This window comes from Trachemys scripta, chromosome 3 (assembly GCF_013100865.1).
Source record: "Trachemys scripta elegans isolate TJP31775 chromosome 3, CAS_Tse_1.0, whole genome shotgun sequence".
NCBI lineage: Eukaryota > Metazoa > Chordata > Testudines > Emydidae > Trachemys > Trachemys scripta.
Window position 1 is genome coordinate 173,459,547 of NC_048300.1, and position 259,417 is coordinate 173,718,963.

Below are 259,417 nucleotides of genomic sequence, written 5' to 3' on the forward strand. Positions count from 1 at the left end.
GCATCAGAACATGGACTCCAGAAGGTATTTTTAACGGCAGTTCCTCCTTTGTACAGCGTTCTTCGCTTCCTGACCTAAACTGTTGTTTAGTGTGGACTGCTACTCAGTGGCTATGTTTCACCCCCCACCTCCCTTTGTGGCTGTCCTTGATTGGTAGGTGAAGTGGTGGGACAAAGTTTGTAGAGGGACTATGGGGGTCTTTTGAGATGAAAGATGCTACAGCTCTCCTTAAATAAAGAAAGGCTTGGTAACATCTACACCAGTATGAGATAGCACTTGCCTTTTATGTATTATTTCTGCTAAAGTGCGCTGAAAATTGAGACCCAGCATGAAAGTGCTATTTAAGTGAAAGGCTTTATTACAGAAATAAAGGAGGACTCTGTATTCCAAGGCGGATGCAGCTCCCTAGCACGGTTTCTAAATTGTCACTCGCTTCATGGCCCTTAGCGACTCAATGCATAAATAACACCATTTCCATGGAGTGGGAGATGTGAAAGTCCTTTAGAAGTGAAGGGGAGCGTGTCTGCCTCCAGAAGATTACCAGCTGAGGGGTATCACAGAATAATGATCATGATAACCAGGCACGCAAATTCCCTTGGATTCCTTCATGAATATAGCTGCTTTGTGATACTGAAACATAAATGGTTTGTTGCTGTAAGGCTAGGAGAATTGTTTATGCCATAATAACACATCAAAACAGCAACTGTAGACAGTTAAATATTTGCTGCTGCATCACCACTAATTTAGCAAGCATTAATTCTGTAGAAGAGAAATTATATTTTGACTCACATTAGCTGGCTGCAGAAAATTAAATTCAGGCAATAGCCCCTAAACACAACAATGAAATAAAATGTCAGCCTTTGCAGACAGCCCCCTGCAGAATAGCTGATCAAACTAGCATGAAAGGTCAGCTCAACATTTCCCTTCTCTCAAATCTCTCATCATCATGTCAGGAAACAGTGCCTTTCGTCCTGGAAGATCCCAAAGCCCATTACATTCCCAGACCAGAACACTGTTAAGGCTGTAAAAATGTATCAGTTGCCTCTGTTAAGATATATCTTTCACCTTTAAGCAGTTGACCCTACTGCCATAGCACACCCAGCCTCAGTTCATGGCATTGCAGGGGGTCCTTTGCCTCTAGCACCCCTACTCCCTCGGTTCTAGCTCTGCTGCACCCTGCATCTTTCACATCCTAGTCCTCCAGCCAGGTCACCTTTCAGTTCAGTCCCCTTCTGGGGTAAGAGAGTCCAAACAAAACCCTAGAGCCTTGGTGACCACATAGCAGGCCTTCAGACCAGACCTGAGCTCAGGAGTCCTTTCCCAAGGCTTATCCTGCCCCTAATGAAAGGGGATATTGGGAAGCCAGGCTTACCCTCTCCTCTGGGCTCCAGTCTAGACTTTTTGGAATAAGCAGTTAGGGTCTGTTTCTTACGATCCCTTTCTGCTTCGCTGGGCTACTCCCCACCTTAGCCTAGATGCAGTCATGTGTTTTAGAGCTGTGCTCTCCAGTCCTACATTCATCGCTCCATGCAGCTTTTCTCAAGCTGTTGCTAAGGAGTTTTCTCCAGCTTTCTCAACCACTCTGGCAGCCGCCTGGAACCCCTCTTTCTTGCACTCTCCACTCCCAGGGTATAAGCTCTCTAACCTCAGCTCTCCCTTCCTTGGCCCTGCAGTCCTTCCTTTAACAGAACCACCCACTCCCCACTGGGCTGAATCCTTAATGAGCGGTCTCCCCTCCAGGTGCCACAGAATGGGATAATTGGGATCTTAGTCAAACTCCCTGTTAACTCTTTATTTGCCAGGGTGGGGCATAAACCCCATCACAACAATGTTGTGGTGCAACACAAAATGAATGCCAGGAAATCCTAAGGGCCAAAGGTTGGTTTGTTTTGCAAATTGAAAGTCTGAAAATTCGGAGTTAAATTTTCACATCCATCTGTATCTTGGTCCTCTGACCCTGCCAGGCCTCATTATAGGCCTTGTCTTTGCTACAAAAAAAAGTATGATTTTAACAAGTTAACATACACAAGGTAAAATCCTAGTGAAGACAAGGCAGTTTGTAGTTCTCACCTGAGTTAGCAGATTGAGATAAAAACTATGGGGAAGGTTTATGAAAAATGGCATGAGATTCCAATATGCAGCGGCATTGTAGCCATGTTGGTCCCATGATATTAGAGAGAAAAGGGGGGGGTGAGGTAATATCTTTTATCAGATCAACCTTGACTGGTGAGAGAGACAGGCTTTTGAGCGTACACAGAGCCCGGACCAGAAGACTAGCTCTGTGTACGCTCAAAAGCTTGTCTCTCTCACCAACTGAAGTTGGTCTAATAAAAGATATTACCTCACCCTCCTATTCTCATGAGATTCTAACGTCCACAGAGCTTAGGCCAAGTATTTTGTAACTCTGCAGCCATGAAATTTGCCACAGAATTGGGCTCCAAAATGTAAATATTTTATTTTAAAATAGTATGTTTCCAGCCCAGATACATTCGGTTCACATTTTATGAGGTTAACTGAAGCAATGTGGTCTGAGGCTTCAGACAGCTTGAAAGAATAGCTCTAAGACATGCAAACTGAGTCCCCCAGCTATAAAACAGGGATAATACAACCAAAGGTGGTGTTAGCCTGGGTTCAATTGCACCCAGAGAAATCATGAAATCAAGGGTGCAGAAAACAGGCAAACATACGCTTCTTCCACCCTGGTGCAGAAGGGAGGCCCCAGGGGAGGGAAGGGGCTGGAGAGTGAGGCCTTTCCACACTCACCCTGGGCTGGGGCTCCGGCCCCACAGGGCTGGGCGTGCTGCACAGGAGATGGCACTGTGGTGAGAGGGCTTGCTCTCCAGCCTCCCCCCACTGGGCTGGAGATTGCTACTGATGGTGGTCCATGCCCCCTCAGCAGTTTAATACAGTGTACCCTTGACTGGGGAAGCTACCTTCACCCCTGCATAGAATACCTCTGTCACCATTTCTCTGTCTTATCTATTTAGACTGTAAACTCTTTGGGCAGGGACTTTTCCGCACTATGTTTGTACAATGTCTAGCACAATGGGCCCTGATCTCACTTAGGGCTTTCAGGTGCTACTCCAATGCAAATAATAATGTGAACTACCCCATTCATCTCAGTGGGATGATAGTTTTTTAAACCTAAAAGATGACATCAGTGCAGCAGAAACATCCAGCTAATTTATCTATCCCATAACCCCAAACTCCCTCCCTCCCCTCCCAGGTGCCAAAAGCCCCAATTGCCCCCTGTCCAGCTGCAAAACCTCTAGGTTTTCTCAGAAGAAGTGCTGCCATGATGCCATCAGTGCTAAAATATGTGGCATATCAACAACTAAGAATGTGGGACACAGCATAAAATACAAGGAATATAATATCAAAATAAATAAGTCAGGGGCTACTATCCTGCCTGTATTATTCAATTTCTTACTTCATTCATTAAGAGCCTCCATTTCTTAAGTTTGAATGGAGTTCCATACATACTACAGCATCTAGGGATCCTGCTTTAAAATTTGGGTCCAGTTTGCTACTGTGCCTTGGTTAGCAAGTTCATTTTGTGTCTCATCCAAAAACCAGGACCTTCAGTGACATGGTACCTCCTAGTATTAGGCTCTGGCATTAGTTTAGTTCTCACTCATAGGCAAGATGGCTGCCTCATGAATTATCCATGCCACTTCCTGGAGCGCCTGAGTTTTCCTTGGAGTTCTCATCCAAACATGGCTGCAGTCCAGTCCAGAGCTGGGGGGAAAAAAATCACAGCTTAAGATGACATGGCTGGATGCAACCTAGTTTTGAGTTTGTGTTGATTTTGCGTATCAGTGTCATTGCCAATGGGGTTTATAGGGCACTTCCAATTTCAAAACCATTACTTTCAGGAGTTGGTGACTTGCAGATAAAATGCACCTTTTTATAATATTTTGTATGTTTTAAATCTACAGAGGAAAGAGTGAATAATTAGGATCTGCAGTTCTTTTTCAGCATGGTGGTGATTTGTGCTGAGTTTTATTCTCAGGGAGCGCTCTGTTTTTTCAGGACATGGAGGTGGGAAGGGCTGTGAATCAGAGTTTACCTTTCAGCTGTCAGGGTGTTGCCTGTACAACAGTCACCAGCTTATATATTTTTTAAAAGGCAACAAGACTTAATTGGAGACAAAGATTGTTAGGCAAGAGGGTACTTTCCAGGTTTTCACCTATTTAAATAAGAAGGACACCTGGAAGAATAAACTAGATTTTAAATGTAAGCCTAAATTCATTGAGAGGGAGCTGGCTAGACACAGCTAGTATTGGATTTGTTTGATTGAAGTGGAGGGGAAGTGAATGGAACAACCCAGACAATGCCGTCATTCTTCCCAGCTTTGATTTCTGAAAGGATAGGCGCTTTCTGTAACATCACCGTGCATTGCAATCCCATGACATCAGTTCCACATTACCTGCACTGCAACATATGGATGAAAGAAAAAAAAACCCCACTATGTAAATGCATGGAGGATGAATAGAATTTTACTTTTAATTTCCACTAGCTCAGGCATCCCTATTGATTTTAAAAGGACTCTTTATGCCAGTAAGTCCTGTTCATGAATTAAGAGATTGCTGGTTCGAGTCCCACATTCTTAACATTGCCCAGTTAAACCAGGCAGTTCTAGGTTTTGTCTCCCTCGTTTTCAGGTGGATTGTTGCCATTTTTAATTTGGCCATTTCCTTTCTTTCTCTCACTGAATTTTAAAAATTAGGCTTCAAATGAATATTTGTCAGGTTGGCTGCTGGTTTCATTATCATCAGTCTGGCCCCCAATCTACAGCCAGTATGGGACTCTATTAGGATAAAATGAGCAAGTCAGCCAGTCAGTCAGCTGGATCCTGATATATCAGATATATGCAGATTGTAAAGTTTGATCTGCTATTGAATTATTCCTAAGATGATTTCATTATTTCTTTAGGGGCTAAATATAAAATCTTTTTTTTTAATCTATCAAATTTGTTTCCATAAACTAGTTTTTTTCACGGCACTATGCAGCCACTCCTATGCATCCACTGGAGGTAAAGGGCAAATCTTACTCTTTAACAAATAAAAATATTATTTAGATTAGATAGGGCCCAATATGTGCCAGGTACTTTCCAAACTTAGAAGAAGTGCCTGTGCTAGCTGCATACATTCTAGCATTTTATTTTCATTTGAAAGAGGCATCTGTGATTACAGCAATTCAGAATCACACAGAAATAAATCTGATGAGAAATGCTGTGTTTAGAATTAGAGTAAAGGATAACCATTGGCACGTCACTAAAAGGAAATTCACAGATACTGATAATATTAGACACACCACCATTAGAAGGACAAGGTAGATGAGGCAATATCTTTTATTGGGCCACCTGTTGTTGGTGAAAGAGACAAGCTTCCGAGCTACACCCAGGGACTGCAGTGATAATTAAGGCTGAAATTTTAAAAGCTGAAAAAGGGTCTTAGGTGTCCAATTCCAAGATTTGAGCATCCAAAGGCCCTAAGTGCCTTTGAAACCCAGGCTAAAGAGCTAATAGTTCCAGTTGAAAACATTCACATATCTCCATCACCCACTGGTTCAGCATTTTCCTGGTATCACTAATATGTATTTCACATTCTCTGAGGGTCCAATCCATGGGACCAAGGACTGCAGACTTGGACTGTATCATATTGAATTATTTCCCAATATATTTTTCAATAGTCCTCCTTCAATAAAGCATGTTGAATACTAGACCAATGTTCTAACTCAGTACACTGAAGTAAATGCTGGAACAGAAACAGCTGGCAGCTGGATCTGCTTGGTGTCCTATCAGTAACCACTCTGCACAGCTACAAGGAAGACCTGGGATCAGGTGCTGCTCCTGGTCTCCAGGCTACTAGAAGCTAACTGTGTTACATACTATGCTTATGGACTTCAAGATGTGATAGCACTCCCCAGTCAAATTTAAGGGCAATCCAGTCCTCCAGCCAGTAGGGTGAGAAGCAGACTTACAGTGACAAAAAAACAGCTGATGGGGGCATGGCCTGGAGCCTTAAAATTCAGAGGACCTTGGCTTTTCCTATTATTTAACATATTAGTATATCCCAGCAAGTACTGGCCATAAAACTGGGGCCCTTAATGTAGGAGGCCTATAAGCCTCGGGGGGAGAGGTATCTATTAAGTGGCAGTCTTCAGAGATCGGCAAGAGCTTGAGGAAACAAAATAGAACCTCTGCAAATGAAGAACAATGTACCCACCTTGATGAACAACTTGGAATAAAGAGAAAGCTCAGGTGCACCTGGCCACAGGTGCAGCCCAGCACATAGCAGCAGCTGTGTACCACGGCTCCATGAGCTGAAGAACATTTCCTGCTGCCAGGTCAGATATTTGTTTTTAAAGCTCAAGTCCAATCTTCCAGTGAGGAAAAATAGTGATTCAGAATGATGGTGTGAACTAGCGCATGCGGGCCTGGGGTGAAGAGAAGTGGCTTTCAGCACCCTGAGAGTGTGCTGGAATGTAATTTGGGGAAATCATACTCATACTAATCCAGAAAGATAAAATTTCTAAGGGTGTTAGCATGTCCCATTGTCCATCATCACATGCATACCACTATCCCTCTACAGATCTGCCTGGGATTTGGCACGTATAGAGTCATGTCTGCAACAATTAAGCGGCATAGAGTTTCTCTTGCAAGTCTTGTTGTTTTGTCTGGAGTAAGGACTAGGCTTAGGGCTGCCAATTTTGGTTGAATGTATTTCTGGAGGTTTCATCACATGATAATCTTCAATTAAAGATTAATCTGTAATTCCTGGAGACTCCAGGACAATCCTGGAGGGTTGGCAACCCTAACTAGGTCATGCCCAGCCTCACGGGGGAGGGAGCACAAAGGGAGGGAAGAAGGGCTGGATGCAGTTACAGTCTTTGTGCTCCCTGTGTACAAGGATTGCCCCAGGCTAGCACTGGTGGTGGCACTAGGTATGCTAAAGGAGGACAGGCGGGAGGGAAGCAGGGTCATCTATCCACTAGCACTAGACAGAGATAAGCTAGCATGCAGAAGGAGGACACATGCTCGGGACCAGCAACCCAGGCAACCGCCTGGAGTGCCTGGCTTGGGGGTGCCGGGCTCGAGTTGCTGTTTTTGGTGTTAGCGACAAAAGGGAAAATTGAATGTTGGAAGTAACATGTTTCAGGTATTCTGTATGTAGATTCATTTTTCACTAACCTCCTACAATGTTCTGGACTTTGTAGAATCTCATGGAACCTTCTAGACTTTCTGAGAACTACATTTTCCTCAACCTTCCTAGAAAGTTGTCAGCCATGCCCTCACCGGGGGGGGGGGGGGGGGGGGGGGGCGGGGGGGGGAGGGGGGGAGAGGAGAGAGAGAGAGAGGAGAAGAAGAGTGGAGCCAAAGATGCTCCTTGCCTGGGGCACCATTTGGCCAGCCCTGCACATGCTGTACCTTTTAGGAGTGTCAGATCTGCTTCCTAACCTCAGGAGAAATTCTGACTGAGTCAGCCAGAAATCTTCCCTGGGCTCCCAGGAGGCTGTCCTACTAATACAAGCTGTGGCTCCAAGCCACAGTGTTGCTCTAAGATTCTTTACATTTGGATAGAGTGGCACCATCCCTATTGACTTTAATAACCTAGCTGTTAATAGGCAAACTTGAACAGATCTCTCTAGCTTAGCCTCCACTCAGATCTATTCATATTTTGAGACTGTGGGCTATATTCTTTTCTCAGTCATATCAGTGCACCCCCCCGTGACTTTAATGGAACTGCATTAGTGTAACAGAGAATCTGATTCTTAAAAACCCAAAGGACTTAACAGCTTCTCCCCGCCCCCAGATCTGTGTGCAGAGGGTCCCCTCCACATGTGAATTTCAGTGATTGCTCCCCTAGCACCATCAGATGCCTGCCATTCATGGCATCACATTACATGCCTGGACTACAAGGATGTGTGCAATAAGGCAACCCCTGCCTGGGGTGCCTCCCTCTCACGCCAGGCAACAGCATGACAAGTATGTCTGCCTCAATTTCCCCTTAGGCCAGCCCTAAAGAGAACAGTTTCTCTTGCTGCCCAATACCAAGTCCCATCTCCAGACCGAATTTATTTGTGGCATCATGCAAAGCACTATAGAATCACATTGCAGTGAATAGTAACCATCACATAAGAGTCTTTGACCAGCAATCTTCCTCCATGTTTCGTGGCTTTCACACAGCCTTGAGAAGTACTCCATACTGCATCCCATCCAGTCAGCCACATCATCAAACCACGCTGACCGCCGGCACCCTCTGGCACCAGTTTCAGCAAAAACTTGCTTCATCTTCCTCCACTCATCTGATGCACATGTCCCACAAACACAAGTTTTCTTTGTCTTCTCTTGATGATATTGGGTACCTACTCGGGTTTGAGCAATTACCTCCTCGTTAGTTATGTGTGAGGTATAGCGAACGTGCAGCAGTCACCTGCAGCTTTTCAATTTGAAGGCAGAAAGCCTCTTAATGTCCCTTTTTTCTTAGTGTCCATATCTCATGTGCATATAGGAAAATGCTAGAGACAAGAGACTGCAACAAATTTCATTTTGCACTTCATGGTAATACCTTTGCTTCTCTGAATGTACATTTAATCACATACACATACACTAGTCTGTAGAACCCACACGGTAAAACCATTTTCCCACTTCCCACAATAAAACATGCCCTTGGCGAGGGGAATAGCTATCAAAGCCAGGTCATCCACTCATCAGTTCACCAGATTTAAGTTCCCAATTCTTTTCTGCCCTTGTTTCAGGGTTTTACTCTCCCAGTCGTTCACGTTGGAGTGACCATTCTTCTACCCAAACACAGTCCAGCCATTCAGCCCTCTTCAGTCTTCCAGCACTGGCTCTCCAGCTTAGGGAAATCAACAAGCTAGCCCATCTGCTGTTCTCTCCCCAATTCCTCTTTATTCGCAGAGATGGCCTGCAGAGCTTTCTCTCCCAAGCAGCTCTCACGAACCCCTTTCCTTTCTCTTCTACTCTGTGCTATGAAAAATCTCTTATCTGTACTCGTCCTGATTGTCTTTATATGGCCCAGCTGCCTTCTCTTAAACCCAATTGGGAGGCAGCTAATCAGTCACAGGTGCACTAGACCCTGCTCCCTCTTGAAGGGGGGAGTCACCATGGAGTTTGATCTTGATAGATCAAATTTTGCTTTCAGTTGCACCAATATAAACCCAGTGATCATAGTAGCTACTCCAGATTTATACGTATAAAACTGAGGCCAGAATCTGACCCCTGGTCTTTGTACACAAAGAACAAAAAAGAATGGAATATAGTGTGTGACAATTTCTTAAGACATGGCTGGGTTCCCAGACCTGTGGGCATTCACATTGACATCAGTGATCATGGGTCAGTCCTAATGAATGGACAGGGAAGTGGACAAGCGGCTGTTAAATGGTGCAACAGCAAAGCAGTAAAATAAAAAATTTGAATCTTTGCAAAAAGATTTACAAAAAGAGATGGATAATGGAAATGGATAATGTGGGGCCAAGATTTTACTGGAAGTTTCTGGAAAGGTATTACACAACACAGAGAGTTCAAATAATAAGTTATCTAAAAGTAACTGACAGTCCTTTAAAGATATTGCTACAGTGTGCAATAGGAAGTACCATATGTGCACATCAACCCTCTGGGGACACATTAATAGGAGAAGACAGTTTGCAATAAGTTACTGCACTGACCCCTTTACTGATGCTTTTGCAAATATAATGAATCAATGGATTCCCTTTTCAGCAGAAGTTCAGCATGATACAGCAAATAACGCATAGATTTTATGTCAGCAAATTCCCTATTAATCCTGGGAGCTATAGACTGTGCTTAAGTATCATTGGCTCTGGCAGTTGATTAGGTTATAATTAGAAACAGAAAGTCCTATCATTGGCTAAACAAGCCAGTGCTGTATGGTGGTTTGCAGATCCCAGTAACTGACGCTGCAGCTAAATTTCCAAGATTATGTAATGACCTATTCCGATCACAGCAATCCACTAGGGCAGTGTTTATACTAGAGAACTGTATTATTGCAGCTTGCAGCGAATCAAGATGCAACAGTTCAAAGAATTCATGCAAGCCATCCTGTTTTGGGTGCCAGGGGTGCAAGGATGGCTTGCATGAATTCTTTGAACTGTTGCATCTTGATTCGCTGCAAGCTGCAATAATACAGTTCTCTAGTATAAACACTGCCCTAGTGGATTGCTGTGATCTGAATAGGTCATTGCATACTGTATCCACACAAAGCTCACTGCATNAGGATGGCTTGCATGAATTCTTTGAACTGTTGCATCTTGATTCGCTGCAAGCTGCAATAATACAGTTCTCTAGTATAAACACTGCCCTAGTGGATTGCTGTGATCTGAATAGGTCATTGCATACTGTATCCACACAAAGCTCACTGCATTCACATCCAGCATTCACTGCAAGCACTGCAGGATTTCTGAAGCATTACAATTGTCCCACAATGCTCAATACAGCTCCTGTAACTAAAGACCTGGTCCCACTCTCATGGGGAACTAAATCAGGTCTCAGGTGCACAGTGACTTTGGTACATAGTGTACATTTGCACCTATTCACATTCTCTCCTTTTCAGTCTGTTCTGTTGTCTGCTTTGGGAGGTTCTGTCCACAACGAGGATCCACACAAGCAGGGGCTGAGACTGCTACACCCTCACACTTATATTGCATAGGCATGACAGTCAGCTGCTCCCTCTGCCTTCTGCCAAAGGCCAGTAGTTTGCTACAATGAGCACAGTCACCTGTGGGTGTCACCACTTGAAGAGATAAGGATTTTATTAATTTCTTCAGTCTGTTTTTTAGCTTATGGTTCCCCCTCCCCTGTTATGTCATGGGGTTGTTTTTAGGGGCTGGGGGCTGAACTAATGTTTCTCTCTCTCTCTCTCTCTCTCTCTCTCTCACTTGTGTAATGTTCTATGAGCTTTACTAGGCATGGACTGAGCTTGGGACCAGAGAGGAAACATCCCTGCAAGCCCCTCTAACCTGGATCAGTGCTCAGGAAGGATGTGGGAAGCAGGGGGGGAATGAGCCCTGTGGAGGCAACAGAGGTAAGTGGCTTTACTTGGGTAGAAGGGATGTGGGAGGGCGGGTAGCTTTGCTGTGTATCTATTAACGAATGGTCTTGTTCTCTATTTCAGAGCTTAGGAGTGTGGGAGATAATGCTGAGGCAATGCCTGGGATTCTGGGGCACCCCCCAGTAGAGTAAGTACAAGGGGTGAGAGGAGGTGTCCATGTTTGTATCTGCACACAGAGTATGGTTGCCAGCTTTTTGATTGCAGAAAACCGAACACCCTTGCCCCGCCCCTGTCCTGCCCCTTCACTGAGGCCCCTCCCTGAGGCCCCGTGGCTGCTCACTCCATCCCCCCTCCCTCCATCGCTCATTCGCTCATTTTCACTGGGCTGGGGCAGAGGATTGGGTGTGGGGGGAGGGAGAAGGGCTCCAGCTGGGGGTGCAAGTTCTGGGGTGGGGCCAGGGATGAGGGGTTTGAGATACAGGAGGGGGCTCTGGGCTGGGGCAGAGGGTTGGGGTGCGGGAGGGAGTGTGAGCTCTGGGAGGGGGCTCAGGGCTGGGGCAGAGGGTTGAGGTGCAGGCTCTGGGTGGCACTTACCTCAGGCGGCTCCTGGAAGCAGCTGGTATGTTCCTGCAGCCCTAGGTGGAGCAGCGGCCAGGGGACTCTGCGCTGAATACTGCTCCCGCCCTCAGGCACCGCTCCCACAGCTCCCAGTGACTGTGATTCCTGGCCAATGGGAGCTGCAGAGCCTGCGCTCAGGGCAGGGGCAGTGCATGGAGTCTCTGTGGCCACCCCTGCGCCTAGGGGCCGCAGGGACATGCCAGCTGCTTTCAGGAACCATGTGGAGCTGGGGCAGGCAGGGAGCCTGTCAGCAGTGCTGACTGGAGCTGCCAGGGTCCCTTTTTGACCAGGCATCCCAGTCAAAAACCGGACGCCTGGCAACCCTAACAAAGAGGTGATAGTAGGATCAGATCATCAGCATAGAGTAGGCATTTTATCACTCACAGTCTCTCTATTTTCTTTCCACTGTTGGAATGAACCCAGTAACTGGGTTCCCTAAATCTTCTTCGGTCTCTGCTCTTCCTTATATTTGGCACTATGAGTTTCTTTATGCCTTTCTCTTCCCCTCCCTTGTCCCACAGTGTGTCTTCCCCCTGGGCTTTGGGAGCAACTAGGTTTTATTTGGAAAACGGGGCTGGGGGAGGGGAGGAATCAAGAAAGCCCTCCTATCAGCAGAGAGAGCTGACTGTCAGTGGGGCCCCATTGTTGTGAAGGTGGGTTCAGCTTCCTCTCAGCTCAGCAGATGTTTAGAAGAGTTGTTCTGTGTTATTCAATGTAGGTTACTAACTGACCTGGATTGTATGAAATTGTCCTTAACTCTTACACAGCATGGCCTAGATTTTCAGGCAACTGCAAATAATGGATTATAAATTCTGGATAATGAGGATAACATTATTTTTCCCCTCATAGGAAGGGTCTTATAGGGGGATCCCCTCCTTTTCCCCCACTTAAATATCTCCTAACTTTAAAGGCATTGCGCTGTGGCCAACATACTTCCAGATAAGGGAAGCATGACATTAACTTACTCCAGAGGCTAATGTTGTTTCTGAATCAGCTGTGGGACACTAAAGTGAATTGAATGATGCAAGTTACTCCTTCCTTTCAGGAGGCTAAGTATTATAGGGGAATGACCCCACATCCTCAAGGTATCTCCTTCCAGTGGTGTGTGGATGTCCCTGAATAAGGTGGGCCCCTAAAGGAGCGGAGATCGAGGATAGGGAAGGGCGAAAATATCCTCCACAGAAACGTAGGTCTTGGGCTGTCCCACAGTGCAAGGTGTACCGGTGGCTGGGATTGGTGGATCCGGTACTTCCCTGACTATGGTGGATGTCATTTCTTTCCAGGGATGGGTCAGAACCATCACAGAGTCTAGTCTGGAGCTCTTCGACTCTGCCAGTGGTTGCCGATCCTCTTTGGTTTGAGAGTGCCCCTTAGTCTCCTGAGAAGCCCTAGGAAGAGATTCTCTGTGCTCAGCAGTTGAGCTCCTGCTTGGAGGGATGCTGCCCGTCGGCTCAGTCTGGTGTACAAGGGGGGATGGGCTCCCTGGCCTGGATCCAAGTGGAATCTCATGGTCTGCTCCATGAGGTGTTTTCGTATTTGGAGCTCATGCCCTCCTGGGTTTTGGGGAGGGAAGGAGTAACAGATTCTGTATTTAATGGAGATGTGAGCCTCACCAAAGCAATAAAGGCAGTGCTGGTGTTCGTCGCTCACTGAGAAGGAGTGGGGACAGGAGATGCAATTCATGAACCCTGGGACTCGGATACAGACCTTATCCATGAGGGGAAAAAACTCCAAGATAGGGAAAAAACTGAGCTAACTATACTAAATACTAAGACTACCAATACTAACCTACTAAAAATACTAAAAACTATTTACAATAGTTCTACTTACAGGTTGAGGAAAACAAAGGTAGCTATGGACACAGAAGATTCGGACTTAGGGCATGCAGTGGTAAGAAGGAACTGTAGAGGCTCTGGTCTGCACTGCCCCTTATGCCCTTAGTTCAGAGCATGAGGAAAACAACTGCACCAGCATGGAACCAAAAGACACTACTTGCTAAAATTCTCTGATCTCAGGCACATGGCGTGCAGGTGTACCCATATGTGGAATGCACATAGAGACCAGCATTCAGAGAAAAACAATCTCGTAGACACACTAAATCCAATGTAGGCCAAAAATACTGGTTAAAGTCAACAAAATCAAGAATTCACAGGCTAAACCTCTTGTGTCCAATACTGGATTTGAGAGCAACAAATTAGGCAAGGTAACATCGTTTATTGGACCATCTTCTGTTGGTGGAAGGTACAAGGTTTCTAGCTTCACAGAGCTGTTCTTCAAGTCTGGGGAAGGAAGCCAGAGTGTCTGAGCTAACTACACATTAGAACAGATTATTAAGAAGACCACTTAAAATGAGGTGGGCAATTAAGGGTTAGCAGGCAAATTGATGTAATGAGCCATAAAACCAGCGTCTCTGTTGAGTCCATGGTTTCTAGTGTCTAGCAGAGTTATGAATTTAAGTTCCCAGGCTATTAAAGACGTTGTGCAAGTTTCTTTTGAGAAAAGTGTTCATCCATGGGTGATAGGGTGTTTTTTGCTTTAATCATTTTTTTAGTGAATTTATTTGAGAACATAGTGATTGTCTGATTTCACCCACATAATTGTAGTTGGGAAATTTGATGCCCTGGATGAGATATACCATATGCTGTGATAGGCACACGTAGGACCATGAATCTTGAAAGATGTGGTTGTGGGGGCTATTGGTCATCATAGCAGTGGAGAGATGTCTGTAGGTTTTGCATCTGTTGTTCTGGCAAGGTGTGGTGCCGCTTTAAGTTGGTGTGTCTTGGTCTGTGGGGAGCTTGCTTCTGAAGATGAGCTTGGAGAGGTTGGGGGGCTATTTGAAGATCAGAAGAAGGGGTTTGGGAAAGATTTCTTTCACGTTGATGGGGACCACATCAACGATGGATTGTAATTGTTTGATGATTCCCCATATGACTTCAGTATAGCTGTGTGGTTAGTGGTTTGTTTTTTCCCCCTGTATTGAAGATTTTCCCAGGATATTTGGGTGGCCCTTTGTATGATGTGATCTACTTCTCTCGTCCTTGTTTAGTGAAGGCTGTTTTAAGAGTGTTTATGTGTGTATCCGGGATTTTCTCCTCTGAGCAAATTCTGTGATGTCGGCATTTAGGTCTTCTGTCCAGTGGATTTAACAAATCATGCAGCGTGCATGCAAATTTAGTTAGACGAAACAAAAATAAATGTCTCAATGTTAACAGAGAAAATTGCATTACCCACTAGTCCTCAGCCTTGAATCAGTGGCAAATGCAAGTGTGGCCCTGAAATCATAAAAATCAACATATAAAATGTAAGAAGTTAGCTGACCTGAAGGCATAGTAGCTGGGCACTGAATCATCTTTATCTGAAATAAGGGAGTGCCTTACTAAACACAAAAGCAACCACTCCACAGTGTTGCCAAGTCTAGCAATATTATCATTCGCCTTGTGATATTTGATGTTTTTCTTAAAGCCCCAGTTTCATGTGATTTTGCGAGAGTCTCAGCTTTCTTTCTTTCTTTCTTTCTTTCTTTCTTTCTTTCTTTCTTTCTTAAAAAGCAAGTCTCTAGCTCTCATGTTTGTGGGGAAAAATATTGAAAGCATGATCTGAGTGAAGTCTAACAGCTCAGAAACCAGTAAGAAAGAAAAAGAACCAAAAATTTGTGATTTTTAAGTTAACCTCATGGTTTTTGAATGCTTGGTGTTGATATGACTGATTCCAGCTGATCTGGGAGAAGAGCTCATGAGTTATCAACAATGTCTTGTCTACCTTGCCTCATTTAGCAGGATAGTGATTACATCTGCTGAGGGGCATAATTCAGGGAGACTCAGGCCTGGTCTACACTGGGATAACGTAGCTGAAGTCGATGTACTTAGATCGACTTACCATGGTGTCTTCACTGCGGTGAGTCGACTGCTGCCACGCCCCCGTCGACTCTGCCTGCGCTTCTCGCCGAGCTGGAGTACAGGAGTCGACGGGAGAGCGCTCGGGGGTTGCTTTATCGCGTCTAGACTAGACGCGATAAAGCGACCCCCACTGGATCGATCGCTGCCCGCGGATCCGGCGGGTAGTGTAGACATACCCATAGAAGGGAGGGGGATTCTCAGCCCTTCACAGAGATGTGTTTTGTAGGTTCCTTTCCAGGGATAAAGGAGAGACAAGCCAGAATGGGGGGGAGAATCAAATCAGTATCTTAGATGTCTGTATACTGGCTCCAGTACTCAGTCTATTGAGTAATGCAGTACCCAAACAAAAAATTAAATGTGCACAACAAATTTTACGTGATCTTTGTTCTTGCTTTTTGCTTTTGGCCACCCTAGTAGTAATTTTTCTCAGCTCCACACAACTGTTTTCTGACACTCTCCCTCTTCTACAACCTACACAAACTAAGACTCTTTCAGGGAACATCCTCTGGTCATGTAATCTGGACCCTGAACAGCAGAGTCTGCATCAAATCTGTGTCTTAATGAAGGCCCAATTCCATACATTCCCCACTCCCCCCAACACGCCCATATGATCCGACTGTATAAAATCAGGGCCAAGTCCTCAGCAAAAGGGGAGGAAATGAGCTCCCTCTATATAACTGTACTGCTAGCACCACTTCTGATGTGCCTGTGAGATGCAAAGGTCACTCTTGCTTTGCCGCCACTCCACAAAGTTTTCTGGCAAGGGAGAATTTGCACTGGAATTTTCCACTGAATACTGTATAGGCCCATGAAACAATCTACTAGACATTCAGTAGTCATTTCACATAGAAATAGTTAATGGAAGTCATTATTTCAGAACTCCTTCAATTATATGAGGATGAGCAAAAGCTTTTTTTGTGGCTGTTGCTTCTCGAAAGACACTCATAATTCTGCACCTCATCTGTCCGATAATGATCACACAGTCATAGTTAGCTTAGCTTAGTTTATTGTGGTTTCCTAACACAGCAGCACACTTTTATCTCACCAGCCCTCTTTCCTAGCTAGTCCTCCCTTAACTTCCTGTTCCTCCCACAGCACCTCCTTTCTGAACATCCATGGATCATGGGATATGTGGTTTGATGCATACCATGCCACCCTTACTTCTGTGCTGCTGTTGGCATGGGTGCTACCTTCAGAGTTGGGCACCCAGCCAGCAGCTGCTGCTCTCTGGCCACCCAGTCAGTGCTTAATTTGTGCCAGGGCTTGCCGGGACTAAGCCCCGGCATCTCGTTCATTATAAATTGAGCACTGCCAGTAAATTACTTACTAAGGAAGTCATAGGCAAATGATAGGCAGTGCATCACTGTTCGTGAATCTAATTATAAACATTTTTTAAGGTGAACTAGTGGGCCACACAGGAAGCCTTGGCAAGCCACATTTGGCCCATGGGCCGCTTATTGAGTATCACAGGTGTATTGCCGCCCTTACCTCTGCGCTGCTGCTGCTGATGGTGGCACTCCCTTCACAACTGGGCGGCTGCTGCTGGCTGGGTGCCCAGCTCTGAAGGCAGCGCTGCTGCCAGCAGCAGAGCAGAAGTAAGGATGGCATGGTGTGACGATGCGGTTCTGGCGGAACCCAACTGAGAGTGCCAACTCGGGACAAATTGCTCAAACAGGGCAGTTACAGACCAAGGCTGGGGTTTTTTCCACCTCTAAGGCAAACCAAACCAGCCAGACTAAGAGGACTTCGGTCTCACACCACTGGCTAACTGCAAGTCTCACAAGCAATCTCCTTAGACACTCCAGTTTCCCAGTATTACCACCAGTGCCACTCGTTATGGGGACAAATGGTTATGAAAACCAATACCCAAGTAAAAGAAAAAGGTTCTCCTGATCCCAAAGGACCAAGCCCCAGACCCAGGTCAATATACAAATCGGATCTTACCCACAAATCACGCTGTTGCCAATCCTTTAGAATCTAAAATCTAAAGGTTTATTCATAAAAGGAAAAAGATAGAGATGAGAGTTAGAATTGGTTAAATGGAATCAATTACATACAGTAATGGCAAAGTTCTTGGTTCAGGCTTGCAGCAGCGATAGAATAAACTGCAGGTTTAAATCAAGTCTCTGGAATACATCCCCCGCTTTGCTTCAGCTTGTAGCAAAGTTCCTCCAGAGGTATGAAGCAGGATTGAAGACAAGATGGAGGTGAGGCATCAGCCTTATATAGTCTTTTCCAGGTGTAAGAACACCTTTGTTCTTACTGTGGAAAATTACAGCAAAATGGAGTCTGGAGTCACATGGGCAAGTTCCTGCATACTTTGCTGAGTCTCAAGGCATATTTGTAAAAAGAACAGGAGTACTTGTGGCACCTTAGAGACTAACAAATTTATTAGAGCATAAGCTTTCGTGGACTACAGCCCACTTCTTCTCTCAGTGGGTCCATTGTATAGCTGATGGTCCTTAATGGGCCATCAAGCAGGCTAGGCAGAGCTAACACCAGTTTGTCTGGGATGTCACCCAGCAGCATAGCATAAGTTTGAAATACAGACAGTATAGAGCCAATATTCATAACTTCAACTACAAAATTGATACACACATATAGACAGCATAATCATAACCAGCCAACCATAACCTTGTCTTAGACACCCCATTTGACCCCTTTATACAAGATTTGGGTGCCACTACAGGACCTTGGTTGCAACAATGATCTATATGGTCCCAGATTATATCAATAAGGGTCACACATGGTATGGTATTGCTACCCTTATTTTTGCACTGCCGCTGGCGGTGGTGCTGCCTTCAGAGCTGAGTGGCCAGAGAGCGGTGGCTGCTGGCTGGGAGCCCAGAGGTGCCGGGGATATGAACTGACAAGCCTAGAAGTGCAGGGCTCAGCCCCAGCAAGCCCTGGCACAAATCAAGCACTGTTTACTGGATCTTAAGTTCTTGCAATAGAACTGGCTATGACTGAGCTAAGACACCACCCATTTTTTCATTAGTGATGGAAATGGAACCAAAAAAGAATGTGAGTGGGAGTAAATGTCGCAAAGTCAACAGTGAAAACTGAGCTTTTAACCCAAACTGGACAGCAGATTTTCTTTTTTATTATGCCATCACATTTAAACACAAAACCTTTGTGTTTAATATGACAAACTACTGTATCTGTTTGTAAAGTTGTCAACATGAGGTGCCACTTTAAATCAAAGCATAGTAACTTCAATGAGGCCTATCCTCCTGGCAGTGTTGCAGGACATGACAAAATTGAAAATCTGAAGTCTTCGTATCACACTTCAAATGTCATCCTCACAACATCAGCAACTGTATAGGAAAAAGCAACAGCTGCTTCTCTTTCCTGGATGCCGAGCTTGTGAAGGAGGGCACATTGGAAATGCTGGAGGAGCTTTTTGCCAGAGATAAAAACAAAGATGACATTGTGAACTGTGTGAAACAAGTTCCCCTGTCTGATTCCATGGCAGTGCGAAGATTGGAGGTAATTTACGAGGATTGTTTGTCAGCACAACTTTCTGATTTAAAAAATGCCAAATACATGTCTCTTGCAGAGGAAAAATCAAACAGTTTAAGTGACACTGCCTAGCTACTGCTGTCTGTTGGATTTTATGATGGTCAGTTTTCCAAGGAAGACTTTTTGTGCTCAATACCATTAGAAACTTGCACCACAGGAGAGATCATTTTTGAAAAGGTAAAGGCTTTTTTGAAAAACCGGTTTAGAGCTGCAGAAAGTAAATTTGCTTGTTACAGATGGCGGTCCCTCCATGACAGGGAAAGAGAAGGGCTCTGCTTCACGTTTGGCAGTGTTGCACCCTTCATTTAATACACGTCACTGCATCATTCACCAGACTATCCTGTGCGGTAAGTTGTCTGGGGACATGAAAAAAACAGTGGGTATAGTGATTGGTGAACTACATACGCTCAACTTTTAGCTTGCAACATTGTCTTTTTAAAGCTCTTTTACAAGACATTTCAGCCAAATACAGTGACCTGTTGCAGCACAATGACGTTTGTGGATTAAGTAGGGGTCATGTGTTAGAGAGGTTTAGTGTGCTTCAAAAAAGAAATAATAGAATTTCTTTCAAATCACAAGACCAACAAGGCTTTCAAGTTCCTGGAATTTATGAATGATGTCCCCTCTATGTCACAGGTAGCTTTTCTGTGTGATATTACTGATCACTTGAATTCCCTCAATTTGCAGCTCCAAGACTGTTGCAAGCAGTGTTGAGGATCTGTTTGAAAAAGTGTGTGCCTTTCAGAGGAATCTTGAAATCTTTCAGACAGACTTAACAGGAAAGATGTTGCACTTTCCCATAATGCATGTTGTTGCTACAGATGAAATGTCAATGAAAACAATGCAAGAATTCCTAAACAATCTGATCAAAAATTTTAAAATCTGATTTGAGAATTTTAAAATTCCAAAGGATTTGTTTTATTTGTTTGTGATCCCTCTGTTGTCTCTGTCAATGAACCTTGCCCTTCTGAAGTTAAGAACATTCTTGATTCAATTGATGAAGATTCAATCCAGAGCTCAGATGTCTTGAAGGCAAAATTCAGAGAAGTGGGACTTGGTGATTTCTGGACTCAATATGCTGACCAGTTTCAGAATAGCCAGAACCTAGCCATTGGTCTTTAATGATGTTCGGATCAACGTACCTCTACAAATCTGGGTTTTCTACCATGAACATTATAAAAAACCAACACTGCAATCACCTGACAGATGAGCATCTTCACCAGTGCATGCACCTTGCCCTGACCTCCTACAAATCACTTTTCACAAAGCTTGCCAGAGATCGTCGATGTCCCTTCTCCCATTAGAGATCACCCCACACGCAGGTAATAATGTTGATTTATAAACTTTGTTAAAAGATAGAAACACTAATACTTACGTTGCCATCAAGAACTTTATTTATTGGCAGCTGAAGTTTATTTATTTATTTATTTAAAATTTTGTCAGCCTTTTGCGCAAATGGCCCGCCTCTTGTCATAAAATTCTCAAATTGGCCCGTGGGTAGACCTAATTGAGTATCACTGCCCTAGTATGTGAGAAGAGAATATGGAAAGCACTCATAGGGATCTGATAAGTGGGGGAGTGCCCGTTTTCTTGTTTTTCCAAGCTGGTATTCCCCTCCTGCCTTTCTGTTAGAGATGGGCCAAGGAGGTAGGCTTCAGATCTGGGCTAGGAAATGGAGTTTGGTTTCAAGGCTGAACGAGGGCTAGAGGTCAGTTTCAGGAGACCCCAGCATCTCATGAGCTGTTATCATTAGTTTTTGTTGGAAATCTCACTGGATCAGCTGATCTCACAGGATTTCTGCCAGCGTGGGCTGCATCTGAATCTGATCTGAAAAAGAGGTCCCTCCTGGTTTTGGATCTGTCCCAGAACCAGAACTGCAGGGCTGGCTTTGGACTGAGGGATTCACTAGGTCAGAATCCCCTACCTCTAAAAATTTAGGACAGGGGTTGGATCTGAGGGTCCAATATGGACTCATCTCCACATACCATAAATTACAGAGTCTTACACATTTCAGCTGCAAGCATTCTCTTCAATAATTTAAGATGCTGAGAAAACAATAAATCTGCCCTGAAATGCACCTGTCTTTCAGCCTTTCCTGTGCGCTCTGCACAGGACTGGGAGTCAGGAGATCTGGATTTTTCCCCCCAAATTCCACCACTGACTTGCCATATGGCCTTGGGTAAGTTACTTCACCTCTCCATGCCGCCATTTCCCCATCATTAAAATGCATTAAATAATGCTGTTCTTTGCAAAGCACTTTGAGATCTGAAGATAAAAAAAGCTGTGACAGTTCTAAGTATTTTGATTCTTATATTTTACAGAGTTCAAGTAATTCTTTTTGTTTCTTTTCCTAACATATGCTTAAGCTAATCCCCCAGCCCCCAATATCCAAATTTAGTAGCCCTGCACTTGTGAGCAACCCTGTAATTACTAAACAGGTATGCCTGACAGTGGAGAAAGGAAACAGTACTAGTAAGAAAGAGATCTTTATTGCAACAAACAACTTGAACCAAAATGTCTATGCCCATCTAGTTCTGGCCTGCTCTGTGACCTGTCTGTCCCCTGCTGTAAATGAAGTAAGCAGTCAGGAGTTTCTTTAAGTTATGATGCCTCCCATTGACTTGCTTATGAACTGCTCCACTGGCCGTAGAAGTGCTGTGTATGCTAAGATGATTCCCTGACTTGACCCCTAAGCTGGGGCTTCCCAGAGGGCTGTGTAGGGCAGTTAATGGTCATCTTATGCAGTTCCTGAACTGGGGGAATTCTCCTCCGGCTAGCTAAAGGACTTTTACTCTCCCTGTCTGCCACCACAATGGCATTCGGGGCCACACTAGGAGGGAGAATACCTCTCTCTGATTTAAAAATGAGTACTACACATTGACAGTGTCTTTTAAAAAATGAATTCAAATTCCTCTTCAATCTAATTGATCCAAAACCCACCAATGGCATTTTACTGCTCTACACCTATACCTTAGTTTTCCCACTCCCACTTCTGAATCAGGTGAGGTTGCCTAGGACTTCATTTCACTCCTCTCATCCCTCTAACCTCATTCTTTAATTTCTTATTCGTTTTAGTTTCTCTCCCCCATTCCAAAAACAGGCAGAGGAATGGATTTTATTTTTTTCTATTAAATGCAGTGGCCAATAATTTACTGGGCTGGCTTTGGAAAGAAGTGGGTCTTGCACTGTGTCTTGACGGCATTCAGGTTTGTGGCCATCTTCATCTCTTGTGGAAGGGAGATCCACAACTGAAGGCCAGCAGACAAAAACGCTCTAGTGCAGATCCTGTGTTTGTAATCAGGTGAGGAGCTGCATTTTGCACTAGTAGGAGAGATTTTTAAGTGTCTTTGAATTCATTACAAAGTACAGTAGGTTTCAGTAACTGAGCCTGCATGGATCACTGTAGCTGGAGCTGTCCCTGATAGGATGTGGCCTAATTTGGCCAGCTGTGTGTGGAAAGAGGAATTTTTTAGTTTCTGTGCTTTAAGACACAAGATCCACTGAGTTAAGAACAGCAGAGTCACAGAGGTGACTGAGTACTGAGTATGGCATGATTACAGCCTCCTACTCATATTCACTGCAAACCAGGTGGAACTTTAACATGAAATACACATAATCTTTTCTAAACTCAGTTACATGTTGCTACAGTCAAATACACGGAAAGAAAAAGGACATTGTAATACAATTTCCTTATTGCCCATGGAAACAACCTGTGTACACTGTGAGTTTAACTGTCCTGGTGCAAAGTCCAGTGCTGATGATGGATGCACCAGATACTGATGAAGGTGAAGGGCGTGTCACTGTTTTGCATAGATTAGAACATTGCTATGTAATGAGCCCAGCATAGTAGTACTTTTTTTTGTTTGTTTAAATGGAGAAGGTTGTTTTGATGTAGCCGCAGAGCCTCTGCAGATCAGTTCTGTGAAGGCTATTTCAGTTCAGTAGCTCAACTAGCCTCTGCAGTTCCTTGTGGGGCCCTCTTGTGAGGTTCCACATAGCAGCAGGTCCTCTTGCCATCCCCCTTCCCGTTACCCTGCCTGAGCCTCCATGTGCCCTCTAGCAATGCAGAACCATGGTTACAGAGGCTGCTGCAGGATTTCCCCCAGTCCTGCCTCTCTGCTTTGCACAGCTTCCCTGCCCGCCTCAGCACACCCTTTCTCAGCACCATCTTGGCTGCAGGCCAATGCAAATACTAAATGGCACTCAGACCCATTGAATGCTGCTCAGTGTTTGCATTGGCCTACAGCCAAAACACAGTGAGGAAACACCTTCTACAAGCAGCTTGATCTGAACCTGTATAGGTGATGTCCGCAAAGAGCAGGCAAGTTGTCAGCTCTGAGTCGCCTGACCCCAAGATGGGTCAGAGGAAGAACTCTAGCAGGCTGCCACTGCTTTCCTGCAGGAATCCTCCCCCTCATCTCCACATTGTAAAGCATAGCAGTTGTGATTTGAGGCTGGGGTTCACTTGACGTGAAACTCACTGGGTGCAAACCCCTGCAAGTCAGAACCACTGAAAACTGTCACCAAGCCCCACACAGCTGGAAAGCTCCACGCAGTTCCTACCTCTCTGTAAATTTCTCCAGATCACTGACCACAGCGAATGTGAGCTGCCCTAGGATTGTAAAGGGACATGATCCAACTACAAATCTTACATTTGAAACTATTTATTACCAGTGTTACTAATAATAACTTAAATCATTTAAATAAATCTATCAGCACCTCTGTCAGGTTGGGCAACGACCTCACTAGACTACATTTGCTTCTATAGCCCTTTCCCACCGTAGCTCTCAAAGAGCTTTACAAGAATTATTACTCCCATTTTCTGATCAGTTTCAGTTTTTGATTTGCAAACTCCTGCCTTGGTTCACAGTGCTGCAATGGTTGTGGTTCCAGCCCTGGAGGAAACTGATCAAATATAAAAGTAATGAATTTTGTTTTAAAAAACTTGCTTATTTGCTGTTTCATAGGGGTGGTTACCGGTAATATACAGATGTATGTTCAAACAAAATACACAGATAGGTATAAAGGTTTTCAGGGTGGGGCAGATAAGAACAAACACAACTGGTGCACTATTGCATAAGTATATGCACTGATGTTATTATACATAGGTAAATCCACACATAATTGTTATAGGTATATAGCAACAGGGCTATGGATATTTGGTTATACTTGAGTAAATATTCAAGTACTATTTTTTCAGTAGTTAAATAAGCAGTATAGGACATGTAGTCTTAACTTGAGCTTGTTTGTTCTTGCTTGTTACATTGGATTCAGTCCTTGTCTTTTATGATACTGTGCTAGTTGCTGTCTACCAGTTTAGAAGGGTTGTCCTGAACTCTGGAATGCTTCCGGTAAGTGGGCAGGGTTATGCTTCAGTTAGAGCTTGTAGAAATCTGCCTTATAAACCTTTGGGCCTGGAATTTTGCATGTTTTCATACTGTGGACAACATCTTAATATAGGGAGCATTGTGTGGCCCACCTTGCGGTAAGACAGAATTTTCTCAGGGCTGGCCCCAGACTCCCATAAAAATGAAGCACACTCACAAACCACACCACCTTCGGCTCTCACTGCAAGGGGTACTTTTTTTTTTTACTTTGCCTTCTGTACCATAAACACATAGCAATTTGATTGTTTGTATTTTAAAAACCTACCAAAAGACTACACCCAACCTCCCCCTGAGACGATGAGACAGAAAATGCACTACACCTGACAGATGTTGGTGATGTTGCTTAGTGTACTACTGCCGGGTGCCCAGACATTACAGTGATTAGGGTGGTATAAGAAGCAATGCAGCATAGAATAGTACGTGTTTGTCTTTTTTTTGGAGAAAAATTAATCATATTGGGTAGAATTTTCAAAAATGCCTAAGTCCCATTTTCAAAAGTGTCTTGGGTATTTAGGCTCCTAAATCTCATTGAAAGTCAGTTGCTGGCATAAGCAGTCCCATTGACTTCAGTGTGACTACTTGTGCAAATGACTGCTCACCATCAAAAAGAAGGGGTTCACAACCAGGCCCTGTGGGATCTCCATATGGATGACTCCAGGCATAGGTCAGTTTGAGAACCTTTGATCTCAGAGATGTAGTGAACTCTTCCTGTTTCTCTTTTTCTGGTCCTTCCAGGAGAGCTGCTGAGCAGATCAGTGAATTTGGCTGCTATCAGGAAATTCTATACTTTGGTGGTGAGATCAGGGTATTGCTCTTGCTCACAGCAAAGGTTTTGGCAGCCGGATAGCTAGCGAGGGTCGCTTCTTTTGCTTTGTTGGCAGTTTCATTGTACCCTGGGTAGAAAATCTGGAGGTATGCTCAGGAGCGCTCTGCTGCTTCCTCATTTGGTATGCGAACCATCTGCTTGTTCTAGTCCCATTGTCAGAATAGTTTATATTACCAATACGATTGTGAATTGTTCCTAAATTACATATTACATGTACTAGGCAGAAGAGGGATTCATATTACTATGAACAGTTCATATCACTGTGTACAATAGTTAATTATAATGATCCCACCCCAATTTAAGGACGTGGCATATTTCATAGCAATGTAAAATACAATTAACATTTAGTAATCCAAAATAACAGTAGAAAATGAAAAAAAGCCAATTGGTCCATACCAAAATTGGGCAATAGGTTATTCTATTTAATTCAATTCAGCTGTGTTTTAGAGGGTTAGGTTTTTGGGGGTTATATTTCTAAGGGTGGGTCATTGTGGGCGTCAGGGATTTAAGTGTTTCGTTCTGCTGCTTTTACTCCTAAAGGCTACTTCTAGGTGTGACGGGTTGGATCACAGAAACCCCCTTGGGAGCTGCCACCAGATGTGCAAAGACTACCCCTGCTTCTGTTTTCCCTGCCAGCTCAGGACTCCAGCACCCTGTCTTGCTGAGCCGACTCTCCCATCTGCTCCAACATGGACCCAGGGTCTGAATCACTTGCCCCAAAGCTGCAGGTTTACCTGAAAACAGCTCACAGAAGGGTGCTTGTCTTTAGCAGTCAGATGCCCAACTCCCAATGGGGTCTAAACCCAGATAAATCCGTTTTACCCTGTATAAAGCTTATGCAGGACAAACTCATAAATTGTTCGCCCTCTATAACACTGATAGAGAGATATGCACAGTTGTTTGCTCCCCCAGGTATTAATACATACTCTGAGTAAATTACTAAATAAAAAGTGATTTTATTAAATACAGAAAATAGGATTTAAGTGGTTCCAAGTAGTAACAGACAGAACAAATTAAGTCGCCAGGTAAAATAAAATAAAATGCGCAAATCTATGTCTAATCAAACTAAATACAGATAATCTCACCCTCAGAGATGCTTCAGTAAGTTTTTTCTCAGACTGGACACCTTCCAGGCCTGGGCACAATTCTTTCCCCTGGTACAGCTCTTGTTCCAGCTCAGGTGATAGCTAGAGGATTCTTCATGATGGCTCCTCTCTCACTTTTGTTCTCTTCCACCCCTTTATATATCTTTTGCATAAGGCGGGAACCCTTTGTCCCTCTGGGTTTCCACCCCCCCCCCACTGGAAAAGCACCAGGTTAAAGATGGATACCAGTTCAGGTGACATGATCACATGTCACTGCAAGACTTCATTACTCACTTGCCAGCACACACATATACAGGAAGACTCACAGGTAAACACAGCCATCTGTAGACAATGGGAGTCACCAAGATTCCAAACCATCCTTAATGGCCCACACTTTACATAATTACAATAGGCCCTCAGAGTTATATTTTATATTTCTAGTTTTAGATACAAGAGTGGTACATTTATGCAAATTGGAGGATCACACTCAGTAGATTATAAGCTTTGTAATGATACCTTACAAGAGACCTTTTGCATGAAACATATCCCAGTTACGTTATATTCACTTTTTACCATATTTTTCTAAAACTATCCCAGTTATATTATATTCACTTATTATCATGTTTTTATAAAACCATACAGACTGCACAACGTCACACTAGGATCTCCCACTGGACTGCCAGTGATACCTCTTCATTGCTCTTAGTTCGGAGGATTTCTTATCTCCATCTTTATGGAATGAGCATTTCTTAAAGCCCTTACTCACGCTGAGTTGTACTAACCTTATAACAAATAGGTCCACTGAGTTGAATGAGACTGTTCGAGTGGTAAAGTTCTACTGAGCAAAGTAAGGGTAGCAAAAACTGGCCCTAGGAATATGTATTGTAAGAGCTAAGCTCAAACTTTTAATGTAAATGAATGAACAAACAAACAAAGTCATCCCTCAGACTGTTACCCTCCTGAGTCCAGTTTGGCCAACCAGAGAATCCAGGCCCAGGTCTCTTGCCTCCTACTCCTGTTCCCTATTGACTGCACCATGCTATTTCCTTGTTATTCATGCATTAAAAAATGTAATCTAGTTACTGCTCTCATTTTTGTTCTGAATGTTGGGAGGAGAGTGTTATTCTTGGAGGCACTTGCCACCTTTCCAAGGCTGCTGCCATATTTGATACAAGATCTTTTCCAGTGAGGAACACTTAAAATACTCAATTTCAGTGCTGATGGTGCAAGCTTTTCTGGGGCTGTCTGAACAGCAGGGCCGGCTCCAGGCACCAGCGAAGGAAGCAGGTGCCTGGGGCGGCCAATAGAAAGGGACAGCATTCTGTCCGTTATTGGGGCAGCACGTCCAGGTCTTCGGCGGCACTTCAAGTGCTCTGCTTTAGTCCTCAGCGACAATTTGGTGGTGGGTTCTTCACTCTGTCTCTTCTTCTTCGGTGGCACTTTGGTGGCAGCTCAATCGGGTTTTTTCTTTTTTTTTTTTTTTCCTTTGCCGCGTGGGGCAGCAAAAAAGCTGGAGCCGGCCCTGCTGAACAGGCAGCATGCTAAGTGAAGCACCACTAACTTTTTTCCAAGGTAAAATCACTTATTTGCCTGGGTATCAAGCACAGCACCTGGGTCTGGCAATTGACTTCATTTTCTGTCTGCATTCACCCTTGCAAACTTCTGTCCATTTCACCATTACCCTGTTCAGCTTGACCCATGCTGAGGGCCTCACTGGCGACCAGCTGAGAACCAGAGGAGGCACCATAGCAGTACTGTCTATCAGGTAACATAGCTCAAGGTTTGTTTGGTAGAGTTCACTGGAGATGTCTGCACTTGTAGCTGGCGTTGATCTAATTCTTGGCTGCTTTCCCACCTACAGAGTCTTGTAGCAGATTCTCATTTGGGGTGGGGTATGTTTGCACATGGGAAAAAGGAGCATAACTAATATAAAGTATAATTAAATAGTGGGTAATTGCCCTTTTCATTTTCTGCACCCTGCCACAGGCAGTAATTACATCTTAGTCCATATCAAAATGCTCTTCAGTAGTTTAGCAACAAGGGAACAAAGCTTGTCTGCTATCATATTTATAAAGTCACAGGCCAGCAAGATAGCCAGGTAGTTGACATTTAGGGACACATTCTGGAAGGACCACTCCTTGAAAGTGTTCAAGAACAATAATTTAACAGGAGCTATATGTCATCTTTGGGCCAGATTGTGAACCCTTTACTCCTCTTGACGGGCAATTACTCACATGAGGAGTCCCATTGACTTTAATGGGTCTACTTGTGAGAGCAACTGCTCACCAATGAGCATAAGGGGCTCACAACCTGGCCTTTTATGGCCAATATAGAACAGATACCAATAGTCTAATCTACTCCATCAGCCAACACGTGATGATGAAATAGGGCTTTGCACAGCAGCACTGGTCAGATCAGACTGCTGATTATTTAAAATAGTACTATAGATATACCCTGCGCTTTACAACAGGCTGAATCCGCTAAAGAAAATGGAAGCCTTCCTTGAAGGGATTATATTTTGAAGAAACTATGTCCTAACAACAGAAGTGGGCAGAATACAATGGGTAAATAGCATCTAGGTAAACAGAGTGGCATGTGGTCATTGAGTTATTTCTGTTATTATTTGTATTGCAGTAGTGCCTACAGGCCAGAGCTCCACTCTGCTAATCATTGTACAACACAACGCAGAGATGATCCCTGCCCCGAAAGAACTGACGATCCTGTGATTTCCATTCCACTCCTTAAGCTTTTCCATCATATTATTCCAGTTGAGCAAGAAACATTTTGTAATTCAATAGAATCATAGAAATGCAGGGCCGGAGGGACCCTCAAGAAGGCATCAAGTCCAGCCCCCCCTGCACTAAGGCAGGACCAAATAAACTCATACCATCACTGACAGGTTTGTTTTTAAAAACCACCAATCATGGGATTCCACAACTTCCCTTGGAAGCCTATTCCAGAGCTTAATACCCTTATAATTAGAAAGTTTTCCCTAATATCTAATCTAAATCCCCTTGCTGCAGATTAAGCCCAGTTCTTGTCCTGTTTTCAGGTGACATGGAGAACAACTGATCACTGTCCTCTTTATAACAGCCCTTAACATATTTGAAGACTTATCAGGTTCCTCAGTCTTCTTTTCTCAAGGCTAAATGTGCCCTGTTTTTCAGCCTTTCCTCACAGCTCAGGTTTTCTAAACCTTTTATAATTTTCATTGCTGTCCTCTGGATTCTAATTTGTCCACATCTTTCCTAAAGTGTGGCACTCAGAATTGGACACAGTACTCCAGCTGAGGCCTCACCAGTGCTGAGTAGAGTGATCCAATTACCTACACTGTCTTATGTACAACACTCCTGTTAATACCTACCCAAATGATATTAGCCTTTTTCACAACTGCATCACATTGTTGACTCATTCAATTTGTGATCCACTGTTCCCCCAGATCCTTTTCAGCAGTACAGCTGCCTAGCCAATTAGTCCCTAATTTGTAGTTGTGCATTTGATTTTTCCTTCCTAAGTGAAGTACTTTGCGCTTGTCTTTATTGAATTTCACCTTGGTGATTTTAGACCATTCTCCAATTTGTCAAGGTCATTCTGAATTCTAATCCTGTCCTGCAAAGTGTTTGTAACTCTTCTCATCTTGGTTCATCCACAGATTTTAGGAGTATACTCTCCACTGGGACTTTGCTCTTGCAGTGAAAAGAAAGATGCTGGCCTAGTCAACTCCTACTCACTCTGAGCACAACTGCAATGGAAAATTGAATGTAGGTTAATAATACATAAAGATGGATGCCCATCCAAAGAGTAAAACTTGTTTAAACTTTAAAAGTTTAGGCTACTATAGGATATAGCAGCCTAGGAGTGGATATTCATTGATAATAAGAGTTAGAACAAAATCGATGTCTCTTGAAAATTTTGCCCATTTGGATTGGTAGTTAATATTTTAATGTATTGGTTAGTACGTGTGACTGTTATGCCCTCAACTGACTAGAATTAGTAGTGATCAGATTTCGTTCATAGGCCTTCTTATACTTTCAAAAGCTAATGAGATTCTGCTTTATGTAAACAGATAGGGCTTTATGCTTTGGAGCAGGAAGATCACAGTGCTATCTTCACTATTACCATGAATTTCCAAGTGGCCATGGTTTGTAGCACAGCGACAACCATAGAGTTCAAGGAGGCCAAGGATTTGTTACAATGTTAACAAGCAAGAACACCAAATAAGTGTCTTTATCAAGAGGTTCAGAATTGATTTTCTTCATTAACCATAATTTGGGATAATAATTCAAGTGACATTTGGTGGTACTCTTTTATAAGGTGTTTTTGCAGCAGATGCCCATGGTGGTACTGACCCCAATTTAATTCTGCAGTTGCTACAGTTTAACATAACGTTTATTCTGCAAAGGGCCTTGCGGGTATTGACTGTCACTTGTGTTCAATTTTCTGCAGCAGTTTTAAGGAAGTTTTTACTGCAGTCATTTGGAAAGCTTGGGACTGTGCCTGCAAGTTACGGCTGCATTTTCTGGCAAGAATATGACTGAAGAGATTGGTACAGAACTGAACATATCTGAGAGGGGAGGCTAGCTGAGCTGGCTCTTACGGCACCACATATTGCTGCTGTTGACTACGCTGGCCCAAATCACTTAGAAAGCAATGGGAGATTTGCCTGAACAAGGGCTACAAAATATGGGCCCTCCCTGTTTGGGTTCAGCCTACACTTACCCCTAACAAATACCTGCAGTTTCTCACATCTCTCACAGCAAAGTCATATCTCTTCTGGGTGCGATCACTGTTCAGATTGCTGGCTTGCTCTTCCTGTCAGTGTGGAAAGCTGAGTGGTATAAGCAGAATAAAGCATCAGAGAAGCATCTGATTAAAATATACTGGAGGAATACTGCAATACATTTCTCTGTGTATTTGCTGGAATTAAAAAGGGACTTAACTTTGGCCAGGCTCCCTCCCATTTTGCATGAATGTTAGAGCAAGTGACCTAATGCTTGCAGAAAGTGGATATAAATTCATGTGTGACTATTCACGTGGGAAAGGGTGTATTTTATATGGGATGGGACACTGCTCCACACAGCAAAGAACAGCGTTCCTAAAACCTCTTGTTTGGTTCATATTATTCCTATTGATTTACATTTTTTTCTATCTACAGTAATGCCTAGATGCAGTTAAACACCAAGTCAATCCAAACCACGTCAAAAGAACATGGAACAAAAAGAAGATCCTCCCTATTTTCCTGGGGCAAGGTGGTCTTTGAGTAGCCCTCTTTTTTCCCTTAGTGGTGAAAGGCCTAGCAAGAACCGTTGGCTGGAAGTTAAAGCCCGACAAATTCAAATGACAAATAAGGCACTCATATTAACAGTGAGGGTGATTATCCAGGGGAACAAACTACCAAAGGAAATGATGGATTCTCCCTATCTTGAAATCTTTAACTCAAGACTGGATGCCTTTCTGTAAGATATGCTTTAGTCAAACACAAGTTATTGTGCTCAATAAACAGGTAGCTATGGCTTGTGTTATACATGAGATCAGACTACATGATCTAATGTTTCTTTCTGCTTCAAAAATCTCTGACTGCCCTGTCACTGGCCTCATGCCATTTATACCAGGAAGAGGATGTTAGCTCCCATGGCTCAGATGATCTCAGAGTCAGCTGTTGCAGTATCACAAAAAGCCAGGTCCCAAACCATTTATGGCCTTAAAGATCAAATCACTACCTAAACCTTCTCCTTGAAATCAACTGGTGCTAGTACAGATTCTGGGGCACAAATGTAATGTACTCTCTGCATGAATCAGCAATGTAGTCTGCGATGTTTTGCGCTAGCTGTGGTCCCATGTAGAGTGTGGTACAGGAACATAATATTTAAATGAAAAAGCATTTTGCTGAGATTATCTTGGTGCAAGCCCTAAGCATTACCTCTTGCAACGCCTCAGCAAATGTCACTGTGTCCTAAGCATCCCAACGGACCCAAAGACTGCGATGCAGAAATGCGAAGTGACCTGTCAGCCTGAGATAACACTAGAAGTGAGTGGCAGGACCAGGAAGAGAAGCCACACTTCCTCAGGCCCAGCCTGTAACTGTAAAAGCTTCCGTCCTCTGCAGAAATTTTTTTTCATCCTATAAATAATTAAGTGAAATAAAAAGATGGGTCACCTGGGGCTACATTTTCAGAGAGGCACCAGACTCATATGTGCTAAATATACAATTGTATCTACAATTTAACACACATTAGATAAGTGCCACTTAAGAGGACAAAACCTCTGTAACGTGCTCAAATGGAAGAGTCAAAATAAGAGGACTGCTCCTGTTCATGTTTTGAAGGGTCTGGTGTTCCAGATTAGAACTAGATGGGTCTGAGACATGCAGGGCCAGATTCTCATTTATATTTAATGCCCCTTTACACATCACTTGGACATAATATCATCCTAATGTAAATGAGAATCTGGCCCGACAGTTCATAGCTGGCTTTAGTTCCAAAAAAGTTCAAGGAGGGGGTCACTAGCTATTGTTTTGGTTCAGGCCTGTCTTTAACATCAGAGTGATATGGTCTTCTGGATTTTCAGAAGACAAAAAGAACTTGCACCTCTCAGGCAGGGAGACTGATGGGAAACTCTAAATGTGATAATTCCAAAATTCCTAAAGGCCTTTAGAAGGGAAAGAAAATAAAATGTTTTTAAAAAGTAACATTACCCTGGACAAGGAACTAACTTTCTTTGAAGGAAATTACAGAAGAATAAGAAAAAAGCAATATACGGTAGTTGAGAGTTCTCATCTCTATTAATTGTTTCCACCTAGGGGATTAAGCTGTTAAGACTGAATGTGAATCATATATTTCAGCCTCTGCATACCATTAAGTATTCTTTTGTTCAAGTGGTAGTAAGAGGTTCATCTTGTTGCTACAATGAGTAGTCATCCCTGAACCTCCCCCTCGCCCCCCCACACACGCAAAAAAGTAAGTTGGTCTTGGCATAAGATGTATCACACAGATGTTTCTATGCTTGGATGGTGGCATGGGTGCCGAGGATAAACTGTTCAGACTGATAAAGCAAATATCAGGTCAGACTTGATTAGGCCACAGAAAGAGGGTGGTTTCTATGGTGATGAACAGCAGCAGTTATGGGAGGTGTGGTGAGTAGGTGGCAGTGAAAGCCAGATTAGCTCCATGCAAAAGTGGTTAGTTGCTTTGGTGATTTTTCAGTCTGCGCACTAGAGCACTTTTTATAAGAAATATAAGACGGAGATGGAAGGATCATTGGATATGAGATATGCTTTAAGTGAGCTAGGGAGTAGATAACAAATGAGATAATGTCAAATGTGATGTATTTTGGTGATTATAAAGGTAGTTGAATCCTGTTCTGTGCTAAACCCCAGAACTGAAATCAGACAGATGTATACCATAACTTGATGAAAGTCAGGAAATTTATGTCAAAGGCAGATTCTCCTCCCTTGACTCACACACTTTGAAAAACAGAGGCAGATAGGTTGTCATGAGTTAAGATGGACTCTGCTAGAGTTTTAATGTCAATCCATTTACTGCCCCCCCCCTCCCAAAAGACCCTAATCCAGCAAAGCGCTTAAGCAGATATTTAACTTAGCATTTCACCATCCCAGGGCCTCATCTAAAGAAGCAAGACTCTAGCAGCAATGTATAAAGTATACATGGTGTATAAAATAATGTAATTAATAATTTGGGGGTACCTGGTTTGGCTGAATATCCCAAGGCCTTCCTACCTCCTCCAGGTCTTTTGGGGTTAAGGGTATTAAAGAGTCTGCTGAAATCATCTACCTGAGGCAGGACCTATCCCTTTACTTGAAAAATAGGGATGTGGAGGAAGGAAAACAATGGACTCTCCCCATGTACCCACACGTCAAGTCAGCCTACTTTGTCTGTGCCTCCTGCCTCAGCTCAGATCTCATCCCATGGAGCAAGTGCTCTGCGAGGTCTGGTGATGGGGAATAGTGCTGTGGAGGTAGCTGAGTCCTACTTTCACACAGAAGCGGGGAGATCCACGTGTTGATGACCGTCTGTGCCCAGATCCAGGAAGGCACAATATGGCACTTCAGACCCCATCTAATTGATCCTTACAACACAAACAGTAAGTACCATCATTCCCAGCTTACAAACCGGGGAAACTGAGGCAGAAGGTGACTAGCCCATGGCCACGTGACTTGCCTATGACCACACATATAGCAAGTCACTTGGCAAAGCCAGGATTAGAACTCAGGAGTTCCTCACTTTCAGTGCCGTGGTCAAACATTTCATTTTGATTTGTGGAGTACAGGTTTGCTCCCTGCCCTTAGGTGGAGTGGGGTAGAATGCTCTGTGTCAGGGCAAAGTGGCAGACAGGGTTAATTTTCTATTGTACAGAAATGAACTGCAACACCTGGGATACCTGGCAGGGCAAGAGCAGAAGCCTGTGTCACTGTGTGTTCACTGCTATTTCTAGCTGCACTAACTACATTAAAGCTAGTACAGGTATACTTTCCCGAGCTGCAGTCACACTTCTGATTGCAATGTAGACATACCATAAGTCTCCAATTGCCTGCCATACAGTCCCCGAGACGGGGTGGAGGGCCAGATTCCAAACTCCCTTCCACTAACCCTGCATAAACCATAGGCTGCATAATGAAAGGGAGAGCAAGTACAGACCTGAAAAAGAATTTATTAAAGTGTTGCCTGTTAGATTTATGCAGGGGGGAGAAAAGAAGAGAAACTCCCCACCCCCACATTTTCAGGCAAGAAGCAATGAACATCTATATTGATCAACTATGTTGCAATTAATTAGTGGCTGCCAAGACTTTCCATTATTGTTATGCTGCAAACCATGACCGTTAAGAACTTCACACTGGTAGCAGGAATTGAACTGGGTCTTTTTTCTCCAAATTCACAGCCCCCCTCTCCACCCCCCCATGCCTGGTGATAACGGAAAATTTCCATTAATTGTTAGCATTACAGGGCCTAAAGACAGACAACTGAGCAGTCCTGATTCCATCCAATAGAGGGCGGTGATGCACATACACCCTAGCTAGTTCATTACATTTTAAAAAGGCAGCAAGATGAGTCAGAGGAATCCACATGTGTATTATAGGCGTGCATAATGAGTCCAATGCAGATTGACTGCCTCGTCTGCTAGCAACATGATACTGCTTTATGAAAAGTCCTTTCAAAAATTAATCTTCACTTTCATAATTTTTTTAATTTGAATAAACTAGTAAAAAAAGAGGGAATAAAGAGAGACCTTAACAAATGATTCTACAAAAGGAACCTCATCTGCAAACAGGTTACTGTGCATATATGAATGACAATCAGGTCTTTTGAAAGTCAAAACGCCTCCACCAAGTGGGAGAGTTAAAAAATGATGATTTTTCCCTAGATTGCTTATTAGAAAGACAAAGGTGGATATCTGACGTAAATAATGGTGTGCAGTGTAGTTATAGCTGTGTCAGTCCCAGAATATTAGAGAGCCCGGAGGCAGAGGTAATATCTTGGTCCAATAAAAGATATCACCTCACTCACCTTGTCTCTTTTAATTGATTTTATGAACTCGGGTAACCGGGTAGCAAAGCTCACTGTACACGCTGAGGTCCGATACACTGATTCTTGAATTATATAATTAAATTGACCGATACTATTTTCATTAAAAGGAATATTACTCCCACAAAACACATTGAACTTGTGTGCTGGCCCATCCCAGTGAGCAGTCCCCATAGACACTGGAGGGTTAAGTTCACTAGGCAGACTAATGACAGCAATCAGTGAACAACAACAACAACAACAACAAAAAGCTTTATCTTGGATGCTTTCCAAAGGATGTCATTCAGGTGAGATGTTTTCTTTTTAAAATGATTGCTTTCTTGTTTTGTAGTCTGAATCATTCTGTTCCAATACTATACTAGATATTTTTCATTGAATAGCAATTGTCGTTATCAACAGGGATCCTAGTTTTCTTTGATAAACCCCCCCCCGCAAAATTCTCTGATAAAAAAACATAAACATCAGCATTTTTCCACAATTAAAATGAAATGCTGAACTTTAGTTTCCTAGCCACAATATGTATAGGTATCAGGTGAACACAATGTTTTATTGATATATTTACAATTTTTAAGCAAGTTCAAAGCCTACCATTGCCATCATTATAATAAAATACAATGAATAGAATGATCCAGTCACAGTGCATTGTTTCCTTACTGTCGTTGATGGTCCTTCTGTTTCAGCCTCTTGTTTTTCGTTTCTTTTCAGTTTATATTTAGCGCTTTCCATGTGTTCTACAATTGTCTGCCTTTGAACGTAATCTACAGCCTTGCTGCCTACAGTACAGAATAGCACATCACCATCAACGTCAAATTTGTCCTTGCCAAACTCAGTGACACGGTCTTTAGGGGTGATTTTTAAAGTTTTCAGCATCTTTTCAGAACTTTAATTACTCTTGTCTGGAGGCTGAAGTGAAATTTGAGATGCATTAAAACACAAACCCCTGTATGCCATTGAGTAACCTCTATCCACTGGAAGCAATGTATTGAAGTATAGCTAGCTATGTAAATTTAAAGTGCATTTTAAAAATCAATCACAATGTGGGAGGTTGTGCGCATTGAATAAGTGACACTGGTAATTTCAGTAACATGTAGTTAATATATGTTTTTATTTTTTCACAAAATATAAAAACTAAAGATTCTCTGTAAAAACGCAAATTCCACGTTTTCCCATGTCAAATGAATTTCTAGGATCCCTGGTTATCAGAGACCTCTCATGCAGGCAGTTGGACACTGTGTCAGCTCAGTATTGGCCCCTATGACATAGACTGACTCTCCATGGAAGCAGCATTGTGTGGAGGATGGAGCTTAGGGTTGGGAGACAGGCTGTCTTAAATTCTAATCCTGGCTCTGCCAGAAACCTTCTCCATAATTTTGGGTAGATCAGTTTGCTTCTAAAGTTCAGTTTCTTAGTTAACTACCTCATAGGGTTATTGTGAGGAGTAAGTAGTTAATCTTTGTCAAGTGCTATACAAATGCTAACAATTATTATTCTCCCTAGTTTGTACTGGAGTGAAAAAAAGAATTTTGCTATTTCCTGGGGTCTATGTTTCAAATGCTCTCCTGTCTGCTCACTTAAAAAAAACCAGACAACTCTGTTCATAATGGATGGATTCTTTTTACAAACACTTGTGTCTCCAGGGAATGAAAGGCTATAACCTTAAATATGATGCTATCAAAGAGAATTAGTTAAAACATTTATAAAGCAAACCCCTGCTCAAAAAAGAGACTCCATACTGCAAAAGAAATCGGAAATAAAAGATATTGCTTATGCTATTAGAAAGCTTTTGTTAGAAAAATAAAAGTTAATTTAAGACTTCTGAACATCCATGTCAGACTCTGTTAGTTTACTCTTTCTCATGAATCAACAATCCACCACTGTTTGTGAATGATTGAGGGGGACTGCATCTCTCCCCTTTATTTTGCCTTTTAGTTTCACAAACACAGCCCCATTTCGCTCTCTCTCTTAGAGGTAGTCTAAGTGTTAGATCATGTGAACTTTTGATGAGCCATCCAGACAGATTGTCTTAAAGTATCTCTTCTTTTTAGCATATAATGGAATCATAGAAACATAGGGTTGGAAGTGACCACCCTCAACTTGTATTGATTTCAAAAGCTCTGAATCTCACCCAAGTGAGCATAAGGCGAAGAATGTCATATACAACTGAAACTGTAGGGAGAATTCTAAGTAAGCAGACTGTAAGTGCCATAACTGGCATTTGGTCGGGGCATGACAGTTGACTTAAAAACATATCTACTCTTGTGGGAAGTACCATGACATCATTCTTCTTCTCATCCAAAGGAAGGTGTCTCCAAGAGCATAATGCTCACTATCACCATGCTGGGGTGGAGATAAAAGCAACTTTTAAAAATTAGTTTTACTGATTTATGAAAGCAATTACTTACTAAAGTAGAAATTACAGTAACCTTATTCCTGCAGGACACATGGGGATGTAAATTAATAATTGATTCTGAGACTTAGTGCCACCAATTGAAGCCCTGATTCAGAATGTTACTAAGCAATGTGCCTAACTAATCACATAAATAATCCAACAGAAGTGAAAGGAACTACTTGCATGCTTAAAGTTAGACATGTAAGTAACTTGTTGAATCAGGACCTGAATGATCTTCTCTTCCCGCAGCCTCTAGTTGTTGCTTGAAGAACTTCCAACCAACTACTGATATGACTCAGCCCTGCATAACTTGTGAGATTTAACAGGATAAGAAGATAAAGTGACCTGACTGTCATGACAAGGAACTTTCTATGAACTATGACAATTAGGTCACTTTATCTTCTTATCCTGTTAAATCTCACAAGTTACGTACGGTTGAGTCACATCAGTAGTTGGTTGGGAGTTCTTCAAGGAAAATCTAGAGGCTGCAGGAAGAGAAGATCATTTAGGTCCTGATTCAACAAGTTACTTACATGTCTAACTTTAAGCATGCAAGTAGTTCTATTCACTTCCATTGGATTATTTATGTGCTTAGTTAGGCACATGATGGATTAAAATGTATGTCTTAATGTATAAGACATTAGATATTCTAATGGAGAAAACTTTCTGGAGATATTAATATTAAACATGCACTATCAGGATGTCATATAATCCAACAAGAACTGTCTGTTTTGAATTATTATTCATGGACATAGAATATGTATTTTTTTAAGCAGCATTGTCGATTAATGCTAGAAAAATCTAATTTGTAATTTAAATGTAAATCAGAGTTGACTCAGAATATAATTAAGCTTTGAACTAATAGGTAGTATCTACTAACTAGACAAAATTTTGTCTTTTGCCTAAGACTTGAGAATATATTATTCACTTTAAATGACTCCATGTACATCACTTGTAGGAATGTGCTATAAAAATGTAAATAGCACTCTAAAATTAGATTGCACACTGCTGTATTTTGAATCAATGCATTTCTGTGAAATTGAACAATTATTGTTCCATCAGAGAGTCAAATGGGATTCTGTCTCAGTTTATACAGACTTCAGGGGCTACAAATAAGCTAAAGGAAACAAAATTAAGGTCACCATAGCAGCACTATACAGACAGGTCTTCCCTGTGATTTTTGCTAGTAACAGAAATTTATATTAAAAATTCCCAGAATTTAAAGGCTATGGACTTTGAGCCTGATGGATTAAAGATCTAGGCCAAGATCTATTTTTCAATGAGAAGCTATAAAAAGAGGCATTTTGGAAGAAAAAAAAAAATAGGTGTCCACTAGATTAGGTGAGATATTGGAAGGACAGAATGGAAGACTTGCAAATATATCACTAACATATAGGATCTGTTGCTCCATCTACAGTATGGAGCTCAAGCATCCTTAACCCACACAGAGGAAGATTGTTCTCTGCTACCCTGGATGACTAGAGGCCTGAAGTTGCGTCTAAACCCAGATCTCCGAGACATCAAAATGAGCTTTCACAGCCACACATGCTCAGCAGAAGCTGCTTTTTAAAGTGTAAAACATATAAAGAGTCCTTCTCGCATATCACATGACTTGAGTGGTCAATGCTAATCATCTTCTACAAAGGAAATACTGAGACATCATAGGCCTAAATTCTGTCTTCAGATACATGGGCCCAACTCTCATTGATAGGCAGAATGGAGCATTATACTGAAAGCTGAAATTAAGATTTTAGTAATGATGTGTTCTTCAATGCATAGACACATCAGGGAAGCAACAGAGGCCTGATTTTGTGACATGGCACCTGTCAACCATGCTCCTTGAAGTGAGATTTCTCAGTCCCTTAGAAATGCTCAGCAGCTCTCAGGATTGGACTCTTGATGTTTTCTTAATACAAATAATGGGCTGGATTTCAATGGGAAATTGGCTCTTGTACAAACTGCAGCATGAGGGCTCTGTATCCCTACACAGTATTCAGAGGTAGAATGATGTATTGGACTATGTAAATGTATAGCAGAGGGAGAGAGAAGTCAGGTACAGGCAAGAGAACAAGATACGTTTCAGATTAATTTTAAACAGAGCTGGAGATTTGATATCGTGGCTTCTCCCTTAACTGGGAATTCCCATGCTTCTATTCTTTTGTATAATTGTTTCTCAGTCAAAAGGGCCCTTTCAGTTTAACTTCTAGTGGTTATACAGTTTTAATAATCACTGAGATCTTGACTGAGAGCATATCTACACAACAGGGAAGTTTCACCTGATTAAATTCAATGTGAATTTAAATGCATTTAGTTAAACCAGTGCAAAAGGCTGTGTAGACACTCCTATTTCAGCTTATTTTCATTTGGTTTATGTTGATTGGGAACAGGCTTAAGGTAAACTGTAAAAAGCCATTCTTTAACCGAAATAAAAGTGTCCAAACAGATTTTTGTGCTATAACTTTGTTGTGTAGAGAACTCCTAAGTTCAAATTACCACTGGTTTCAATAAGTGTTTTGCCTAAGCAAGGACTTCAGGTGTTGGCCCTATGTTTATGATTATCCCTCAGTGCTAACCCTGAGGTAACACTATCTCTTTAGCAGATTGCAATACAATAGTCCAGATCAAAAGTTAATTAAAAAATGCAAGTGTTGTATGGCTGACTAAAATTTAGGGTTGTAGTTTTTTGCAGCCCTATGTTAAAGGGTGACTAATGATATCTTGCATTGTTGGTGCTTGTTTATTCCAGTTCTCAATTCCACGGGGGAAAGGTTGCTGGAACACAAATCAGATTCAATACAAAGCACCCAGCTTGGGCTGTGGGACCCTTCTCAGAGATTGCCTTCTCTTCTCTCCCCCATGGTTAGCGAGCCAACAGGATAAAAGTGAAGAGCTGCAGAGAGTTCCCTCTGAGCTTTGCTTGCTTTCCCCTCCAAAACCTGTTCTTTATTTCTTGCTCTCCTACTTGTGCTTTCCCCTCGGTGTTACTTAGCTTGGAGAAAAGGGAGGAGCAATAGGCTTCAAGAACAAATGTTTCCACTTGTAGGAAACATTTTATACTAGAGCAGAGAACGTCCCTCCTTGGTTAGACGCATTGCCATAGGACAGGGCCTATCACAGGAGTAAGTTGGGGTTATGTTCTTTATTAAAGGCCTTTTACCAAGCTGGAAGCAAATTGGGCCAAATACATTTTTGGGGGTACCTGTACTGAAGACTGTGGAGTTAGACTAAGGATGAATTTAGATCACTCATTACTAATTTGTTTAAGGTTTGACCAAAACTGAAGAATTAACAGCAAAATATTTTAGAAGGGCATCCCCACCAATCACATTTTTAAGCAAGATATTAAATCTAGCTGTGTGACTCCAGTAAAGAAAAATATTTTCATCAGAATTACATATTAATATTTTAATCAGACACTTTTGGACAGTGGGCTTGATTAATTCTGTAGTGGGGACATGAGTCGTCTTTTATATAATAATCTCCCAAGGAAAGGAGTAGAAGTTCCAGCACTTGGGATATTTAAAACGGGACTGGACAGCACTAGAAAATACACTCTCGGGAACAATCCTGCACTGGAAAGGAGGCAGACTGGATGATGTACTCAGTCTTTTTCTCTCTAACTTCTATTATGTCTGTGATCTTGATGGTGATTTATTTATTTCATGTTACCACCTCCACTTGAGATGACCAGAAAGAGTGAATCTCATGAAAGCGACTCCCTTAGAAGTTGAGATCCACAACTGAGGAAGAAAGGGATACTAGAATTATTTATATTTTTACTTTATGAATAATTTTCTGGCTTTGATAATTAAAATTACATTCAGGAAATATACATATTTTCCCCCCAGGGAGTTAAAATGAAAATGAATTGAAGAGTGACAGTAAGAGTAAATGTAGGTTTTAGTAAACTGCATCTTAAAGAACAATGCATTCTTGTATTCCTCTGTCCCCCCATCCCTGATATGGCTCATAGATCGTCGATCACAAACATCTTCCTGTGTGGTATTTGTGGCTTATAATATTTCAGCAAATTGGAATATTTCAGATTTGTTAACTTGTTTTAGTGTGAATAATAGTTTACTTGTTGGAGCAGGAGTTCCTTCCTCTTTATGGGCTGGACATTACAATCCACTTAACTTTGTGCACTACCTGGTACAGCAAGGCAGGAGGAAGAAAGCTGAATTGAGCGGAAAGCTTATTGAAGATGCACAGAATACCATCCTCAGCCAAGCAGAAAATTTTACCCCCCTTTAATGGTGTGTGAACTTCCATGCTCTTATTTTTCTTTAATTAGCTAGTAGCTAGCTACCCTGTTTCAGTTTTAATTATTAAAGAGGCATCTACAGTACTTGTATAGGCACTGATCCTGCCAGGTGATGAGCACCTCCTATGAGGTTCAGAGCAACCCTCAATTCCTGTTTATGCCTTTAGTGTAGTAGATGGAAATGAAGGATCCTCAGCAGGATTAGTCATCTCTCACAATCCAAATTCTATTCACAATACACTATTTCACCGACAGGCTACGCTACTTACATGCATTCTGATTGCTAATTGCATCCCATTATTTCAGAAAATTCCGGTGAAAGAAAGTGCCAATTGCACATTTCTCCTTCCTATGTATTCTGAGCACCCGACCAATCATTTTATCTGATTCCATCACCCTGGCTTGTCGTCAAGATAAGATGGGTGCTAATGTAGGGGATGAAAATAAGACACATTGGAGAAGTGTTAAAAAAAAATAGTTTCTCTAGGGAGGCTTCCCAATCTGAAGCAATCAGTTGGCAAGGGGAAGAAAACATGGGGGGAGGGGGGAATCAGTCACCATGCAACCAAATAACCATCAGAGGCTTAGTTAGTTTTTATGTACTGACAATAGGCTTGGTGCTCTAAGACACACACAAAAAACCACAATCCCTGGAGGAAAAACAATTGGAGTAGACAGGGCACCCTGGAATACTCTGGGGAGGGAATAAGTTTAAAAAAAAAATACAATTATATGTTTGACTCACTTGCTGATCACCCAGAACAGGGGTGGCCACCTGAGACTAAAAAGGAGCCAGAATTTACCAATGTAGATTGCCAAAGAGCCACAGTAATACGTCAGCAGCCCCTGCCCCCCATCAGTTCCCAGTGCCTCCTGTCCACCGCAGCCCCGCCGATCAGCGCCTCCCTGTCCCGATCAGCTGTTTCATGGCATGCAGGAGGCTCGGAGGGGGAGGAGCAAGGGCATAGCAGGCTCAGGGATGGAGGGGGGGAAGGGGCGGAGTGGAGACAGGGCCTGTGGCAGAATCAGGGGTTGAGCAGTGAGCACCCCCCGGCACATTGGAAAGTTGGTGCCTGTAGCTCCGGCCCCAGAGTCAGTGCCTATACAAGGAGCCACATATTAACTTCTGAAGAGCCGCATGTGGCTCCAGAGCCACTGGTTGGCCACCCCAGATCCAGAAGAAGTGATTCTCTTGGAGAGATCTGAATAAAGGCTGGATGGAAGAGTTAAATAGTGCAGTGAAAGAATGTGGGTCACGTTGCCCTTGGTCCTTGTGCGACAGCATGGAGGTGGAGAGGGCCTTGTGATTCTGATTTAATATTGATACTGCAGCAGGACTGGCAGCCCATTGTGCCAGACGCTGAGCAATGGTCCACAGACTGGTCCCGGCCCGGAGACTCCATTGCAACACCCAGAGGAAATCAGCCAGTTAATGATGGCCTGGGGTTAATTTGCACTTTGTTTATTTACACTTATTAATTTTTTTTTTTTTTTGCAAATTGTACTGAATGGGATAGAAATTAACAGACTTAGTAAAATATATATTGACATTTGTTTGTATCTAGATGTCTGATAACTCCACAGCTAAGTGTGAGGGCCTTCAGAAGAACATTTACAAGCAGTAATTATTTGGATGGGACAGGAATTATGTTTGAAAATACACTCCGTTTTCCTTGGGATGTTCCTCTTTTGCTTTTCTCTCCAAAAAACACAATATTGAATGATGGCACACCATCCCCTGTACTGTATACAGTGTGAAATAATAGCTTCTTTTTAACATCTTCATTCATCTTAAAATCATTCCACTTTAGACTGGAAGTCTTTCAAAGAAGTTATATCTCTACTACCTCCAGCCTTCTGATGTCTGTCATTTAATGCAGGTGCTTCCAGAAGGCAGAGTAAGATGGTTAGTACGCTGGTTTGATAAATTTTCACTTTGGTATCAAATAAGGTTTTTCTCAGTCCATGATGTAGTCAATCCATCAAGAGTTAATCTCCGTAGTTTATGCAGCTCACATTGTACAACTGGCAGACCCCTTTGAATTAATGAGGATACTCTTTGCTACTTTGGAAAAGTGGTGTTGTAACAGGAACGTGCTACTCATCACTCAGTGACACCTCCTGGTGGCTCATCTGGGGAATTAGCTCACCACTGTCCACACGCTGTCCAGCCGTCGCTCGGCCCGTTGCCTCAGTCACTGGCTCTGCAGCCCCTCTCTTGCTGGCAGGAGCTGCAGTGCCTCTGCTTCGTGGCTTAGCCCTCCAGCCAAGTCAATCACCCTCCCCTTCCGGGATCTCACCAGAGCCTTTCTCAGGCAGCCTCCATATCCACTGTGCTGACGGTGCCACTCCCACCATGGCTTACAAGGGAACCCAGACCTACCTTCTACATTGGGTTCCAACCCAGGGGCCTTTGAACCAGCAGTTCAGGTCTATTCTCTCAGCCCTCACTGCTCCTTCCCTGGATGCTGCTTACTCTCCTATTACAGGCTCCTACTCTCCCACCTTGTATCAGGGAGTGAGACTGCAGGCTTCCCTGCTGCAGCCTTCTTCTGTGTGGCCAGCTCCCTGACTTTATGGAAGCCCTGCCTGTTTCTGCCCAGGTAAGCGTCATCCCCAATTAAATCTCATTGAATCCTAGCTCCCCTCCAGGTGCAGCCTATGGCTAATTGGCCTCTCTTGCTTTTATTCACCCTTCCAGGGCCTGTGTGGGGGTGAGCGTCCCATCCCAGGTGTAGTTGACTTGAACTTGCAATAAATGCCTAAAGGACAATGTGGTTGCATCTTGGAAAAGGGACAATAGAGAAAATGTTGAAATGAAGCAGCAGTGAAGTCACAGAACTAGTAGAATCTTCTATGTACTTAAGAAGCTTGATCAATGCTGAAAGTTCCACCAAAAATGAGGTTTAAAGGAGATGTGCCTTAGCCAGAAGTGCTGCACAGAAACTGGGAGCTAATATCCATGAATAATAATTAGCACTTACAGTGCTTTACATCTTCAAAGTGCTGTACAAACTTCAGCTAATTAATCTGTTCAACACCCCTGTGGGCTAAGCATAATTATTCTCATTTTATGGACGAGGAAATGTTAAGCAACTTACCTTAGGCCAGACAGAAAGTCAGTGGTGGAGGAGGATTTAGAACTCAGGAGTTAGTAACTTTCAGTCCCAGGCCTTTTATTCCACTAGACCATTTCTCACAGGCCAGGGATACAAACTTGTATGTGAAACTAATGAAAAGATTTCAGCTCATTCTTTAGCCCTCTGTGAGTGATGTGGTTATGCCAAACTCATGCCAGTGAAACCATGACACTAGCACATATCCTCACATAATACTGTGTATATGGGAAATAACAGCAGGCCTCAAAGTTTGAATCCGAATCTGAGGTGGTGGTTTGGATCTGGTGTTATGGGTTTAATCTGTTATAAAGATAGGCATGAGCTTGGAAGTTCAGATTCAAATCTGAACTTTCCCAGAATTTGGCGAGAATGGGTTTTGCACCAGGAACAGATGCATCCCTATACACATATGTACAGAATATATTGTAACTTCACTTGCAGGAGACAGATCTGTCCTTGCCTCTTCGCCTGTGTAGATTATATAAGTCTGTCATATCTTTGGCATGTTGTCATGTCTGTGCTTATGTATCAGTGGTCTGATTTTCAAAGATGCTGAATACCTTGCCTTCAATGGCACTCAGCTCACTTTGAAAATAAGAGCACAAATGTATAAACAAATTAATAATTAGTGGATGAGTCATAAAATTCTCATTCCTTCATGGCAGCGTCAAAGCTGCTCGATGAAGGGGGGAAAAGTAGCTATTAGCTACTGTTAATTACGTAAAACATATCAATCATAGGTTTCAGAGTAGCAGCCGTGTTAGTCTGTATCCGCAAAAAGAACAGGAGTACTTGTGGCACCTTAGAGACTAACAAATTTATTAGAGCATAAGCTTTCGTATATCAATCATAGTCACTTCAATCCCGGAGGAAGGCGTCAAGGTAACCAAGCCAAGAAAGTTATAAATGGCTATTATAATATCCTAGGCCACAGTTCAGCAGAGTACTTAAGCATGTGCCTAATTTTAAGCATGTCAGCCATATTAACCTCAATGAGACCATTTCTGTGCTTAAAGTTAGGCCTGTGTTTGAATTCCTTGCTGAATCAGAGCCTTATAGAACCTGGCATCAGCAAACTGCCAGATGATGAAATAACCAAGCCCAGTGGAAAAAACCTTCATAACCTTTTTAGTTACTAATAAACAAACACCTGCTGCATTTTGGGTTTGACTCTGATGCCCCACCAATTTTACACTGATGCAACTATATTGACTTTAATCACATACTCCTAATCCATAGTGTGAGATCAGAATCAGGCCTTTAAAGTGAAGTAATACACTACATGTAAGTGTGTCATGTTCCGTGTTTGTTGTCTGTTATTGATTCCTGATCAAATATATTCAGTTTAAAGCAAGGTGGTTGTTCTTATTGCAAACCTAGTATCTGACTAGACGATCACGATGGTGCCTTCTGACCTTGAAGTCTATGAGTCTATGACAGCTTGTGTTTTTCTATTTGTGTGCATTATCACCAGTAATAGAGTTCCTACAATCAGAACAGACACCAGCTTCCTGGTCCAATCCTATGATGCTGTATGTATAATAAAAGGATATTGGAAACTTTCAGAAAATACTGCACCTATAACATTCCTTTTGTATTAAACATTATACAATGTATCCATCCTTGGTGTAACTCCAGGAAAATCAGTCAGGATAAACTTGACCCAATATCTTGAATAACATCCTCAGAAGCTGTTAAGGCGATTAGAAAAAAAATACAGTGACATATTCTCATTGGACAGTATAAATACTCCCTTTCTGGTTAAAAATATTTCTTTAAGGATACAAAACCCTTCCCAAACATACCGGATCTGGGACAATGACACTTCCTCACTGCAAATACAGTAAGAGGTTTTTGCCAGTAAAGGATATGCTCTGCTTTGCAAAGGAAACTCATGTTGGCAGATTTCACCATAGAAACTCCAGTCCTGGCTGTAAATAGACAAACTCACCTACTGTCAAATGTTCTTACCTTGGGAATAACAAAGAAACATACTTTTAAAAAAAAAAGACGGAGTTAAGTCACATGAGAATTGGGCTTCCTGGCCTCCGCTGTTCGAAGTGAAAATAAGAACATAAATGCAGCACCATCTGCAGCAGTGCAAAAATAAAAACAAGTAAAAATGATTTCATCTTCTATCTACTTTGTCTCCTATTCCGCCATCCTTTCCTCTTATTAACCAGGCTGTGTATTCAGAGTGCCACAAGGAACACAATCCTCAGCCCTCACCATAGTTTACAGAAATTGTAAATTACAGTATCCCTTTAAATAGGTTAAAAGCCCTGTAGTGGAACGCACTGCGTTCTTTGTTTCAGAAGCCACCAGAACCATACCAGAGTAGCAGTGTGTATATGTAGCTAGGGCTTGCATGTTGTATATAGTTAGTAAACACAGTTATTTGGACTCAACCAAGTCCATGTAGGTCACTCATAATAAGTTTGTTGTATAAAAAGCAACACTACATGTACCCCCCACAAACCTGGTGACTAGGACTTCTGGGTAAAGGGACGGTGGTGGGGTGAGAAGGAATGATAGATGCCATCTTATACACCTCCTCTATATTGGGGTTTGGCCAGTGGACTATCTCAGTGGATCTGATCTGCTGGTATGGAGAGGCCAGAAACCTGGCAGATTTAGCCAAATGGAAATTCTCCTTGCATAAGCCACAAGAAGTGTGGTCAGGGAGAAAGGAAGCATGGCCGAAACTTCTATTCTCAGCTGATGGAATGGTGCCATACGCAGGTAGGAATAAGTTAGACATGCTGAGGATGCTTTAAATTGTGCAGAGTACGGAACTGACTCCCAGCTGGCTTCAGAACTGGGAAATTACAAAATTGGCAAAAAAAAACCCAACAACCTTTCCTCCCTCCTGGTCCTGACCCCTTCAGGTCCTGTGCCACATATAGCTTGGCCAGATCTGAGAATCAGGCCCAGAGTCTCCTCCTTCAAATCATGCCTTAAAACCACTTCTTTCACCAAACTTTCCCATGTTTATTTATTCAGAGATGATACCTCAGACTGTAACTTCTTGGGCTTAAACAATTATTCGGGGTACATGAGTTAGATTAAGGATTCTTTGGAGAAGGAACACTGCATTTCTGTGGGGTTTGTAAAGTGCTTTGTACATTTTCAATTATATTTCAATAGAGAGACAAATCCTGCTCATCTTATTCATACCAGGGAGCTATTTAGTTTGAGCTGGTGAGGGAAATATCTGTGCTCTGAAGATGATTTGCCTTTCTTAAGGTATTTTATAGACTTTCAAGTTGTTGCATACCTCTGTGCAAGTGACTACTTTGACACATCTCTACAATGTCTAAAATGGAGAGAGACACAGAAATCCACTATGAATAATCAAATACTCTTGCCATCTCAGCAAGGCTGATGAAAGGCTACTAGGACCTAAAGGTCGACAAATACCTACTGTGAATTCTCCTACCGATCTAAAGTTTTCTGTCTTCAAATAATAAATTCAGCCTACATTTTTGTCCCACTATCTCAGTCAGACAATAGTAATGAGGCACTGTGGGTGGCAGACTGTTGAAGGCAGACAGCTATACACAGAATGAAAAATAGCACAGATAAGGCAAGATCAGTCATAGTAACTGAAGAGTGGACATCATAGAATCATAGAATCTGATTGGAAGGGACCTCAGGAGGTCATCTAGTCCAACCCCCTGCTCAAAGCAGGACCAATCTCCAACTAAATCATCCCAGCCAGGGCTTTGTCAAGCCTGACCTTAAAAACCTCTAAGGAAGGAGATTCCACCACCTCCCTAGGTAACTCTTTCTAGTGCTTTACCATCTCGCTGATATAAAGAGAGTCTATAAAAAATGAATATGCATCATCCTCTCTGTAATGCTTTACCCTTAGTCACTCAGAAGAGCTTTCCTCTACCACTCATGTCAGGGAAAAGGTTTTCCCCTTGCACAACACTACACCCAATGGTGACTTCAAGTGAACTGAAAGACAGTCTCACACAAATGTCTTACCCTTCTTGTTTCTGGGAGGGGGACAAAGTTTTCCTCTTTTCTTTTTTATATTTGAGATCCATATAATATCTCACTTTCCTGTTTTGCTGGAAGACCACGACAACAACTTGGAATGATCTGACTAGTGATAGGGCATGAACTGCTGCTCTCCATCCTCCCAGCTGAAGCAGAATGGGATGCTAAGCTCTTGACAGCAGTTAGGAAGAGAGAGAATTGCAGCTCAGCTTATAACCTCATGCAATATCACCATTCGAGTACACGAAGGACCGTGCCATAGTCTTCCAGGGAAAAAACAAAAGAGCGAAGTGAGGACCCAATATTCATGATTTTTAATTTAATTTGAAAAAAAAATCCCAAACTAACCCAATCCAAAACAACAAGAAGCAGAAAATAAAATATTTTGAAAAGCATTTGAGGGAGCAGAATAGGGTGAGAACGAATATTTTCATCTTGTTTCTGTTTCTCTTTTCATCTTTAAGTTCTGGATTTGTTAGTGTCGTTTTATCTTTTATATCTCAGGCAACATCCTGGATGCACAATATATACTGTACTGGCTGCTTTCGGGCCATATGGATATAACTATAAACTCTACTGATGCGCTAATAACCTTTATGGCATGCCTCAACACAGAACCATGTATCCAAAATTACCTCCACCAAATTTGGTCCAATAGTTGGCCTGGTTTTAAGTGAGGCCTCAAACGACCTCTACTTGTATATCCATAAGCAAGTTTGACCTCAGCACACAGACACCTGGGTTACACTTTCTGTGTATTAACACAGGCATGCAGGTGATAGACTATTCGTATGCAATACCCGTTGCGCATGACAGAATGTACTCAGGTGTTAGTGCATAAATATTGTATACACAGATGTGTGTATTCATGCACACACAAACGGAAGCCATCTTTTAAAACACAGGCCATCTTTGTCTCCTATACTTGCTGAAGCAGGGATTTGACGTGTGAATGGAATGTGCCTCTTGAGCTATTGTGTGATACAGCCCTGGATATCTGTTAGTATTACATATAGTTCCACTGAACTTTAAGATCTAAAATGGAGCCTTATGTCTGATATGCACAAACCTTGTGGAACATACACAGCAGTGGTGTCTGATAATTAGGACCCTACCAAATTCATGGCCATGAAAAATGCATCACAGACCGTGAAATCTGGTCTTTTGTATGCTTTTACCCTATACTATATAGACTTCATGGGGGAAATCAGCGCTTCCCAAATTGGGGGTCCTGACCCAAAAGGAATTTTCCGGGGGGGTCGTAAGGTTATTTTGGGGGAAGGGGGGGTCATGGTATTGCCACCCTTACTTCTGCACTGCCTTCAGAGCTGGGCAACTGGAGAGCAGCAGCTGTTGGCCGGGTGCTCAGCTCTGAAGGCAGCGCCCTGCTCGCAGCAGCACAGAAGTAAGGGTGGCAATACCATACCATGCCACCAGTGTTCCCTCTAAATTTTCCCACCCATGTGTGGAATGAATTTTGTTATGTGCACCAATATGGAGGTGATGTCTGACACATTACCTCCATATTGGTGCATGTAACAAAATTCATGTGGCTCAGGTGGGGTCGAGGGGTTTGGAGTGTGAGAGGGGGCTCAGGGCTGGGGCAGAGAGTTGGAGTGTGTGTGTGGGGTGAAGGCTCCAGCTGGGGGTGCAGGCTCTGGGGTGGGGCCAGGGATGAGGGATTTGGGGTGCAGGCTGCCCCAGAGCTGCGATGGGGAGAGGACTTCCCCCAGCTCTCTCTCCCCGCAGCAGCACCTGGCCTGCAGGGGAGGGGCACCACTCTCCACTGCGGCAGCTTCGGGGCTGGGGTTGCAGAATAGGCGCCTCTCCCCCGGCCGCGGCAGGTCCGTGGCTGGGCTGGGTTGGGTCCGTGGCTGCGGGAGAGGAATCTCTCCCCACCACAGCCCTGAGCACTTGCACAGCGCTTAATAGGCTGCTGTGTGGCCCTGCGGCCATGCAGCTTAGAGGGAACTTAGCATGCCACCCTTATTTCTGCGCTGCTGCCTTCAGAGCTGGGTGGTCAGAGAGTGGCAGCTGCTGACTGAGGGCCCAGCTCTGCAGGCAGCAGTGCAGAAATAAAGCTGCTAATACTATATCATGCCATCCTTACTTCTGCACTGCTCTGGTGGCGGCTCTGTCTTCAGAGCTAGGCTCCCAGCCAGCAGCCACCGCTTTCCAGCTGCCCAGCTCTGAAGGCAGCAGCGCCACCAGCTGCAGTGCAGAAGTAAGGGTAGCAGTACTGCAACCCCCTCTACAATAACCTTGCAACTCCTCCCCTCCTCACAACTCCTTTTTGGATCAGAATCCCTACACGTACAACACATTGAAATTTCAGATTTAAATAGCTGAAAACATGAAATTTACGATTTTTAAAATCCATGAAATTGACAAAAATGGACTGTGAATTTGGTAGGGCCTTACTGATAATCTATGACAGCCTGCAATACAGTGCATTGTGCAATGCCCCTCCCTAGTCCACTGGCCAGCACAGAGGAGAGAAGAGGCAAGTTCTTGCCCTCCCCACCACTCCCTATCTGTGGAATGTGGGCTAGTGTTGCTGCAGACAATAGAGTCCACCAGCTTTTGTGCATTAGGAGTGTAAGAATCAACACTGTCCTCTGCACAGGGATACAAGTATGTGTGTGTGTCCATGTGAGAAATGGCTCCTCGTATCCTGTGACAGGGTAAAACAGCCAGGAAAGGGTGATGGGCAACCTGCCTGTCACATGACTCAGCGGGGGATGTAAGGGAAGGATGTCCCCCCCCCATCTTTCTGAGGGCTGAGTGAGGCAAGAGGAAAGACCCCTGCGGGCTGCAGCCTGTGCTGGTCAGGAGAATGGCTTTGTTTTTTGTTATTTGTTAGTTCTGTGTTCTGTTCTGTACAATAAATGGTTCCTTGAGTCAAGGGCCTGAAATGGACTTGGCATATAATCAGTTGTGATATGCAGCTGTTGTAACTAATAATCCTATCGCCCTCTACAGAAACTAAAACAAGGGCCACAGGAGTCTCAGTTATCTGTTACTAGTGCAGGGCCTACTATGAAAAATCTGTCTCCCATGCTGAATATTTGAGTCTTGAAATGAAAACAAATTAACACTTCTCAGATTCAGACATTGCTTCAGTCTTAGTTTCTGGAGGAGAAAAACACGGTTTAGATGCAGCCATTTCATGATATGGTCTTATGGTCACAGTCTGGACAGTATTTATCAAGTGAACTATACTTGTTAGTGTTACGTTATTATATTTCTCATATTCCTTCACTTTTTTGGTGCTTTCACTCATTAGTCATGTGATCAGTCAGATTATATGTACTCTGATTACTTGGCTGCTATATAGATAAATAATAATTCATGATATGATCATGTTATCACTTTACCAATGTGAGCTAGAAACACAGGCTATTAATTGCAAATAATTAAAATGTTAAATTGATTAGTTCTTACATTGAATTTATTCTTGCAAATTAATAAAATTTTAGCAAATCTACAATACAAATACCCTCCCCCCCCCTGCCACAAAATAGACATTTGTCTGTATATGGAGATCATTAATCCCTTGTAGCATTGATCTCAAATATGAGACTATGTTGTAAATCTTGGGGTAATGCTAACCTTTTCAATGTCATATGATGACCTGCAACTCAGTTTAAATGGAGATACATTTCAAGCACTTTCACATTCATTATACCCAAGTTATATTGTTATGCAATATTTTAAGTTATGGTTTTTAATTTTGGAAAAGTTTGGTTTTTTGCTTTACTTTTGTGGTTTCCCAAAAAAAATATTTACTTAGGCAAAAAAGTCAAGACCCAATCAGATATCTACATTAGTCTGAAGTGTTTTTTGAAGAGTATCAAAAGACAGGAGAGCTGAAGTTCCGCAGTTCTCTTTTGAGCTACTTTGCTCTCCCTCACTCATTGGCAGGTGAATTCAGTCCAGAAACTTATGCAGTAAATCATTCAATATTTGTATCCTCTACATTGTAATGATCAGGATCTGAGTGTCCAAGGCACAGAGGAACAGGACCATTATTAGAATTCCAGAACATCAGCAGTAGGTAAGTTGCACGATATAGGGTAGTATAGAAATTACAAGCATTTTTGACTACTTTTATAATGAGGCTGAGATATTTTAAAATCCCAGACCCAAAAATTTGTTGATATATAATCACTCTGCCTAGAATGTATGATTTATTGCTTGACTTACTCCTAATGTGAGAAAGACAGAAGATTTGAGTGATGATGTAGAGAATGAGGGAAATAGCTGTATTTTTAAAAATATAACAGGTGCCTCAGTTTACCTGTGTGATATTATTCTGCAGGACTGCCAGGAATTAAATCAGAGGAGACTGTTAGGGGGTAGAAACAAAGAGGAAATGGTAAGGATAAGACACCTGGGATAGGCAACTTCAAAGGACTTCAGATAAATATGAATGGGACCATGAATTGGGAAGATGTTATCTTCCAGGCAAAGCAGTTAAATCCCTGCAAAATGATTGGCATGGGCAGCCTCAAAAGGTCCAGTTACTGGTAAAATGGTTTCTGGTTGGGTTAGGACAGGGGTGGCCAACCTATGGTTCCGGAGCCACATGCTTGGCAAGTCTTCAACTTGGAGACACTGACCATTGTCCCCAACCAAATGGGGAGCAGAAGGGATGAGGGCTACTTTAGTTTCTGGGCTGCAGTGGCATCCTTGGCATGCTTCCATTCCTGTTCTACAGCCTCCGTGGGAGACTAGCTACTTGGAGTTGGTGCTAAAGACAAGATTTAGTCCCTGAGGACTGTAACCAGCTCTTCCAAACTACTGAGTCAAACTCCTGCAGGACAAGTAAAGGAAAGTTCACAAAGGGCCCAGTCTTACTCCCACTGAAACAAATGGTATAACTCCTATTGACTTCAATGGGAGCAGGAACAGGTCCTGCAATATTGACTTCACTGGGAGTTTTAACTGCATCAGAACTACAGGATTGGGCCCACTAGTGGGACATGGAATGGGCAATTTTAACAGAAATTAAGTGTATGAATATTTATGGGTTTTTATTGGTATTGAATATGTTAATGTTGATATAAATATTAAAATATAGTTTATATAATATTAAAAAAATCCTGGCTCCCTCAGACCTTTGACCTAACTATTTCTTGCTCAAATTCGTAAGTCAATTTGACCTACCTTCCCTCAACTCTTGTTCCATCAAGATTACTTTTTTCTAGCACTGTTGTATAGGCCACAATATGACATAATGAGTATCAACTAGGGTAAGTATGTATTAAATTCATATCTGACTGATTCCCATACTTGCATTAAACATGCAAATGAAAACACTTAATAAAGGAATTACTTTTTCATGTTCTTGGGCAAAGTGAACACATTTCATTAATATGCACATATCAAAGAAGGCTCTAAATGCTGACTTTTGGAAAGATTTGTTAAAGAAGTTATAGAACAAACGGTTCATTTATTTTTTTATTATTTAAATATAAACTATAGTGAGAATCAATATAGCAAAACATTCTGTCAAACATTTGACAAGAAATATTCAAAGCAACTTCACCTTTTTGAAATATATATTTAATGATGCTCATTTACCATTTTAAGCGGTCATTGGAAACAAAAGCTTCATGTCTTTAATATTTTAAGAGAATTCTATTTGTCACATTTGCCACATTGTGCAAGTGAGCAACTCCTTTGATGTACCACGTCAGTGAACAGTTATTACCAACACAAAGCCAAGCAGGACACGATGGCAGTTGTGGGGACTTTAGAAAACGGGGTAGAAAACAAAACAACATATATAGGGACTGATTCTCATTTACATTTATTCACTGCTTGGTGTTAACTACATTTACATGCATTTTAAGATCCTTTTACACTTCCAGATCAGATTGTAAATTAGAATCAGGGCCTCTGAGTTTTTTTGTCCGGGGGTGTGTGTGTATCCTCCATATCCCAACTCTTTCCTATTCCACCCTAAGAAAGAGGATGACTTCATGCTGCTCATGCAGGAGGCTCTCAGGGACCATAAACTCCAGATAGGTGGTATTTGACAACACAATAATATATTCTGAAAGAATGGACAAAGGACTGAGAGTCGGGGATTCCTGAACTTTAAATGCAGCTTGACTGCTGATTTGGCTGTGTCTGTGTGGCCTCAAGCAAGTCACTTAACCTTTCTGTGACTCTGTTTTCCACACTGTAAAACTGGGATAATCATTACCTGTCCCACGGGGATGCTTTGAGTATTAATTAGTTAAGATTTGAGCAGCACTCTGAAAATATAAACACACTGTAAGAGCTGAGCATAAATGGCCCATAGGAATATAGAAGACCTCTATGAGCATATAATACGAGGAATTAAAATAAAAGGTAATTCTGTTATGTTTTAATGCAACATAGAATCACAGAAGTTAGAGATAGTGGAAGAGTCTTATGTTATGTAGTCCATCTCCCTGCCAGTGAAAGATTGTTCTATATTGCAGACATAAATATTTCTACATTTACCAATATTTTTGCCCAGCTTTGTTCTAAATGGCCCAAACGGGTCTGGATTGTAAAACCATGGGTTATATTGTCAGTATTTCACTCAATACATGGTGGTGTCTTTGGTTCAGTAATTTATCTCAGGCCTTGTCTACACTGAGACATCCAGGAAAATCCATCCAGATTAACTAAAAGGTGTGAATCTGCAATGGGTTAGTTAAACTGCATTCAATACCTTTGTGAACACCTTAGAACATAAGAACGGCCGTACTGGGTCAGACCAAAGGTCCATCTAGCCCAGTATCCTGTCTACCGACAGTGGCCAATGCCAGGTGCCCCAGAGGGAGTGAACCTAACAGGTAATGATCAAGTGATCTCTCTCCTGCCATCCATCTCCACCCTCTGACAAACAGAGTCTAGGGACACCATTCCTTACCCATCCTGGCTAATAGCCATTAATGGACTTAGCCTCCATGAACTTATCCAGTTCTCTTTTAAATGCTGTTATAGTCCTAGCCTTCACAACCTCCTCAGGTAAGGAGTTCCACAAGTTGACTGTGTGCTGTGTGAAGAACTTCCTTTTATTTGTTTTAAACCTGCTGCCTATTAATTTCATTTGGTGACCCCTAGTCTTGTATTATGGGAATAAGTAAATAACTTTTCCTTATCTACTTTCTCCACATCACTCATAATTTTATATACCTCTATCATATCCCCCCTTAGTCTCCTCTTTTCCAAGCTGAAAAGTCCTAGCCTCTTTAATCTCTCCTCATATGGGACCCTTTCCAAACCCCTAATCATTTTAGTTGCCCTTCTCTGAACCTTTTCTAGTGCCAGTATATCTTTTTTGAGATGAGGAGACCACAGTCATACGCAGTATTCAAGATGTGGGCGTACCATCGATTTATATAAGGGCAATAATATATTCTCTGTCTTATTCTCTATCCCCTTTTTAATGATTCCTAACATCTTGTTTGCTTTTTTGACAGCCTCTACATACTGCGTGGACATCTTCAGAGAACTATCCATGATGACGCCAAGATCTTTTTCCTGATTTGTTGTAGCTAAATTAGCCCCCATCATATTGTATGTATAGTTGGAGTTATTTTTTCCAATGTGCATTACTTTACATTTATCCACATTAAATTTCATTTGCCATTTTGTTGCCCAATCACTTAGTTTTGTGAGATCTTTTTGAAGTGCTTCACAGTCTGCTTTGGTCTTAACTATCTTGAGCAGTTTAGTATCATCTGCAAACTTTGCCACCTCACTGTTTACCCCTTTCTCCAGATCATTTATGAATAAGTTGAATAGGATTGGTCCTAGGACTGACCCTTGGGGAACACCACTACTTACCCCTCTCCATTCTGAGAATTTACCATTAATTCCTACCCTTTGTTCCCTGTCTTTTAATCAGTTCTCAATCCATGAAAGGACCTTCCCTTTTATCCCATGACAACTTAATTTACTTAAGAGCCTTTAGTGAGGGACCTTGTCAAAGGCTTTCTGGAAATCTAAGTACACTATGTCCACTGGATCCCCCTTGTCCACATGTTTGTTGACCCCTTCAAAGAACTGTAATAGATTAGTAAGACACGATTTCCCTTTAGAGAAACCATGTTGACTTTTGCCCAACAATTTATGTTCTTCTATGTGTCTGACAATTTTATTCTTTACTATTGTTTCGACTAATTTGCCCAGTACCGAAATTAGACTTACTGGTCTGTAATTGTCGGGACCACCTCTAGAGCCCTTTTTAAATATTGGCATTACATTAGCTATCTTCCAATCATTGGGTACAGAAGCCGATTTAAAGGACAGGTTACAAACCCTAGTTAATAGTTCCACAATTTCACATTTGAGTTCTTTCAGAACTCTTGGGTGAATGCCATCTGGTCCCGGTGACTTGTTAATGTTAAATTTATCAATTAATTCCAAAACCTCCTCTAGTGACACTTCAATCTGTGACAGTTCCTCAGATTTGTCACCTACAAAAGCCGGCTCAGGTTTGGGAATCTCCCTAACATCCTCAGCCATGAAGAGTGAAGCAAAGAATTCGTTTAGTTTCTCCATCTTTAAGCGCTCCTTTTGTATCTCCATCATCAAGGGGCCCCACTGGTTGTTTAGTAGGCTTCCTGCTTCTGATGTACTTAAAAAACATTTTGTTATTACCTTTTGAGTTTTTGGCTAGCCGTTCTTCAAACTCCTCTTTGGCTTTTCTTATTACATTTTTACACTTAATCTGGCAGTGTTTATGCTCCTTTCCATTTACCTTGCTAGGATTTGACTTCCACTTTTTAAAGGAAGTCTTTCATTCAGAATTAAAATAGCCTCAGTTTAGTTTAATTCACTTCCAAAGGGAATTAAGATCAACCAAATTAAGGCCACTTTAATTCTGGATATCAGCACCCCACTCAGGGATTTAATGAGGTTTAGCTAATCCAATGTACAAATTAATTTGGATTAATTTTCCAGAGCATCCCTGTGTAGACAACCCTCTGTGTAACTGAGAGCAGTATCTGGCCTTTTGTCTCAATCTCCGTTCTTGTGCCCAGGCTCTTCTACCCCTTTAGACAATCTGACCACTGCTGGTGCTAGAACCTTCTCTTGATCAACTCTCTATAATCTTCCTACTTCATCATCTCGCCATCTGTTTTCAAAACCCACTTGAATATGTATCTTGACTCCCTTGCCTATGACAGTTTGCCTACATCAGTGCACACTCAGGAACATTTAGTGGGCACCAACAGGGTCCACATCGGGGAATTAGAGCGCACCAGTGTGTTGCATTCTACAAATCACACCCCCACAGTCCAGAGTGTGGAGTCATGTAAGCAAGCCCTCAGGCCTGCTCTACTGGTACTACTCTTTTGTACTGGTATAACTATTTTGGCTAGAAGTGTGATTTTATTTTACTGAAATATTGGTACAACCCCTATTGTGGCACAGTTATACCAGTTGTGATGCTGGCAGTCCAGCTCTTGCCCAGGCTACAGGCATTAGCTAAGAACTGACAAACTCATAGCTGGAGACCAGATCAGGTCACTTGTATGTTAGTTTTGCTCAAAATAGGAATTGATCTTATAAGAATGTATTTTGTATTTAGACTCTATGAAATGCTTGTATGTTGCTGCATGCATTAATCTCCCATTAATCTATATCCCATGTTATATGTAAAAAGCAAGAGAGAGTCCTGTGGCACCTTTAAGACTAACAAATGTATTGGAGCATAAGCTTTCGAGGGTGAATACCCACTTCATCAGATGTCCGATGAAGTGGGTATTCACCCACGAAAGCTTATGCTCCAATACATCTGTTAGTCTTAAAGGTGCCACAGGACTCTCTCTTGCTTTTTACATATAACATGGGATATAGATTAATGGGAGATTAATGCATGCAGCAACATACAAGCATTTCATAGAGTCTAAATACAAAATACATTCTTATAAGATCAATTCCTATTTTGAGCAAAACTAACATACAAGTGACCTGATCTGGTCTCCAGCTATGAGTTTGTCAGTTCTTAGCTAATGCCTGTAGCCTGGGCAAGAGCTGGACTGCCAGCATCACAACTGGTATAACTGTGCCACAATAGGGGTTGTACCAATATTTCAGTAAAATAAAATCACACTTCTAGCCAAAATAGTTATACCAGTACAAAAGAGTAGTACCAGTAGAGCAGGCCTGAGGGCTTGCTTACATGACNGCTGCGCCGTGCTACCCCCGCCACCCCTTACCAGGTGCCGCCCCAAGCATGTGCTTGAGTGCCTGGAGCCGGCCCTGGGGATGGTACTGCTATAGTTATACTGGTATAATTAAAGTGACATGACTTAAACTTGCCTGCACACTAATCTTCCTCAACTATTATTTTATTTAACTTTGTACTTTGTATGTATGTGGGATACAGTTCGTAGGAAAGCCCCAAATGAAGGTGTTCTATTCTATTTACTTCTATTTGTTTTTGTTGGAAGCCATGAAAGGAACACGAGACTCCACAATCAAGACATCTAAAGTTACAATTATTTTCAAAGGGATGGTGTCTCAATCCTTGCATTTGAAATACTTTTCTGTATGTACTGTGTAACCTAGTTGTTCACTGTGATCTCACATAAATACAGAAAACTATTGCTGTAGGTGGAGGCCTTCCTACAAGAATGCTATTAGGTAAATGTTATTCTGCTGATTCACAGCATAAATAACTTTTTAGTTCTGTGCAAACAGCTTTTTGGTGATGTAATTCTAGAAGTCAGTTGAACATCCAGAGTACTGTATTCTTATGTAGTCAGTGACCCCTGTTGACAGACTGATTGCACTGACTAAAAATTGCCTTCCAGATTGACTTCATGGTACTGTGCAGCATCCACAACCAAAATGAAGAAATGCAAATACATAGACTTCTTTCCTTCAAGTGTTGCTTTTATCTTAACTTACTCTTCTGCAAAGTGAGAATCAGGTAAAAGTTGAGCATCACTTCTCTTTATGGGATCTCTTTCCCTTACTTGCAATCCATGCAATCTCACAACAAACCAGAAGTCTAGTACATTGTAGAAGCTGGATATTCAAATATAGAAACTGATTTTACAAGTGAGTCACTGGGAAAAGAGGGTAGATCTGAGCTTTTGGAGTCCAGTCCCCCAAGCTTCCAAGTATTTCCTAAGACATACAGAGAATTGACTTGAGCTGGAGAATAGTTCTCCATAAGTCATGTGAGCTGGGTGTATAACTCAGGGGTTTACAAAATACTGAAGAAGTCCATTTCATTCCATTATGAGGGTGCTAAGGGAATACAGTTATTGGGTAAGGGAAGTTTCATGTAAGGAAGTGTCATTTAAATTTTGTATTTCATTCTTGTGAGATCACATTCAAGGAGTATTCATGGAGGAAGGATAAAAAAATGGAAATGTGCCCAGTTATAAAAAGAAGAATACATCGAAGTTATAACAACGAGGAGAAATGTAAAACTGACAATTTGAGACAGTTAAATCCTTTTAGCTAGGACACCTCTGCAGACTGCCTGTCATCCTGATTAAGTTGCTGCCCAGAATAAGGAAAAAAGCCATTTAAAAAAAAAAAAAAAAAAAAGCTTGTGAGATTTGAAATGAAATAACATACTATAGTGACTTCAAATGCAAGAATACAAGCAGTATTAACTCAGCAACAGTGACTGCACTCTATTACTGATGGTTGAAATTTAATCTTAAATGTGGTGTTGGTTATTTATTCAGTTAGGCTGATATCCCGCACTGTGTGAAAAAAGGGGTGAAAAGAAAGGACCTCCTAGGCACTACAGTCAGGGCCGGCTCCAGGGTTTTGGCCACCCCAAGCAGCCAAAAAAAAAAAAAAAAAAAGCCGCGACCGCGATCTGCAGTGGTACTTCGGCGGGAGGTCCTTCGCTCTGGGCGGGAGGTCCTTCGCTCCGAGCGGGAGTGAGGGATCATCCGCTGAATTGCCGCTGAATAGCTGGACCTGCCGCCCCTGCTTGCCAAGGTGGTGCCTGGAGCCGGCCCTGACTACAGTAATGCAAATTATTAATTAGAGATGTGGGTCCCCTCCATTCTGCTGTATTGTCCTTCTTGAGATGTGGAGCCTGGGGTAATTGTAGATCTGAAAGGGGGCATGGGCTGAAGATCACATGAAGCCTGAGGATCCAGGAGACGAGCAGGAAAAAGGCCTGTGGATTTCAGCCCGCTTTGCATCTCTTTCGCGCTCAGTCACTGATAGCATGGCAGGCCCTGGAAACTACCCAGTGCTCAGAACCTTCTGTGGAGTATCAAAGCTTCAGAGGGAAAGTTGATCACCACAGCAATAACTTCTGATCATACTGCTTTGTAAATGATGGTACTCTAAGAGGGGAACATAGTGCATAGAGCAAGTGTTCCCTGACTCTGTCTAGCACCACAGCCTAGGAGGGAGTGCAGGCACTTTTGTGAATGAATGCTGGCATACACTGCTTGTCCTCTCCCTGCAGCCTCCCAATCCACTTTCCAGGAGACTCCTTCATACTGTGCTGTAGAAGATTCTTGGTGCCCAAAGCTCCCACTATAGTCACTCAATCAAAACTCCCACTGACAAGCATCCTCAGTAAGAGTTATAAGGTTATAAGGATACTTGGTCGTGTTTCTTTTAAATTGATAACGATACCCAGGTGCTCACAATGAATTCTGTAGAAAAACAGTTATTGAACCCTTGTAATTTGATAACCCAGGGAGTCTAGAATTTCTCTTTTTGTCTATTTCTGCATTTAATGGTGGTGTTTAGAGTACATACATGCACGCCCCCCTGGCCTGGATATAAATAGCAGTGTAGCAGGGAGGCACTGCTTAGGTGAGTAGAGTAAAGACATGACAGAACCTTACGGTACGTACCCTACGTGGCTCTCTATATGTCTACGCACATCAACACTGCTATTTTTAGTAGTGTAGTGTCCCGCTGCTTCCCCCCACCAGAGCCTTTCACTGCCATATGTGAAAACATAGTGCAGTGTGGACGCAGCCTGCTTTTCACTGTACTGCATAGCTAAACATACTGGTAGACAAGGCCTTACTTAGATACCACAAAAGGGTATTTAGCCTCTGAGTAACCAGAGCAGATAATTACTAATTTCTTGGGGGGAGGATAGCTCAGTGGTTTGAGCATTGGCCTGCTAAACCCAGGGTTATGAGTTCAATCTTTGAGGGGGCCACTTAGGAATCAGGACAAAATCAGTACTTGGTCCTGCTAGTGAAGGCAGGAGGCTGGACTCAATGACCTTTCAGGGTCCCTTCCAGCTCTATGAGATAGGTATATCTCCATTTATTTACATTTTGTTTTATTTCTTTAGCTATCCAGGGATGGTAATGATCTTGCCCGGTCTTTTTCCTCTCTAGGTGGGTAACATGTTAGTTTGTGAAAAGAGAGATTTTTTTCATTCACATTTGCATTTATGTTTATGCAACACTTTCTTTCCGCAATTGCAGGTTCTTGACAGCAGCCTGTTGCAAAGGCAAAATGATTTTCATGCATTTTAAAAACTGGTACAGTACAGAGCATAAAAATGTAAAGACCAAATTCCCAAACAATTCTGAATTGAGGCTTATGGGATCTAGTGGAATTAGAACTATTAATAAAAAAGTAAAACAGGTCAAATTTTGCCTTCAGATGTGCGTACAGAATTCATAAGGACATCAAATTCCAGCAAGAATCAAAGCAATTTTCTTTCCTCTTGGTTTTATCTTTTTACACCACACACAACAGGACTGTATCTCTAACTCAAGCCCTGCATTGTTGCTAGGAAACAAAATGTATTTCAGTAACACTGCCCAAGTATTTGATTGTGTGGTTGTCTTTCCCTTACTTAGTTAGAGAGTTTAAGTAAAACATATCATTTAACTGTGTCTGCAGTAATTAACAGAACCTAGCCATCTGTCTGCAAAAACTGTGTGTAAACATAAAACACATACACATGGTATGGGTTTCGTTATTTTACAATGGACTACATAGGGGGTGATTCTCCATTAAGCATAGAGCTCTGACAGGAAATGAGAGCAGAAATGTTGCCTAGGGAATACCCCTTGAAGGAAGGGGCTCCTATTCCAGAGCCCCCAAAGTAAGTGGCCCACCAGGGATGAGAAGGAGGTAGTGTGGCCACAGTGCCGTGGTCTTTAGCTATTCTGCACTCCCAATAGTCTTTGCCAGCATTTCTCAAACTGGGGTCTGCGAGGGTACTCCAGGGGGTCCACTGATCAACTCCTCCCCCTCCCAGCACCTCCTGCATGCCAGGGAACAGCTGTTCAGCAGCATGCAGGAGGCGCTGGGAGAGAGGAGGAGGAGTGGGGACAGAGTGCGCTAGGGGAAGAGGGTGGAATCATGTCCAAGGCTGCCAGCCCTTCTGATCAACTTCTCCCCCTCCCTCCCAGTGCCTCCTGCACGCTGCGGGACAGCTGTTGCCCAGCATGCAGAAGGTGCTGGGAGGGAGGGGGTGGAGCAGGGATGGGGCATGCTCAGGCGAGGGGGCTGAAAGAGGTGGTGAAGAGGAGGGACGGATTGGAACAGGGGCAGGAACAGGTGGAGTGGGGCCTTGGAGGAAGGGGTGGAATGGGGGCATGGCCTGGGGCTGAGCAGGGCACTTTGGGAGTCTGCAGAAAATTTTTAAATCAAAATGGGGGTCCTTGGGTTCCTAAAGTTTGAGAACCGCTGGTCTATGGGAAGCAGAGTAAGTTACGGAAGCTCTGAGCCTGCTCTACCTCAGTGGTTCTCAACCAGGGGTCCGGGACCCCTGGGAGGCCGTGAGCAAGTTTCAGGGGTCCTTCAAGCATGGTCAGCATTAGACTCACTGGGACCCAGGACAGAAAGCTGAAGCCCCACTGCATGGGGTTGAAGCCTGGGCCCTGAACCCTGCCACCTGGGGCTGAAGCCAAAGCCTGAGCAAAGTAGCTTTGCAGGGGCCCCAGTGGCATGGGGACCCAGGCAGTTGTCCTGCTTGCTACCCCCTAACGCCGGCCCTGGCTTTTATGTGCAGAAAACCAGTTGTTGTGGCACAGGTGGGCCATGGAGTTTTTATAGCACTTGGGGGGGGGCCTCAGAAAGAAAAAGGTTGAGAACCCCTGCTCTACCTAATACTCAGCAGGCCCCTGAGAAAGCCCAGAAGAGAGGGAGTGCAATGGTGGCTTCACGCCACTATTGCCTCTTCCTCCTCACATGCCTGACTTATACTCCCTACAGTCCTGCACCAAGTACAATCAGCCCCATGGTGACTTGTTAAGGTGGGCAGATCTTGTTTTCAGAAAGAACTTAATGTATATGTAATGATATAAATGCAATTTTAACAGAGTAAAATTACATTTTAAATCATGTTTAAAATGTAGGATCAAATTAATTTCTAGTGTGGCTTATCAGAAGTTGACGGAGTTTGAAGGATGAATTTAGCTCATGTCTAGAGGCCAAATTCTCATTTCAGCATACGGGTGTAAATGCAGAGTAATTCCAATAAAGTATAAGATGTTACTCCAGTTTCATGCCAGTGTAGCTGAGATGACACTCTGGGGCTAGGACTTTCCATGTTCCAGGTGAATGATACTGAAATTTTTGCTCTGAATTTTCTTTCCTCTATTTAACATTTGGGGCAAATCTATTGTCTAAAGTTATAGGGTTTCGCTATGTACAGCAAACACAGTCAGCAGCAGTGCAATCATGGTAAACTAGTAGAGAAAATCTGATTGGAAACCAGGAAACAAAGATGAGCTAGCCAGTATATTAAATCACTTGACTAAATGAGTAATTGTGGGTTTAAAAGAATTCTTGATAATTAGTCCTGAGATTGATATAGCAACAGATAGCACTGGTATTGCAGTAAAGAGAGACAGTTTATTAGAAGCTGTCCTAACTGATAGAAGCAAACAGATAAAAATGGAAAGGCGTAAATAGAAAGTAAAAGACTGGATTATAAATCAGCATCAGTCCACAATTACTAGACTGAGAAGATGACAAAGAAATTGTTACATGCAGTATAGCTGTAGCTGTATCGGTCCCAGGATAGAGAGACAAGGTGGGTGAGGTAATATCTTTTAGTGGACCCAACGTCTGTCCACTAAACTTCTGTTGGTCCACTAAAAGATATTACTGTTACATTATTGACATGAATTGTGACCGTATAGACCATTGTTGCAACCAGGGTCCTATGGTTACACCAGGTCTTGTACAGAGGAGGTCAAGTGGGATGTCTATGGAAAGGTTGTAGTTTGCTGGTTATGATTATTCTGCCTGTATGTTGTATCATTTTTGTATTTGAAGTTATGAATATTGGCTATGTACTTGTATCTCAATGTGTTTGATTCTAAGTAGCCTCAGTGAAGCATTTGGCCAGCTTCTTGAGAAAGGACTATTCTCAGTAAGTGCCCAATCAAGAAACACTTAACTGACAATGGACTTTGGGAGACACCAATCCACATCTGAGCTTTCCTGGGAACGTTCAAACTAACATAAGATGTACTGCCCTGGGAACCAGGAGACCATGCATTCTAGACACAGTTCTACTAGCTGATGTTAATAATTCTGTGCCCTTACTAACAGTTATCATCAATCAAGGCCCCACGTGTTACACAAGCTGAACATAGAGCCCAGATTTCTCATACAGCACACTGAAGACTTAACCACACTCTGTCTCAAAAGCAGTTGGTCTCACGTTTGTCCTCCTTGGTTATGCTGTCTGCAAAATGTAGCTAGTCCTATATATGCAACCCACCAATTCAGTGTGTTATGCATCCTCTTCTAGTGGCTGAGCCATAGATAATACAGTCTGCCTCTGCTGCCCAGTAACAAAAGTAGTTCTTTATCTCAAGTGGTACTGTGCTGAAGATTTAGTGTTCAAGATTTAGTGACGATGTGTGATGGTGGAGGGAGGAATATTACTGTTGCACCTACTGAATTTGATTTTGCCTTTTTTCTTAACAAATAACCAAACTAGAAACTACATTAAAAAACGATGTTAAAATATTTAGGTTGCAAATCAGGTACTACAACTTTATGAAACAGTAGATTTAAGGTTGCACAAGCAAACAATTTTTAATTTTATGCTCTCATACGATTATTTCCTCAGGACCTCTGCTTCACTCAGTGCACGGGATGGATGGTGTTCAGGGGAAAAAAAAAATCAGGGGAACGTAGTGAAGGAGATGGTTGAGCAGGACTTCCACCTCCTTTGCTCTAAAAGTTGGAAGTCTGAACAATCAGATGCTAGATGTCTCAAGTTGGGATGCAATTACAGAGGTATTGAAAATGAATGGAGATTTTGCTCTTAGTGACCCGGTGCCTCAATTCCTTGTCTATACAATGGTAATACTACTCTGCTATCTCACAGAGGTGTTGTGAAGATAAATAATGTTTGTGAGGCTAAGACACTAATGTACTGAGCACCATATACCCTGTGCATTAAATGAGGCAGGACCCTGCAGAACAAACAGTATGAGTATTATCATAATGCATATGCACAATGTGGACAATTTAAGGTTGCACAGGCAACCTTAATTCTGGCATTTCCCAACTTTTGCATGCATAACTTTTCACGGTTCATAACTTTATTTGAATATAGCATTTTTAGATGTAATACTAGTAGAGATTTAGCAGTACAACTCCCATTGATATTACTGATGTCACTGGGCAACTTTCTGTACGCTACTGAAACTCTATCCCACAGAGACAGAATGAAACAGACGCTAGTGGATTCTTTAGACACTTAAGTCCTGACCAAACGAGGTGCTGAGTACCTTCTACAAAGTACTGAAGTGAATGGGAGTTGAGAGAGAGCTCCGCACCTCACAGAATTAGGCCCTCCAGCCATCCAACTGAACTAGCAAGGATGAAACAAGAGTTACTTTGAATACTAGGGCTAAAGAGGACAGTAACACTGCACCCCATATTCTTATTATATGATTATGACATAGTTATTATGTATTTTATGCAAGACATGTCATGTGAGAGGTCATTGGAAAGGTTATGATTTGCTGAATATGATTATCCTATTTGTATAGATGTATCATTTTTGTATCTGAAGTTATGTATCTATTTCACATGTAGCTATTCCTGGGCAACACCCAGTAGGCAAAAGGTTGGCTGGCTGGCTAGGAAGGGTCCAGTCAAGTGAATCATAGAATCATAGAACTGGAAGGGACCTTGAGAGGTCATCTAGTCCAGTCCCCTGCACTCAAGGCAGGACTAAGTATTATCTAGACAATCCCTGACAGGTATTTGTCCAACCTGCTCTCAAAAATCCCCACTGATGGAGATTACACAACCTCCCTAGGCAATGTATTTCAGTGCTTAACCACTCTGACAGTTAAGAAGTTTTTCCTAATGTCCAACCTAAACTGCACTTGCTGCAATTTAAGCCCATTGCTTCTTATCCTATGCTCAAAGGTTAAGAGGAACAATTTTTCTCCCGCCTCCTTGTAACAACCTTTTATTTACTTGAAAACTGTTATGTCCCCTTTCTGTCTTCTGTTCTCCAGACTAAACAAACCCAATTTTTTCAATCTTTCCTTAGAGGTCATGTTTTCTAGACCTTTAATCATTTTTGTTGCTCTTCTCTGGACTTTCTCCAATTTGTATAGATGTAATGAGCCATTAGAGAGAACAATAGGCCTTAGGAGAAGCTTATTTTCCACCTGGGGAGCCTTCCGGAGGACACTACAGACAGCCTCTGCATAATGGCTGCTGTGACACTATAGGGCATATGACCACATCACCTGGTGCCTGACTCCATCTTGGGATGTCAGTATTTTTCCACTGACTGGTGTGGGAACCAAGCTTTGAAACAAGGAGTTCCCACCATATGCAAAACTATCTAAGGCAGGGGAGTGACATCATCTTGATTCTTTTACTGACTCCCCCACTCCAGAAGATTCCTGGAAACACCAGAGGAACAAAGACTGAATTGGGGAAAGTGCTGGACCTAGGCTAAAGGGATTTTTAGCCTGTGAATGGAACACCTGGAGTTTCCAAGTTGTAAGCAAGTGCAGCTTTCCCCGTAAGAATCTGCAGCCTGCTTGTATCATCACTTAGGCCAGGTAAGGATCTGCTATTCATATCCAGTCTATATAGTATATTAAGCTTAGTTTGTATTTTTTATTTGCTAGATAATCTGCTTTGAACTGTTTGCTACCCCTTATAATCACTTAAAATCTATCTTTTGTAGTTAATAAACTTGTTTTTGCTTTATCTTAAACCAGTGTGTGGGAGTCATAACTTGGGGGCAGAAAGATGTCGCATATTCCTCTCCACATTGAAGGAGAGGGTGAATTTTATGAGCTTACACTGTACAGTTCCCTATGCAGCACAAGACAGTATAATTTTGGGTTTATCCTCCAGAGGGGTTGTGTGCCTTAGGGACTGGGAGGTGCCCTAGCTGAAGCCTTCCCATGAAGGGGCTGGTCAAAAAGCCTGTCTGCATGTACTGCAGCTGGGTGTGTATGTATGCTGGTGAAAGTGCAGGCTGAAGCCTGGAGGGCTTGGCAGCTTGTTACAGCAGTACAATGTAGAAGGGAGTCCAGGCTGGTGGGTCAGGGGGCTCAGTGGTACCCCAATTCTGGGTGATCTCCCAGGGGGAACCTGTCACAAACACAGTACACAATTGTAGTAGGCTATCCCTTTCTAGCCCCCCTTTGGGGAGAAGCTAGGCACTGTTCCTGCCTCAGTCTAGTACAGGGCATAGCCCTCCAGCTGTGCTCTTCAGGGTGTCTGTCCCTTTTCAGGGTGAGTTACAGTTGTCCACACAAAAGAATTTTTATGCTTCTGCAGCACACAAAAAGCAGAGTCCTAGGCCTTAGGGAAGCCAAAGAGGGAAAAAAAGAAAAGTCTTCTTTCTGAGAGCACCAGGGCAGCCAAGGCGCTCAAGCTGTTTCCCCAATCTGCCGCCTCTGTTTCCAGGGAGCTCCAAGTTACAGCCTTGCTGCTTCAAGAGTGCCCCTCTGCACTGAGCTGGGATTCTCCCTTTTAAGGACCTGCCAATCTTCAGGCTTGACAAGCCTTACAGGTGTGCTTGGTTGAGGCTGGTTGTGTTGAAAGAAATTCTTTGACCAGTTCCTGACTGGGGTGGCAATCTGAAGGCTCTAGTTGCCTTAACAAAATCACTAAAGCATAATGAATACAGATAGCTAATTGCTCAAATGCATCCAAGAGCAGGAACACTGAGAACCCCAAATAAAATCACCTTCCACATCCCATTGTCTCAAGACATCATACACAGACAATAAATATATTAGGTGCAGACAGTATAACATATGACCTATTATGCTGTTAAATCCTGACATATATATATGGTGAACTGTTATTTCTAACAGGAAACTAGGAATCATATTCAAAGAATGAAACACAGTACAGTTCATTGAATTGTACGTAAAGCTAATCCTGCATATCACATTAAATCAACATAATAGGTGCAGCAATGGAATAAAAATAATTCTTTATTTCTTTGCATAACACGTGTCCAAAATTTTATTCATTACAGAAGTCCTATCTAGACAGCAGTATGTGTAATAGAACAAGATTTTTTTATTCCCAGCAGTTCTAAATAAAAATCCACAAAGCAAACTTGAGAAATCCAAATTCTATGTGGCCATTTTCTGTCGTTCTAAAAGAATCTTCACGTTTGTGTTGCATGATTCAACCTGCTGTGATAAATCTCACTAAGGAAACCCTGTTGTGACCCAGATCTTAGATATAAGCTTTTTTTTTAAAAAAAGGAGAAACCCCACAGTGCTCTCCAAGCAATAAGAAGTTCAAACAAGACTCATCCCAGACATCTAACATTCAGGAAATTAGATTGCTTCAGTAAAAGAAAACAAATTCCACTTTTTAAAATCAAGCCGTTTGTGCCAATTTATATCTTTCACCTGCAGTAACAGGTCTGATTCACAATTTACTTCATCTGAGCCAAAAATGTCTTTACATTCATCATTTTAAAGCTGAGAAGTGCCAGTAATAGATCAAGCTCAGCTCCCTGCAGCTACTGGAATAGCAGAGTCTACAAAGCTGCCAAAAAAGAAAAAAAATATTAAACTCTATGATGACTTCATATTATTGCTGTTTGGCAAAGAAGGCAGAGCTGGAGACTGACATTTGCCACACAGCGCATTTCAAATGCAAACAAATGTGAAAAATAGCTGGGAACATGTGCAATAATGAATCAATAAATAAACCATTTCAATCCAACAGGAAGCCTGGAGAATGACATTACTGCGACAGAAAGCCTGAGCACTGAGCCCTTTCCATCGATCATGCAAGTTATTTAGGGTGATGCCCAGGGCTGCCCAGAGGATTCAGGGGGCCTGGGGCAAAGCAATTTCAGGGGCCCCTTCCATAAAAAAAAGTTGCAACACTATAGTAACATGTATTTGGAAATGTAAAAAATAACTGGTGAAATACATTCAAAAATTAATTTGTAATAATTTGAAAATACACTAAATACATTATTTAAAAACATTAAATGCTTTAATGATATGTATACGTTTGCAATTACATAATGGGCTGTTACTGAGTGATGGTGATGGTTGGTGCCAATGGGCTGTCACTGCCTGGGGTGGGGGGTGCTGCTGTTTCCCAGGGCTGGGTGGGGAGCTGGGCTCTGGGTTGTGGGGTGCCCAGCTCACAGGGGCTGGGCTCAGGGCTGTGGGGAGATGGGGTTAGGGGGTGCCCAGCTCAGAGGAGCAAGGCTCAGAGCTGGGGGTCAGGGCTGTGGGGGGGATGGGGTCGGGGGGGTGCCCGGCCCCTTACCATGCCACTTACCCCCTCTCCTGGAGCCTCAGCACGCTGCATCCAGAGCTCCCGCCGCTCGGCTGCAGCTCACAGCCCCGCCCCCTTACCAGCTGAGATGCTGGGGGATGGAGGAAGACGGAGGCGGGGGGAGCCTCCTACATACTAATGGGTGCCCCTCCGGGGCCCGAAGCAAATTGCCCTATGTGCTCCCCCCTCTGGGCGGCCCTGGTGATGCCACCTGCCAAGGGCAAAAGGCAAAATGACAGAGGGAGAAAAGTTCACCAAAGGCTCAGCTTTAAACACAAGAACACCCTTTCCAGGCACGGTTTTATTGCACGGTTCTGCGTTTAACCAAACTGACACCAATTTAACAAAAGTCCCTAGCTAGACTCTTTCCATGTAGTTTTACAAGCACTAAATTAAAAAGAACAACTATCCCAAAACAAACTATGCATGTCAGCTTTGTACGAGTCCCCAGACCTCCCTGTCCTGGCTTCTGATCAGCACAACTCTCCCCTCTAGGGCCTAGAAATGTTATTGTGACTAAACATGGCTGTCAACAGGGGCTGACCATAGTTTAGTGGTCAGTGTAGATCAGGACAGACCATGTTCAACACCATCAGCTAAACCGTCTCAAGGGTTTTAGCATGGCTAACTGACAAGACATGATGCTAAACGTGGCTTGTTCTACCCTCCACTGACTGTAGTGTCACATTCAGCCCTGGGTCAGCTAATGTGATTGTTAACAACTGTGTTCAGAAAGTAAAAGTGTGTAATGTAGATCAAATCTGAGCGTAACACCTTTCTTTTATAGTGTTGAATTCATCCCCAGCAGGTAGTGCCTACCTGAGCTGCCTTTGAGCTCTGACTGGAAATTCATCCCCCCATATCCCAAACCATTGGCTGGTTTGGCAGGGCCTTTTCCTAAAGACACCACCGGAACATGCCCTTCAGGGAACACCAGATAATCTGTGTGACAGGTTGGATCACAGAAACCCCCTTGGGAACTGCCACCTGATGTGCCAAGACGACTTCTGCCCCTGCTTTCCCTGCCAGCTTGGGACTCCAGCACACTAGTCTTCTCCAACACAGACCCAGGGTCTGAACCACGTGCCCCAAAGCTGCAGACTTAACTGAAAGCAACTTAAGAAGTGTTCCTGTCTTTAACACTCAGATGCTCAACTCCCAATGGGGTCCAAACCCCAAATAAATCCATTTTACCCTGTATAAAGCTTATACAGGGTAAACTCATAAATTGTTCACCCTCTATATCACTGATAGAGAGATACGCACAGCTGTTTGCCCCCCCCAGATATTAATATATACTCTGGGTTAATTAATAAGTAAAAAGTGATTTTATTAAATACAGAGAGTAGGAGTTAAGTGGTTCAAAGTAGTAACAGACGGAACAAAGTGAATTACCAAGTAAAATAAAATAAAACACGCAAGTCTGAGTCTAATACAGTAAGAAAACTGAATACAGACAAAATCTCACCCTCCGTGGTGTTCCAGTAAGCTTCCTTTTACAGACTAATCTCCTTCTAGTCTGAGTCCAGCAATCACTCACACCCCCTGTAGTTACTGTCCTTTGTTCCAGTTTCTTTCAGGTATCCTTGGGGGTGGAGAGGCTCTCTCTTGAGCCAGCTGAAGACAAAATGGAGGTGTCTCCCAGGGGTTTAAATAGACTTTCTATTGAGGATGGAGACCCCTTCCTCTTCCCTATGCAAAGTCCAGCTCCAAGATGGAGTTTTGGAGTCACATTGGCAAGTCACATGCCCATGCATGACTCAGTTTTTACAGGCAGCAGCCATTGTTTACATGCTACCCTGAACATCCTCAGATAGACTTCTTATGTGGATTGGAGCTTTCCAAGATCCATTGTCCTTTAAGAGTTTCTTGATTGGGCACTTAACTTGCAAATTCCTTTCTCAAGGAGCTGACCAAATGCTTTACTAAGGCTACTTAGAAATCAAGCAAGTACACAGCCAATATTCATAACTTTGAATACAACAATGACACAGACATACAAATAGGATGAATAGATTCAGTAGCCCATAACCTTTACAGAGCGATATGTTACATGGCATATGTAGCATAAAACATATTCCAGTTATGTCATATATATACATTCATAAGCATATTTCCACGAAGCCGCATGGGGTGTACCGTCACAATCTGTACCACCACAGAGGTTTTATTACTATACTTCAAAAATCTAAAAGAAATACACCTCTACTCCTATATAATGCTGTCCTCGGGAGCCAAAAAAATCTTACCGCATTATAGGTGAAACCGCGTTATATCGAACTTGCTTTGATCCACTGGAGTGCGCAGCCCCGCCCCCCCCGGAGGACTGCTTTACCGCGTTATATCCGAATTCTTGTTATATCGGGTTGCGTTATATCGAGGTAGAGGTGTATTAGAAAATTAGAAGCAGTGGAAACCCCAGATATATGGAAACTTAGAGAAGTGGCTGCTTACAGCTGCGCACTAAAGCAGAAGATACACAAATACATCATTTTGCATCTGTGATAATTTATCTCCGTCAAACTCTGCACTGCAAATCAATGATATGTGTAATGGGCCACTGTTGTGAAAGTAATCTTGGGATTCAGCAAAAAGACAAGAGTAAAGCTACAGTAGAAAGCTCCACTTACGTTCACATTATATTGTTGAATGATTGGGACATTTCCCTAAAGCTCCAATGGGCTCCTGATCTGTTACCATATCAGAAAACAGAAATAAACTAGCCCTCAGAAGCATATAGTTTTGAGTCCATGACCCTGCAAAAGGATATGTGTGAGAGACCCTTAAACCCTCGCAGCCCCCTTTTGCAGTACTGAGGCCTAAAGCTATATGCATCCCCAAGTGGGTTTTTAAAATGTGTACATCAGTTTAATGAGGAATTATTTTAATTAAAAACAGTGGGCCAAATTAATCTGTGTTATAAACACTATGAAATCAATGACATTGCACCAGGGATGAATCCAGCCTAATTTTAATCATTTGGACAGGTAATAAGTGACTTATTACCTGTAGCATTTTGCTTAAAGGCTCAATTAATAAAAATAACATTTAAGCAGCTGTTGCTACTACACGTGGTTTATTAGGAGAACATTGGTGTGCCTTGAACAATGTGAGCACAATCTTTTAAAATTATATATTCAAGGCAATACATAGAAGTTGTATATATATAAATAATACATGGATGCCTACTAGTTTATTGGGCAGCATCCAGATGCATAAATTTACGGAAAATGTGAGCTCTATTTACTAATTTGTATTTAACAAAGTCTCAAAAAATTGGTGTGTTATATAAAAAAAGTTGCAGAGTACATTAGTGCCTTGTGGGTGTAAAAGAAGGCAAAAGTGTATGTGCAGAAATAAACCGACGCTGTGCCTCTTTCTTTAGATCAGATGCAATTTTTGGTATATTGAGGAATATTGTAATGGATTTCAGTACTGATGCATCATACTATCATGAAGGTATCCGAGTCTGGGACTGTAACAGGGTGTCCGGTTCTAGCACCCAACAAAGGAATGCAAGACTGTTTTGTTGAGCCACCTTGACAATGTAGAAAGTCACTCCACAAGCCCCAGAGCACAAGGGGTTAACCAGATCTCTGCCTTTCACGTGGGAGATGGAGATGGAGCATGCAGATCAAGATTTTAGGGCTTGTCATCACTAGCAAGTTAACATGAGATATAGCTCGAGTGTTCCCATTAAGTCAACACTCATCCACGCACAAAAACCCATCTTGTGTTGGCTGGGGGAATAGGGCAGACTTCGACTGAGCTTCCTTTGAGAGCCACTATCTATCTATAGACTAGATGCAGGATAGTGCTGCAACATTACAGCTGAGCATTGCTAATTTTCCAATGCCTTCCCACAATTCCCTCAGCCCAAGGCCTTTTCTTGCCATCTACCTATCCCTCTTTCCTGACCAGAAGCCACCTACACCTGCAAATAGGCTGGCTCAGCATTCTCTCCTCACAGTTGCACACAGCTTCCAGTACCAGCAACTGCACTTACTTTTATTTTATTTTTTAGACTAGCCACTGGGACCCTACAAGCCCCTTTATGCCAACTGGCAAAGGATGCACCCAACTCACTGTTGTCAGACTATTTAGCCAAACAGTGTCTTGTAAGACAATGGTTTTCAAACTGTGGGTTGTGACCTAGTACAGGGTCGCGGAATGTAAGACAGTGGGTTGCGGCAGCTCTGATCAGCACCGCCGACCGAGCTGTTAAGAATCCCACTGTCAGTGCTGCCCGGCTAAGGCAGGCTAGTCCCTATCTGTTCTGACACCGCGCTGCACCTCGGAAGCAGCCAGCAGCAGGTCTGGCTCCTAGGCGGGGGGCCACAGGGCTCCACCCTGCCTCTAGCACTGGCTCCACACTCCCATTGGCCCAGAACCAGCCAATGGGAGTTGAGGGGGGGCGGTGTCTGCAGATGAAAGCCACGCGGAGCCACTTGCATATCTCCACCTAGGAGCCAGACCTGCTGCTGGCTGCTTCCGGGGCGCAGCGCGGTCCGTGGTACCAGGACAGGCAGGAAGCCTGCCTTAGCATCCCCGCTGACTGGGAGCCGCCCAAGGTAAGCGCGTACCCCAACTCTGTGCCCCAACCCTCTGGCCCAGGTCTGAGCCACCCCAAACCTTGAGCCTCCTCCTGCACCCCAGACCCCTCATCCCCAGCCCCACCCCAGAGCCTGCATCCCTAGCCCAGAGCCCTGACCCCCTCCCACACCCCAACCCCCTGCCCCAGCCCAGAGCCCCCCCAAACCCAGAGCTCCTTCTTGTACCCCAAACCCCTCATCCCTGGTCCCACCCCAGAGCCTGCACCCCCAGTCCAGAGCCCTGACCCCTTCCCGCACCCTAACCCTCTGCCCCAGCCCTGAGTCCCTCCCACACCCAAAACCACTCATCCCCAGCTCTGTTGGGTCATGGGCATCAACAATTTTCTTCAACTGGGTCACCAGGAAAAAAGTTTGAAAACCACTGTTGTAAGGTATCACATGAAAATAGGTGACACATTGATCATGAATATTGTGTGATTAAAGCTACAAATCTATCATGGATTCCTTGATTTTATGAGACCTCTGTGACTTCCTGTAATTTCCAATAATTCAGCCCCCGGGAGGTGGGGCTGGGGTTCTGGGTTTCTGCCATGGGCAGCAGGGCTGGGATTACTGCGATTTATTGTTTATTGCCTGCGTCCTATCTGTGACTTTTAATAAAAATACCTGTGCCAAAATCTTAGCCTTACAAGTGATGCGTGTACAGGTAGTGTAAAAAGTTAGGTAGGCGTGCTGGAAATATGTTCTTAAAATGTTGATAAACAAGCCTGCCCTAGACAAAGAAATGTGGATTTACCTGTCATCAGCCTAACAGATGAATGAGAAAACAACATGTCTTGATTACAAGCAGAGCCAGTGCTAGGCATAAGCAGACTAAACAATTACTTAGGGCTCCGAGCAGCTCAAGGGGGCCCCCTATTTGCTTATTATAAGAACTTGCCTGTTTTAGCATTGGGGGGAGGGAATATTCCTGCTCAGGGTCCCCAGTGGGCTAACACTGGCTCTGATTACAAACAAAGACAATGAAAGTACATTTGCTTCTAAGGTAAACAAAGTGATCAAGCCAATGGAGAAAGCAAACTGACCAGAGAACGAAGAAGGAGCTTGGCCTGCACTTCAAAAAAGCAGCAGCAGGGGAGGGGAACTTTTTCTGGGTTCGCTTTTCAAAAGATACATTTCAAAACTCTTCTGGACTATAAAAGGGGACTCCTTTGTTTTCCATCCCTTAGGGGAGAAAGGACTCAGAACCCTCTGACTCTGAGCTGTGGATTCTCTTGTCTCAGGCTGCTGATAGCTTGATGTAAGCGAAAAAGATGCTTAGGCAAAGATTGAAGCTTGCTAAAGTATTAGGCACCAGAAAGCCTCTTTTATTTTGTTTTTAACGTTACCCGTCTCTTTTCTCGTGCTTAGTATCACTTAAATCTATGTTCTTTATTAATGAATTGATTAATAAAACAAGAATAAGTTTATCTCAGGCTAGGTCTATACTACCCACCTGAATCGGCAGGTAGAAATCGACCTCTCGGGGATCGATTTATCGCGTCCCGTCGGGACGCGACAATCGATCCCCGAATCGGCGCTCTTACTCCACCAGCGGAGGTGGTAGTAAGCGCCGACGACAGAAAGCCGCAGACGTCGATTTTGCCGCCGTCCTCACAACAGGGTAAGTCGGCTGCGATACGTCGAATTCAGCTATGCTATTCACGTAGCTGAATTTGCGTATCTTAAATCGACTCCCCCCTGTAGTGTAGATGTACCCTCAGTGCTGTTGTACTAAAGTCAGGGGTGCATCCTCAGCTGAACCAATGGGCTGGTCTGTATTCTGTCTCTTGGTAATCTCTAAGAAGTGTCCAGTGACAGGGACTGGACACTGCGGATAGATGTGTCTGGGGAACTTGGATTCACTGAACGTTGCCTGCAAGAAAAGGTTAGGACGGCAGAGTCTCGAGGGGTTTGCTGGAAGGAACTCTGGATACCATATAAGTATGTCACTATATTACTGTTGCTAAACCAAGTCTGTGTAAGCTGGATACAAAGTTTCCAAAGCCTTGCAGTGATTATATAAGGCCTGTACCTGAGAGACCATAAACAACTCTGATTGGTTTCATACATTCATGGTTTCGGTATATTAATGTTTTTACCATAGCGTATGGTTACAAAGAAGAACCTCTTGAAGTGATGGTTTGCAAAGCCAATAATCTTCATACAAAAACAAAACGGACCAACTTGTGGATAAATCAGTGGAGGCCAGGGACCATATGGAGGAACAGAAGACCAGTGGGGGCTATGGAGCGTAGAGGTTCAAGAGGGGATATGGAGGCCAGGGGAGAGGAATGGAGAAGGGCAAGAGACTTGGAGGCATAAAGTAAAGGAGTGGTGGCATGGAGCAGTGCTCTCCACTCTTGTTTGTGTGTGTAGTATTTTATGCTCTGTGGAAGAGAGGAGAGGCAACAAAAGGAAAGCTACTCTGTATAGCAGGGGGTGCAGGAAGAAAGGAAAGGGTGCCACTGGAGAAGGCTTGAGTGTGGCAGGAGATGTGAGCTACTGGGGAAGGGGGAATGGGTATTGATGGAGGAATAATTTTTGTATTGAAAGGGAAAAAAAGATTTTCCTTTAGCCATTATTGAGCATGCTTAAAAAGGGAAAAGGAGCTAGGTCTGAAAATGTTTCCTCTATTTCCTTTTTCAAAGTGCTTTTAACATCAAGGTGTTTTTGTTTGCTTGGCAATGAGGTCCCAGCTGCCCATCAGAGTGTTTGCAGTCTCAATTTAGGTTATCTACTGCTGCCCATCTTGGAGAGTGCCAATGAGTCACTCCCAAGCTAACGCAAGTAGGCAGTGCACCCCAAACCACTGTTGCAACTTCTCCTTTAGGCCTGCAGGTGGCAGTTCTAAATATACACTGTAGCTAGTGTTCTCAAGTATGCTTTCCAAGATCGTCTCTAAGAGCAGGTCTGTAGGATTAGATAGGTACATAAAGGGTTAAATTACCTTGGCTAATATATATATATATATATATATATGCTTTGCAGTTTGTGGAAAGTGCAGGTGCTTAGCATTGTGGAAGAGCCTTAAAAGATGGTATCCTTAATTGGAAAGACTGGGCTTGGAATGTGGCTGATAAGATAGGAGGAATATCTTTGAAGGAAAATCCCCAATTATCAGGGATGGTTCTAGCCAGTTTTAGCAAAGAAAGGAATCCAAGAGGCAGTGACTACAGTCATGTAGGTTCTGATGGATAAGGTATAAAAGGGTAAACTCTTAAGACTGTTTCTTGCTAGAACCTGCCTGTCCAGTTGGAGCCAGCCCACGTGGGTTTGAGCATCTTGGAGCTAGTCCTGTTGTAAGTACCTGATCAATGCTTATAACTACATGCAACTGTATGGGTGGGATGATTGCTTAGGCATTTAAGGCACATTTGGAACATCCAATTCAGCCCATTGGATTTAATAAAGGAAGTTATGGTCAAATTGGTGTCATGGTGATATCCTGTATTATATTAATAAATAAATAAACAATACTACCACCACCAAGGTCCAGGGAGCAAAACCCTAGAAAAGAAGAGAAGAGAGGGGCTAAATAGGAAGCCACTCAATATATGCTCAGCTGCCTTAAAAAACAAATTCTTAGATTGGAATGCCTGGGAGATCAGAAACTCTATTTCCTTCAATGGCTTTGTCTCTTTGGTAGGAGGAGGCCATCATAGAAAGGAGAAGAAAGGCAGAGGAAGAGACTAAAGATAAGAGGAGAAGGAGAAGGAGCAGTACTGAGTACAAGTATCAGAGGGGTAGCCGTGTTAGTCTGAATCTGTAAAAAGCAACAGAGGGTCCTGTGGCACCTTTGAGACTAACAGAAGTACTTCTGTTAGTCTCAAAGGTGCCACAGGACCCTCTGTTACTGAGTACAGTGAGGAGAAGAGGGAAACTGAGGAGAAGAGATGGAGTCAGTTTGATACACATACATTTGAAATGATGGAGATATTAACATGGTTTCCTCCCAGAACACACTTGGGACCATGGATACACTGGCACCCCATTTCTGGCACACTGTGTACATGGGAATGAGTGCTAGTTCCTCTTTCCTTAGCGATGGCCTCTGTCCATCTCAGAATAGCAGAAAAGGCTCACAGGGGTTCTATGAAGACACTGACAAAATCTTTCAATCACTCATGAATAATCAATTACAAGCAAGTAATTTGTGTCTTTTATCCCCAGATTAAATACTTAGAAAAATGTTCTGCATTTGCCAATCTTCATAAAAAATAGGTTCTGCAGGGACATTTGTTTGACTATAAAAGTAAAAGGAAATACTGTTAAGTACAGATATCAGATCCTCCTCAAGTCCTGCTTCTACTGTGATACTTACAAAAAATTCCCAATTAATAATGGCTAAATAGAGGACTGGTGGGGAATGGTGCTACACATTTAAAATGATAAAATCAGTTTACTATTTACCCATCTTGGACTATTCATAAGTTGTTTATCGTCTTACACTATGCGCTTTATGAGGCAAGGATTGCATCGTATCATTTGTTGGGAAATCACTTAGCATATTTGGATGTAATCAAATTAAATATAACATGGGACGCTACAGCACAGATATTCCATTGATTCCAATGTGTGTTGTGCAATATACTCCATCAAGCTCTGCCATGTGCATCTGACTGGAGAATTTACCCCTAAGGACAACATCCCCCAAGCAACTCCCATTAAAATCAATGGACGCAGGACTCTTACCATGGATGAAAAGCAGGATCATATAGACCTGATTTTTTGTAGCAACATTAAGTTTTTTAATTTCTCTCTTCATTGTTGTGTCCTGCAGAGAGATGAGATGAGAGTGGAAGGACGAATATTCCAATAAATAAATAAATAAATAAATCTGTTGGGTAGCTAGAAAACTGATCCTCTTCACCTGTTTCAGATTCCAGTCCTACTCTACCCATGTTGGAGGAACCATTATTACCCAGCAGAATGTACATTTTCTTTTGTAGGGATAATTATGCTGGATGGTGTTTTTTCCTCAATAGCTGTTATATAGCTACTTGGCTATGTCTGTTTACTTATGCTTTCCACAAACACCTTCTTAAACCTTTTGAAGTGAAGGGATGTGCATGAATATTTATATTTGCTGTTAAAAGTTTCACAGTAATTTTAGACTTGATTTGTGGGTGGGATTTTTCAAACATACTTTATATAAATCTTGTTAGAAGAAACCACCCCACAAGTCTAAAATCACTCAGGAAAATTTTAATGTATGTTAACCATCTCGTTTGGGTGTCTTACAGGGTATTGCACAAACAATAGTGCTTTGTGGGCACATTTTTAAATATGGCTGCCTAGACATGGTTTGTGTGTGCATCAGTGCTTAATGTATGCAGGATTGCAACAGGACACAGACCCTGGAAATAAGATTTCTAAAGACCTAGCCATGTCATCGAGGAGTGTATGTTTTTAGTACATCCTGGGGAAAAAACCCTCTGATTGACTGCTTTCCCCACATGCCCATTCAGAGCTGCTGCAGGAAGCAGGCAGAGCTTTTCCCCTGTCCCCTCAGGAGCCAACACCATTCTCACAGAAAGGGAGTGGGGGGAAATGGGAAAGAGGGAGCAGAAAGAGCCCTGCTGCTTGGAGCTGCTCTCATCCCTCCTCCACTGCAGTACCTTTTTTTTTTTTTAAACTTGGGAAGGGGGGTTGGGACCCCTTTGCATCCTCCCCCCAGGCCAGGGAGTGGGGTGAAGAACCCCCAGAGCTGCAGGAGGAGCAGAGATGAGGCTGGGTGGGGGAAGAACTCATGATGAACTGGGGACTGGACTGATTTGAGAGTTGGGGAGCAAAATTAGTTGTTGGGCAGGGCCCAGGCAGATGTGGGTGTGATGATAGACCCACCATTACCACCACAACCACCATTTTTTTTCAGACCACTTTAAGTACTAGTGTGTAGACCCTGGCATTATAACATAATCCATATGCTCATTCAAGACAGGCATCTGCAGGCAATTTCCCTTCAGCATGTTAAAATGTGGGATACATGCATGTAATGAGGACAGAGTTTTGTGGGCACAATGCTTCAGCATATTTATACTACTGGGAAGTGAGAACTAGCAATTTATTTGTAAAATTCATAATAGAAAAACCACACAACAGTCTCAAAGCTGCTGAGTGATACACATCAACCAGCATGTTGTAATAGACTTAGCACATGACAGTAAAATATATAGATGAGGGGGGAGAAGCATATGACTAGGCTGGGAAAACACTGAATTTTCAGAGCCTGGGAACAGACAATTTGGGGAAGAAAGAAGGATGGAATATTTAAGACATTACCCATATAAGTAAACAGTGCTGAGAACACAAACTTGTTCAGGGATGTGTGAGTGGATTGAAAAAACAGCTGTACCCATTTGTGGTTACCTAATGCTGCTTCTGTGCATGATCTTCTCTTTGTTTACTGTGCTAAAGTGCTTAAATGGCATTAATTACTCTGGTGATACCGCATATACTGTTTATGCCTTTGCTTGTGTTTATTTGCCCCTGTCCTATGTACATGGAAGAGATTTTTGACCTGACTTTCAGACCCTCTTTATTTTTCTCTCTAGTGACTGGCAAAGATTACTACAGTTAACTGGGATTTCAGAAAATAAGTCAGTGGAATCAATGAAATTATGCTTTCCCTGCATAAATGGTACTTTTTGAATGAACATACAGTGCCATACTTGTATGGGACTAAGGAATGACATGTAGATAATGATGACCATAATTTGGTTGTGTGTATATATCTGTGTGTGTCCTTTCACCACACATGACTTTCATTGTAGGAAAACAATTTAGGGCACAGTCATCAATAATAAGATTTCCTGGGTGAAACCCTTGCTCCACTGAAGTCAACAGAAGACAGCCCGTTGACTTCAGTGGAACCATGATTTCACCCACTGACTTCAACCAGAGTAGGCTCAGGCCCTCAGATGCTCAAGAACTTAGAACGTCTTTTTACAAGCACATACTGGCTCTTTCCTTGAGGCTACAATTGAATGCTCATCTGAGTACACTATGTGCCACAGATTTATACACTGTATCTGGTTCAAACATCTTTTCTATGAAGCAGCTCATGTGAGAAAGAGATCCAAGTAGGATCACTACTGGGGAAGTGGAATTACCGCACCTTCCAGCATCATTTACATTCACAAAAGGTGATCATCTCCTACTGTTCAGAATTATACTGTGCAACAACTGGCACATGAGATGGAAAATGTAAAAGACTGTTACAGCTATATTTTTCATAGTGCAGAATTGTAAAAGATGAAGTAAGAAACTGGGGGAAATGAGATACCTGTAGCAATAATAAGCTATTACATGCAACACACCAGCAGCATGATTTTATATTGATCTGAGAGAGAACTCCTGGCCTCTAGTTCTGCAAACGTGGCAATGCAATGGATCCATCTGTAAATAAGGACAATGATACTTCTATTGGGGGTAGCCGTGTTAGTCTATATCCACAAAAACAAGAAGGAGTCCGGTGGCACTTTAAAGACTAACATATTTATTTGGGCATAAGTTTTCATGGGTAAAAAACCCACTTCTTCAGATGCCATTTGAAGAAGTGGGGTTTTTACCCACAAAAGCTTATGTCTGAATAAATCTGTTAGTTTTTAAGGTGCCACCGGATTCCTCGTTGTTTTAATGGTACACCTCTACCTCGATAACGTGACCTGATATAACATGAATTTGGATATAACGTGGTAAAGCAGTGCTCGGGGGGGCGGGGCTGCGCACTCCGGCGGATCAAAGCAAGTTCGATATAACGCGGTTTCACCTATAACACGGTAAGGTTTTTTGGCTCCCGAGGACAGTGTTACAATGCATACTACATTCCAAATCTGACCTAAATATACCATTTGAAATTATTTCATGGCTGTGCTGTCTGATTTTCTGGCTCCTTTACAAGGTAACCTTTTAAAATTACCGAGGGGCTCATCTCTTCCAAGAGCTGACTAGTGAGAAATAGGGGCAAAGGACAGCTAGAGAAACAATTCTGAGGTGTAAGGCACCCTCATAAAGTAAGCCTTGCAGTCTTCTCCTTCGGAATTGGATTCTTATCTTCTAAACCCCCCTTTTATTGTGTCAAATGAAATTATATGTTTTTCTACCCTTTTTTGGTACATTTGGCTCTCATTTATCTGCCTTTTTAAACTAATGTTGAGATCTTGCTCATAGTGCAATGTCTGTGTGTAGGTGATAGCCTCTCAGAATCAGAGCTGAATAGATTCCCCAGTACTGTATGAAAGTGCTGTTCGCTTTGAAGTCCCATCTTTTGGATATCATTTTCCTACCTAGTTAAAGCAATTGTCCCTGCTGTCCTTGCTAAATTCTGATTTCTAAGTACATTTTACTTCTCTAAATTCTCCTTTTTATTTCAGCTGGACACAGTATATCCTTCATTTCCTTGTCATAAGCTGCTGTGTGGTGTTCCTACATGCCAGGCATGGCAGCTTCCGGAGCCCTACCATACACCTCCCCCCATTCTCCACCTACAAAACTGGGCAGGGGGAAGCTTGGGGCTTCTGCCCTGCAGGGAGAGGAGTCTGAGTACTTTAGCCCTGCGGTTCGGCACCAGGGCAGAAGCCCCACACCCTGGTAGGTGCTACCTCATGGGGCAGGTTGTGCATGTCTTGTGGCTCTTGAGCTTCTGAAGATTATTGTATGAGGCTTGGAGGGTCAGTAAGTTTTGCCACTCCTGCTATATGCTATTCAACTGTTGCCACATTCCATCTTACAGGTATTCAATTTCTGAGGTGGTAAGTAGTTCTTGTATACAATGAAACCTGTCTGATGTGACCATTCAAGGCACTGACAAATAGAGGTTGCTTCATGAGGTAGCCTTCAAAGAGGTTTTAAAAACAAAACAACTGTACTCAATATGTTGGAGATGCTTTGAGGTAGGCTCTTAAGCCAAATCCTCTCAATAAGTGTGAGCTAGTGTAGAGGTTTCATTATATATAGTTCTCAACGTATAAAGGTTACTATTGTTTTGTTAGCAGTGATTTAGAATGTGGGAACTTTCTTCAGCACGTGCACCATCTGAAATGCAATTTAATAGAGAACTTTGCTGACATATAGTTAGTTAAGGAAGCTCCTGGGGCTGAAGTTTAGCTCAGTAGAAGCTGAGTGAAAATAATCATCCTGTGGAGAACTGGCTTGTGTGAGAAAGCAGACTGAGTTCCTGCCAAATTACACTGGGCCCATTTATCTCAACATTAGCAAATATAATGCCTGCACCTGGGTGCTTGTATCAGTCTTAAGCATGGCTTTTCCCTTGCTGCCTAAGGGTCACCCCTTTATAAAGGCATTTTAATGAGTATTATATGCAAAGTTCATTTTAAGACATAACAGGTACTAAAGAAACTGAAATATCTATTTGCAAGGAGGCTATATATCAAACTCACAGTCTACTAAGGACTATTGCGGCAGTCAGAATAGCCATGATTGATGGAGTCAGAGTAGACATCTAGTGAAGTTCCTAGATCTGGCTCACTCCTGCAAATCCACAAGTCTGATGGGTGGCCCTTGGGGCAGCACCAGGTAGGGTCAGGCTGTGCACCTCTTTTGTGCATTGATGGAGAGTTTAAGAGCACAGTATGCAGGAGTGTTTTTGTCCATCCTTGCAACATGGCCAAGAGCATGCAATGCTGCTTTTGAATATAATGAATGATTGAAGGAAGGCCAGATCGCTATGAGATTGTGACATCTGCTACAAAGTCAAATGACTTTATGCTCAGGATTTGGCACTTACAGTGCATATGAAATGCCTCTACTACCTCCACATCAGCTTTAAGAGGGTCTAGGTTTCTGACCCATCTAGCAATGCAGACAGTACAGAGGTTTGATAGCTCCTGAATTTTTTCCCAATGCAAACATTAGAAAGCAGGAGACATTTGTTGAAGAATGTCTGGTTTGCTGTGACCATTAGAACTCGGCTTGCAGCCTAGGTGGATGAACCTGTCAACACTCCCCACAATACAATACTCGACCCCCACCTACACTGGGGATTCTGGTGGCCCAGCTCCAAAGTTCTGGACCTTGATGTTCTGGCATGAGACATTCAACCCCCTAGTGCAGGCAGCATCTTGGAGCCCTGGGACAGCAGGGCGGAAATTCTCCAGCTTCTCCACAAGCAAGACAGCATCAGCTGTGTAGTCCTGGTCAGGAAACACTTCTTGACCAACCTTGATTCTGACAGATGGAGTGGCAAGTCTTAATATCCAGTAGCTAGCTATAACACCAGCTTTTGGACCTTGGAAGCATCACATAGTTCAAGTGGCTGGGGAGCTCCATGGGGAACGATGGGAGAAGAATCATTATGGAACTGCTGTGGTATCCTAAAGATTATATCAGCCCCTGTGACTAGTTCACTTTCCTTGTGAAGGGCAGAATGACTGGTGGATCCCTACAGTGATGGATGCCCAGATCTCATTGCATCTATCCCTGTGTGCTGGGGCACAAGGAGTAAGGGCATGCCACAGCTCTTCTGTAAAGAATGCAGACCTGCTGTGCGAGCGCCACAAATTCTGTGCCTACCCTTCACACCCAGGAACAGCTTCAGGATTCACTGCAGCTGCAGAACATCCTAGCAAGTAGCCCCTAGGAATTTCTATACCTCACATTATATTTTAAATGGTAACTGCATTTGGTAAGGTAATGGAAGTCTACATACCATGAATTTTATATATTAAATCCACCACTGAATTTAAGACAATTTCACTTATTTATGCAGTGGCAGCTGTTTCTGGCCTCTAGTCTCACAAAACACTGAATTGCCATGACATTTCAGGATATAATTATTTCATCACCGTGCCTCCCTCAATCTGCTACTTTCTGCATTGGTCCTCAGTGTCAGGCCATCACCATCACAGCTACATTTCCTTGTTGAAAAGTTTTAATCCGGGGAGGAACTGTGAGAGCTGGATCCAAGTATGTGCTTATGTACAAGATGAACTGTATACAGAATAGCTAGGATAGGAATTCACACCAAAGTTTAAGTGTTCCACCGGATATGTTGTGGAATAGGGAATTACTAGATAGTACAAGGTGGCTCCTTATCCCTTTTTAAAAAGGGCACTGTACTCCTGGTCTACTCTGCAATGATCACATACTGTAGGTCAGCTTTTCAAAGTGTAGGGTGTGCTCCTCCCCAGGCAGGCATAAAGGAACATTCTAGTGGGCTGTGGGGTCACCTGCCATCCTGGGGCTAGCAGAGCCCCCCTCCACCCCCAGTCAATCATTTCCAAACTACTACCTTTCCCATCTTCCAATTTAGGATCATATGCTGTCCTTACAGCAAGGAGTTGTGTAGTGCTTATTCCGCTGGGGGTTTGATTTTTTTCCATATTCTGTGGTAAAAATGGATTGGTACAAAAGATGGTAGTGTTCCAAGAAACGAAAGCCAGAACCTGAAATGGCTAAAGTTGATGCAGGGAATTAAACCTGCAAAAAAACAAGAAAATATGATGCATATTTGGATTTCATTTCCATTAAGGTCTAATTTCTCCATTAACTGCAATGTTTAGTGTGTGCAGTAACTTTAGTAAATGATAGCCTGAAGCCAACAAAATTAAGATGACATTTAGAAACAAAACATGGCGATCTGGTAGAAGACAGATTTTTCTTTTTAATGGAAGCTATAAGAAATTAAACAAAAAGCCACAATGAAAAATGTGATATTCACCCCTGCAAGTGCTTTAAAAGCATCATATCAAGTTCCATACACCAAGAATAAAAAGCCTTATACAACTGCGGAAAAACAGATTCTCTCAGCTGCAATTGAGATTTGCAGGATGATGCTTGGTGACAGTGCAGCAGAAAAGTTAAAAGTGATCCTGCTGTCAAGCAGTGCGGTCAGCCCCTGAATCTGACAGGTCAGAAAATATCAAGGTACATCTGATCTCTCAATAGCAATCCAGTTTATTTGCAATCCAGTTGGATGAAACAAACAGATTATCAAAAGCAGCTCATTTAATTGCTTACATTTGGTACTCATGAAACCATCAATATTGGAAGATTTTTTGTTCTGCAAGCCAATTAAGATGCAGGCAACTGGATCTGAACTGTAACATTTTAAAAACTTTATAGCCTTCCCCCTTCAACTCATGAGAAGTTATGTCTGAATCTGCACTGATGGAGCCCCTTCTATGTCTGGAGGTAGGGCAGGCTTGAAAGCCAACATGTTTGAAATTGCTCCACATACATCGTTGACTATGACACACCACAAAGCTCTTGTAACTGGGGGACTTACTGATGTTCCGTGTTCGGTTATTAAAATCATGAACTTAACAAGGTGCAACCCACAAAGGCACGTCTCTTTGCAATGCTTTGTGCAGAAATGGGAGTGGAGCACAATGCTTTGTTGTTTCACACAGAAGTCAGGTGGCTATCCAGGGGGAAAATATTGCAGCATATTTATGAACTGAGAAATGAAGTTTATCTTTTTCTAGTGGTTTTGAATTTCAGCAATACGGACACACTGATATCCCCGCTGGCTTGTGCTTTTGGCTTACCTTGCTAATATTTTTGACAAACTGAATTCTCTAAATGTCTCATTGCAAGGAGTAGAAAGTACTATTTTTGACTTGCATGACAAGATATTATCATTAAAGAGAAAGATAGATCTCCGGAAAACAAAGATTGAAACTGGTTTAAGTGTTCCATTCCCATTAACTGATGCTATCTTAGGCTAGATCTACACTACCCGCCTGAATCGGTGGGTAGAAATCGACCTCTCGGGGATAGATTTATCGTGTCCCGTCGGGACGCGACAATCGATCCCTGAATCGACGCTCTTACTCCACCAGCGGAGGTGGGAGTAAGCGCCGTCGACGGGAAGCCGCAGAGGTCGATTTTGCCGCCGTCCCTACAGCGGGGTAAGTCGGCTGCGATACGTCGAATTCAGCTACGCGAATAAGATACCCCCGTAGTGAAGACCTGCCCTAAGAAACAGAATCTGAACAATTGAGTGTTGATGAGCCAATCAAGAATCACTTGACTTCTCTCAGAGCCAGTTTGGATAAATATTTTCCTGAAGGAAATGCATCACTGAATGACTGGATTATTCAACCTTTTGTAGCTGAGGCAGTGACCTTGTCACCTCTCAGATAGGATTCTGGAGAAGCTGATTGAACTTTAGGGTGATAGGATCCTGGACATTCAATTAAAAACAGCCTTTGGGGAAATTTTGGTTAAAAGTCGGCTCAGAATATCCAGCTTTGTCAAAGTATGCGATCGAAGCTCTTTTAGCTTTGGTTCATCTTATTTGTGAGAGATCTGATTCACTGATGATGGCCGTGCTAAAGCCAGACTACTGTTCGAGACTGGAAATGGAGGACAACCTCAGAGTGCTGATTTCAAAAAAAATCTCCCCACAAATTGATACTGTCCACAGAGAAACAGGCACACCCTGGGGGAGGGATAGCTCAGTGGTTTGAGCATTGGCCTGCTAAACCCAGAGTTGAGAGCTCAATCCTTGAGGGAGCCATTTAGGAATCAGGGGCAAAAAATCTGTCTGGGGATTGGGCCTTTTTTGAGCAGGGGGTTGGACTAGATGACCTCCTGAGGTCCCTCCCAACCCTGATATTCTATGATTCACGCTAAGCATCTGTGTATTTGAAATTTACAGGTGTAAATAACTTAAAGTTCCGTTAAGGTCTCGGAGTAGTCTATCAAGCATACTTTTGCATATGTAATTTTGTCTGGGTTGGGGGGGGGGGGCGGGACCAAAATTTGTAACTCAAGGGGGGGGGGAGTGGGGCCTCAGCTCAAAAAGGTTTGACAACCAGAGCTGTAGGAGACTTCAAGACAATGGACTAACAATGTGGGGTTTGAAATGAAAATCCTCTTCAGTAGAACTTGTTTGACTCAGTTTTCTTACACTAAAGCCAGAGGCCAGAGTCTGACAACTAGAATCATAGTTATCATACAATATCAGGGTTTGAAGGGACCTCAGGAGGTCATCTAGTCCAACCCCCTGCTCGAAGCAGGACCAATCCCCAATTTATGAAGCTACACTTTACATATTTGGATGAGCAGTAATGCTAAGAGAATACAATTCCCATTCAACAGAGTATTGACAATGTACAAAAGCAGAGTGGGACCTCACCAATGCAACCCCAGCAGAGAACAACATGTGTGGCAGGAAGAGAGGAGTGTAGTACTCCCAACCCACCCACACAAAAACATCTCTCAACTGTTGGCCTGATACTGGGAGGTGGGCTTGCTGTTCCCTAGGAAAGGGAGCCTGGCTGCCATTCTTGGGTTGTGTCCCCAAGAAGCTGCCCCTTTCTCTCTGTAAGGGGTAACCTTTTGGCATACCACCACTCCAGGCAAAGGGCCTGCCAGGACATTAGGGCCCCCATGTTGTAATATGCAGTATTGCCAATTCCAAGCATTCAAAAAATCATAGATCAGATTTCTCCCCCCCCCCCCATCAAAAGTTTAAGCAGAAAAATGAGTTTTTAAAAAATAATAAATGTGAGGCTTGTTACTTGCCTTTGAGCAGTTAGCGTTCATGTTCTCAAGCTTTTCCATACCAGAAGAGCTAGACACTCATTGTTTAATAAAATTTAGGATTGTCACATATGGGGGCCTTAAGAAAAACACCAAATATCACACAATTCCTGGGGTGGCCAGGGCAGAGGGAAGAAATCACAAAGCAACAATGGGGGTGTCTAAAATCCTGGATTGCCATAATCCATTCCTGGCTATAGCTTCAAATTCAAGCTTTTTGCCACTACCTTCAAAGCACTAGTCAACTCTGCCCTCTCCCTTCTTATCGTCTCCTCCCTTGGGTCAGTGACCAGGGTATGCATGATTGTGCCTAGTGGTTAGAGTCAGGCACAGTGGTTAGAACAGGAGATAGTAGCCAGAAATTGGAGTCAAGGATCAAACCTGGATTCAGATATCAGAGCAGAGCCAAAATAGGAAGTCAAGAATTAGAGCTGAGAGTCAGAGCCAGGTTACCTGGAGTACAGCAAGGCAGGAGTACAGCCTGAATAAGGATGGAGCAGGAGCTATTAGAGCCAAGGGTAAGTGCTTCAAGCAACCAGGGCCCTGCTGCTGCTGGTCTTAAGAGCTGGTCTGCTGATCCCCTCAGCTAATCAAATGGTTTGGCCAATCAGGCACCTCAGTGGGGCCCAGCTGTGCTCATTAGTCTGCCTGCAGGGTAAGCTAGCAGACAAGCAATCTAGTTGCCTGTCCTTACTCCTGACACATTGTTGAACTTGCCCCCACCCTTTACACTTCACCAATGTTTCCACCTTTGTCCACTCACCTGTCAGCTTCTTGCACCGCTGTTGTTTCTTCCATGTAGCCCTATCTGCATGATACATGCTCCCTGAGTTCATCCACCATCAGATCACTGAGCTCCTACAATGCTGCTTATAGTGAAGCTAGCAGACCTGGATAAAAATTACCTATTTCTTGTTCCCCTGATCTTAACCTCTGCCTACTTGTCTTTATGCCCTTAGAATGTGAGCTGTTCTGGATAGGGACTGTCCATTGCTGAATGTCTGAAAAGCACCTATCACAGTATGTGTGCTACCATAAACAAAACAAGCAACAGTGATAATAACAATACATTTTTTTGAGAGACCAAGCAGTGGCAGCTCTAAAGGTTGGCCAGTCTCTTTATACTTTGTAGACTCATTGAGGTCAAACATCGGCTCAAACCCTTCACAGGAGGTCCTGACAAGGAATTATATTCATGAAGAGTTTAGACCAATTGGAGAAGCTCTGTTAAAAGTTTCTGGAAAGCTTTTACATCCTGAAATCAATGTCATACATTACCTGTACCTTAAGAAAAGGCTGAGGTAAATTTGCTTCATTTCAAAATATGTATATTTGTTTGTTCAGCTGCATGATATCTGGAGTTAAGAACCAGAATTGTGATGCTAGCAATGGAACCCAGATCATTAAAAATTCAAACTGATGCAAACAGGGCATAGTATTTATCTGAGTCATGCATCAATCTGACTGCTCTGCATAATGATCTTAATTAGAAAAGTGAACTGAAGCATAAAGACAGTCTGTCTCCTAGCTTTGAAATTATCATACCCCTATCAGTATTTCAGTATGCTTGGGTAACTTGTAATTAGGGACAAAGGTTATACATAATTTTACATGTTGAATAACCGGTTTTATACATATCATTTTGAAATGATTTAAAGACAAGTTACAGGACTTGATTTCCTCAGTATGCCTGAAATTTTGTAACTCAGCTATCAGGCTGCACTAATTAGTGGATGAGCTTAATAAATAATGAGTAATAATAAGAGTTGCATCCTTTATTATATAATATAATAATAGTGCATGTATAACTTTTCATCTGTAGATCACAGATGATTTTCCAAAATTTGGCAAGCATTAATATCCCTATTTTGCTGACAGAGGAAGTGAACCACTGGAAAGTTAAATGACTTGTTACAGGTCACAGAGTAAAGTCTTGTCTATATGGAGAAATTTACTAGCATATGGGCGTACTGTGGAGACACTCTTATTTTGGAATAAAAGTTCCTGTTCCTGGTTTAGCATATATCGCTTCCAAAGTCACACATGCTCAACCAGAAAAAAAGGCAAACCCTGCCTGGGTTCTGTCAGAACTTTGCTGAAATTGAACTGTCTCCTTGAAACATTTCTATTTCGATGTGTTTGGAAAATTCTGATATAAAAACATTTTGTGGAAGTTTTCTGATAGCTCTAATTAGAACTCAAGAGTCCTGAGTTAAGCAGGTGCTGAAAATCAAGCACATATGTTTCATTAACTTTATGTACATTGAGCAGTACCATTGACTATTTACAGTGTGCAAAGTAAAGCATGTGTGTAAGTCTTTGCAGGATCAAGCCCTTAGATTCTATTTTAAGAGGTCTTCACATTTAATCATATTTCTGTACATTATTTCCATCTGATTTTTCTGAGATGGTATTTCATCTTACAAATTCATTGGAAAATTAGCACCTATTTCAGGCAAATGATAAGGCCTCCCTGTCCCAGACTAGGATTTACACATGCTAAAAATATGGAAATTAAAACAACAAGTGGGAGCTATTTCATTAAATATTTGTTACATTTCTACAGGGGTGATAATCATCTTTTTAATATGCAAGGAATTTATGGGCATTACAATTCCCATTAATGGGCATTACAAGTGTTCATCCCACACACATTGAGAAAAAGATGACATCCTGAGAGCTGGTACAAGTAATAGATTTTTTTTTCCTTGAACATAAATTGTTCCCCACTAGCTCCCAGCCCATCCCCCAAAATCAGTGACACCACAGCTGTGAAGTGACCTTCACCTGTTTCTGCATAAATGTTTTCATTTTTTCCCATGTTTTCACTTTATGGGCCATTTTTTTAAAAGGGACTTAAACCAGGTTTCTGTTTTGTGGGGACAATTAATTGCAGCAAAGACCCTAGTATTTAGGCATCTAATCATGAACATTGGTAAACACAGTATTGGAGACCATTTTCAAACATCTGGCCCTAATGTTTTTTAATTAAAAGTGAATTTAAAAAGCAATGTAATATTAATACTTTATACTTATATAGCTCCTTTCATTCAAGGATCTCAAAGCTCTTCACATATATGAAGTAATTGCCCTGCTCTACTCAGCACTGGTGAGGCCTCATTTGGAGTATTGTGTCCAGATTTGGATGCTACACTTTAAGGAAGATGTGGACAAATTGGAGAGAGTCCAGGGGAGAGCAACAGAAATGATAAAAGGTTTAGAAATCCTGACCTGTAAGGAAAGACTAAAAAAAACTGGGGATGTTTAGTCTTGTAAAAAGAAGACTGCAGGGAGACTTGATAGCAATCTTCAAATACATTAAGGGCTGTTGTAAAGAGGATGGTGATCAATTGTTCTCCATGTTGGTAGAACAAGAAGTAATCAGCTTAATCTGCAGCGAGGGAGATTTAGATTAGTGTGATGGGTTCGGTCACAGAGACCCCCTTGGGACTGTAACCTGACGTGCTGGAATTACCTTTGAGCCCGTTTTCCCTGCTAGCTTGGGACTCCCCAGAACCCTGTCTTGTTGAGCCAGACATGCTAGCCTGCTGCAACACAGACCCAGGTCTGGTCCACACCCCCAAAGCTACAGACTTTAACCAAAAACTGTTTAGCGGGTCACCTATCTCCAACACCCAGAACCCAATGTGATCCAAACCCCAAATAAATCCATTTTACTTTGTATAAAGCTTATACAGGGTAAACTCATAAATTGTCCACCTTCTATAACACTGATAGAGAGATATGCACAGCTGTTTACTGACTCAGGTATTAATCAGTTACTCTGGGTTAATTAATAAGCAAAAGTCATTTTATTAAGTATAAAAAGTAGGATTTAAGTGATTTCAAGTAATAACAGACAGAACAAAGTAGGTCACCAAGCAAAATAAAGCAAAAACACACAAGTCTAAGCATAATACATTATGAAACTGATTACAGGTAAAATCTCACCCTCAGAGATGTTCTAATAAGCTTCTTTCACAGACTAGACTCCTTCCTAGTCTGGGCCCAATCCTTTCCCCTGGTACAGTCCTTGTTAGTTCCAGCAGCCATCTTAGGTGTTAACTAGGGGCTTTCTCATGACTGGCAGCCTCTTTGTCCTGGTCCACCCCCTTTTTATAGGTTTTGTACAAGGCAGGCGTCCTTTGTCTGTGCTTGGCCCCCACCCCTCCTTCTGAATGGAAAAGGACAGGATTAAGATGGATTCCAGTATCAGATGATATGATCACATGTCCTGTGAGACCCCAGCCTCCATTCTTTCTGAGCTGGCCAACACATACACAGGAAGGTGTGCAAGTAAACAGAGCCATTTACAACCAATTGTCCTAGTCAATGGGGGCCATCATGATTCTAAACCACCGTTAATGGCCCACACTTTGCATAATTACAATAGGACCTCAGAGATATACTTCATATTTTTAGCTTCAGATACAAGAATGATACATACATACAAATAGGAGGAATATATTCAGTAGGTTATAACCTTTGTTATGATACCTTACAAGAGACCTTTTGCATAAAGCATATTCCAGGTACATCATATTCACACTCATAAGCATATTTCCATAAAACATATGGAGTGCAATGTCACAATTAGATATTAGGAAAAACTTTCAAACTATAAGGATAGTAGGAATAGGCTTCCAAGAAAGGCTGTGGAATCTGTGTCATTGGAGGTTTTTAAAACTAGGTTAGACCAATGCCTGTCAGGTATAGTGTAGGTGCACTTAAACCAGCCTCAAAGCAGGGGGATGGACTAGATGATCTGTTGAGACCCCTTCCAGCTCTACATTCCTATGATTTTATAGCATGGAACCACTATGCATGAAATACCCATCGTGAGCCCCAACAACAGGCTTCTACCACCTCCATGTTCAATTGCCTCAACTGAAAAAAATATACTTAGCATTTATATATCGCTATACATGTTCAAAGCATTGTACAGAGATTAACTAAATTAATCCTGACAAGACCCTTATGCTGTAGGAACACAGAAATTGCCATGTGAGATTGAAACAGTGGCTGTCTTTGACAGTGGCCAGTACCAGAGCTTTAGGAACAGGCGCAAGAAACTCTGCAGAAGAAACGTATTGGATAACCTGTCCATAAAGAGAGTTTCTTTATAACCCCCAGTAGTTACAGGCTGTCTTATGCCCTAAAGCATAAGGGTTTATAGCTCTTCCAAACTTTGTTTTTTTAAATCCTAATTGTTGTAACTCTGGATGTTTTCCTCATTGTATAAATGTCCCATTTATTTTAATTCTGCCAGGTATTTGGCCTCAGTGATATTTTGTACTAATTAATTCCACAGACCAATTACATTTTGTATTACAAAATTTGTACATTGTATTGTACAAATAAGAAAACTGAGACAGCAAAGCACTGGCAGATACAGGATTTTAACTCAAGGTCAGGTCAGGATTGTGATCTCCTGACACACCTTCACCTTCCCAACAAAACCCTCATTGATCACCATGTTGTGTGTTAGCCTTGCTAAGTATCTACATAATCCTATTGTTATAACTTCTTCTCTTCTTCTTCTGGCCTCTCTGTACAGAGGTGCAACCACAAAAAAAACAAACAAACAAAAAACAAAAACCCCAAACCAAACCAGGGATCAGGAAGAACAAAATTAAAAGGGAGGAGGCTCTGGGATTTCTTCCCAGGACAAATGAAATAGCAATTTACATCCCTCAAGAACCACATCTCTTGCCCAAATCTCTCCCTTCTTCCCTTCACCCTCAGCTTCTGGGAGGTCCAGGACTTCTTATGCCCCAGGAGGCTCCCATAAAGCTCAGATTTTGGCTTCATTTCCCTGCACTCATGGTCTACAGGAACTCCTCCCCACACACACTCCAAACATCTCCCCTTCTTTCCCCCTTTAGTACTTAGGAATTCCTCCATCCTTCTCACTTCCCATCACTTCTCACCTCACTCCTCTGGGACCTGCTTGGGCTGCTGCTGCTACCTTCTGTGATCTGATGAGAGAGAAGATCTTTATACCACTATTCCTGGTTTCTCTCTTGAACCTAGTACATTTTTGGGTGCTGTGACATAATTAGTAAGAGTAGTAATACTTCTCCATAGCTAATATAGTTCTATGATAATTGTAAAAGGAACTCCATGGCATGGACTGTTGAACAGAATGACAGAAGCATTTCTCAAGTGGCTGTAGACACCAATCCTTTGGCCATGTGCCACATGGCCCTGCAAAGGCATGTGATTATGGTAGAACAGTTCATTGTCTAGTGTGGTATTGCTCAGATATTAAACAAACAAACATTAATAGAATGTTTCAGAATAGTGCCCTGTTTATGGACATGACATAAAACTGAGCCCTTGACAATTAAAAAGCAACAGTTTTAAAACTCAGAAAAGGAAAAATTTTTTTACACAATGCATAATTAACCTATGGAACTCATTGCCACAATGTATCACTGAGGCTAAGATCTTAGTAGGATTTTTTTTAAAAAACTAGACATTTACATGCATAGGGACAACATTCACAGTTACATTGCATAGAAGAAGGACGACAAACTGTAATGGTTTAGGATATAAAGTAACTACTAACTGACAAAGATTAGGAAGAAATTTCTCCTTCAGGTAGGTAGGTTATATCATATTTGTCCATTATGTGATTTCTTGCATTTTCTTCTGATGTATTTCATAGAATCATAGGACTGGAAGGGACCTCGAGAGGTCATCTAATCCAGTCCCCTGCACTCATAGTGGAGTAAGTATTATCTAGACCATCCCTGACACGTCTAACCTGCTTTTAAAAATCTCCAATGCTGGAGATTCCACAATGTCCCGAGGCAATTTATTCCAGTGCTTAACCACCGTAACAGTTAGGAAGTTTTTCCTAATGTCCAACTTAACCTTCCCTTGCTGCAATATATGCACATTGCGTCTTGTCCTATCCTCAGAGGTTAGGAAGAACAATTTTTCTCCCTCCTCCTTGTAACAACCTTTTATGTACTTGAAAACTGTTATCCTGTCCCCTCTCAGTCTTCTCTTTTCTAGGCTAAACAAACCCATTTTTTTCAATCTTCTCTCATAGGTCTTGTTTTCTAGACCCTTAATCATTTTTGTTGCTCTTTGGACTTTCTCCAATTTGTCTATATCTTTCCTGAAATGTGGCGCCCAGAACTGGACACAATACACCAACTGAGGCCTAATCAGAGTGTAGTAGAGCGGAAGAATTACTTCTCGTGTCTTGCTTACAACACTCCTGCTAATACATCCCAGAATGATGTTCGCTTTTTTTGCAACAGCGTTACACTGTTGACTCATAATCTACACTGGCAAGTGAACGACAAAACTTTTGTTGTTCAGAGGTGCTAAAAAAACACACACACATCCCAAAAGACAAAAGTTTTGTTGAGGAAAAGCGACAGTGTGAACAGCGCTTTGTTGGCAAGAGTGCCCTCCTGCTGCTCGTTGGGGGCGGAAGTTTTTTGTCCTCGGGAGAACACTTTCCTGCCGACAAACACTGGCTACACTGTGCATCTTTTAGCGGGATGGCTGCAACAGCACAGCCGTGCAGCTAAAAGCTGCGTAGTGTAAACAAAGCCATATTTAGCTTGTGATCCACTATGACCCCCCCAGTCCTTATTGAATTTCGTCCTATTTACTTCAGACCATTTCTCCAGTTTGGTACAATCTTAACTCTTTACATTTAAAATATTGATTTGTTTGAAATATCATTGCAATAATGGTTTATTATAAAAAAAATGAAGTGCAACCCACATTAGGAAAGAATGGATCTGAGTTCCACTAGTGTGTCCTGTAAACTTGGGTTTACAGCTGCTAGGTGATCCTCCTTTAGCTCAAGCAGCAAGGGCCACCTGCTTTTCGCGCTACAAATCTCGGGCTCAGTCATTAATCGGCTAAATGAGGGTTAAAATATGGAATGTAACTTCTTCCTCGGGCCCCTTTAGCGTGTGGCTGATACTCAATTCTGTAGGGCAGATTCCCTTCCCACCCAGGCTGTGCACAGGGAATGAAAATTGGCTCCACTTCCCCAGGGCCTAGGGGCAGTGCTTCTATATCCTGGGAACAGGGGCGGCTACAGGCACCAGCGCAGCAAGTGCGTGCCTGGGGCGGCAAGCCACAGGGGGCGGCCTGCCGGTCGCTGTGAGCGTGGCAGTCAGGCAACCTTCAGCAGCATGCCTGCGGGAGGTCCGCCGGTCCTGCGGCTTCGGCAGTAATTCGGTGACGGGTACGCCGAAGGCGCGGGACTGGGAGATCACCCACAGACACGCCGCCGAATCCGCGAGACTGCCGTGCTTGGGGCGGCAACAAACATAGAGCCGCCCCTGCCTGGGAAATTTCCCCAAATCTGGGAATTTTTGAGTAAAATGTTTTGAATGAAAATTCCCAGTGTTGACGTCACCAGGCATTACCATCACCCTAGGTGACTCAGGAGGGTGGAAAATCACAAGTGTCAATGAAGCCTTCCTGCACTAGGCCTGAACCAAACTCCTTCCATGTTTAAACTCTAATCGACCTCAAAAGCCAGGTGCAAGTGGAATGTGTAAGCAGCCTGCTATCAGTGGTAACCCCCCTTACCAGTACCAAGGGTAATAATGAGGCCTGCATACCACTGGCCGAAGGAAAGATAGTAAATCAAAGGAAGGGGACAAGATAGTAATTCAAGGAGACTTACTAACGAGTTGAATTTATAGCTGCCAACCTAATCTAACTGCTTAAATGTAATTGCTATTTGCCTAGTAATTGTTACCAGGGATGGGAGGGGTAGAGAGAGAGGGGAATGGGGGGGGTAAAAGGGGTGGGGTAGTGGGGGGGGGGGGGTGAGGCTTGACTGCAAAATGTATAAAAGAAGAAAAGCTGTTTCTGTTGACGTGCTTGATTTGAGACGTGCCAGTCTCCTTGCACCGCTTTGAGATCTCAAATAAACTTTGCTTGCTTCTCCACCTGGTGTGTTCATTGACGCGAAGCACACCGGGCAACGAATCCACTGTTGCTGTCCTCGAGCACACCTGTGCTGGCAACACCAGTTTCCCAGATTGAAACATTTTCCTCACAAATTCCCAGGTTTGGGGAAATTTCCCAGGATAGAGAAGCGCTGTAAAATACGTTATCTGGGAATTTTTCACCAGATTTGGGAAATTTTTACCACTAAGTTGGGAAAAGTTGGTCTCACGATATAGAAGCACTGCCTCGGGGAGTCGGGGGGGGGGTGATGGAAAGAGGTGGTCGGGTCGGGACCGGGCTAGCCAGCGCTGCGCCCCGGCCCGCTGGCGGGCAGAGCTGGGAGGCCAACACAGAAGCGGCCCCAGGGCGCAAGCCCCAGTATCAGCACGTGCGCGCGTCAGGCGGCACCATCCATTGCTACCGGAACCCAAGCGCGCGGCCCCGGTTCCCGGCCGGTTACCTTCCCCAGCGCTCCGCAGGCCGTTGCTATGGCTCGGGGCCCGAGGCAGCGCGGGGAGTGAGGCGTGCGGGTCCCAGGCATGGAGGAAGAGGACACGGTGAGTGATGGTCCGGAGCCGCCCCGTGCCGGGTTTACACCCCTCGGGGAGGCGGAGGGGGAGGACCGGGAGCGGGGAGGTAATGGGGCGGTGGAGAAGGAGGGGTTTGGGTGTGGGGGAGGGAGTGGGGGAGGCCATGGAGGTAGGTTGGGGGAAGGTAATGGGGTAGCTGTGGTGGGAGGAGTGCGAGGACGTGGGCTGTGTGTGTGTGGGGAGTGAGGATTGAGGTGGGGCTAGAGGTAGGTAATGGGGTGGTTGTGGGCGGGGGTAGATTAGGTGGGGTTGAGGTGGTGGGGTGTAGGTAGTGGGGGCAGTTTTCGGGTGAGGAGTTTTTGAAGGCATGGGTTGGGAGGTGAGGGTGGAGCAGGTTGGGTTGAGGTGTGGCTGTAGGTAATGGGGTGGTGGTTGTGGGGTAACGCATTTTTGAGGGTGGGGGTAGGGGGGGGGGGAGGATGTGGAGGGGGGGGGGGGGGCTTGCAGGTAATGGGGTGGTTTGGCATGAGCTGTTTTTGAGGTCATGGGTTGGGGTGGGTGAGGAAGGGGAGCTTGCGGGAGGAGTGCAGGAAATGGGCATGGTCTGTGGTCTTTTTCAGGGGCTGTTGGTCTCCGGGTTGGTGCTGGGGGCTTAGAGACTGGGAGGCTTGGTTTAAGGGGATGGTGGTTTTTCAGTAGGTAGCAGTGTTTATTTGTATGTAGCAGGTTTGTATCTTTTTATTAGATCCAGTGCAAAATAATCCTGAGCATGACTGAAATTCAGAAATACTGGAATCTACTGATCATTAACTACACTTCTACCCCGATATAACACTGTCCTCAGGAGCCAAAAAATCTTACCGCGTTATAGGTGAAACCGCGTTATATCGAACTTGCTTTGATCCGCCAGAGCATGCAGCCCCGCCCGCCCGGAGTGCTGCTTATCCGTGTTATATCAGAATTCGTGTTATATCGGGGTAGAGGTGTAGTTTCAGTCCCAGTTTAGCTAGAGTTTTGGAAACATAAGGTGGAGAATGAAATAGTTAAGAGGACTGTTTCTAAGGATTGGCGGAAGATCTCTGATTTAAGAAAATGTAATGCTTCACATGGTTCATTGAAATAACGTTGCGTTTTGCATGATGAAAGGACACTGGCATAGATTTAGGAGCCACTGTGGGCAAATCAGCGCAAGTGACTTCTGGGGTGAGAGGATCCATGATCCTGCACTGACTGGTAAATCATGGGTTAGCTTGTCTTTCTTCTGCTAGCTGGATTAGACAACCTGATTTAATCTCTCGTTAAACCCTGCAAATCATGCAGATGACTCTTGAGTAAACTAACATTTTTCAAACAGAATTTTAGGATGTTTTTCAAAAACTATTTCCTCCATTGATTCTCTCCCATCTCCTCAGACCTTCCTTAATGAGACCTTAATTTTTTTAATAATCTCCTCTTTTCTTGGGTCTCTCTGGTTGCCTTTTATTCTTGCAGGCTTTCTTCCATTCCTTGTGTTCTCTAACTTTTTCCAGTATTCAAAAAGCTTACCAAAGTTTCCCTTTGCTTCCTTTTATGACTGTCCTCTACTATTCTCTTCCCTTCCTAATGTTTTCATTAATGGCCCGTGGTGTCATGTATCCTAGGCATAGGATACATGGGTTTTCCCCTGTGATAGTATTGCCATGTACAAAAGTTAACACAGGTCAGGTAAAGAATTAGAAAACATACATTACAGTGCTAGACCCAAGAATCTTAACTCTATTTAGTTTAACAAAGAGAAGGTTAAGGGGTGACTTGATCACAGTTTATAAGTGCCTATGGGGGGGACAAAAAAATGTGCTAATGGGCTCCTCAGTCTAGCAGACAAAGTTATAGAAAAAGATCCCATATCTGGAAGTTGAAGCTAGATTAAGTCAGGCTGGAAATGAGGTACAATTTTTTATCTGTGAGTGTAGCTAACCATTGGAACTATTTTCCAGAGGTTTTGGTGGATTCTTCATCACTGGAAACTTTTAAATCGAGGCTGGAAGTTTTTCTAAAAGATGTGCCCTAGTTCAAACAAAAATTAATTCGGGGAGGCCCATGGCCTGTGTCATACAGGATATAAGACTAGATTATTATAGTGGTCCTTTCTGACTTTATAATTGATGAACTGAAGAAGGGATTGAGTCATCCTAAATCTTATGTAACTGTTGATCGTGTAAGTGGTATGATCGTTCTGCCATATACTAAAATGTTTTGTTAATCACATTTTGTTTTGTAAATATTTCAATCCCAATAGTATGCCTGGTAAGAAAAATTCATTTGGTCTCATTTATTGTAAGTGTAATACTAAAACAACCTTTACTTTTTTTCCCCTTAGAGAGATTACAGTGAACCTTGTGTACAGTGTTCTGTTGTAAACTGGGGTCTTACTGATGAAGGCAGATTTTATTGCAAGTCTTGTCACAACGTCATAGAGGTAAGTATGTATTTTTAAGTATCAGAGGGGTAGCCGTGTTAGTCTGGATCTGTAAAAAAGCCACAGAAAGTCCTGTGGCACCTTTAAGACTAACAGATGTATTGGAGCATAAGCTTTCGTGGGTGAATACCCACTTTGTCAGACGCATGTAATGGAAATTTCCAGAGGCAGGTATAAATATGCAGGCAAAAATCAGTCTGGAGATAACGAGGTTAGTTCAATCAGAGAGGGTGAGGTCCTCTGCTAGCAATTGAGGTGTGAACACCAAGGGAGGAGAAACTGTTTTTGTAGTTGGCTAGCCATTCACAGTCTTTGTTTAATCCTGATCTGATGGTGTCAAATTTGCAAATGAACTGAAGCTCAGCAGTTTCTCTTTGGAGTCTGGTCCTGAAGTTTTTTTGCTGTAAGATGGCTACCTTTACATCTGCCATTGTGTGGCCAAGGAGGTTGAAGTGTTCTCCTACAGGTTTTTGTATATTGCCATTCCTGATATCTGACTTGTGTCCATTTATCCTTTTACATAGTGACTGTCCAGTTTGGCCAATGTACATAGCAGAGGGGCATTGCTGGCACATGATGGCATATATAACATTGGTGGACGTGCAGGTGAATGAACCGGTGATGTTGTAGCTGATCTGGTTAGGTCCTGTGATGGTGTTGTTGGTGTAGATATGTGGGCAGAGTTGGCATCAAGGTTTGTTGCATGAATTGGTTCCTGAGTTAGAGTTGTTATGGTGCGGTGTGTGGTTGCTGGTGAGAATATGCTTAAGGTTGGCAGGTTGTCTGTGGGTGAGGATTGGCCTGCCTCTCAAGGTCTGTGAAAGCGAGGGATCATTGTCCAGGATGGGTTGTAGATCACTGATGATGCGTTGGAGAGGTTTAAGCTGAGGACTGTAGGTGACGGCCAGTGGAGTTCTGTTGGTTTCTTTCTTGGGCTTGTCTTGTAGCAGGAGGCTTCTGGGTATACGTCTGGCTCCTTATTTCCTTGTGCGGATATTGTAGTTTTGAGAATGCTTGGTGAAGATCTTGTAGGTGTTGGTCTCTGTCTGAGGGGTTGGAGCAGATGCGGTTGTACCTCAGTAGACGATGGATCGTTGGCTGTAGACGATGGATCGTTTGGTGTGTCTGGGGTGGAAGCTGGAGGCATGAAGATAGACATAGTGTTCGGTGGGTTTTCGGTATAGGGTGGTGTTAACATGACCATCGCTTATTTGTACTGTGGTGTCTAGGAAGTGGACCTCCCGTGTAGATTGGTCCAGGCTGAGGTTGATGGTGGGGTGGAAACTGTTGAAATCGTGGTGGAATTCTTCCAGAGTCTCCTTCCCATGGGTCCAGATGATGATGATGTCATCAATGTAGTGTAGATAAAGGGACGTGAGTGGACGAGAGCTGAGGAAGCGTTGTTCCAGGTCCGCCATAAAAATGTTGGCATATTGTGGGGCCATGCGGGTGCCCATGGCGGTAGCACTGGTCTGGAGGGATATATCGTCACCAAATTTGAAATAATTGTGCGTGAGGATAAAGTCACAGAGCTCAGCAACAAGTTGTGCTGTGTCATCATCAGGGATGCTGTTCCTGACAGCTTGTATTCCATCTGTGTGTGGGATGTTTGTGCAGAGAGCCTCCACATCCATGGTGGCTAGGATGGTGTTTTCTGGGAGATCACCAATGCACTGTAGTTTTCTCAGGAAATCAGTGGTGTCACGGAGATAGCTGGGAGTACTGGTGGCATAGGGTCTGAGCAAAGAGTCCTCATATCCGGATAGTCCTTCAGTGAGTGTGCCAATTCCAGAGATGATAGGGTGTCCAGGATTTCCAGGTTTGTGGATCTTGGGTAGTAGATACCCTTAGAGCCCCAACAGGGGTTATTCTATGTTGATTTGTTCCTGTGTTAGTGTAGGGAGTGTCCTGAGTAGATGGTGCAGTTTCTTAGTGGGATCTGAGGAAAGTGGCCTGTAGAATTTGGTATTGGAGAGTTGTCTGGCAGCCTCCTTCTGGTAGTCAGACCTGTTCATGATGACAATAGCGCCTCCTTTATCAGCCTCTTTGATTATAATGTCAGGGTTGTTTCTGAGGCTGTGGATGGCATTGCGTTCCGCACATCTTAGGTTATGAGGCAAGCAATGTTGTTTTTCCACAATTTCTGCCTGTGCACATCGGCGGAAGCATTCTATGTATAGGTCCAGAATGTCATTTCGACCCTCAGGAGGAGTCCATGTGGAGTTCTTCTTCCTGTGGTGTTGGTGGGAGGGTATCTGTGTATCAGTGCACTATTCAGTGTTAGCTTGAAAGTATTCTTTGAGTCGGAGGTGGCGAAAGTAGGCTTCCAGATCGCAGAACTGTATCATGTTCGTGGGGGTGCTGGGGTAAAAAGAGAGTCCCCGAGATAGGACAGACTCTTCTGCTGGGTTGAGTGTGTAGCTGGATAAATTGACGATATTGCTGGGTGAGTTAGGGGTACCACTGTTGTGGCCCCATGTGGCAGGTAGAATTTTAGACAGCTTACGGTCCATTTTCCTTTGTAGAGAGGTGAAGTGTGTAATGTAGATCTCCTGTCTTATTTTAGTAAAGTCCATTTGTGTGGAGGGTTGGTTACTTACGAAAGTCTCCAGGTCGGAGAGCTCTTTTTTGATGTTTTCCTATTTGGTGTATAGGATGCTGATCAGGTCATTCCTCAGTTTCTTTGATAGTGTATGGCATAATCTCTCACTGTGGTCTGTGCAGTATGTAGATAGCAATGGATTTTTCACCTTCAGTCCATTTGGTATGATGTCCATCCGTTTGCATTTGGAAAGGAAGATGATATCTGTCTGTACTTGTGCAAATTTCTTCATGAGGTTGATAGATTTCCATTCCATACGGCTAAATGCAATGCCTTGCATGGAGTCAAGTATCAGAGGGGTAGCTATGTTAGTCTGGATCTGTAAAAAGCAACAGAGTCCTGTGGCACCTTTAAGACTAACAGATGTATTGGAGCATAAGCTTTCGTGGGTGAATACCCACTTCATCAGACGCATGCCACATTCACCCACGAGCCACACTGTTGATCAGGTGGTTATAGAAAGTGCAGTGCAACCTGCATTATTCAGATCTCGCTATGTGAAAAGCTTACTTAAACAGGGTAGTGGTTTCAAGCACGAGCTGTGTAGTTATTCCTCTAACGTAACAACATGAACAGATTTTAAAAGGCACAAATGGCTGTTAGATGCCTAACTCCTGAAAGTCAATTGATTTAGGTGCCTTATTGCCATTTGTGCCTTTGAAAATCTCCTCCACAAATATTTTTTATTCCCTCGGGCCCTTCAAACCTTGCATCAGAGAGTGTCCTTTCCTGGCTACCTGCCTGCTGAACAGGTCAACATTAGGTAAGGTAGCTTCTTGAATAATTAGGCATGCTGGGTCTGCAGAGGTGCATTGAGATGTTTCAGATGTCCTTCAGACAGTTGAGGTTGCACTGTATTTAAAGAAAATCCTTCTTTCCTTAACTGTGCTGATAAATATTCTTTAGGGTTTTTTTTAACTGAATGAATTTAAAGAATTATTTCTTTTCTTCATTTATGCTTGTTTTCTTCTTGCATTTCACTTATTTTGGAGAATGAAAACAGACTAGTCAGTTTTGCTCTCTTCTCAGGTGAGAGCAAAGTTGCCAAGTTTAAATCCAAACATAAGTGTCTTTGTTCAATGATACTGCTATGGTTTTTCAAACATAAACTTTTATTTATAATTTATTCACAATCCTAAACTTTGGTTAAAAGTGTCTACTTTTAACTTTAATGCATATACATTTTGGTGATCTAAAAAAGATAATGAAAAATGTCAGTGTTTTGTTGAAGCTTAGTTAAATATTTACTACATATCTGATTACATGTGTGATGTCTAGTTATGTGTAGATAATTTCAGTATATAAACACTTTTACAAATTTTTTTCAAGCATACTCATAGTTACTTCAGTATCTTGATTTAGTGCATGGATCTTTTGTCTCTAATTTTTTTTCAATGTACAGTTAAATTTAAGTATTTATCTTACAATAACTTTGACACTTCGATTTCCAATATTTTCTAACAGTGAAGCCTGTTTAATTTTCCACTGCATCATCCAGATGTTCCTGTTTGTTTATCATTCTTAAATTTAAGATTCACAATTTTTTGAGACTTAGTCTTTTCTCAGTTAGGTGTAATGATTAGAAGTAATTCTCCAATTAAGTTATACAGCAGAGGCAGGCCATGCAAGTAGGGATTGCTCTTTTCTTGCTAACATTACACTTTTATCAATTATCTTGCAGAGGACTAAAGAGGTTTTAACTTCTGATGTTGTTCCTAACACAAAGATCCAGTCCATCTCCAGAGGATTTAGAAAGAGAAAAAAAATTGGTATGTTTACTTTTGTCTATATATTACTTCTACATTTTGTGTAACACATCTTTCTAGTTGTGTATAATTACTAATTTTCTGGTAGTACTTACCAGCTTGGTTAGTGTGAGCAAATGGGTTTTTCTACAGGACCATACAAACTGAATTGAGCTGAAAATGACCCTTTTGTTCTTGCTGTGTCTGCTCTAGACACAAGCTGCATTGGTTTAATTAAAGGTGTGATATTAAACAGGTCCAATTTTTTGTTTATACATTCTTATATGGGTTAAAATTTGGTTTACATTATATTTGCTTGACTCTGTAATTTAACAGTGATGCACTAATGTAAACCAGGCTTAAGAACAGTGTAAAAGAGTTTCCATGCACAAAGTTGTACCAGTTAAACTGACTTAGTTAAACTGGTGCAACTTCTGTGTGTTAAGTCTCTGTTCTCTTGCTGAAAAGTGCTTTCAACAGGAGATGTAGAAATCATAGAATATCAGGGTTGGAAGGGACCTCAGGAAGTCATCTAGTCCAACTCCCTGCTCAAAGCACGACCAATCCCCAACTAAATCATCCCAGCCAAGGCTTTGTCAAGCCTGACCTTAAAAAACCTCTAAGGAAGAAGATTCCACCACCTCCCTAGGTAACCCATTCCAGTGCTTCACCACCCTCCTAGTGAAAAAGTTTTTCCTAATATCCAACCTAAACCTCCCCCACCGCAACCTGAGACTATTACTCTTTGTTCTGTCATCTGCTACCACTGAGAACAGTCTAGATCCATCCTCTTTGGAACCCCCTTTCAGGTAGTTAAAGTAGCCAGCAAATCTCCCCTCATTATTCTCTTCTGCAGATTAAATAATCCCAGTTCCCTCAACCTCTCCTCATAAATCATGTGCTCCAGCCCCCTAATCATTTTTGTTGCCCTCCGCTGGACTCTTTCCAATTTTTTCGCATCCTTCTTGTAGTATGGGGCCCAAAACTGGATACAATACTCCAGATGAGGCCTCACCAATGCCGAATAGAGGGGAATGATTACATTCCTCAATCTGCTGGCAATGTTCCTACTTACACAGCCCAAAATGCCGTTAGCCTTCTTGGTAACACTGTTGATTTATATCCAGCTTCTCATCCACTGTAACCCCAAGGTCCTTTTCTGCAAAACTGCTGCCTAGCCACTCAGTCCCTAGTCTGTAGCTGTGCATAAGATTCTTCCGTCCTAAGTGCAGGACTCTGCACTTGTCCTTGTTGAACCTCATCAGATTTATTTTGATCCAATCCTCTAAAATAGTAATTGTGTGTCTTTAAATTGTGCTCTCAAGGTCTCTACCAGTCCTATGATCATATGCTGTTATACCTATTGTAAAGCTATTGCTGAAACTGGATAAACGTACTGTGAAGGTTGTGGCAGTCATTTGTTCTGTTGTCTTGGCCACTTACATTGAAACACCTAAAAAAGTATCTGACTTTATAAAGAATCTTAGTGCTGCTATACAAACTGCTGTGCCACAGTGAAAGTGGTGGTAGAATGCTGTGTTCAGAATGAAGTACTGAAGATTAGGAAAGGGAACAACCCTGTGGCTCTGCTCCCTTCAGCCTTTTCGGGCTCCTATGACCTGATCGACCCACAATTTTTGTACCGATTTTCAAGTATTTGTTAGGGATATGGTAAAAAATAAAGTTAGATTGTTATAGCCCCTAATGTGGATGCAGTTATATACCATTATAAAGGTGCCTTATGCTGATACAGTTTATTCTCCTAAATTTACAGGAGTTAGCCATACTACTATAAGCACATTGAAACCACGATAGATAGTGGTACAATCCTGGTATAAAACTGGCATAGTTAAAGCAGGATAAAAATTATGTTTAGACAAGCCCTAAGTGTGGGTCGAGGAGAAGGGAAGCTGTTGGAAGGGAGAAGCATTTGTAGATGAAGTAGATCATGAAGAGGGAAGAGGAAACTGAGGCAGACACTTGACATATAGAGGAAAGAAGGACATTTACATAACACATATGGTGAACGGCATAGGGGAAATGAGAGAGTGGATAAACACAGAGAAAATTCACAAGACTAAAACCCAGTATAGGAGGAATGAGTGCACACAAAAGTAAAGGCACAATTAAAATACGTAAGACTTGAATTCAGGAGACAATAAAGGGAGAAACTGTGGAGAAACATACAAAGGGGGATAACATAGGAGACAATCATACAGAACATATAAAGAACGAATACTTTTTTCTCCCCCATTCACTACTGCAGTGGGTTCCAGTTTTTTGTGCTGGGAAAGGGAGAGGAATAAGCACACCTATTCTTTCCTTCATGACTAGTATCTTGTGTTTTATTTTAAAATTCAGGTCACCTAACAGTCATAACATACATTACAAACACCAAATTGATAACTCTCACTTTGCTACAACTGTTTTGGTTCTTGAGAAATGTTTGGGGAAACTGTTGTAGTTTGGCTGGTTTTGGTTTTTCTTAATTTAAGATTCTAAACTTCACTTACTTATTGAGGTACTTTAATCACTTAGTATGTTTTTGGCCCTTTGCTCCAGCATTTGGGATTTTCTTATTTAAAAGAGGTACCTAGTCCCTGCACCAAGAGATTAATATATTAAATATTAAAGTGTAGATATGTAAAACCAGAACAATCCCAACCATTTTTTATTTGTTGCTCTTTAGATAAAGGCTGGGAATGGTATGTTTGTGAAGGTTTTCAGTACATACTCAAGAAGCAAGCTGAAGCTCTGCAAACTTTAGGAGTGTGTCCACAGATGAAGGTATGTTGATCTGAGCATAAGGTTTTGTATTAGTACATATAGTCTTTATGATTTTTACTTAAAGAATATAATTATTTTAAGGTAGACAGAATAATTTGCTCTTAAAAACTGACAGGAAATGGGCCAATAGATGAGGGGCCGAGAAAGAGAACCTCTGAAAATAAAATTTACCAGGAACAGTAAAAGTAATTTATAATTTTATAAACAAGGTTTTCGTGAAAGCAGGCTCAGAACATTTTTCAAGATTCTTGAATTGTAAAGTCACAATTTGTTTTTTCAGACACATGATTTTATAAGATATAGACTAATCATTCATTATTATGCTTATCAGGATGAAATTCTATGCAATTTCTGGAGACGTTACCTTCAGAAGAGCAAACAGGCATATTGCACCACACCAGCTAGTTATACTTGCAAAGCATTATCTGTAAGTGAAGTTCATAGCTGATAAGCAAATTATTTTGCATTTATCTTTTAAAATGTTGTTTTTGTTATTCAAGCCATGCATACAACTTGCTCATTTTAATGAAGCCCATTTTCTAAATATATTTTGCCATTTTAAGAAAATATCTGTTGTGCTGATGGAAAATTGTTCATTTTTAATATCTTGCTTTGCTATTGTGTAGCCAGCCAGCAGATGGAGCACAAATTACAATGCACTATATTTCTAGAGCTGTGTTGACGCTGACATAATCCACAAATGATGGCATAGAAACAAATATGTTATGGGTATGTTACGCTTCAATACAACACCTGAGGCTGGCCCATGTCAGCTGACTTGGGCTCGGGCTACAGGGCTGCTTAATTGAGATGTAGATATTCAGACTCGGGGTGGAACACAGGCTCTGGCACCTTCCCCTCTCATGGGAGTTAGCAGACCCTGGATTTGTTAACATATGGCTTAAACATCTACTCTCATTTGTAACCCCAGGTTCGGAATTGTTGAATCCTGGGTCACCACCTGTGACCTCCAGTGTCTACACTGCATTGTGCAGGTCTGAGTCTAACTACCCATATCCCAGACTTTCTAGTGCCCTGTCAAAATGGCTGCTCTAACCCTTTGTTACTGGTGCAGTGTGGGAAAACTTGACTGTCCACCACACTTGACTATCCAGAGGACAAAGAAAGTTATCCTGTGGGGTGATTTTGGCAGACTCACAGAGCACGAGTCCAGTGGTGCTGCGTCTACACTGCAGAGCAATAGGGCTTGAACCCTGGGTCTGGGCTTGACTCAGGCTCAGACCCTCCACCCCTGTAGGGTCTTGAGACCATGGGTCCAAGCTCTGGGTTGACACAATTTGTGTGTTGATGGAAGGAGGTTAGGCTTGAGCCTGAGTTTGACCCCTGGGCTTACACTGTGGTGTAGACATACCCTAAAGGGCTATCTTGGCTTGTGATCCATAGGCGAGACTATTTGCAGATGTGAATCCTGGTGGTCATGCAAGTATTTTGTGTGGAGAATGGTTGGTTCTTTTTGGACCTATCTTTGAACCTCTCTTTGGAAGAGCCACTCCTGTGGAGTTATCTGATCTCACACAGGTTATAGAGCTAGTCAAAAAATTATTTAGTTCTAGAATTTTCCAATCGGCTCCAAATCTAACAGTCTTCCCCCTTCTCAAATTGCATATTTCATGAATATTTATGATTCTGTGTATTGGATACCTCCTGGGTAGTATGGCAGGTTGGGATGGCTACCTAATCATTGGAATTATTTTATTCTGACAAACACACTGTTAAAATGAGGAAGAGCTTTTTGAAAGGGTGGTTTCTAATGCTATGAATTTACATGATTAAAAGCAAAAACATTCTCGGTATGACTTGCTTTAGCTTACACCTAGACTGTCAATCACATGTTTGCTAACTGAGACATTATTGAGCTTTTACAGGTCAAACTATTGCGTTAGAACTAACATGGGATAAAACTGTAACTTATTTAAAAAAACAGATATCTGACATCAGTACAGATGTGGATAGCGAACCAGAGAGAATAAGTATTCATGGCTTGTCATCTTTCTCTGAAAGTGATGGAGATTTACAGACAGAAAGCAGCTTTGGACATGTTTCTTCCATTGGCAATGCCTCAGGTAGGAGCAGATATAATTTGAAGTCACTGTTCTATATTGTTAGGATGCGTTTTAAAAATGACTGTTTGTTTAGTACTAATCAGAAGGATTTGTTGCTTATATAGAGGTAGAAAATGTAGATGGAGGATTTCCTTCTCATTTATCAACAATGTAGTCATATAAATAGTCACGGTCCCTCTCCAAGGAGTTAAAGGCTAGACAGGCACGTGAAACATGAGGGTCGCTGAAAAAAGTTCTATTTTTTCTTGGGGGTGGGCGGGGGGAGTTGTTTGGTTTTGTTTAGGGGGGTGATGGTGGTGGTTGTGGACAGGGTTAAACTTTACCTGATGACTGCTACTCAGGGTAGAAAAATAATAAGCCAGCATGCCCCTCAGGACCATGCCTTCAAAAGCACTGCAATTTTAAGGCAGTAACATATGTGTAGTTAGTGACAATTTTGTCACTCATATCTCTATTAAGTTTTCAAAAATATAGTTTATTGTGTGTCTTACTTCTCTGTTAAGTATCAGAGGGGTAGCCGTGCTAGTCTGAATCTATAAAAAGAAACAGAGGGTCCTGTGGCACCTTTAAGACTAACAGAAGTATTGGGAGCATAAGCTTTCCTGGGTAAGAACCTCACTTCTTCAGATGCAAGACTTCTGTGTTATCTTCTTTCAATTTCTGGCTGTAGTTAACTTTTTCTTTCCTACAGGCAAAGAATGTGTTGTCTTCAGTGGTTTTTTTTTTTTTTTATCTCTTCCATTTTTTTCCCTACGTTATGCTTTCTGGTTTCTCTTCTATATTTTCTGTCTGTATGTTTTTCTCCCCCCATAACTCCTCTCTACCATAATTCAGTTTTTTAACTTCTCATCAATCTCTCCTGTCCACTCACAGACTTGGAAATTTTACTAGACGCTTACTAGCCATTGTACTAACCCTTCTAACTAAAACCCAATACAAAATTGGAGGGGCAGGAGCACTGTCTTGATAGAAGCCAGGAATACCACAATATCTGTTGTTGGACATAAAAGCATCTAAGTAGATTTGAACTTTTACATCAACTTCAATCTTGTCCATAACCTATTTTCACGAATCTCTTTGTTTGCATCTCCTTTTGCTTCCCCGGTGCCACCTCTATTTTGCCCTATGTCAGATGCTGCTGCCATGTTTGTCTTGCTCCTGTTCGCATTTTTTCTCCCTTTACGCAGCCTCATATGCCTGGAATCTCATCATTCTTTCCTGTGCTCTTCCATTTGGTCTTCTATTAAAATGCAGCTCTTCTTAAACCTATAAACTCTAGTCTTCCCTTCAGTGAAGAACAACAAGAATAACAAAATTATAAAAGAAAAAAATCCAAACAAAAATAATGGAAACAGTAAAACACACGCTTAGCTTTCCCATTCATTAACAACACGTGTTTTATCCCATTTCCCATCCTATGTCTTTACATTTTCTACTTAAGTAGCAGGGTCTTCAGAGCAGGGATTTTTGTCGTCTTCTATATTCACATAGCACACTGGCACTATACAAATAATATGTAGGGCAAAATTTTTTAGTGAACATTTACTGTTATAAATGTTCCAACACAGGTTGCTTTACAATTCACATTGTCTGTAAAGCTTCTTCCTTCCTTAGTTCCTTCTTCCATTTAGGACGGTTCCTTTCTGCAGTAACATTTATCTTTTATAGCAGTTGTAGAGTAACAGATATAATTTTGAGGAAGGCAAGTAATTACCAGATCCTTCCTATACTCCTGGGGGAATTCTGCACCACTGTGCACGTGCAGAATTTGTGTTCCCTGCAGAAAATTGACTTTCTGGTGGGGAAGCAAAGGGAAGCCACAAGAGTGGTCATGCGACCCTCCCCAGCAGTATGTTTCGGATACCCAGGGCAGCTGGCAGAGAGGTAAATCACTGTGGGGTAGGGGGCAGGACTGGTGAAGACCCAACTGATGGCTCCTACCCTGTGCCGGGCTCAGCTGCTAGTCCTGGCTGGGTTTGGGAGGGCGGGACTTCCTCTTCTCCTGCACGGCATCAGGGGCTGTCAGACTCATCCCCAGATTTTTCCCGTGCATCCAGACCCCCCTCATACCCAGACGCTCCCGCCAAACCTCACCCCCATCGACTCAGGACACTCCCCCTCCCCCCGATGAGCTTCACTCCCCCTGCACCTGGACCATGCCATCGAGCCACCCGGATCTCCACTCCACTGAGCTCCAACCAGCTGCTTCTGGATCCCCACTCCCCCAGCATCTGGGACCCCCCTGCAGAGTCCCATTACCATTGCACCTGGAACCCCCCAACAAGCCCCTGTGCATCCAGACCCCCTCCCACCTCACACACACAGATCCCACACTGAGCTGCCTGAACCCAGATTGCCCCACACAGAACCATCTCAACCTGCACTTGGATCTCTCCACACTTGGATCCTGCCTTGCTGAGCCTGCCTGCCACACCTGGTGCACCTGGCACAGAGGGGCAGGCCCGGTCCTTGCGCTGTGTCAGGGTTGGGTGCAGCCTCACCGCTGAGTCTGTATACTGGGGAGAAGCTGCACAGTGATCTCCCACCTCTGTGCAGCTAGTGGCCTGTGCTCCCCAATGCCATGCTGGAGCCTCCACATTTATTTGACAAATAAAATTTGCAGAATTTTTATTTTTTTGGTGCCGAATGCCCTCAGGAGTATTCCTAGCTTATCATTGTTTCACACTGTGGATTACAAAAATGGAGTCCAGATTTTTTTAAGTGATTGCACCTGTTTTCGTAAAAGTACTTTAAAAGTCAATACTGTTGAATTCAGCAACATAAAATTACTGGTGCGTTTTGGTTAGCTGTGTCTAAGAGATCATACGTACAGAGTAGCTGTCATTTGTATAATGAAAGTTGGTCCAAATGAGCAGTATTGCATTTTTTTCTATGCATTGGCTACTCATAAATTGTGTATAATTACATTTTTTCTGTGCTGTTTCATTGAATTATTGATGGTTTGCTGAGGGGGATTTGGTACCCTTTTAAAATGCTTTTCTAATTAATAAACATTTTATCTTTGTTATGTTTATCTGGGGATAATAGCTCATTATTCAGCAAGCTGATAGGCTAACATTCCATTTGGTGTAGTCTAGTCGTTGTTTGAGAAGCCTATTAAATTCTTAAGTTGTTGTTATGATGTTTAATTGTATGTTGTGTCAGGTTTAGTGCTGACTGAGCAATGTGCCCTTTATAACCTGGAACAAATGAAAGGAAAGCTGCTATGTCACCAAGACAGCTACAAATAGAACAAGAGGATTATTTTTAATTAAGCCATATATAAAGTTAGCAATGAAGTTTCAACCACGAGGCCTCCTTTAGACACAGCTTATACATATAAAAAGTGAAATTGATGATTGAAAGGATTACCTGACATTCATGCTTTTGTTCTGTAATGCGCATGTACACAATAGATGTTCTAGGATAGCTTTTGTGTTGACTTCGCCATTTTTACCAGACATGCACTGCGGAGTCAGTTCCTTGATAACTCTATTTTAAATGTCTTTGCGGCATCTTTAATGCCTGAGATAAAAATGTAATTCTCTTTATGAGGACACTTCTGAGAGTCAAGAATTGCTGAGTTCTAATCCCCAACTCTGACACATTCAGCTATGGCAAATCACTTATCCTTTCTTCCTTGATATCCCATGTGTAAAATTAGGATAATACTTGTACCTACCTCATGGGATGTTGTGAGGGATTAGTCAATGTTGGTAATATGCTGTATAAGAATTAAGTATTAGCACCTTTCTAGAGAGCCAAGTTTAAACATGGTTATCACTAGAATGGTGCTTTCAGGTTTAACATTTTTGTATAGATTGAGGTGACGCACACAGTTTTTCTGGTGTGCCAGTGGGAATTTCCCCTAGAGAATGGCCATACTGGGTCAGACCAAAGGTCAATCTAGCCCAGTATTCTGTCTTCTGACAGTGGCCAATGTCAGGTGCTTCAAAGGGAATGAACAGAACAGGTAATCATCAAGTGATCCATTCCATAACCCATTCCCAGCTCCTCAAATATTTGTTACTTACCCTGATCTCTTATTAGCGAGTCTGTGGAGCTACATTGGCACTGGTTCTCAGCCAGCTTGTCTTCTTGTGTTGCAGTAAGAGGTACTTTGAGAATTAAGCCATTTAGAACACTAACGCCAAAGCTTTGATTTGAAACCGTAATGGCTAAACACAGCTTGCTGGATGATCAATTTCTCTTGTTCTCTGCATATTTACATGTTCGGTGTGGCATATTTTGTCTATAAAGTTAATTTATATGTAAATTTTTTTTCTTATCAGCAAGAGAAACCACATCTATCTGCTCCGGATCGGTAGATGGTGGTTCATATTTACTTAAGAGGAAAAAAGGGAACTTGAGGATGTCTATGCCAATGACACTTTCATTCTGCTATATTGCATTACTCTGGCTGAGAGAACCAGTGACATTATCAGATCTCTTAAGGTATGAATAGTCTCTGTGAAATATTTGCTGCTGTTGTAAGTAATGTTTCTTTAATTTGGGTTGCTTGCTTGTTAACTAGTTGAATTATAGGTAGAGCTGATAGTGATCCGATATTTTGTTTGCCTCACACTTTCCATGATAGAAGATTCTTGCAACCATTTTTTGAGAGTCTCTAATAGCTCTGTTGTTTGCAGCAAGTGTTTGAAATTTGTCAGGGAGAAAGTCCTAGTGTTAGAGAAGTGCCTTTTCTTTGTCCCATGAAATTATTTTCAGATTTAGTTGAGTTGTAAATAGATATATATTGCAGTTTCACTTCTCTCATTTGTATTCCTGAGGAGAATGTTGATAGCCTGCCTAATAACTGAACGAATACTCTAAAGATCCAGGTTTGTGCTACTGCCAGAACATCAGCAGCAATACAAACCATAAATCTGGCATTTTCTAGCTTTCATTTTCTTGACCTAAATAATTGTCTTTTTAACACATTTTTGTATGCAATAAAGTATAGGCATAGACTCAATGACAGACCAAATTGAGGAAAAATAAATATGCCCAGAAATTGTGCGAATATTCAGGCTTGCCATTTTAGTTCTTTGTAGGTAGTTCATGAATATTTAAAACAATAGAATAATAGTCGTGCTAAATGCTCCACCTTTTTTTTTTTTGTGTGTGTGGTTTTCTCGTAAAGTGGTAGTCAGCTGACTACTGCTCCTCTGCTGTGATTCGTGCTTGGGCACCACATCAGGCAACCAGACAGTTTCTAAAGGATTTATATTACAGCACCAAAAATATTCTTATTGCTTTTTGGTGCATTCAGTACATAATCTTGCAATTAATGCATCTTAAAGGGACACTGTGGTTAAAAATAACATTTTAAAAATGTTCCTACATATGTTTCAAATAGCAATATTTGAAAACTAACATTCAATGTGCTGTTTATTTTTTGTATTCCTCTCAACAAGTAAGACTACAGTTTCAACATTGTAGACTTCACGTGGCTGTAGAATAATACTGTAATGCAGTCCAAACCTGGCTAAATCTAGCTATGTTGGCAAGACCAAAATTGTAACCAGTTTGTTGTACTTCTGTTTTGTGGCCTTGGCATATTATTTTTTTCATATTATACACAGGACCTAGGGCTTATCCACACTTGGATTACCATATTTAAAAGGACAGAGACTATAAGCCCCATCTATGTTTTTGCAATAGAAAAGTGTTTGAAACCTTGTTTAAACATAGTTTATTCTAAATTCTAAACAACACTTCATAAAATGAGTGTGGACGTGCCAAAAGATGTTAGAACTGCTTTTAAAAAATATTCTCGAACATGGGCTCTTTGGGTAGGTGTCATACGAAAATTGGATGTTTTCCCACACAGTATTTACCTTCATTGTAGTATTTGTGATATTCTCCATATTTAGAATGGAGAACATGTCACTTAGGTTAACTGCTGTGAGTGATAACTAAGGCTGCTTGGTTGCAGAAGTCATGGATTCTGTGACTTTTCATGACCTCTGTGACTTCTGCAGTGGCTGGTGTGGCTGACTTCAGGGCCAGCTGCTCAGGCGCCCCACAGCCAGCTGCACTGGCTGCTGCTGGAGCGACCTGGGGCCAGCTGCTCCGGTGGTACCTGGGGCCAGCCACACTGGCTGCTGCTCGGGAAGCCTGGGGCCAGCTGGCTCCAGGGACTGCCTGAGCAGCAGTCCTGGGGGAGATCCCGGGGAGCACCCGTGCAGCGGTCCCCGAGCAGCTGGCTCCAGGGACCACTGGAACAGCGGCTGGTGTGGCTGGCTCGGGGAGTGCCCAAGCAGCGGTCCTGGGTGTGCCCTGGGGACTGCCCAAGCAGCAGTGGTCCCAGGGTGGCTGGAGCAGAGGCCCCAGAAGTAGAGATTTAGTCAGGGATATTTTTGGTAAAAGTCATGGACATGTTGTGGGCCATGAATTTTTATTTATTGCCCGTGACCTGTCCATGACTTTTACCAAAAATACCTGTGACTAAATCATAGCCTTAGTTGATAAGTGTCCAACTTTGTAATGGGTCCTTTATACTAGGGCTATGAGGGTTCTTTAAAAACAGTTGTAACAGGTAGAACCATGTTTAGTGAGTACTGTGTTTAAAGTGTATCAAAATACATCTTGCCCCAGGCAAATATAGACTGGTCCTGTAGTGCAGTTGTCTAACACAGCTCTCCAGGGGTCGGGGAGGAGAGGGGATTTTACTGTCCATATTGGTTTGGAAAACTGCATCATTCCGATCCCAGTGTAGACTGGACGTTTCAGTTATATAATTACTGGTAATTCCTTATTTGTGAATCAGTGATGTCAAATTGATGGAAGAGTGCACAGAATTTCAGAATAAAAAGTACTAGGCAAGATAACTTTCTAAAATCACATTAAAACTGTTACAAATGTTGCAATCATTCTATTATTTATTTAATGTATCTTCATTTTAAAATAACTTTGAATCTAGTATTTCTAGAATAAGTCAGCATAAATGTATACTGTAGTTCTAACTATACTATGAATTTAAATTCCAGATCTCAAAGAAATGGTCATAGAGTGCAGTCATAGGGAGTGATTGACATTCACTTACAGTAGTTCTTCTTAAATGGAATGTTGATAAATAGCAAGTAATATACAACAAGTAGCTTCTTTTCTATGACTTAAATTTTCTTAAGGAATGCCTGTTTAGTAATTTCTCTAACTTTGTTTTTACTTATAAAAGTGAGTTGAAGGAAGGGATATTCTGTCTCTGCCCTCTAGTATGTGGTGTTTCTTTTACTTCCTTGACACTGTCTGCCAGGGCCTAAACAAAGAGAAGTACTGCATGTTTGTTCAGTGAAATTTTGCAAACAGGCACTGACTTTTTAGGAATATGTCATCTCAGTATTGGGCCATCCAAGTTCCTGGTGTCCTTTTCTAAAATCAACATTGCATTTTCTGTTACAACAGTGACTTCTTTCATTTTTTTTTTTAAACCACTGCTCTTTACTGTTTTTGTTCTTGCTTATTGAATTAAGGTAACTGCCCAGATATCTAGGTATAAGCCTCTCTCCCCCCCCCCACCTGACCAGCATAAGTTACATTGACAGAAGCGCTGGTGTGGACAGTGCTATGTTGGCGGGAGATGCTCTCCTGCCGACATAGCTACCGCTGCTTGTTGGGGGAGGTTTAATTATGTAGACGGGAGAGCTCTCTCCTGTCGGCATAGATCAGCTACATGAGAGGTCTTGCAGTGGCGCAGCTGCATCGGTACAGCTGTGTTGCTGTAAGGTCTCTAGTGTAGAAATAACCTAAGCGTGTGATCCTTGTGACTTAGTACTTGGTACTGGTGTATTTTAAAAATAAACCAAAAAATCTTCCCTAACTCTACAGTCAAAACCTATGCTGTATCTGAGTATGTCTTAAACCTCCTGCAGGAGGTTTATTTTCTTGTTTTTCTCTTTGTAATAAACACATTTTGCAACATTCATACCAACCAGAGTATCACTTCCTACCAGGAATCCTATTTTAAAAATCCTGGGATTTTAAAAAAAGTGTAGTGAATTTAGCGTTCATGAAACCTGTTGGTTTGATAACTTTCTAGGCTGAGGCCTGCTGTTTAGCCTCATCATGGGTAGTATAAAGTTTCCACTAATGTGCCTTAATTCCGACCTGGAGCGGCCACCTCTTATAGTGAGGTTAATTCAGTCTCCCTCTCAATTCAAAACTTGGTTTGTTTGCTGATAATGTCCAGCTGGGTGCCAGATATTGGTAAGTGTTATGGTGTTTTTTGTGATTTAAACAGCTGCCTACTAAGAGCTAGACCACAACTCATTTCATGTGAGCTATTGAATAGCCAGCAGATGACACTATTGAGATGGGCTGGATTTGAACCTGTGATCTCTATGTGAAAAAGCCCATGTTATTACCACTCTCTCCTTCCCTCATTTCCCCCCCACCATATTTTTTGAAAAATTAAAAATCCGAAGTGTGTTTAGACATTTATCTAAAATAAATGCATTTTATATATTGATAAAATACATAATTGTATGGTTTTCTGATTTAGTTACATATAAGCTAACAGTTCTATGACCCTGATTGCATGAGCTCTGCATACTTGCTGTGGAAATATTAAACTCTTCTTGCATGTTTAGTTAAGTATGTAATGGATTTGGAGAGCAAAATGCTATAGCCCTATAACAGTGTTATCATAAAAGTGTACTTACTGTCTTCTTAAGAGCATAGCCCAATATTGAAAATATTTTAATTAAATTATTCTACCTATTCGTAAGAATTGACTGTATAAAGAATGTGCAGGGAAAGCTGGATATAAACATGTCTGTAGTAAACTCAGTGCCCTAACTTTATCTGAGAGTCACATCTGAGCTTGAATTTTAATATTCTAGCTCTCATGTTAAAGAACAGGCAGCTTTAAGTGCCATTTAAAAAAAAAGTACATGATGCTTTAAACTAAATGTTGATTTGACTTAAACTCTTTTTTTATTTAGGTTTGTTATAGATGGTCACATTCCTTACTTGAATGCTTTTCAGTATTTTCCAGAGGAGATGAAATTGTATGGAGTTGATCTCAAGATCTTTCGTGTAGAGGTGACTTTTATCCTTTTATTTTTATTTAATAAGCTACATATCTTATGGTATATTGTACTCCTGGGTTATGGTACTGACAATTTGAGTGAATCTACCTTTGTTGTGATATTATTTTGCTTCCTGGTAGTCATGCAGGAGCCAGTGAGCAAATTATTCTGATTACTTTCATATTTAAATTAGAATAATTAGGTTGATAACTTGATAAGTACTGAACAGGTTTTTCTCATAGATTCCAGGGCCAGGAAGGACCATTGTGATCATCTAGTCTGCCCTCATAGAACATAGGCTATAGAACTTCTCCCAAAATAATTCCTAGAATATATCTTTTAGAAAAATGTCTGATCTTGATTTAAAAACTGTCAGTGATGGAAAGTCCACCACGACCCTTGGTAAATTGTCCCAATGATTAATTACCATCAAGTGTTTGTTTGTATTATGTTTGCTTATCTCTTGGGAAATACAGAAACATAAATAGAATTTAGGCTCTTTTTCCCATAAAGGCATAATATCCTTTGAATACTCAGTTGAAATCTCCCTCTTTTTGGAAGCAAGTTCTATCAGTTTATAGTATGATGTGTTCTTGCTATATTTATTGGATTTTTTTATTTTTTAGTGTTTTGTGTAACAATGTAAATTTTGCTAAAGAGATCACGTTAATATGTTCTGTCCATATGAAAATAGTCTCCCTGCTGCTTGTACTTAGCTGCCTTTCCCTTTGGTCCACTTTGTAGAACATCTAAAGCACTTACTGCCTCGTACCCCTTCTAGCTATGGGATTCTCTCTTTGAGGGCACTGCACAGTCAGATCCTCTTCTGCCTGATGAGAATTAGAGAAATTAGTGGCTTCTGTGTGTGTGGTTTCATTTCCTCCTCCCTTTCCCCCGGGAAGGAGAACTTGACAACATCCTGTACCTGACCATTGATGCCCTACCAAGGAAGGCATTACAAGAGCTGACTGGAAACAAGAATTATGTTTCATGAAAAATTTTGAGGATTCAGAATTTTCATTCCACCTAGAAAGAAAACCGATCTTTTGACTTTCCCCAAAAAACGAGGGAGGGAAGGAGAGAGACCAGAATACCCCAGAATGTCCAATAACCTGTTGGCTAAGGCACTTGCGTGGAACATGGAAGACCCAGGTTCAAGCCCCTGCTCTACCTGATTCAAGAAATATGTTAGCCAGGCAGTCAGATTGCACAGATTATGCTCTGAGGAAAAAGTCTGGGGTGCACATTTTAACACACTTAAAACCACGGTCACCAAACAAGAACACTTCACCAGAGAAGTAGACTGCATCATTGAACAGGCCACCCAAATACCCTGTATTGAAGCAGGTTCTCTCAGGAAAAAGCCCTTTGATCACACACTCCTAGTCCATAGACTTGTAGGACTGGTAGGGACCTCAAGAGGTTTTCTAGGCCAGTCCCCTGCACTCAAGGCAGGATGAGCCGACGATTCATTGTAATAAGAGCAAAAGCAAAACTGCGATTGTGGTCCATGCTCACAATTAAATGTGCACACTGCGTCGTAGCAAACAGATTAATGTATGGATGGCAACAACTTTGTGTAATGATATGCAAGCTTAACAGAAATTTGTCAAAATGCACAGCGACATTGGGGGACCTGATATATCTGGAGGAATCAGCTTTGCTAGTTATTCATTTCTTGTGGGTAAAGCTTCATGCCCCTCCCACCACCCTCCAGTTTGAGAACCTCTGAACTAGACTATCCCTGACAGGTGTTTGTCTAACCTGCTCTTTAAAATCTCCAATGACGGAGATTCCATAACCTTCCCAGGCAATTTATTCTAGTGCTTAATTACCCTGACAGGAAGTTTTTCCTAATGTCTAATCTAAACGGCCCTTGCTGTAATTTAAGCCCATTGCTTCTTGTCCTATCCTCAGAGGTTCAAGAGAACAATGCTTCTCTCTCCTCCTTGTAACAACCTTTTTATGTACAGTACTTGAAAACTGTTTTGTCCCCCCCTCAGTCTTCTCCAGATTAAACCAACCCATTTTTTCAATCTTCTCTAATAGATCATGTTTTCTAGACCTTTAATAATTGTTTTTGTTGCTCTTCTCTGGAATTTCTCCAATTTGTCCACATCTTTCCTGAAATGTAGTGCCCAGAACTGAACACAATACTCCAGTTGAGGCCTAATCAGCGTGGAGTAGAGTGGAAGAATTACTTATTGTGTCTTGCTTACAACACTCCTGCTAATACATCCCAGAATGGTGTTTGCTTTTTTTTTTTTTTAACAACACTGTTACACAGTTGTCTCATATTTAACTTGTGATCCATTCTGACCTCCAGATCCTGTTGCACAGTATACCTTCCTAGGCAATAATTTCCCATTTTGTATGTGTGCAACTGATTGCTCCTTCCTAAGTGGAATACTTTTACTCTTAAGTCACCTACCACCCCACACGAGAACTCCCATGGGGTATCATTAAACATTAACAGCCCATACACGATGGGGACCACATGCTGAAAGAAAGCTTTCCCAACCCCCGCTTCTGGCTTTCAAGCAACACCCTCCAACTTTGCCAAGCTCATCATGAGAAGCAAGGTCTCCCTACAGACCAGGACACATCAACTCAAAGCAGCACCAGACCCTGCCAGAACAACAGATGCAAAACCTGCAAACATATCTCCACTGCTACGATGATCAATACCCCCACAACAAACCTTTCAAGATTCATGGGTCCTACACATGCATATCACAACATGTGGTATATCTCATCCAGTGCACTAAATGCCCCAATAACTGTGTGGGTGAAAACAAAATATCTTTATTCTCTCAAATGAACTCTCACAAAAAAATGATAAAAGTCAAAAACACTATGTCACCTGTGGACGAACAGGTTTCACAACGTGATAACTCCATATCTGACCTCTCAATCCTCATCCATTTAGGAAATCTGCACAGCATCTTCAAAAGACAAGTCTGGGAACTTAAATTCATCTCTCTGCTAGACACCAAAAATCATGGACTTAATAAAAACACTGGATTTATGGCTCATTTCAGCAATTTGTAACCCACTAACCCTCCTTTGTTGTATGACTGTAGATGTGTTAACTGCCTACTTCACCTTGAATGTTCTGTTCTACCTTGTATTTAGTTGTGACACTCTGAGGGTATGTCTACTCTGCAATTAGACACATGTGGCTGGCTTATGCCAGCTGGCTCAGGCTACGGGGCTGTTTAATTGTGGTGTAGACATTTGGGCTCAGGCTGCAGCCTTTGCTCTAGGACCCTGTGAGATGGGAGGGTCCCGGAGACGTCCTTGAATGTCTGCATCACAGTTGAGCAGCCCTTTAGCCCAAGGGCCAGAGTCAGCTTGCATGGGCCAGCCTTGGGTGTCTAATTGCAATGTAAACATACTCATAGTATCTTTTCCAGGCCTGAAGAAGAGCTCTGCGTAAGCTCGAAAGCTTGTTTCTTTCACTAACAGAAATTGGTCCAATACAAAATATTATCTCCTCTACCTCGTCTCATTCATATTCGAAATAGGGCTGAGCTGCAAAATATCACCGAGTTTTCCAAAGTGTTGAGTGTTCAGAGGTCTGCCCTTGGATTTTGCATCTCTCTAATTCACTGTTTATAGTCAAAAGTACAGTTGAAAGATGGCTGTGGTGATTATGATCTGTGAATATTTTTCTTTCTTTACTTGTGACCACCTAATATCTTGATTGCTTAATAAAAATGGCTTGAGTTAAACAGATGCCACAAATATGCAGCAGAATCAATTCAGCATTGTTCAAACAAAGCTAAAAAGGTAAAAGCCGTTTTGTTTTATAAATCTGTCAAGTTTTAGTTGTTAAAGCAGTAGGAGTCTTTTATTTTCCCTGTGAGTGTTGGATGCAGAATAATTGCTAGTTAGCCTGAAGGAAAATATAAAATCAGAATTTCCCATGGATTATGAAGCGAGACTTACACAACAGTTTTGATAACTTCCTGCCATGCGTGACAGAAACAAGGATTGGACTTGTGGGCCTATATGTTAACCTTAAGGGCTCAGTTTTAGAAATTAGTACTTTATATCAAATCCTTATGGATTTCAAATAATCTGCGCTGGTTCATTATAAAATTTGTTAGATTGTCAGTAAATCTCCTTTTAGGATTAGGTTTACATTACCTAATTAATCCAAAGAGAAGTAATAGCTCTGCTACACACTCCTTCAAAAAATAGTTCAGTACATTCACAGCACTGAATCTACTTTATGGAAAACTACATTAATATGGCTAATAATGAAAAATGAACATTTTTTTTAGTGTATTCTGGTCTTGTATTTAAACTGGTTGGTTTTTCTTTAGATTTTTTTTTTTTAAGGATTTTTTGTGTGTGTGCATGCAATGCTTACAATAAGCACTTATTATAAATAGATTTTAAAAAATGTTTGAATGCAAAGCATTTTGGGTTTCTAAAAATCATCCATTGTTATTGTTTTTCTTTCACTTCTTTAGCACACATTCCTTAGCTAGCCTTACAAAGATTAGTCTGAATTTAAGATAAATGGATTACTGTGTCCTAATAAAAGAAAATGATCACTGATGTTTCCAATTTTTTGAAAAAAAAAAAAAAAAAAAAATTGGAAAAATTTCTTTAATACATTAGTAAGGATGACTTAAGGTTTTTTAAGATGACAAAATATTTAACTATAAGTGTGGTTAAGCTCTGGCATAGGCTTCAAAAGGAGGTTGTGGAATCCCTGTCATTGGAGGTTTTTAAGAATAGGTTGGACAAACACCTGTCAGGGATGGTTTAGGTTTACTAGGTTCTGCTTCAGTTCAGGGGGCTGGACTTAATGACCTTGTGAGGTCCCTTTCAGCCCTATGTTTATATGGTTCTATAAAACAATATTGAACTACTGTTTTGAGGTCCAATCCCACAAAGATATGTATGCAAGTAGTGTCCTTGAAACAAATTAGAACTGTTCATGTGGCTAGCGATACTAATGTGCATAAGTCTTTGTAGTATCAGAGGAAGTCTACGCTACAAAATTAAGTCTACTTAAGTTATGTCGACGTACAGCTACCACAGTAATTACATCAGGTTTTTTTGTGTGCACACTACAGTCCTGTCAGCAGTGCGTTTCCTCAGTAGGAGCACTTCCCCCAATTTAACTGTCATTGTGAGGCAGTGACAGGCCGGAGCTCCAGGCTGTCAGCCACCAGGGGCTGACAGCTGGAACAGTCAATGCAGTGTCTATACTGACACTGCCTCAACCTAACTACATTGACCTAAGCGTTACGCCTTTTGCAGACGTTGAGTTATTAGGTCAGTGTAGTGGGTAACTTACATTGGTGGGAGCAATGTTGTAGTGTAGACACTTAGAGTTATGTCAACATAAGCTGCATTACGTTGACCTAACTCTGTAGTGTAGACCAGGCCTCAGTCCCTTAAAGCCTGTTATTAAATAGAGCTCTGAGATGATCCCTTTAAGTCAGGTTTGAGGCACAGGGACAGCACTATGAGGCAGTTTGCTAATCCTGTTCTGTGGATTAGAGGACTAAATTTCCTAGCTCCTACTTCCTTCAGTCCACTAGAACACTGCCTCTCCTCTTGGTGACTCAGTAAGGTGTCACTTTTTCCCCCTCTGAGTCAATACTGAATCAATGCCCTAGCAAAGCGTCAGTTGGCACTGATTTGTTAGAGTTTGTGTCTTTTGGGGTATGTCTCTCTGCAGAGTTATTTTGGGCTCTTGCTTGGCTGTTGCCCCTAGCCCCTCTCTTCTTCTCTCCCCTGTACTGTCCACATATAAAGCCATCTCACCCAAGTTTGGTGGTACTTTAAACTCAGGCTGGTTGGCTTCTCTGTGAGTATAGGCTAGATCTTGGGTGCTACTTTCACTCGGGCTGGTAACCAATGTACCTTGCAGGAATGTTGATATTCCTCCTATGCCTTCCCAAAATTCCACCTGTTCCCAGAAGGACAGACAAATTGTCCTACAATTCACTGGGGGAAAGTATCCTAGAGCAGCTTAGCTTAGTGCAGCACACAGAACCATGGGATATGCCCCCAGAAAGCCTATTGATGCACTTGGGTGAGTGCAGCATCAGTGAGGCCATAGTAACTTGGCTGTGTCTTTGCAGTATGCTTGCACCTGCATGCTGTTAAGCAACTACCATGTTTCACCTAAAAAATGAGTGCATTTCAGTAACTGACTGTGATTTCTGTATATGTAGTTTATTTGGGATCTTTTGAAATCAAAGATTCTATATAAATGTATTATTTCCTCAACTTCAATAGCAGAAAAATTAGAAGCTGCTTAACATTCACTGTTTGGGTAAGCTGTGAAAGTTTATAAACTAGACAGTATTTCTTTAGTTATAGGTGTGGATTTATTCTTCCTAATTATAGTACTTTTCTAGGAGGGGCTGATGAAATGAATCACTCAGTTTTAGAACTGTACTTACCTACCTCGTTCCGCCTACTTAAAGAAGAGTAAAATTCCTTTTTATTTCTGGTGTTCTGTATCTTGCATCTGGCTACTCTGTTGAAATTCTTACCTTCAGTTTGATTGAAATAATTTAGCTAAGTGACACAGATGTAGTCTAGGTTTTGAAATATGTCCCTAAAATGAACACACGAACATGCTAAACCATTTCCTCATCTCTTTGGAGTTTCTAATATGTAAGAAGTTCCCCTATTTTTAATTTTGACTTGTAAACCCAATGAGTATTTTACTAGTGCTTGCATATGTCATTTGCTATTACTTTACTTCATAAAATAGCTTGGGTTGAAGATCTGAATTTCCCATTTTTCTGAGTAAAATTGTAATCCATTGGTCAGAGAGCATGTGCGTCCATGTCTGTCCATCCCCTTCTGTTCCCAGATGGGGTGTGAGTTTGTTAGCTTGTGCTGTAAAGACTCAAGCATTTCAGCTATGGAAGTCCCCAGTTCAAACCTTAAGTGATGGCCAAGATGGTGACTGTTAGATATGCACATGTTGAGACCATAAAGCTTCATCATCAACCAGATCTTTGTTATATCCAATTTCCATAAAAATATTTAAGTATTCATGATATTTAGTTTCCTCCATTTCCTGGTTTGTCAGGTCAGAAGTAAGAAAACAAGTCCTTTAAAGTGTGGTTCTGCTCTGAGAAGTGGCACTGCAAAAAATGTTATGGTCATGGTAACCTGTACATCTCAGTTATTCCATTTCTAAAGTATTCCGTTTGCAAGTTTAAATTTTTGTTTGTTTGTTTTTAGACTGACAGCTGTGCAGACTTATTTTGAGATCTGAGAGTCAAGCTGAGTTTTTTACTGTACTTGCATCATCTTCACTAATAAAGGTTCTACAGGCGTTAAGTGACACCTGTAAATTCCCTTGCTTTGAATGGCTTTCCACATGTGTAATTGATCAAATTTAGTACACAAGCCTGCTGCACAAAAAGGAATAGAATTAAAATTCTCTGAGCTGTGGTGACTCTGCACAAGTAATCAAAAGTAAAAGCAGAAAAAATATGCATTTGTAAATAGCATAAACAGATGTAAAGGTATATACACATAAAATCAGGTCTGAATACGGCGTCGCTTTTGCAGGTAAAACAGTAATTTAAAAATATGGCACCTGTAACCCATCATTTCTTCCAGCTCATGATTAAGGGGCAGATTAAAATTAAATTATTTTCCTTATTCTTCTCTCTCCCTTCTCTTCTTTTGTTCTTTTCATTCTTCTTTCCTTTGCAGATGTAAATGCTCAATTACTGGGCCCCGATCAGCAGGAATGGATCTTGAAAGAGAAGCCCATCACCCAGTTCCCTTGCAAAACTCCTTGCTCCACTGTATTCACATTAAACTGCTTGGCTTACCAAGCTCTGCAAGTAACCTAAGAAGGGTGGAACAGGGCAGCAGCAGCTTCCCTTTCAAACTCTGATCCTGCCAAACAGTAGATTTGTAGTTGTCTTGAACATCTACTCAGATTGCTCTTGCTGATACAGCTTCAGGGTTAGAAGGAAGAGTAGGAAGAAAGGAGAATTGGAGTGGAATGGGGAAAGAGGGTTTAAACAGGAATTCAGATACAAACAATGTTATGTCTTCTATATGGAATATTTTTTGGCAATTACTATTACACTAGAAGGTTTTCATTTGGTTTCTTTTTTAACAAATCATTTTATGAAGATTCATTGACAAACAACTAATTGTTCTAACACGGGAAGGGGTGTGGTTTTTTCTGCTAGTTTTGTGCCACAGTGCACTCCAGAAGTGCATATGTTGATAGGTGAACAGGCACAAACTATTGAATGATGTTTGCTTACATGTTCCTTGGTTTTTAGTTACTCAATTTTATTCTGTTGGCATGCCCTGTTATCATATCTGTAAAGTTGCCCAGAAAATGGAGATTCCTTCTGACCAAAGATTTAGTGGGAAAAGATTTCCAGAAAACTTCTGTTTTGGGAGAACCAAAGTAAAATTTTCAGCTTCTGGGTGAAAGTAAAATTGACAAAAAACTGTCCAGGTGGGCAACCTGGGAGCCATCACTTCAGATTTTCTGTCAGAAAATCAATTTTTCAGCAACATTGAAATTTTCCTATGGAAAACTTTAATTTTGTGAAACAGGCATTTGCTGTTTGGAAAATTAATGATAGTGGAAATTTCCTGACCAGCTCTTCTTGCCTGCTGCTCTTCTAGCTTTTAACCAATTGTATTTGGTAAGCAGGTACTTTACTGAATGATCCTAGGCATTACAGTGTCATTGTAAAATCAGTGGCTGGCTTTGTATCACTAATGTTTGATTTGTCCAGTTAAAAATGTACTGTAGTAAAATATATATTAGAATAATCATGCTCTTTAGTCTACTCCTTTTATGCTGAGTATCTTTGCTTGAGAATGTAGAACTGAGGACTCCTCTGAAAATATAGTACCTCAATTGGGTGTTTTATGCTCTGAAAGGCAGAGGAGGAGTATTCAGAGACTCTTGAATTATTCATTTATATATTTCATTTGTGTAATTCAAATTTAAAGTGTACTTAAGCATTGTTCTATCTCAAGCCTCTAGCTAAAACTTGTGCTGTCCTTTGGAAGACAGCGTTGTACGAGAACACATGATAACATATCAATCTTAAACAGAGCTCTGCTCGGCCTTACCTATGATAGGTGCTGCTGCTGCTCCTCCATAATGTTATTTAGCATAGCTGTTTGCAGCCCCGTTTTACTAAAGATGACTCAGAATTTGTTTGCTCTCAGTGTTAAAAGATTGAACAGTGAGAACACTTAAATCTAAAACTCTCAAAACCACAAAATGGTTACATTAATCTTTTCCCCCCAAAAGGTATGTAGGTTGTATAAATTAGATATAGGTTAATGTCATCCTTCTAGGATTTCAAGTGGATGTTATGATTTAACGTTTCTTCTCTTCAGATGTATAGTTTTAAAAAGTGTGTGGGTGGGTGGCGGGGAAGCCTAGGTTTCTTTACCATAGGCTAAAAGTGGCCCCATTAAAAATAGATGTATGTGAAATCTTTGCTTAAATATGTCTCCGTTTTTGTTTTGGAGGAGTTGTTAGGACAGCTTGCTAGTGAATGTTCATCTCTTCAGCATGGCTCACCTTTTCATCTTGATTGCCAAGTCTCTTTCACATTGGTGAATAATGTTGTCATCCCAGCACCAGTGAAGGGAAGGAAAAATCACAAAAAATATGATGGGGAAAAATGCAGTAAAAGCAGAAGCTTAATAATGTTAGATTAAATTGATAGAGCATGTGGTAGCCACTCTGGAATAGAAGACATGACAAACAACGTTTTATGAATTATTCAATTTATTTCTCTCTAATATTCCAATTCTACTTTCACATTAAACAGATTATTTATCTGTGTATTTCCAGACCGTTTGAATCAGATTTCTGAGCATTGTCTTGTTCAGCTCTTACAGAAATTCAGGGCTTTGATTCATGGATAAGTTAAACTGCTATAACTTACATACAAAAAAAACTACATTTAGAAGTTCTTTTGTTTGCAGAGGTAAGCACTTAAAAGTTAGGAAATGCCAGAATTGAGGTTTCCTTATAAGCTTAATTTGGTCCCCTTGTGTGTATGCATTATGATGCATACTTTAATTACATGATCACATACTGTTCTTAATATCGGACCCATTTTTAGTGCATAGCATGGATGGTGCTTGGAAAATGAAGCATCTGTTTACTATTTATTTTTATCCTCATAATTCCAATGTGTGGCTCCATGCCTTATTTTCTGCATGCCATCCAACCCCTGTACTGACTACAGAATGCTTCAGTTCCTCATGATCTCCTCTTTGGCATTCATCACTGTAATATCAGCATGCCTCAGTCATTAGTGAATTTATCTTTACACCTTTCCTGTGAAAAGAGAGTATTATTATGATCATTGTACGGTGGGTAAACTGCGATAGATAGTGACTTGCCCAAGGATACACAGTGAATCTTGCAGAGGCAGGATTGGAACTGAGGATGACCACCTCCTCCCATTGGGACTTGTAGTCCTAAATTTCTTTGGCTTTTTGAAAATCTTCCCTCCCCCCTCCCCCCCCCCCTTTTTTTTTTTTTTAAATGAATTTGAAAAAGTCATTTAAAGACATACAATTTAAGGGCACGCTATTGAAATTAGACAATCTCAAATAATTCAAGTTGATAACTCCCTTATAGGAAACTGCCAGCATTTAACATATTCCAGTCTCCCAGGTTTGTTGGATTGTACATTTGCATTTTTATTGTAGGCAGCTTCCTGACCGTAGGTAAATCTGTTAACCAACTCTTTAAGACTGATCTGTTGGGAATTAAGTTGAAATGTTTGTTCATTTCCACAAAACTTTCCCCACTCCAGTGACAACTGTACATCATTCTCTACTTCTATGTATCAGTCCCTTTGTGAGTCTTTAGGCCCTATTGCATAGTTGGATCCACACAGCGCAGGCAGATTCTTGCCTCCAAGGAGAGCTCTGTTGAAATCAGGATCAGGGTTTTAGTTTGTAAACTTGATGGAGCAGGAATCCTCTTCTTTGCTTGGCAAGTTTGCCCAAATTTTAAATGCTATACACACCTTTTTAAGGTAATATTATGGTAAAATTATGTTTTATTGAAGAATGCATTGTTTTTCTTTGAAGGGTAGTGTGTCGTGTATTGTGGCCACAATTAAGATTACATCATGGTTAAAGCACATATTACATCTTTTAAAGCACTTATGTTTTACAAGAAGCAAACTTGATTGGGCAGTGGCTAAGAGACTTAGATTATTTTTGGAGGTACAATTTTTAGAACCAAATAAATTGGTTTACACCATAAAAAGTAAACACAGAACAGAGATGGTTACTTGGTGGTAGTTTCTAAGAATGATAGCAAGTGGGCCGCCTCTTTTTTTTCTGGCTACTGAGGTTGGATTTTTGCCAGTGGGAATCCTCTGAGTGTCATTTCATAAAATTCTTATCTCTATTCCCCTTTCCCAGAGATGTTAGAATTGACACAGAAGCCAGTTAAGGCTCTGTTGAGTTTTTAGAGCTTAGTAAAAAATATAAATAGAAGCATATAAGTTGTGCAAACCAACTCTGCTGCCTTCATTTTTTTCATTCCAAATCATAAACACCAGTTCCCTCCACAGTCCTGCTACTGTTTTTGGAGTACATTTTAACCCTTCTATTTGGTGGGATTCCCCCCCTCCCTTTTTTAAATGTATTGCAGATATGCAATTAACAGGTGCCAATAGCCCTTCTTTCTCTTCTGAAACGACTTCAGAATGATAATAAGCAAGGGTGAGGCTTTTTTAAAAGCGCTGAGGAGGAAGTTCACTTCTGACAGGGTTATTGTAATCAGGTTTATCATGGGAGCCTGCTGTTGTGTAACAGAAACTCTAGCTTGTCTCTACCTGTCTTAAAGCATTGCTTAATGAAGGAAAACAAACCTAATAAAATATTTGTGAAATTCAATAAAACTTGTTCGCAAGCTTTAAATTTTAATACTTGTTAGACAATTCAGCATAACACTAGGTAGCATTTTAAAACTTATTAAGCTTAAGTGTTGTAATATAAGTGATCATTATCACTCAGATTTGCCTTGTGAGCATGTGCAAAGCAACACTCAACTATGTGTCTTTGCCAGTTTAATAATATATTAGAACTCATTCAACCAGAACTTTTTTTATCCAAAATTACCCAATAACCAAAGTGTTATGCATCCCCAAGAAGTATTGTATTGAAAAGTCTTCCAGATAGAATGGAGAAATGGAATTTATTTGGCTATCTAGCAAAGCAGGCTTTTTCTGTATTCAATATTCATCCTCTGATCTCTGTTTGTTTTTTTGTTTTTTTTCCCCTTGTGTGGACAAGACAGCAACCAGTCCTGCATTCTTCAAATAGATATGTGATATGATTGCACCATTAGGTAGTCATTCTCCATAGCATCCCAAGGATTTTCTCACAGAAGTGCATTGATCATTCTCTATATGTTGAACCTTTTTAAATGAAAGCTTTTCCTGAATAAAAAACATTCCTCTGATGCCCAGCACAGCCCTCTGGAGTAAGTTTTGGCTTCTGAAACAACACTGGTAGCTTTAACTGAGAGTTTAAAAGGTGTGGTTATTCTAGGAGATGGACAGTGAGCCAATGTTGCTTTTCATATGATTTGATAAGGATGATCTTGGCTGCATTTTTAATATCCTAGAGAGTTTAGGAAACCATCTCAACAACATGCATGCCAGGCTCTACAAGGTGGACAAGTCTACTGCTACTATTATCTTAGTGCTTTGTTCCTGTGGAATCTTGTAAAACTTATTTTTAAATGTGACATAGATCTGTGTGTTTCTTTTCTTTTTTAGTGGAGGAGTACTCACAATTTTTTTTCTCTTCTTTGGAATATTGAACAGTTATCTAAATGGAGTTGTAAGAATTTCCTGCCATTTGTTCACCTTTAGTAATCTCAGGCACGCCCCTCCATTATTACATCAGCAGCAACATGTGATTCATAGATATTAGGATTGGAAGAGATGTGTGCAGTCATCTAGTCCATCCCTTATATCACTGCTCTATATTTCTTAAACATTCCTTACAGATCCAATATTTTTTGTTTAGTAAAGTCTTTCGCTGTGGAAAATGTAAGCACGCCATATTAGAAATGAACTATAAAACAGAAGTAACTATGCTATTTTCACTGCCCAAGTTGAATGTGGTGCAAAAAAAATAAAAAGTATTCTTGGTGGAAAGTAAACTTGATTTTTAAAATCTTTCACTTTTAATAATCTAAGGTGTTAGGAATACATTATATGGTAATTGCTTTGATGACATTCCAGAACAATTTTAGAGCCCTTAGTACCTGGAAATATTGTAAAAGTTCTTCCGGTCAATGCATTTTGGTGAATTCCTTTTCCATATGGGTACCTGACTTTGCTACATGTCTTTGAAGAGACATTTCATCTGTTTGATTTGAACGTGTGTTTGTCAACCTTGGGGGATGATCCCAATGAGCTTGCAGTTTGGCAGGTGGATAGAGTTTAGGGGAACAGGAAAAATGTCCTATACAAATCATCAAAACTCACTATAGATAGCATTGGCAGAAGTGGGTTTTTAATATGTACTTAAAACGGGGAAAGTAAGGGTCTTGTGGTGGATGATCTCAAGGAGTTAGAACCACAGTGGAGGTTGCATAGAAGAATGTTCAGATGCTTGAGAGGCTGACAAATGGGTAGAGAAGGGTGAGAGTGACTGATCTGAGAGCAACATAAGGCAAATAAGGAAATTCCATTTTAATGTAGAAATTTTTAAGCTGACAGTCTCGCCAAGGACATCTATCTAATACAAAGTACTGAGTCACCAGCTCATTCTCATTCCGTTTCAAATATCAGTGTGACGTTGCAGTCTATATGATTTTATAAAAATATGCTAATGAGTGAATATAATATATCTGGAATATGCTTCATGCAAAGGGTCTCTTGTAAGGTATCATTACAAAGCTTATAATCTACTAAGTGTGATCATCCTATTTGTATAAATGTACCACTCTTGTATCTGAAACTAGAAATATGAAATATAACTCTGAGGGCCTATTGTAATTATGCAAAGTGTGGGCCATTAATGGTGGTTTGGAATCTTGATGACTCCCATTAACCAGGACAGCTGACTGCAGATGGCTGTGTTTTACTTGTAAGTCTTCCTGTATACCTGTGTGCTTCAAGTGGGCAATGAAGTCTTGCAGTGACATGTGATCATGTCACCTGAACTGGAATCCATCTTTAACCTGGTGTCTTTCCATTGAGAAGGAGGGGTGGGAACCCAGAGAGGGACAAAGGATTCCTGCCTTATGCAAAAGATATATAAAGGTGTGGAACAGAACAAAGGGAGGGGAGCCATCATGAAGAATCCCCTAGCTACCACCTGAGCTGAAACAAGAGCTGTACCAGGGGAAAGAATTGTGCCCAGGCCTGGAAGGTGTCCAGTCTGAGGAAAAATCTTACTGAAGCATCTCTGAGGGTGAGATTATCTGTATTCAGTTTGATTAGACATAGATTTGCGCGTTTTATTTTATTTTGCTTGGTGACTTACTTTGTTCTGTCTGTTACTACTTGGAACCACTTAAATCCTACTTTCTGTATTTAATAAAATCACTTTTTACTTATTAATGAACTCAGACTATGTATTAATACCTGGGGGAACAAACAACTGTGCATATCTCTCTATCAGTGTTATAGAGGGTGAACAATTTATGAGTTTACCCTGTATAAGCTTTATACAGGGTAAAACAGATTTATTTGGGTTTAGACCCCATTGGGAGTTGGACATCTGAGTGTTAAAGACAGGAACACTTCTGTTAGCTGCTTTCAGGTAAACCTGCAGCTTTGGGGCAAGTAATTCAGACCCTGGGTCTTTGTGGAGCAGATGGGCATGTCTGGCTCAGCAAGATAGGGTGCTGGGGTCCCGAGCTGGCAGGGAAAGCAGGAGCAGAGGTAGTCTTGGCACATCGGGTGGCAGCCCCCAAGGGGGGTTCTGTGATCCAACCCGTCACAATCAGTTTGGTTGTAAATTTCACACCTGGCACAGTTATTGGAGCTAGCGTCAGCTCTGTTATGAAATCAGCTAGTGGTTATATTAACACTTCTGCATCACCCAGAAGCTATGGCTCCTTACTGCACCACATTTCAGATTATTAGACACATGCAGGTTATTCTAGTTTACGAACTTGATTTACTAGCTCTTTTACAATAAATAGCTTACTGTGTTTTGTGTTTATATTTGCCTTTATAAAGAATATATGTGTTGCACCAACTTTTGGGTGTAGTTATAATTTTTTAAAATCCCCCTACCCCCCCAAATTATAGCTTGATCTTCGCCTAAGCCTTCATATTGGAATAATCAATAGCCTAGTCAGTGGGCCTTGTCACCCTAGCACATTTTTCCAAACTAGTCTGGGGAGAGGTGGCTGGTCGTAGGCTGCTTCAGATAGGTGAGAGTCTTTTCAGATAGTCCCACAAGTATTGAACCTCTTCATTTCAAAGAGGCATCTGGACACATGTAAAAGTACACCTCCACCCCCGATATAACGCTGTCCTCGAGAGCCAAAAAATCTTACTGCGTTATAGGTGAAACTGCTTTATATTGAACTTGCTTTGATCCGCCGGAGTGCGCAGTCCCGCCTTCCCTCCCCCCCAAGAGCGCTGCTTTACCGCGTTGTATCTGAATTTGTGTTATATCGGTCGCGTTATATAGGGTAGAGGTGTAGCTGGAAAATAGGAGGCAGGATTGGCCTCTACCAGGTTCACTGCTAAAGAGGAGATGGAAAAAGGAGACCCTTTCAGCGACTGCAGCTGCTGACCACTATCAGTAGGGGAATGTTCAGAGGTGTAGAGAACAAGACAACTAGTCAATATGCCCAGAGGAGCATGGGAAGAAGAAATCCTGATATCTAGACTGCATATCCAGGAACGAAGGGACCAAGTGGAAGCAAAGCATGGTCAAAAGGAAAAGGAATAATCAGTTCAAAAATGTTCAGGGAGAGAGGAATAAAACAGAAGAAGAGAAAATTAAATCAACAGCAAAGACAACTGCATAGCAAATTTAAGAAGGATAGATCCTTATCACATTAAAGTGGGATCACCACTTGGTCCCTTCGTTCCTGGACATGTAGTCTAGATATCAGGATTTCTTCTTCCCATACATGCAAAACAATCGCTACAGGGATGTTATGTGATCACAAATGAGAGGAGAAATGGTCCATTGGCTTTCTCTATTGAGATGTGATCCATGGTAATAAAAAGTTTGCGAACCCTCAGTCTAAGAGAAGCAGGAAGAAAATGCATCTGAAAAGTTAGCCAATAGGTTCTCAGTTTTTTACATGTTGATCAGCAACATTCTGATACTGTCATAACAAGCATGAGAGGATGCAATCTGGGCTCACCCAAAACAATTACCTGTTTCTATGCCCTGATTATTCATAGTAGCAATTTGGATCATCTACTTTGTGGGAACTAGTTTGTCCTCCTCTTCTATTACAGGAAAAAAATTCTCCCAGAGAGCTCTGAATGATAAAAGAATTAGCTAACTGAAACAATCCAACAAGTAGCACTCTGGATACCATATTCTAGGTGCTAATTTTCCTACAGAATAGTCTGCCTTGTGAGTTAAATTAAACAGTGAGGGATAAAAGTATAGTAGATATTCTCATGTAGTATCAAATTCCCTTATTACCTTCTAGATTCAAAGTATCTTGTTTTATAATATGTGGGGACAAGAGATAAAGGACCTTTCAAAGACCAAAAAGTTGCCCAAGAGCAGTTGCATCCACATACAGACAAGTCACTGAATCTCCCACATCCGTCTTCAAAAAACTCCAGTTTGCCAAAAGTATGAGAAGACTACTAGCTGGTTGTCATACGTATTATAATGGTTCTTCTGTCTTTGATCCTTGGAATTTTAAAATGCCGTCATGAACTTGTAGCTGAGAGTTACAAACTGTTTGGGGGACTCCCAAGGACTGGGAACAGTAAACAAAAGCACAGTAATTCCAGAATGAGATGGATAGGGGAGCCCTTGTAAATATTTAGCACAAACACAGCTGAAAATATGTAATGTGAAGAGAAACTTTGGGATTAGGTAACAAAAAAAAAATTATACTTTGGTAATCTGAGGCATATGATCTAACATCTCCAACCACACCTTCCCTGAATTTAATCATGAGGTGCTGGAGGCAGGGCATTCTCAGTTGAGAGGGCCGTGACTCCAAAACTTGCTTCCCTTGTTGGTTAATCGAAGCCTGTCTTGGTTGACTTTCAGGATGACTTGTTCTATCAGGCTTTTTCTGGGGAGGGACACACAAGTAGATGGGTGGAAGGTGATGAGTTTTGAGGCAGGGCAGTTTGACGTTTGCTATAAGTTTGTCTTCAGTGAATGTATGTGTATCCGGATATGGGAACGTATTTTATGAACCCCCTTTACTGTAACATGAATACATTATTTGTGTGGTAGACTCTGCAGAAGTAGGAGTGAAAATTTTCACATGGGGACTTCACTGCAAAAGCTAATAGCTCTTTTGACATTAAACTGTGTAAAATGTTTGTTGTGATTAAGATGTTTCAGTGCTTTCTGAATGATAGAGCTCTCTACAGCCATTGTCATTCTCAACTAACTAGGTTCCTGATAGAAAATTATCGTGTGTGTTGTTTAACTTTAACTTTGCTATTTACAGACATGAAGAAAACAGAATCACTACTATGTGCTTTTGGCAATGCATAAGTCACTCAATCTAGCATTGTAATTATCTATCCCTTTGTAATAGGAAAAATACTTGAGTGTTACAGTAAATGTAAACAGGCTGTTGGGGTTTAAACCACAGGAGGAAGGAGGAATCAAGAGAAGGGTTTGGTTGGGGAGGCCTTGTCATGAATTAGTGTGCCCCTCCCAGTGTATTGTATGTCCCAATTCTATTAAATCCATTGTGAACACATACCCAGGGGAGAGCACTCCTGTCTATTTATACTCAAAAACATCCTTAAAAAGAGGCCACACTGTAGTATTTAGGTTGTTGGTATCCTTTTGAACTATTTGTGGTGTTGTTTTTCACTGCAAACAAAATACTATTATTTAGGGAGTAGTATTTTACATCACTTAAAAAGCTGATCTTTACCATCTTATCATAAAATTAAACCTTGAATTTGGTTTGAAAAAATTGAACAAAAGCTACTTATAATCTTTTGTGAAGTACCGTGAATGCTTAAATAACAGTGGTGATGTTTGTTTAGTGACTTAAAAATGATGCATTTAAGCTGCTATGAATTCCTTATGTACCTCACTTTTCATCTTTAACACGGGGCCTGATTGATATTTAGGCAGATCAGTATTTGCATTTCTTAGTCTCATGGGAAAGTTCTGTCTCCACTATATCTAATTAAGTATATTATTTTTGCACTGTATCTATTTGCATTATTTGTTGATTTTCCAGTGTGCTCTTTCAGAACACTAGGAAAATGATGCATAAATTTCAAAATCAGTGGGATATCAAAGAATGTATATAATTTCAAACTTGAAATCCTGACTATTTAAATTTTGTTCAACGATTATTCTGTTGTAAAGCTGATGAATTGTTTCTTAGAATGATTGGAGGGGACTGTAAACCTTGATTTTTGTAGTATTCTGGTAACACATGTATTTCTTCTTTCTCAAGATAAGTCTAACAGGTGAGTAGATTACATTTCATCACTGTCTGTTTAGAAAACAGTTATAAAAGTTACTCCTGTAACTTTAAGTGACTTCAATAGAACTATTCACATGCTTAAAGTTAAGCACATTCTTAATTAATTGCAGGCTCGGGGCACTTTTTAAAAATAGAAATACTGTTAGCAATCATTCAAAACCGTTAAGTGTGAATGACAGTTGAATTGCCTATATTAAAAGAGTTAAACATCACATAATGGAACAAAAAGAGACTATTGAATTTCAGTTGTTGTTGGTAGCATAATTATTCGGCTTTTTTTTTAACCTGGGTTATAAGATTTCAAAAATAGAGGTCCCAGTTTAGCAGTTCATTCTTATTCAGCAGAGCAGTAAAGCCTGCACTGAATTAAGTGTGTGCTTAAAATTGACACTATTGTGATGTATGTGCTTAAATATTTTGCTAAATATGAATAGACATAAGCACATGCTTTACTACTTTGCTGAATTGGGGCCAGAAACATTAAATAGCAGAGGAAAGAAAGGGGAAGGAGAAGCAGCTGCAGGGAGGGGAGGGGTTTTTAGTGGATTATAGATTGTTGCAATAAGCCATAAATCCACTGTCACTATTCAGTCCACCTACTATAAAGAACTCAAAGAAGACCCCACACAACAATTTACACAGGAATTTAAGAATCTCATCAAATCCCCCCTCCTCAAACAACTTCAAGAGATTCTACATACTCATCCTCCACGAACGTCTATATGCTTCCCAAGATACACAAACAAGGGAACCAATAATATCTGGCCATGGCACTCCTACTGAAGGAATATTGGGACTCATAGGCCTTGGCTACACTTACCCGCTAGTTCGACAGCTGGAAATCGAACTTCTGGGTTCGACTTATCGCGTCTAGTCTGGACGCGATAAGTCGAACCCGGAAGTGCTCGCCGTCGACTGCGGTACTCCAGCTCGCCGAGAGGAGTACCGCGGAGTCGACGGGGGAGCCTGCCTGCCGCGTGTGGACCAAGGTAAGTTCGAACTAATTCGAACTAAGGTACTTCGAACTTCAGCTACGTTATTCACGTAGCTGAAGTTGCGTACCTTAGTTCGAATTAGGGGTGTAGTGTAGACCTGGCCATAGAAACCATCCTCAAACCACTCATCACACAAAGGGTTAGCTTCTTCCAACTAACTTCCTTCACAAACTTCACAATATTCACAACCTTCCTTAGAACACCATCTTTACTACCAGGAGGTCACCTCCCTGTACACGATCATCCCTCCAATGATGGCTTAGCTGCCTGGTCTAATATTTACAAGACAATGGACAACTCTCCGATATCCACCCCAGACACATCGCCAAATTCATCCACTTCATTCTCACCCATAACAATTTTACATTCAACAAAACACATTTTACCCAAATCTTGCGAACAACCATGGGTACTTGGAGATTTTTCTTCATGTGGTTAATAGATTTGAAAGGAGACAGTTGCAAGATTATTTCTATGAATAGGTATGGAAATTTGAAAGGGATTTTTGTATGAAGTTATGTTACAGAGCTACAGATTTGGTTATTTGTCTACCTTTGAGATGTCATGCTCCATTTGCAGTGCTTTAAGGTTTTTTTGAGAACCCAAAAATATGCTTGCTGCCTCACAAACACATGTCATGAACAAAGTTCCAGCTCCAAAGAGCATCCTGCATAATACCAATGCTTGTAGAAGTGCTCAGGGAAGTGCATGAACGTTTCTATAGAACAATAATTTGGAATTTGAATTAAGAAAGATTAGCTAAAGATGCTGGAGTAAAATAAAAAAGCAAAACAGAAGAAACTTTAAACCTATTTTGTCTTTCAGTCTTGGCCTGTATATGAAGATGTGCATAACAAGATGTCTGAACTTGCAGCGTTTTTAGATTTGCCTTGTTTTCCAGCTATAACTGATAGCTGCTTTCTTCATCCAAACATCTTGTGCATTAAATATCTGATGGAAGCCAACTTACCTGGTAAATACTCTCTAAAACTTACCGTCTAATTAAATCTTGATTTTTGCATTCTATAAATCTGCTAAGGCTCTCTAGCAAAGGAACTGATGAACTATTCACATACTAGCCTTATCATACTGTTATGACAGTGCTTCCCCTCTTCCTTCTAAGTTTCTTAACATTTAGATATGGAACCCCGAAGATAATTACTACAGAAATAATGTAATAAGTTGTCTGAACAGTGAAACATTATGGGCTTGATCCTGCAAGGCTCTGAGCACCCTGACCCCGACCCAGCAAAGTGCTTAACAATGTGCTTACTTTAAGCATGTAAATAGTCCTGCCAATCGTCCTTAAGACTGTTCATATTCTTAAAGTTAAGCATGTGGTTAAGTACTTTGCTGGGTTGGAGGAGAGCACGTTGCAGGATCAAGCCCTATGTGTGGTACTCATTTTTAATTTCATGAGAGCTGATGTTCATTGTATACATGAATTTTTTTAAGGTTGTTCTTGAGTGCCACTGTAGTTGGGGGACACTTCCTAAAAACAGAGTTTAAAGTGGAAATCATGGAGTTCATATTGCAATTGCTTCTGTTGCTTTAATCTCAATGTAAACATGTTTTGACATACATTTGAATAGCTAGTATTCATTTTTAAAAGTGACTTTTGAGACTCTTATTTTCTATGCAAGCTGTAACTAATTTCAGTAAGTTTTCAGTTGAAGTTATATTAAAATATATAAAATCTGATCACAGAAATTGAAAGAAATAATCCCATTTTTCTCTATACAATTATCTGAAGCTCAGCTGGAGATTTCTCAGTATTTACAAACTGAAATGAAAAGTACCTTGTGATTCTAGTTCTCTGGGGTCACGGTGTCAGGGACTGTAAACCAGTTTCTGACTTGCCCGATTTCTGAGTTAACATCAGTATTAGTGCTATGTAAACATTTCATGTTTTTTTGTTTAAATAGTAAACATTCAAGATTGTCTAACAAATGACTATAGAAACTAGTGTATATGCTATACATATTGAGCTTCTATGCTGCAGGTATCACAAATGTCCCAGTTAGTCAAGATGGCTGATTTCACCAAATAATTTAGAAATGGTAATTTATTTTTTTCATACATATCAGATATTTTATGAGTATACAACAATTCTTCTCACCGTGTGAGCTTACAATTCTTATTTAAGGTCACATTTGAAAGTGTAAAAAGAAGAAACCTCACATTTAGGGCTAAAATTCCAGACTGGACATTCCATCTTTTAATCATTCTGTGCCTGTGTAGCATTGCACTATATATAACATCACATAATTTTGAAATCTTGACATATCAACTAAGTGAATTGAGGATGGTCTGTAGGTCTGCAGTTTTCAGACTTACTACAAAGAAATTCAGAGTTGTCAGACCTTTTAAAATTATTACAAAAGAAGAATAGTTACAAAGGAACAACAAATGGAATCTACAATAAAACTTAACATAAAAAAAAATTTGTGACTATCTGAAAAAGGAATAACAGGATGGGAGAGGGATTTGGACAAAGAAATTGATCTGGATGACTGTGTCTCTGTAAGGGAAAAGGGATATATATCTTCAATTTGTGTAGCTCATAAAGAAAATTTGTATAAATTACTGTGTAGGTGGCATTTGACTCCAATTAAGATCCATCCTGTATTTGTTACTAGGAAAGTGCTGTGTTAGAGGGGTTGCAGGGAAAGGGAAAAATACTTGCACATGTGATTGTGTCCAGGAATTAGACTGTTTTGGGAGGAAATTATTAAAGACATTGATTCTGTGACAGAATACCAACTTGTTAGAAATCCCCTGATCTGCTTACTTATTGCTCCAGGAAAGGATCTACATTTAAACAAAATGACAAAATATATTTTTATTGTTAGCAGCTAGACTTTGTGTTGCACATTACTGGAAATAGGTGATCCTTCCTCCTTTGGAATTGTGGTATAGTAAAATATGGATTGTCCTTGTAATGGAAAAGCTGTTGTACCAAGAGAATCACCAAAAAGATGATAGTTATTTAAAAATGTGGTTACCATTTCTAGCTTTCTCAGAGGAGGGAGGGCTTTCCAACCTGGAATCCAGAAGCTTTAGCCAGATTCTTTGGATATTAATCTGATCCTGAATAAGTAATGTATGCTGTAGTATGTTAACGTTTTATTGAAACTTTGCCTTAATAAAAACCTTAAAAAAAAAAAGGGGGGGGGGCTGGCTGGGAATATATTATGTGATGTAGGCTACAGTGAATTGATAATATCCCCTTGGGACAGTGTGGAATTATGAGAAGTCATTTTTTCTTTTAATATTCACTATTTACACATATTGAAACTTTCTTGTGTAAGAGTTGCTATTGTTGGTAACATTTTATTTTCAGGGATTGTAGTGGTTTGATGCATATTCTCTGTTGTAAGAAGAAGAACAGGAGTACTTGTGGCACCTTAGAGACTAACAAATTTATTAGAGCATAAGCTTTCGTGGACTACAGCCCACTTCTTCGGATGCATATAGAATGGAACATATATTGAGGAGATATATATACACACATACAGAGAGCATAAACAGGTGGGAGTTGTCTTACCAACTCTGACAACTCCCACCTGTTTATGCTCTCTGTATGTGTGTATATATATCTCCTCAATATATGTTCCATTCTATATGCATCCGAAGAAGTGGGCTGTAGTCCACGAAAGCTTATGCTCTAATAAATTTGTTAGTCTCTAAGGTGCCACAAGTACTCCTGTTCTTCTTTTTGCGGATACAGACTAACACGGCTGTTACTCTGAAACCTGTCATTCTCTGTTGTGTGTTTAGTGTTGTGTATGAGGGTGACAATTGGAAAATTATGGATCAGGTCTTGTACTAATTTAACATCTTACAAGCAATAGCTGTTGTGGGAATAGAAAGTATAGCTGAACTGATGTACGCAGTCAGAATATAGCAAGATATTGCTAATCTTTTTGGAATCTGATGATGTAATCAGTTCCTGAGTTTCTTGCTAAACTGGAAAGGTAAGAAATGTGGGGATTTTGCACCAGTGAAAATAAATATACAGTAATATTGGACTGTTCAGATGCAGTACAACTGATGTTGGAATAATATTGATGTCTCTGAATTTCTTTCCTTTTGTGGTTTAAACAAAGAGTAGTTAAGATTAGCCTTATAAACTTTAAACTGTGTCACTTCAGGCCTTGTTTCTGCAATCACTTACACACACATTTAGTTTTATTACTGGGAGTAGTCCTATTTAAAGCTACAGGGCTACTTGAAGTAGTAAAGTTAGACCCTGATCCTGCAAGTTAAAGATTGTACAACCTGTATTTAAGATCTGCCATACCTAGGGTATCACCAGGGTGGCCTAGCAACATCATTATTCCATCCAAAGGGTCCAATGAGTATTTTATTCAAAGTGTAATTTTTCTTCCCTATTTCATAGTATATATTTTAAATCATACTGGCCTACCTCATAGGAGTGTTCTGAGGGTTAATTTAGTTAATATTGGTAAAAAGTTGTATTTTAAAAAAATCTGTGTATTTATAAGGTGTTAGAAACTGGCATATTGCTAACCGGCATATTTAGCATGTCTGTACAGCTTATTTAACAATATTTTACTTTACTTTTTTTTCTTAATTAGATGAATTGCACGATTGGACTTGCAGAGTGGTAAAAAAGATCCATGTTGGAGAAACAGACTTTCTGACACTTGATCCTGTGAATAAATCAGCAAGGAAAGTAAAATATGATGTTCTTGCTGCAGCCATCATTATAGTAGTGCTCAAATTACTATTTTTACTAGATGATCAATATGAATGGTAAGTATGTTTTATGAGCAAACTTTCATGTCAGAAGGGCCCAAATTTTCTAACATGTTGCACTAAAACTTTTTTTAAACCGCTAACTCAGGCCCAAAGAATGGAAAGCAGATTCAATAATAGGCAATGTCAGTTTCTTGCTATAACTCATGATCTGTTATTTAATGCTACTGTACCTTTAGCTAACTAATAATTTTAGTTTAAAAGTAAGCAATAGTTCACATCTCAGGTGACTACATTGATAACCAAATCTGATTGTTTTAAAGATAGGATTAAGGATAAAATGGGTGGAATTTTTGGTGTCAGTGGTTTTGTTTTAAATAAATTTTTTTGAAAGTTTCAGAAGTGGAAAGTAAGATTCAAAAAAACAATCCATCTGATAAATATATATATTTTCAGGTTAAATGCAAACTTTGCTGGAAAAAGAAATCAAAAGAACAAAGAAGGTATGTCAGTGGAAAGAATCTAATATAATTTTTAAAATGAAATTTTGTGATTAAACTAAGTAGGGCATGGACTTATTAACCCTAAGAATGTCGGGTTTGGGGGAGGTTTTTTTTTTTTTTTTTTGGCTTTCATCAATTTTTTTATGGTGCATCAATTACTCCTTTGGGGTAAATTTAAAAATCTAGAAGCCCATTTGCAGAGTTGTTGGATCTGCATTAGCATGTACATTTGCAGTATGAACTGTTAATTTGTAATGTTGGGCAAGACTAGATAGAAATTTAAAACATTTCCACTTTATTTTCTGAAAAATATTTAAAGTTTTAATAGCTTCTGTTATTTCTGCTCTTGCATTCTTTGAATTCAACTCAAAAGTTTTGGCTATATCATGTATATTTTGTTCTTCATGGAATATACACATCACTGCTTTTTGGAGTAAACAATACCTTGTAAGTTCAAAAATTAGTTATTTAAGCATGTTTTATTTGAAATATACTCCTCATCTTGGTTCTGTTTGGAATCCTTATAATTACTGTACAGTGGTTATTTACTGAAGTCATACTTACTCCTCTTGTCATGGGACAGTAGGTGCTAGGTATGTTGCTTAAATGCATATGTGGTACAGTTCAGGCATAAATTGAGAGGTACTTATTCTCAAATCACAGAACAGGGGTTTGGGGTTTTTTTAGTGCTATATGTTTCATTACTCTATTTAATCATAAATATGGAAGGATGATATGACATTGGAGTTTTGGAGGGGCAGGAGGAATATGGGTTGGCATTTTGTTTGCAGGATGCCTAGCAGAGAAGGCTATTTTTCATGGTTTTGGGAGCTGATTAAACTTTTCAGAATCCCATGAATACTTTAAAAAAAGAATTAAAAAGAATACTTTAAAAGTAGCTAAAATTCTTGACCTGTCAACCTTCATTATTCCTTTGAACAGTTCACATTCCATATGTATGGAGGCCAATTCATGTTGCAAAGGTGAAAGGTTTATTCTCTAGAGAGGGAGGGTTAAATCTAAATCAAACCACCTCTTTAAGGATGAATCATGGAGCTTAGGGAGAAAAATGCCTTATTAACTCCTGCTATTCTTAGCAGCAGGGTAAGGGCCAAAGAGTGAAAACCAAAGAAGTGTAAGGTGTTTATATGAGCTGAGCTAAAGACACACAATTCACTCCCACTTATTTGGCTCCTCCACATCCCTGATGGTATCCTATAGGTTTCTTCACTGCCTGCTGCTTTGTTTGATTTATTTTTTAAGGCATCTAGAGTCTAGGATATGCAATATACCTGTTTAAAAAGAAAGCTCAGGGTCTAACTGCTGCTATCTTTCGAACATTCTGTATTTTATTGTGCTCTATCACTTTTCCTAAAACTAAATTTTGGATTTTACTTCAGGCTGCCTGTGGTTTGATTTCAAAAAGTGGTACAAGGTTATGAAGAAGTCTGTGGATGTGGAACAGAAGAAATTAGATGAAGAAAGAGCCCGGTATGCTATTGTTCAGTACCTCACTTTTTTTGAGGTTGAACATCTGGGGTGAAATCCTGGCCTCAGTGACTTCAGTGGGGCCAGGATTTCACCCTTATTTCTGTCGCATGAGCTTGGAGGAGTAAAGCAAATTAATAAATCCTTATGCTCTTTCTCCCATCACACTTAGAACTTTGGCCTGACATATTCATTAAATGGAAACTCTCTGTGACCAGTGACTGAATTACTAAAGCTATCAAAACTGATTACAATAAATGGTGAAAAATTGATGAAGAGCACTTCTTCTACCCCCACAGAAGACAGACTTCTCTTATGCATGGTGGGGAATAATGGTACTGGGCACTTACCAACTTGAGGTTATTCCTAAAACATTGGATACTTGTAATAACAATCCTGAGAAATGACTGCCTTTTCTTGTTTGTTTGGCTATGGTTGTGCTGGTTTTTATTTTTTCACCAGGTTGTATTTCTTTCACTGATAGGTGTCTGTGGAAATGTGAAAAACCACTATTCTACTCAGCCAAGGAAAAATCTGTAGTTCTTAAGAAAAGACGTGAGTATAATTTCATTTAGCCAACAATGTGAGCAATACAATGCTAATATTTTCTTGTCTTTTTTCCCTGTTCAAGTTTTTGTTTATCAAAGGGATTTAGAATGAGAGTACCAGAATACATTGTTTATATTACAAGAGACTTGAAATGGATTTTTTAGTAATTGAACTTTTGTCCTTTTTATGCTATTTTATTATATATAAAGACAGCCTGTGTTTTTTAAGCTTTCTTTTTACAGGATTTTTATTGTAAAGGTATTGGGAAAGTCTGTTTGGTCTTCACTTTTTTTGCTGGAGTACCTCTTGGGAGTCTGAGCATGTGTTGTGGGCTCTGATAGCATAACTGGTGGGGTAATGGTGTTTGAATTCTTAAAACATCCTTTCTTCAAAATGTTCATTAGAATATGGAGTTTAATATGTTTTTTAAAAAGACCTCTAAACAATCTGATTTAAAATTACTTCTCCTCTCAGGTCCTCTATAACTTTCAGTCTCTTTACTTACATGGGGTCATAACTTTAATAATAGTTCCAATCACCATAGAGGTTTTTAGAATAGACTGACTTGAATTTCAAATGTAAAAAGGAAGAAGAAGAAAAATAAACATTTCAGGCTTTCTCTATATATCATAGATTCATAGATTATAGGACTGGAAGGGACCTCGAGAGGTCATCGAGTCCAGTCCCCTGCCCGCATGGCAGGACCAAATACTGTCTAGACCATCCCTGATAGACATTTATCTAACCTACTCTTAAATATCTCCAGAGATGGAGATTCCACAACCTCCCTAGGCAATTTATTCCAGTGTTTAACCACCCTGACAGTTAGGAACTTTTTCCTAATGTCCAACCTAGACCTCCCTTGCTGCAGTTTAAACCCATTGTTTCTGGTTCTATCCTTAGAGGCTAAGGTGAACAAGTTCTCTCCCTCCTCCTTATGACACCCTTTTAGATACCTGAAAACTGCTATCATGTCCCCTCTCAGTCTTCTCTTTTCCAAACTAAACAAACCCAGTTCTTTCAGCCTTCCTTCATAGGTCATGTTCTCAAGACCTTTAATCATTCTTGTTGCTCTTCTTTGGACCCTTTCCAATTTCTCCACATCTTTTTTAAAATGCGGCGCCCAGAACTGGACACAATACTCCAGCTGAGGCCTAACCAGAGCAGAGTAGAGCGGAAGAATGACTTCTCGTGTCTTGCTCACAACACACCTGTTAATGCATCCCAGAATCATGTTTGCTTTTTTTGCAACAGCATCACACTGTTGACTCATATTTAGCTTGTGGTCTACTATAACCCCTAGATCCCTTTCTGCTGTACTCCTTCCTAGACAGTCTTTTCCCATTCTGTATGTGTGAAATTGATTTTTCCTTCCTAAGTGGAGCACTTTGCATTTGTCTTTGTTAAACTTCATCCTGTTTAACTCAGCCCATTTCTCCAATTTGTCCAGATCATTTTGAATTATGACCCTGTCCTCCAAAGTAGTTGCAATCCCTCCCAGTTTGGTATCATCCGCAAACTTAATAAGCGTACTTTCTATGCCAATATCTAAGTCGTTGATGAAGATATTGAACAGAGCCGGTCCCAAAACAGACCCCTGCGGAACCCCACTCGTTACGCCTTTGCAGCAGGATTGGGAACCATTAATAACAACTCTCTGAGTACGGTTATCCAGCCAGTTATGCACCCACCTTATAGTAGCCCCATCTAATTTGTATTTGCCTAGTTTATCGATAAGAATATCATGCGAGACCGTATCAAATGCCTTACTAAAGTCTAGGTATACCACATCCACCGCTTCACCCTTATCCACAAGGCTCGTTATCCTATCAAAGAAAGCTATCAGATTGGTTTGACATGATTTGTTCTTCACAAATCCATGCTGGCTGTTCCCTATCACCTTACCACCTTCCAAGTGTTTGCAGATGATTTCCTTAATTACTTGCTCCATTATCTTCCCTGGCACAGAAGTTAAACTAACTGGTCTGTAGTTACCTGGGTTGTTTTTATTTCCCTTTTTATAGATGGGCACTATATTTGCCCTTTTCCAGTCTTCTGGAATCTCTCCCGTCTCCCACGATTTTCCAAAGATAATAGCTAGAGGCTCAGATACCTCCTCTATTAGCTCCTTGAGTATTCTAGGATGCATTTCATCAGGCCCGGGTGACTTGCAGGCATCTAACTTTTCTAAGTGATTTTTAACTTGTTCTTTTTTTATTTTATCCGCTAAACCTACCCCCTTCCCATTAGCATTCACTATGTTAGGCATTCCTTCAGACTTCTCGGTGAAGACCGAAACAAAGAAGTCATTAAGCATCTCTGCCATTTCCAAGTTTCCTGTTACTGTTTCTCCCTCTTCACTAAGCAGTGGACCTACCCTGTCTTTGGTCTTCCTCTTGCTTCTAATGTATTGATAAAAAGTCTTCTTGTTTCCCTTTATTCCTGTAGCTAGTTTGAGCTCATTTTGTGCCTTTGCCTTTCTAATCTTGCCCCTGCATTCCTGTGTTGTTTGCCTATATTCATCCTTTGTAATCTGTCCTAGTTTCCATTTTTTATATGACTCCTTTTTATTTTTTAGATCGTGCAAGATCTCGTGGTTAAGCCAAGGTGGTCTTTTGCCACATTTTCTATCTTTCCTAACCAGCGGAATAGCTTGCTTTTGGGCCCTTAATAGTGTCCCTTTGAAAAACTGCCAACTCTCCTCAGTTGTTTTTCCCCTCAGTCTTGATTCCCATGGGACTTTACCCATCAGCTCTCTGAGCTTCCCAAAATCTGCCTTCCTGAAATCCATTGTCTCTATTTTGCTGTTCTCCCTTCTACCCTTCCTTAGAATTGCAAACTCTATGATTTCATGGTCACTTTCACCCAGGCTGCCTTCTACTTTCACATTCTCAACGAGTTCCTCCCTATTTGTTAAAATCAAGTCTAGAACAGCTTCCCCCCTAGTAGCTTTTTCAACCTTCTGAAATAAAAAGTTGTCCCCAATGCAGTCCAAGAATTTGTTGGATAGTCTGTGCCCCGCTGTGTTATTCTCCCAACATATATCCGGATAGTTGAAGTCCCCCATCACCACCAAATCTTGGGCTTTGGATGATTTTGTTAGTTGCTTGAAAAAAGCCTCATCCACTTCTTCCACCTGGTTAGGTGGCCTGTAGTAGACTCCTAGCAGGACATCTCCCTTGTTTTTTGCCCCTTTAAGCCTAACCCAGAGACTCTCAACACTTCCGTCTCCTATGTCCATCTCTACCTCAGTCCAAGTGTGTACATTTTTAATATATAAGGCAACACCTCCTCCCTTTTTCCCCTGTCTATCCTTCCTGAGCAAGCTGTACCCATCCACACCAACATTCCAATCATGTGTATTATCCCACCAAGTTTCAGTGATGCCAACAATGTCATAGTTGTATTTATTTATTAGCACTTCCAGCTCTTCCTGCTTATTCCCCATACTTCTCGCATTTGTATATACGCATCTAAGATACTGGTTTGATCTTTCCTCCCGGTTTTGTCCTGACTCTCCTTTCTCTCTGCCAATATAGCCCACACTCCCTCTCGTTTCCGACCCATCTCCCCGATCTCCATGTTCCCCACTTACCTGTGGGCTTTGCTCACCTGTCCCCGTCGAACCTAGTTTAAAGCCCTCCTCACTAGGTTAGCCAGTCTGTGTCCGAATAGGGTCTTTCCTCTCCTCGAAAGGTGAACGCCATCTCTGCCTAGCAGTCCTTCCTCGAATAGCATCCCGTGGTCTAGGAAGCCAAAGCCCTCCTGGCGACACCATCTTCGCAGCCAGGCATTCACCTCCATGATGCATCTGTCTCTGCCCGGGCCCCTACCTTTGACAGGAAGAATTGAAGAGAATACCACCTGCGCTCCAAACTCCTTCACCCGTACTCCCAGAGCCCTGTAGTCACTCTTGATCCGCTCAGTGTCACACCGCGCAGTATCATTTGTGCCCACATGGATGAGTAGCATGGGGTAGTAGTCAGAGGGCTGGATAATCCTCGACAATGCCTCCGTAACGTCTCGGATACGGGCCCCCGGCAGGCAGCATACCTCCCGGGATGAGATGTCAGGGCGACAGATGGGCGCCTCCATCCCCCTCAGCAGAGAGTCTCCGACCACCACTACCCTACGTTTCCTATTTGCAGTGGTGGCAGCAGACTTTCCAGCCTTAGGGGTACGAGGCGTCTCCTCCTTTACTGTAGGGAGTGATTCCTTCTTTCCTGTGTCAAGAAGAGCATAATGGTTACCTATAACCACGGCAGGAGGGTTCGGAGCAAGGGTGGAGCACTGCCTGCTGCCAGAAGTAACCAGCTGCCAGTGTCCACCCTGAGCCATCTCCTCCTCCACCAGTGGTGTATCAGCAGTCCTGTGTACTGGGACAGCTACCTCAGCTGTCTCCACATGGACACTGTCGAGGAATTGCTCATGGATACGGATGCTCCTCAACCTAGCCACCTCCTCCTGTAGCTCTCCCACCTGCTGCCTGAGAGATTCCACCAGCAGGCACCTCTCACATTGGATGGTCCCCCCAGCCTGGCTATCAGTAAGTGGAAATTGCAAGTTACAGTCTTTGCAAAACCACACCAGGATCTGGGTAGAGGCATCCATGCTTAGGCACTCTGTCTGGCTACAGGCACAGGTGGAGGAGACAGTAGCAGTGCTGGCACAGGTGTTGCGGGTCTTCCTAACCATCGTAAGCCTCCCTCTGTCAAACTCCCGTCTGCAGCCCCCTGTCAGCTGAAAGGGTTGTGTAAGCGAAAAGTTATGAATGTAGTTGCTTTATAGGTATTAAGGGGAATCAAGAGACAACAAATGGAACCGGCAAGGGACCCTCGCCCCCTTCCTGCTCCCCTTCCAAACTCCCTTGCGAAACTCCCTGTTAGCAGCCCCTGGTCGCAAAGCTCCCTGGTCGCTTGTGCGCTGCTTTATAAAGCCCTGGCCTGTATGAATGCCCCGCCCACTGATAAAGGCTCAGCCACTTACCAGAGACTTCTAGCTTTCAAACCTTCCAACTGCCAGCCACAGCACACGGTCCTTCAAACAACCAAAACAAACAAACAGACTGACAAACACAAGCTCAGCTCACAGCAAGTAACCCTCAAACACAAACAAACACACACTACAGACAGTCACTTACCCCAAAAGGGTAATATCATGCAGAGGTAGGAAAAAGAACAAATTCAAATTACTTTTTTAAAACAGAATTTTAATGTTCCGTGTAGAAAGGTAAATTCTGTGGGAAAATGAGATGAGACATTGTGGCTTAGGTTTTTGTTTCTCTTTGTACAGAAATGGTAGTGAACTTACAAAGACAGTTTGGCGCACTGTCTGGTTCAATGCAAGTTGCTGAAAAGCAAAGCCCTTCAAGTTTCCAGTTAAACTGGGCTGAAGAAAACACAGATGGGAATTGTTTTCATGGGCATATCCTAGAGGGAGTTTTGCAAGAAAAAGGCAATTCACTTACAACCATGAACACCAAGTATTGGCTGTGTACAGTTAAACTATGTAATGAGAAGTAAGTATCTGACTCTAGTTGGAAATGTGTTGAATGTTCATGAAAAAGTTTCTCCTTAAAATTAAATTTTTGTAAGGTATTTTATTTTTATTAAACAAGATATTTATTGTGAGAGTTCTGGACTGAGACTGTGCATTGACTAGTGACTTATCTATGCTAAGCTTTTTTTTTAATACATATAAAAAATTAATCGTGATTAAAAAAAATTAATTGCAATTTATCTCACTGTTAAGAGAAAACCAATTTAAATTTATTAAATATTTTTGGATGTTTTTCTCCATTTTCAAATATATTGATTTCTATTACAACACAGAATACAAAATGTATAGTGCTCATTTTATATTATTATTTTTATTACAAATATTTGCACTGTAAAATTGATAAAAGAAATAGTATTTTTCAATTCACCTCATACAAGTACTGTAGTGCAATCTCTTTATCATGAAAGTTCAACTTACAAATGTAGATATTTTTGTTGTTTTGTTACATAACTGCTCTCAAAAAAAATTCGTATGGCCCTTCATGCTTCAGCCACCATTCCAGAAGACATGCTTCCATGCTGATGATGCTTGTTAAAAAATAATGCATTAATTAAATTTGTGACTGAACTCCTTGGGGGAGAACTGTATGTCTTTGGCTCTGTTTTACCTGCATTCTCCCATATATTTCATGTTATAGCAGTCTCGGATGATGACCCAGCACATGTTTGTTTTAAGAACACTTCGTAGCAGACAAAACGCAAAGAAGATACCAATGTGAGATTTCTAAAAATAGCTACAGCACTTGACCCAAGGTTTAAGAATCAGAAGTGCCTTCCAAAATCTGAGATGTACGAGGTATGGCTCATGCTTTCAGAAGTCTTAAAAGAGCAACACTCAGATGCGGAAACTACAGAACCCATACCAACAAAAAAGAAAATCAACCTTCTGCTGGTAGCATCTGACTCAGATGATGAAAATGAACATGAATCGGTCCGTTCTGCTTTGGATCATTATCGAGCAGAACACATCATCAGCATGGACACATGTCCTCTGGAATGGTGGTTGAAGTTGAAGGGACATATGAATCTTTAGCGCATCTGGCACATGAATATCTTGTGATGCCGGCTACAACAGTGCCATGCAAATGCCTGTTCTCACTTTCAGGTGACATTGTAAACATGAAATGGGCAGCATTCTCTCCTGCAAATTGTAACCAAGTTTGTTAGTCCTACTTCAGCCGATCGCTCAGACAGAGTGGACTTGTAGGCTCTAAAGTTTTACATTGTTTTATTTTTCAGTGCAGTTATTTTTTGTACATAATTCTACATTTGTAAGTTCAACTTTCATGATAAAGAGATTGCACTACAGTATTTGTATGAGGTGAAGTGAAAAATACTATTTATTTTTTTCACAGTGCAAATATTTGTAATAAAAAATAAATATAAAGTGACCACTATACACTTCGTATTCTGTATTGTAATTGAAATCAATATATTTGAAAATGTAGAAAACATCCAAAAATATTTAAATAAATGGTATTCCATTATTATTTAACAACGCAATTAATCACAATTTTTTTAATTGCGCGTTTAATCGCGATTAAATTTTTTTTAATCACTTTGACAGCCCATATATATATATATTTAGGTTTTGGGTCGGAAAAGTCATACTGTTGTATGCAATAGATGCTGTCAAACTAACATGATATATATTTTTATGGGATTACAGTATGGTTGATAAAGATAATAGTGTTGATGTAATATACTTAGACTTCTGTAAGGCGTTTGATTTAGTATCACAAAATATTTTGATTAAGAAACTAGAACAATATAAAATTAACATGGCAGACGTTAAGTGGATTAAAAGATGGCCAACTTTCATCTGACTGCAGAAGACTACTCAGGAGAATGTAAGAGTTCAATAGCATTTGCCTCTTGCGGGACTGGAAGAGGAGTTTACATTTCAAATGGTGTGTCTATCTAGTCTCCAAAATCTTGTTACTGTTCTGCCACTGGGTCATGCCATGAAAAGCAAACCCAGCTACTGTTCAGCTAGTGGATTAGGTTGGGGGTGAGGAAAGGACACTGAGATTGAAGATCATCTTGGATTCACACTGCAATAATGGGTTTCTGCTGCTTTTGTGAGAAGGAAGATTGGGATATCTGAATTCAGTCTCATTGCATTTCATGCCAATATATTGTATACCCAAGCCTTAAGATTTTATTTACTATAAAATATCACATTTAAGAAAACAAACACTACAATACCAGCTATATTATTTCAAGTTTAATTTATTTAATATTCTGTTTTTGAAAATGACCGAGTCTAAAGTGTGTGCACACTTTGTTGCCTTTTCAGTGTACTTGCTTATTATTCATCTACCTTTTTTCCTTTTCACTTTGCCTTTTATGCATTCACCAAGACAGAAGTGGGTTGGAATAATGTAAACATAGTATCATATCACAAGAGCTTTTGTTCTGTAGGTTCATTCTCTTGTTTGAACAAGAAACTTTTTAACAGAGGGTGAGAGAAGAATCCTCTTTACTCATATGCATAAATCTGATACATAAAAAACCACTTATCCAATGTGTATGTTTGCATGAACAATCTCTCTTCATGCAAATTTTGTATTTAAGCATGTATTTACATATGTAGTACAGTAGAACATAATGTGAAATGCAAATAGTCATAGCCATCAGAAATCAAGAATTAAGTTTAAATTCTTATCCTTTAGATTTCCCATTGTATCATCTATAGTGCAAGTAGTTAATGTAGTTACAAATATGACCATTTGTTTAATCTTTTGAAAATGCGAAAAGAGCATTCATTCCCTCAGCTATGAGATTTTGTGCAATGGAGATGCCATAGAGCTAAAAACAAACCCCAAAAATGTTTTTTTAAAAATCAGTTTATCTGGGACCACTGAAATGCTTTATGCATATGGCTATTTCATGGCCTCACTACAGAGCATAGTTAAGGTTGCTTTGAATTTCCATATGTTAAAATGTTTGGACTTTTAAAGCTTACCTTAACTGTGAGTTTCTTGTGTTTATAACACGTAGTTTTAAAGATAATTATAAGATCCCTTTAATGAATTTTATTCTAATTTCTTTTATACGTACGCTTCATTTTAATGTAATTTTTTGTCTGGGAATTTAAAAAGCACAGGGTCCAGACATCTTAGCTCCTTTAAGCTATTCTTGGAGTAGATAGTAAGAAAAAATGCCTTTGAGAAAGAAAATGCAAATTCTGTGTATTTGATGTCTGTATGAATACCCTCACCCCCATTAAAATCAAATAGGAGCCCTGCAATGCCACGTTAACCTGTTTGTATCAGATCATTAGTTTTGGTTGACAAAATATATTTTGAGAGAGCAGAACACTTTGAAAAGAAGTGTTACTTCATGGGCCATTGTGTTTCCAATAGTTAGCCACATAAAAAATGCCTGAGTATCTTTCTTTCAGCTCCATTGATGTGCATAAACATGATGTTTTGATCTCTTACAAGTTCCTAAATGCAAATTTGGATTTTTTTTTAATCATCACTGTCAACCTTTTCTAGTCCTTTGTATGTTTCTCCCTTTCAAATATTTTTATTCTTGAACACTGAATTACAATAAAATTGTGCACCACTGTAAAATTAATTTGAATAAAGTACCAACCTCCCAAAATTCAAATGCCATGTAATCCTGATTTTAAAATCTTGCTATTTCAAACACAAGAGGCTAATACTTCCTAAAAACAAAAAGAAGTGCTAAAAATATCAGTGGAGATTTGTTTTAAGTAACCATACATATAGTAGTAAGCTATTATAAAATATTGATTCCAGGAAGAAGTGTTTTAAGGAAAATTTATTTAAAGGTAAACTGCAATGTACAGTAAAGGTCCAATCAGTGTGGACAGAGATGGCTTGACTTTTTTTGAGGCTGAAACACAGTTCTCCACTCCAGCAACATTTGACAGCAGAAAGCTTGGTCCAGTATCCTCTATAGTAACCACCTCAGCTATGGCCAATGGAATAAGTGCACTAGCTGAATGTTTCTGCTAAAAATGAATAGTAGTGAAATAGTTAATAATGCTGACATTTAAATTGTCATCAGTAGGCTCAGAATTACATCAGTTATGATGAATAAGAGCAAGTCACACCCCTTGGAGCTATTGTTCCAGGCAGTCTGCAGACTCTGGAAAACATGACCGCACCTGATACATTCTGTTCACATTTAAAAGGTTTTGCTCCTCTTAAGCGGGGGTGGTGGGAAGGGAGAGGAATAATTTTCTTAAGTGACATCTTAGATTTGACAGCCAAATTGTCTCAATCTGCAGGGCGGAATCATGGAAAATATAGGGTTTTAGTTAAGACCAATGTGTACCTGGTTTTGGGAAACATGGACAGCACACCATTCTTACCTGTCTCTAGAACTAAGACCTAGCCTAATCTGTTTGTGGCCCCAGTCTTGCAAAGAAATACTCCATTGAGACTCTGAGTGGGTCCATAGATTGAAGCCATAGATCAATAATGGTACTTATGATATAATAAAAAACACTCAAATTAGAGGAAAACTCGAGTATGTTTGAATGTCAACAAGATAAATTTGTGATTCAGGACATACTTAACCTATTTTGTGTGTGTGTGTGTGTGTGTGTGTGTGTGTGTTGTGTTTTTTTTTTTTGTAGGATATGTGGGCACCTGACACACTATAAAGAATCAGACTTTCCTCAGAGCTACCAGTTTGTGTTAAACCTGTTCTCCTTCCTCCTGAGGGTACCAGCCTCTCTCATCCATGAAGAGGTGTGTTTAATAGAACACAAACTGTTTAAAACAAAACTCCACAGAAAGTAACACAAAACAAAATATTCATGTCCAAGAAAATGGAAAGTCCTAAAGATCACAGAACTACCAGATGGTAAATGAAGAAGTTAAGAACTATGGCCCCAGTCCTGCAACTGGATCCATACATACAGACCCTTATACCTGCACAAAGCTCCACTGATCTCAGCGTGATGCTGTATGGATGGATCTGCCACTGCCGGTCTCACTGCCAATTCATGGTTTCAATGTATCTACATTACAAAGAACAATGGGAAACTACATGAGGGAAGAGTTACTGAAGCAACTGCTTACCAAAGTTTACATCCACTTGTATTAAAGGTAATGGGAAGTTTATTATAAGTTTATTATAGTAGTTTTTTGTCATACATACATACTTGCATGTGTCTTGAGTGCAAAGTACAGCAAATAGTCCTCTAGATTATATTAATTGTTCATTTTACTGAAGGATTTGCATTTCAAAGTAGTCTGTATCTTGTTGGGGTTTTTTAACTTGTATGAGAGCAAACGTTACCTATTTCTCAAAAGAACTATTTTTTTACATTTGAAATAAAAAAACTGCTAAAGAACAACTGTGGGAAAAGAGGTGTTTAACAGAGGGTTTTATTGCGGTGATCTTACATTTGGGTTGCAACTCACTATTCTGAAACATCAGATTGATTGGAAGAAACCTTGCAATATTCTTTCTTGGCCTCTTTACATTTCTTCTCTTCCTATTTTCCTCCTCACCCTTCGCTATGCCCAAGCTTCTTACCTAGCTATTATTTTATATCCTTCTCCCACTCCAGCCTCATGGTTTCTTCTGTGCTTCCCCTTTAACACCTGGAACTCCTCCCTCCCTTTCCTGGGTTTCTCTCCATCTTTCTTCTGCAAGGCTTACTGACAGTGATCATAATTAAATTATTCCACTTGTCACCTGATGATGTGTTAAGCCTCAGCCATCTGATAGCTGTCCAAGTCCTAGCTTTATTCTTCATGCACTGAGTAAGTTGCTCAACGACACCAGCCAGAACAGACAAGGTGGAGAGAAAGGTGGATGCCAACACCATCATAGCTAGGGCCCTACCAAATTCATGGTCCATTTTGGTCAATTTCACAATCATAGGATTTTAAAAATCGTAAATGTCATGGTGTTGTAAGGGTCCTGACACAAACAGGAGTTGTGGGAGGGTTGCAAGGGGAGGTGTTGCGGTACTGCTACCTTTACTTCTGCGCTGCTGCTGGCGGCGGCGCTGCCTTCAGAGCTGGGCAGCTGGAGAGTGGTGGCTGCAAGCTGGGAACCCCGCTCTGAAGGCAGAACTGTCGCCAGCAGCAGCGCAGAAGTAAGGATGGTATGATATGGTACATACACCCTTCTTCGCTGCTGTCTGCAGGGCTGGGCCCTTAGTCAGCAACCACCATTCTAGCTTCCCAGCTCCCTAAGGCAGCAGCGCAGAAGTAAGGGTGGCATGGTATGGTACTGCCAGCCTTACTTCTGTGCTTGTGCCGCCTTCAGAGCCGGGCATCTGGCCACCCGCCGCTGCTCTCTGGCCACCCAGCTCTGAAGGCAGAGCAGAAATAAGGGTGGTAATTAGGGATGTAAAAGCAATAACCGTGTAACTGATTAAAATTCTATCTGTTACACAGTTAAACATTTAAACAGAGATGCGGGGGGTGCTGCAATACCCCCACATTTTAGGTGGGTTTCCACTGCTGGCCCCATGCTCAGGGCTCTGCGCAGAGCAGCAGCAGAGCCCTGGGCACACCAGGATGCCGGGTGGGGGGCTGGCAGCCAGGACCCTGGGGGCACTCGGGGCCGGCAGCCAGGACCACAAGCAGAGTTTAATCACTAACAGAAACCAATAAGCATCAATTTTATCGGTTAACCTGGTAAACTTTTACATTGCTAGTAGTAATACCGCAACCCCCCTAAAATAACCCTGTGTTCCCCCTGCTTCCTTTTGGGTCAGGACCCCCAATTTGAGAAACGCTTGTCTCCTCTGTGAAATCTGTATGATATAGGGTAAAAGCACACAAGACCAGATTTCATGGTGGGAGACCAGTTTTTCTAGTCCGTGATGTGTTTTTCATGGTCATGAATTTGGTAGGGCCCTTATCATAGCCCATGTTTTCACATTGTGCCTTCTAATGGGCTTACATACATTTGAACAGGAGTAAGGAGTAAATACCATGTAGGCTGGAATCTTTGTGTCAGATAAATGGTTGCCTAACACCATTCTTTGGTCTCTCAGCTAAAATTAATAAAAGCCAGTACCTCCAACCCCAATAGGGAGCACAAATGTTACCAAATTCAATTATATTAAAATTAGCTGACATCTAAAATGATTACCATGGACAGCATGTCCCATCTGGGGGTGGGGGAGGGCTCTCAGGGTTTGTCTACACAGCAAAGAAAAACCTGCAGCTGGCCTGTGCCAGCCGACTTGGGCTTGTGGGGCTCGGGCTGCGGTGTTGTTTTCATTGCTGTGTAGACTGGAGCCCCGAGCTCTGGGATCCTCCCACCCCACAGGATCCTACAGCCTGGGAGCCAACCTGAGCCCAGAAGTCTACACAGCAATGAAACAGCCCTGCAGCCTGAGCCAGCCACAGGTATCTAGTTACTGTATATACATAATCTTAAAGAGCTTCCAACTTCTCTCATGAGCAAGGAGCCAGGTTGCAGTGGTGAGGTAATCCCAGAAGGTGGCCAGTGCAGTGGGTCCTCTCTAGATATGATGATCAGGTCCCTTCTGAAAGGGTTTTTATGATCAGTCATAGTTTAAATAAAATTATAAAGTTGAAATCTGAAGACTGAGAATGGATTTTGGAAATGGAGATGTACTGCCTTAACCATCTGGAACCAAGTGAAGAAGCAACACTCAAATTGTCAAGATCACAGGGAGAGGAGCCCAGAAATGGTTAGGACGTCAGAGAGAGGTTACAGAAAGCACCTGGAAAGTCTTACACACCAAGTGGAGATTCATTCAAAACTGAGCAGAAGGTCAGTGAATGAGATATTCTGCTACCTGGAAACAAAAATCTGAAACTTAGGGTAGTCTTAAAACAAACAGGGAGTCAGAGTAGTGGTCTTGAGATTGTGACATGCTCTGATACTAGGGAGATTATCTAATGCCAACAACAACAAAAACAAGTGTGTGTTGAGGGGGAGGGAGGAGATTGAGATGTGACTTGTGTTCATTCATACTCAATGATTCATAGCGCTTGTACAGTGCTTAGGTGCCTTAGGCATATCTAAGATCTAAATAGAAATTGTACTGGGCACGTCAGACAGGTATGAAGAGAGAGACCCAATCCTGATGATTTTATATGTAAATTGACTCAGAGATAAATTTCATGGATGTGTTTTTAGTGCTCCACTTTTTGTTTAGATTTTAAGATTTGTTATCTATGTTGACCCTTCCTAGAGTTTTTAGGCCTTTTGGGAGAAATATCTGATGTGGTTATGCGATAGGCAGCCCCAGTTGCTATTTTTATCAGCAGTTAAATTCTTGTTAAAGAATAATGTAAGTGTCCTTGTCACTTTTTTAAAAAGTTTGAAAGACCTTCTCCTTTTATACACTGCCTTAATTGTAAACTACTTATCCTTTTATTAGTGGAAATCTATAGTATTTATCATTTGTTTCAAGTTCACTACTAAAAGACACCTTACTATATACAGTCATAGTTTTTAAAGTAATTCAAAAGGCTGTATTTAACTTCATTTGAAAGACTACATATGCTTAATTACAGACACAGCTTTCTTTTAAAACTACTGTAGTGGTAAAAATACTATGTGCATACTCAATCTCCGAATGTAACAATGCGCCCTTAGATGTTGGAATAAATTAAAGTTGTGCTTTAATAAACAGGAATAAAGCTTGCAATTCATCACCAAGCAGTTTGTGCCTCCTGGACACATAGGGTAAGAGTCAGATTTAAAAGTAAAGGGTGTGCCTCTAATGTGCTTGATGTCGGTACCATCCAGTTTAATTCATCAACAAGCTGATGAACCACAGGGTGACTTAATCTTCACTCAAGTGTAGTTGTGCTCTCTTGGGACACAACTACTTTGAGTCCACTCAACACTGCGCTGAGGTGGAGCCACATTTCTTAAGCAGACAACTGGGGCTGGATAGCCCAAGGCTAGGGTGTCCACCTCAGCCCAGCAGCTTTAACTACTTATTCTCTCTGTTTTTGTTACATCGTCTTTTTATAATCATTTGCTAACAACATTCAAGGAAAGTCAACATTTCTTGCTCTGCTCTTTACTTTAGGTACTTGAAAAGGGGAAATTATACAAATGAAAATAATTGATACCTGCTTTTGACCTTTATCATTAAAAGATGAATAATCATTTTACAGTGCAAAGATTAAAATGCACTGAAGTATTTAGCAACTTTAAGTCTTTCACAATGTAAAGTTATTAATTATCGATCTGCATGAGATTGTGAGTACTTTAAAACTTATTTCCTCTTCCCCTGTGGAACATATGTATGCCTTGGCTTTGTGTATTGTTGTATATTAATGCATGTTTCCAGCTCCAGGAACGCAAATATAACCTCATGACTTAGAAGAATTCACAGAACTCAACTTGCCCTTCTGTTGACTTAACTAAGAAAGAAAGAGCAAATGAATACACAAAGTGTTACCCTGTCTGAGCCTCTATCAAGATTTACTTGCAAACATTATATAATAGGAAATTTTTTATTTTTGAATGGAACCTTATGACTTTCAAAGGAATTTGAGAAAATTTGAATCGTACCTCCACTTAATTGCCTGTCTCAGTTCAAACAGGTTTCAGAGTAGCAGCCGTGTTAGTCTGTATCCGCAAAAAGAACAGGAGTACTTGTGGCACCTTAGAGACTAACAAATTTATTAGAGCATAAGCTTTCGTGGACTACAGCCCACTTCTTCGGATGCATATAGAATGGAACATATATTGAGGAGATATATATACACACATACAGAGAGCATGAACAGGTGGGAGTTGTCTTATCAACTCTGAGAGGTAAGACAACTCCCACCTGTTCATGGTCTCTGTATGTGTGTATATATATCTCCTCATTCCATTCTATATGCATCCAAAGAAGTGGGCTGTAGCCCACGAAAACTTATGCTCCTAATAAATTTGTTAGTCTCTAAGGTGCCACAAGTACTCCTATTCAGTTCAAACACTTGACATTGTTAAACTAATAGTCATTTAGTTACACAAACCCATTGAAAACAATTTATTAATTGAACTTTAAAAAAGCTTTTACCGTTCTCCAAATATAGTCATATAAAAATTGACTGCATTCTCTTCTGCCTCTAACGTGGTCTACAGTAGGGCATTTAACTGGTGGGTTAGCACCAGTGTATGTATCAGTGGTACAGTGTGATGAAGGCAAGCCAGGCGGGTTCAGGTTTGTTGTCTACCACCCGAGGTGTTCACAGTTGTAGTGGCATTGTTTGTAGCCCACAGTCCGCAGCACAGCTTCCTAAAGCAGTGGCTTGTGGGAGATTTTGGAAAGCCTTCTGGCATAATTTGAGAATAAATCAAACTCCCTTAATCCCCTGGAAGAGTTCTGTAAATCCCACTCTCAAAATGGAAGTCTGAATAAACTCTGTTGTTTCCTTGCTTGGCAAATAAGGTTTCTGCTGAAGCTCCCAAAAGGTACTTGTGAGGCATCTCCAGCAATAGTGGTGATTTGGTGGAGGGCAGTACTTGTGGAGATCCATAGACTAACTGGAGTAACGGGGGCAATTTAAGGCCTGGAATTATTAGATATCTCACTTAGCTTGTTGTCTTTTTTCCTACCACTCTTGGCTTGAGTGAGCCACCCATCAGCTTGATTATCACATGTGTCTTGTTCTGCTTTAAAAACATTAGTGAGACAGAAGGAATTTATTTAGGACTGCTTTTTATGCATCTTTCGTTTCAAGACCCAAATGAAATGTGTTTTCAGGTAGGTAAGAGTCATATGTACTATCTAGGTGAGTAGGCTGGTATGTGGGCCAACAGATGAAATGTAACTTGTACTTTGGCCATAGTACCCTATGGGGAATTTCTTCCAATAGAACTCTCCTGTTTTCTCCTGTTTCAGCTGCTCTGTTATTTTCTGATTTTCCTCCACCCCTCATTTGTCCACCATTCTGAGTCTGGACATGTGACATAGCTCAGCCAGCCATTCTGTATGTTAAGTTCAGCACTTCTGCCCTGACTCGGAACACTGGCCATGCAGCCAGAAAGAAGAGCTGAAGGAGATGCAAGACTCTGAAAATTGAAACAGGTGTTCAGGAACCAGCTCTTCCCACTGCACTAATGAGAGGTAGAAAGAAATAAGAAGTAGAGTGAGGCTAGTAGAGTAGAGGATAGGTCAGTGCTTTTGTCATGACCCGGTAGTGGGTCCTTGCTACAGATGCTAATGGCAACATTCATAAGAACCAATAAAACTCTTCCCCTGCCCCCAAATATGAAAAATCAGCTCCCAGCTGTATATGAGAAATCAAAACGCTATATAACCGCTCAGCCCCCGGTTCTTTCTCCTGTTAAACCCGCTCAGCTGCCATGGGCAGGATTGTGGGTCTGTGCAGTTTGCAGCTAGAATTTTGGATCTGTCTGGAAATCCTGCGAATGCAGCAGTGTAAGGGGCATAATCTATTCTGGCTTGTCATCCACCTGGGCTGCCCATCCCTACTGATCAGACCACAAGGTGTTTCCATGGCATCTAGTAGGACAGGGGGTCTCAACCTTTTTCTTTCTCCCCCCCCCCCCCCCCAGCATGCTATAAAAACTCCACAGCCTATCTGTGCCACAACAACTGGTTTTCTGCATATAAAAGCCTAGGCCGGCGTTAGGGGGTAGTAAACAGGGCAATTGTTTGGGACCCCATGCCACAGGGTCCCCCCCAAAAAAAAACTACATTGCTCAGCCTTTGGCTTCAGCCCCATGTGGCGAGCTCATGGCCCTGGGCTGCAGCCCCATGTAGTGGAACTTCAGCTTTTTGCTGAGGGCCCCAGTGAGTCTAGTGCTGGCCCTGCTTGGTGAACCCTATGAAACCTGTTTGTGGCCCCCTAAGGTGCCCTGGGCCTCTGGTTGAGAACCACTGTAGTAGGATATCTGGCTGAATGGAGAGGTGGATCCTGGGATTTCATCCAGCATCTCAAACAGTGGCTAAATTACTCACTCCAGTCCTGATTGATGATTATAATCATGAGCTGGACTTCAGGTCCTTTTCACAGAATCATAAAATCATAGAAATGTAGATCTGGAGGGGACCTTGATGTCATGAAATCCAGACCCTTTTAGTCTTCTTACAGCATGGCTTGATGCTCCTGATGGTGCCCATTTCTGCCTGTTGCTTGGCTAAATGGTCACATTCCAGAGTATTGAGCATTATTTTGTTCAACTGGCTTTCAATCTCCTCTCCCCAGATTGACACCAGTGCCTGAGCATCAGCCTAATAAGATGAGCCATCTCAATATAAGATTGTGGTAAAAATTGTTCACTGTGAAAATGACTTGCAACTGAGATCTGTAGTGTGCAGCACTGTCTGTACAGGTAACTGGCCTCTGGCCAACTCAGCCGTGGGAGGTGATTAGGCAGGAACACTAAATAGTGACTAGGATGCTGTGAAAAGACAGCTGATGGAGCAGCCCCAATGATACAATCTCCATCCATAGTGAAACAGTAGAGGACCATGTGGTAGTTAGATTTGCACAAAGCAAGTCTCATCCTAAATTCAGTTGAAACACCAATGCAAAGGTGGGAGCACTTTTATGCGTGGATAGGAAGAGTGTTTAAAGGGACTGCAAATAGGACTGCCTAGTGGTTAGTGTGCCAGATTCTTTCCAGTATGTGCCAAATTCTTTCCTGTATACAGAGCTCAGTTGAATTAACAAAAAATAATATATAAAATGTGAGCCAAATGAATATCAGATGACTTTGTATTATACCCCTTTTCGGTATCGTGTCTAATTTAGACTGGTGGAGCCTGGCCTCCTAGCCTCTGACTCAGTCTGGAAAAAAATGGCAACTATTTCAGCTGTGGGTGTGTAAATACTTATTTAAAATAACCAATCAGCTCCTTAAAGGATGCCTATAAAACATAGTTTAGCATGGAGAGATATAAATGAAGTGAAAAGAAAACTTGTTGTTCTACTACTTTCCCATTCTTTCTTCATACTTTCTATATTTCCCCTTTATTTTCTTTTTTACCCACATTTGTCCATCTCTTCCCTCTTAATTATTTTCTTCTCTCTCTTTCTTACCCCAGGTGCTCTCTCTCTCCCATCCCAACTGCCCTCTCCACATTCCCTGAGTCTCCTTATCTGACTTTTCATGTAATCCTCCTCCTTTCTCTCTTTGCCGTCACTTATTTCCCAGTTTTGCAGGAACTTCAGCTCTTGGGCACTTCTCCCTCCTTTCTAATCCTCTGTCTTGGGGTTAGCTATGAGGGGAATTGGGATCCAAACTCAGGGTCTCCTCCCTTTTCCAAACCCATGCCCCATGTTCCAGGGGCCACAGGGAACCTGTTGCAGAAGGGGAAGGAAGCTTTTGCTAAAGAGTTAGGGAGACAAACTGTACACAGTGCTGAAATCCTTCCTGTTTTCTGTAAAGTAGTTTGGGGGAAATTTAGCACTTTTTGTAGACACCTACATTGCTAACCCCTAACATGGGATCTGTCCTATGGGCAGGGACTTTGTCGTCATACAGATTTTATATTATAAAGCACCTTGGGATTGACTCTCCACTGCCTTGTACCTTGTGGAGGCATTGACACCTTTTCAGAGTTAGTATAACATTTTATTATTTTTTTGATCATTAGGGTAGTGCCGCATTGTGGTAGGCACTGTACAAACACATTTGTAGACATTCCCTACCCAAAAGATCTTATAATCTAAATAGGCAAGACACACACTGGGTGATCAGTGTGATGGCAGCAAATGGCAAGTAAATTCCACAATTTTTCTTTTATGTTTTTCCTTTTGGAGGGGTTCAGTTAAGAGGCGATTTTCTAAACAGAAGGGAAAAGTGAAGTGGGGGGGTGAAAGGGACAGGGCGGGGGAAAACAGAGAGGGGAGGAAGTAAAGAAGGTATGAGGGGCAAGAGTGGAATGCGGCTGAGGTGCAGGGACTGTGTGAGGGAGGGGGGTGGAGCAAACAGCCAATCAACACAGGGCAGAGAGTCTCCTTTCAAAATGCTACGCAGTCAGAGTGGTACAGCTATACTCCACTTTGCACAAGTGTAAATGACTCTACAAGATGCAAGATAGTAGAGAATCAGGACCATGTCTCCACAATGTAACCCCATTGCTAACATCCCCTTGGGCCTGTTGCATTCAGTGATTTATGCAGTCGTGTTAGTGACATCAGAGATGTATTTACAATGGTATTACAAAATCTAGGTTGTGACTGGCAGGTTTATACCATTATATCTCCTCACCATTGAAATTATTGCAATATCATTAAGGTTATGTCTATACTTGGAGCTAGTGGTGTGATTCCCAGCTCCAGTAGACATACTTGTGCTAGCTCTGACTGAACAAGCGTGCTTAAAAATATTAGTGTAGCTGCGGTAGCAGAAGCAGTGGCAGCAAGGGCTAGCCATTGCGAGTATAACCTGCCTGGACCTCATGGATATGTACTTGGGATAGCTAGCCCATGCCACTGCTGCCATGCTCCCGCAGTTACACTACTGTTTTTAGTGCACTAGCGTAATAGTGTCAGTGTCTGTTTGAGCTGGGAATCAGACCCAGGCTCCAAGTGTAGATGTGGCCAAAGTGGACTGTTATCAATGAATCAATTGGGCAAGAAGAGCAGTTCCTTTAAAAAGGCAGGAACTTCTATTTAAAGTTTTAAAAATAAAAAACCTGATAAACATTCTATTTGGAAAGAAATGTAGAACAGGGGTGGTTTTATTTTGTTGGCTGTGCTGCTGTAAGGTGTGCAGTGTAGACACAGTATCAGGTGGTGATTGTACCTTTTTGGATGTATAGATACATTTGGTTGTTTGCATTAATGGTGGAACCCGAGAAGGCTTTGAAGCTATCACTGCTGCAGTTTTAGTTCTGTCTTAAACTTTCCCTTCTTCTGTGCCAAAAAAGTTCTGTTAGCCATCTTCTATGATGGGGGTGTGTAATTGCATTTGGTTACAATATGATTCGTCAGTATGTGCAGGGTTCACACACATTTCTTGTCTCTTAGATCTTCTCTAGACTAATTTATTTTATGCATGGAAGTAATGCAGAAAAATAAATGACTATGAGGCTAAGGTGGAGCGAGGGGGAAGAATGGGAACCAATGTGTGATGAGAGAAATGTATTTATTAGAAATTGCAGTAGTGCCTTGGGAACCTCGTCCAGTCAGGGACTGTCTTTGTATTTGGGGCTTCATTCTACACAGAAGAGACAGACCCTGTCCCAAAGAGCTATATATTCTCTTGTCTTTTATGACATAAGAATGGGTTTGGCTGGGGTTGGGGGATGCATGTATGTGTATGCATACTTATGTATAGCTTGACAAAACTTCATACCAGCAAAGTGTCTAATGTTAAAGGGCACCTTACCAGTATCCACCAGGAACATGCCATTAAGTGATACCATCTCTAAAACTCCTCTGTTGGATCAACCTACCACTCCAGAGCTCTTCAATACCATTTCTGGGGTTGCTGGAAGGGGTTGCTCAAGGGGGTGAGGAGATTTTACCTCCCCACACAAGCTAAGTGGGCGCTGCCCCTTGAGGGAGTGAGAGGCCATGAAACAGGTTGTTCTGGTCCCAAATCATTTACACTACTGTAAATCTGAAATTACTGCATTGAAGGCTAAGGCAACATGCTGGATTTGACACCAGTAGTAGAGATCAGAATAATAACTGTCTTTTTTTTTTCCTCAGAAAAGATGTTTCAGTGCTCGCTTTGTATCCACTTACGCTGCATTTTCGCGAAATATTTTCCATAATTTACCTACCTCTGCTTGTTCTAGTGCAAAAGTTGATAAAGTGTAGATGGTGTTCACTACTCCAGTTGTCTTCACTGGTAGACAGGCTTCTCGCAGGATTTATCCCCTACCAGTTGACATGAAGGTTCTTGTCTTTAGTGTTGTGTTTAAAAGGTCCTGTTCTAAGAAGTGCGTTAGTTAACACAATTTAACATTCTAGTGAAGACAAGAAGACTCAGTATGTTCAAACCAGGTTTAAGCTACCCTTGTGCTGTAGTGGGAAATTTTCAGAAAACATTGTGGCAACAAGCTCCTGAAATTGTTCAAATAAGAGAGAGGGGTGTGCCCAAATACTTCCTATACTTTGTAACATGCAGCTAGTAAGGTGGACTAAAGCAAGCCTCTAGTTAAGAGATGGTTGTGTTTTGCAGTGGAAAAGTGACTTGCCCACAGGAGAATTCCCCTCTATAACAAGGGTGATCCCAGTGTTCAGAGGAAAGGTGGACAATAAGGAACTATAACTCAGTTTACAGTTTAATATAACCAATTCCCACTTGGGACTGGAACAAGGCCTAGGCCTGTGCTGCAGCAGCCAGTGCTTGCCTAACTGACTCTTCCACTTCCCAATTTCTGTCATACTTAGGTGTCTTTTCACCTGTGTTGTAACATAAGGGTACAAGACCTGCATCATCAGTTTCTCTCCAGCTCGGGTCTGGTCGCTGCTGAGGCTGTAGCAGAAGCAGGTCGGGGGAAAGGACAGGGCCGGCTCCAGGCACCAGCCTGGCAAGCAGGTGCTTGGGGCGGCCACTCCGGGGAGGGGCGGCAGGTCCAGCTATTCGGCGGCAATTCGGCGGATGGTCCCTCACTCCCGCTCCGAGCGAAGGACCTTCCACCGAATTGCCGCCACAGATCGCGATCGCAGCTTTTTTTTGGCTGCTTGGGGCGGCCAAAACCCTGGAGCCGGCCCTGGGGAAGGAGGATCTCTAGGGGGCTGTGTGGTGGGGTGGGCCGCCATTTAGGGTCCCATGAGTGCTGCCATGGTGGGAGGGGAGGCTGGAGCTCAACCGGCACCTGCCCAGCAAGCGCAGTCTCAGCATCTGGCGGCCGAGATTCTATTTAGAACCCACAACGTTGCCAAACCCCGCCCTTCTCTCGAGCCGCCTAATCAGGCGTCTCCCTGGGGAGTTGGGCGACTGAGGCTCCGCCCCCAAGGGAACTCTGCAAGCCAATGGGAAGCGGCCCACAGGTGCGATCCACCTGCGGATCCCAGAGCCACCTAAGCTAGCCAGAAAAGCCGACAAAACCCGTTTGTGCGGCAGGCTGCGCGCTGCTCTGGCTCCAGCCCCCTCCCCAGTGCCCGGGCCGCCGCCAGCCACCGTCCCAACCCGCCGGGCCAGTTCTGCCACCCGCTGGCTGCCAGACATGACACAAGACTACGACAAGTAAGTGAGCGAGCAGGAGAGAGTCTGGGCAGGTCCGACCAGCGCTGCTGCCCGTCTCTTTCCACCGGCTGGGGATCCTCGCCCTGACTTGTGGGCTCCTGCGGGACGGGTGTTGGGGGAGGAGACTCGGGAGTAGCGGCTGAAGGTGGCTGTCCGTGTAGCACTGCAGGATCCCTAGGAGGGGGTGACAGCAGCCGCTGGAGTGAGTGGGGGCTAGCGTCAGCCTCTCCCCGCTTTTGGATTTGGGGTGGGTGCCCCGTAGCCGGGCACCTAACCCTACTTGGCCCTTGGTGAAATAGCCCCGCTCCTTTCAAGCGGCGCGGGCGGTGAAGGGGGCGCTGAGCAGGTCCCTGGGGTGTCCCCCACGAGCCGGGCTGTGTGTGTTTGTACGTTGGCAGACTCCGGAGCACCTCTTCCTGCGGCTGCCGGGGGCGAGGTACGGAAACTTCAGCCAGAGCCTAGCGCCTGCCCTCCTTTCTCCTTCCACGGACCCCGCCTTCCCAGTGCAGCGCGGGGCCTCTGGGCGTGCGGGTTTCTCTCTGTCCCGCGTAGGGCCGGCAGATGGACCCAGGGTCAGGCTCTCCCCCCTCTGAGCTGCATGGTGTAAATCGAACTTCTTGCGTTAAATCCGCCGAGATTCCCCCCCCCCGTCGATTTTCCGAACCTGTTCTGCCCCCTGTTTAAATAAAGCACTCGCCCGGGCGCGGATCGGGTAACCGTAACCACCAAGTCAGGCGTTGATTTCTGGCAGAGGGAAATCTCACGTCACGTCTTCCGCCCGGGAGGAGAACTTCTGGCTTAGGCCACAGGTTTCTGTAGTGGCCTCCGAGCTTTAGCCTACATCTTTGGGACCCATCCACCCCCTTCCCTGTCTGCGTGCAGCGATGGGATCTCGAATGGCCCGCTTGCTGCCGGGGGAATCCGTACGGATCGGATGGTCACCAGGATCATCCCGTGTCTGAAGTTTAGTTTAGTGCTTTGTTTTTGGAATCTCTCTTCTTTCCCCCACTTCGTTATAATCAAACTATCGAGAAGACAGTCCGGCTTTGAAACTCGACACCTGTACTGAGGCGTTGGTCACCATCTTCCTCCTCCTCCTCCACTTCTCTTTAAATGCTGAGTGCGGCGAATAATCAGTCCGTGTCTGTAAGGAGGAGCCTCTCAGCCTTCAGAAGTGCATAGGGGGCTGTAGATATTCACCCCGCCCACAGCACTTGTTTCGATGGGCTTTTCTAATGCAGGATCTTACCGAATTGCACTGTGCTGCCTTTTTCTCCTCTTGAAGATTTAAGAACAAGGGCTGGGAAGTGAGATCAGCGTTAACTGGGACATCGTTATTTGAGGCACACCTAGGTTTTTTTAATGACTTGAACATTGTTGCTCTAATTTAAAGAGATTTCCTGGGCTTGGCCTTTGGCAGTGTTAGACCTTGATGCACAGATTTGTAAAAACTGTCTTTTAAAATACTACAAGCTTCTTATATGCTGTAGGACCAAGATCTGATGGATTTTTATGAAACCCACGCTACTGGAAAAATGGACTTCCCCAGGTAATCTGATGTTTTTAGCAATGTCAGTTGGAAAATCTAACAATCTTTACCATTTTCAGAAGTCCAAAATATTATATTGTAAACTCTTTGGAGCAGAGACCTTGCCTTTGTGCCTGTATGTTATAAAGTCAGTCACTATTTGCTCTGTACAAGCAGGTACTGTGGTGGAGCATTGTATATAGGCAGACACTTGGACTGGTCCTTACTGTATGTGTAATACACAGATTAAATACAAATAATTAGTTTTTAGTTGCAAAGAAATACTTCAGAACTGCTTGGGATTGAAAAAATTGGGTTTGTTTAGTCTGGAAAAGGGAAGCCTGAGAGGGGATATAACAGTTTTCACGTATGTAAAAGATTGTTACAAGGAGGAGGAAGAAATTTTGTTTTTCTTAACCTCTGAGGATAGGACAAGAAGCAATGGTCTTAAATTGCAGCAAGGGAGGTTTAGGTTGGACATTAGGAAAAACTTCCTAACTGTCAGAGTGGTTAAGCACTGGAATAAATTGCCTAGAGAAGTTGTGGAATCTCCATCATTGGAGATTTTTAAGAACAGGTTAGACAAACACCTGTCAGGGCAGATCTAGATAATACTTTAGTCCCGTCACAAGTGCAGGGGATTGGACTAAGTGACCTTTCGAGGTCCCTTCCAGTTCTATGATTCCTTGTAGCATTTGCAGCATGGATAATGTAGCTTGTTTTCCATTCAAGAACCTGGAATACAGAGCAATACCTAAAAATTATTTTAAAATGCTTTTTTCCCCACCAAGATCTATTTTAAAAACTCAAGTTTGTAAAAGTTATGAACATGTTATAAAATTTAAAATATAAGAATGTGTGTTTTAAATCTCTCCTCTCAAATTTGGAATGTATGCTTGATATTTAAAACAGTGCTTCTTATTACATGTGGAATACGCCTGCTTTCTGAGAGAGAAATGTGCATTTATGTATAATGTCAGACGTTCCAAAACTAATTTGGTGCTTAATCTCTGTATGGTGGTTTGTTACACATTCCAGTAATGCTAATCAGTCAATCATTAAATATGTACAGGGTTTCTTTGGGAAATATTCTGAGGTCCTTGTTAGTGGTTTGAGATCTATCAGTCATTCAGTTACTACTAGCTCTAGATTTTGACTATCGAACTACTAAACAGGAATAAGGTTTCACTTCATATTTACCAAAAACTCATGTTCAGATGTCTGGGTTTTTTACAGTATATTTTATAAACAACACAATATAGTACTGCAAAGTGTAGATGTTTCTATTAGAACATATTTGTGCTTAAAGTGTTGGATGCTAGTAGTTGAATTCAAACTGATTTGCAAATACATTGGTAACCTTTATCATTAGCTATTTAGATGTGTATGTATGTATCGCATACTACTTGTTTGTGTATACAGAACCTAGCACCATGGGGTCCTGGTCCATGATGAGGGCTCCTTGGTGCTATAATAATATGAATAATAATAATTATTCAAAATTGTTCAAGGTGGCCAAATAGGGTGATGGTTGCCAGATAAGTACAGAGAGAGAGAACCTTGCTAATTCTCAATTTTGACCTGGAGACTCATTATAAATGACTACCCTTATTTTATTTATTTATTTATTTATTTATTAAACTTGATAAACTGGCAAATGTAAGTCTGAATGTATTACAATATGCTTTGTTTACTTGGACAGTTGTAGGCTGGGTCTTTTATAAACTGTCATTCTAGTAAGTGGGCTGTATGCTACTTTGTAAAAGTAAATGTCTTTAAAAATGGGAGACCTCATTAAGGCCCTCTCAATCATAGGGAATTTTGTTGAGCGTTTCCCTAAGGGAGATGAGACGTAACAGCCTCATGTCTAAACCTCACTCTGTCTTGTGGACTGTAAACTCATTGGCACAGACTGTCTTTATCTCTGTGTTTGTTACAGCACCAACCCCACACTGTGTAAGACAAATAACAATAAAAAGCACTCTACTATCGAGTGTGAGCTAGTAAATGGATTATGACAATGGGATTTTTTTTTTCTTTTGAGAGAGAATTATTGGGTTTGCAGATTAGCAAAGTCAGAAATAACAGGTTCTACTGCATGAACAATTGCGCGCACACACAAAAAGTAGGAAAAAATTGCAGGAATAAGTGTGAAATGAGATCAGTACTGGCACAATATCACTACAGTGCAGAGAACACACATTCTGTAAGGTTTTCCTACTATTCTGCAATTTGGTCAAGCAGAAAACGAATCAACTTTTTTCAAGTATTTAAATGCACAATAGAAGACTTATTTCTAAAACTTGCTAATAGCATCCAGTACTTTATGCACAGATCACGGCCAATATACATATCGAAACCTAAAACTCATCACAGGTCTATCGTCAGAAAAACACATGTTTGACTGTCTTTTATAAATATGTTCTCATTTTCTTAAAAGAACCTGTAATCCTGTTAAGGGATTGAGTTACTGCCAAACCCTACACTTTGTTGATAATTCTAAAGATAATTCTTTCTACACTCCTTTTAGAGGAGGTAGGTTACCTTTAGGGCAATTGTGCATTTTATTTGGGTGTTGCAACAAGAGACAAGTCTTACCAAAAAAACACGTAGTTTCTGAGTTTACTGGATTTCAGTTTAGTGCTTGTTCAGTTCTGAATGGTTTTGCATTTAGATTAATTTTTCTTCCATATGAATCTTCTCACATTGCTGAAAGAGAATGGTATTATGGTCTGAACATCAAGTTTAAATGCCAAGTGAGGTTGACTCAGCCCCTCAACTTTAAGGAGGTAGATAAAATGAGTTCCATGCAGGCCACTACAGGTGGCTCAATCTTTTTTTTTTAATATGACCTTAATTCGAGGGCCTGTCCACTCTGTGTGGCCATCTAAAAATTCCTAGTCATTTCCAAAATAGGTGTTTGCCCTGTGTCCTTGGAGAAAATTCAAACTCATCCCATTGTTGCGCAGTTTGCTGTGTGCTAATTTGCTACACTCTACACCAGAGGTGGCTCATTTTACAGACTGACAAACAGCCACTCTGTGTATGTATAAATCCCCCTTCATCCAGAACTTGCAAACTCTTACTCACATGAGTTGTCCTTAAATCATGCAAGTGATCCCCATGATGTCACTGAGTCTGCTTGGGTGAGTAAGGGTTTACAGATTCAAATCCATAGTTTGCAAAGCACTTAGTAATTTTCCTAGGTGAAAGGAGTTATAAATGCAGGATATTTATTAAGTTGACAATAGTGTTTTATTCCTTCAATATTCTAATATGTTTCAATCTTTGAATAGTCCTGGGACTAAGTTCAACAAAAAAGATGTTCCTATTTCTTAGGAATGGTGGTTGTGTGGTGGTTGGTTTTTTAAGAATTGATATCTGTTTCTTGTTTCAACTTTTGAAAAACAAAGAACCTGTAGTAAACATCAGCTAGGCCTCTGTGCACACTGGGGGTGGGAATAAGCATGGGGGAACTGTTTGAACTGGTTTGAAACCAGTTCAAGCTAACATGGTTTAAACATTGTTTGCCTGGCCAATATGGATGAAGCATATATTTTAAAAACTGAATTTAAAATGTTAACTTGTTTAGGCTGGTAAAATTGTGTTTTGCTGCAAACACCATCTCCCCCCGTTTCCACCCATGTGAGTGCTTGGAGTTTTCTCCTTCACAATAAGAACAAAATGTTTTGAACAAATCTAATAATTTTTCATGGAGGTAATACCCACACTTTTTGGGGGGGAAGGGCGAGAATTGTGTTTAGGTGTTTTTTCTTTCCTGGTAGCCCACTGGGATTCTCTCTCAAGACATTGTCACAGATTATCTCAAAAGTAAACATACAATACACAACTTGACTTCTATTGCCAGAAAATTGGACTGCCTTGTTGATTTACAGTCTCCTTTGGCTACATTCCATCTATAGTATACAGATAATCAGCAGCTTTTAATAACTTTCAAATATACCCCAAGAATTAAGTAAGTTGTCTTCTGAGGGAATTGTCAGACATGGGAAAGTAGAGTTAACTCTACTGTCTTGCATCTGAAGAAGTGAGGGTCTCACCCACGAAAGCTTATGCTCCCTATACTTCTGTTAGTCTTAAAGGTGCCACAGGACCCTCTGTTACTTTTTACAGATTCAGACTAACACGGCTACCCCTCTGATACTAGAGTTAACTCTGTTTTATAACGATAGTGGTATTTGTTAATGCAAACTCTCTCTAGTCTTGCATGACAAAGCATGCAACCGTTGACTCTATAGTGCATAGAGAGAGCTTGAATGAATTAGTAGCAAGTTATTGCTGTACAATATCTCTTTTGTTTAGTAATATGCTAATAGTATTGTGGGTCTTAGGCTAATAAATTCACAACGTTTTTAATGTTCTATGTTGGATTCCAAATATTTGTTAGCAGGCCAGCTATCGTCTTCAGTAGTTTTGTGATCTCACTGATGTAATTCCATTGAGTTCAGTGAGGTTACTCCTGATTTCCACCAACATACATGAGATGAGAATTGTATCCCGTGTCTTTCTGTTGACTAACCATTGTGTCACATTGTCATAATATTAACATAGTAAAAGCCTGATAGCTAATGCTTAAGTGTTACAAAGTTTGTGAAACATGCTTATTATATACTTTTTGGATGCATTGTAACAAAGATTCATATTTTTATGACCGAAGCAAAAGGCCCGTGTTGGTTCTTCAGAATGACTCTATCTACTCCCAGAGGCGTCCATACACCAGTGAAGATGAAGCCTGGAAGTCCTTCCTTGAAAATCCCCTTACAGCAGCCACCAAAGCCATGATGAGCATCAATGGTGATGAAGACAGTGCAGCTGCCCTGGGATTGCTGTATGACTATTACAAGGTAGATTGGCACCAGTAACACCTAACAGCCAAAGGTGCACTTGTTTTGCCTGCAAGTGCACCTGAAATAGTAATTTGCTAGGGAATGTAATGTAGCTGTTTGCATAGTAGCTATTAATAGTGTAATGAGGCTCTGAGTTGGTGGTTCTAACTCTTTTAAAAAATTTTTTAAACCACTTTGATTTTCCGACAATAGATTTCTTTTAAGCTGAATAGAAACCAGTCGTTCTGGAATTTTTTTTTTTTTTTTTTTTTTTTGTGATAGGTCAGGGTACTTGTGCAGCCTACTGACTCATGTTTTTCAGGATGCAGTTTTTAATAGTTACTAGCTGAAATGCTGGAGAGTATATGTATATGAATATAAAATTGTGGGGCAAGGGACTCTTTGTGTTCAGTTTGTATAGTGCCTAGCACAATGATACCCTGGGCCTCATGGGCACTACCACAATATTCATATTATTATTTATTAAGATTTAGGTTGAGATTTTCTAAAGAGCCTAATACAGCCAGGTTCCTGAATCCCATTTACTTTCACTGATCTGTTTACAGGATCAGAGCAGGGACGGTCTTCATTTGGTGTCTGGAAGAGCACTGAGAACATTGTTAATTATTGACACTCACAAACCTATTTTCCAGCCTTTAGAACTACTACACTTGTTATATACAAAGTATATGCCTATTATTAAGAGTTTAACCAATTTTTCAAGCAGTATAGTTGCATAAAACTGCATGGTATGTGTATATAGAAGTATTTTGTAATCTTAATGCAAAGCTCAGTTTAGTCCTTAGTACATGTGACAAAATAATTGGTGTAAAGGTAGTTATAACTGACACTTGTAGGAAAGCTTGTTTTCTGCCTTAAAAAGCCATACCTCTCAGTGCTTGTTTGTTATGCCACTGAAAAAGCCTTCTTGTCAGAGGATTTTAATCTGCTATATCCATTTTTAAATGTGGAAAAACTGGGAAGAGAAATTTGGCGGATGCTGTAGTGAAGAGCTTTTAGTGAAGCACAAAGAATTTGCTGTGCATTGGTATTTTATTCAGGGTTTCCTTCCCTACTCATGCCGTCTCTAAACTGTAGGAAAGGTTTGGGAAGGGCAAAAAAAGTATAAAACTTTTACTTACGAGCGAAAAAAGTATAAAATGTTGGAAGAATTCATCTGTCATTTTCTGAGACTAAGTTAAAGGAGCAGATGGGAGCTTCCAAGGTCTGGAGCAGAAAATTTAAAGCCTGGTGGGGCTGCCACCTGTAAAGGTTTTTGTAGATTTTTTTTCCCCCCTGAGCCAAGACTAGCCTAACTCTGACAGTGTGGCTTGGAACGCCTTACAACAACAGTTTCAAAGTTAGTAGTGATTTTTGGGTGCCCAACTTGAGACACCTTGAAAGGGATTCATTTTCAGAAAGTGCTGAGCACATGCACTCTGAAAATTGGGCCCCTTTAATATGTCTTAAATTAGGCACCCAAAAATGGAAGTTCCTAAAATCCCTAGTCACTCCAGAAAATCTTGACCTACATTCTTCTGATGCTCTCTTGCATTCTCTATGCTACTTAAAAGCCACTGTATTTTAAAGGTTTTAATTGGAAGCTATTTAGAAAAGTACTGTTTCTACTAGGGTTTTCTGTCATCAGCCTATAATTACTATTACAAAAAATTAGGCGTTTCCAATATAATTTAAATAGTTTGCATTTGTCAGGTAAAGGTGCAGTATCTGATCATGCTTACGCAGCATGTTTCAGTGCTGGAAGGTCTGGAGTTATGTCCTTCTAATGTATGAATGTATTAGTTCTTGTTCATTTAAATGGTATGTGTTATCAATGTCTTGTAGCTTTTGTGTTTTATCAGAGTAGCCTGGAACCTCAGGATAAATAAAATTTAATGGCCAAATAATAAGTAAGAGATCGGCATTTGTATTTTTTTTTAAACACTATATTTAGGAAGTTTTAACAAGCTTACAAATCTTTGCCATGTAACTATCAGAGACAAAATAATTACAAAAGTGAGCTTTTGTATACAGATTATACAAGAATATAGTAATCTGATCTCTCTTTAACAGGGTGTTACCATAGTATAGAGTGAGTATCCGTACACTACTCCATGGCATGTCTATTACCAGACTGTGTGGGTGAGGTTCTGTGGCCTGCAATGTGCAGGGGGTCAGACTAGATGATCATTATGGTCCCTTGTGACCTTAGTCTGAGACTGAATGCAAATATCCTGTTCAGGGCCAGCTCCAGGCACCAGCTCAGCAAGCAGGTGCTTGGGGCGGCCAAGGGGAAGAGGCGGCACGTCGGGCTCTTCGGCGGCGGGTCCCTTGGTCTCTCTCGGAGGGAAGGACCTGCTGTCGAATTGCCTCCAAAGAAGAAAGTGGTGCGGTGGAGCTGCCACCAATCGCGATCGCAGCTTTTTTTTTTTTTTTTTTTTTTCCCCACCACTTAGGGCAGCAAAAACCCTGGAGCCGGCCCTGATCCTGTTCACCAGTATCCTGACTTTAGAAGATCTCAGTTTAATCCCTAATGTACATCATATCTCCCCCACAGCTTTATAAAATACTGGTTGGGGTTTTGCAGGTTAGGACTGTAAGTAGCCTTCATCTTTAAATAGTAAAATGTTGTAAAGTGGAGAACTAGATAGCTCAGATGATGGGTAATAATGGAATATGGAGCATTTTTCTTTGTCCAGGTTGCCGCTTAATATCTAGCCCAAGTCAGTAGATGACAAAAAGCCATTACTGAGAGCTGGTCAGTGATTTACATCAGAAGCATCATAGTCTAGTCGATAGAAAATCACCCTTTATAAACTATTTATAAATATACCCTTAACATAAAGGGTTAATACATGAGTAATAGATATTTTAATACGTTTTTAGAGTCCTAAAGGTCAATAGGTTGCTTATAACCATGGTTTATAGGTGCCTTCTGCTGATGTGCTTATAGCTATCTATTAATCCTGTAACTATAAATATATCTTTAATATAAAGTGTGACTGGACAGGATATGGGACTGGGTGTTAGGAACTCATCCAAGTTCTGCTGTTGATTTGTTCTATGGCCTTGAACAAATTGTTCAGGGCCTAATTTTCAAAGGTGTTAACTCCAATTGAAGTCAGTGACTGTTTGTGGGAGCTCAGATCCACTGAAGAGCAGGCCATCAGCCTCTCTCTCTCTGCTTCCCCATGTATAGAATGAGGATATCATCTACCTTACAGAGGCACAGTAAGAATTAGCTAATGTTTGCATACTGCTTTGTGAATATAAAAGACTCTATAAAAGCCAAGTATTGTCATTATTAAACTTTGTGGTCTCATTCTAGTTCCCAGGGAAAGTCCAAGACTAGTCCCAAAAAATATCCAACCAAAAGTGTCCGCAGAGTCAAAGGTGTGAATGGGCAATGAGAAACTGATCTAGACAACCCCTGTGGGTAGACTGAGGATGTCACTCTCCCCAGCTGTTGAGTTGATCTAAGTAATAAAGCTAAGTAATAAAGTCACCAGACAAATTGAAGCCTGTTAGTTTTCTTTATCAGAGCTACTAGTGACAACTCTTTATTTTCCCTCCAATTCCATTATTCCAGTTGCTGACACTTGATAAGAGATGGTGATCTTTCCAGCCAGGTTGGAAACTTGTTGCTGTCCTAAGGTTTAAGCAGTTTGTCTTGTTTTTTCTATGCAGGAATCTTAATTCCAAAGTACCGCTCCATTGTATTAGTTTGGGATTCTTTTAGTAGTGTATGGAATAGCCTTGACTTTTCAAAACAACAGTGATGATGATATGTTTTGGCATTGTAAAGAACTTTACAGGTGTTAACTGTACTTTAAATAATTGATGCATAACAGAGTGATACTTAGCTTTCCAAACTGTGGGGGGAAAAGAATGGGCTAACCTTGTTTGGATAAGAACAGTTAAACTCTCACATGTCTTATACCTCCAGGTTCCCAGAGAAAGAAGGACTTCAACAGCAAAACCAGATGTCGATCACCCTGACCAAGATCATGGCAAAAGGTACTGAATTCTATTGTTGCACTTTTGCTTTAACTGACATCCTGATATATCACTAAGGCTGCTTAAATGAAGTTTGCTGCCATACCTGCAGCAGCTCTCCTGCATTTGTAATGGAGATTGCAATCCTTTCTTCTGCACCATCAACTCTTGTAACAACCCAAGGGTTAGATGGTAGCATTACCACAGGCTTCGGAGTCAGGGACAGCAGGTACTTGAGGTGCCCCAGTACCAACTAGAGATTGAATTTTGACTCAGAAAGTCAAGGCTCCATCCACTTCTCATCCCTGCCCACCCACCACCTCATGTGCAAGAGAGGGAATAGCAATGCAGTGGAACTGCTCTCTTTCCCCATGTGTGAACTAGTGACAATATCCCTTTCAGGGGCGTAAGGAGGTGGCTGATAAGCGTTTACTCCCCAGGGTTTATACAAGGTGGCTCATGATTGAGTTTTAATGGGCAGGTCCTGATCTTCCAACTACCCTCAAGATCAGGTCCTTACATAAACACCATCAGTTACTAGGTGCTACAGGACTGGATGCATTTGGAATATGTAGTCAGGATTAATTTGAGTGGGGTGCTATAAAACATTGCAATGTATTTGTGGTTTGTTAACCTGTGGTTCTGATGCATTAGTTTCACTTGCATAAATTTTGCAGTCTTTTCTTTTATTCGGGGAGGGAGCGGAACCCACCAACAAACCATGGGATCATAAAATATCATGAATATAAATTAACCTTAAGTCCCACTCCCTGCTGCCCTCTTCCTATAACGCTAAGCTGAAGAGAGAGCTGACCAAGACAAGTTTAAATTGCTCCAGCTCTGATAACAAGATGATTCAGTCTGTTGAGGAACGCAGAAACCAGTGTGGTGGTATAGTATGTAAACTTATATATAAGCCAATCAAGTGAGTCCCTCAGTGCTTGATACCCTGTCAGCGGGGCCCTTAGTGTATTGTGTTTTGGGTGACTCAGTTTATGGGCTGTTAATGCTTTAAGGTCAACTATAGTATACTAGCTCAAAATTAGGGTCCTAGGAGTCAGAAATGGATAAGCTTTTTATAAATTTTAGAACACTTACCCCAAGATATAGTTGATCATCACCAATACAGGGAGCTGATATTCTGTTTCACCTTAGCCAAAACCCAATAAATGTTTCTGGATCTGCTGTTTAATGTTGTGGTGTTTTGGTTTGAACCCTTTTTTTTCTCTTAAAGAAACAGCATCCCAACGGAACAATCGCTCATCTCTACTGGAGAAAACAGAGTGCAGGTTCTGAAAAATGTGCCTTTCAATATTGTTCTTCCGCACGCTACCCAAATGGCCATGGATAAGAGAGGCCATCTGACGACCCCTGACACCACTGTCACTGTTTCCATTGCCACAATGCCCACTCATTCAATTAAAACAGAAACACAGCCACATGGATTCACTGTGGGCATCCCTCCCACTGTCTACCACCCCGAGCCCCCCGAACGGGTGGTGGTTTTCGACAGGACTCTCAACCCTGATCAGTTTAGTTCCAGTGCTCAGCCTCAGAACTCCCAGAGGCGCACGCCGGACTCCACCTTCTCAGAGACTTTCAAAGAAGGAGTGCAAGAGGTACAGGGGTCGCTCACCATGTTCTGTGTGTGTGTGTGTGTGTGTGTGTTTGTTTGCGCAACCCAATCAGTGCATGGGTATCGCGTTGCACCTCTAATAGTGATGTAAACCTGAAATCTCAGTCCAGTGGATTAGAAATAGAAGACAAGAAAGGTCCATAGGTATAATTTAGTGAATTAAATCTATAAAACAAAAAATCATTATCAAAAGCAAATGGCTAATCTTACAAATGACGGAAGTTTTGGCTAAATAGCTTGTGGAAATAATCTGTCAGCAGCAACAGTGAAATAAATAGTGGGTCAAGTTTACAAGAACTCTGCACCCGAAGCTCCCATTTAAGCACCTAAATAAACTGGTCAGATTTTCACAAGTGCTCAGCGTCCATTGTCCTCAATGGGAGCTACTGGGTGCTGGGCGCTTGTGAAAATCTGGCCAGTTTATTTAGGTGCCTGAATGGGAGCTGAGCTCATACAAAAATCAGACTTTATTTTTAATTTGTTCTATTGCATCTTTTGAAATCGACAGGGTTCACCATCGCTTCCCTTCAAGTTCTAAGTCCATATTAGTGATGTCCATAACATCCAGTAGTTAGCAAGCTTCAGGCAGGCTTGATTTTAAAAGCTGGCCCAGAGTGGGCTTGCTAGATCTTGTGCTTAATTGGCATATAAAGCATTATTTGACTGGGGCCCATAAACAGCATACAGAGTATGCTAGCCACAATCCCTAGTTATCAGATATTAAAGCCAGCTGAAGCAGGGTTGTAACCTGGCAGCTGTTGAATTTTTTTCTGGTGCTGCTGAATTAATTATCTGTATTTTCAGGTTTTCTTTCCTGCTGAACTAAATCTGCGGATGGCCAGCATGAGTTCAGAGGACTACGTTTTTGACAGCATTGCTGGGTAATACTTCAAGCTTTCTATTGTCCTGCAGCCGCCTGATCTCTTATAGCCAGTTTGTTCATGACTTACTTATGAATTCTCTTTTGGGTTGCCTTTCTTTAGGCATGATTCTCAGAGGTGCTGAGCACACCTGGTTTTAGCTGTGCTGAGTGCTTAACAACCTGGAAAGTCATGTCTGCAATATTTAGGAAAACTATCTTTGTTGGGTTGATAATGGCACTGTACTGTACTGATGCATCCGAAGAAGTGAGGTTTTTACCCACGAAAGCTTATGCTCAAATAAATCTGTTAGTCTTTAAGGTGCCACCAGACTCCTTGTTGTTTTTGTAGATACAGACTAACACGGCTACCCCCTGATACTGCCATCTGGGAGTCTTATATTGATTTCTAACCAACTTGGTATGGTGTGATCCATCTAGTCATTTAAGAGAATAATAATTACTGCAGAACCCTCCTGGAGCTGGCTCCCAAGTGCCTCACCTTGATAGATGCCCAGAGATGCTTGTCTGCTCTCTCTACACTGAGAATCTACAGCAGGCACTGGAGGTTGCTGTGTGTGGATTTTGTGTATGGAGACCTACGATGGGGAATGGGTGATGTGGGGTTGGTTTGTTTTTAATTGGGAATGAAACATTGGTGGGGGGAGGAAGGGACCTAGCAGCCTTTTGAATGACTCTTAACAGCATTTTGGTCATTGATAGAAACTCTTCTGTTACATAAATAAAACATGTTGCAGTAAGCCTGAATAGGCAGCGTCCAATCCTATGTGTTGATTTTCTCTGCAAAGAGCTTTTCTAAATGCTCTCATGAAGAGGATTGATTGTCAACAAAGAGCTAGTCTTGCTTCCCCCTCCCTTCCCTATTGAGGGTTTAGTGTCTCAACTAATAAATCTTAAACGTCTCCACATTAAATGTAAAACACTTTGCTAAAGAGTTTGCAAGGAAGCTATCAATGTCCTTTTTGTCTCCTAGGAATAACTTCGAATACACCTTAGAAGCTTCCAAGTCACTTCGTCAGAAGCCAGGGGACAGCACAATGACATACCTAAACAAGGGTCAGTTTTATCCGATCACCCTTAAAGAAGTCAGCAGCAGTGAAGGAGTCCATCACCCAATCAGCAAAGTCAGAGTGAGTGGAAATTCTTACAGCTTCTTGGGAGAGGTGTTGTGGGTATTTGTTGCTTATTGGAGGTGCTGGGCTACGGTTGAAGTCCTGTAGTCACACAACAGTCTAGACTGAAGCCCGCAGCAGCAGGCCCAGCTTTCCCCTTCTGCCATGCCAATGAAGAGCAGAAGAGGTTAAATTGGTCTCCAGGCCTATTCGGTCACTGGTGTCTCTGAGCCTGCCAAGCAAGCAAGTCAGTAGTGGTGATGGGTCTATGCGACGTGGACACCTGGAAGGAGAGCATCCAATTCTCTTTCTGTGGGCAACTTCTGACCGCCTTGTTCTTTTATGGCCCTGAAGAACATTAGCATGTTTGTTCCCATTCTAAAGAGGGTTCTACTTTGCCAGGCGTAACTTGGCTTTTCCTAAGTTTTGCACGCCAAATGCAGAAAACCTGATACCAAGTAAAAGCTTCCAAAACAAATTTTCTCTGTGGCTTTTAAAGTTTTTTTTTCTCTTCCCTACCCGTCCTCTTCATGAAGAGCGTCATCTTGGTTGTGTTTGCTGAAGACAAAACAAGAGAAGATCAGATCAGGCACTGGAAGTACTGGCACTCAAGGCAGCATACAGCCAAACAAAGATGCATTGACATTGGTAAGAAACGCTCTAATTACTGGTATCAAACTCCAAGCCTGATTTCCTTGGCAGGGTTTGACCTTCTATTGGTACTTCATTTTTAAAGGGAACCTTCAGACTAGGCTGAGTACTGTCCTTAACTTTGTGGCAAAACCAAAGGGATGTTCTTGGCCAAGGTATTTTCAGAAGGGACTAGGTATTTTGGCAGCCTCAATTCGGGGGTGTGTGCGCGCGCTAATGTTAGATGCCTTGAAGATGCCAGATTTTCAGAAAATGCCAAGTGCTCCCCTCGCCATTTGAAAGACTGGCCCTTTTTTAGATGTCTCAAGTTGGTGTATCCAAAAATGGAGGTGCCCCCAAATCACTAGTTGCATTTAAAGATCTTGGCCAGTATAGTCAAACTGCACTCTCTGGTCTTTGCAAGCTTTCTAAACAGTCAGTGTTTTTTTCAGGGGGAATACTTCAGCGCTCCTCGGTCTCCTTCCTGCTGGTGCTCTTGCAGTGAGTCCTCGGTTCAGTTAAAAAGAAAACACTGCAAATTTCCATTTGCCTACAGACAAGGCTGTGACTGGCTGGCTTCCAGATTTCCTTGGTTGAAAGCTGGATTGTGCTCCCAGCCCTTTCCTTCTGTGAATAAAGGCAGGGATTAAGCACTTGGCACTTAAAGATTTGCATGCGCGTCAGCTTTATTATTGAAGGAGCTTTACTGAGAGCTTATACTCCTGTCATGCAGTGTGACATTTCTCATATGTAACTATAGGGCATGGCACAGATACATGCCATACTTGGCGTCGCTGCCTTTCCCACTTTAGTTTTTGTTTTAATTCTTCTCTCTTTTTTTATAATGAACTGCTTTCAACCTTTAACAATCCGCCTCTGAAAGCCTTTCAGAGCCTTTAACCCTTAGGGTACTGTGGAAGAGCTGCAGTTGCTATACAGTTTGTCTGCTTTGTATGATTAAGATGCTCTCCTCTCCTTCCCCACAGCTGACTATAAGGAGAGCTTCAATACAATCAGTAACATTGAAGAGCTTGCATACAATGCCATATCCTTCACTTGGGACATTAATGACGAAGCAAAGGTATGTGACCCATCTTATGTTTCCTGCTCTTCCAGCATATGGGGAAAGAGAGGGGTGTGTGTGACCTGATGATTAGCATGTAATGAGTTTGTTTACAGTCTTGTGTTAAGAAATAGGCAAAATTTTGCTGGCCAAGAGGGCTTGCATGAGCAAATATTAAAAGCTTTGCAGTGACTTTAAGTTTCTTAGCAGGGAAATCTGTACTGCCGGACAAATACTGACACATGGAAGCACCAAACTTCTTCCTAAACAGTGCTGCAGAGGTGCTGGAGATATGATTTAGTGTAGCTGGGAACCAATATGTAGTGCTGTGATAGTTGCCAATAACTTTTTGGGATGCTCCAAAAGAGGGGCCAATTTGGCAATTTGCCAGGAACCTAGACTACTGCACCTAAATTGCATTAAACAGAATAGATTGCAGCTGCCCTTATTTATATGCAGAGGTATATTCCACTGAGGCTGCAGATCCTAGCATGCAATGATCCATTTTAATCTGAATGGCCTCTAGGTGAACTCATTTGAGCCACCATCTGACCCTCACCCAGTGTTTTAGGCCACTGTGTTAGGTGGTAGATGTACGGTCAGCAATTTTCCCAGCTGGTGTGCTTAGTTAATTGCAGCTGTTGCTGTTTGAAGCCGTAACCCAAGTAAACGTGTGGAGGAGATGTGCATCTTCAAAGTTCTAGAAAACCTGTCTAAAGACAGCAAAGCAGGTCCAGTTTTGATCCGATTATACCACTGTTGAGCTGATGTAGTTGCAGCTGCAAGGTGGCGGTAGAGGGTTTTCTGTAATTTTATTGACTCTTGCTGGTCAATTATGTAATTCACCAAGGCTCATCCCTATGCTGGTGGTATAGGGCTTAGTCTCCAGTTTACAGAGAGTTTTCCTTCCTGTTTGAGACCAGCTGATCATATCCCGCACATCATGTTTGAAGCTAGTAACTGACACAGTGAAGATGACTGAGAATGTATACGGCATCTGTCATCCAGAAGGACTCCGAAGTGCTGCACCTGGAAATAGTACTAATGGGAGAATGGCAGAACTCCTCACTGAAAAGCATTTCAGGGTTGTTTGTCTGGAGCTCTACATGTCAGTGCTTTACAGCACACGTAGAAGACAAGGCCAGTGCCCAGCACAGTCTGTCAGTCTCAGAGATGCACTGGATGACCGTTCAAGAGAGAGGTGTGAAGACCTTGGGGAAGGAAACAGTGTTGGCAGCTTAATGGAAGTGGGTTGTGGAGAGGTAGAGGCACTTAGGAGATGGGCAGTGGGAAGCTGTTCCAAGTATTTATTGCTAAATAAAGTAAATATCTACTCCTCACTGCCTAGATCTGATGACTTTTGTGCCTCCAACCTGAATGGTTTTGTAGCAGTATGTTTTCACTTAAACATCACTAGTGAGTCTGGTATCAGATGCCAGTCTTTAAAATTCCTTGAACTTAGAACGTAGTGTCCTGGCTTTGTTCATGCCACAAGGGATGGTTTCCCATTTTACCCTGGAATTGGGCAGCAAGGGTGCCTTTCCCGTGCAAATGTACTGAAAGGTTTGAATGCATTTTGAGGCATGGAAGTGCTGGACTGTTCAGGAAACTGGATAGAATAATAGCCATCAGTAGATTGTACAGAATCCAAGAGTAAAGAGCTACATATTTTCTCACTGCTGCAGATTAGATTAATAGTACTTCCATCCAAGGAACTCAAAGTCCTTTACAAACACGAATTAACTGAGCTTCAACAACCAGGAGAAAGTAGGTAAGAACTATTTACAGATTGGGAAATAGAGACCGTCTGTTTCACTGTTATGAAAAGGCTAGTTTAGTTCTTGAGACAGCTGTGGCTGGTAAATGCACAAGCAGGAGAGTAGACAAGGATATGAACTAAAGGTGGTGTTGATCTTGGATACGTAAGTGAACTTCATTACAGATACTGTGAAATCTGCTGCGCACCTGCCTGACCAGGGAGAGGGGACAGTATTTTCTGGGACAGTGATGTGCATCCTGGCTTTATGAAAGTGGGATTGAGACCTGAATGTCTGGGAATAACTTTAGAGGGTGGCAGAGGGGAACAATTCTCCTCTAAATCACTGGTTCAAATCCAGTGCATGGTAGTAGAGACTAAAGTAATTTCTGTCCCATTGGTCTGTGATGTCCTCTGTGAAATAAGCAGGTGGTCTTGGCCCATTTTTTTCTAGTGGATGGGCGTTCACATCAACATTACCACTGAGATAATTTGGCATCCTTACTGGCAGTCAGCCCAGGGGTTGAATGTGGAGAGAGTGAAGTACCTTTTGTCTCTCCCCTACCCCACTGCCACTCCTCCAAGTGGCGTTGAGGTGCCATGTTGGAGGGTTGTGTGGGGAAGCTTGTGCTGCTTGTTCTGTGGCTAAATGAAGACTGGCAGCTTCCAGGGGTGTCAGTTTGGCGACATGCACGCGCGCGCGCGCGCACACACACACACACACACACACCATGAGTCCTGACCGTTGGAAACTTACAAAAGCAAGTAAAACTGATATTTTGAATGGAAGTTTTTTAGACTGAAGCAAGCGGGGAACCTGTGGGCCTGAGTGTGATGGTGTCTGTGCTTAGCACTCTAGCTATCTGTACAGTGCACCCAGGGGTGAGGCTCCCAGCCCAGGGAGCCACTCGCGCTATGAGACTTAAGCTAGCACTCTAAAAATAGAGATTGCGGCTCTAGCAGCGTCTTGGGCTAGCCACCCTGAGCTCAAACCCCGTGCAACGTCCACGCAGGTATTTGTAGCGCACCAGCTTGAGTCTGTCTGCCCTGCCTGGGAGGCTCGCTCCCAGCTGCCACATACCCTAAGGTTTTACATGAGACAGATCCACAAAGGGTTGCCTTTGTAGCAAGCGCACTGGGTTGCTAGGTCTCCTATTTAAACCTTGTTGGTTTTTTTTTTTTTTTTTTTTTCCTTGAGCGAATGTATTTGACAGTGAATCTTGATCCACTTACTCATCTACGGAGCTGTAGCTCTTTCCCAACTGTGTGATCTTATCAGGAGGAGCCTGAGCCAATTTCAACAATTTTTTATTGCATGGTTCATTTACCTCACATTTTTTGACAAAAGCTTGTGTGGCGCAGTGTATGGAGAGGGTGGGGAATGAGGCAAGAGTTGAGCTTCCCATGTTACAGGGAAGTCCTTCAAAGCAATAAGTACAATGCTTTATTTTTAATGATGACAGTGATATTACATTGATAAAGTGCTTAACAAACTGATGTACTGTGGAGCCTTGATTATCAGGAGGGTGCTTACTCAGCCCCTCCTGTTATCTGAAACGGTAGGCCCACAGCCAAAGGATTCGTCCTGGGATACTGTGGCCTTTTTCCCCCCCTCCCCCACTCATTCTGGTTTCTAGTCTTCTGTGAGAATGGCTTAGGCTGTTGCTGAACGTTAGAGATTTGCTTGTGCTAGAGAAAGTTGCAAACAGTGGTGGGTGCTGTGTGTCCATACCTGCCAGGGGCGTGCGCAGAATTTTTATTTTGCCTTTTGTGGGGGCATGTTCTATGCCTCCCACCCCGGTCCTGTCAGGAGCTCGCTCTTCCCTCCACCGGCCCCCGCAGCCCCAAGGCTGGAGGAGTTCCATGCCCCCAGCGATTATTGGGAGTGGGGATAGGGGGGCTCGTGTTGCTGCTTGTCCCCCCACCCCCGTGCATGCCCCTGATACCAGTTGTCTTGGCAAGCTCAGGTCTTCGTTCATGTGTATGATGTAACTTATGGGAAAGGCAATCTGAGCACTGGACTGACACCTATAGATGTAGCTTTTTTTAGAAGGGTGAAGTAAAATATCATCCCATGACGCTGCCTCCAGCAACTGTGATACAGTGCATTGTGGGTACATAGCCTTTCTTCCCAGCACAAATCCTTGAAGTGGGGTTCCTGGGAGTAACAATCCACAGCTGGGGAGATGCTTTGTCAAAAGAAAAGAAAAGTTGGCCATGAAAATGTACATTTTCTAATGGAGTTTGTATGCGTCATGGATTTGATAAAATATAATGGCACTGTTATGGCATGAAAATATTCTTTATCTTTTAAAAATGAAAAGCCTTAAGATTGCTTCATTCCAGTTTATAAAACAGAAAGCTCCTCTTTCATGAAGTAGCTGGAAACAGGTGTTTAAGGGACCGTGTGCATTGCATTGAGTGCTGCCTGGTTCTTTGCAGTATTCTGCAAGGAGAATACCTTCCAACTGTGCAGCTGCAACCCCAGAGCTTTGCATGTGCATTGGCACTGTGATGCATCAGTAACCTGATGCAGGATATAGTGATGGCAAGGCTTGCTCTGAGCAAGTAGTGACAGTGTAGCTGACTGTTTGTGCACTGTCTGTACACTCATGTATGTAAACACGTGTGGGAGGAGCTTGTAACTCCAAAATCAAATAGTGTAGAGAAGCTGTTCCGTGGTACGGTACTACTATCCCTGCAGCAGCTCCCCAATGCCCCCTGTTGGCTACTCTGAGACAGCACAGGAGTCTCTAGAAAGCCACACAATGATGGTGGAGTAGGTGGGTCAGAGAATTCACTGGGCTGATCAGCGGAGTGTTAAACCCTATCAGGGCTGAGACCCTGGCACTGCCTTCCCCTGGGGTGGTGAAGAGCTGAGGGGGCTCCAGAAGGGTAGGAGGAAGCCTGGTCTGAGGGGCAGGGGAGAATCCGTACACAGGGGGGTGATTTTTGGAGTCAGGAAAGGGAGTAGGGATTTGAGAGGAGGGGGTGAGAGGTGAAATGAAGGAAGATTGAAAGATATCCTGGAAAATGCATTGAAACTGAAGGGGGGAGAGAATACTGAAATGGGGGGAGGGAAAAACGCTGAAGGGTGGGGAATGCTGAAGGTGACCCACATATGGAAATATGGCCACTTCTGAGAGAAAGGTAATAGCAGTTTAATAGTCCAGCCCAAGCCAAATGTCTGCACCTCCGTTTTACTGTCTCATAGCCCGAGCCCCGTGAGCCAGAGTCAGCTGACCCAGCCCAACCCCGGGTGTTTAATTGAAGCATAGACATTCCCTCACTTGTGTTCATTAATGCTAGGGTATAGAAGGGAGTAATATGTACAGCACTTCTGGCATTTGGTGCCAGAGAACCTTTATTTTTTTATTTATATATATAATGAGAGAGAGAGATTTTATAGAGCTGGAAGGGACCCTGAAAGGTCATCGAGTCCAGCCCCCTGCCTTCACTAGCAGTGAACAAGTACTGATTTTGCCCCAGATCCCTAAGTGGCCCCCTCAAGGATCGAATTCACAACCCTGGGTTTAGCAGGCCAATGCTCAAACCACTGAGCTATCCCTCCTCCCCAATAGAGTAAAAACAGCGAAGAGTCCTTGTGGCAACTTAGAGACTAACAAATTTATTTGGGCATAAGCTTTCGTGGGCTAGAACCTACTTCATCAGATGTATGGAGTGGAAAATACAGTAGGCAGGTATAAATACACAGTACATGAAAAGTTGGGAGTTGCCTTACCGAGTCGGGGGGTCAATGCTAATGAGGCCAAATCAATTAGGGTGGATGTAGCCCATTGACAAGAAGGGGTGAGTATCAACCGAGGGAAAATTATTTTTTGTAGTGACCCAGCCACTCCCAGTTTTTATTCAGGCCTAATTTGATGGTGTCAAGTTTGCAAATTAATTCCAGTTCTGCAGTTTCTCATTGAAGTCTGTTTTTGAAGTATTTTTGTTGAAGAATAGCCACTTTTATTGAGTGTCCAGGGAGATTGAAGCATTCTCCTACTGGTTTTTGAATGTTACAATTCTTGATGTCTGATCTGTGTTCATTTATTCTTTTGCGTAGAGACTGTTTGGTTTGTCCAGTGTACATGACAGAGGGGCATTGCAGGCACATGATGGCATATATCACATTGGAAGATGTGCAGGTGAACGAGCCCCCGATGGTGTGGCTGATGTGGTTAGGTCCTATGATGGTGAATAGATATGCAGACAGAGTTGGCAATGCGGTTTGTTGCAGGGATTGGTTCCTGGGTTAGTGTTTCTGTGTGGTGTATAGTTGCTGGTGAGTATTTGCTTCAGATTGGGGGGGCTGTCTGTAAGCAAGGACTGACCTGTCTCCCAAGGTCTGTGAGAGTGAGGGATCATCCTTCAGAATAGGTTGTAGATGCTTGATGATGCGCTGGAGAGGTTTTAGTTGTGGGCTGTAGGTGATGGCTAGTGGCTTTCTGTTACTTTCTTTGTTGGGCCTGTCCTGTTGTAGGTGACTTCTGGGTACCCTTCTGGCTTTGTCAACCTGTTTTTTCACTTCCCCGGGTATTGTAGTTTTAAGAATGCTTGATAAAGATCCTTAGGTGTTTGTCTCTGTCTGAGGAACTGGAGCAAATGCAATTGTATCTTAGGGCTTGGCTGTAGACAATGAATTGTGTGTGGTCTGGATGAAAGCTGAAAGCATGTAGGTAAGTATAGCGGTCAATGGGTTTCCGGTATAGGGTGCTGTTTATGTGACCATCGCTTATTTGCACTATAGTGTCCAGGAAGTGGATCTCTTGTGTGAACTGGTCTAGGTTGAGGTTGATGGTGGGGTGGAAATTGTTGAAATTCTGGTGGAATTCCTCAAGGGCTTCTTTTCCATGAGTCCAGATGATGAAGATGTCATCAATGTAGTGCAAGTAGAGTAGGGGCGGTAGGGGATGGGAGCTGAGGAAGCGTTGTTCTAGGTCAGCCATAAAAAAATAGCATGCCGCTGACTTGGAGGTATAAATCATCCCAAATCTGAAATAGTTGTGGGTGAGGACAAAGTCGCAAAGCTCAGCCCCCAGGTTTGCCATGACATTATCGGGGATACTGTTCCTGACGGCTTGCAGTCTATCTTTGTGTGGAATGTTGGTGTAGAGTGCTTCTACATCTATAGTGGCCAGGATGGTGTTTTCTGGAAGATCACCAATGGATTGTAGTTTCCTCAGGAAGTCAGTGGTGTCTCGAAGATAGCTGAGAGTGCTGGTAGCGTAGGGCCTGAGGAGAGAGTCCACATAGACCAGACAATCATGCTGTCAGGGTGCCAATGCCTGAGGTGATGGGGCATCCAGGATTCCCAGGTTTATGGATCTTGGGTAGCCGATAGAATACCCCTGGTTGGGCCTAGGGGTGTGTCTCTGTAGATTTGTTCCTGTGTTTCTTCAGGGAGTTTCTTGAGCAGATGGTGCAGTTTCTTTTGGTACCCTTCAGTGGGATCAGAGGGTAATGACTTGTAGAATGTGGTGTCAAAGTTGTCTAGCAGCCTCTCGTCATACTCCGACCTATTCATGATGACAGCACTACAGTGATCCCTGAAATTGGAGATAGTTTTGGTATTTTTTTTTCACTTTTTCCTGCCTAAAGAAAGTTGCAGGGAAACCTGACTTCAGTGACATCTTAAATGACAATAAGCTGTTTAATTGCTCTACTAAAGGTGGAGAAGAATCGTACCCAAACAATTTTTAGATAGTTTGGTCTCATCTCTTGAAACAGGAATCTGCCTAGCATGGGTGTTCGCTGTACAGTGGAACCTGCCCATGTATTGTAATAAGCAGGAGTCTGTTTCACTGAACTTACTTTTCTGAAGAGGGTGGATCACTTACTGTGATTTGACACAAGACTTATTTTTGTCTGGGTGGTTCTGAGATACTATTTTAATATGTTCTAGCATAATTTTTGTTTGGCGTTCACTGTAGGAACAATTTTAACTTTCTCTGTGAATATTGCATATATTTTGATGGTTCATTAGAATGGCATCCATATATCAGATGCCTCAATAAAATAAGGTGTTGCCATCTTTGGCTTCATTAAGAAGGTTCAGGTTTGGTTAGTTGGGAATGAAACTGTGAAATGTGAATGGGAGGATGGTGAGTCAAATGCCTATTTGCATTTCCAATAAAAGAAAAGTGTCAGGTTAAAGTAAAGGCTGTAAAACCACAAATATCTGGGGCAAAAGTGAGTGCAGCATATGACATTTACATAGTAAACGTACACATTTCTGAGGAACAGATTTTTTTAAATAAATCATTGTAGAATTCCAGAGCGCAAACCCAAGTTTCACTCATTCATAACCACTGCAAACTGGAAGCAAATTTTTGACTTAGGTTCTGATGCATTAGAACCGGTCCTGTGCAATACAACACAGGACTTGGTGATCTAAGCTTCTTTTTTCCGTGAAGTTGCCACCTTTTGCTGCCCAGTGGTAACAGGAACACAGATACCCACAGCCTTGGGATGTTCCATTAGAAGAGGAGCTAACTGAATGTCTTGAAATATCTATTTTTGCTGTGGAGTACTGTCCAGTTTTGGGTCCCACATTACAAGAAGGATGTGGAAAAATTAGAGTCCAGTGGAGGGCAACAAAAATGATTAGGGGGCTGGAGCACATGACTTATGAGGAGAGGCTGAGGGAACTGGGATTATTTAGTTTGCAGAAGAGAAGAATGAGGGGCGGGGTTGATAGCTGCTTTCAACTACCTCAAAGGGGGTTCCAAAGAGGATGGGTCTAGACTGTTCTCAGTGGTAGCAGGTAACAGAACAAGGAGTAATGGTCTCAAGTTGCAGTGGGGGAAGGTGTAGGTTGGATATTTGGAAAAACTTTTTCACTAGAAGGTGGTGAAACACTGGAAGGTGTTACCTAGGGAGGTGGTGGAGTCTCCTTCCTTAGAGGTTTTTAAGGTCAGGCTTGACAAAGCCTTGGCTGGGATGATTTAGTTGGGGATTGATCCTGCTTTGAGCAGGGGTTGGACTAGATAACCTCCTGAAGTCCCTTCCAACCCTGATATTCTATGAAGTGGAAATTTGGTGATGCCTTGCACACTTCGCAGTTCTGTTCACAGTGTATGTGACTCCATGAATTAAATACACACTGGGCTTAAATGTTCTCCAGATATCTGTTGGCTCTAAGGCAAACTGAAAATTGGCTGACGTATCAGAGAGAGCGTTACCTTCAGGAAATGGTTCCAGGACTTATTTTTGAACTTTAGCAGTTCTGACTCACCAAACTGAAAACCTCATACTTGCCAAGGGGCCAGTCTTCAATGAAGACAATTCACATCTGATAAATGTGAGGAAATTCTGTTGGGGAAATAAGTGTTACATGTGCACAGTAAGTTGATGAACATGCGCTCTGCATGTGGAGCTAATGAAGACTTTGGTACAGTAACTTAAAGAAACGATTGAGTGGTGATTTGATTACAGTCTATATAAGTACCTACATGAGGAACAAATACTTGATAATGGCTGTGCAGGAGTTTGGGGTGGTGGTGAGGGTGGAGGTCTGGTTGGTCTCTGGGATCTGACTGGAGAAAAGTATTACACGATCCAGTGGCTGGAGGTTAAAGCTAGATGCATCCAGACTGGAAATAAGACACACATTTTTAACAAAGTAATTAGCCTTATTAAGGATTGTGGTGGATTCTTTATCTCCCCCCCCCCCCCCCCCCCCCCAAAAAAAAAAAAAAAAGATACACTTCAGGAATTATTATAGAGAAGTTCTATGGCCAGTGTTGTACCGAAGGTCAGATTAGATGATCATAGTGGTCCTTTCTGGGCTTGGAATCTATGGAAGCTTAAACTTGCATGCATCTGAAGAGATGCAAATGAGGCTGCAGACAGAACCTTCTATCAAAAACTATAGGCACTTTGCCTTCAGGTATATTAGAAGAGAATTGGAACTTCATCTGAATGCTAACTATAAAAAGAGTACCTAATGTGTCTGAATTGTTGGACCATGTCTTACTCCTTTGGGTACAAGAATAATGTAGCATGAATGGAAATTAATAGGATTTGATTTGCCTGCGGTATTTCAAAAAATAAAACCACAGTAAATATTAGGAGCATAGGAATTGATTGCCACGCTGGATCAGGCCCTGATCTGGAAGCATAAATATCTCCAAACCCATTTTGTTTGTTGCTTTTCGGTGATTCCTGTTTTTTATTATTATGCATACAGTGAACATAATTTCCCTTCATTTGAAAGCTCCACTATTTAGGCTTCTGACTAATTTAAATTGAGGGAATCACCTGTGTGGTGCCAAGATAAACTGAAGAGAAGGGATTTGGGCACACAGGACTTCATTAAGAAGCCATCCTTCAACTCAGGGACCGGGAAGCTTCTGCAGTGCTTTGATTGTGCTTTAATTATACTTTTTTATTTTTCCTGGTTTGTTTGAAAGGCAGGTCTTGTTAGTAAAAGTGGCTGTATAGAAAAGTTTTTGGCTGCGTCTGCTGCTCTTCCTTGAGGGCACATCGCAGATATTCTGACTTGATTTCTCTTAACTTTTTTTAAAGATCCCTGCATTTATTAAAATTAATGAGTTTCTGGTAAATTTTAAGGTAGGTGTACACTAGGTTTCCTTGAGTTAGGAGATGGTCTTGTGGTTAAAGCACAGCCTGAGAGTCATGAGATCTGGATGGTCTGCTCTGCCACAGGCTTCCTCTGTGACCTTGGAGAAGTTGCTTTAATCTTATTGCTTCACTTTTCTGCTCCCTAAAATAGGAATCATACTTAGCTTCCCAATGCCCCTCTGAGGTCTGTAACTTACTGTTGGTAATGTTTTTTGAGAGTCTCTGATGGAAAGGACTATAGAAGTGTAAAGTAAAAGTTAACACATGCATGCATCTTCCCTGATACTAAATTGTATATGCAGTATTGCCAACACTCTCACAGTTCTTGCAATATTTGGTATTTCCCCCCCTCAAATTCCCAGCTCCAGGAGCTGTGTGATTAGGAGGGAATTTGAGCTTACTTTTATTTTTACAGGAAAGTTTCTGGACCTCTTAGTTGCAGAGACAAGCTTAAAAATGTGATTCGGGTATAACCTAAAATCTCAAAACAAGAAGGCAAAAATAACCCCAAATGTCTCTCTTCAGTAACAATCTCATGCTTTTTAAGTCAAGCTGTTGACTTTTTGGGGCCTGACCCATGGGTTTTGAACATTTGGGACTGATGATACTGTGTTTTAAGTGTCATCTCTTTTTACAGCTGAATCCTGGGAGGTAAGATGAAAATGAAAATGTTTTTGAAAAGTAACAAGCAAATCTTAATATAGCCAAGAATGCGGAACTGCCCTTAGAAAAAAATAGGTTGGACAGCTGAAGAGGAATCTTGCTGAACAGGCTAAAGATGCTGAGTGACTTTTGTGGTTACATTTTTCTTCTGAAAATGTTGGGGTGGGGACGTAGCTGGGTCAGTCACTCACCCTTATTTCTTTAAGAACTTGATTCAAATCTGGCCTAAACAAAGTGACTGAAAGAAATCAAGTTTCCACTTCATTGGAAAAACTGTTCCCAAGAACCCAGCTGTAGACTCCATTCAGGTGGGATTTTAAAGCAATCTCAGTTTGGCATCAGACAACTAGCATATTGCCATGGAAAGGATGAAACTCTCACACTAGGTTTGGACACATCATGTTGAGTTAAGCTGAGTTTCTGCATATGGACAAGTTTAGACTGGTTCCTGTTGTATCCAAAAGGGGTAGAGAGAGAAGACTGGGGTTTAGGCCTCTCTCTTCCTCTTCTAGAATGCAGAAGATTGAATAATGATTTCTATCCTAGAAATAGATTCAGCCTTTAAAGCCAGACCTTTTCAAATGGAACAAAAACCCTTGTCCCCTGGTAGATGAATAATTGCAAATTCACATGGAACTAGTGGATTAGATTGGGGATGTGTATATTGAAATCCATCAAGGCTGTACATGTCTAGCATCGAGACAGAAACTTCTAACTTCAGACTACAGTGCTGAGGATGCTCTGCATGGTCAGTCGATTAGAATTTACATAAACCTCTCTCCCCACCCCCACTCCGGCAAATGCAAAGAGAGCTGTAAAGAGAGACCTAGAGTTTGAAAATGCCAAGACCTCCCAACCAAAGGGAAATGGCTCTAAGGTAGGGGTCGGCAATCTTTCAGAAGTGGTGTGCCGAGTCTTCATTTATTCACTCTAATTTAAGGTTTCGCGTGCCAGTAATACATTTTAACGTTTTTAGAAGGTCTCTTTCTATAAGTCTATAATATATAACTAAACTATTGTTGTATGTAAAGTAAATAAGGTTTTAAAAATGTTTAAGACACTTCATTTAAAATTAAATTAAAATGCAGAGCCCCCAGGACCGGTGACCAGGACCCGGGCAGTGTGTGTGCCACTGAAAATCAGCTCGCGTGCCACCTTCGGCATGCGTGCCAGAGGTTGCCTACCCCTGCTCTAAGGACTAAGGAATTGATGCTTATCTAGTCTAAAGATTCTGCCCCTGCCCTCTTTACCCTCTCCCCTCCCCCACTTTGGTGCGTAGAGGTATAATATTAAATCATAGATTTTTGAAAGTTCCATGGCTCTATTAAACCAGTCGTAATGGCTGTATCTGCACATGTTCTTGAGAAAAACAGTCCTTGCTTTCTCTTAAAGATTCCTACTTCATTAAAGTGATACAGACACAAGGGACGTACACAACTAAACATTTATTATGGTCAGACTAAGCTATATATATGCAACCAATAAAAATCAGTACTAATTAGAAATAACACTTCTGCTCATAAGGCAACATTATCCATTATACAAATCCAAAACCAGAGGAAACTCCTCAAAGTCCTCCACTCTCTCCCTTATGCAATGCAAAATGCGCTCTGAGGTGTTCCAATCCTGCAGACAAACATCTGTTTTGAAGTCAGAGCATTCTACCTGAGTACAGGCTGCACGAGCAGGCCCTAGATCTGCATTGCACTAACTCTTATAAATAGCTCAATACTGGCTGTGTTGATATGCCCACACCAACTTGTAGGGGATCAGGGAGGAGTGGGTGGCTTAGAAGCTGGCAAACAATTCTGGTCAATTTGTTGTCGGCGATTTACTTTTAAAACTCTTCAAACTTTTTTCCAGCAATGCTGTAATGGTGCTTAGCTACATATTTGCCTCCTTTAAATCAAAGACTTGAAGCACTGTTGCTTTAGAATATTTCACAAAAGTGTATAGAATCAATTTGACAGGCTCATAGGGCTTTAGCTGTTTCTTCCATGCACAGCCCATTCAGTGCACAGCCTAAAATGTCAGGTAGCAGTAGTTGGTTCATTCTTATAAAATTCTCAAAAGTGAGGCTAGTTGCTGCCATAATGATTCATAGATATTTATTGAAAAATGTTTGAACAGTTCATATGTTTTAACGCTAGATCTTTTCCCAGAGATTGTGGGCAACCAAACAAACATTAAGGGACTGATTTGTAAAACTACACTGATTTGTGTGCATGGTTAGAGTGATAATGCCTTACTTTGGTAAGGGTGCGTGCCAATAGCTACCTTCATAACTGGCCATTTGCATGAAACTCTCCTGACTTGTACAGTCATGTTGGCTGTGCTTCTTAATTGTACATGCAGTTGTTCATATTAATTGCATGTGCATTTTTGAAAATCAAACTTTAATAACAATTTAATCAGGGAACCTCAAATCTAGTGCAGATATGCACCTTCTTAAGCTACCTTCTCAGTGCTGCAGACAGTATTCTTATAAAAAAAAAAATCCCTTGGAAACAGGAATAACTTGTCTCACCTAACTTCCTCCCTCTTTTTATAATACTTGTAAAATGTGTTGCAACCTATGACGACAATGCTGCATAAAAACACCTTTATTTTTTAAACAGTGTGTAAGCTGTTGAAAACTTAACTTGGCAAATTGTAGTATCAGTCAAATACCAGCAGGGGTCCCTCACTCACTACTGATATTTAGAATTTCAGTTTATTATTATAAGCAAAACAAACTTTCAGTTAGATGTTGGAGCAATATTTTTCAAAGTATTGGTTAAGGTACTTGCTGTGGCCTCTGGCTCTGAAATCCTTGCTTTCTTTAGAGGATGGGAAGGGATTCTTATCTTTTTATTCTTGAAAGGAAGGAGAGAGGAATCCATTCTAATGCTTTGGCTGATCTTGATCCATAACTTGCTGGTAATTCATTGTCTTTGGTTTCCGCTGCTTCTAACCCCTCCGTGATAATGAGGACTACCCATATATAAGAACCTGGCATTTGAATAGGTGCATCTTTTGGGGAAATACTAATTCAGTGTGCCTCTAAATAGGACAACTAGAAAATTCCCTTCCTCTGCTACTACTAAGATCTTGCATTATGAAACTGAAATTATTTTGGAAAAATTACTTTTTCCATTAACTTTTTCATTTAGTTTGAACAATGAAAATGGATTCATATTCCACTTCACAACATCCTGCTCGCGCTCAGAAAAAGGAACACTGCTGGGAAGCATTCAAGATCCTGATCCCATAAAGATTTGAGCACGTTCTTAACTTTAAGACCCATAAGTAATCTCCCTGCAGTCAATGGGATTGCTTGCATGCTTAAAGTTAAGTATGCCCTTAGGTCTTTGCTGGATTGGGATCTGTATTAAATAACTATATTTAAAAACTCATCAGTCTCAAGAGTAGAATTTGATCATGGAGCTAACATGGTTTTGCCACTGTCCAGACTGTTTTCAATTGTGCTTGCTGCAAGCATGTCTGACCCCTGTTTTAAGTAAGGTTTTTAAACACTGTTCTTTTGGCCAGTGAAAATGGGGCCTGAAAGGGATTTCTGCCCCCTAAAAAAGGGTTACAATAGACAAAATATTTCTCGGGGCATAAAAATAAGTTAACTAGAGTCTGCATGAGGTTTGATATTTGTTGCTGTAATCCACACTAGGAGGATGGGTCTTTTGTATCCCCATTAGTGGCTGGTCCACTGATTCATGTGAATAGTCGTTTAGCTTATGTGGTAGAAACTCACCGTTTTAGTTCTGAAGGTCTAGGATTCAAATCCTACAGCCAACCCAAGTGGAGTCATTACATTGTGACTCAGTATGGCTGGCTGAAGCAAACACTAAGAATGTATTAATCGCTGCTGATGGAAGCTTTTTCCTTCTTTTGCAGGTTTTTATTTCTGTAAACTGCCTCAGCACAGATTTCTCCTCTCAGAAAGGAGTTAAAGGGCTGCCCTTGAACATTCAGATTGACACCTACAGCTACAATAACAGGAGTAACAAACCCGTCCACAGGGCCTACTGCCAGATTAAAGTCTTCTGTGACAAGGTAAGGTCAGGCCAGCCTGCAAATGAGGGGTTGGGAAAGGCTGTCCCTCCAGCTCTGTTTAGTATAAATGACCTTTTCTTTTATGATTCTAACACATGCTATTTTGGATAATCTCTGAAAACTCCATATGTGTTCGGCATTTGTAAGGGAAAAAATTGGCGCAGAGATGCTGAAGTGACCTCAGAAAAATTTGCTGCCTTCAGAATGCTGGAGTGTTGCAAAATGTTTTTAGGCACAGTCAGTGTTGACTTTGGGAATGGTCATTGGGAGATGACACTGAATGTCACAGTTGCCAACAGCAAATAACTCTGTATACTTGGTTTTCAGTTCAAACTTGAAACTCTATTGAGACAGGGAACAAGTCTTTTTTACCAAAATCACTAAATATGGAATTTTTTATTTCTTTGTGTGCCGCCGCCTTGTTCTCATTATCAAAACATCTGAGAACCTCACCAGTAATGAGTTTGTTTTCCTACTGCCCTGGTGAGATAGGGAAGTATCATTAATAGCATTTTATCAGTGGGGAAACTGAGGACAAAATTTTCAAGTCTCCACTAGTTTTGAATGCCTCAGTTATGAGCGCTCTGCTTGGCGCTTATGGTTTGGTTTTTCTCCACAGATGTAGAGCTCCTAAAGCTGTGAGTGCAGCATTGTAGAAGGTGGAATATTTCCTGAGACTGTGCGAAGTTTTAAAAACTTGACCAGGTTTTCACAAATGACAATTTTTCGTGGCTTACAACTCATCCAAATCTGGGCAGACTTTCCGAGGCCCAGAGAAAAGCACATCTCTGAGCCCAGGGCTTTTCCCAACCAAATTCTGAACTCTCAACCCCAAGTGCAGGCTACCATAAAAAAATTGCCTAACACTGCATGTTTAATCGTAATATTTCTGTCACTATCACTCCAGTTCTAATGCATGGATGGACACTTACCCAGCCTTCTTCTGCCCCACCATAGGGTCTATACTGTAAGCAGGGCCAGAATAGTGTCTTAGGCACATGTGAAAATGATATCCAAAGTGACTTAGACTCCCAAATCCTACAGACTTTCCTAAGCACATAAGTTGTTTGAAAATGGGAATTAGGCACTTATGAAAATGTTACCTTTAGTTCTTAAAAATTACAAAGGGTTTGCAGACTTCCTGAGGGTTTCTTGTGCTCACTATTTACTTGGCATTATAAATCTGGCTAGCATGCCCATACTGCACTACGCAGACCTGACTCAGGTCTGCAGCTTGACCTGTTTCCAAACTGGACAGGGCTTGGATCAGAGTCACAGCAGGACTTGGTTCTGACCAACCCTCATAGCAGGTCCTGAGTGCTTGCGGACTCAAGTCAAACTATTTTATGTGTAAATGGAAGGGAGTGTTGGGCTCAAACTTGAGTCAGAGCCCAGGCTTAGTGTGCAGTATAGGTATATCTAGAGAGGCTAAGTGACTTGTCACATAAGAAGTCTGTGGTGGAGAAGAGAATTGAACCCAGCCTAGTGCCGTAACCCCTGGACTACCTTTCCTCAATAAGTCACAAGCTAAAAAAGTAGACTTCCAAACTCCCTCGCTTTTAATAAACCAGTTGTTAATAATATGGCACATCCACACTCGGCTCATTGGTTCGGAGGAAAGTGTTTTAGTCTGCATCATAAATTTCAGCAAATCTAGTTAGTTACCCCATTTATATAATTTTTCACTATGGATTTTTGTCTGGTCTCTCTCTTTGCATGACTCCTCCCTGACCTACATTGTAAAATATATTTGTCGTATTTAAACTGGGGGCATCTCTTCGCACCCAAAAAATATTGTCAAGTTAAGGATGTAATTCCTTAGCATGATTGTTACACGTAGACAGTCCCTCACCCAGATTCTGAAGTGGAGTCACACGGGGAACACATCTCTGTCAATACAGATCACTCAAATATTGGCTCAATCTCTGTTTAAATAGTATAAAAATAGACTTGACCGGACACCTCTATTAGTTGTGTGTCCCAACCCCCAGCGGCGCCTCCATCTGACTGCAGAGGAAGTGGCCAAGGCTTGAATCTTAAGTGATCCATCTACTTATCAAAGGCCTGGTCTATACTACCCGCCTGAATCGGCGGGTAGAAATCGACCTCTCGGGGATCGATTTATCGCGTCCCGTCGGGACGCGACAATCGATCCCCGAATCGGCGCTCTAACTCCACCAGCGGAGGTGGTAGTAAGCGCCGCCGACAAAAAGCGGCAGAAGTCGATTTTGCCGCCGTCCTCACAACGGGGTAAGTCGGCTGTAATACGTCGAATTCAGCTACGCTATTCACGTAGCTGAATTTGCGTATCTTAAATCGACTCCCCGCTGTAGTGTAGATGTACCCAAAGGTACTTAAGAGGCCACCATTACCATAGTAACTGAATAGCTCTGTGAGGCCTTGGCTACACTTGCAGATGTACAGCGCTGTGAGTTAAACCTGACTTCATACAGCTGAGTAGGGAAAGCACTGCAGTCTGTCACACTGACAGCTGCCCAGTGCACTGTCGTGGCCGCATTTGCAGCGCCATTGGGAGCGGTGCATTATGGGCAGCTATCCCACAGAGCACCTCTTCCCATTCTGGCGCCGTGGGTTGTGGGAAGGGGGCGTGAGTGCAGGGCATTCTGGGTCCTATCCCAACGCCCTGTGATGCATCGCTTCGCATCCCAGAAATCCCTTTTGTTTCCATCCACCTTTGGTGCCATCTTTCAACGGTTTCTGTGCAGCACGATCTGTTGTCTGCAGGAAATGGGGTCCGAATTGCTGAGGCGTATGCTGATTTATCTTGCCAGCACGTCACCTTTGGGTGTCGAACTATTCCTTAAGATCCAAAGTGACAGTGAGAGTGAGGAGTGCAACGATGCTATCGAGCCGCGTAACGCGTACGACACAAAATTGCTTGTGGCATTCACGGACATACTCAGCACCATGGAACGCCACTTTTGGGCTCGGGAAACAAGCACCGAGTGGTGGGATCACATCGTCATGGAAATCTGGGATGACGAGCAGTGGCTGCAGAACTTTCGGATGAGAAAAGCCACTTTCACAGGACTGTGTGAGGAGCTCGCCCCCACCCTGTGGCGCAAGGACACGAGATTGAGAGCTGCCCTGCCAGTGGAGAAGCGGGTGGCTATTGCAATATGGAAGTTGGCAACTCCAGACAGCTACCAGTTGGTCGCAAACCAGTTCGGAGTGGGAAAGTCGACCGTTGGAATCATGTATCAGAGGGGTAGCCGTGTTAGTCTGAATCTGTAAAAGGACCCTCCACTGGAATCATGTTGATGCAAGTTTGTAGTGCCATTAATCGCATCTTACTCAGAAGAACCATGACTCTGGGTAATGTGCAGGAAATAGTGGATGGCTTTGCACAAATGAGGTTCCCTAACTGTGGAGGGGCAATAGATGGGACGCACATTCCTATTCTGGCACTACCCCACCTAAGATCCAAGTACGTTAATCGCAAGGGGTATTTCTCTATGGTTCTCCAGGCGCTTGTGGATCACCGTGGTTGTTTCATTGACATTAACACAGGCTGGGCCGGAAAGGTGCATGACGCATGCCTCTTTCGGAACACTTGGCTGTTCAGGAAGATGCAGGCCGGGACTTATTTCCCAGAGCAGAAGATCACAGTAGGGGAAGTTGAAATGCCCATTGTGATCCTTGGAGATCCCGCTTACTCGTTAAAGCGTGGCTCATGAAACCCTACACAGGGAGCCTTGACAGAGCAAGGAACGGTTCAACTACGGGCTGAGCCCGTGCCGAATGACTGTGGAGTATGCCTTTGGCTGTTTAAAGGGCCGCTGGCGATCTCTGTATGGGAAGCTGGACTTGGCCGAAAACAGCATCCCCGCGGTTATATCCGCATGCTGTGCCCTCCATAATATTTGTGAAGGGAAGGGTGAAAGCTTCACTCAAGCATGGACCTCAGAGGTTCAACACCTGGAGGCTGAATTTGCACAGCCAGAGAGCAGGGCTATTACAGGGACCCAGCCCTGGGCTGCAAGGATTAGGGATGCTTTGAGGGAGCAATTTGAGGCTGAAAACCAGCAGTGATATCTGGTGCCCTGCACGGGAGTGAAGTGCAGTAGTTCCAATCTTTAGGAATCAGTGTTTGCTAAGCAGACTTGCAGTGCCTGTTTATTTCCTGGGCTAAGGAGTCTTTTACTTTATGCAATAATAAAGAATGTTTTCAAAGCCAAGAAATCCATTTATTGAAAAGAAACAAGGGGGTGGAGTGGGGAACGGTACGATCACAGATTCGCGTATGTCCTGTCTGGAGTGCTGTGCAGTGAGTGCTGCACTTCAGGACAGCTATACTGCATGGTGATGGGGGTTGAGTGCAGAGGGTAAGGGTTGTGGTTTTCAGGGCTGGGTGGTGAAGATACTGGTGTTGGAGGCAGCTGGTGGTGTGAAGAACATGGAAGTTGGGGAAAGTGGGTTGGAGGTGACAGTGGGGCACAACAGAAAGAGTTTTGGGACAAGGGCTGTGGAGGGTGGGGGCGTTTGCGGTACTGCTCCTTCTGCATGGCTATGAGCTCCTGGATAGTGTCTGTTTGGCGCTCCAGGATGCTTATGAGCCGATCCGTGCTTTGCTGCCGATGCTCCGTGCTTTGCCGCCGGTGCGCTGCGTTTTTCTGGCGGATCCTGCTTTCTCTCTCCCTCCAGTTCTGTGCTTTCTCATTCTCTTTAATAGATTGCCGCATCACTTCTTGCAGCACATCTTCTTTGCTTTTTCGCAGTCTCTTCCTGAGTCTTTTCAGTCTCTGAGCAGGCGATAAGAGGGACGGCTGAGGTATCAAGGTTGATGCAGCTGTATAGGCAAAATGCAACATTTAACAGAGGCAGCATTGTTTGTACCAGACAGAGTAATGATTCCCCCCGCACTTAAGGAGTAGAAAACACACAGGGTCTACACAAAAGCATAATTTTCTTATCCGAAACAACGCATTGTGGCTCTCCCAATAAACCTGCGCAAGCGCATTGCACACGTTCTGGATGAGACATTCGAGGAGATTACCGAGGCCGATTACCGCGATGTGATAAACCATATCAATGCGCTATTCCGCATCTAGGCACGCATGCCTAATCCTCCTCTCCCAAAGAGCCCGCACAGAAAAAATTCCTTCCCGAAAAAAAAACACGCTTACCGGGAACCTGCTCTTCTGTTTGTCCTCCACCAAGTACCGGCCGCTGCGACTGGCTACCTTTCTCCTGGCTCAAGAAGAGCTGTTGTCTGCATGGCTCCAGGGATTCCGGGGTGTCTCCATCTGGCCCACCACTCTCACTCCCGTTTTCCTCCTCCTTCCCCCCCCACCCCCCCAGCTCTGAAGTGTCCATGGTGGTGCTCGGAGTGGAGGTGGGATTAACCACAAGTATCGCATCCAGCTCTTTGTAGAATCAGCGGGTCACGGGGGAGCACCCGAGTGGCCGTTTCTGTCACAGGCTTTGCGGTAGGCACTCCACAGCTCCTTCACTTTAATACTGCACTGCAGGGCATCCCAGTCATGGCCCCTTTCCATCATGTCCTTTGATACCTTCCCGAAGGTATCGTAATTCCGACGGCTGGAGCGCAGCTGGGATTGGACAGCTTCCTTCTCCCAAACACTGATGAGGTCCAGCAACTCGCCATTTCCCCATGCTGGGGCTCGCTTGGCGCGTGGAGGCATGGTCACCTGGAAAGATTCGCTGATAGCACGCCATGCCGGGCTGAGCAAACAGGAAGGGGATTTTTAAAATTCCCGGGGAATGTAAAGGGTGGGTCACATGGTTGATTACTTGAGGCTAGGGCAGTAGAGTTTTGAACTGATGACCAGAGTGGCTAGAACAGGCATTGTGGGATACTGCCGAATACTTCTGGAGGCCAGTCACAGCGCATTGGGCGGCCACACTGGCGCCGCAGTGGTAGCGCAATATATGCTGTTCCTCTCGGAAACGTGGAGTACATGCAGCGCTGCAACCACGGAGATACAGCGCTGCAAATGCCTTGCCAGCCCGGCCTCCTTTCGTAGTCGTCAGTCGATGTGACAGGCTAGTCAGGCTGAACAGCCTGCTCCGCTGGTGCCACAGCAGGTGGAGTGGCACCGGGCTCTTTGGCCAGCACCTTGGTACCAATGGGCCCCGTGGTGGGGGCTCGCTCGGTGGCCAGAGCCTTGGAATGACCATTAGCCTCCCTTTCCCGGCCTACCAGAATGGAGTCAGTGGGACGTGCATTTTCGGTTTCATGCCCAGAGGGTGACCAAGTGATGGGACCTCCAGTACCGGTGGGTATGCAGAATACCTCATCTGCATCCTCACTCTCTCCTGATGAGGCAATTATGGCCCTTCCTCCCTCTGTTCCACAGGAGGACTCTTAGGCCCACCAGGAACTATTGAAAAGGGTGGCATCAAGCCTCAACCTTCAGGCGGAGGTGGTGGAGGAACCCTTGGACTCCCTCTTCAACATCCTATCCGCCTCACTACTGGGCAGGGTGGCTCTTCCACTCCACGAAGGGGTGGCAAAAATTTCAAATGCCTTGTGGCAAACCTCGGCTTCCTTGCCCCCCATCTCTAAGAGGGCAGAATGGAAGTACTTTGTGCTCTCCAAGGGGCATGAATACCTGTACACCCACCCTGCCCCCAACTCACTGGTGGTCAAGTCAGTCAACCACAGGGAGAGGCAGGGCCAACCAGCCTCTACTCCGAAAAATAAAGACTCAAGGAGGTTGGATTTATTTGGGAGAAAAGTTTATTTGTCCTCGAGTTTCCAGTTAAGGGTGGCGAACCATCAGGCTCTCCTGGGTCGGTATGAGTTCAATTTGTGGGGCTCTTTACCCAAATTCAAGGACTCTCTCCAGGAGCATGACAGGAAGGAGTTCAAAGCTCTGGTGGAGGAGGGTACAGCAGCTGCCAGGGCAACCCTGCAGGCAGCGTTGGATGCTGCGGATACAGCTGCAAGGTTCATGGCCGCCGCGGTGTCCATGAGAAGGGTGTCATGGCTCCTGCTGTCTGGGCTGTCCAGTGAGGCACAGAACTCCCTGCAGGACCTTCTGTTCAATGGCAAGGCCCTGTTTGCGGAACAGACGGACGTGAAACTGCACGGCCTGAAAGATTCCCGCACTACGTTTAAGACACTTGGCCTCTATGTCCCACCTCTGGCTAGGCCCAAGTTTAAGCCTCAGCAGGCTCCCACCCAGGCCACTCACTGTAAATACAAGCCCCCTTATAAAAAGTCACGGGACTGTAAGAAACACCCACAGAAGCAGTCTTGGTCTGCCCCCCAGCCTGGGTCCTCCACGGGTAAACAGTCAGGGAAACATCAGTTTTGATGGGACACCCGGGGGCGACCTACCAGTTCGCACCAGGGATCCACCCACAGTAAAGCTTCCCTTCTCCAACCGGTTGTGTGCTTTTCTCCCGGAGTGGTCGCGGCTGACTTCAGATCATTGGGTCCTCAATCTTGGGGCTACACCCTCCAGTTTACCTCTACCCCCGCCCAACCACCCTCCACCCCCGTCCCTCCTCTGGTCATTTTTGTGAATGGCTGAAACTGTGTGTGTCAAATCTGCAGATAACTTGGAGTCAACCAAAAGTGCATTTTTCAGCAAATAATCTATTTGCCCAGTGTGAATTATAAAATCTGCTGTCTTCATTGTTAGCCGTTCTTGTACACAGCCAGCAACTGCCTGGAGTTGTGGTTTTTGGCCGTCTTGAATTCGAGAGGCTCTTAATGTGCTCCTGTGACTCAGAACCAGCATCACTTTTTAAAAACCAAGTTCCATACAGCTGTATGGATGTGGGTGTGTAACAAAGGAGGATTTCCTCACTACATATTGGAAATGCGTGTGCGCGCGCGCACACACACACAAGGTACAACAGAGAAATTGCAATTCTGAAATATTACATTTGAATAACAGTAAATACTTGACTTAACCCTGTGTGAACAAGAAAATATAGGGCTGAGGCAAAATCTGAACTGACCCCTATGGCCCTCAGTGACTCTGTACTGCGGCTGCATTCCAACACTTCTGCTATGTTAATGTTGCAGGCTGATGTTGTGCCCCTTCAGTCTGAAGTTACAGTGGGTTGTATAATGGTGGCAGCTTGAGGTATTTTTTTTTTTTTTAAATGCCATCCCATTTTTTAGGGGACAAAGTCAGACCTTTAACATAAGCAAATGTTACCCATGATAGAATATCAAAGTATTCATGCTGCTTGTTTTCACAGCACCAAAACATTAGGTGTCTTCTAGATTAAAGATGTTGGTCGCTGCCTTGAAGTGCTGCAAATCTAATATTGGGTCATCTTTTTTTCCTCTTTGAACTGATTATTTCTGGAGCTGGCCTCCCCTCCTCTATTTCTAATTTCCTGTCGTCTCCTCCTCCTTCCCTTTGTGGTGTCTATTCTGCCAGTTCTTCCCCCAACCCCGCACCATCTCTGGTGAGGTTGACCTTTTGGCTAGGGTGGCAAGAACAAAGTCATTCTGCCTTTCTGATTTCACGTCCCATCTTTATTAAGGAACATGTACTGGCCCCAGTCACTGAGGCATCTGGGGACCTTACTTTAATAAAATAACGTTTATTCTAGCTTGGCAGAACCCACTGCTTGTTAATCAAAAAGCCCACCACCGGTTACAAAGATTGATCATAAGTCTCACTAAACAGATGGGTCTTGTAAACCACAGCTCAAATGCCATCTTTCCTGGGCTACTGACCAGTTCTCCATCCTGGTGCTTACTTTCGCCAACCCCTTGAATTTACTTAGGTGCCAAGCATTCTAGTGTCATTCTGGGTATAGCTGTATATCTTCAAAGTGCCATGCAACCATTAATGAATCCTCACATCTCCCCTATGAGGTAGGTAAATATCTCCATTTACTGGAGGGTTACTGAGATATGAAGAAGTTGGGTGACTTAGCCCCGATTAGAGAGAGCTGGTGGCAACGCCAGGATTAGAACTCAAATATGTGCATTCTAATCTCTAGACTATACTGCCTCGTAGCAGCCTCGTTATAGCTGTGATGTGTTGAGTTGTCTGAACACAGTTATTAACCTACATTACATTGTATAATTGTTTCTTAATTTATCAGATGTCTTGCAATGTGATTGTATATAAGTGATTTCTTGCTGTCAAGCCCCAAAACCCTTTGTTGGTTCTGCTACAGTGGCTTAGCTCAGCAGATGAAGTTATGTTATTGGCTGTCAGTACTGCAAGGGAATTGATTTTGAATCACTGAACTGGGATGGGAAGAGTCAGCACTTTGAATTCTGGCCTGAAATCCAGTCATTTGGAAGTGACTCTTCTTGCTTAGCCTGTATATTTTCTGACACAATTTTTTTGTGGGTGAGAATAACAGGACGATTCTAGAGGACTACAGCTGTTGCCAAATATTACTATTATTTGAGAGGTTTTTCCTGATCAGGTTGTCAAACTTCATTGTGTTGGGGGAGAACTCGTGTGCAAGGGCCTCCATTTTTATTTTGGTATTGAACAATGGCAAATGGTTCAGAAATGCAAGTACTTTAACTGCAGAAACTACATTTCTGCTGTGTTTTGTGTGACATGTCAGTTTCCCCCAGTGTTAGAGACCCAGTTTACAAGCCAATCTGAGTTTTCCTTTTACAAAGCAGATCACCAAATCTTCCTCCCCATGCCAAATTTTTCCAGTGCATCCTATGTTCTGCGCAGGCAATGGGATTAGGTGTTTGGCACATGCGGATGAGCATAGGGATGCTGCCACTTTGGTTATGATTGTTCTGAATCCAAAGTTAATAGTCTGGCCTATATATGGCTTACTCTTACTTTTTAGACTAATGTAAGGAGACTCCATCACCGTTTCATTTTGAATTATTGCAATAGAACCTGTTGCAGCACCACCTACCCACTCTGACAGGTCCCCACTGAGATTAGGTCCTTGTTGTGCTAGGTCCTGTACAAAAATACATTTAAACTCTGCCTCACCGAGTTTACAGTCATCCCCATTTCATAGAACTGAGACACAGACTAAGCGACTTGCCCCAAGATCACACACGAAGTCTCTGGCAGAGTTTGGAAACAAATTCAAATCTCATTGGGTCCTGACCCAGAGCCTTAGACCATCCTCCTTCCTGAGATATTTAAATACTTATACGTCATAGAAAACTTGACTAGCTGTTTCTTTTTTTTTTTTTTTTTTTTTTTTTGGTCACTTTTTTTTTGGGTGGGGGGAGGAGGGACTAGGAATTCTGTAAATGTGAGGTAGTTCTGCTTCCATCTGTTCTGTATTAGGTTTGTGTTTGATCCCATAGCAGCTAGCACTGTTCTGAAGGATGAAAAGTGATGCTTGTATTATTTTTAGTCCTGTGAAAGATGGCACAGTCACTGCTGACGAAGACTCTTTGACATGCTAGTATGTCTTGTTCCATCCTTGTAAAACTCTAGGAGATCTGAATTTAGCTTGATTATAGCATCAGGAATATTTTTGATTAAAAGTTCAGTAAATATTATTAATCAGAGAAAAATTCAATGATCACTGTCTTATATCTTAGACACTGCTATTCTCTTAAATATATGGAAATAACTGAAGTAACTGTGTGGTAACTTGCCATTTTACCCCAGTCCCATACTTAAAACAAATTCAGGTGATTGTGAAACTTTCATTAAATTTTGATTTGATGATAGCACTTCAGAATAAGTACCGGACAGATTTTCTGGCTGACCTGATGAAGTGGTTAGTGTGAGACTGACCTCCATGTGTTCTATTATGTAAAGATCAACGTCATTGACCTGAGGGTATAAAAACAAACTGAGGATACTATTTTTTTTTCTCCCTTCCTCCCCAATCTGTCATCTGACAGGGAGCAGAGAGGAAGATCAGGGATGAAGAACGAAAACAAAGCAAAAGAAAAGGCAAGTGCACTGACCCCAGCTCCCAGTTGAATGCCTGTAAGTAGAAATTATTCCACCAAGTGTTTAAATGGTGGGCCTCATGTCACTTACAGACTACAATTTGTTTTCAGTACAGTGGAATTCTCCTATAAAAGGAGTTATGGAAGGAAAAAAAAAAGGCAAGCAATAAAATAGCTTCACTTTATCCACTGTATATGGGTTTGTGAACTGTATTTTGCAATGCACAGGATAAGTTAGGAACCTCAATTCTTCTTCACTCGAAAAGGAACTCTATGTGCACTATGGATGTACAGTGGAGCCCACTCAATCCCTTTTAGCAGCCAGAGAAAGTAGAGGGAGAAGGCAGTGCTATTTGGACCAACATGAAATCACACTTAGCACTTGCAATCTAAGATGAAGTGTTGTGCAAGGCACTTAAAGTTGGGTAAACATTATTATCCCTGTTTTACAGATGGGTAACTGAATGTTAAGGGCCTGGTTTTGAGAACTGGTGGAGCACCTACAACTCCAACTGAAGTCAGTAGGAGCTGGAGATACCCAGAACCTCTGCAAATCAGGCTTAAGGGATTTACCCAAGGCTATGCAGCAAGTCACTGGCAGAGTCTGCAGTACAAACCCAGATCTCCTGATTCCCAGCCTTGTACTCAACCCATTAGAGCTGAGCTGCCCCTTTTTAGTTAATAGTCTAGTTAGACATTGTTTCTACGCATGTAAAAGTAAACCCGAGGGGCTTGATGCTGGAATGAGCAAAAGATTTTCTAGCTTTTTCCTTCCAAATGTGTTTGCTTTTCATTCTTAATTCTCTCCCGCAGATCATACTTTTATGTTGACTCCTACAGAGCCAATGTTTGATGGTCAGTTATAGGTTAACAGAGTTGTTTGATGTAAAGTTTATATGCCTGTTTCTCCTTCACATTGTGCAGCAAGGAAAAGTGTGTGTTCCTTGCTCTCCTCTGGACTGTTTGAAGATAATGTTTTGACGTGCTTGTCAGAAGCTCTGCTTTTAACAGTCTGACTGGTTCAATAAGCATTAACCTCACAGCTTGTTTAAACAGGGTTTCCTGACACAGCAAATGCGGGCTGGCAGTGTGGCTTCAGAAGAAGGCAATGACACAGGGAAATCCAGTTGCTAAAGGGCAGTTACAGGGAGAGCAGAGTTTTTAAATGTATCATAAAAAGAAGGCTCAACGCTTTGCTACCATTTAACAAATGTGTGTGGGGGGGTGTCTCCTATCCCAAGTTAGTAGCCCAAGCAGAATCCAGAGACCGCTGTGCACAGTACTAGAGCTAATGGCTGAGAAATGGCAATTGCATGCTAAACCCCCCATTTGTAGAAGTTCATATCTTTCTTCATAAATGCTGCTTATGGGGCTAAACTTCCCATGCTTGGGCTGAGCCCAGATGTGGTGTTTATTTCCCCATTAAGGTTGAATACATATTGTTTGGCTATTTTTGAGCTATAAGTACAGCGACCAGACAGCAAATGTGAAAAATCGGGATGGGGGTGGGGGGTAATAGGAGCCTGTATAAGAAATAGACCCAAAAATCGGGACTGTCCCTATAAAATCGGGACATCTGGTCACCCTAGAAGCATTACAGTTGCTTCCAGAGACACAATTATTGTATCTATATGGATTGCTCCATAGTAGAGCTGGTTGGCAATTTTTGGTTGAAGTTTTGGAAAATCAGTTTTCCCACAGAAAATTTCAATTTTTGACTAATTGTTTTGAAATTTTTTCAACTTTTTTCCATAGGAAATTCAAAATGAAATATTTCATTTTGGGCAGGCTTCACGCAAATCAAACCACTTCAGTTTGTTAACCCAAATTAAAATATTTCATTTTGGGTCAGTTTGACATTAATCTCTGTTCATCAGAGTTGCTACAGTGCCTCATGGGAGCTGTAGTTTGGGTACCTCATATTCCATTCTCTGTAGGCTAGGCTTCCTGGCTAAACTATATCTCCCGTGATGCACTGTGGTTTTCGCACTGTTTGAACTGACGTGCTACATCCTGGGAGTCATGTGACCACAGTGCCTATAGTACATGTGGTCCATCCCAGAAGCACCCAAATGACAATTCCCATGAGGCACATAGTGGCTAACAGGGGTACAGATTAATATTGAACTAGACTGAAATATTTTGTTTCAATTCAGAATGGTGAACCAAAATTTTTCACAGAACCTTCCATTCTGCAAAATGTTGGTATCTTGCCGAACTCTATTCCACAGTAGTAACAATGCTTTTGTAGTGCTTTCCATTTGAGGATCTCCAAATGCTTTTCAATACTCAATGACTGAAGCTTCATTAAGCCCCTGTGAGGTTGAAGTCTCCCCTCCTGTGCAGAAAGGTACAGTGAGTTACACAGGAAGTCTGTGGCAGAGGCGGGACTAGAACCTAGATGTGACTCTCCCAGTCCTGTGCCCCTAAGACCATCCTTCATAAATGTTTTTAAATGTGAAACAAATATTGATCAGCTCTGTGTGCTTTTAAGAGGTGATATGCTACCAATATTAAAACAAGGCATGCCCATATCCCAGGGTGCATGAGCTCACAGAGGAGTGAGCTACAGGGGGAAATCTATTAATTCATTTGTTTACCCATTTAGACAAAAGCCTTTTCTCGTAACCCCAGCCAAGGAGGGAAGCAATGCCACCTGGCAAACACTTCCTGCCACTCACTGGAAAGGCTGGTGGTAGATTCCTGAAAAAATGGGAGTGTAATGAAGAGTACAGTGTTCAAACTCTGTCATTTGAAATTAGGGTGTGTGGGAGGAACTGCATCGATTTTTAGCAGTCCTTTGGGAAGATTTTACTGAAAATACCTGACGTGACACATTCCAAAAGGAATAAGCATCTTTGGCCAGGGTAATTTAGTGGCCCCCAGAATAGGTGACTCTATCAGAGAAGGGGAAGCCTCGCACTTTCCCCTCCTCTCCCCCCAAAAAAACTTGGGAAATTTTAACAATGGGGTCCCAAGACCCTCCCCTTCACATCCACCCCGGCACATCACTGCTTAACAGCAATACATTGCTCTTAAGGAATAAGGCTACAACTATGTCATTGTTTTAAATATCCATATATTACAATCTTTGATATTTCTTTACAGTTCCAGATGTCAAAGTGCCAATGCTTCCTTCCCACAAGCGGACAGACGTCACTGTCTTCAAGCCATCCCAAGATCTTGACACTCAGCCAATTCTTTTTATCCCCGACCTTCACCATGCCAATCTTCAGCGTGGGACTCATGTATGTGATGCCATTGTGTGCCCATAATATAAAATTAGGGTCATTGTCTGCCTATGTAATGATACTGTACATAGCCACTGGGCTGGTTCTTAACTGTAACTTTTTGCTCCCAGTGGTTATACATTTAAGTATGTGATCATATAAACCTTCGTGCTTCATGGCATAAGCCAAGCCCTAACAAATGGGGTTTAGAGGAAAACTTGCTTTGTGGGCAGGTAATTCTTCACCTTCCTGTGAAGCGTTTGGTGCTGACCACTGACAGGATACTGGTCTAGGAGCTCTGGTCTGATCTGTATGTTCCTATTTTGGCTTCTCAGGTCCACTTTTTAGCCAGCTAGCTAGCTACACAGACTGTAGTAGGTTCCAGTTAATGGTCCCATGTCATATACCATCCAATAGTTTAATTTAGAGCACCTTTCTCTGTACACTCAAAATCTCTTCTTGCTTTGTTTTAAAGGTCCTTCCTGTTGCACCAGAAGAACTGGAGGGTGAAGGGTAAGAGACTCGCTATTTCATTCATTCTGTAACACTATTGAATTGCATGGTGCTGTAAAATCAGCTAGGAAGGTGAGGTCCCTGCCCCAAAGAGCTTGCCGTGTACTCTAATATTAGGCCTTGGCTACACTCGTGGATTCACAGCGCTGCCGAGGCAGCGCTGTGATGTGCAAGTGTAGTCGCGCCGCCAGCGCTGCGAGAGCTTTCTCGCAGCGCTGCAAGTACTCCACCTCTCCGAGGGGAATAGCTTGCAGTGCTGCGAGCGAGCGTGCAGCGCTGCAGATGCTGATTACACTGGTGCTACAGCGCTGCACTCGCTGCGCTCAGGGGCGGTGTTTTTTCACACCCCTGAGCGCAGCAAGTGCAGCACTGTAATTGCCAGTGTAGCCAAGGCTTTAGGTGTTTTTTCTCCTCCCCTTATATAAGTCCCAGACCATAGTAAGACCTGTAAGCAGCACAGGGCCCAGGTTGTCAGTGATGCTGTCTTCTCCAAAATGGAAGATCTTGCATAGCAGGCACTCTCCATCACCATGCAGCCAGCTTGACACTCAGGTTGGCTGCTCTGAGCTTTCCAGTGTGTGCCAAAAAATATTCACATTCCAAAGGGACTTGCCCAGAATCTCCAGGTAAATAGCTGATTTGGTGTTGTGCTTAAGCAGCAGAAGGGGACTCTGTTGTTGGAGAGAGAGCGCAGCAGAATCAAAGCACCTGGGCAGTTTTAGATAATGTGTATTGACTTGTGTAGAAGGCAATGCCCATTGTAACTAGGGAAGTTATTACCCTGGTTCTGAATTTATGTTCATCATAAGATCCACGATGTGGCAGTTTCCCTGCTTCCAGGCAAGGAGGCTGCTCCTGCGGATGCTGCTGTTGATACATTTTCCCCCCTTATTGCAGCTCTAATATGAAGAGGGGGCCTTATATAACTGAAGATGATTTTATTGCACCTCCCAATAAACTGACCAGAATAGAGGAACCAAAACGAGGTAATTTATTTATTTTATTTTATTTTTTTTAAAAAAGACACATCTGTTGCATTGCCATGTCGTGAAAGAAAGCCAGGTCAGGGGTAGGAATGCTTTTCTTTGGGTGGGTCGGGGAGGGTAGTGTCTGATCTTTTTTGATGTGCCCATCTGATTCTTATCTGTGCATCTGCTGTGCATTTTATCTGTGCATTTCCTCCTATTAGGGGAGGAAAATATTCCCTTTTTTTGCCTCAGCAGGGGAGCCAGCTAAACTGGCAAATACATAATTTTGGTTTTAATAACAGTAGGAGTTTTCGTCTCGTGATCAGGACTCCTGGGTTCTATTCCCAGTTCAAACACTGACTTGCTGAGTAAATTTTGGCAAGACACTTAACTTCCCTGTGTCTGTTTTTCCCCATCTAGAATTGCACCACTTTCTCGGGGGCTTTTTCTGATGGTTTGTAACCTCCCAGCACCCTGTTGAGTAGGGAAGTGCTATCATCCCCATTTTGTAGATGGAGAAAGTGGAGCACGGAAGGGTTAAATGACTTGTCTCTGAAGTCCCAGTTACAACCTTATCCATATGGCTGTCCTTCCCCTCTGGCTGCGATAAACTAATGAAGATGTTTGCTAAGGGAAAATGAAAATTAATGAGAGCTTGGTTTCTTTACTAAATCATAAAATGGGGACCTTATTCTATGGGTAGCTGCCATAGCATCATATTTATGTTCTATAATAATACCTAGCTTTTATATTGCACTTTTCATCAGTGGACCTCAAAGCACTTGACAAAGGAGGCCAGTATCATCATCTCCATTGTACAGATGGGGAAACTGAGGCATGGGGGTGAAGTGACTTGCCCAAAGTCACCCAGCAGGCTTGTGCAAGAACCAGGAATAGAAGTCCAGAGTCCATCAGTGCTTTGTCCACTAAGCCACACTGCTTCCCTTGTATAGATGGTTATTGCTGTGTTTGCTTTTAAATCCACCCTCCTCCTTCTGCCTTCATTTTCAAACCCTCTTCCACCAAAGGAAAATCTCCAAGCATCCAAGCTTAATTCACCCTGTTTGACCTAGATGTTACAGTATATTGTTCCAAATCACAGGTGCGTCAGAGCAATGAGCTATCAAACATTGTTAACAATATGTGCCACAATACCTAGTAATTAGAGCGTGAATTAAGGACTTTGAAGCTGTTACATGTCCACATTTCCCTGCTCTTATTGGCTTATTACTCAGCCTTAATGTAGTTTTTAATGGGGCTGTTTTTCTGTGTAATAGCTCCGTCTCCATGAGCCGGGGGATACTGTGGTTGTCTGACTTCTCATTCTTTCAGTCCGATCTTTGGAGTGGGGAATCAAATCCATATCCTACTAGATGGAGCAACATGATTGCTAATAAATATTTCTGAACAATAGCAAGGAAGTGAAACGGGGAAGCAAAGAGGGGGAGAGACAAGACTAAAATGGGGGGGAAAGTATAGACAGTTGCAAGAAACTAAAGAGAAGGAATAGCAAGTTCTTCTTCGAGTGATTGTTCATGTCCATTCCAACTAGGTGTGTGCGCGCCGTGTGCACGGACGTCGGAAACTTTTTCTCTTAGCAGCTCCTGTCGGGACGGCAGGGGAGCCCCCTAGAGTGGCGCCCTTATGGCGGTGTATATAATGGCTCAACCCCCCTTCAGTTCCTTCTTACCGTCCGTGGCGGCGTTGGAATGTTCTCTCTCTCACTTGCGAGTGGTCCCTTAGCCTTTCAGTCTTCTAGTTAGAGTTGTTCTTAGATAGTTATCAGTTAGTTAAATACCATTGTATTCAGGTGTTTGGAAGCTAGTTCCGGCACCAGCCTTGGGCTGTGGGGCATGCCGCAAGCCCAGGGTTTCAAAGCTTGCGCCACGTGCCGCAGGTTTATGCCTAACAGTGACTCCCACGACTCCTGCCTCCAGTGTCTGGGAGAGGCTCATCGGGCAGAGCGCTGCAAAATCTGCAAGGCCTTCAAACCGCGCACTAAGAAAGAAAGAAAGACTTTCGCCTAAAGCAGTTGCTCATGGAAGTCACGTTACAACCGCTGGCCCCTGACCGACCAGAACCGGGCCTGGCTTCCTTGGTGCGAAGTGCCCCGGCATCCGTGTGGGACCCGGCACCCCCAGGCACCGTAAATCGCCAGCCCCAAGGGGGGACGACCAGCCTCAACACCTGGTCGACCTTTCCAACACCGAGTAAGCGTCACAAGAAAGGGGAAAGAGGGCATTCTCCCCAAAGAGCTGCCCAGGTGCTCAGAGAGGCTCCCGGCACACAAAGACAGGTTGTGAGCCTGAGTCCGGTACCCAGCGAGTTCAATGCGATGAATGTCTAGAGGAGGTCCTGGAACACCCCTCTACGCCCGACACTTTCGAGGCAGCGAAAGACCTCATTGAGCTGTCGACGCCAAATCCCCTCCCGTGCAGGGAGAAGCCTCCGGCACCGCCTAAGAGGGTGCCCTCCAGAGGGAAGCCAGCAATGGTGCGCTGCTCGAGGTCACCATCTTGGCACTGCTCATGGCACCGTTCCCATTCAAGCTCGGCGTCCCTCTACTCCCCAGCACCTGCGACCCAGCGCGAGTTTACAGCACCAGAGGCGAACCTACCAGCGGTACCCACGGCGACTACACGCCGGTCCACGACTCCATCGCTTGCCCAGCACCAGCACCGAGTGAGAGGCACTGGTCCCGAGACTCCCACTACTGTGCGCGGTCCCGGTCAGCCAGGCACCACTCCCCATCCCGCACTTCACGGCACCTTACAGCCGCTCAACGTTCAGCACGGCCCTGGTCCTCTCCGTCAGCATCCTCCAGCTCCGAGGCCAACTCCGGTCGCTCCAGCTATAGCAAGCATCGAACCGTGGCCAGCAGAGAGTCACACTCAGCATGGCAGCCACAGTGGCCTCCTCTGAGTCAGTGGCCCTTCTGGACCCCATGGGCCTACCATCAGCAACAGGGCACCATCTCCAGAGCCTCCAGGTCTGGGCATTCCATGCGATGCCATTCCAGATTGCCACACACGTACACATCAATGGCAAGGGAGGCTACTCTCTCCAGGCTGCCCTCAGATCCCCAAAAGCAACTGATGATGGCAGACCCACTGCCCAGGGCGGTACCAAGCACTACAACACCTTGAGGGGTGTCAGCCCTGTCAGGCCCTGAGGTGACCCAGGCGTATGGGAACCCACAGGAGGGTCTAGATGAGGGCAACCAGCAGCAACTCACATCCTCCTCTTCCCCAGACAAGGCGGTGGCAGGTACATCAGTCTCAGGACCACCACCAATCGACCACAGGGCTCACCAGGAGCTGTTCCGCAGGATCGCCCTCAATATGGGCCTCCAGTCAGAAGAAAAAGTTGAGCCTGAAGATCCAATGGTGGACATCCTGGCTCCCAAGGGTCCTTTCAGAGTAGCGCTCCCTCTCATAAAGACCAAACAGACAAATTACAACACTATATGGCAAACCCCGGCCTCTATCATGCCGATGGCCAGGGGAGTAGAAAGGAAATACTTCGCCCCTTCCAAGGGCCACAAGTTCCTGTTCTGCCATATGACTCCCTGCTCCCTAATCGTTTCAGCAGTCCATGAGAAGGAACGACAGGGCCAACAAGCCTCTGCCCTAACGGCCAAGGAGGCCAAGCGTCTGTACCTCTTCAGTAGAAAGGTCTACTCATCCGGGGGCCGCCAACTACGTACAGCCAACCAACAGGAGATCCTTAATAGACCTAACTTTAACTCTTGGATGGCCATGTCCAAGTTTAAGGATCGCCTGCCCCAGGACTCGCACTCGGAGTTTGCGGCATTAATCGAGGAAGGAAAGGTGGTGGATAAGACTTTGCTACAAGCCTTCCTCGATTTCAGCTGACTCTGTGGCCAGAACCATTGCCTCGGGGGTAGTCATGCGACACTCAGCGTGGCTATGGGTGTCGGGCCTCCCTCTGGAGGTCCAGAACACCCTCCAACAACTCCCATTTGAGGGCTCGGGGCCTTTTCTTGGAGCAAACAGACTCCAGGCTGCATGGCCTTAAAGACTCTAGGGCCACCCTGAAGTTGCTAGGGATGCATATGTCGACAACCCAGAGAAATCCCTTTTAGGAGTCAGCCTCCGCAGCAGAGGCAGTATCAACCCTGCCCCAGACAGGAGCCGTATCGCAGGCAGGGCAGAAACAACAGGTGTAGACAGCAGAATAACACGCCTAACCAAGGCCAGAACAAACCCCAACCCGGAAACAAGCAAGGGTTTTGAAGGCGTACTCGAGGACAGTGTACCAACCCAGTACCCGGATCCATCCCTTCGGTTTTTAAACTGGCTATCCCACTTCTACCGTGCGTGGTCCCGTATAACATCGGACCTCTGGGTCCTATGCACAGTACTGTGGTGGGATACTCCCTCCAGTTCTCCTTCCCTCCCACCCACCTTCCCCGTCCCTCTTCAGGGACCCCTCTCATGAGCAACTCCTTAGGCAGGAGGTCCGTTCACTCCTCGAGATAGGGGCGGTGGAGGAGGTTCCACAGGAGCTAAGGGGAAAGGGGCTTTATTCCCATTATTCTAATCCCCGCAAAGGCGGGGTCTCTGACCCATTTTAGACCTTCACAGACTCAACAAATTTATGGTCAAACTCCAGTTCCACATAGTCTCCTTAAGCACTATAATCCCGTCACTGGATCTGGGAGATTGGTACGCTGCCCTCGACATAAAGGACGCCTAGTTCCATATCCCCATCCATCCGGCACACTGCCGCTTTCTCCGCTTTGCCATAAACCAACATCACTACCAGTTCACGGTTCTCCCGTTCGGCCTGTCCACACTCCTGAGTGTTCACGAAATGCATGGCAGTGGCGGCGGCCTTCCTTGCGGAAAAGGCAAGTCCGAGTGTACCCGTACCTCGACGACTGGCTACTGACAGGTTGTTCCAAGGACGAGGTCCAGTCCCACGTGGCAAGGGTCATGGACACCTTTCATAGACTGGGACTCCTCCTCAATATACCCAAATTGTCACTCATACCTACGCAAAGGATAGAGTTCATAGGGGCAGTGCTAGACTCGGTACAGGCAAAAGCAAGCCTTCCAGAGCCCAGGTTTCAAGCCATAGAGCAGATTGTCAAAACAATGCTTCCAGATCCCACCACGACAGACGGGTGTTGCCTGCAGCTAATAGGGCATATGGCAGCATGCATATATGTGGTCAAGCATGTCCAACAGAGACTCAGGCCCATACAAGCGTGGCTCACACTGTCTTACCGCCCGTCCCGAGACCCCCTGGACCTCGTGGTGACGGTCCTGGGGCAGGTACAAGAATCCCTGTGTTGGTGGCTGGACTGACCAGTGGTCTGTGCAGGTGTCCCGTTCGCCAAGCCCCACCCTTCTCTGACATTAGTAACAGGTGCATCAGATCTGGGCTGGGGCGCACGCTTTGGGGATCTGAGGACACAAGGCTTGTGGTCAAGGGACGAGATGCCTCTCCATATCAACCTGAAGGAGCTCAGGGTGGTTCGTCTGGCCTGCCAAATCTTTCATGCCGCTTTGCAAGGTCACAGCATGACAGTCCTGACAGACAACACCACCTCCATGTTCTACATAAACAAACAGGGCGGAGCCTGGTCCTCACCCCTCTGCCGTGAGGCTCTTCTCCTCTGGGACTTCTGTATAGTCAGATCCGTTTAGCTGGAAGCTTCCTACCTTCCAGGGGTACAGAACAGGCTGGCGGATCGCCTCAGCAGGTCATACCGTGTGCACGATTAGTCAATCAGATGGGACATCATACAGTCAGTCTTCCAAAGGTGGGGTTATCCCCAAGTAGATCTCTTCGCCACCAAGAGCAACACACAATGCCCTCAGTTCTGCTCATTCCAAAATGACAGTCTGGGCTTGATTGCCGACGTGTTCCTAATACTGTGGGGTGAGGGACTGAAGTATGCCTTCCCTCCTATCCCACTGCTCCACCGGGTCCTTCTCAAAATTCTCTGGGACAGGGCGACAGTAATCATGATTGCTCGATATAGATTTAACTAAGTTTGTATGCATATCCTTGCTGCATTATTTTAATGTGTGTTACTCTGTGCTTTCACAACACTCACTTATGCCTCGTCCTCAAGGAACAAATCTATTAAAGCACTCTCTCTGGTTTGCATTCAGTGTTGCTGTATGTCCGAAAAGAGTCGGAAGAAGTCTTCGATGCACTTATGCTGAAGACACCATCTCTGAAAGGTCTAATGGAAGCTGTAAGTATCAGGGCAGTTCATAAAACCTTGTGTCCGGTCTGTGAAACCATGAGCATGACACCTGGTTCCCTAGTGTTAGATCCTAAATACTTAGAGTATGACTGAGCTTGAATCATAGCCGCAGTTTGTCATCTAAATATTTCTGTTGCTTCCAGTTAAAAAGTAGGTGCTGGTTCTCCACCTAAGTGACCTTTGAGTAAAGGGGAGAACACTGCAGTTAACTCCTCAGCTTCTACTTAAAGCTGATTTTGAAAAATAGAGCAAGCAAAAGAGTTCCTTCCTGGCATCCTTCATTGGTGCTGGGGTGGCCTTAGCTCATCAGGGGAGCAGCGAAGTCTGCGGTAGGCTCCAGCAAGCTTAGTGGTAGTTCCTGATACATTCTAAGTAATAGAATAGCTGGATTCTAGAAATATTAAACACGTATATATTTTTCTATACTTGAGAATTCAGCATTTGAAGAATCTCCACATAAGAAAGTGGATGTAGCTTAAGTTTTCATGTAACTAGTGATTTTTGGGATCCTCCATTTTTGGGTGTCCAACTTAGAGACCTCTTAAAGGGGTTTGATTTTTGAAGAGTGGGTGCTGCTCAGCACTCTGTGAACACCAGGTACCTTTTAGGCGTCTCAGACTCGATGTCCAAACTCTTGAGACCCCCAAAATCTCTAGTCAAATTGGAAAATATACACTCCTAGGTTTGTTTTTCATGCAGATCCTCTCTTCACCGAGCTGCAGAAGAAGCTTTTTCAGATTTTTCCATTGGTATCAAAACTAATCCGCAGGGTCCTACTTTGTGACTGTTTTTCATAGTTGGGGGTAACATTTTAATTAGTTGCTGGAACAGTTTCTGGAGCATGTTCAAATGACTTCTATTTTTGTCAGTCTCTCATTACTTTCTGTTTTCCCTCCAAGCCTAGCGAATTGGATCCTCATTCCCAGGGACTATTTTAATGCTAAATTTGAAGGTGTTTTTGAACAAGGGTTACAGCAAAATATCTGTTTTTGCAATGGGAAAAGTGTTGGGTGTTTTTTCTATTATCCATAATAAAAAATGGCTGAAGGGATTTTGCTTTAACTTTATATAGACATGTCCACATGCACTCAGAAATAAAATTCTTCTTAAGTCTGAGACCAAGCCTGGAAAATGTAAATTAAAAAAGTGAATATTTCAGGATGTTGGGAGCATGTGAAAACAGGGAGGTTGGAATGGAAACTGCTGTGCACCCTTAACTGTAGCTCTTGCTACTGGCTACAACAGTGTGATTTTAAAGCTGTCTGTGCTGTGCCACAATGTAGATTACTGGGGTGTGAATTGTAGAACACACCAAAAGTTTGTGCTCTAACTGCTCTAAGTGGAGGCTGCTGGTACAAACTAAAAAGGTCTCTAGTTTCAAACAGGACTATGTTAACACGAGCTAGATACCTTTTTAGTTTGCACCAGCAGCATCCACACAGGGCAGTTAGTGCATGAAATGTTGGTGCACTTTGCAATTTACACCCCCATAGTCTGCATTGTGGTGCAGTGTCGACAAGCCCTTAGACTGCAAAATATCACCCACTCCTCCAATTGCCTGCCGGGGTGCAGCCCAGGGAAAGTGTAGAGGTTACTTTGGGGAGTGCCTGTTGAATTTACAACACTGAAACTCTTGGTCATTTGATTTTGCTTGCTTGGTCTTTGTCCAACCGGTGCCTTGTTAAGGTTGAAGGGTTTGAGTGTTGTCACTTTTATATCACCTTATTAGCCTTAGCCTTGGGATCCAAAATCCATTCCCTAATCTGAGATTCCATCATGGCTGTTGTGACTTGCACTTGCATCTAATCTTTGGGGTTAAAGAGGGAAGAAGAGGAGTTTATCGACCCAATTGTAGCATGTTCTACTCTGATCCTGATGTAGGAGCAAGCAGAATGTCTGCACTAGAACAGGTCTAAATCAGGGAATCCCCCGTTACTGCTTAATGCAAGATGGATATTTGCAATCAGTGTGAGATTAGAACAAAAACAAAACTGTAGATAAAGCAGCTTGCCAAAGAAAATTGGATGTAGAACAATAGCAACCACTTTGTTATGGGTTTTATGGTGGTGTATGTAATAAAACACTTAATGAGGTGACTGCTGTTTTTATACTGAGCTCACTTTGCCAGTTTATTGTTGGATATTTGCAGTCATCTTCTTTCCTTAGAGCATGTGAGTTCCTCGCCTCATCGCTTCTGGGAGGTGGGGGCTAGCATGTCCTGCCCTCTCCCCAGGAGTTTCTCCATTTATACCTCCCCTCTTCAAGACCACCCCCACCGCTCTGAAATCACATAGTGTAACTTCAGTAATAGACCTGGTTGGGGTGCCCAATCCCTTTCTCTGGCACTGACAAAGAGCAACACTGGCTTCCACTGTGGGCTGTAAAGTAGCTCCTGAAATTGGGAGAGTTTTTGTGCAAAACGTATGTAAAACCCAATTCAACTACCAGTATGTTCTCTTGAGTGCAGAGAGGGCTGAAGTGTGATCAACAGGGATCCTAGAAATCCATTTGACATGCAAAAACGCGGAATTTGCGATTTTTATAGAGAATCTTTAGTTTTTACCTTTTGTAAAAAAAAAAATAAAAACGTACATAATTAGTAACTACATTTTACTGAAAGTACCAGTGTCGCCTATTCAATGCGCAAAACCTCCCCCTCTTGTAGTTGATTTTTTTAATGCACTTTAAATTTACATAGCTAGACATACTCTAATAACCTCTATATACGGGGAGCAGTTTGACGGATTGGACCCCCCTTCTGGGATGCCCCTTGATGTGCTGGGGTTTAACTAAGTCTCCCCCTGCTCAATCAGCCTGGGTTCCCTTTTACTGCTTTGCTGAATTAAGCTCTCCGGCCTCTTGCAGCACCCCCTCCCCCTCCCTCCCTCCCGCTGCAGTCAGACTGAAGTCTGCTCTGTGTGAGAGGGCTCCCCCAGCACTCACGTGCCCACCCCTTTTGGGAGACAAACCCAAATACTACTGTCTTGTACTGTAGAGAAATATTTGTACAGTGCAAGCTCATAAAATTTGCCCTCTTCCTCAGTGTGAAGAGAGATGTGCACAACTCCTTGCCCCCCCGTTAGAAATGACAAAAACTGGGTTTAATAATAAACAAAACAAATTTTATTAACTACAAAAGGTAAATTTTAAATAATATAACAGACAGAACAAAGCAGATTACTGACCAAATAAAGCAAAATATGCAAGCTAAGCTCAGTATACTTAAGAAACAGGTTATGAAATGTAATTTCTTACCCTAAATGTTATCTTAGGCAGGTTGAAAAGTTTCTGTGGTTCAGAGTTCCAGTTGTATTTCTTTCCAGCCTGAGACAGGGGTCCAGCCTGGACTTCCCCCTTGCCTTCTCTTCACGTGGCTTTAGCAGTGTTTCTTTCTTGGGCAGACAAGCCATGGAGAGGAGGAGCCTCGTTTGCCTTCCTCCCCACCCTTAAATAGGATTTACATAAGGCGGGAATCCTGTTTCCCAAATTTGACACACACCCCTTCCCTTCCAGTGGAAAGTTACAAGAAGTTCCAGATAATGTTTAGTATCAGGTGACAAGACCACCTGACTCTGTAGGATCACAGCGTCCATGAGTCAGTGGCAGTATGGAGTGTCCGCAGGAAGGCCAAGCCTTTGCACAGTCCATTGTCCTCGCTGATGGGCCATCCGCCCTGTCTGGCTCTTTCTATTGTTATACCTGAAGTGTTAGCAGTGGGCGTCACCCAAAGTAGCATAGTTGAAATACAGATACATAGTCAATATTCTTAATTTCAGATACAGAAATGATACAGGCATACAAATTGGATAATCACATTCAGTAAATTATAAGCTTTCCAATGATATCTTAAAATATTCACTCAGTTACGTCATATTCATATCATAAGTCCATTTCCATAAAGAATATGGAGTGAAATGTCACAGGTTACGTAATGGAGTACAGGAGTTTGTGTTTTACAGCATCTCAAATTTCACTTCAGCCTCTAGATGTGAGTAATTAAAGTTATGAAAAGATGCCGAAAACTTTAAAAATCCCCCCTAAAGACCGTGTCACTGAGTGTGGCAAGGACAAATTTCACATTGATGGTGATGTGCTGTACTGTAGGCAGCCAGGCTGTAGATTACATTCAAAGGCAGACAATTGTAGAACACATGGGAAGTGCTAAACATAAACAGAAAAACGAAAATGAGACTGAAACAGCAGGGCCATTGACAACAGTCAAGAAACAATGCACTGTGACTGGATCATTCCAGCATTTTACAAGTTTAAATATATCAATAAAACATTGTGTTCAACTGATACCTATCTATATTGTGGCTAGGAAACTAAAGTTCAGCATTTCATTTTACTTGCAGAAAAATGAGGGGTTTTATCGGATAATTGTATTTATTTTTTAATCACGGAAAATGAAGATCCTTGGTGAGCGATGCCCATTTTCTTTAAGGCCTGTTCTGCCATACATAAAGCCACCATGCGTGGAACCCAGTTACCACCTGATAGCAGCAGTCGTGGTTAAAACATGATTCAGTTGTTTATTGAAATCAGAGGGTTTGCTCAGTCATGAGAACGCTTTTATTTAGTTGTTTAAATATGGACGTTTGAAAAATTTGGCCAGGAACTTCAAAGTGAAAATAAGAAAATTAAGCATTGAAACTGATTGCATTCCTGTCCTAGTAATGAATTCACTGGTAAACTGGAAATAATAATTTAAAAATTGGCATGTCCTGTCGATTGGATTATTTTTTAGGAATGTCAGTGTCAATCTTGCAAGGCAGGGGTTTTGTTTGATTTACATCATTGTATCGTGCATCTGAGTAAAAGTGAAATACAAAGTGGCCTACAGTCTACCTGATTTAGGGACTGTGTTTTCTTTTTATGTTCTAGATATCGGACAAGTATGATGTTCCTTTTGATAAAATTGGAAAAATCTTCAAGAAATGTAAAAAAGGGTGAGTATGTCTTGAGTAGCATCTACTGCAGCTTTCCAAAGAAAGGGTGATATCTTGAGTTATTGTCCGGCCTTTAGGAAAAGAAATACACATTATAAACCCCCTGCATGCACACGTGCTCCCTTCATACACAACACAGATGCTAAATCTGTTCCAAAATTCACAGATGGATTACAAGACCAGTAGGGACCAGTTTGATCATCTAGTCCGACCTCATGCATAACGCAGACCACAGGACTTCCCTGAGTTAATTCCTGTTTGAACTAGAGCATATCTTTTTTTAGGAAAACACCAGTCTTGATTTAAAAATAGCTATTGATGGAGAATTCATCATTGCCTTTAATTCCCTCACTTAGTTTGTTTAAAACAAAACCAAAAAACCCCGCACTTTATTTCTAGTCTGAATTTGTCTAGTTTCGGCTTCCAGCCATTGGGTCTTGTTTATACCTCTGTCTGCTAGATTGAAGAGCCCTCTATTATCAAATTTCTGTTCCCTATGTAGGTATTTACAGACTAATCAACTCACTCCTTATCTTTCTCTTTGTTAAGGTAAATATATTGAGCTCCTTGAGCCTTTCACTGTAAGGTTAAGGCATGTTTTCCACCCCTCTAATCATTCGCATGGCTCTTCTCTGAACCCTCTCCAATTATTTATCATCTTTTTTGAATTGTGGACACCAGAACTAGACACAGTCTTCAATCCTTAAATGTTGCATGCCTTTGGAATGTGCTGTAAAGAGCTGTCCTCCTGTGAGTCAAAGGACTAAAGCAGGACTGCCTGGGAAAGCTGTGAATTGAAAGTGTGCTTTGCTAACCAAAGGCAGTTCAATTTAGGCAGGCATCTGTAGCCATAAAGACCACTTCAGGAAAAGAGGAAGTGGTCTGATCTGTCCAGATTGCAGCAATTGAACTGCCATCCCTGTTGTCTTTTGTTGTCACATCCGTAATTGTTAGGTTGTGGGCAGAGTTGTAGCTGTGTTTAACTGGCCATTTTCACCTTGAATGGTCCCTTGAAATGTGTGTTCGCTACTTATGCTAAACAGCCTGTTCCTCCTTGTATTTAGCTGTGACACTCTGGGTATGTCTACACAGCAAAGAAAAACCCACGCTGGCTTGTGCCAGTTGACGTGGGCTCGCGGGCTCAGGCTTTGGGGCTGTTTCACTGCTATATAGACATCTGGGCTTGGGCCTGGGCCCGCAGGGTCCTAGAGTCTGTGCTCCAGCCCAAACCCAGATGTCCACATATCAGTGAAACAGCCTTGCAAGTCCAAGTCGGCTGACATGGGCCAGCCATGGGTGTCTAGTTGCTGTGTAGACATACCCTCTGAGTACCTTTCCCAGACATGAGGAGGATCTCGGTGAGGCAGACAAGCTTTTGAACTGCACAAACAGAAGTTGCTCCAATAAAAGATAGTGACTCACCCACCTTCTCACTATATTTGTTAGGTGTCCAGCTGAACCAGTTCAGAGCTTTGTGAAGTGTCCATGTGTCTTGAAACGGATTTAGCTTCACAAAGATTGTGGGTCAGGAGTGCTGTGTTGAAAAAGGTTTTCCCAGCCCATGAAAACCTTCAAGATTTCAAAAAATTTCCTGTTCTGCTGTGGGACAAACCTCTGACCTTTTGATATTTTCTGCAAAAATATAGAGGCCACACCCCAGAATAACCAAAGCCCAGTGGTAATGGCACTTGCCTGGGATGCCTCCAGCATCCTGATTCAGAGCAGGGGCTTGTACCTGGGTCTACTGCATCTAGGGTGACCAGACAGCAAGTGTGAAAAATGGGGACGGGAGTGGGGGGTAATAGGAGCCTATATAAGAAAAAGACCCAAAAATTGGGACTGTCCCTATCAAATTGGGACATCTGGTCACCCTAACTGCATCCCAGGTGAGTGCCTTATCTAACAGGCTATTCTGGGATGGGGTTTGTCTCTGTCTCTCCTGTTGGAGTTGTTCCACATTTTGTATAAATAAACAAACATTCGTTGGGACAGAAAGTGAGAGACTGACTCTCTGGCCCAGTGCTTAGGGCATTCACCTGGGTTGTGAGACCCCGGTCCAAGTCCCTGCACTAGTGAATATTTAATTATTTATATGGAATCGGGAGAACCAGGTCCAAGACCATGCTCTGTCTATGTGTCTTGCATTCAGGTGAGTGTCACAACCAGGCTATTTTGTGTGTGTGTGTGTGTGTGTATGAGAGAGAGAGACTCTCTCCCAGCTCTGTTTGTCATTTTCGAAATCATTCTCCCTCCCTTGCAGCTCTTTCAAATTGTGGACAATGGTTTGTAAGTGTGGCTTGAAGTCACAGCAGCAACTTTTGAAGCAGATTAGATCAGTTAAACCAGTGGTTCTCAACCTTTCCAGACTACTGTACCCCATTCAGGAGTCTGATTTGTCTTCATACCCCAAGTTTCACCTCACTTAAAAACTATTTGCTTACAAAATCAGACATAAAAATACAATCGTGTCACAGCCACACAGTTACTGAAAAATTGCTTATGTTCTCATTTTTACCGTATAATTATAAAATAAATCAATAGGAATATAAATATTGTACTTACATTTCAGTGTATAATATATAGAGCAGTATAAACAAGCCATTGTCTGTATGAAATTTTAGTTTGTACTGACTTCACTAGTGCTTTTTCTGTAGCCTGTTGTAAAACTAAGCAAATATGTAGATGAGATGATGTAGCCCCTGGAAGACCTCTGCATACCCTCAGCGGTACATGTACCCCTGGTTGAGAACCATTGAGTTGAACCATAATAGAGATGAAGGGTCACAGAGGGGTAGCAGAGATCCCAAGTTATTTCTGGGCAGTCCAGAGGTGTTCTTTTAGCTTTAAATTAGCAACACTTAATGCATTTCTGGTAACTTCTGCACTTTAAGCTGTAATACTTACCAGCCTTACTTCCTAGAATCCTGATCAACATGGACGACAATATTGTGAAGCACTATTCGAATGAAGACACCTTCCAACTACAGATTGAAGAGGCTGGAGGATCTTACAAGCTCACGCTCACTGAGATCTAAAACCAAAGCCATCAAATCTCTGTGGATTTTAAATGAAGGTCTCAGATGAACATTTTTCTGTAATTTAGTCTTCTGGGTAAAACACGAATCACTTTCTCTAGAAGAAACCCAGTGGGTTGAGTTCTTCCAGGGATCGGAGCAGTGTTTGTTTAGCAAAGTCGATACAGTCACGTTTCTGTTCTTCCGAAAGGACAAAACAATGCTCATTAACTCAGTGCACTTGAAATGAATGAACATAGATATCAGGAATTAAATAATATTTATGTACAAAACATTAGCAAATGGGGATGGGGAGAGAAGCCTTGAAATAGTGGTGATATTCTAACTTCTATTTATCTATTAAATATTCATGTGAGCCTATCAGCTAATGATGTCTTATTGGACTGCTCTCTGCTAGATGCAGCTACACAGCTCCCATTCCTGCTAATGGGAGCTGCAGGTGGATGTGGGAGACTAGACTCAAGAATGTTTACTGCTGAACAGGGCATGTTGCTGAAATCACTTGTATAATACTTTGGGGAATGTAAAACTGCCTTGCTCATGAAGAACTTACCTAAGTTACCGTGTGAACTCATTTGACATGAAGCTGTATTGTATATAAGTGCAATATATTTTTGAAGGTTTGTAAATGTGTACATAGGAGTCATATATAATATATATATAAAAAATATGGTGTTCATGTATATACAGTGAATATATGCAATGAAGCCTCCCTAAAAGGATACTATATACAGGCAAACAGTTATTTAAAAACCTAGTATGCGCCAAACCTGAGCGCACGTTGTATATTCATAGCACGCCCAGAGATGACTTGTTTAAAGAGGATTTTCCTAAGCAGAAGGAATGATGCCTACTATACAGCAGACCCCTCTGTACAGTGAGGTGTGGTGGGTTAGGCTTGTATTGTACACTACCAAATAAAGTTCTACAATGGCTGTTACTCCTATTCTGTACCTGTAGTGAGATTGTGTATTCTCAGTAAGAGGAGCTGTGGGCTTGTGCTTCCGGGGGATAAGCCAACCTCTTGGGTTTATGAAGAAGTTTTCCCTATGGTCAGCTATTCTGTAACTGCCTGCTCCAGGCTTTCTCACACCACCTCCTGAATCTGGTGCTGGCTACTGTCAGAGACAAGATATTGGACTAGATGGGCCACTATGCTGATCCAGTCTGGCAGTCCCTATGATTCTGCGAACTTGATCCTGCAGGTGAATAGATAAGGATTGAGAGATTAAGGCCCAAACCACCAGTAGGGCCATGTAGCACAATGCTCGCAATCCAAGAAGGTGTAGGGGGAGTGGGTCCTGCAGGCTGGCAAGCAGACCATGCTCAGTGTTCATCGTGAAGCATCAAGCCTGTATCTGTGAGAAGAGAAACTGAGCAGTGGCTGCCTGTGACTGAAACACTGTTAAATATTTTAATATTTAATATTAAAAAATATTTAAAATTGCTGCTATGCATTGTCATAGCCTTTACTCTGACTATTCCCCCGTCTTCCCGCACCAGGCCTGCTTCCCCTCCATTACTCCTCAGTGATCAATCTGCTGACCTACTGAGCGCTCCATATTCCATGCTGTGTGAAAATCTCTCTGTACAGGTGTTCAGCAAACATTGAGTGCTCAGTGCTTTTGCAGACTGCAGACAGCCTGTAGGACTGAACCCTAAAAGAGAAACATGCCTGTAATGCCGTGGGCATATTGATGAGACTGCACCCAACGTGTAATCTCTCCTAAGCACATCCTGGTTTTAAGAAAAAACCCCGAAGTCTGCTGTACTCCAAGTTTCTCTGAATTTACTGCAATTTGGGCTTCCATTTATGAATTCAGGGGGGAAATGTTACCGTGGCAAGGGAATTCTTGTACACTCGCATAGAAATACAAATTTATATTCATTTTTATTGGAAGTGGAAGTTTTATTACAGAATCCGTCTAGGGCTAGGGAAGTAGATTTAGATCATTTGTAGATGTAGACTTGATATGAATGTTATTTCTTATTACTGTTATCTTAATGAAGTATGTGACTTAAATTAGGGATTGTTTTCCACTATAAAATACTCTGGGAAACGGGTCTTATAATAATAGCAACGTTGTATGCTTTATCAAACTGGAGTTTTTGGTCTTGCCTACTGTTTTTTTAATTGTATAATTGAAGATGCATTTTAAACCAAAGCTATTAAATTTTATATGTCCATTTCTAATTCCGACTCTCTCATGTAATTAACAAACTTTAGCCTCCCTTCTGCAATTTTAAAACAAAACAAACAAAAAACCTTGCCTCCTCATTTCCCTTACAAATATCAACCAACAGAGACACCCTTTGCTTTGTTTTTATCTCCTCATAACAAACACCAAAACAGTGTTAATATTAATTGGTTTCAAGCCAAATAGATCACTTGAGAGAGTGTATGCGTATGTGCGCGTACGCATGCACATTTTGACAGTTATTAAGGTAAAGGATCATTGGGCGGTTCCACTGAAATTAACGGCAAAACTCCCATTGGTTTCAATAGAGTCAGGATTTCACCCATTGTTCTTGTAATCTAATGATTGTGGAGTTCTGCTGTCGCTAGTATTCTAGTTCTTTAATTGATTGAGAGGTTTAAAAACAGTTCGGAAGTTGTTCTTTCAGTAGGCCTCTTGTCCTATAGAAAGCATTTTCTAAACTCTCCGCCTGTCCCCGAAGGCAATATGCCAGTTCTCAAGGGATCCGCCTCTCCCTGCTTTTAGCTGGAACTGGGTACCAGGGGCTTTCCTAAGGGAGCTGACAGAAGCCAGTGTAGAACTACAGGTAAGTAGCTGAAAGAGTGGATCCTTCCTTATCTTGTCCGGGGGGGAATTAAACTCAAGGGTTTTTTTGCGGGGCGGTGGGGTTTATTTGATTTATTTTAGTGCTAGTGAAAAGTGCCAGACTGTGGGCTGGAGCGTGAAGATCTCTGCTTAGCCACAGAAGAGGTACAGTAGGGGGGATGGCAGCACAAGCTTCCCCCACCTTGACCTGCCACACTTCTCCGCCTATAGTGACTCGGCTGATTCTACTAATGAAGGTGCCGGTGGGGGGGATTTGGCTTTTGTGACATGAGCACCTGACCTGTCCCTGGTGAGCACCAGGCTCCTATCACAATCTGCTGTGGTCAATACAAACCTGCTCAGTGCTTGTTTCAGACAAGGTGAGCGCACAGGCAAAAGGCTCTAGAACCCACTGCCACTCCGCCAAATGCGCCTCTCCTTCTATTGGACTCCAGCAGTGTCTCCAGCTCTTGTCTGCAACTGTGGATTCAGAATTACCTTGCTGTGTGTGTTTCCTCCCAGTGCTGCTGCAGTGAAGGCTATTTGTAAAGAATGCTCCTGTTTCTCTCTGTAGTAGTGGGTGGGCCTTGCAAAATTACTAATTTTTTTAATCTACAAACAGCAGCTTTGAGAGAAGCTGGAATGCTGCTGGTGCTGCAGTAGCTCTTGGGGAGGCAGCTGACTTTTCTCTGTAACCTGTTTACTTGTTTGGAAGACATTTTACTTTTTTACAGCCAGGACCCCTCTTTCCCATGGCTACTAGGCTAAGCACAGCCTTAGCAGAATTGGAACTCAGCACGTCTCCTGGTGGGAAAGAGGCTCCTGGGCACACAGGGCTCCCATTGGGGAGGAGCAGCATAGCTGGCAGAATGTCTCCGCTATAGCAGTGTCTGTATCACTTGTATCCCTGCCCCCTTAAGGGCAGGACCGGCTCCAGACACCAGCGAACAAAGCAGGTGCTTGGGGCGGCCAATGGGAAGGGGCGGCACGTCTGGGTCTTCGGCGGCGGGTCCCTCAGTCCCTCTCGGACCAAAGGACCCGCTGCCGAGGAATGAAGTGGCACAGGTGTTTTTTTCCTTCGCCGCTTGGAGCGGCAAAAAAGCCTGAGCTGGCCCTGCTTAAGGGCCAGCAGATCAGCATCCCTGGCCCTGACCGGCTGCATTCTGGGGCATAGTAAGACCCTACTGAGTGAGAGAGAGAGAGAGAGAGTGTGTGTGTGTGTGTGCGTTTACACACAAGCATGTTGGGAGATGCGGCGTCATGAAACCCTGCATGCACCAGGGTTGAGGCAATTTGCATTGGTTCCATTGCAAGCCAGCCCTCAGTGGCAGAGTGCCACTGCCTGCAGTGATATGCCCAGTCTGTGAAGACTGCAACTGCTATGGATGGGGGAACTGAGCAGTTTAGTGGATGCAGAGAATCTTTCATCTAGGGTGGCTAGATCAAATTCAGCCTAAGGTGGTGGTGTCCAAAACTTACCACGTCTGGCATTGGCCTTCATGAAATGGGTTTGATCTCAGGACCCATTTTAAAAATTCCCAAACCAACCAACCAATCAACCACAGTTGGAACTGTTAACAAAGCAGCTCTTATGAGATTGTTGTGGAAAAGCTGGCACTGCTATTGCCTGTGCTCTTTTTGTCATTTCATTCTCCAAAGATGTCAGTCTGGCAGTTTATTCGCACTCTCTAATGGGGGAAAAAAAGTTTGGTTGTGGGGCTAATCCTCTTATGTGCAAAGGAGAGGCCTGATGGAGCTGATGTGAAGGTAAATCACCTCCTAGAGATTCAGAACGTGTACTTTTCAATCAGTCCGCCTACAGTAGGCTCTGAGTTACCTCTCGGAGAGGTGAGCTTTGTCTGTTACAGCTGTCCCCCTGCTGTTCTGTTTGTGCTGTGTGGCCGCCCCCCGGCCATGGAACTAACCAAAGTCACAGCCTGGCCCTGTTCATGGAAATGGCTTGTGCAGACTGACTGGAGCCATTGCTCTGCTCAGAGAGGGGGGCTTTTCGCTCTTTGTCTAGCTTCTTTGTTCAGGACCTGGCTCCGTGTAGGGTGCTCTGCCCAGATATGCAAGACCTAAAGTGGCCATATAGCTGAGCATGAGAATCATACCTGTGACTCAGAACTTGCCCAGACATGTCCTGTGCCTACCTGCAGTTTCCCTGCCTTCTCTCCTCCCCTGGATTAAGAGGAACCAATCAAAGTTACTGGCGGGAAACAGTCTTTAAGGTGCCACCAGACTCCTTGTTGTTTTTGCCCTTAAAAACAGACATTTTCTGATCAGACCCCCGGAGAAGGTCCTTGCTTTGCCACCTGGTCTGATCAGCTAGGGGTCTTTAGGGGGCCCGCTCCCCGCTCTCGTTTGTTTTTGAGCGTACCCCTGTTTTTAAACTCCCCTCCCACAAACAATGAATTTGTGCCTGGAGATCTCCTGGTTATTGTAAGCGAATCGAGCCCTCTCTGTGTCCTCTGATGCTGAAACTGCTGTTCCTGCTGCTGCTTTGGGGATTGGTAAGGAAAAACCTCTTGCACACTCCCCCTGTTTTACCTGCTGGCTTTCTTTCCCCAGCAGACAGACCCAAGCTATCTCCTTGGTCCGTATCTGTAATCTGTTTCTTGCTCCGCAGTGCCTTTGCTGCTGGAAATAGGCCTGTGCCTTCCTGGACTGTATCCTGGGCTGCCAGCTTGCAGCCACCCCACTGCTGCAGCCACCACTAGTTAATCCCCCTCCGCCCCCCCTTGGAGCTGTATCCTGGGCACACACCAGTCTGCCCTCTGGAACTACCCTTGGTATAAGGTGCACCCATTAGGTTAGATTTAGCTTTTAGTCTAGATAAATTGTAATTTCATTTTGCATAGCTGTAGTTAAGTTAGGTTTAGGAAATTGCTTGCATTGTACTCTGTAAATTAGGCTTAAAGAATTGTTGCATTGTGTTTTGTTACTTGCTAATTTGTGTAGTCTTGGTTAAGTTAAATCATAGGTAAGATTTTACTGTGTTCTGTATAATTGTCTCTGCTGTTTAAACTTGCAGCCTGTCTGCTCTCTGTCTCTCCCTGAGTTTAAATCTCCCTCTGCCTTTGGCCTCTGCTCCACCACGGGCGGCTCCTCCCCCATCCCCCAACCTCACTTCTCTACCACTTTCTCTCTCTCTCTTTTAATCCCTTCCCGCACGTGCTCACCCCGTTCCCACTGCTGCCAAACCTCAATTGTATTACTGAAGTCTAGCATAAAACCCCATTGGTTACCCTTTTCCTCTCTAACACACCTCACACTTTACATTTACACCACTGTGACACATTTTTTTACCTAAAGTTGTTGGTCAGTTAACACATTTTACCCATACTGTTGGTTATATGCTGCTGTGACACACTCTTTACATAGAAATTGTTAGCTACCTGTTACATTTATACTTCAGTGTTAATTGGTTACCAACTGTATTGTACCCCACTGTATTGTACCCCACCATTGAAACCCCTTATCCTATTTACTAAAAGAAATCCCTCCCCAATTGTCTACCTTAAACCCCGTACCCCTCACTATTGAATTTTCCCTGGTTTTGCATTTTCTTAATAAAGTTTATTTTACACCCCACCAGTGCAGTAGTTGTCCCCCAAGATCCCCTACCTGCTGGCAGGGACAAGCTTGAGCTTTATAACAGAGGAGTGGCTGCTGCTTTGACTTCAATCTATTTTTTTTTTTTTAACTTGAAATCTGAATTCTAAATCTGCCCCAGAGGCTGTCAGGCTCCTGGCAGAAAGGTCACAGTGACAGCTCTTTCCCTGGCCTGGTCGTTAGATGCATCACTTATGGTGCAGTGAAAGGTATTTCAGGTCTTTTAAATTTTATTTTTGGTAATTTAAATATTTGCCTTCAGTGTTTTTTGTTGGTTTCTTGTTTGTACGGGGCTATATTTCCATTGTCCGATTGATTTCTTTGCCTGTGCACACGGTTTGTGAATTGATGGCATGCTCAGCAGATTAAGCTTGATTTATTTTGCAATATATAAAATATGCCCATCACACAGACTCTGGGTGTGTGTACAAATATACCAAAGAAAACAATCTGGTGCCCAATGTCCACTCTACTGAACTCCACTACTCTTCCTCTATCCTCAATCTTTCCGGGCAATCGCCTGAATCAACAGATGAGCTGTGCTCTGCCCTGTAGGTCAATGAACTTAGTCTTCTGTTTGACCAACATGTTGAAGAAGGGGGGAAAAAACAACAACTATAGCGTATAGGGTCCTGCACTGAGACTGAATTGGAGTTCACACCTAGCTGATCTCAACAGCCATGATGTTACAGAAGGGAAAGGCAATCTGAAAGGAATCCAGGACCCAAATCACAGGGGGCTCATGCAGCTTGATTTGCACCTGGAAGCCAGTGCTGGCTTTGAATAGCAGGTGTCATGCATGGTCTATGACTGACTCTGTAGCACTGTCAGCACAGGTGGGGGTGCGGGGTTCAACACCGTGTGCCCAACAGTTAGCTGCCCCAGGAGCTACCAGTCTGGCACAATGAGCCAAGTTGGCCGAGGGATCTGACTCCAGTCGTTTCAACAGAGTTGTATCCACTTGTGCCAGTAGTAATTCTAGCCCCAAATGTATAAAGGCAAGAGAACTCCATGCAAACCTGAGTGCTACACTAGGAAGTGCAGGGTGGTCCCAGTCCCTCCAGCTCGACCGCTCCATGGAAAAGGTAGGTGTTCAGGCATCTGAGCGAGGAGAGTAGTGGGACTGCGTGTCCATTCCCTGGGAGGTTGTTCCAAGTAGGTGGGGTGGTGGGAAAGAAGGTGCAAGTCTGGAAGGGATGGAGACAAAGGGAGTGCTCAGAAGAGAGACTGATGAAGCCCATACATATCTCCAGACACAGCTACCCAGGAGAGTTACTTGAGCCCTTGGATTGTAGTCACCTCTTGGGGTGGGGGGAGGGAGGAGATGGGGGAGAGTTTGTGCCCAAGAATTGGGTGGCTCACCTGTTTTGTCACCACAGAGCTAGGAGCACTACCTTGGGCTCTGGCTCGAAAGGCCGGCCCCAGACAAGGATATTGTTGGGATTCTCCCAGCAATATGCTACCTTTAATTTTACTCTTTATTTAAAAAAAGAATTGCATGGACCTTGCAAACAGTAATAAATAAAGTCCAGTAGATCACTCCTGGGGCCAGGTGGGTCTCTAGACTCTCCATGGCTTAGCTTACCTTCAAAGACACTGTAATAACACTGGTCTACAATTTTTGAGAAGTCATCTGCTTCAGAGATAAAATGTGCTATTTATTATGTATTTTGATGTGCTGAATTCAAATATGACAATTAAAATAACTCGCTACTGTTTCTAAGATATTTAAGTTTTTACATTTTATGTCTATGTATATTGTGTAGATAGTAGAGTTTTAATCATAAACTGTAAACCTAGGTCTTTTCATGTGTTTATGGTTGCTTTACATGATAATATTTCACCTGTCCTGTTTATGTAACACTTTAAAAATCAGCAAAAGGGTTATATAAATAAAATTTATTATGAAACAAAAGGCAAAAAACTGTTATGTACATAGTTTAGTCCTATTCAGTGTCTACTCGGCGCTTCTTGGCTTGTCTCTTGTATTCATTAAATGGAGCATCTCTTGTCACTGTCCAGCAATAGTCTGCAAGCATTGATGGGCTCCATTTGCCCTGATAGCGTTTCTCCATTGTTGCAATGTCCTGGTGAAATCGCTCGCTGTGCTCGTCGCTCACTGCTCCGCAGTTCGGTGAAAAAAATCTAGATGAGAGTGCAAAAAATGTATCTTTAGTGACATGTTGCAACCAAGGCTTTTGTATGCCCTGAGGAGGTTTTCCACCAACAACCTGTGGTTGTCTGCCTTGTTGTTTCCGAGAAAATTTATTGCCACTAACTGGAAGGCTTTCCATGCCGTCTTTTCCTTGCCACGCAGTGCATGGTCAAATGCATCATCTCGAAGAAGTTCACGAATCTGAGGACCAACAAAGACACCTTCCTTTATCTTAGCTTCACTTAACCTTGGAAATTTTCCATGGAGGTACTTGAAAGCTGCTTGTGTTTTTGTCAATGGCCTTGACAAAGTTCTTCTTCAGACCCAGCTTGATGTGTAAGGGTGGTAACAAAATCTTCCTTGATTCAACAAGTGGTGGATGCTGAACACTTTTCCTCCCAGGCTCCAATGACTGTCGGAGTGGCCAATCTTTCTTGATGTAGTGGGAATCTCTTGCACGACTATCCCATTCGCAGAGAAAACAGCAGTACTTTGTGTATCCAGTCTGCAGACCAAGCAAGAGAGCAACAACCTTCAAATCGCCACAAAGCTGCCACTGATGTTGGTCATAGTTTATGCACCTCAAAAGTTGTTTCATGTTGTCATAGGTTTCCTTCATATGGACTGCATGACCAACTGGAATTGATGGCAAAACATTGCCATTATGCAGTAAAACAGCTTTCAGACTCGTCTTCAATGAATCAATGAACAGTCTCCACTCATCTGGATCGTGAACGATGTTGAGGGCTGCCATCACACCATCGATGTTGTTGCAGGCTACAAGATCACCTTCCATGAAGAAGAATGGGACAAGATCCTTTTGACGGTCACGGAACATGGAACCCTAACATCACCTGCCAGGAGATTCCACTGCTGTCGTCTGGAGCCCAACAGCTCTGCCTTACTCTTGGGTAGTTCCAAATCCCTGACAAGGTCATTCAGTTCACCTTGTGTTATGAGGTGTGGTTCAGAGGAGGAGGATGGGAGAAAATGTGGGTCCTGTGACATTGATGGTTCAGGACCAGAAGTTTCATCCTCTTCCTCTTCCTCATCTGACTCAAGTGAGAATGATTCTGGTGCATCAGGAACCGGCAGTCCTTCTCCGTGGGGTACTGGGCGTATAGCTGATGGAATGTTTGGATAATGCACAGTCCACTTTTTCTTCTTTGACACACCTTTCCCAACTGGAGGCACCATGCAGAAGTAACAATTGCTGGTATGATCTGTTGGCTCTCTCCAAATCATTGGCACTGCAGAAGGCATAGATTTCCTTTTCCTATTCAACCACTGGCGAAGATTTGTTCCACAAGTGTTGCAGCATACGTGTGGGGCCCACCTCTTGTCCTGATCTCCAATTTTGCAGCCAAAATAAAGGTGATAGGCTTTCTTAACCATAGTGGTTATACTGCGCTTTTGTGATGCAAAAGTCACTTCACCACAAACATAGCAGAAGTTATCTGCACTGTTCACACAAGTACAAGGCATCTCTGCTCACTTTGGCTAAACAGAAATGTGTCCCTTTGCAAAATCAAACACTGACAAATAAGAGAGCACGACATTGTATGATTTCTAGAGCTGATATAGGGCAATTTGTTTAGCAGAGTGATGTAAGCTTTGTTATGATTGCATCATCCATGACTTCTAGGAATAACATGATGCAATTCATATCATGTATGACGCAATACCAGCTTCAGATTGCATCATTCATTGTTTTGCCTAAAAAGCAAGTACTGTCCAAACCCAGTCATCGATTTATTCATAGATCTAGTCAAAGATGTATTTTAGTCATTTCTGGTTTAAATTGAGATCCCTTCCCTTTATAACTCATTATCCTCCGCCATTCCCAAGTCAAGGATCGTATATACTGACCCAATAGCATATCTTGAAAACTAGAGCCAATCAACAATTTTAAGCATAATTTTCGTTCTCAGTGACCCAGAATTAGTAAAGTTTGACTACATTTATTTCAGAAGCATTTTGGCTGTAGAGCAGTGTAATTCTTTGTGCCAAAAGGTTTGGTGATGTCTTAACTCCAAAGTTCTCAAAGCAGGGGTATAGCCTCGGGTGGGCCTGGGTAGACTGCAACTTAGCATCACTTGGGCAGCTGAAATCCAGGAGGGAGCTATGCACACACCCTTCAGAAAGCTATGCTCCGGCAGCTCTGCCTTGCCATTTTCTGCACTGCCCCATGTGTGTGCCCAGCTTGGTGGGTGAAGCCCTGTGTCCAGGGGAACCAGGGCTAGGCAGAGGGCGTGGCAGCGGGGGAGAAGCTGAGCTAGCAGAGTCTGTCATTGCCCGTCCACCTGAAAGTCGGGGCCCACCCAAATTTCCGCTCCTAGCTACGCCACTGTCTCAAAGCTCTTTACAAAGGACTGGATTGCATAGACGTGACAGTGAGCAACTGACAGAGCTGGGCGTAGAACCCAGGTGCCCTGATTCCCAGCCCCCTGCTCAAACTATTTGACCCCACTTCCACTGTTGTTCACATTCCGTACAAGTCACAAGAAATGTACATATCAGCCATGGGGAAGGAGGACTGATTTAGACATGCTGTTCCAAAAGCCCCTGCCATGACCAAGGTAAGGTCAGTGCCCCAAGACCAAAAGTAAATCATTAAAACAGCAATGAGAACAAATGCTGAAAAGCTCTTGCCTTTTACCTTAGCCCTCGTATCACCAGCTTTATCAGGTGCTTGGTTTATTTTCCCCTGTGGGACATCTCCCTCTGTGTTCCTGCTCTTCAGCTTTGTCAACAGCCAGCTGCTTAGAGGCAATGTGCAAAGAGGGGCCTGAGTCAATACGCTTTCTCCCAGGGGAGCTCCAAGGGATGAAACACCCTCTAGCACGGCTCCTTGTTCGGAGTGAAGAGCCGAATGCGTTTCATGTATTGTGATTTCAGCCAAACACTTCTGAGCTTTGTGCAAATTCAGAGCTGGCTCTGGGTTTGAGCTGTTCCTGCTTTCCCGGCATTAGGCTGTACTTGTTGTGCTTTGCGGGGAGGGTCAGGTGGCCCAGTTAGCTGTTGGCTGCCACCCTGCCTGATCATGCAGAAGGTGCGTGTTCTCCTGTGGGTTGTGGGATGGCATGAATGGACTGGCTGGTTGCCCGTTGTTAGGGTTGAAAGCTGATGATTCAGTGTTGTTTGGCCACAAGTTGGAGTGAGAGGCTGTGTGACACAGCTGCAATGTGGTTTTCTTCCCTTGCTTTATCCCCAGTCACCCTCTTCTCATGCAGGCTCTTTGTTCCCTTTATTCGTTCTGCTGCTTTGACTGCAGAGATCCGACTCTTAGATCTGGTGAAAGGAAAAACTCAAGTGATCTAATAACCAGTTATGAGTCTCTTGTGTGTATTTAATTACCTTCTTGAAGCTACCTGCTGTCACTGCTCCTGTCTCCTAGCATTGCTGTTGTCTGCCACTACCCAGCTCCTCCCTGCTCCCCCTCCTTCCTCCTTCACTGCTGGCTCTCCTCCCCGCCCCCCCAATGCTTGGGGACTTTGACCTGTATTCTGATGAGCGCTCTTGCTTTCTCTCAAACCTACTGATTTGATTTCCTGCCCTGGATCAACTCCAGTGCTCACTGCAAGGGCCACTCCCTCAACCCCATCTTTGCCAGCAAGAGAGACACATTGGTAAACAAACAATCCTATGATCTTAACTGCAGCCCTTGCTCTTCCTTCATCAGTTGTCACTTACGAGGTTCTGTCTAAACCCAGACTCCAAACTCTTCAGGGCAGGGAATGCGTCTCTTCGGCACTGCAGAGTGCCCAGTGATGGATAAATAAGACACAATAATGGTCTCTGTATTGCTGTTTTTTTTTCTCTCAGCTCCTTTTCGAGGCAAAGGGTTGTTTATCCCTCACCCCTCTTTTGCAATGTCACTGAGTTCTGGCCAGCTTTTTCAAAGGCTGGCCCTAGGCACTCCCAGAAGATATGGGAGCGTTCATGCAAGAGAAGGCACAGATGAGCTGTATGGGATGATTTAGTTGGGGTTGGTTGGTCCTGCTTTGTGCAGGAGATTGGACTAGATGACCTCCTGAGGTCTCTTCCAACCCAACTCTTCTATGATTCTATATAGATGCCATGTTCCCAAGGGCATACTGGATCATGCTTACATCCATGTGTGACTCGTGCCTGATGCACAGAGGAGATGATGAGTCAATTACAACTCCTAGCTGTAGAGCCCAGATCTTCAGCTTAACCTCAAGCAAGTTGTGCCTTTAGCTGTAGAGGTCTCTGATTCCATCCCCAGTGTTGGCCGAGAGGGTGTCTCTTGCACATGCATGTTAATCCACGGGCATGTCAGAGAGGGGTCAAGCAGGCAAACCTCTTATCTGCAGAGCAGTGCAGCTTTAGGGAGTCCCTGACTTCGACGTATGTGTTTAGTTGTGCTGAGCCCAGCCCGTGCACACTATATTTATTCAGGTTGTTAGGAGAAATGTGCAACCTATATTTACAAATGCAAATGAGAAGGAGGAGGGGGATGAGGGATGGAAGAGATGCTGGTGCCTGGAGAACTGGCTGCAGAGATAAAGCTTTTCAGAACAGGCAGGAGCAAGTGTTTCAGAGACTGGCACAGAGACTGTGAGGAGCTAATGGACCTGGTACTTCAGGCCCAGCATAGTCCTGCAATATAAATAATGGTCAGGACTGTTAGGGCCTGGCCCCACCACTCATTCGGCCCTAAATCTCTTCAGGGTATGCATTAAGATCTCCAACGTCTCCCCTTAGTCCTAGGATTTTCATTGGCCATTTCTCCCACAGCCATCTTCTTAGGGTTGCCAGGTAAGGCTTCTCCTTCCTTAAGGAGACTTTAGGTGGTGTGTGTGTGGGGGGGAGAGAGCTGGCAAGACTCCCACAAGCACTCGGCCCTATGAGTGAGCTGTGCCATTCCCCTTCTTCAGCCTCTGCTGCTGCCTTCTGCACAATGAATCCCAGAAACCCTTGCAAGGGTCTCTGCTTCCTGGTGCTGGGGGAGGGGAGGGGAGACATTGCAGGAGCTAGTTCCCAAGAAGACCCAGAGGAAGGAAGATAGAGGCCTAATGGTGAGGGAATGGGTCAGGGGTGAGCAAGTTCAGCAGGGCATGGTAGGTGAGGCCACAGCAGGGAGTGGGTGGAACGGCTTCCAAAAGCAGAAGTTTGGGCCTGTTCTCATGGACTTTTGATCTTGGTAGAGTCCCAAACCTTACATGCGTACTGCTCGTATCAGTGGATGACAGTGACGTGATCGATACAATGCAGCATTAGTATCCCATATAAAAAATGAGAAAGAGACCGAGAGGGCGCCAAATGAGAACCAGTTTAATTACATGTATGAAAGGTGTAGGGTGCATGCCACAAAGGGTATTCTGGTGAAATCTTGGCACTATTGAAATACGTTTACGATAGGGCAATGTACCAAAGCCAAATGCAATTGTTTATTACAAGAGAGGCTTGAAAACTGGAATTTCAACGTTTGTTTTCATCCTGAATCAGGGCAAAAAGTTCAAGCAGTGAATGTTTTGTGCCGGGGAACGTTCTGAGTGGAGACATTGCTGAACCGTTGGGATGCTTTATTTTGGCTCAGTTTGACACTCATCTGCATTCACCTGAACGGCTGCAGTGCCTCATGGGAGTTACAGTGCAGCCGGTGCCTTATCGTGACCCTGTGTTCATCTGTGAGCCAAGCTCTTCCACTGACCCTTGTCAGAGAGGTGGTTGGGTGTCTCCTGCAGGTTGCTTAGCAGACTGCTGTGAGGGGGGACCCAAGCCTTGGTCCGTGGATGCTGTAAGTCATCAGAGTCTGAACAGCAGCTGGCCACTGCCCCAGTCTTGGGGGTTCCTAGGCACACTCTTGGGGGGCAGACATGTTGCGCACCCCACCTGGAGCCCACTATCCAGTTGCTTAGATGGTCCCTTTAGACTCCCCCTCTCCCAGGCTCTCTCTGCTGCAGCTGGGGGTGTGCTTCCCAACACGGCTAGACATACAAGCACTAGCTCAAGCTCTGCTTGCCGTCCTTGTAAGACAGTCACGGTCCCCGCCCTGTCCGTCAGAAAGGAAGGCCACACCCTCTCACTGCAATGCTCCTAGCGTGATTCTCTTCACGGGGGGAATTAGCTGACAGTGAATGATCAATAGGTCCAAGCCTGCAGGCCAGGCCAGGCAACAATTGGGTCTGAGAGCCCCAGCTAGGGTGACCAGATGTCCTGATTTTATAGGGACAGTCCCGATTTTTGGGTCTTTTTCTTATATAGGCTCCTATTACCCCTAACCCCCTGTCCCAATTTTTCACATTTGCTGTCTGGTCACCCTAGCCCCAGCTCTCAGACGGAGCAAGACAGCACACTTAATGCTTCTGGCCCACAGTCGGGCAGGGCAGCAACAAGTCTAGATACCACTCCCTCAATCAGGGCGGGAGCGTAATCAGTTAATGGCTCTGGCTTGCAGGCAGGCAGAGCAGTAGGCAGTCTCTGGTGAGAGAGCCAGCTAAACCATCTGGTGTCCTGGCTCAGGCGGGCATCAAAGCAATGCAGGCCGCCTGGCCTAAAGGTGGGGAGGCTGCCACTCCTGATGGTGGGGTGGCAGGAGGGGGTAGGGTACACAGGCCCACCGCTCCACTGTGTCCCAGCCCAGGGCCCTAACAGTGGCAGACCTGCCACTGGGTCAGCAGGGAAATCTGTCCCCAACACACTGCCAGCTTGCAGTGAGTAACACAGCTGAACCCTATTCAGCTTCCCTGGGCTCCGTCCTATCCTCCCAGTCCAGGGGTACCTTGCTTGTCATCGGTCTCGCTGGGATAAACCGTGAGTGGCAGCCCCAACAGCTCCTCGGTGTCCCCGGTGTCTGGCAGCTCCGGCAGTCCCTCCGGGTTTCTGGCAGCATAGCAGCCTTTGTCAGGTCCGGACCCAGCAACGAGGGGGAGATGACACTACTCAGTTGGAGTAGAGACAGCTCTACTCCAACTGAGCTGAAAGGCCAGCCTTTTATAGTTCCAGTTCCTGTCCCGCCCCACTGCACGGGGGTTGCGGATATCCTGGTTCTGCCCACCAGGGGGTGGTCACGGTCCCCTCTCAGTCCATCAGGGAGGGACACCATGCCCTCTAGCTACAGTCCTCTGTTCCTGTGCTTCCTTAGTTAAACCCCTCTTGGTCCTTTGGCTGCTTTCTTTGTTCTGTGTTTGGTAACTTTCCACTGCTTCGAAAACTACACCCCACTCAGAGGAGATGGGCAAAACCGTTGTTTCTCAGGATGTGGTCACTTCTGAGTGACCAGGGGAGAGAGCCGTTGGGAGTGGCTGGGTAAGAAGACTGCGGACAAGGACTCATGGTACGGGGAAGTGAGAGTGGCTGGGCCAGGATAGTGGGACTGGGCTGCAAAGCTTGAGGAGTGGAGATTGGGACAAGTAAGCAAGGAGAATGCAACTGGGATGAGGAACCAGGGACTGGGGGGAGACAGGACTGGAATGGGGACAGGTTGGAAGGGATGGGGCAGAAGTGGTCAAGCTTGGGTGGAAGAGGCAAAGAATCTGAGCCGTAGGGCACATGCCCCTCTAGAGCCTGGAAGGGAACCTGAGATTCCCGAGTCTCAATCGGAACACAGCTAGCTCAACTGTTTCATGATGTCTTCCGCCTGCAATGAGCACACCAATCTCTGTGTTTGTATTGGACCTGGTTGTGCCTCTAGATAAGAAGTTCTAGGGGGCAGAGGAAGTACAGTACAGTGCACTACAACTGCAGAATGTTGTGTGGCCATAGCTCAATACACAAACAGTTATGTTACAAGTGACCTATTAAGGTTGCAACATCAAGCTCTCCAAAAATTAGGCAATGGCAGAATTAAGGTTAGGTGCTTTTGAAATGTTACCCCTTGTCTACATTGGGGCTTTTTCAGCTACATGCGTGCAGCTGACTCGGTGCAGACTTTTAGTAGATGCATTACTCTGGCATAAGGCACTTTTTATACCGGTGCAGCTCATCAGCACTATGCAAGAGCCTTGCACCAGTGCAGCTACATTGGTGCAGAAAAAACAAACCCAAGACCCAGCATGCACGAGAGAGAGAGAGAGCAGCTCGGCCAAATGTGGTTTCAAGGCAGTATTGCATAGGAGGTGGGGATGGTCGGGAGGTTGTTCCAAACATAGTGCGGGGTACTAAAGAAGACGAAAGGCTGGGAGTCAGAGAGACAAACAGAGCTGTCAGGAGAGAGTCTGAGCATAAGGAATAAGAGCTGAAGGAAATGGGCTAAAGGACGAAACAGGGGTGGTGGCGGTGCCGGGAAGATGAGAATGGTGAGCTTGAACATGATGCAGAAAAAGTGACAGTGAAAGGATTTGCAGGAAGGGCGGTGGTCTTAGTTTAGCTCTGAATTTACCTGAATTTGTAGGTTTAAATCAGAGCACTGAAATTATAGTTATTGATGTTATGTTTTAATGCCCCGATACTAAACTGGTGGCCTGGCTAAGCTGTAAAGATGCATCCAAACTCACTTCCCAGTTTCTAGGCAGCCTAGGAGGACTGCCGAAGTCTCCCTTTAGAGCCCATCAACATGGCTTTACTCAGCCAGAGGATTGACTGTTGGAGAATATGACACATTTCCTCCCCTGCTTTCAGGGCTGAGCCAGCTCCCCATGAACTGTGAAGAATTCCCAGCTCCTATCACCCTGGATATTAACTAGAAATGGGTCCAAGCCACAAAGTCTGGATCCAAAGTCCCAGAGAGTTTGGATCCAGGGTTTTAATTTGGGCCTATCTCTGTTGTTCCTTCTTTTTTTCCCCTTCCAAATGTCTATGTATTAGGCAGAAACACAAAGTGCCAGGAAAGAAAGTGAGTTTTTTATATGATATCAACTGGTTTTACTTACAGATTTGATTAAAACCAAACAAATGAGGGGAAAGAAAACAACCGGGGAGTGAGAAGCAGCCTAAGTAACGGTATGTGACTAGGGTAAGCCAACTGGTGGAAAACCGCTTCTTTCACTCCTGGGAACTCTTTCAAGCTATTGCACTTTTCTCCTGGCTGCATACCAAAGTAATTAGAAAGCATCTCATGCAACATATAGTAAGGAGGATATTGGACATATTGCTGGGCTTGAGAGTTTTATTTTTGTAATGAGAACAGAACAGTCACATTTTGCTATGAAGAACACAGACCACAAGAAAGCCAAAATGGCTGAAAATTGGGCTTTTAGAGGAATTCTATACTATTGAATCTGCTGAGGTTTTGTACTTGCCCTAGATCCCAACCGTGCAATGTACATACATAGGAGTCTATTTGAGTGGTGCATTGAGCCCCACTGGCACCAATGGGGCTCTGCCTATGCCAAGCACTTTGTAAGGTGGATGCTTGAGGCGGTCAAAAAAAACTCCAAACCCTCACAATTTCCACTCCCCTCCCCAACAAACAAACAACTGCCAAAAGCTGCAGGAAGCTTCAACGTGCTCCCAAGAGGTTTTATTGTAGCACCTGTAAAATCAAACCAATTTAATTTAACATAAACCACATCCCAGACCAAACTCAGTCTTCCCTGAGAATCCCACACTCCGGTTACTGGTTAGTCTGGGGCGTGGGCCTATCACAGAAGGCAGCATTATAACATAGTCCTCCTTTCCCTTTTCTCTTCTAGCACCGTGGTTCCCAGCCTTTGGGGATAGCCATGAGAATCTCTTAGCATTTATATAGCACTGTACAGCCTGACTACACCAGTGCAACTCTGTTCACTTCCAGGGCCCTGAAGGAGAGTAACTCAGAAGAGAGTTTACTTCTATATCTTCAAAGCCCTGTAAAAGCATCACCTAAGCAAGCCTTCGCAACAGCCCTATGTGAGAGGGAAGTAAGATGTATTTCCTGCATGGGAGGAAGGCTAAACTTTTCAAATGTGGGGTCCTAAATCCATGTTTTAGGCACCTAGATAAATTGCCTGATTTTGACATGCTGAGCACCCCCAGCTGCCGTTGACTTTGGGTGCTCAATGCTTCAGAAAATCAGGTGCATAAACATGGATTTAGGTGGCTATCTTTAGGCTCCTGTGCTTGAAAATTTTGGCTCAAGTGACTTGTTGTAGGCCAGCGGTGAGTCAGTGACAAGGGCAGGGGTGTATGGTACCTAGTCTAGGGTTACCATACGTCCTCTTTTTCCCGGACATGTCCGGCTTTTCGGCAGTCAAACCCCCGTCCGGGGGGAATTGCCAAAAAGCCGAACATGTCCGGGAAAATGGCGGCTCTGCTCCTCCCCGACTCTTCGGCTCTGTTTAAGAGCCGGGCTGCCCGAACGCTACCGGCTTCGGGCAGACCCTGCGCCGCCGGAGCCCAGGAGGGGAAGTGCCCGGCTGGGGGCGCAGGGTCTGGAGGCAGGGGGCTGCCCAAATCCAGTAGCGCTCGGGCAGCCCGGCTCTTAAACAGAGCCGAAGAGTCGGGGAGGAGCAGAGCCTCCAGCTGCGGGGGCTCTGTGTAACTGACACAGTGTCAGTTACACAGAGCCACAGCGGCTGGAGGCTCTGCTCCTCTTCGGCTCTGTTTAAGAGCCGGGCTGCCGGCTTCGGGCAGCCCCCGTGCCTCCGGACCCTGCGCCCTCAGCCGGGCATTTCCCCTCCCGGGCTCTTTTTTTATTTATGAGATATGGTAACCCTAACCTAGTCCCATGCACAATCCACTAATACGTGCTGCCTCTCTGCTGAATCTACTTGCCAGACAGGGCCGGCTTTAGGCCAATTCAACCAATTCCCCTGAATCGGGCCCCACCCCTAAGAGGGCCCCATGCCCAAGGCCCGGTACTGGGGTGGCCCGGCTTCCCCAGGGAGCAATTTAAAGGGCCTGGGGCTCCCAGCAGGGGCTGGAGCCCCAGGCCCTATAAATTGCCACCAGAGCCCCACTGCTGGAGCCCTGGGGTAGGGCTGCGGGGCTCTGGGGGCTATTTAAAAAGTCCGGGGCTTCCGTTGCTTCTACCACCCCGGCCCTTTAAATAGCCACTGGAGCCCCACCGGTTCCCCAGGGCTCACGCGGCTATTTAAAGGGCCAGGGTGGTAGAAGCAGGAGAGCCCTGGGCCCTTTAAATAGCTGTCAGAGCTCTGGGATAGCGAGGGGCTATGGGGGATATTTAAAGGGCTGGGGCTCCAGCTGCCTCTGCTGCCCTGGTCCTTTAAATAGCCGCCAGAGCCCCGCCGCTTCCCCAGGCTCCCTCGGCTATTTACAGGGAATTTAAAAATTCCTCCCGGGAAAATACGGATGTATGGTAACCCTATTGGTACAAAAAATGCATACTGTGGCATATCCCTTAAATCAGAACTTTTTATAGGGAACCGGTTGCTAAGAAATGAAAGGCTTTTTTTTTTTTTAAGTCATCCCTGCCGGGGCCCCGCCGAAAGTGTTTGAATTGGGCCCCGCACTGCCTAAAGCCGGCCCTATTGCCAGATCCCAAATCGGCAGAGCTCCTCTGAATTAAATGGGCCAGATCCCAAGCTGGTGTAAATTGGCAAGTGATGCTGAAGTCAATGGGGTTGTTCCTCAGCATTGCTCCACTGAAATCAGCTGATGATCTGGCCCAATTTGTAATAGTTTACTGGCCTAAGATGTACCAGCCAGTGCCCACCATTCAGTTCCTATCAATGGCATATGAGCTATTCCAAACCTCAGCCTGGGATCAGTTTGTGCTCTGCTGCGAATTAGATCATTCGCTGAATGGGAGGCATGTAATGGTGGGGGCCAAGACTCACCATTTTTGTAGGGGAGAGAGACCGCCTAATGCAGGGGTGGCCAACCTGAGCCTGAGAAGGAGCCAGAATTTACCAATGTACATTGCCAAAGAGCCACGGTAATATGTCAGCAGCCCCCTCATCAGCTCCCCCCAACTCCCAGTGCCTCCCATCCACCAGCAGCACTGCCAATCAGCGCCTTCCCTTCCCTCCTCATCATCTGTTTTGTGGTGTGCAGGAGGCTCTGGGGGTGAGGGGGGAAAAGCGAGGGAACCGCAGGCTATGGGGAGGGGGCAGGAAGGGATGGAGTGGGGCGGAGCCTGTAGCAGAACCAGGGGTTGAGCAGTGAGCAGCCCCCCCCCCCCCCCCCCGGCACATTGGAAAGTTGGGGCCCGTAGCTCCAGCCCCGGAGTTGGTGCCTGTACAAGGAGCCGCATATTAACTTCTGAAGAGCCGCATGTGGCTCCGGAGCCACAGCTTGTCCACCCCTGGCCTAATGTATCAGCCACAAAAGCCTGCAGTTCCAGTTTCTAAACAGCAGGAAATCTCTGCTCTGGCACCCATCCCTGGGTGACGTCAGGTAGGCGTATAGTAGTTACATTGCATCAGAAATAATACCCCTGAAATCTGATAGAACAAACAGGCCTTTTGAAACCAAACCCCCTTTTTAAGTAGTGGTGATGGTGGAAACATTAAGTTCCTGTTTTGTTCATGTCACTCGAGTCCCAGTGCTGCAGGAGTTAAATTACTCCCGCCCCAGCAGAGGCAGAATGTATCCCGTTTTATGTTTACATTAAGTATCCAGACGCTGGGCTGTATGTTTGACCCGTTTTTCAAGACAACACCTCATAGAACGTACAGCACGTATTTGCAGGGCTGAGAACACCGAGCCTGCTGACTTCACTTCCAAAGCCTGCCAGTTATCATTCAAAACCACCTCCCCTTTTGTTAAGACACAGCCTTCCCTGTTCTCAGGTTCATTTCTACTTGGCCGCTATTGAGACAGCATGGCCGTTCAGCTCTTTGCTTTGACCTTTCCCCTACTTTCAAGCTATAGACGTAGTACATTTGCTTTGGTAGCATTTACAGGAGTCACATGTCACATTTGACCTGTGACCCTTTTATTTGTAACTCTCTCATGTCTCTGCATCTGGAAAGCTTAGCTTGGAGTGCCTGAGCTATCCAACAGACCTGCCAGCCAGTATAGTTTTCCTATTTCAGCCTGCAGTGTAATTCACTCCATGTTTCCTGTAACTATGTTATGAAAATAGTAGGATCATTCTTGAATATGCTGCTCATTGGTTTTGGGACGTAACTTGAAGCCAAGATAATAAATATTGCACTAGATGCTGTTCAGAATAATGGATTACAACAGCGGTTCTCAAACTTTAGCAGCCCAAGGACCCCCATTTTGATTTAAAATTTTTTGTGGACCTCAAGCCAGCTTCTAATTTTCCCCAGGGGTGCTCAACCTCTGCTCAGCCCCAGGCCCTGCCCCGCCCTTACTCCACCCCTTCCCCCACAGCCCCACCCCACCGCACCTCTTCCCACCTTGATTAATTTCTGTGCTTTATTTTCAGAGGTGATGTGAAAGCCCACATACACTTCATGTGAGAGCTGGAGGCACCATGCAAAAAACCCCACATTTGATGGTGTCAGGTTTGTGTGGTCAGTGAATGGATGATGTCATGAACAATCCCATCCTGACGCCCGGCACCTTGCAATTGTGCGACGTAATGGAGATGACAGTGCTGCACTAAGGGGAAACCATGTTTACAGAACATGTTTCCCCACAGCATTTACTATGCCCCCTGGTTGCAAGGAGAAGGGGAGGATCCTGGAGAAAATGTTAACCAAAGGGTATGAAAAAGCGAACAGTGCAAACTAGCTGTGTGGCATACAGGACCAGCTCTACTGTTTTTGCCGCCCCAAGGAGAGCGCCGAATTGCCGCCCCGGATGGCAGGGGCAGTCCTTGTGCCGTTAGGGCGGCACACGCGTTTCCGTGGTGGCAGCAATTCGGCAGCAGCTTCTGTCTTCAGCCGGAAGACAGAAGCCGCCGAATTGCCGCCGTGGGCAGCTGAACATAGAAGCTGCCGCCAAATTTCCGCCACCACGGAACGCGCGTGCCGCCCTAACGGCACACGAACTGCCCCCGCCGTCCGCGGCGGCAATTCGGCGCTCTGCTTGGGGCAACAAAAACACACGGACTGCCGCCCCTTGCAGATTGCCGCCCCAAGCAATCTGCTTGGAATGCTGGTGCCTGGAGCCGGCCCTGGTGACGTATCGCTAACCATGTTGAGTCCTGACCGCAATCACTGGTGATCTCCAGGGGAGCTCCGCCCAGCTCATTGTATTTTATTGTTTCTTCTGGACTATTTTGTAAGCTGTTTTGGGCTGTCAAATAGTAGCTCATCTTGTGACTCAGAGGCCACATACCGCTTTTGCTCTATGCAGTCTTCATGCATGTGAAGGCCAGAAGGGGCCATTCTGATTATGGGTGCTGACCAACTGCATAACACAAGCCATAGATTTCACTCAGTGGTGCCTACATCTTATTCTCATTGACATCAGGAGAAAGACATTGTGTGGCCTGCAGCAGGGATTCTCAAACTGTGCTCCAGAGAGCACTCCCATGTGGTGCGCAGAGCTGTCTGTCACAGTTCTTATTCTTCAAAGTGACTCTTTCTGCTAGCTGTAGCCTAGTCCAGAGCTCAGAGAGCCTGCTTCTGATAATGTCACTCACATTCAGAAACACCTTACTCCACAAGTGAGCTCATTGATAATGGGACACTGGTAAAGTAAGGAACTTATGAGTAAGAGTATCAAAATCTGGCCCAAATGGTTTACAGAGGCTCTTCTGACCAAAGAAATATCCTGCTTGGTTACTGCCCATCTCATTTGGCAATGTGTTGGGTGGTTTGATGATTACATTTTTCACTTTAAAATTGGGTGCGGGTAGGAACCACAAGCACCCAAAAAAGATAGAGCCATGAGAAATTAGAGTGGAGGGAACTACATGTAACAAAAGGAGAAACCGTGCTTACGTATGTCAAGTCCTGTACCCAGGGAGAGGAAGTGAGGTGGAGGTAACCCATCATATTAAACTGCATTGTTGTTGTTTTTTAAATTTGTCCTTTTGTAATATTGTCCTCATATCACGTTTTCATGTAACCAACAGTTGCCAGAGTGCTGGTGTGAAATCAGAAGCTGGGAAATCTGTCAGAATCTCTATCATGAGTTAGTGCATATAAAAATAGTGCTGTACAGGAAAGTAGTGCAAAAAGCACCACTTATGGTTTTATGGTATGTACTGATCCCCTCTACAAATGATCCAGGCCCAGGGCTTTCAGGCAATAAGAAGAATTTTGCCATCTCTTCACTGAGGTTTCTGAGAACCAAGCTGAAGTGGATCTTTTGGTTCGTATAAAGAGATGTCTCCCCTGGTAAGTATTCTCACACTTCTTATCAAACTGTCTGTACTGGGCTAGCTTGATTATCACTTCAAAAAAATTTTTTTTCTCTTACTTAATTGGCCTCTCAGAGTTGGGAAGACAACTCCCACCTGTTCATGCTCTCTGTATGTGTGTATATATATCTCCTCAATATTTATTCCACTCTATATGCATCCGAAGAAGTGGGCTGTAGTCCACGAAAGCTTATGCTCTAATAAATTTGTTAGTCTCTAAGGTGCCACAAGTATTCCTGTTCTTTTTGCGGATACAGACTAACACGGCTGCTACTCTGAAACCTATAAAGAGATTGTTACCCCTTTTGACCCGTGTTGTTAACCAAATTTGGGGTCTTGTGGGTTATGTCTTTTAAGAGGAGAAAAATGATCATGGAGTTATGAATGTCTTTGATGCAATCCTATTTATTTACAAAGAATGTACATAAAGTCTTGTTCACCTGAACACAGTAGGGCTTAAACAGGAGACAGTTTCTTTGCTCACAGTTCCACGTCTCTTTCCAGTCAGCACTCTTCCCAAAAGCTCTCTCCCTCTCTCGTGGCCTTTGCTCAGAGTCACATTACACATGCTTCTCTGGGTGTGTGTCAGGCTTCCTTGCTGCCTCCTGTGTGTGCTTCTGTGGTGTTTCTGCTCACTCTCACACACCTGCAATCAAATCAAATCCCCTGCACCTATGTTTTTTATCAGATGCCTGGGAAATGCCATTACCCAGGCTTGCTTGTGCTCTGGTGGTGGTTTTCCATTGTATTAGCTTTCCCTAAACAAAGGAGCATTTAATTATTCCCTCATTTTAGACAGAATGGAAGGTGCCTATCACGCCCAACAGCTTCAATGCAGCAGTGTGATGCCCCCCACCCCCAGCATTACAATCTGAACCCCAGTGTTTTGAACAAGCTGGGTGAAACCTCTGTTAGTGGGGGTAGAGGGGAGTAATATGGCCACAGCAAGCTTGCACTGCAATCATATGATGTAGTAGATGTGAAGTTTGAATTGGGATAAATCAACATGTTTTTGAGCACATCTGGATTTGGCCCCACAAGCAGTCCTAAGAAAAATCTGACAGAGTTGTTTATTGGAGATGTAACAATGACGTAAATGTGCCCAGGGGGCAGATTGTATGGGCAGGAGTAGGCTCAATGCTATCCAAAGGGACTCCAAGATTAATGCAGCCAAGCACCAGAAGCGGTAAATAGTCACAGAGTTTATTATTTTTAAACTGTAACGTATCAGTGTTAACAGGCAGGTTTGGTTGTCACTAAAACAAGAAATTGAAGATTAGTTAATGCTCATAGAATTTTAAGGGCTAAAATTCACCCAGTCAATGAACAGTTTGTGGTATTGTCTGTGTGGAAGGGACCAAATCACCTTATAATCACCACTGTCTTGTGCACTGCAAGGGTGACTTAAGAAACACAAGCTCAGATGGACTCAAGGTCTTTTTAATAAACAGTAAGCAAAATTCTGCTTTAGATCCACATGGTAGATCTTAGCATCAACAATGTGCTCTCCCTACAGTTGTAGATCTTACACACGTGTTCTCATCTCAATGGAAGGGAGATCTGCATGGAGTGGGAGGACACATGTTGTAGTTGACGTTTTCCATGAGGTTCTGAGGACAGAGTTTTTTTCTTAGACTTTCTGTCCTGTCCCCACTGTCCTCAGCATAGCCTCTTTGCTCTCGCATTCTCCAAAGGGACTTCCCTGGCATAGTGCCTCCTTGGGGTTTTTCAGCTCCCTTCATGCTTGCCATTGTCCTTTTCAGCTGCAGTGGAAGATGATTATTTTTGGTGTGGCTCCTTCTTAGCTTTAAATTTCTGCTACAAGAAACCCGAGAGGGGGAAACATTCCTAGGGCTGGGGGGAGCAGTGGAAGAAAAAAGTGATGTTAATTCTCTACCCCCATAGAACTAGGAGAGCAGAAAAGAGAGAGAATGATGGGAAGCTTGAAGGCTAGGGGAAGTGGAGCAGAGAAGAGCAAGACAACTAGGACTTTGTGGGGAGAATACGGAATGCAGGAGGGAGGCTGGGGCATTCACAGTGTGACGCATGGCTAGAAAGGGTTAAACATCCTGCAAAATAAATGGCTCAAATTCAACCCTTAAAGACATGTGGGGCGATAATGTTTGTGTTTTTGCATATTTACATGTATATGGGTAACGGTAAACAATGTAATCAACAGTCCCTGTCTATGCTGTATTGTGATAATTCAGAGATCAAAAGAACATCCTAGCATTTAAATGAATTGTAAACATGGGATAGCTCTCAGAGTAGCAGCCGTGTTAGTCTGTATCCGCAAAAAGAACAGGAGTACTCGTGGCACCTTAGAGACTAACAAATTTATTAGAGCATAAGCTTTCGTGGACTACAGCCCACTTCTAGTCCACGAAAGCTTATGCTCTAATAAATTTGTTAGTCTCTAAGGTGCCACAAGTATTCCTGTTCTTTTTATGGGATAGCTCTGTATTCATCTCTCTTTGAAATGTATAGCAAATAATCTGTGAATGGTGGAGGAACAAGTCAATTGCCTTATATTAATTCGTATAGCTAAGTATGGGTGATGGAGCTCCTTCAAAGTCATCCTAATTACCTTTAGTTCCCAGAGGAATTCCAACTTGTCAAAGAGGACATGAAATTGTATAAAAGATCCTTGAGTGCTGATTCTTTTCATCTCAGATCTGCTTAAGGTTTCGTGCACGAGAAGCGTAAATCACAAGGACTGAGATCCCAGTTCTAACTGCAATATAAACATTGGACTATAACCTGTGGACTATTTCTGAAAGAACTCTTTGCAACTACAAAGCTCACGATCTCTGCTATGAATCTGAATCTTAAGAATTGAACTCATGTCTGTACATATATTGATCTTTTAATCATACTCTCGCTCTTTTGTTTTCTAATACATTTTAGTTTAGTTAATAAGAATTGGCTATAGCATGTATTTGGGTAAGATCTGGAATATTCAATAACCTGGGAGATTGTGTGTGTGATCCTTTGCGATTGATAGAACCTTTTCTTTTATATGATGAAATAAGATTTTCAGAAATCATCATATTTGGCTTAGGTACCTGGATGGAGGCCTGAGGCTGGATCACTTTAAGGGAACTGTGTCATTTGTACTTCTGAGTAACCAGTAAGGTATTAAAGAAGCTGTTTTATGCTGGCTTGGTAAATCTAAGTATTGGAATATCCACTAGCTTTTTGGGGATTGCCCCATTCTTTGCAGTTCACCCTAATTGAGTTACCACAGCTGCCCCCCACTGGGACCCCAGTCACACATGGACAGGAGGAGAAGGGGAAAGGAATCATTAGTGGGGTGGCAGGGGCAGACAACAGGATCAGAACACCAATGAAGTAGTAGGTAGCCAAGCATCGCCCAATAGGATGTGAGAGATGGAGAGAGGAACACAAAGCTTAAAGTGGTCTGGGTGTTGTACACCTGACCCAAAAGAACAAGAAAGGCAATTTTCCATCGTGGTTCTTGGAATAGGTTGAGAGACCTCTTTGTTCAGCCAAGAAGAGCCCATTTCTAAGGAGGGATGTAGTGTGTAGCCCTGAGTGTGCTCACTACCATCATCTGAGGTTGTTTAATGCTGTGGGAAAAACTGGGAAGTGGGGAGAACGCTGTGTGTTTTTACCTGTGCACAGAGTCTGGATGCTGATCCCACCATGCAGTGATCCACAGGCACTCTGTGTAATGTGAGAGAGCAGGACTTGCTAGGAGTTTGAACAAACTAAAATGGGTGTCAAAACAAATGGCCTGTGTAAGTTTCCTTGCAATAACTCATGTGGGAAGGATGAATTGCCCAGCTAGCACATATGAACCTTGACCAGGAAACAGGCCAAAGACAACTAAACAAAAAGCAGATAAGAGCCTGGGATCAAACACATCCACGGTTTAGAGAGCTGTGAGCTCAGTGACAGCCAAACAGACCAAACAAGATGAGGGACCAAATTCAGCCCTCCGATAAGCAACTGTCCTCAGCAGAGTTGCACCCTTTTACACCAAGGATGATTTTGGCCCTATAGTGTTTGAATTGGCATCCCACGACAGTCACTAAAATTAAATCAGAGAGAAAGTAACCTGGAGTCTGTTGCGGAAGCAGCAAAGTATAGCTGTGTATCCTTAGCATCCATATAAACCATTGCCTGTGTACAATTGGCAGGAGCAACTCTGCCCCATCAGGGTGACTCAACATTAGGGTTACCATTCGTCCGGATTCCCCCGGACATGTCCGGCTTTTAGAGCTAAAAATAGCATCTGGGGAGAATCTGTAAATGTCCGGACTTCCCCCCCATGCAGAGCCCGCGCTGCTGACAGGGCAGCCGTCCGGATGATGCCACTTACATGGGGCTCCGACAGCCAGAGAGAGCCCCTCCTCCGCTTCCCCTGCAGCAGAGATCACTCCCTCCCTCCCTCCCTGCATTCGCAGATCACCAGCCGGCCGCTCGCACTGACAGTCTGGAGCTCCTCCCCCTGTTCCTCCTCCCCGGCACGCTGGTCTGAGTGGCAGGATAAGGGAGCCAGGGGGTTGGAGAAGGGGCAGGGAGGTTCTGGAGGGGGCAGTCAAGAGACAGGGAGTGGGGGGGGTTTGGGAGTATGGGGGGGCTTTCTGGGGGGGGTTGTATAAGGTTTTGGGCAGTCAGGGTACAGGTAGGGGGTAGGGTCTCAGGAGGGGGCAGTTAGGGGACAAGGAACAGGGAGGCTTAGGTAGGGGGTGGGGTTCTGGAGGGCAGTTAGGAGCAGGGGTCCCAGGAGAGGTAGTCAGGGGACAAGGAGCGGGGGGGTGTTTGGGAGTTCTGGGGGGGGAGCTGTCAGGGAGCAGGAGTGGGGAGAGGGATCGGAGCAGTCAGGGGACAGGGAGCAGAGGGGTTTAGATGGGTTGGGAGTTCTGGGGGGGGG

The 259,417-nt window shown here is 42.8% G+C and overlaps 2 protein-coding genes and 1 long non-coding RNA gene across 7 annotated transcripts; 2 read left to right on the forward strand and 1 right to left on the reverse strand.

Moving 5' to 3' along the window:
• Nucleotides 1-99,892: 99,892 nt before the first annotated feature.
• Nucleotides 99,893-157,980, forward strand: TAF1B (TATA-box binding protein associated factor, RNA polymerase I subunit B). 2 transcript variants are annotated; one of them, XM_034766493.1, is made up of 15 exons: nucleotides 99,894-100,018; nucleotides 102,351-102,449; nucleotides 106,733-106,820; nucleotides 109,486-109,583; nucleotides 109,915-110,010; nucleotides 111,529-111,667; nucleotides 115,960-116,122; nucleotides 120,613-120,712; nucleotides 141,184-141,331; nucleotides 144,960-145,137; nucleotides 145,537-145,583; nucleotides 146,984-147,074; nucleotides 147,556-147,626; nucleotides 152,913-153,138; nucleotides 157,794-157,980. In XM_034766493.1, the coding sequence occupies exons 1-15, from the start codon at nucleotides 100,001-100,003 to the stop codon at nucleotides 157,957-157,959; spliced, it is 1,728 nt and encodes a 575-aa protein (XP_034622384.1). In that variant the 5' UTR covers nucleotides 99,894-100,000; the 3' UTR covers nucleotides 157,960-157,980. The 2 variants fall into 2 exon arrangements, with proteins under 2 accessions (XP_034622385.1, XP_034622384.1); XM_034766494.1 differs by lacking the exon at nucleotides 109,915-110,010 and having other exon boundaries at nucleotides 99,893-100,018.
• A 149-nt stretch (nucleotides 157,981-158,129) lies between these two features.
• GRHL1 (grainyhead like transcription factor 1) lies at nucleotides 158,130-233,028 on the forward strand. 4 transcript variants are annotated; one of them, XM_034766491.1, is made up of 17 exons: nucleotides 170,033-170,284; nucleotides 176,491-176,677; nucleotides 180,606-180,676; nucleotides 181,890-182,274; nucleotides 183,096-183,172; nucleotides 184,145-184,301; nucleotides 184,820-184,931; nucleotides 185,900-185,994; nucleotides 200,876-201,034; nucleotides 211,845-211,932; nucleotides 215,004-215,143; nucleotides 215,601-215,638; nucleotides 216,536-216,624; nucleotides 222,753-222,838; nucleotides 227,735-227,799; nucleotides 228,302-228,348; nucleotides 230,720-230,803. In XM_034766491.1, exons 1-16 carry the CDS (start codon nucleotides 170,265-170,267, stop codon nucleotides 228,345-228,347), a joined length of 1,815 nt encoding a protein of 604 aa, XP_034622382.1. In that variant the 5' UTR covers nucleotides 170,033-170,264; the 3' UTR covers nucleotide 228,348; nucleotides 230,720-230,803. The 4 variants fall into 4 exon arrangements, with proteins under 4 accessions (XP_034622383.1, XP_034622382.1, XP_034622379.1 ...); XM_034766492.1 differs by lacking the exons at nucleotides 170,033-170,284; nucleotides 228,302-228,348 and adding an exon at nucleotides 158,130-158,268 and having other exon boundaries at nucleotides 230,720-233,028; XM_034766488.1 differs by lacking the exon at nucleotides 228,302-228,348 and having other exon boundaries at nucleotides 170,035-170,284; nucleotides 230,720-233,028.
• On the reverse strand, nucleotides 226,388-242,834 carry LOC117875296. The gene is made up of 3 exons (XR_004645248.1): nucleotides 242,047-242,834; nucleotides 238,252-238,419; nucleotides 226,388-227,870 (listed from the first exon to the last, which is right to left on the reverse strand). It is a non-coding gene; the product is annotated as an uncharacterized LOC117875296 (long non-coding RNA).
• Nucleotides 242,835-259,417: the final 16,583 nt, after the last annotated feature.

What these genes read in the sequence shown, in the direction of transcription:
- GRHL1 (XM_034766488.1), top strand. Translation starts at nt 170,265, where the DNA reads ATGACACAAGACTACGACAA. An exon ending in ACATTAATGACGAAGCAAAG is followed by an intron (nt 185,995 to 200,875) that starts GTATGTGACCCA and finishes CTTCTTTTGCAG; the next exon opens with GTTTTTATTTCTGTAAACTG. An exon ending in TTCAAGAAATGTAAAAAAGG is followed by an intron (nt 227,800 to 230,719) that starts GTGAGTATGTCT and finishes CTTACTTCCTAG; the next exon opens with AATCCTGATCAACATGGACG.
- TAF1B (XM_034766493.1), top strand. An exon ending in GAGTGTGTCCACAGATGAAG is followed by an intron (nt 109,584 to 109,914) that starts GTATGTTGATCT and finishes TATGCTTATCAG; the next exon opens with GATGAAATTCTATGCAATTT. An exon ending in TGTAGTTCTTAAGAAAAGAC is followed by an intron (nt 147,627 to 152,912) that starts GTGAGTATAATT and finishes CTCTTTGTACAG; the next exon opens with AAATGGTAGTGAACTTACAA.